Here is a 229,888-nt window from a genome sequence, read left to right as displayed (position 1 = left end):
GAGATTCTCCAAGACTAGGGGCTCGGTGGGCTGTAACCCCCACGGTTAGCACCCACTAGTCGTGTTCTGTCACAGAAGAGGGGCTGTGAGGAAGCTGTAGCAGACCCCCTGGGGCCTCCCAGAAATGGGTGCCACGCCCCTCCTGGGCAGGTCCTGAGGCCCAGTGAGTTGGAGCGACAAGCCCACCCACCCTGTCTCCTGAGAAAGGGTGCGGTGGCCTCTCCAGCGAGGTGCTGTGAGCTGCCTGGACTCCAGCAGCGCTAACAAGTGGCACCACTGAGCGCTGGAAGCTTCCAGCGAATGTCTGCGCACTTCCCAGGTTGTCTCTGTCTGAAGGTAGAATGACAGCACTGACTTCAACGACACGGAACAAGAAGCATCTAAAATACCTTTATTGTCTCGTCATTGGTCCTGTTTCCATCACACACTTCACAGCGGTTCGCCAGCTGGACCATTTCACTTGGGTGTTTCTGCCAACCTTCACTCTGCCTCCGCCGTACACCTCAGTCCTCAGTTTCTTCATCTTCCATTATTGTCAGTGTTGCTGGATTTAAGATAAAGAAAGAGTGGATCTTTTGAATGGAATACTCAGCCACGTCATGAGGTCTGTGAACACGCCAATTATATGCCATGTAAACAACGATTTACTCAAAGGCCAGTTTGGTCAGTGGGTCTGTGCTGCCTGCTCTGTTACCCAAGGAGAGCGTGGCTTCTGGTGGCTTCGCTCTGCAGAAAGTGCCCTGAGAAGGTGACGCCCTGCCCTGCGGGAAAGACCACAGTCAGACACGGCTTGGTCAGGGGCAAGGATCTGGATCCTAAAAGACGTTTCAGGAGACCTCTTCTCCCCGCCCTTCTGCTTCCCAACTGCTCCAGTAAAACCAAGTCTCCATGACTGACGGGTTAAGGAGAGACCCAGAGAGGGCGTGTCCCTGCAGATGCCACCTAAGGCAGAACTGACCATTTGGGACGCTTCCTTCTCTAACCCGGCCAGGTGCTCGCCTGTGAAAAGCAACGATGGCCAGAGCCCCAGGAGAGACTTAATACATATACCAATGCCTGTGCTTCCTGCAGAGCACCCCCCTGGGACCAGCAGCAACAGACCATCAGGCCGTCACGGTAGCGGCCGGGTCCCCACACCACCGCCAGGACATGCCCGGCACAGACGAGCTCCCTCAGTTGCGCCCTGTGCGGGGACAGCCCTCCACCTCACCATCCTCTTCCTCCTCCTTGCTGTCCTTGCTCCTGTTCAACGGCTCCGCACTCCCAGGCTTGGACCCCACCTGCTCGCCGGAGAGTGTCAATTCCACTTGATCGCTGGACATGGGTGACGGAAGCAGTTCCGTGCGGACTTCCTTTTCTCTCCTACTCTCCTGAACAACTCTAACGGGGAGAGACTCTTTGTTACAATCAGGGAAATTAAAGATGGAAAACTGAATGGGCCACTCAGTCCTCCACCAAGACGTCCCCCTCAAACAGGGTGCAGGGTTCAGGATCACGCTTTGCCTTAATAGCTCCCAGGTTAGTTTCCTATACAGGCTGCAAACACACAATCGTGTGTGGCATTCAGACTCCGGAGGGTGAGAACAGGGACGGGGCAGTATGACTGTGCAGAAAGGCCACTCAGGATGTCACCGGGCACCAGAGGAGTTCCCACAGGAGGGGACTGGTTTTCCTTGCTGTGGGACAAAGTGACTTGACTAGTCTCACTGGCTTTTCTCCATGTCACAAGGGGGCTTGCGGTGGGGGTACCTTGGCCCCGAGTGGCAGCGAGGAATCCAGGCCTGCCTGGGGGCAGCTGCCAGTGGCCACGGCCTCGTGTCCTCCCCACCAAAAGGAGAGGGCAGATTCTCATCTACACCGTAACAGCAGACACCGGACAGGGTTCTCACGGGCAAACAGGGGCCGGCAGGGGGCTGACAGTGTGGGTGCTCCTTAAACGTTGGCATGGGCCGGGGATGGGGGCTGCTGTCAGGAGCTCAGGCCCTGAGAGGATCCCCCACCTGCTCCCTAGCGCCCTGCGTCCTGCACCTTTTGCGGGTGAGTTCAGACAGGGAGAGACAACTGACCTGTAAATGATAGTGATGACAAAGGCCCCAGCAATGATCACGATCAAGGCAGAAAACACCTGCACGTAGACTGGAAAACAGTTTGTTACAAGTCAGTCCTGCCTCCGAGGTGGGCAGTACCCCTGCCCCTGCCCAGGCGGCCTCTCCTCCAATCCTTCCCTGGTGACACTGCCACGGTCTCCACGCGGGCCATGAAGAGGACAGCTGAGGGCTGCCCATAAGACAGTGGTGCGGGCAGCTCCCTGGTCTCCTCCAGAAAAGCCCCTTTGCCGCCCATGATCTGGGCCTCCCTCCTCCAATTCCCAGGAACCGGTTTCTCCATCTTCAGGCGAGTTATCCCGAGGCTGCCGTACTAACAAGGGGCTCCACTGTCCCCACACTGCCCATGTCTTCCCTAGACGAGCCCACCGGAAGAGCCAAGGCCTCAAGGTGACTCTTGGAGGGGGCAGGCGGCCCCTGTGGCCATGGTCCCCAGTGCAGGAAAGCTCTGGGCCCCTTTTCACCCCTGTGGAAGCAGGCACAGGTGAGGCCCAGCCTTCTCTTGGGGACCCTCCACCGCAGGACCCTCTCCCACCCAGCTGGGATGGACTCGTGGGTCTCTGTGTCACAGAGCGGTCTCAGGCAGAGCGAGGCACTGTATCCGGGAGCCCTGGTGCCCATGAGCGTGCCCCGGCGGGAGCCCTCCACCCAACACGGTCTCCAACAGGCAGAGGGAAGGGTCCAGGGGACTGGAGGGCAGAGCTGAGCTGCCAGCAGGCAGCACACACACCGTTGTCACCACTGCCGCTTCTCTCACTACTTTCACTCTTAAGGGACAGAGACCAGCCTCCTTGCAAACCCCACCCTGAGTGACAAGATGTGCTTCAAGTTTCTTACCTCCTCCCATAAACTGTTTTCACCCATCCTTAACTGGCAGGAATACTGCTGGACGCTGTGTCCTTGGGAGCGGCCTTCGTGTCCTGAGGCAGCTAGAAAAAAGCACCACTAACCAGTGGCTTAACGCAATAGCGAAGTACAGTGTCTGGGTTATAGAGGTGGAAATCCAAAATGGAGGTATCCCTCGAAGACTCTGGGAGGTCCTGCCTGCTTCTTCCATCTCCTGGTGGGCCCGGCGCCCCCAGGTGTCCTTGTCCTTGTAGATGCGTCCCCCGCTCTCTGCCTCGTCATCTTGGGGCATCTTCCCCACGTGACCCTGTCTTCATGTGGTGCTCCCCTGTGTGCGCTGCGTCTAACTCAGGCTCCTCTTGGAAGGACACCAGTCATATTGGAATCAGGGCCTCTACTCCAGCATGACCTCATCTTCACTGATCACATCTGCAAAGACCCTGTTTCTACGTAAGGTCACATTCACAGGTACCGGAGGTTTGAACTTCGGCAGATCACTTAGGGGAACATGGTTCAACCCATGACAGATGGTTAAGCAGTAGCTGCAGAGAAAGCTGCTTCCCAGTCGTGGGAAGGTGACTCCAGTGGGAATTATATTCTCTGGACTGAGCCAGAGGGTCTCTGAGAACGGACGGGGCCTCCGGGATCCTTTCCGTGGGGGCTGAAGTCAGAAAACTGAAGGGGGCTGAAGCCAAATGCTTAATTTTCTCATATTGATATGAGCTCAGTAGGGGATGGTCAGGCATAGGAAGGGTGCTCCGTGGTCAAGCGTGCATCAGGCAGAGGACGGAGGGGGTGGGGGGCTGGCCTGTGTGGTCACCAGCACACCACAGCAGTGAACCAACTGGCGAGCTACTTGTTGGAGGCTCTGTTCTAATCAGCCGGGGCTTCTCTCAGGGATGCCTTTCCCAGGGCAATGTGTTCACCTGAGTTCACCTCTCCATCCCCAGGGCTAGAACAACCAGCCTCTAAGATGGCCTGCGGGAGGGCTTGCCTCCTGGTATTCACACGCAGGTCGGTACAGACACCTCCATGGGGCAGAGATAGCATTACCTCTGAACCAGGATGTAACTTCTAAGGCTAGGTCAGAGTGTCACTGTGGCTTCTACCCAGCTTTCTCAGGTCACTCGCTCTGGAAAGAGACAGTCATGTCATAAGGACAGGGAAGCAGACCTCAGGGCATGGGAAAGGGGTTCCTGTTAACCGTCAGAACCACGTGCCCACAAAGGGAGCCACTTTGGAGAAGACCTTTCAGTTCTGGTCGGGCCCTCGGATGGATGAGTGGCCAAGCCCCACACCATCCAACTAAGCTTCTAAGCCATCACTTTAGATCATTTAGACACAATTTAGGAATTGTGCCCCCCCCCCAAGTGATCTGTTGGTCCAAACCTCTGGTACCTATGAATGTGACCTTATTTAGCTAAATTTTGAGCAATTTGTTCTGCAACAATAACTAATACAAGGGTGTAGGCAAAGGGCTTGGCTCAGAGAAAGTATACTTTGAGTGATGCTGAATGAATTGAATGCAAGGACCCAAGTGAACGAGCAAACCAGGAGCTTTTAAGGGACAAGAAAGGAGCCCTCAAATTCTTGAATTCCAGGGAATATATGCTCCTCAGTGGATCCCTTACTTCATGGTGTAAATTTAGAATTTATGTGAGTGAAGCCATTGAAGAGACACACGCACATGGACCATGTGTGAGTATTCAAGTCTCAGTATAGCTTCCGCATCTTTACAGGTGCAAGTATTTTTGGTCCTTGGTGTCAAGTTCCTGGAGGCAGAGACTGCATCTCCGTGACTCTCTCTGCACAGGAGCTGGCCAGCACACAATCTGTTATAAACGATATGTATGGTGTATCATAAACAAGATATTGTGATTGGTCACAGAGAAATGGCAGCAACTGAAGAAAGTATAATTTTCTTTCAGAAATCTCTTGGTAAGTTCGCCCCCAGATGCAGTTTAAAGTTTTGAAATCATCTGCATGATTCCCGTGAAGAAACAGAAGTCAAACATTTGGAAAAAAGTGACGTGTTAAATAACGTGCCCTAAAGACTAAAGAATGACAGTAAGTCCTTCTCTTTGGATTCCCAATTTGTTCTCAAAGATCTGATGCTAATTTCCCAAGTTCATATTCTTAATAATACAGATTATGCCACAACACAATGTGCACTTCAAACCAGCCAATTTAAGAAGCTGGTGAAAGGTTTTCCTAACATAGAATTATGCGCACAAAGAACTCCCAATACCCTGTCACCGAATACTACAACTTACACAGCACAAAGGCTCGCTTGCCGTCTTGAATGAGAAAGATGTCAAGGAAATGAAAAATATCTTGAGGGCTCAGTGAGAACCCAGATGCAGGGCTCACTGCCCAGACTCTTCCCACAGACGGCCCAGCCTCTCGAGCCTGAAACAAGTTAGAAGTTAAGAAAAAGCCTCGCCCACGCAACTCCTGTGTGAACAGTGCAAGGATGGAGAGAGGATGAACACTTGTCCCCATGCAGAAACGATATCCCCACTTGTAGAACAGTGACGCCTCTTCCAGGACAAAAAATTCTTGAGACTTTGTGTTCTTTTCTGGGTTCCTTACAGACACTGGTAAATCAGGTGCTGTCAAGAACAAGGCTCATTCTTCCTTCCCCTCTCCTGTGGCCTTCTGTTAAGTTTCTCAGGATCCACATAAGAGAGAAAACGCAGGGTATCTGTCTTTCTCTGTATGACTTATTTCACTTAGCATCACGCTCTCCAGTTCCATCCACGTTGCTACAAAAGGCCGGATTTCATTCTTTCTCATTGCCACGTAGTATAAAAAAAGTTAGAGCGGGAGAGAGCCAAACCATAAGAGACTCTTAAAAACTGAGAATAAACTGAGGGTTGATGGGGGCCGGGGGGGGATGGGCACTGAGGAGGGCACCTGTTGGGATGAGCACTGGGTGTTGTATGGAAACCAATTTGACAATAAATTTCATATAAAAAAAATTTAAAAAATGGGAAATAAAAAAAAAGAATAAGGCTCATTCTTCATATGAGTTATGGGCATAAGTAATAATGTTAACATAAGCAACGTCTCAATTGCATACTAACAAGCACAAAATGGCCAACTCCTGCATAAAATGCTCCTGACAAGATGCTCAGGGGAGGGACAGATGGAAACAGAAGCGGCAGCAGCTTGAATCTGTGTGCCCTTGCCAGCTGCAATCTCCCCTGAAGGATCCATTTCACCACCTTCTGCTGTTGGGGCTGTCTCCCTGGGGCGGGAGTGAACCAGGGTGACCACCAAAGACCATGACCGCGTGCGTGACCTCATCAGGGAACCGAACAGCTTCTGCACCTTCATATGTGTAAGACTGAAAGAACACATTCAAATGCCCTTTGGATGGGAAGGTCTCCTGCTTTTAGAAGCCCCAAATGGTAAACATCTCTGAAAAACCTCAGGAAGACATCAGAGCCTTCCAGGAAAGAGAACTCCACAATGGAAATGGAAGTGAGCCGGACCCTACTCGTCTGTGGCCCCCAAGTAGTGAGATGTGTGCGGCAGGCCACTGAGGCCACAGAAAGACAGAAAGATGACAAATGCAAAAAGCACCAGATGACGGCCAGACCGCCACCAGGGCCGTGGACTCTGCTCAGAGCAAGCCGCCGGGCAGCAGGCCATCCCACGCTGGAAGACTGGGGCCCAGGCAGGGTTCTGCCTGAAGGTTGTGGGTTTATGATGAAAAGGCGGGAGGGCAAACCCCTTTAGAGACAAAGCGCCGTGACTCCCTGCCGCTCTCACCACCCGCTTGTGTATGACTGGACCGGAGGTTCACCGAAGTCCATAATTTCCAGTGTGACATCAGGAATTAAAAAAAAAAAAACATGGCAGAAAAGAACCCCCCTCCCCCACCAGATCCTTCCTCCATAAAAACCAGTGAGAACATTGGCACCATTTGTCAGAATCTACTTTTTCGGAACTCAGAAACTTAACCAATCAAAAGCTTGCAGAGGAACAGATGACGGTCACTAAGAACAGTGACCTGTGGACATTTTAACTTGCCCTATTCCCACTCCTGCTCACCTCTAATTCCATGCGAGTCTTGAACCAATAGCCCACAGTCATGGCGACCACTAGCAGCCTGGCATCCCTGGAGGGAGCAGAGCAGGGCTGAAGATCCTTCAAAGTCCCAGGCCCAGAGCACCGTCATTACTTTGTCCACCTGCCACTTCACTAGAAGATCCCAATTGCAAGGTTGTCTTTGTTTGACCTGACTTGGAGCTAATTTAGCGTGAACAGCTTTCTCTCAGGCATTTGTTGAAAACAGAGGCAACTGTGGAAAATCATGGCAGCTAAAGTGGCCGACAGCACTTGGGGGTAGACAATAGGTGGACCAGAAAGCTTAAAAGGAAAACTTGGGGAATTATCTGTCTGAAGGGGATTTGAAAAGCTGCGACATATTCCCTGGAATCTAGAAGGCAATGGGCATACTCAAGGCTGTGTGCGTACAGAGGAAATACCAGAGAAGGTCCTAGGCTCTCACTTCTGGCTGAACTCAAGGTTCTGTGTAAGCGTGGAGTAAAGATTAAGGCACAGTTGAAAATTGGCTGACGGCTGAAGGTATGTCCCCAACACACACATAGAGCCCCTAAGCGAAGACTGTGAGACATTGTTTCCAAGCATCTCGGCAGACTTCTGCCATTAGCTGACCAGCAGACTAACAAGCAGAGTCTTCAATGGCTGCAGACCACAAAGAATACAGACTTTACTGAATTCATTCAGAAAAGTCATTAAACAACGCCAATGACAACTTTGGAGAGGCAGGAGAACACAGTTTTCACAGGTGCCACATATTTCTAAATGTCTAGTTTTCAACAGAAAACATTAGATATGCAAAGAAACAAGTATGGCCACACACACACCCCATCAGTAGAAACTGTCCTTGAGGAAGACTAGATGTTGGAATCACCAAACAAAGACTTTAAATTAGCCCCTTTAAATACGGTCAAAAGAGGGGCGCCTGGGTGGCTCAGTCGGTTGAGGGTCTGACTTCAGCTCAGGTCATGATCTCACAGTTCGTGAGTTCGAGCCCCGCATCAGGCTCTGTGCTGACAGCTCGGAGCCTGGAGCCTGCTTCGGATTCTGTGTCTCCCTCTCTCTCTGCCCTACCCCACTCATGGTCTGTCTGTCTCTCTCTCTCTCAAAAATAAATAAACATAAAAAAATTTAAATATGGTCAAAAGACTGAAGGAAACCATTATCTGAAGAGCTAAAGTATGAGAACGGTATCTCACCAAGTAGAAAGTACCAATACAGACACAGAAATTATTTTTTTAGAAAAGAACAAAATAGAAATTCTGGAGTTGAGAATATGATACCAGAAATGAAAACATCACTAGAGGAGCTCAACAGATTGGGGTGGGCTAAAGAAAGAACCTGCAGACTTGAAGATAAATGAGTTGAGATTACCCAGTCCGAGTAACAGAAAATAGGATCAAGAAAAGCTCACAGAGCCTCAGAGACCTGTGGGGTGGACCAAATACACACAATGAGAGGCCCAGAGGGAGTAGACAGACAGGAGAATGTCTGAAGAAATGGCAAAATTTCCCACATTTGATGATGAGGATAAATTCAAAGACACACGGCAAACAGTCAAAAGAGAATCTTGGAAACAGCAGAAGAAACATGCTTTATATAAAGAAGCCTCAAGACTAAAAGCAGATTCCTTGTCAGAAACCATGGAGGTCAGAAGGCTTAAAGATGAAATACTCTACGTGTTGACAGAGAAGGACTGCCAGTTAGGAATTTTATACACTGCAACTCTATCCTTCAAAAATGAAGGACAGATTAATACATCCCCAGATACACAAAAACAGAGACTTCATCACTAGCAGACCTGTCTTACCAAAAATGCTAAAGGGAGTCCTTCCAGATGAAAGGATGGGATACTAGACAGTAACTCAAATCCACAGTTGTCATCAAGAGCACCACTAGATGCAGAAAAAGAATTTTATAAAATCCACCACCTTTCGTAATAAAAACCCTCCAAAGAGTAGGAAGAGAAGGGAACTTACTTGACCTGATAAATGGCCTCTAGTAAAACCCACGGCTACCAGCACATGTAAATGATGAGACGCTGAAAACTCTTTCAAGATCAGGGACCAGAGAAGGATGTCCATTCTCACTGATGAATGGAATCAGTGAGTTTCTAGCCAGGGCAATTAAGCAAGAAAGTGAAATGAAACCAACTGTATTAAAAGAAAGAAGTGAAATGATCTCTATTTGCAGATGATATACTCTTTTTTTTTTTTCAACATTTATTTATTTTTGGGACAGAGAGAGACAGAGCATGAACGGGGGAGGGGCAGAGAGAGAGGGAGACACAGAATTGGAAACAGGCTCCAGGCTCTGAGCCATCAGCCCAGAGCCTGACGCGGGGCTCGAACTCACGGACCGCGAAATCGTGACCTGGCTGAAGTTGGACGCTTAACCGACTGCGCCACCCAGGTGCCCCCTGCAGATGATATACTCTTATATCTAGAAGATCCTAAGTAACCAACTAAAAATGGGAAGTCATACAAGATCAACATACAAAAGTCAATTATATTTCTGTATTCTAGCAAACTTTCCATTTTCCTGTGTATATTCCTAGGGTTCTATATACAATCTGAAAACCAAACTAAAGAGATATATCCATTTACAACAACATCAGAGAGAATAAGATGCTTAGGAATAAATGTAACAAAAGAAACACAACTAGAAACTATAAAATACTGTTGAAAGAAAAGATCTAAATAAGTGGAAAGACATCCTTGTTCATGGACCAAAATTAACATTATTAAAATGGTAATACCCACCCCCAAGTTATCTATAGATTCAACACAAATATCCCCATCAAAATGTTAGAGGGCATTTTTTTCAGAAATTGACAAGCTGATCCTAAATTAATATGGAAATACAAAGAATCCACAGTAACCAAAACAACCTTTAAAAAGAACAAAGTTGGAAGACTCATGCTTTTCAATTTCAACATTTATTATAAAGCTACATTAATCAAAATGGTGTGATACCGGCTTAGTGGAATAAAACAATAGTCCAGAAATAAACCCTCACATTTACGGGCAATTGATTTTCAACAAGGATGCCAAAGCAATTCAACGGGGGAAAGAATGGTCTTTTCAACAAATGATGCTGGGACACCTGGATATCTGTATGCAAAAGAATGAAGTTGGATCCCTGCCTCACAACACGTAAAAAAAAAATTAAAACTCAAAATGGACCAGAAACATGGATGTATAAGCTAAAACTATAAACTTCTTAGAAAATACCAGAGATGTAAATCTTTGTGTCTTGGATTAGACACTAGTTTCTTAGCTAGGACACCAAAAGCACAAACAGCCAAAGAACAAACAAACCAACTAGGCATCGTCAAAACTAAGAAAGTTTGTGCTTCAAAGAGGCACTATCAAGAAGGTAAAACGACCAAACAGATTGGGAGGAAGTAGGTGCAAATCACGTATCTGTTAAGGGTCTACTATCCAGAATATACAAAGAGCTCTTACAACCCCACAATAAACAGACAATCAACCCAGTTAAAAATCGGGCAAGGAGTCTGAATGGACTTTTCTTCAGAGAAGATATACAAATGCCCATAATAATGCATATGCAAACACACTCACCATGGTACTCATCAGGGAAACACCAATGAAAACCCCAGTGACCTACAACTCCACATCTACCATGATGGCTATAATCAAAAAGAAAGACAACTAGTGCCGGTGAGGATGGGGAGAAACTGGAATCCTCACGTACTGCTCTTGAGACTATCAAACAGTGCAGCAATTGGGAAAGTAGTTTGGCAGTTCCTTAACAAATTTTTAAATATAGTTAACGTATGATCCAGCAATTCTGGTTCTAGGTAAACACACAAGGGAAGTGGAAACAGGTTCATGCAAAAACCTACACACAAATGTTCATAGTGGCATTATCCGTAATAGCTAAAAAGTGTAAGCCACCCAAATGTCCATTAAGTGATACAGGGGTAAACGAAATGTGACATGTCCATATACCGGAATGTTATTCAACCATACAAAAGCATAAAATGCTGACTGTAACACGGACGTGTTTTGAAAACATCGTGTGAAAGAAGCCAGATACACAAGGCACACACTGTAGGATTCCATTAATAGGAAATGTCTAGAAGAGGAAAACCCATAGAGGCCAATCGGTGGTTGCCGGGGTTGGAGGTGGGGTGGGGGGACGGGGAATGGGGATTGTCCAGTTGATGAGTACAGGGTTTCTTCTGGGGATAATAAAAATGCTCTGGACGGGATAGTGGGGATTCAACTCTGTGAATATACCAAAAGCCAACGAACTGTGTACTTTAAAAGGGTAAATTTTATAGGAATTTTGTCTCAGCAAAGATAACAACCAAAAAAGAGGTAACTTCCAGTTGTTTCTATCTACAGGTTCAGGGGAAGGTGTGGGATCCTAGAGATGCCTGGGTCTCCCAGAGGCAGAGATCAGTAGTGAGGGTCTGGACCCAAGTCTTCCCAAGTCAAGATCTGGAAGATACATTGTCATCAGGAAATCTTCCCAGCTATTGATGGTGTTTCTCATGGCCTCTGACTCGCCTCTTTCTGAGAAGCCAAACTTCCTCTTCTTTTGCCCCAAGTGCCAAATCTTCACCATAAAGCAAGACACAGGCTTCCCCTTGGCAAGCCAGGATCCCCCAATGGCTTTTGCTTCTTGAATCCTTTTGTCCAAAAGGTCACTTTCTTCTTGAAGGCGCTGGCTAGGCGGGATCCAGGTGGCCCCAGTGGGTCACTCTTTGGTAACAGTTACCGGTCACAATTGTTCCTGACTTGCTAGGCCTTCCCGTGTCCAGGAATGAGAGGAAAGTCCCCATGTCTGTCTCTAAGGGCTCAGCCTACCTGGGGCTCACAGGAGGAAACTAGAAGAAACCTTCCCAGTTGTGTGGCACGAGTGTGCCTTTATCCACTGGGGACGGGGGACAGAGCAGAGTGGCCTGGGACACGCTGTCCCACAGCACCGGACCTGCTGGGCGACCACGGCCCGCTGCCAGCTCCTCCTGCCTGCCGGCCCCTCCCCCTCTCCAACAGGGCCCTGAGCAGGCCGCCTCATTGCAGAGACTTGTTTGTCCGTTCCCAGACACTCCTAGAGCCAAGCATCCTCATTGCTGAAAGGGCCACAAACAGGCAAGAAGACACATCAGTCATCAAGTGGAATTTCTTGACGGGTTTGCAACTATTTAGAAAATTCTAGGGGCGGGGGTGCCTAGGTGGCTCAGTCGGTTGAGTGTCCAAGTGCTGATTTCAGCTCAGGTCATGATCTCACAGCTCGTGAGTTTGAGGCCCATGCCGGGCCCTGCACTGACAGCACGGAGCCTGCTTGGGATCCTTTCTCTCTCCCTCTCTCTCTGTCCCTCCCCTGCTCGTGCTTGTTCTCGCACTCTCTCAAAACGAATAGTAGAAACGAAGAAGAAGAAAATTCTCGAGGCACAGAAGACCAAAGCTGTGAGGTGTGAGTAAACACCCAGACTGCATCACTAGAGAGCCCTTCCCACAGGGGCCCCGCTAACACCCCCTCCACACCTGCCTCTCCCACCCGTGACTCCCCCGTTTCCTTCCACCGTGTGCCTCCCTCACCACCTCCAGGAAGCGGGCCCTACTCTGAGGGTGGCGGCCTCTCCCTGCCCCCACTGCCCCCTCATCCCTGGACCCCCTGCCGGCCTGGTCTCCCCAGGCACATCCCAGGCCCCAGGGGTCAGGATATGCACCTCAGTGGGAGTCTGGTTTTGTTCTGACGGTGACAAGCCTGAGGAGAAGCCCCATCGGGGCTCGTCCTTGGCCCTCGTGCCCCGGCTGCAGGGCTCCAGTGCCCATGCTCAGTGGGTCTGATCTTGTGCACAGCTGGTGACCAGCACGCCCGGAACCAGCTGCTTCTGCACCCCCAGTGTGCCCAGGGTCCCAGAAGTACCCTCCCTAGTATCAGGTGGATTCCATCTGGGAGTGAATTTCCTCTGGTGGCTCTTCCCTCGTTCACAGACCCTAAAACTGCTCTTCCCACCAAGGTGCCAAGCAGAGTGATGGGACCAGGGAACAACAGAGGCCCGTCCAGCAGGAGGCGCCCGGGAGGGAGGCGGGCTTCCCGGGTACTTACTGGGAACTGCTTTTTCATAGCACACGCCTTTGTAGAAGCAGCACCCGAGTTCCTTGCACCGGTCTCTGGTGATATTGTAGTCACATATGTTGTAGAGAGGAATGTCACACACTGCAAAGCACAGACGCACACAGCCATTAGCACCAAGAACACAGCCGCAGCGGAGTTCTAAATACTCGTGCCTGGGAGGGGGCACCTGTGGGCTTGCACTGTGGGGTTTTGTTATGCTTTTAATTATGCATCCGACGAATCTCACTTTGACACGAGGATCTAGAATGAGTTAGATTTCTGAACAAAACAATGTCAAGCTAACTGCACAGAATAATGCAGAGTCCCCTGCTGATTAAGGAGATAGAGCATCTCAGCAGAGTGCTCGCGCACATCGGCACTCTGCAAAGCAAACAGAAAACAAAGATCTGATACAGCCAGCGGATGTGGGGGGTTCAGGTTATAATGCGTAATTAATGCACATTTAAGCACACGTGAGTTAAAATTATCAACACAGGCTAAGGGGTAGTTCGGCATTTTCAAGTTGAATCAAAAGGACCAAGTGAAGTGACAGTTTTGACCAAAAAAAAAAAAAAAAAGAAAAAACTCAGAAGTGAACACACTGAACGTGCATGAGCAGATGGTGGGGACAGTGCTCAGCACAGCTCTGGCACCAACGGCTAACCCGTGTCCAGCTAGGAGGACGAGTGAGTCCCCTAACCAGCAGTCAGCAACATCTGCCCCAGACCCTGCTGGGGCTTCCGGTCCCGAGGGAAAGGGAGGAGGGGTCTCCGGCTGCCTTGGGGCTGGTAAGCCTTTCAGGTGCAGGGGCTCCAGGGAAACCCACCGTCCCTCCTGCTCTTTTCTGAGACGTGCGTTTGGAATGTCACTGCGGACACAGCAGCACAGCCCAGACGTGTGGCAGGACTGGCAACACGAGGCGAGGCAGGGTCGGAGATGAGGAAGTCTGGCTGTCACCCTCCTGCCCCACTGCCCCCCACTACAGCCAGGCTTGCGGGGCGGGTGGGGCCGGCCTCCCCCGCCGCCTGCGGTCACCCAGCCCTCAGCCACCTGCCCAGCTCCACCTCAGATGGGGCCTGGGCTGCAGAAGGCCTGCCAGGCGCTCAGGGTGGCCACATGGTGCCCGCTGGTGGCTCCCACAGGACAGTCAGGGTGGAGGCAAACACCGGCTCCAGAGAGTTCCAGGAGACCCAAGACCGCACAGCTGCCAGGCAGAGCCCAGATCTCCCCTTTCCCACTGTCTCCACAGGACCCATTTGGTGGGTGCCCTTCACGGAGCCTAGGGGACATTCTCCACATGGCTCCATGACAGTGGAAGTTTATCTTGGTAAACAGCACGGGGGGGGGGGGGGGGAAACAATGCGTTCAGGCGTAACTTTGTTCATGACTGTCTCTTCAATGTTACTCCCCAGGTGAGAAAACACAGGTATGTGAGTTCCCATCCTGACCACTCGAATGGGATCGTTTGCCACAGCAGCTGGCCCCCCAGCACACCCGTGTGGAAGCTCAGTGCCCCATTACACCTGAGACCTCTGTGCACACCCCCTCCTCCCCAGGACTGTTTTCTCTGCCTGCACCTCCCACAAGGTCCTGATGTGTTTCTGCAAAGGTGCCCAACACAAAGAGCTCATCCACATCTCCATCCCTGGCGTGACCCCTCCGCCCAGCCCACAACCCCCAAGAGACGGGGCAGGGGGCGGGTTAGTGAGGCTTTACTGAGGACATCCTGTAGCCCCGGACTGGCCAGCTAAAAGCATCAAAGGACAACCCACAATCATGTGACCATTGGGCACCAGAAGTGGTGCCTTCAGCTGCCCCACCACACGCTGCTCGCTGGGAATGGTACCTGACACCTGACCTAGGGATGGGGCGGAAGCCAGACGGTTGGCATCTCCTTGGGCAGGGCCTGGCTGCTGGGGCTGCACCCCGTGCTGCCCATGACATCCAGGGAACGCCAGGGCCCAGGTGAGAAAGGCAACAAGGAAGAGGGAGACGGCAGCCCTTGCGATGGCCAGGCCGCTGGGCACCTCCGGTTTTGGAGAAACAGAGACTGGGGCAAAATAAAACACAAGGGCAGGGGGCCCAACATCCCTGGGGGAAGTGCCCTGTGCCTCATGAGGACCAGGTGCCTTGGGTCACAGCCAGGAAGGCGGGTCTGGCTTGGTTCTCCAAGTGTCCTCACGGGTCTTTCCTCTGCCATGCTTACGTGTCCTCTCACACATGCCCTCGTGCAGACGCGTCCTTGCCCGTGGTAACACAAGGTGCCACCTGCCCACCTGCCTTCCCTCTCCGCCAGCCCAGCCCCCATACCTGCCCACCCCACCGGCCCATCTCCTACCTGCCCACTCCCTCCGCCTGTTCACCTCCCACACCTCAGAGTAACACTTAACAGCCACGTCGATGTCCACAGAAGACGACAGAGGCACTTGCGTTCACCCCCAAAACTGGTGGAAGGGCAGTTTATGGTCAAAACGCAGGTGGATCACTGTGACCCAGGAGAGCAGGCCCCTCTTTCAGACTAGTGAGGACAGGGACAATGACCTCCCGCCCCCCAATGGCCAACCCGCTCCAGCCACGCCCAGAGAAGGGGCACCTGGCCAGCCTCAGAACAGGGTGGGCACCAGGGCCCCTGGTCTCACCGCCCTGAATAGAGGCAAGATGGGCCACCCATGCTCCAGGCCCTGAGAGCGGACTGTCCTCCACACGGGCGCTTCCACCAGGAGACTCGGGGGGCACTCCAGGCCAGCCATCTCTGCCACTCACTCGGTGCCCCAGGTGCAGGCCACCTGCCTCCTCTGCACAGAGCCACGTTGATCAGAAACCACAGCCCCTCCTGTGAGCCCCCTTGGCCTGGTTTGGAGCCTGGGCCTGGACCCTGGGGCCTCGAGTGAGACCCACTGACCATCGTTTCCCGGCTGCCCTGTGTGATGCAGCCCCCCCGAGACCGGCCCCCAAGGGCATCCTGAGGGCTTGGCCCTCAGTGGATTCCTGTCAGGTGACAGGAGAAATGTGTCTCACGGAAGCTTGGCCAGCCCAGGACCCTCCCTCGTCAGGCCTGACTCCAAGCCAAATTAAAAAAAAGAAGAAAACCAAATTTCTTTTCCTTCCACTTTCCTATCTTCTGTTTGTCACCAAAGCAATGCACGTAGAAGGGTTACCTGAGAAGTCAGCACGAGCGTGCACAGCAGGAACGGCCCTTCCCTCTCCTCACGTGGTCCCCCAGGGTCTCAGGCTTCCAGGACACCTACCTTGGGGCTCCCAGTGACCGCAAGCCTTGTAGAAAGCCACATCTTAGCAGACTCCTTCAGCACCCAGTACCAGGGGTCCGACTGCAGACCCTGGGCACCAGGGAAGGGGGAGGAGGGCTTTACCACGGAGAAACGTGTTCCCCTCACGAAAAAGTCACTCTCACCATAACCACTTTGAGACAGAAGGTTAAGTCTGACACCTCACAGTGAACCGGGTTTGACCCTAGAGCCCCGGGAGTTAAATGCGTTTCTTGTGAATGCCTCAGGTCCAGGAGCTTCCTTCTGCACTGAGAATTTTGAGAGAGGAGGCTGCACAGCCTTTTCCTGCATTATTTTTGAAAGCACACGTTCCTTTGCCCCCTTCCCTGGCTCAAGCCGGTGACTAACCGCCATCACCTTGGGGTGGACCAGCCCCCACGGCGGTCTTGCCCTGTTACCTGCAAATTTCTTCAGGAGGTGAGAAGGGGATTTCTTTAATTCCGGCGCATATCTCATCGTAGCAGCTGATGGAGACGCGGGGTCGAGGGAACCTGGGGGAGACAACAGGGCAGCCCAGGTGGGACCTCGCCGGGGGGCTGGCGGCCGTGGTCGGTCTAGTGACAGGGGTGGGGCTGGGCAGAGCGGACCCCGGTCTCACCTGGCAACCACGTCCCCCACTGAGCCTGCTCAGCCTCCCGGTCCCACAGTTCCACTTCAAGTGGACAACTTTGGATCCAACAAACTTGCACCTCCTCCCTCCACCGCTCCCACCAGTGGGACCTAGCTCCAGTGGTGGGCCCGCCCTGCCCGCTGTGATGTCACACAGACCCCATGACATCACAGAGGGAGCAGGGTGGCGATGCTGGCAGCTGTAAGGTGGAGGGACTCTCACATGGTCGAGGAGTGCAAGGACCCCAAGTGCAAGGGGTGGGGCTTTGAACACCACCAAGACCCCCTTCTGCGTGACACCCAGGCCTGGCTTCTGAACCACGGGTTTGTATCCTGCCGGCACTCCTGGGTCCTCCTTCTTGGGGTGTCCACATTTGCTGAGATAAACCCTCCACCTCAGGGATGTGTAGCCCACGGAAGGAGACAGACCACATCAGATCAGACGTGTTACAGAGAAAAAGACAGCAGAGCGCAGTCAGGACTGATTTTCTGCTTACACAGGGTAAGCGGGTGGCCTCGGGCTTATATGGTGTCTGAAGAGTTTTGGGAGAAGTGAGGGAGAGTGTGCAAAAGCTTGAAGAAGCAGCAAGTGCAAAGTCCACAGGGTGAGGCACCCCTGGCCAATCTGAGAAACCAGGAGGCTGTGCACTTAGGGACCTAAAGACCCAAATGGACGAATCTAGCTGGGGCTGAGGTCCCATGGTGGGGTGGAAAGCCATCTGAGTGCCTTGGAGAAGGAACCTGCTGGGCCACAGGACCTCCATGAGGCCTGGGAGGTGGGAGCTCGGGAAGAGTGGGAGAGAAGGGGAGGCCTGTGCCCAGCCCAGAGAAGTGAGACCAGCAATGAGGCCCAGGTGACCGTCCTGTCCCTGTCCCACACCTGGAGTGAGGAGCAGGGACCCACTGGGGAGGGCTGGGTGCTAGCAGATGGCAGGTGGGAAGGAAGCCCTAGGACATGGCAGGAGGGTCATGGAGGCCACAGCCAGCCCTGTGAGGTTAGGGAGCCGTGCTGGCTGAGCCCGGGACAATGAACTGCCACCAGAAGGGAGGGGGTCAGGGAAGCATCGTGCTGGGACCTGTCCCATTGTGACCCCAAGAGCAGTGGCTAGGGAGTGTCAAGGCCCCAGCCTCAGGGAGACCTGGGAGAAGGCAAACCATGACCACCAGGCCGCCACAGAGCATGGGATGGACCTAGGAGCACGAAGGTGGCAGGGAGAAGGCCTCAGCAAGAAGACCAGCCCCCCAGCGAGAGCAGCCTGGAGAGCAGGGGGTCTGTGGTGAGCCCGTGGAGTCACACCAGTCGGGCGCAGGCTTTGGTCCCCCTCCTTGTAAGTTTCCTCATCTGTAACACGAGGGTCAGGACCCAGTGACCGACGCGTAGCTGAAGCCCAGTGAACAGTAGTGCCCACATCTGGGGTCCTGAGGTCAGGCAGGGCTTCTGGCAGCCCCACACGCTAGCCCATCACCCCCCACGTGTAATTCACGTACCGCACGCTTCACCCACTTGCAGTGGGCGTGTTCACAGTTTGCAACCATCACCACCCACGTGAGAATGGTTCCATCAGCTCAGGGAGGCTCTCTCTCCCCCCAGGCTCCACCTCCTGTCTGCAAGGTCTGCCTCTGAAGGTTGCCTACCGACAGAAGCACAGAGCACACGGTCGTGGGTGTGTGTCTTTCACTCACAGGGTTTCAAGCTTCATCCAGGGAGCGGTGCGCCTCAGCACTTGGTCCCCTGGCGGCTGAACAGTGTGGATGGAGCTCATTTGCTTAGCCGAGTGTCGGCTATGACATGTGCGGCTGTGGAAGGCACAGGCTGGGCAAAGGGAGCAGCCAGCGTGGCCTGCGTTGCCCGTTACCCCGAGTCCTGTTTCCCCGGGATAAGTAGCGACCGCCCTTAACGGATTTTATTCTAGCTAAGAGAAAGACACTTGCTGTTGTCAACTGTGAGGTCTTCCCGTGGGACAATGTGGGTGCTGTCCTGGGTTTTCTGACATAGGAAAAGTACCATGGGGGCCCATTACGACTTCCACAAGAACTTCAACTACTAGCCTTTTACAAACGCTCTAACGGGATTTGGTTAACCTACGACAGCAGCATCACTCCAGCCCCACCTCTGAAGGGGCCAGTGCCTCAGACAGATGCCACCAACCTGGGGGGGGGGGGGGCGTAAAGACTGGGCGGGGGAGGTGTGCAGCACTGTGGGAAGGGGGGAGTGGTCAGGACAGGATCCAAGTCAGCTCAGCTGGGTGGGCACGGGCACTCTGGGAATCCTCCTCAAGGGCAGGGGGAGCCAGGACCACTGAGGGAGCAGCAGCCCTGCCACATTGTGCATCACTTGTGGGCAAGTACAGGGAGTGGGGACAGAGCCCATCAGGGTCTCCTGAGAGGTCTATCCACCCAGGGGAAAGAGAAACAGGCTGGTGGCCAAAAAGGAGACTGCACAACTAAAGCAGCTCTGTAAAAGCATGTGTAAAACACAAACGATGCAATTTGCTGTGTTTACGAGGGAAGCAGGGCTTCCCTGGGGACTGAAGGGCCAGAAGGGAGGGTCCCCTGGCCTCTCCTCCCGACTGCTCTCCAGACACGATGATGGCAAGGCCAGGGGACCACGGTACAGGGAATGGCAAGTAGTCTCAGGGGGCCCTGACTGTTGACTCTCCCTCTTCCGTAAGCTTGACTGGCTCCATACGAGAAAGCCTCAGGCACAGCAATCAATGTGTGTCTCGTGACTGACAGCACCGAGCTGAGACCAGTTCTCCCCTGCTACTGGACACGAAGCAGACGCCAGACACCCACAGAACCACGCACGAGGCCACCAGCCTGCTGGCTACCCGACTCCCCCCTCCCCAGGCAATGCACTCCAAGACTTGGGGCCCTCAGAGCACCAACCAGTGCCCGGAGCACTGCCTCAGCAATTGTCCCCTCTGCCCGGAGCCGGGCCGGACGCCTCGCACCAGCACCCAGGAGCTGGAGAGAGAGGCAGCCTGCCCGACCCAGTCGGGGCCGGGCACCTTTGCTTTGCGGAATTGCAGGGGGAAAAGCAGAGCCAGAGAGGAGGTCCCGGGGGGACACTGAGGCCAGCTCCACTTGCTTTATGAGCCAGTGGCCAGCGGGTGTGCACTGCCACAACTGCCTTTCTGAGGAGTCCACGGGGAGTCCACGGCATGGGTGTGTGCACACCAGTAACGAGGGAAAGGCTGCAGACAGCATTCAGACCGAGACTCCTTTTTTCGAAAAACTAGAAGTGCAGTATCGTCAAGAACGTTACTTCTTAAAATGTTTTCTGGGACTCTGGCAAATTCCATCAAAATTAAAACACACATTTCTAGAAATAAATCGTACAGCAATACCTACCTGGTTGCACACAGGATACTCACCGGAGCCTCTGCAATACGAACTGCCCCCCGCCCCCCAGCACTGAAATAAACTGATGCTTTCCACCAGTGGGATATTTATGCGGCTGCCCCACACAGGCAGCCCACACTCCCCAAAATGGATACTGGGGATTCGTTACCCACAAAAGGCAGTCCCAGCAAAAGGCATAAAAGTGCCGTACTCTGAAAGTTTCGAGTTTTCTTTTTCCTACCTAGGTCTTTACTACACCTGCAAGTTTTTATGATGTGGTACCGGGAGCCACTATTTTCCCACATGGATTTAAGAAAAAGGCCAGTTAGCGAACACAACGTGCTCTCATTGCGGGGAACAAAATCGCACAAACACCACAGGTTTGCCTCTGCCCAAAAGAACCCATCACACTGGTTACCTTCGTGGAAGCAGGCGAGAGTATCGGGAGAGGGGCTGCGCACTTCTTACCTCGTGCCCCCTGCGTCTCTCCCCATGCAGGGACTTCATAAAGACCAGCAAGTATATACAAGTGCCCCGGTAAGAAAAACTTGAATTGAGATACCAGCGCAGCTGATTTACAATGCAAACCAACACAAGGGACTTTCTCAAGGTCCCATCTCAGCCTGAAAAACTAGAAATCCTCCAAACTCTGGACACCACGTTGGTGGCCGGGCACCCCGGGTGGCCGTGGCCGTGTGCCTCGCCCGGCGCACGGACCCCCCTGGGCGGTGGCTACTTCACCTAGTCCTCACGCCCCACGTCCAGTGCAGATGGCCAGGTTCCCGGCCACCGCTCTTGGCTGCAGTGTGCCAGGTTCAGGGTTGCAGTGGTGGCCTGCCCTCTGAGGGGCCGGGGGAGTATCAGAGCGCCAAAGAAATTGGGAGCTAACAGGCGATGCAAGTTACACCAGCACCAAGAAAAACTGGTGTTTCTGCAGGACACGTGCCATCACTGGTCTCCCTAGAATCTGGGAGAAAGAGGACAAAGTAGGGTTTACCAAGTCACCTGACAAAGTTTTCACAGACTGTGGTGATGGAGATGTGCACGGCTCACCTCCTTGGATCAAGGGTGGGAGCTCGGAGAGGGAGGCAGCAGCATCAGGGGGCATTCGACCTGCTCCCGGCGTGGCTGTCTTCCCGGAACACAGGCTCCAGCCACTCACCTGGACGGAGTAGCCACCAGGGCGAAGGGTCTGGGCAGGGCAAGGCTTACAAGCACACGAGCAACTTGCTTCTGTTGCCTTTGTCCACAGGCCACCAGTGTAAGGACCCCCAGGAACCCCGAGACACACTTTCCCCCATTCCACCCACGAGGGGGGATCACCGAGCCCCTTCCAGGATGAAAAGTCCTTCTACAGACAGAAGGGCCGTGCCTCATGGTGCTTTTCCTTCCCCTTCCTTCCCTACGACCTTCCTTTTCCTAACAGGACTTTTCTTCAAATATTCCCAAGCCACCGGTTTTAAGGCAAACATGATTTTTCCAACATCAAAAATGTACACCAGAATTTATTTTATCTTAAGTCAGAAAAGGTGTGCTTGGGTGGCTCCAGTCGATTAAGCACCTGACTCCTGATTTTGGCTCAGGACATGATCTCACAGTTTGTGAGTTCAAGCCCCGTGTCCAGCTCCGTGCTGGAAGTGTGGAGCCTGCTTGGGATTTTCTCTCTCTCTCTCTCTCTCTCTCTCTCTCTCTCTCTCTCTGCCCCTCCCCTGCTCACGAGGGCTCTCTCTCGAAATAAACTTAAAAAAAATTTAAGTCAGAAGAAAGCATAAAGGTAACATGCACCAAAAAACAAAACACAGAACACATCATGGAAGATAAAGTGATATTGTAACTTAAGGAAAGTCAGTTTAATAATTACAACGATGTAGAAGGAATAGTCAATGCCAGGACACTCTGTGGCATTTACAGGACATGGCCCCACAATAGTCACCAGGGATGCTGTGTGTCCTAGAGAAATGGGGCGGGAGGGCAGCGGGAAGTGCACACACAGCTGGAGGCGCCCAACATCCCAGCGCCTGGTGCACATGGAGGCAGACACCACGAGCACAAAGGACGGTGTCTGACCCACATCTCAACATCGTGCAGAACTGAAGTGTGTCGTGTCCTCGCCCTTGGGGTAAATAGGGCGCCTTTCAACCCCCAGCCCCTTGGAAGGTCAGAGAAACGTAAACAACCTATTTACAATAAGGAAGGTCTGTAGAAAGAACTGCTCTCGGATGCATTTTCTCTGCTCCCTAAAAAGCTTAGTGAAATCCTAGATCTGCGAGAAGAGGAGAGAATGGGCCTCTCCCCTTAGGGCAGGGATGGGGAAGAAACAGGTGTCACTCAAGGCTTCGGTGAGGCTAAGGCAGGAGAGAGACCCCTCCTGGGATGCTGCCAGCAACATCGCCCATCAGAAACAGGTGGAGAGAGCAGGGGACAGAGGCCGTCCCTGAGTTCAAGGCTGCACACTTGGGCACACTCCAACGTGTCTCCCACTGCAAGAAAGGTCTTCTGCGTCACCAAAGACTCCTGTGAAATAGGGCTTACCAAAAAACAGGCTCTCCCTGCTAGTCCTAGCTCTGGTGAACAAAATGCTAAGTGCAAGAAGTTGGCAATTCTACTGGAAAGGCCACACATGGGCAGGTCAATGCTGAGCCACAGACACACCTGCTGGGCACACAGCCAGGAGGGCCAAGCTCAAGCCACTGCCCTCCAGCAGCAGATTGGGGGGGGGGGGGCACAGTGCTCAGCAGGAGCCTGGAGGAGCAGAAAGCCAGGTTCCAAAGCCACCCAGTTCAAAGGCATCAGAAGATCCCAAAGCCCTTACAGGGTGGCTTGACCCACAGATCGCGAGGCCCAAGTCACTCCTGAGGCCACACAGGTATTTCTGAGAAGTCTGTAATGCACAGAGATACTGCTGTTTTGAAAGACCTAACACTGGTTCTGTGAAAAAGTTTCTGTCGATTAAAGCTGACCTCTTGAGAAGAGGGGAGCAGAGAGCCATTGCCATAATGTGGGCATCCTGCCTCCACGGCCGCGGTTCCTGCCCAGGGGCTCTGAGGCTCCCTCGTCCCTGCCCAGAGAGGCCAGCAGAGCTGGGGCTGGGCAGGCTGCCCGTCTCCTCTGCTGTGGAGGTACAGGGGGAAATGGACCCACATTTAAACTTTCATCGCTTTGGCGGGATTTATATTGCTTTATTCTCACTGAAAGGGGGAAACATTTCTTTTTCCCAGTGAGCACTGAAGGCTCGTTGCATGCTGCTGGTGAACAGAGCTCAAAGTGGCCTGACAACTCCCAACCGCCACCTGCCATGTCAGCCCACAGCATCCCTGGTGTGCCTTCATCGGCCTCAGAGATGCGTAATAAATAACAGTTTATTTACAGGTTCTTGTGAAGCTTTCTCTCGTGGGCAGGACACAACAGTGCACTTTTTCATGTTATTAAACCAGCCTATATAAGAAAGTCTGTTCTCCCCAGCGCAGTGAATGCACGCCGACGGACCACCGTTCTCCAGAGGCAGAAAGGCGCGGACACCAGCAGCTGGACATGGAAGTGTGTGGGGACCTCCTGGGATCTGTGGTTGAAGCTGGCGTCTCTCACTCAGCCCGGGCACCTCACTCAGGCCCACCACATGTCAGTGACACAAAATGGCTTTAACAGAAGACTTTCGAGGGTATTAAGGTATCTTTGCAGACACAAATAAGGTTAATTACTTAGGCCTACCAAAGCAGAAGGTCTTTTTAGAGCACGTGGGGACTATAGAGAGCAAACCAGGCATCCAGCAAAGTACCAGGCACCTTTAACGCCCCTGCTTTCCATGAACACATCTTGTTCACAGGACCAGAAAGGTTAGTGGGAAGGGAATTCTAGCGCAGGTGATCAGCCCAGATGGAACCACCGTGGATGTGCATTCAAAATGGAGTATTTACAAGAAACACGTGTAATTATATATACTCAATAAAAGCCTGAAACACCAGGATTTGTAGTCACTGCACTTATTGCAAAATGAGGTAATTGAGATGTTAACAGAGTAAAATTACTGCAGTTCCGCCCTCAGGGTCTACACCTCACGTGTGGATTCTTCGGGAACAGTGCAACCGTTTCTATTTGTGTGAGCAACTCCAGCTTTCCCGTGCACAGAAAGCAAGATGACTTTTGTCCAGCCCTGCCCCCACGGTCCCGCGTGTTCACCCGGGCCTGGTCTCCTCGCTGGGAAGAGGCAAGGATGCTCCTCAGAGGTTGGTCTCATCCCAGGCAGGGTCGTTCATGTTCTTCAGAACTTTCCTCACCAGCTTTTCCAGGTCCTTGCGGGCTCTCTGCTCTTCCTCCAGAGATTTCTTCATCTTTTTGTTATCCTGTAAATGAAGCAGACCACAGGAGACTGGCGGTCTCGGGCACACAAGAGGGCAATCCCGGGCTGGAATCCACCAGGCTCAACAGCACCGCCCGAACGCCTGCACAGACACCCCTGTGATGGGTCTCCAAGACCCATCACAGAAGGAAGAACGGTCCTAACTATCCATCCAGACAACCTCCACCTGACAGACCACGAGACAACGGCTGAAAGTAACAAGAGGAACGTGCGTCTTCCCACATCTGTAATGATCTCACAACCTTTTACTAGAAAAACGGCAGCAGCGGCGGCCCCTGCGTTCCTTCGCCCTGACCCCATCACTCCTAGGCACACGCGCAGGTGGACCGCTGCCGGGCCTCCCTTCCAACTCGGGGAAGAAGCACCTGCGCACCCCAGCCCCCACCCCACGCGCAGGGCTCAATGCGCTCCTTGGAGACCAGAGCCATCGTGCAGTGAACCTTCTCCACAAATACACAAAATATACTTGGGTCACTTAGCCAAGTTCACCTGACTTCTTAAGAACAAGGACCATGTGTCACACCAGCAAGTGGCAAAGAATAATCACAGTAGGAATTTTAGGTATTTTAAACAATTATTCCAATAGAACTTGAGATGACTTATGATGGAAATTGTACAGTAAAACCTTTAAACAGGTCACTTTAAGAATTCATCTCCTTGGGCACCTGGACGGCTCAGTCCGTTAAGCGTCCAACTTCAGCTCAGGTGGTAACCCCATGGTTTGTGAGTTTGAGCCCCATGTCTGGCTCTACACTGACAGTGTGGCTCTCTCCCCTCCTCTCTCTGCCTCTCCCCTGCTCTTTCCCAAAACAAACATTAAAAAAAAAAAATACTTGAAAAAAATTCGGTTTTCCTGGTCTGTGCCAGGCACAGAAGACCAAACTGATCTGCTGGAATTCTAAGAGAAAGGCCTCTCCCTTCTTTATTACTTCACGTTCAGACAAACGGCCTTAATTTGCAGGTGGTGGTTTCCCCTTCTCCTCCTTTAAAAACAAGGTCAACAGGCTGGCTATGACTCACCTGTCTTAACTCTTGGACTTCGTCCTTTAACGCGTAGACAGTATCCACAAGACTCCTGAAGCAGAGAACAGGATGAACACCCAAACGAGGGTGGGAGCAAGGACACAGAAGCACTTTACCGGGAGGCATGACAGGACCCTCCTCGGCAAATACCCAACTCCGTCCACTTTACAACAGCCTGCTTAGAGTTAATGCCACTCTGTCAAGGACACCAGGAGGGCCAGCCCTCAAAGGTCTCCGGCTCCAGGGCTCCTCGCCATCCGCCCCCTCCCCACGCCCGCGTGGCCCACTTTAAAGTGCTGGAACGTGGCTTACTTTTCTTCTATCACTGTCTGACCATTACTCTTAGTTTCTTCAACTATGATTTTCTCTTCCTCTGGAAGCAAAACTTGTGGAGCAGATTCTTTGCGTGAGCCTAGATCATCAAAAACACAAAAAACAGAAGCAAAGCCCACAGGTGAGCACACGGCAGAACTTGACACCTGACTCTACAGCACTATGTCAACATTAACATGAAATTCCAGAGACCGTACATTAAAAATCCTCTACATAAAATAGGGAATGGCAACTTTTGCCAATTTTCTCCACTTCTGTCTAGCAAACCCAGTCCTTCTCGTGCTGAAAGCATCGCAGAGGAAAGGAAGCAGTAGCCTTCTGGCGATTTATTAAGCTTTGGTTCCTGAATCAGGATTATGGATCTTTTAAATCTCCAAATCTTCCACAGGTAGTAAGTTAAAGGTTCTGACCATAGTGCCCTGGACATTTCGGAATAAATATCAAAATGAATTGGGGGGTGGGGGGGGGAATATCCAAATCAACTCGATTGTGAGCCATCTCATTCTGGGCATTTTAGAAAGATGGGTCAGATGATACATGCACACAGGGTATTTATAAATGCAAATAACTGGTGAAACATTTAACTCTACAGTGACAGTTAAAAATAAAGATTAGGGCACATGGTTTATAAAAAGTGAGATTTATTACTTCTTGCATGAAAACTTATTCTCCATTCCCTGGCACACAAACATTTTTCCAAACATAAGGTGGTAAACCACAGACGATGCTGGAGGGAAGCTGGCACCATTGAACCAGTGCCCAGCAGTGCCTGGACCCTGTCTCGATACACGCATGCTACAAAATGGGTACTTCAGAAATTGGGAAACCCAGCTTTTGAACAGGTAGGAAAGGAGACTCAGATCTTTAAGGACGCAATAAAAAAAAAAAAAAAACAAACCTTGAGATAGTATTTTCTTATCTATAACAAGTACTGTAACACATATATATTTTTGAAAAATACTGGTACAAATATTTGAGGAAAGAACACAGAACACAAACACCTGCAAAACCTCTTCAATAAAAACAATACACTTGGGGCGCTTGGGTGGCTCAGTCGGTTGAGCGTCCGACTCTTGGTTTCGGCTCAGGTCATGATCTCATGGTTTGTGGGTTTGAGCCCCAAGTCAGGCTCTGTGCTGATGGCATGAAGCCTACTTGGAATTCTCTCTCTCCCCCTCTCTCTGCCCCTCCCCTGCTCACATGGTCGCTGTCTCTCTCAGAAATAAAAAATAAACTTAAAAAAAAATATGAAAACAATACACTTGATATGTGCTATGTGCTAATTACGGAGATGTTGGCACAACTTGCTTCTTCCTGGTTCGCCTTTAGCCCGCCTTCCTGAAAGTTCGTCAAACCGTGGGACGGCTGGCTGTGTGCCCTTCCGTCATGGGAACGTTCAGAATACCCACGTGTGCAGGACGGGGTTTAAGGAACAGTCCACCAGCATTTCAGTGTCAGCTTACACTCCTCGGAGCAGGAGTTATTACCATGAGAGCTTGACAGCAAGAGTGCTCACGAGAGGATCCCACCGTCCAGGGGGTTCCCGTATCGTTTCCGCTGCGGCACGCCACAGGAAGGAGGGCGGGAGTTTCCCAGCCGTGGGGCGGTGGCCTAGACTCTCCCTGCCACCATCTGTACGTTGGTCCCCATCGCCCAGACTGAGAAGGGCGTCGAATCCAAGCACACGGGTGAAACCGTGACAGCAGGAACTGAACTAAACTAGGATGCAGACCTCTTCCTCCTCGGTCATCTCAAGCATGAGAAGACTGAACTCCACGCAGGCAGGTACCATCTTGGGTTACACAGCACGAGCTTCAACACGCATACTGTTTTTATACCAATAGAGGGCGGCCCTTCGGTGGGGGTCAAGCACTTCAGTATTCTAGCCAGAGTGCGGAAAATTTGGGCACAAGCCACAGCAAGCGTCTGTACAATTTCACGACTGTCCGCTATGCCTCCCTGCAAACCCCGAGCCTGCACCCCCATGGCTATGTCGTACCCCTCACCGATGGGCCACCCGCCACCCCGTCGCAGTCCCCCACCCGCAAAGGGAGTTACTCTTCAGAGAGGGTGACATCCTTCAAGACACGGTCCCTGAAAGGGTCGCCCTGTCACAGACAGCGCCATGCTGACGACAATCCACCTCCTGGGGTCTTGCCTGCTCCCGGCGCCATGGCTCTGAGGGGCTGCGGGCATATCTTCTAGGCCGTTCTGGGCTGCATGGGACAATACGGGCTTATCTTCTTCTAGGCCGTTCCTAGGCCGCACAGGAGCTGAGCGGCACCAGCCGAGGGGCAGATTCTGAAGGCCGCCGTGTGCCATCCCGCGCTTCGGACACAGCTGCAGCAGGACCCACGTGAGCATCGGGAAGGCTAGTTCACGTGCCGTTTCCCCACAAAAACAGGAAAGGGTTCACAAAAAGCCGAGTGTGCGTACCACACACGTGGAAAACCGATGGTTTCAGTGAATTTCGCCGTGAAAAGACGTCATCGGAAAACTCAGTCGCCTGCCAAGTGTCCCCACTGCCACCTGCCCTGTGCCACAGTCCAATCAAAACAGGTAGCGGCTGGGTGCCGTCACACCTGGCTGGAAGCACGTTTCTGCACGTGGACAAGCTAATGACACACGTGGCAGCACTCTGGGAAGCCCGACTCTTGTGTGCTTCTCCCCAGGCATTTGGATCTCCCAGCTTCCTGGGCACTGTTCCGTGAGGCATACGCGGCACTCCAGGTTCAAACGGCAGGGAAAACCAGAGGCATCTGTGTCGTAAGGACATGGGCTGGACAGCGGGCACTGTCCTGTCCGCACGAGTACCAGGACAAGTGTAACTTCCGTTACAGAACGACACTACGTCAGAGGACCAAGCCCGTGAGAACTGGTACGAGACTCACATGTATGTGATGGTTATTTTTGGAAATATGCTGAGAGCACACCAGAATTTATTATAAAAACTTACATTGGAGAATGTGTTATCGGCAGAACGTACTAACTGCTTGATTCCTGAAAGAGGCTAGTGTGAAAAATGCCATATATGGACCTGACAGTGAGCCGGGAGGCATAAAGACATAATAAGGTTATTTACTGGCCTACAAAGAAATCCAGGGATGCCAACAATGTGCCTGGTTTCAATGTAGCATTTTTCTCAAAGGACAGAAAATTCAGTCTTTCAGAAAGTTAAACAATAAATATTCCCCAGCCAGCTTTATAACTAAGTCTGTTCTATAGCAATAGCCAAATTTTACAAAATAGATTTAATATCTCAAAGATTACTGAAGTATTTTTACATGTATCGCAACATGTTTTCCCTGAATTACTTAGTCTGGAAAAACAACCACTCACAAAGACCGTTCTGTCACTTTGTTTAAAACCCTCTCAGGGGCTGAGACCCAGGCAAATGTGCTCACGATGGCTCTGCACATTCAAGATCCCTATTTCCCAAACTCTGTGTTTCCAGGAGGTTAACAGGGTACGGGCATGGACGGTACTATCTCATCCGTGTCCACGCATGACCTCCCCCTAGGCTACTATGCCGGACCAGGTCCCCGGGGGTGATGCGTGCCCTGACCAAAGTGGACAAGCTTCTCCCCGCCCGCACCCGCCCCTGTCGGGCACACAGGTGGTGGCACCAGGACCTCTGCTCTACACGACCTGTGGACAGAGGCCTAGATTCCTCGGAGTAGCCATGCAGCACCCCGTCAGTAAGGGCCCCCCCCCCCCAAGAGCGCTCTGTGGAAACAGTGTGGAGTCGCCTGCTTCCCCTTCCGGCCTCAACGTGCCTTCTCAGTTTGGGGAATACTTTGCCGCCCCTCCTCCACTGGCTAATGCAGGGGTTCTGCCACATGTCATTTTGGAAACTGCTGACTGCTACAGCCCCTTCTTCAAAGGTCCACAGGGCACAGGCAGCACGGTGAAGGTTTTCAGAAGGTCTGCAGTAAAAATACCCACTTACTTTAATTCAGCACTTCCTAACGTCATCGGAGTGCGGAACCACTGCAGTTCTCCGTGTCACTCTTTACGAGTAGTGCTGGCCTAGCCTCTGGCCCTGTCTGCCTCTATAATCACACGCACGCGAGTGCCGGTTGGCTTTGCTGTTCAGTAAAGGCGTGAAGACAATGAGATGACAATTTACACTTGGCACCAACCCAGCATTTCCCCAACCGGAGGACTCCCAAAAACACGTCCGCAGCTGCCTGGGCTCCGGCTGCCGCCGCCCACAGACATGCCACGGCAGCTGCACACTGCCCCCAGCAGGGGTCGCCCTGTGCCACGCAGCTGGAGATGGGCGGGAGCTTGCTCACTGAGAGGCATGACTGAGAAGCTGGAGACAACTTGAACCCTGCCCCCTGCAACATTTACAGATCCTCCTTTGTGAAGCACTCGCGCTGACAGAGGATCTGCCTGGGGCACATAGCGGGTGGGGTGGGGGTGGGGGTGGGGGGCTCAAAGCCCAGGGTACCTCTTGGTTGTTGGAGAGCCACCTGCTGGGACACAAGGCTGGGTCAACTCCAGGACGCACGGTGGGGTGTATGTGTGTGCACGCGTGGCTGGGCCGGCCTTCATCACAAGCCTAAAAACAGCATTAAGTTCGCCAGAAAAGAGACCACGTGCCCATCTGGCCAGATGTCTGGTACGTTTGTGGCCGAACTCCTGTAACTTCTTAAATTCATAATCTTTCTAAAAATCTGTATCTAATTATACTCCACTGGAACTGATCTTTCAGAATGAAGGAAAATATTACAGGTTTTCAAAACCTATTTAATAAAATCTTTCCAAAAAGTCACTTTGTGATTTACGGGCTACCAAAGAATTCTAATTTTTTTTTCTTGGGAAGAGGTGAGGCATCTTTTTAGGGAACAATTTACAGGTGTTCACCATCTGTGCCTTGCTCTAGCCTCTCACGACACTTCCTCTCTCTGCTTAGCCAGCTGGGCATACGCTTTACAAAACCAAAGTTAAAATTGATCTTAGTCCTAAGGAAAAAAGGAGTAAGAAACCAAGCAAAAGCAAAAAACACTAATGAAGTTAGGTGGGGTTTTTTCCCCCCCATTTGTGCACAAAAAACCAACAGTGCTTCTTTCTGAAGACAAACCCTCCAGTGATAGAAAACTTGTTGGAAAAAGTTGAAATAAAAATGTGTTAAGGAGTGACCCTGTTTTGTCTGGAACGTATTTAATCTAAGAAAGTGCACATTTCTCTCTCAAAGCAGAAGCAAAGAGTCCCATTACCTGGCCTTCCTCTGGAAGACAACTTACAGGAAAACAGCCCTGTCACACTGAGTCACAAGCTAGGCTACTCCCCTGCCCTCCCCCAGGTAACAAATATTAAAAGCCACAGGCTAGCAAATGCAAAATTTATTTCAACTGTACATAACAGACGTCTTTTTTCATATATATAAAACAAACACTTCATTGCCATATGCAACCACAAACAATAATATGCATACTGTACAATACAATGCAACAATCAGGTTTACATCCAACTGAGTCTTCAAATGGCAGTCGTCCACCATAAATGGCTTTCCCATTCACAGAGAAAAAGCACAATATATAGATTTTTTTTTTCAAGGTCTCATACCACTATTTACACATTACTGTGTTTTGGCAACCTCACGCAAAACACATAATTAATATAGCTTATATACTGTGGCAAGCGTAAGTTCAATGGCAACACCACGGAGGCCCCCGCACAAGGCCCGAGGCAGCGCTCACCTACCTGTGGGTTCAGGGTCTTCACCCTCACGCTAGAGCACCGACTGCGCACGCAGCCAGGACAGAGCCACACAAACGAGACTCCCTCTCCGCACGACTGAAGCTCCGCAGGGGGAGGGAGAGTCCCGGCCCCCGGGGGGCCACGTCGCCACTGCCACCCAGGGGCCACCTCCAGCCTGTGGCACGGACACTTCCAACCAGGTCACGAGAGCTAATGGTGCCAGACACTCACAACAAGCCCGAACAACAAAGAGCCAGGGTGTTGTTCTGCAGTGACCTCAACGTCAGCAGAATCCCTGCCCACGTGGCTTTACTAGTACCAGAGGACGGATGAGGAAGGGTGAAACCCTGGCGTACAGGAAAGGAAATGGCTCAGGAAGATGACCCCGATGATACTTGGCAATGCAGAAAAGTCCAAGTGCAACGACTAACGGCGTCTCACCGCTGTGCTGTGCGCAGCCCACAACACGGGCAGCCCGCGGTCACTAAGGCCTGGCAAAGGCGTCTCAGCCAACGCACAATGACACAGCCTCAAAGCAATAAAAGGACACTCTAACGTGATAAGAGGGGACTGCTGTACGTACACAAAATAAAACCACTGCTTCTAAGTTCACTCATGAACTTCGTAGTTCCGTTTCTTCCAAAATTCCATCTGCTATCTGGCTGACCACGCAGAAACCCCATCTCTCCCGTGGGCTAATACTGGGCTCTAATTTTAAGATTGCTCAACTTCTTTATATTAATTGATATAAAACTAGGAACTCTCCAGATGGCATGAGCAGCCCAATGCTATCTGGGAACAGACATGCTTGGAATTCTCCGTCTTCCTCACGACCTCACCGCACGCGGTCCCCGAGCCGGCTGACTCTGTAAGCACCGCGCCGCTGCAGGGGGCCACCAGCCCCTCTGGGCGCGTGAGCGACAGGACCCGGCGCCCCGCCAGCAGCGGCACGGTGCAAGCAAGGGCGGGCACTGCATACGTGGTGTGGTGAGGTAGGGGACAGGGGAGACGGCCCGGCCACCCTGAGGAGAGGAAAACCGGCCATTCCCGGCTCCTCACAGCATCTGGCTTCCTGAAGTCGGTCTGACTGAGCACTTCACACACGACCACGAGGCTCCCTGTCCACACCAAGCACAGCATGCGTGGGGGAGGGTGCTTCTCCACTCTGGCAATGACCAAACGTGGTTCTGGTGCCACCACTGAACGCGACACATCACATTCAGTTTTCTGAAGCCGAGATTCATCTGAGGGAGGCCAGTGAAACCTCCTCACAACAAATCCCAGGGAAGCGGGGGAGTCCCCTCCAAATCGGAGATTTTCTTCTAAGTGAGTTACGTGGCAGCTTAGGTCTTTGGCGGACTCAGGTGGCCCCAAGACACGCAAAGGAGGAGGATCACACAGGATGGGATGCCATAAACGGAGTTTCACTGCAGCTACTCGCTGAAAACCACGCGTCCATCGCAGGCAACGTAATGTGGAGGTTGGGGCGCAGCCAGGCTGGGACCGAAGCCAAGCACTCACCTTTCGGGGTACAGCCAACGCCTCTCTGAACGGAGTCTCACGTACACCTTCAGAGGCTGCGCGCGTCAGAGTTTGCATTTAATCTTCAGCGGGGAGGGACTCCAAACAAGGGGAGCGTGGCGTCGTGACGCGGGGGAGGGTCTGAGCTCTGACAGTACCTGGCCCTTGGACAACCCCCACCCCACGGGCAAACGGGGACGTGGGACAGCCATCTGTGGTGCACGGACGAGCACAGAGCCCTTGCCGGCCACACTGACACACGGCTCCCGGTGGCCGCCAAGTGCCCCGAGGACTCTTCAGAGAGCGGTGTCCGAACTGCACTCAGCCCTCTTACTGAGCGCTTCCTTCTCCTGTCTCCTCAACTACTTGGTCAGTGGGTCCATCATACATAGAAGATGTGGATCCCCATACAAGGCCAGAGCCGCCTCTGTGTTGTTTGTTGATCACAAACCTGTATGGTTTCAGTATAAAATATAAAAGTGTTCATACAGCTGTATCCAAAAAGAAATGAGACAGGTGCTACACTGAGAATAAAAACCCAGACCCCTTGGAGCTGCAAAACCGCCACTACCCACGGAGAAAAGCCCCGGGCACGGGCTGCGTGAGCACACCATCTCCTTCAACAGCAGCGACTCAAACGGAGGGTCAAATTGGCAATTGGGCCTCCGCAAAATACAATGGGAAGTATCAGAAACGCTCTCAAAAGTTGTTAAAATATCACATAAAAGACAAGGAACAGCAAGAAAACATCTAAGAAAAGCAGGCTGCGATACAACAAGCATTTGTTAAGAAAAGCTCAGAAGTGCATTAGTTCTGGTGAGAGATATATGAGCAACAGCTCTTACGAGATGTAGAACCCATTCTGTAACTATGGGCTGTCCATATACTGTCATAGTCAGAGTCTTCCGAGAGGTCTGAGGGCTCCAAACGGGAAAGGCTACTGCGACGACCCAAGGAGTCTAGACTTGATTGGTCGTCGTCAGCCAAGACGTGATTATGCATCAGGTCAGTGCCTTGCCATGCTACGACGGGAGGGACGGAGTGACAGGCAGAGGTGGGAGGGGACGGACAGGAAGAGCCACAACCAAAAACATGAAAACAAAAGCAAAAGGTGATGGGAAGAGAAGGAAAAGAGAAAATATTGTTAAAAAATGGCAACAATGTTCATTTCTCCTTATTTACGGTGGGTTTTAATAGCACAACCCTTAGAATAAAAGTAGACTTAAATAAATCTCACAGTATTGTTTGCAAACTGTCTCTTTTTACAGATCTTGCTACGAGCCCTCACATAAGCTCATGTCCACAGATCATTCTACAGACATTTCACAAGTAAACTATTCCATTAGCAAATAGTCTCATTTATGACATTTGTAAAAGAAACCATTTAGGTGTTAAATTAGGAATTGTTTCCTATTCTTTAGGTGGATATGTTGAAGCAAAAGAGTTTCCAAGGATTTTCGACTTCTTCAGTTCATCTTTAGGATGGGGTCTACACTTACCTTATCAAACCACCACCACCACTGTAAAAGTTTCAGAGTGGAGTAGGGGTTAAATAGGGTCCACGTCCCTGGGGGCCCTTCCTTGTCGCTGCACCACCCACGATTGCAGCGCCCCACAGAGCTCAGCCAGGGGACAGGGGAAGGGGGACGCCTGCTCAAACGTTCTCAACCCCAATGCAGACCCTTTACTGGCGGGACAAGAGACACGATGAACCGAGAGCCACTGTGTTAACAGGAGGGCAACAGAAGACAAAGGGCACCAGATGGGAGAACAGCAATCAGCCAGAGGGGAGCCACACCTGGGAGCGAGGGCCCTGGCCAGGGAGCTGTGCAGGGGCATGCAGGCTGCAGGGACACCACATGACAGACGATGGCACACCACGGCAACCATGGCCTCCGTCCTATTCCTGCTCCTGGTCAAAGCCAAGTCCATTCCCAAACCTTAACAAGCAGGGGCGGCTACTCTGCATTCCTTCAACTAAATCCCTGGAGTCTACGAGGGTCACTACTTCCTCGAGACAGAAATCGATTCCAAAGACGTCTGGTTTATAATGTCTTGTTGGCATCCAAATGGACACTGGAAGGAGCTGAATTTGCCTATTTTGGCTAAGCAGTTAACACGAGAAGAACCGCCTCCATTGTAACCCCGCACTGCCTTTCCAGCATAAAGGATCAATTTCCCCCTACCTTACCTGGTCACAAGAGTATTAGGGTTACGGCCATATAGGAGTGTGCACACGAGGCCCCAGAGTGATTAGCCCATAGTATCAGCTGAAAACAAAAACCAACGTATTGTGCAACGCTTTCCTTGCACAGGAGAAATGGAAACATGTAATACAAAGGACAAATAATCTGCATGACCTATGGGCCATCCCTTCAAGGCAGCCAAAGCAGGGACCACAGGCACATCGTGGGGCACAGTCTCCTGGATGGACAAACGAGGCTCTCACAAACGAACGAACGAACGAACGAACGAACACACACACACACACACACACACACACACACACACACACACACACACACACACACACCCTCCTGTTACCCGGTCTGTTCACCTGAGACTACCAGGTTAAAATTTTATTTCAAGGAATTCAAGTTGAGAGAGTTTTTTAAAATCTCAAATTCAAAACCCAAAACACTATGTCCACATCTTATATATCCTATTTACTTAAAACAGTCTCTTATCAAATACAGAAAACCAATGTATCAAAAGACAACAAACTAGATTTACAAACGATCACTTGACTTGACTTCCACCCCATCTTCAGGCCTTTGCATTTCGCCCCCATCCTGCTGACCAGTCACTATGAAGAGGTGTTCTCACCAGGGCAAATATGGACAAGAGTCTCCATGTGGCCATCGGGCCACAGGGAAATTTCTAGGTGATCTGCAGACACCCCCTGGGGTTTAATCCTACCAGCCCTATCTTCTTAGCTGTCACCATCTTAAAAAAAAAAAAAAAAAAAAAAAAAAGCTAAAGGAGGTAAAAATTCCTTTTCCCACCTGTCCTTTTTTCACAATTAGTCTAATAGCAGCCAGGACAAGATTTGAGCCGCCACAGCGAGGTGGTGGGAATGAAGCCGAGGTAGCAATGTGTCCCAAGTGAGTGTGGAAACGGAATCCAAAACACAAGATCCAACAGGAACCAGTTTCTATGCCAGAAGACACGAATCCAGTCTCCAACAAAACAAAAATGAAACCCAAAAGCCCACCTAGAAATGACAGTGCAGGACAGACACCCTGCGGTGCCGCGGCCCTGCTCCGGAGAGAGGGCAAGTCAGACCACGCGCACCGTCCCATCTGTACCCCCTGCCGCACTCCACCACCAAATGCCGGCAAGGAAGAGACGACAGAGCCCACCCATTTCCTGTCTGAGCAGATGAAGATTTCCTTACTACAACCCTGTGCATAAAGATACAGGAAAATGCAGTGGTTGGTGCTAAAACCTACCAATAAATTAGTTGAGGTCTACTTCCAAAAAATTTTTTAATGCAGCATTTAAAAAAACGGGGCGGGGGGGAGCTAAAAAAGCCTCACTCTTGGTTTATATTTTTGACAATTCTAAGAATCTTAAGTCCCACTATCACACCAATAGAACAGTTGAAACAGCTTAAAGTAACTGAACCAATCTTTGGTCTTCTAAGCCCATCTGCTTGAAGCAGCAGAAAGCTCTATATATTCTGGCAGCACCTAATTCTTAAAGTTTCCCTGGCAGGGTGTTCTGCAGAAACCTGGTCTCCCCCTGACAGCTCTGACCCTGTGCAGAGACCCAGGGACAGGGATCCCCGCAGGCTCTACAGGGTGAACCAGCAGAGTGTCACTCCGAGGGCCGCCCCCACACGCCAGCGAGCCAACGGTGACCAACCCCGGCCAGTCCTGCCCCGGCAGCCGGCTACCATGAAACTTACTCGAATTGAGCGTTTGCCGCGTTTTGGCGCTTGTGCAATAAGCTTCGATGACTTTCAGGATCTGCGCGTCTTCTTCCAAAGCAGCTGTGCCTGTCAAGACACAGCATGTCACAACTGAGCTAACGACAAATATGTGATACAGTCTAAAAACACATTTTCTTGTCAGATAATGGTTTTCCAAAATTTATGAAGTTTATATTCAAAAGGTTTGTTTTCTTTCAAGTATTTTTTTTACCTGCAACATATCTAGCAAAAGGTTAATATCCTAAATCTATAAAAGCTGCCTTACTAATCCCTAAGAAAAACCATATCCCTCCCATCCCAGAGTTGAAAACAGGCCAAGGAACAAGCAACTCACACAAAAACACCATGAGAAAAGAACTTTATTCTAAGAAGTAAAACGTTAAAACAAAGCATCAGGTTTTCACATAAGCCTGACAAAAAAAGTCAGACCGTCCCCAGTGCTGACAGGGACAGCGGGAAGGAAAGATCTGGAAGGAAAGCTTCCCACCACCCACAGCTGACGGGTACGTAGATAAGTGCAACCCTGGAAAGCTTTGGAAAGCGCATTTCCTCCAATCTCCGAGTTTGTGATCGAGATTTCATCTCTAACACTTATAAGGCACAACCCAGACCTTGAAGGAGTCTCTCCAGACCTCTTCCTTCCCCTAAGGATTACTCCAGACACTGGCTTCACCTATACTCAGACAAAGGCATGGAGGAGGATAGATCCTTCCGGACTAACAGCATCTACTGCTATCAGTCCCGGATACTTCCTGCTTCACATGACCCTATAGTTGAACTATTTCTCTTTCCTGAACTACTAAGTTTCCAATATTTTTTTGTATATGCTAAGATATTACATGTGGACATACACTTTAAAAGGCTCACCTACTCTGGCAAAAATGCAGAAGAACGGAAGACTTAAATATTTATAAGCTGTAGAAAGCCTCACCATTTTATAATAGTAACATACATGCAAAGCAAGCCAAATGTACTCTACCAAAAAATAGAAGTTCAATACCTTCTAGAAATTTTACAGTTTCAGGTCTCACGTTTAGGTTCTTTAACCCATTCTGAGTTCATTTTTGTGTGGGGTGTAAGTGGCCCAGTTTCATACTTCTGCGTGTAGCTGAGCAGTTTTCCCAACACCACTTGTTGGAGAGACAGTCATTTTCCCAATTGCATACTGCCTCCTCTGTCATAGAGCGGCTGACCATAGACGTGTGGGTTTATTGTGGGAATCTATTCTGTTCCACTGATTTAGGTGTCTGTTTTTGTGCCAGTACCATACTGTTTTGATCACTACAGCTTTGTAATATACCTTGAAATCTGGAATTATGATACCTCCAGCTTTGTTTTTCTTTCTCAAGATACCATATGAACCACTAATTCCAATACTGGGGATTTACCCCAAGAAAACAAAACCACTAATTTGAAAATATCTAATGCATCCATATGTTTACTGCAGCATTATTTACAATAGCCAAGATATGAAACCAACCCAAGTGTCCACCAATAGAATGGATAAGGAAGATGTGGTACGTACATACACACACACACAGGAATATTATGTATGCATCCATAAAAAGGATGAGAGCGTGACATTTGTGACAAGGTGAATGGACCTGGAGGGTATTGTGCTAAGTGAAAGAAGACTAAGGAAGACAAAATACCAGAAGATGGCACTCGGAATCCAAGATAAAAGCAAACAAGTACACAGAAAGCAAAGTCAGACGTGTAAATGCAGAGAGCCGATGGGCCGGGGGTGGGCAAAGTGGGTGAAGGGGAGTGGGAGGTCCAGGCTTCTGGTTACAGAGTGACTAAGTCGTGGGGACGAAATGCACAGCCCACGGCGCAATGGCAGCGTTTACGGTGACCGACGGCAGCTGCACTTGTGGACAGCACAGCAGAACGTACAGACTTGTCAAATCACCACGTTGTACACCTGAAACTAAGACGGCCTTGCCTATCAACCACACTAAGAAGAACAAAAACAAACCTCAGCACCGAGAGTTTCAGCGCTGAGAAACGAACTTAAACGTCACCGACTGGAACCGATCCTTTCATGACGAGCTCCTCCCTCAGGAGAAAAGAAGGTTTCACCCCCTGGAAATCAGCTTAACCTCATGGGCAGGTCACCCCTCTCCACCCAGAGAAGAGTGGCCTCCGAGCATGGTTACCTGTCCGCACAGCGGATCAGATCACTCCTGCTAGATGTCACCCGGCACCCAGAGAAAGCACGGATGCCAGAACGGGCACAGGCTCCCCCAGGACGTAGCGTGAACGGTTGTCACCGAGCCTCCCTTCCTCACAAATGTCACAGGAGATAAATGAGCAGGACAGCACACATTTTCGGGGTGGCATGGGCCCTCCCACGGACGAGGAAAACTCTCAGGATTCGGAATGTAACAAGGAGCCCGGTAACTTCAGCGCACGAAACATGACACGAAAGCAGCTGCTCACCAAGCAGGCAGACAGCAGACGCCTCGCCTCCTCCGCTGCTGTGGAGGCCCAGCTCTCCTTTTACCTCCAGTCCCTCCAAGCTCCTGGTGCGGGCTCCGCCCTCCCAACACCCGGACCCCATCTTCGTCTCTGCACCCCCTCTCATGGGGAGATCCCATGATCTCACCCCTGGCCGGGGCCTCAGCACCGCTGCGCCACATGGCCGGGCTGCGGCATCCCTGGCCGTCACCCCTGTAACGGCGGCAGTTCCACACCCAGTTGTGACAACCTAAAAGGTCTCCAGAGGAGAGTATCCCCCACAGTCCCTCCCCCAGGGGAGAAAACACAGCTGCAGGCTCCCTCTTCAAAAACATCTGAACCCAGGCACCTGGGGGCTCAGTTGGCTAACTGACATCAGCTCAGGGCACGATCTCAGTTTGCGAGTTTGAGCCCCACATCCGGCTCTGGGCCTCACGAGCGTCCACCGGGGCCCTGAGGCTTGTGCAAGCGCAGGGGAGGATCAAGAGCCGTAGCCGCGTGCCTCCAACAGGTGTAAACCACAGGGCAAAGGAAGTAGGAAGACCAGGTGGTCCCAGGTCGACCCTGCACCCCAGCCCAGCTTCCCCAGAACAAGGGATCGGCACGGAGGCCAAGAGACCGCGAGCAGCCCCATCGAGGGGAGAATCTTGCGTGCGCTGCACCGTGGGCGCCAGCTAGATCTCCTGCTGGTGCAGGGCTCCGCTATCGCTCCTCAATTTCCTCTAGACGTGACATTAAGGCTCAGACCCCCCCATCTGTCTCAAGTCTTTGAAAAGCCATCAGCCATCTCTCTACCCAACGAACGCTGTGCCCAAGACAGACCTGCATCCTCACCGACACATGCCGCACGTACTCACTTTTCCTCAGGGCGAACTCTTCATCTGAAGGCTTCCGCTCAGGCTTGCGCTTAGGTAGCAACTTTTTCATGGTCTTGGGACTCTTACTAAGATCCTAGGGAAAGAAAAAGGAAAAAAAATCATTCTGACAAATTCCAAAGACACTAGTTTTTCCTGGAGCATCAGCAAGGGTGACAGCATGAAATACTATGTCACTTCAGCCGCTCCTGCCAAAGAGCTTCCTACTGTACTCCCACTGTGGTGTCCTGGCCAGCTGCCGGGCGTTAATGGAAAATCAAGAGGGTGCGGGCTCTGAGGAAAACCCTCCTGTTACTCGGACCAGTCACAGCACAGTGACAACACACCAAGGAGGTGTCACGGGCTCGCAGGCAGCGTCTGGAGAGGAGACGGCCGGCTGACACGTGCAGAGATCCACGCGTACAGATTCCAGAGCAGACCCACCTGTTGCAGCCGAGCAGAAAGAGACCAGGAAAACCAAGGCTAGTTTTAGAAGAAAGGTAAGATCAAGTCCCTCAGGACAATACTTGAAGCCTCAGGACAGAAGGAAAGGGAACAAGTTCAGTCCATCGGCCTTGAGCGCAGATGCAGGCAGGCAACAGAATGCAGGCTGTGCCCCTGACGGGTCCACATGCCAGCACACGGCTCGGTCACAACACAACGGCCTGCAGCAGGACAGAGACAGCAGGCCAGAGTCCAAGGGGACAGGTGGGGCTTCACTGCTGAGTGTGTGTTAAGTTACAGAAACCGTTCATGACTCTTACAACATGACACCGATGCGACAGACTATGGGAGGAACCAGACTGGAAGCACAGAAGGAACACAGCTTGGTTTTCAAAGGGAGCGCTTCAAAATCTCTTCTGCTAAACCGTACAGCCTCTTAAAAAAGCAGGAAAAACGCGCTCCCAAAGACATACCGCCCTCCCTGCATGTGTCCTATGGCTTCCGTGTACTTCATGGTGAACAGAGAGGGGGCCCCAGGAACACACACACGTGCGGGTTGCATCCCGACCATGGACACAGCAGCGCCATGTGCACGCTCTGCGAGAGGACTTCCGCCGAGCGTCTGGAAGCACTCAGTGACACGAGGTGACAATTGCAGATCCTAACGTCAGGTCCGGCAAAGCTAGTGCAGCAACACAGCAAATTTGTGAAGCCCAGGCTCACTGCCCCCTCTTCCCTCACCCTTTCTGCCCCCTGGCTGGACACACTCAGTCCACTGGTTCCTCCCTAGCAATGAGGTCGTCACCAGCACTGCCCGAACAATCCGCAAAGGCTAAACGAGCAACAGACACCAACATCAGTCACGTAACCGCCCACGGCAAGGACACCTCGCACCTGGGCCTACGACCACTGGCAAGACGCAGGTCCTCAACAACAAAATTAACAAAACCCTGCAAAGGACAGGTTATAATTTACATAGTATTTCTGTGGGTCGTAAAACACTTAGGGCTACTAGCAAGGACGGAGGGCCTAGGTCCCTGGGTGAAAGGGACCTCAACTGGACGTGGAGAAGTGTACCGGGACACGCCACCTCACTCCCACACTCAGGCTCCCCATGCTTACACTCACAACCACACCCAGCGCCGCAATCATCAGATTCCTCAAGTTCAAGTATTTCTTTTTCTCAAGATGCTTCCTTTCCTGAAAGCAGGTTCAGCGGAAGCAGCCTGGTGTTAAAGCACAGGGCACAGCCCGCCAACTCGGGAGTAGAGGACAAACCACACTCTGCCACTTTTATTTGTGCATGCACTCTGTCTGCAACAGCTTTTGGTGACAAATGCAGGGTCCCCGGGTGGCTCTCACTCAGGCCTGGAAAAGGGTCCTATGGCCTTAGCAGAGCAGCACAGAGGTAAGCAAGACTCAGCATGACAAGACGTGCACAGTAACTGCAGGCTGAGCGGGAGGCCAGCCCCAGGGAGCCCTCTGGCTCCATGGGTCCAGGAGGCAGGAAGCCAGGGCCATTCGTGAAGGGCACAGCAAGGTAAGGCTGCAGTTCCCCAGTGATCAGTACTTTTCTCATGTCACAGAATCAGACAGAAACGTGGGATTCTCCGGATTTCTGAATGCACCAGAATGAAGCACAGAATAGCTGGCCTAACACGCGGAGATGTCAATGTCAAATTCTTGTTCGTCTGCGCTCAAGACCTCACCTCCTTGTAGCAGAGAGCAGCGGAAGGCCGCAGGGGCGGGGCAGGTCGCAGGCAGCTGAGGCTCCACGGCTTGGGGGTCTTCGGAGGCTCCAGAGGCCCCCAGTTGATGGTGGTGTGCGGAGTGCCGTGATGGGAGGGGTGGGGCAGCGTGTGGTAGGCAGGCGTCAGGGGTGCCGGCTTGCTGTCTGCGTGCTTGCCGGATGGCGCGATCGGATGAGAGGGGAGCTGGGGGGGAAGTGGGGGTGGGGGTGGGGAGACAGAGGGAGCAGAACACAACAGCTGCCATCAGGGGCCTCTCAACCAGACCCATGAGGTTCTGCCCACTTCTCAAACACTCCCACTGAAAAACCCCCAAGCCGTCATTTCTTTACTCTCCAACCCCAAGCAGTCAACTTCTAGGACAGCTATCTATTCTGCATCAGGTCAGCATGGGGGAGCAGGCAGGTGGCAGGATGTGGGGGCCCGGATCCTGGCACCCCACCACCACCTTTGTTTGTCATGGACGAACACCGCATAAAGGTGTTCCATGTAGCATAGATCACAATTTTGTACAAGAACAGGCATTTCTTATCCTGGGAAATGTGGTGAAGGGGAGAGTAATTCTCCCCAGTCACACACTTACTGCCTGCTGATTATGGGTAGGCAAAAAACTAGGGCCAAATGTCTGTTTTCATTAACAACAAAAAAAAAAGTTTTCCCGGACACAGCGAGGCCCATTTCTGTTGATGGCTGTAAAACCAAAAGTACAACTGCAACAAAAACCATATTGCCTATAAAGCTGAAAATATTTTACTGTCTCTTTACAGAAAAATTTTGCCAATCCCTAGAGTAAAACAAGTTACAAGCTGTTTTCTCAGAAAAATCAGCTCTAATCAAAATAAAATTATATGAAAACTAATTTTTCAGAAGAATAATAGGGTTTATTTTCCTGGAAAACCTGTCAATATTCCATCATACTGATAATTAAACGCAAAAATGTTCAATAATACTCAAAACCAGCCCATGACCTCAAATCACCCCAAACAATAAAGCCATGCTTAATAAAGAACGAAGTGTTCTGTGAGCTGGAAATCACAGAGTGAGGTCATCACTCAGAAGAAATCCCTTCTTGAAACACACCGAATGAGAAGCCTGGCACTGGCTGATGCCATGGCGCTCTGGGACCAGCGCAACACACTTCCTGCAGGAACCACGTGCCCACCCTGGTTCATGCGTGCGTGGGCGCGTCCCGTGTTGTCACAGGCCACATGGCCACCACACAACTCACAAGCGGAGAAAACGAGGTACAACAGCCCTTCTAGCAACAGCACCACAGTAATATTTGGATTGGTTTCTCCTTAAGGAAGTCAGAAGAGGTCATGGTCTTTGCTACAATGAGATTCTTCTTCAAGGAGGACCCTGCTGAGTATGAGGGAGGACACCCAACACCACCAAGAGGAAACTCCCTCAGAAGAACGCCTAACACTTGCCTAACACTTGCAAAGCCTGTGCGTGGCGCACCCTGGCGGGGTTCAGCTGGAGCATGAAGTCTTCCCTGACGTGGACTTGTACTGTTTGCTCTCAGGGTGTTGCTGACAACATGAAGCAGCACTGCCACTTCTCAGGCACACACACACCTGCACACAGAGTAGCTTTGGAATCATTTTAGTTCCAGGGAAGCTAAGCATTGTTAGCATTTTTTTTTTCCAAGTATGGAGAAATTACAAATGGCAGAGCCACTCAAAATGCGACCTTAGCTAAAGCCAACCAGCAGTCTCCACCTGTAAGCTGTTGACAGAAATCTAGTACAATAAAACTCATCAGAAAGCTATGCTACAGGGGCGCCTGGGTGCCTCAGTCGGTTAAGCACCTGATTCTTGGTTTTGGCTCAGCTCACGATCTCACAGTTTTGTGAGTTTGGGTCCTGCATTGGGCTCCATGCTGACAGCTCAGAGCCCACTTGGGATTCTCTCTCTCCTTCTCTCTCTGCCCCTCCCCTGCTTGTGCACCTGTTCTCTCAAAATAAGTAAATAAGCATTTAAAAAAATGTTATGCTACAGTCACTCTTCCTGAGCAAACACTGCAACGGTAGGGATGTGGATGCAGAAGTGAGCCACATGGTGGAAATTGCAAATAAAGATCACAACAACCTAAAGCGTACGTGAGAAAAAAGCACCACCTGGAAATGCCGTGCACTCACAGGTCATTTGTGAAAAGGGGTGTGTACTTTTGTTTAAGAGGAGAACATGAAAATGATTCCACACCAGTATCTTAAGCATAAAACACCAGTAACGACAAGTTTTAAACATGGATACTGTGTGCTGAGGTACTTCAAAACGTTTAAGTTTTTAAAAAGTCAAAGAGCTGGTTAGCTCCTCTACGAGGATAAATGGATTTCTTAAAACAGTGAGGCAAAAGCCACATTTTAAAGCCTTCAACATGAATCTGGACCTTTAGTTATGTTTTTATTTTAGAGAGAGAGCAAGAGGGGGAGGGGGCAAAAGGGGAGAATCTCCAGAAGGCTCCACTCTCAGTGTGGAGGGTCTGATCCCACGATCATGACCTGAGCTGAAATCAAGAGTGGATGCCCAACTGACTGAGCCACCCAGGTGCCCCCAGCCCTTTGTTTGTTTGGGGTTTTTTTAATATTTATTTATGTTTGAGACAGAGAGAAACAGAGCATGAATGGGGGAGGAGCAGAGAGAGAGAGAGAGGGAGACACAGAATCCGAAGCAGGCTCCAGGCTCTGAGCTGTCAGCACAGAGCCCGACGTGGGGCTCAAACTCACGGACCATGAGATCGTGACCTGAGCCACCCAGGTGCCCCAACCCAGCCCTTTGGATCACCATAAATACTTCTGTTTTTTGATACAACAGAATACAGTTAAGATTCTCAGGAAAAAACAAAAACACATATGGATGGTGGCTCTTGAGGTTTTAGGTGAAAACCCCCTGAAAGTTCGTATCCTAGGCCCCCTCTGAGCAGAAACAGCTTCCAAGCCAACTGCCATCAAACCACGTACAAAGAGGCACAATCTAGGCACCATCGGTGTGAGGCGACAAGCTATGTGACAGGGACTCGCCAGGATCCCCAGAGAAACACAGGTATGAATTTATACTGTTGAGCCACACACGGATTATGCTTCAAAACACCTGCTCACTTGCTACCCCCCCCCACACCCCCAGCAGCCGACCCCACAGCGTGGAGAGGTACAGGGGTCCTTACGGTGTGAGACGGCACAGAATGGGGCTTGATGGTGGGGTTGCCGACAGAGGTGACCTTTGTCTGCTTCTGGAGATGGTCCACCCACTCGTGCAGATCCTGCTGGTTGTTGCAGGACACGAGGATCCGCTCAATCATGCTCCCTGGAAGGGAGGAGAGACACACTGAGGCGGGAAGATGGGCAGAAAGCACACGCGTGCGCACACACACCCACGGAGAGGGCAGCAGCGCTCCAACACAGCCCTCCGGACGGTCCAGCCACAACGTGCACACACACCGTGAGCTGCCACTCATCACCGTGACAGACAGCGGCCAGAGAGTCTGTGCCTATCACCTGATATTTCAAATGCATTTCTATGATTTTCACTGTCCTCAAGCTTTGTGATTGTCATTCCTGTCGTTGGTAGCTTTCCCTAAAAAAGACCCCCCCCCACAAAAAAAAAACAATTAGTGCTTTTCTAGTAAAGAACGTACCATTATCAAAACAAGTATTAATAATTTTAGGAATGGCAGAAGCAGCACCCTGTAAAGCGAAACAGCTGACTGTTGCCATAAGCATGCATAGTACAGACTTTTCCGTCAAATAAGGAACCATAACACTGTAATAAAAGGAAAATGGAGTCCGCAGTAAGGTCCAGAACGAAAGCAAATTCCAGCTGACACATTTCTCTGAATGTGAACACCAGGTCCCAAGAACGTGGCCTATCAGGATCAAAAACTAAAGGAGGCGCTGATTCGCCTCATGAAGAGGCTCAGAGGAAGTTCACGTTTGAAGGCAACACGGGAAGCTGGGACAAGAACAACTGTCCGGGGGCCACACTTGGCTGTCCGCCAGAGGGGAGGTGGGGAGTTGTGCTGAGCACCACATGGAAGGCACAAAGATGGGGACCAGCACGGGCGGGGCCGGCGGAGAGAAGGCATTCGAGTCGGGCTGCACAGACCACGGTCACAGCACTCAGACGCCCTTCCCAGGCCACCATGCACAGAAGAGGAAAGCAGGGTCCCATTGGTGGCATGAGGCTCTCACTGGCACGTTGACACCAACACCAAGGGCGAATGTGGCACGGGCCTCGAGCCTGTCCTGAACGGCCACCTCTGCTCCCTCAGGTCACAGCAGAGCTGGTCCCAGCCTCTCGGGGTACAAACCACAAAGCCAGAGTGCGCTGGCAGAAAGGACTCAGCTTTGTGTTTAGTGGGGCCACCTGACAATGGGGGGGCGGGGCTGCCGATTCAGGGGAACCGGGGTAGGTACCCGCCCAACAGCACACTCGCGAACTCGGAGGCACGGGTTTTCTGGGTTTACTAGACACATCAGCTTTATCAATTTTAAAGTGCTCCTTCTGGAGAAAGTGTGTGACTCCTCCTCCTCTTTGGGGACCAAGCTCTCTGTGGAGGCACACACACGCCACAGACACGGAACTCAGGATCCACCCGTGCACGTGTCCAGGACGACACAGAACAACGTGCCACGTGGGGACTCCTGCTGATGCAGGACTGAGGACTGGCCAGGCCTGGAAACAAGCCATGGGAGAGAGCACGCTGCTCTAAGTCACAGAAAACAGGCAGTGAGGACAGAAGCAGCTATTAAGAGAAAAAGAAGCTACTTGACACCACAGGTTACGTTTCTGCAGAGACACCAGACCTCTCCTTTTGCATTTTCTTCTCACATCAGCTCGCACATCTTCTCAGTGTCAGCAAAACGACCGACTAGAGAAAGGTTCCGTGATCACTCACCACTAGGTACATCACCTGGCCTCAGCCAGGGTCCCTGGCTCTGCGCCCGCCCGCCACTGCACCCACCGGGCACCACGGTGGCCAGGAAAGAAGGGGCAACTAAGACAGGACTCGGGCAGGTCACCTCAAGCAGTCGGTGCCCTTAGGAGGCAGCCCTACAGAGGTCACTGGGGTCCCCCCCGCCCCCCGTGTTTGCTCAGGACCAATGCGGGGACATCTGCAGTCATGCGGAAACAGGCTAAGTGTGACATACTCGACTAGGTGACACTATCTATACACACAGCACCACACCCAAAATAAGCCTGGAACAGATTCTGAGATCCACAGCAAATAATAACGTGTAAACCGAAAATGTACTTTACCTGATAGATAAAACCACTCATCCTAGGACTGGCAGATAACATCAGCAAACTATTTGGGAAGAGCAGAAGGTATCTCTCATTCTTTTCCTAACGTAAAAGAACAAACAAATCCAAGTAATTTGTTTCAAAACACACAGATGTGAGAACAAGTATTTACATTAAGCATTATGAAACATACTGAATGTCCTTCCAACAAATTTTATCAGCTAAATTAAATGCAAACAGAATTATGATAAAGTCTCAGACTCACTGGCAGCCCACGTAGCATCTTTTAAAAACAACTGGGTTAAGGAGTTCAGCTTTGCCATTAACTCTTTTTCATCTAAAATTTTCTTTTTATGGTTGAGAGAGAACAGAACTTGTCGAGTTTGGGTGCTGTGGGGAAGAACAGGTGGGCCTTTCAAGCTCGAGGGGAGGGTAGGATAAAATGTTAAAATCAACTGAATGATTCCTGGCACTTCCCTTAAAGCCTAATCAATTCAATACTGTTTTTGTCCATGCTGTAAACCTTACCTAGTTTACATGAAAGATTTAAAAGCATCTATATTAAAAACCATTTGCTTCAATGGGGGGGGGGGGATGCCCCAGAGAGACCACAATAAAGGACGCAAGTTTCCAGGAACGTAAAGGAGACCAAAACGAGGAACGCAGACGGCCCTTTCCCAAGCTGCCATTTCCACGCTGCCCACAGAAGCCCAGGGGTCAGGACGCAGGGTCCTCAGGCAGACTCCTCAGACTCCAGCCGCATGCCAAGTGCGCTGGAAACCGGTCCTGCACTCTGAGCCTGTCTAGGGGGACTTCTCACACTCTGTTCCTGAAGACGCCCCACACACTTGTGGGGCTCAGAGCACAGGCTCGAGACCCTCCACTCGTGTTCCCAGCCACTCTGCACAGCACAGCACGTGGCCGTGGCGCTCCTGCCCTGCATACCTCACTCCCGGCGCACTGGACCATGACCTGGGACATGTAAACGACGCTGCCCAGGGTCGTGATGTCATCTCCCTCCCAGCTCCGGATGGCTTCTGTCAGGATCTGCAACTCCAGCTCCTTCCTTTTCCGCACCTCCTGACACTGCGCCTGGGACACACACCACCACGGTCAGGAGGTACGGGAGCCCCCAGAACCTCAACTACCGGCCACGCGACTTTGAGACACATCATCTGCTGAATGAGAAAGCGTTCAATTCACAGGCATAGAAGTAAGAGCTCTGGAACGAGAGACACGGCTTTAGAACAATACAGCAGATCTTGCTACTTCTAGAAGAAAAAATGCAGACTGGACAAGAAGAGACTTTCTGGCTTTACTGGTCTCTGCTGGCACAAGGACTGAGCAGGGGCCAGGAGTGCATGCTGCACGTGAGGTAAGTCAGGCATGTTCCAGAAACACCAGCGGCATGGCAGCAGGGTGAAGGAGCAGGACCACCTGGTCCTCACCGAAGACACAGCCCACAGAGCAAGACCTTCATAAGGAACTATCGTGTCGTGACTTTTTAAAGGTTAAACGATCATTTTCTGGTGTCGACAGCCCAGTAAAGCATGCAAATTTACCACCACGGTAAATAAACTACCGTGATTATTTTGTATTTGAATACACCCAAATTCTCGCTCTCATTTTCTTTCATCACCTAACTTTTTTAGGGGATAACTTTTTCTACATTCATCTGTCATAATAATGCTGAGGGAAAAAATCATAATACGCCCAGTCACTTACTGAGAGGTTTTTGAAGGCAGTCATGGATTTTTGAATATCTTGTCTATCTGGATGATAATCCTTTGAATAAAAGAAAACACTATTAGCTTTCATGAGGCAAATTGTTTTCTTCAAAAGGCACTCTAGAGACTGGCTTGAAACTTTCCCAACCCTTTCAACCCACAATAGGTCTTATTCTTCTCAGCACTGAAGTGTTATTCGTACTCTTGTGGGCCCAGTAGACTTTGGGGAAACCGTGGTCTAGAAGACAAAAGCCCAGGGGCAGCTGGGTGGCCCAGTCAGTTAAGCCTCTGACTCTTGATTTCAGCTCACGTCATGATCTCATGGTTCGTGGGATTGAGCCCATGTTGAGATCTGTGCTGACGGTGTGGGGCCTACTTGAGATTCTCTTCTCCCTCTCGCTCTGTCATGCTGTCTCGGTCTCTAAATAAATAAACGTTAAAAAAAAAAAAAAAAAAAAAAAAAACAACAGACAAAAACCCATGGCAGGACCCAGCACCTCCTCCCAGCACTGGCCTTGCTGAGGCTCTAAACCACAACAGCAGAGGGGGTTGGCAAGGAAGGGAGCCAGCAGGCCCACCCTACATAGAGAAAGTTCGCCAACCTGCACCCATACACAGCAACTTAAACCCAAGTTTCTGCCAGGCTTGCGGTCTGCTTTTCAAAACTAAGATAAATACCCATCATGAACGGATTGATTCTTTCACTCTTATTACTGTATAAACGCTATGCTTACCATTTGTAACCAAGTGTTCCTAACGGGGCACCTCAACGCTACTTAAATCTGAGCTTAACGTTTCGTAGCTTTTGGAGACTTTTCTAACAGCAGCCGTGGGTGACAGAGATCAAGGAGGACATGTAATTTTGTAGAGGGAGGGGAAGGAGAAAACACCATTTAACAAAATCGTTTTGAAAATCCTTCAAGTTAAAAACCTTTGCAAAAACACTTCTGTCGGTTCCCGCCTCTGACACAGACGGCGAGCTTCCCTGACGGGGGCGGAGGGCCCCCGAGCGGCAGCATGCGACAAGCAGTACCTCCATGTGTCTCTCCAGCTCCTTGAGCAACGTGGGGTACTTGTCCAGGCGCATGAACGGTCTGCTGAGGCCGGTGGTCAGCACCAGGATCCCCGGGCTGCTGGCGCCTCTGGTCTCCATGAACTCTCCCAGCTGCTCGCTGAGCGGAGAGAGTGGACGGCGTAGTGGTTAGAGCCCGCACACAGACAGGGGAAAGGCCCGCCCTGCCGGCAGCACCGGGTGGGGCAGCTAACGGGTGCTTAGAGCTCTTTGTGCTTAGAGCCACACTGGCACCGGCTACATTGAGACACCAAATGTGAACACCCCCAGAAGGCTCATGCCATCACTCTGGTTACGGGCAAACCCAGCTGGGCATAACCCGGCACGGGCGGTCCGCTAAGCAAACCCACACCTTCCATTCATGGAGGCCACCTGAGCAAGCCTCGTTCACAGCTGAGCTAGAAGATGGCCATCCTCTGGGTCCCTCGAAATGGTGACACAAAGTAAAAGATGCTTTACGGCCACAGTGAAGTGAACCGGGGCGCAGATGCCCTGGCTGCACAGGAGGCCGCCCAACAGCCCCGAAGCATTCTGTGCAAGCAGCAGGCACGAGGCAGCACCATCAAGTAACGGACTCTTCCACTTAGGCTTGAAAATGTCAAAAGCACGGTCACATCACCACCTCACTTAGCCTCATGGTAGAGCGCGACCACACTTGTAGATAAGGAGACTGAACGCATATCTGGAAATCCAAAAGCTGAAAGCCGTGCCTGCCTATCTCCCCACTCCTGCCACTTTCACCACACTGCTCATCTAACCTGGTGACCAGCAAGGCCCTCGTGAGGCCTCCACGCTCACGCACTCCAGGTTGGCCCCAAATGCTCCAGTTCAACAGCCACGGCACCCGGAATGACCCATGAAGGTCCGGTGTGCAGCTGTGAGCATCACGCTTGGTCACCTGCATCAGGACTCATGCCGGGGACTGAAGGTCTGGCACCTGTGTCCCTAGTGCACGTGACGTTCAGGGTCCAGGCTAGAAGCCCCACCTGTGTTCCTCACTGTTGCCCCTGTGCACCACTCGAGACAGGGGGAGTGAGGGGCACACAGGCTGGGAGAGGAGCAGACAGCAGCTCAGGTCACCCCTGTGAAGAGCAGGGTGACCGCTGAGCCCCCACGTCGCACTGCGAAGGACATTATACATGAAGCCAAAAAATGTGAGAATCCCTAAGAATATCAGAGCACATCAGTCCTTAGTGCAGGCTGCCTGATCTGACCTCAGGGACCCAGCCACTGCCTCACCTCCTCCATCCCTTCCTCCCCAACTCAGCTACACCTGCCCACCACCCAAGCTTCTTGGGAACACCAGCCACACTCAGTGCTCCTGGTGAAAACATGTACAGTACTTAGGCTAAAGCACCTGAAACTGCTAGTTCAAAAGTAACAAGCAAGAGTAGTTTCCTACAGTTCAACTAAACAGAGCTCACATTGGAAACGTCAAGACAAGAATCGGTGCTGGCACAGCCTGCATCTTACCCAACCACAAGTGACCTCACATCAACTCTGTGACCACACCTACCAGGGAAAGCGGTTCACTTAACTGAACCAACTCAGAAATACATGGTTTCAAACTTCACGTTGAAAACCAATCAATCACTATGAAGCTAGTCTTACATTTCCTACACAAGCAAGACTTCTTCAGAAAGCTACTGCTCCCTAAAATTGGGTTAAAAATTAGGAGGCCTGGTTAAGCACGGGATGCTGCACTGCAGTGAGAGCGCACGACTGGGCTGTGTGAACACAGCAACGGTGTGGTTAGCAGTACCTGCCAGCTGCCTGCCTACCCACCTATTCAACCACCGATACACACACACACACCCATATACATCCATACACACACACACATACACATGCATACACACATACATCCACACACACAGACATACACACACATACATGCATACACACATACATATATATCCATACACACATGCATATACACACAAATATACACCCATACACACAAATAAACGCACATATACTTCCACACACCATATACATGCATACATACATATACGTACATACACACACACATCCATATACATCCATCCATACACCCATACACACATATACATCCATACACACACACATATACATCCACACATACGTATACGTCCATACACACACATATATACACACACCCATACACATATACCCACACATACATATACACACACATCCATACATATCCACACACACACACACACACACGTGCATACACCCATACATCCTTACACACATATATACATATACATCCATACACACATGCATATACACATACACACACACACACACAACCATATACACACATACATACGTATACATACATACACACATCCACATACATCCATACACACACACACCCCCATACATCCATATCCACACATACACCCATACACATACATCCATACACACACACACACACACACACACACACACACACACACACACCCATACATACACCCATCCATCTACACCCATCCATACACACACACACACACACACACACACACACACACACACACACACACGCATACATACATACATTTACAGGTTTTTAAATCAACCCTTTAAAGAAACATATATACATATTTTGAAGGTATTATCAAAGTCAAAGCCAATTATAAAAAAGGGAGGTTTCACCTAATCCTAATTATAAAAACAACACTCTTACAAGGACAAGAAAATGATTTTCATCCCTGTAGCTCAGCCCTTCATGGTGATACAACTTAAAACCAAAGAAGTTGTTGAGCCTTCTCTGGTGGTGTGTCGGTATGTGTGTGTGCGCACAAGACATGAGTCAACATATCTGTGTTCAGAACCCCAGGTCTTCAGAGGATGGTTCTGTCAGGAAAATCCTGGGACTTCGAGGACGGAAACCTGGCACGGTGGTGGCCCAGGGTCCACGCCAGGGACCATGGGGCTCTGTTAGCCATGAGCAGCACCCGGGAGCACCTGTGCCTCCTCCCTTCTTCCACACGGACTTCTCTCCTCTAGGAGGGGCAGGTAGCCGAGGAGTGCCCCCAGGAGGATCCTCCCAGCCACTCCCCTGTGCTCAGCTTAAATGGAGGGACAACTGCAGAAAGGCCTGGGAAGGACAGAGGAAAGGGGACTATGGCTGGGCATCCGAATCCCCAGCAACGGCACCTGGCCCTGCCACATGGCGTCATTAGCACACACACCCACAAGGGAAGGCACCCAGTGGGTGTGGAGGTCTCCATCGTCCTTGCCAACAGGTGGGGGCTGACCCCAAGTAGGGCCTGGGAGCCCAGGGTCTGGCCCCTCTGGCTGTAACTGCTTTATGTCTCACACACATGGAGCCTGTGCCACTCTCCTCACTTCTCATTCCTCAGCAATGGCCGTCTCCTCCAATTACCCTACCCGTCCCTACACTGGAGGGTGAAATGACAGCTTTACAGGGGAGAAATGCATGTGTTACCAGCATTTCTCTAAGTGTTGGACAACTGATCAAGCACAGTCCCATAAAATCAAAACTTTATAGTACTAGGAGTATATTTTGACTCCTTTACTTTTTTTAAGAGACCTAGAGACTGCATGGGGTGGGGGAAGGGTGAGGGACGGTGGGGGGGGGAAGAGGGTGAGGGCTGGGGGGGGGAAGAGGGTGAGGGCCGGGGGGGGGGGGAAGAGGGTGAGGGCCGGGGGGGGGGGGGGAAGAGGGTGAGGGCTGGGGGGGGGAAGAGGGTGAGGGACGGTGGGGGGGAAGAGGGTGAGGGACGGTGGGGGGGAAGAGGGTGAGGGACGGGGGGGAAGAGGGTGAGGGACGGGGGGAAGAGGGTGAGGGACGGTGGGGGGGAAGAGGGTGAGGGACGGTGGGGGGGAAGAGGGTGAGGGACGGGGGGGGAAGAGGGTGAGGGACGGGGGGGAAGAGGGTGAGGGACGGGGGGGAAGAGGGTGAGGGACGGGGGGGAAGAGGGTGAGGGACGGGGGGGAAGAGGGTGAGGGACGGGGGGGAAGAGGGTGAGGGACGGGGGGGAAGAGGGTGAGGGACGGGGGGGGAGGAGGGTGAGGGACGGGGGGGAGGAGGGTGAGGGACGGGGGGGGAAGAGGGTGAGGGACGGGGGGGGAAGAGGGTGAGGGACGGGGGGGAAGAGGGTGAGGGACGGGGGGGGAAGAGGGTGAGGGACGGGGGGGGAAGAGGGTGAGGGACGGGGGGGAAGAGGGTGAGGGACGGGGGGGAAGAGGGTGAGGGACGGGGGGGAGGAGGGTGAGGGGAAGAGGGGGGAGTGGGGGAAAGGGGGAGGGGGGAGTGGGGGAAAGGGGGAGGGAGGGAGTGGGGAAGGGGAGGGGGGATGGGGGAAGAGGGGGGATAAAGAGAGGGAAGGAGGGGGAGAGAGAGAGGGAGGGAGTGGGAGAGAGAGAAAGAGAGAGAAACCCCAAGCAGGCTCCATGCTCAGAGCCTGACACAGGGCTCAAACCCACCAACCAGGAGATCATAACCTGAGCCAAGATCAGGAATTGGACACTCAACCAACTGCGCCACCCAGGTGCCCCTCAACTCCTTTAACTATAATCCATGCAGGGCCTTTCCAAACAAGAAAAACCACGAAAAAGTCTATTCAGAATAGTCATGTTTGATATTACAGGATATGAAATTTTCTAACTGTATTTATGGCAGAGAAAAAGTACCAGAACTAAGTTCTATTCCTCACCCCTCCAGAAACTAAGAATTTAAGAGAAATTTATGCAAACCAAAGTAACTTCTTCCAACATCCATGATCTTAGAAGGCCACAACATGTGCAGTTCAGTCTTTACAGATCATGTTCTATTTTAAATCTAGCACAATAAAACAAAACAGCTGGTTCCAGCCGCTTCGGCAAAACAATGGCTCTTTCAGCTTAATTTCTACTGATGCTGGTAACCTTACACAGCACATCTCCCCTGCAGTTACTGAAAGGACACTGTGGACTCCAACAAAAGGAACACGCACGCAGAGAACTACCATGTAGCCAAGCAAAAAGCTAACAATTACAGTGCCGGGAAAAAACAAAACTCATTTTACAGACTGAATTATGAAACCTAACTCATTCAAAATAGGCAGCCAGGAACGTACATCTGCTATCGCGATAACGTGAAGGGTACCTATAAGTTCTTACTCCAAAGCATGGGCAGTTCTGTGCAGGCATTCCCAAGATTCACACTCAGACTTTAAGCACAACAAACAATCCTACGATTGCAAACAAAGTCTGTACAACTTCAGATCAGTACACTGAATCAATCCTTCAAAAATATACTGAAGCACAAAACAGATTAACCTGTAAGCGTGGCAGCTTTTAAGACGTCAACATGCATAGGAAGCAGGACAGAGGTTACAGGTTAAGACGCCAGATGAAACGTGGTGAAAAGGGCCAACCACAATCCCGTCTCAAGTTACCAACTTACGCTTGGGAAGCAGGGTCTGACTGGCGGGCAGAGCGGGGCCCCTCACTGCCCAGAGACCTCAGGAGGGCACACAGGCAGCGCATCCTGCCCCGCCAGGCGCCCACAGGCCCGAGGCTGGCCCTCCCAGAGCAGGCTTTGTTCCCCCCACCCCGCGACACACCGTGGGGAGGTGGCACAGAGCTTGCCCCGTCATCGTGGGGACAGGCGGCACCGACATTCCAGTGGGGACGCAAAGGGTCACTGCCGTAATAGCACACGAGAGGGATAAACAGCACCTACACGCAGGCGTCTCCCTTCAAAGTCTGAACGTTTTTGGAAACTAACAGTCTGAATCACTTTAAATGTGGTCTTCCGGACTCACTTCTACAGGGGAAAATATTTACCATCAGCCCCAACACTGTCCACCCTACCCACACTCTCTATACTCCCAGCCTGAACCACACCCCCCAAAAAGGAGGGAGAATGACAATTTTACCCTAACATCCTGTTTGCTTTCTATAGATCTCCCCCACTGCCACGTCACTAATTCCTAATCCCTAATTGTGATTCTCACAAACACAAAGGTAATCCTTGCATTTAACTTCTGTGGACATCCTAATTCCCAGGAGGAGGTGGCAGAACACTCACGGGCACACAGGCTTCGTGGTTTTAGGAAGGTATACACCCACACAGCCACCCTCCGGCACAAAGGTGAGGAGGCAGACTTAACAGGAGAGCGCGCCACAGTCCTTCGGGGTTCCCTTCTGTGAACCCTGTACATCCTGACCTCCCTTTCTTTGGCCCCCCAGCAGAGGTGTACTCCTTCGTTTTAGTGCTCACGGAGACCCTGCGGTATCTGAGCACGCCCATAAAGTCAACACACAGGGTCCTCCACAGGGGTGCAGATGGGACCACGATTAGCATTCATGCTGGAGCACTCACCTCGCTCACCCGGATCTGGTCTACACGTTTTGCTTACTGCTTACAATAACCCTACCAATCGGCACTCACAGAAGGGATCTAAAACCCAGGGAAAACAGGGGACTTACCCACAGCTCACCAGCTGAGTTTGAGGCAGGGCTCAAACCAGGCCAAAACAAGCCAGAGGCCCTCCCTCCACTGCCACCAAACCAGCCACACTCACAGGATGGTACACTTGAGCCTCAGCTCAGTTTACAAAGAGCCCAGCCATGTCTGCTTACCAACAGTCCTTAAGTTTTAAGTTGAAATACTTCATTAACTATTTAACTATAACTGGGGCGCCTGCGTAGCTCAGTCAGTTAAGCATCTGACTCTTGATTTTGGCTCAGGTCATCATCTCACGGTTGTGGGTTTGAGTCCCACCTCGGGCTGTGACTCTGACAGTACAGAGTCAGCTTGGGATCCTCTCTCCCTGCCCCTTCCCCACTTGCACTGCATCTCTCTCAAAACTAAATCAACTTAAAAAATATATACTTGGGGCACCTGGGTGGCTCAGTCGGTTAAGCGCCCGACTTCGGCTCAGGTCATGATCTTGTTTGTGGTTTGTGAGTTTGAGCCCCTCGTTGGGCTCTATGCTGACAGCTCATAGCTTGGGGCCTGCTTCAGATTCTGTGTCTCCCTCTCTCTGCCCCGCCCATGCTCATGCTCTGTCCCTCAATAATAAACGTTAAAAAAAACTTTTAACTAAAATTAAAATTACATATGTATGTATGTATACACACACACACACACACACACTTAACTAGGGACACATGGGTGGCTCAGTCGGTTGAGCAACCGATTTCAGCTCGGGTCATGATCTTACCAGTTGTGAGTTTGAGCCCTGCGTCAGGCTCTGTGCTGACAGCTGGCAGCCTGGAGCCTGCTTCAGATTCTGTGTTTCCTTCTCCCTCTCCACCCCTCCCCCACTCACTCTCTCGCTCTCAAAAATAAACATTAGAAAAAAATTTGTAATATATATAACTTTAACTTACCCTTCATGCTACTAAAATTTTTGTTCATTTATGGTTTAAAAAAATTTTTAAACTGCTGTTTTCAAAAGTCACTGTGAAAATTTTCCTAACACACTTAACTAAAAGTTCATGCCTGAGAAGCAAAAACAGAATCTCTGCGCTCAGAGCGGCCCCGGCCAGTGACTGAGCCACTCTTCCAGCACCTTCCGGTTCTTGGGAAAAGACATGGGCTTTTCTCGCCAAACCAGCAGGAATCTGTACAGTCTGTTTCACTTGTTTTAATTTTGTTCCAGGTTGAAAAGCTGAAGCCAATGGTCTCCAATTTAAGGTTGTACCTGTAAGACCCAGCCCTAATTTTATTTTATTTTTTTATAGTTCTCTTTACATAATACACCCAAAGTATAGGAGTATTGTACAGATGAGCTAATAAGCTCCTCTAACACAACAGAGGAATATCTAACATGTGCAAAGCAGAATGCAGGGAGACACTCAGTTCTGTGCTCATGACAGGTAATTTTCATACAGGCTACAATTCATTCCAAACCACACATGGTTGCTCACACGTGTGTTCAGACTACCGTTAAGCAATGAAAGTTCCTATGATAAATGTATTCTATGCACTGCTCTCAGGCCAGGCCCGTATGACTACTGAGTGCATGAAATGTGGCTAGTCAAACTGAATTTTTAATTACTTTTTAATTAATGCTTAAATGAATTTAAATCTAAATTTACACAGCTACGTCATTAGGTACCAAAGCCCTAGAGATATGGCCTTGCAATTTTTGGGCATAGAATAATGTAGCGTTTGAAGAGCACACTCAGCATTACCAAAATATTTTCTCTGCCAGGCGTTTTATATTTTTATACACACACACACACACACACACACACAAACATACACTGAAACCTTGAATCGCAAGTAACTTGCTGTGCGAGTATTCTGCAAGACAAACATTTCTAATAAATTTTAACTAGATAAACGAGCAATGTCTTGCAATACGAGTCATATCGGACGCCAAATGTCACATGATCACAACCAAGTCAATGGTTCCTGAAATTCGCTTTGATGTATGAGTGCTCTGGGCTACAAGCATGTTTTCCAAACAAATTATGCTCATAAACCGAGGTTCTACTACATAAAAACAATTTATGTATACAGATACATAAATATATATGTACACGCACACACACACAGTAAAACCTTGGCATATGTGTAATTATGTATACTGGCCATATTTTTTAATCCAGCATTTTCTCTCACAGCCAATCTAATTACACTCCATACTTCCACTCTTAGGAACTAAGAGAAATGGGATTCTGGCATCCTGGATTTAGCCTACAGCTCCATTCCAGAACCCTACCAGCTCCTCAAATCCACTTTCCCAAGGGCTCTAGGCTGAAGGGAGACTTTGGAAACACCGTTTTCTACTCCAAAAATGCTACTCAGAACCTCAGAGACCCCGTACCAATGCTTCTCAGGCACTCAGCTTAAGAGGTAATTAAAACACAATAATCGTTGAACAAACAAGTGAATACCAGCACTGTATTTCATGTAACGTGTGGCCCACACAAGCCAACGTGGAGGGAACCCCTTGCCAAGAAGTCCCTGCCCTCCAGGTAAGGGTGTCTGGCAAGCGCACCTGTGCTCCGTGAGAACGTTCACTGCAGACGGGTGGTTGGCACAATACGCAAGGTACAAGGTTTTCATCTGTGGCATCAGATTTAAAAAGCATCCTCCAACTCTCTGCTGAGCTTCTGGCAACCTAGAGATACACAACACAAAGGAAATAATCCTAAATTTCATAGAAAGAAAACTGCCAAGTAATGAACACAAAATCTGAGACCTCCTTGTAGACCACCTCCGTGAAAACAAAATAGACAAATCCCAGAACCTAAGTGTTCACACCGGCAGTCCAGCAGGGAGAGGTATCTACCTCGAAAGCGGCTCTGCTAGGAAGCACCAAACTAACGCCCTTCCTTTTCTCCAGCATCCAGCCGCCACAACCCACCTGCGCACAGCACAGCCAAAACGCCACAAGTCCGACTTTGGATGGTGAGAGAAATGCAGATCATGAACCTTTAAGTTTTGTACAAAAGGAGAATTCTAAAACATGACTACTTGTTGGCAAGGTTTCTACTTAAGCAGCATCAAGACGCGTGCATGCGCGTGCGCACACACACACACTACAGCCCGCCTTCCCTTCAGGTAAAAGCTGGAGACAGAGCACAGCCACAGACCCATCTCCTCCCAGGTCTAGGCCGGGGCAGTTGCTGAGCCTGGAAAGGCCGTGAGCTCACAGTAACAGGAAGAACAGAAAGCGATGATCAGCACCACCAGTGGAAGCAGAAACGCGCACGTGGGGCCGTCCTAACCAGACAGGCACGGCCAACTCCAAGATGGAGGCCAAGCCCTCAGCTGGGCGCAATCATCTACAACATTCCACCTCCGGCTACAGCCTCACCATTCCTATCAAACGGACTTCTCCCTCCTGCAGATACACAAACCTTGAACAAAATATAAAACCAACCTCTGCAGGTGGTAGAACATCAGGGACGAAGATTCTGGAGACGGCTGGCATTTGGAGAAGGAAAGGACACAGGGTGTGTCTCCGGTTCTCTGTACCTCGGGGCCAATGGCAGCCGAGGCTGGCTTGCGTAGGGCAGCTAAACCCCAAGAGAAAACCACAGGATCTGGCTGAACGTGAGCTGATGGGACATGGGCGGAGGGGACGACGACACCTCGAACTGTGAACCTGAGCTCTGCTCCGATCTGAGGACTTTCAGAACACTCACGATCAAAGATAAGGGGAAAGGTTGATCAGGAAAGCTCATCTCCGACCCTCTGCTCTCCTGTTCCACCATGGCAAATCCAACATCTCATGCCAACGCACCGTGCCCTTGAGGAACTCAACCGAAACAACACCTAAGTCCTACTGAGTAAAGAGCGAACACAGGCCTGACTGGGTGCTGGACTCTCAGCTGAATTTCAGCATTCAGATCCGTACATCTGCGGTGCAGACGGGGAGATCCACGTGCTTTCACAAGCCTGAGGGGAGGCCCAGAAGAGGCGCCACAAACGTACTGTAAAAATATGAACTCCTTCAGTCCAAGTTCTCGACAGCCGGTGGGGGAAGCAGGGGCAAACGCCGACTTCCACTTGCACACCCCGGGGCTGGCCTCCTGCAGACCCCAAACTGAGGGCCAATCACCTTCATTTACCAAAAGGAAAGCAGTGATTGCCAAACTCCTCTCTTCATGGCCACCTAAGTCAGGCCATTCACATGAACCAAACCGCTCCAGAAGGAAGCAACGTGAATTTGTCTGAAGGCCAGCACTCACTCTGCGCTTCCCCTGCACACCTTCCGGGATGAAGGGCCTGGAGGGGCCTGAAACCTACTCCGAGCACAGCCAGCTGTGCGCCTGGGGCCCAGGGGGCAGAGCACCCCTCGCCACTTCCCAGACTAAGACAAACTACAGGAAGGACAAACCAGAGACCAACCAGATCCCAAGGGAAAAAGTTACCTCATCCTTCTGTCGGCTAAAGAAATAGAAATTGCAATAACAAGTGCCCCCCTCTTGCATCAAGTCCACAGGTAAATAAACCTCAAATGTCACATGGTGACCTAAAACCTACAAAGTTCTCACATATGTCAAGACTTCAAGTCCTCCAACACCCAGCAGGCACTTGGTCAACTAAGTGAACTACGCTACTGAGATCAGTAAACTGACCCTAACCCTTAAATGTCTCACGTTAACCAAGAACAAAAGAGTCGCACAGAAAAAAAAAAAAAAAGAAAAAAAAAAAAAAAAAGCCAATCTGGTGGCCAATCAATTCAGAACATGCCTCCCCACCCCAAAAACACCTTGGAAAGAAAACCAAGCCGGGTACGTGCGGGCAGCACGTTCCAGACACTGCATTTCACTATCCTTGGCTTCCGGGCAGCCAGGAGCAACCCGCGCACAGAGCCTCTTCCTCCTCAGGCTCCTCCCCCATCGGCCCAACACCATAAACTTCGCTGCTCCCGGCAAGACGCTCTCCTTTCTCATCAGGAGACCTCGCCTTCAAAGACCCCAACTAGAAAAACCAGACGTCAGAAACACAGCTTCTACTAGAAGGGTTGATAACCCAAAAGATTCAAACTAACAGTTTCCATCTTTGGAAATAGGAGTTCTAGAATCAGATCAAAGCACATTCTATACCTACCCGTTGTACTAATCTGAATTTCACAGATTTTTAGCGTCGTACTTACTTGGTGCATTCTTCTAAAGACTGTACAAGCATTTGCTGGAAAGAACATATCTCTTCTAGATTTCCCATTAAATATGAAATGTTTGCTGAACTTAACCTAGAGCCAAGAAAAAGAACAGTGAGACTATTATGTACCGTGTCACTCTCCTGTCTCACCCCAGGGCCCTGTTTGAGTCTCTAACCCGCTAAAATCCTTACTTCTACAGCAAACTGGTACAGTGGGTTCCGTTCCACCCTCCATTCTGTGGAAACCTGAGCAAACAGCCTAGGCAATGACAATGCTGCAATTAACACAGTTTATCGTCCAACTTACTTCTCGCTGGTCTGCAAAGGCCGCAGGTAGGTAGAAAGCACAGTCTGAAGTTCTTTAGAATACTCATTTTCAGTTTCCAAAATATTCTGTAGCACCTACAACAAATGGTGAACAGCATTATTCGCCACTAAAACTCATGAGCTTTGACAAGTGCATCAGCATCATTCACTTTACAGGTTGCTTCTGCATTAATACTAGTGTGCTTGATATCATCACCTCCTTGACTTAACTACCAAAACCCACGTACCGAATTCTTACTATAGCTACGTAACAGACTTCATCTCATTGCCACACGCATAACACAGGCACACCTAGAACGAGGCTGGGAGCGCCAGGGTGGCCCAGTCAGGTGAGCATGTGACTACCGATTTCGACTCAGGTCATGATCTCACGGTTCACTGGATTGAAGAGCTTCAGACTCCATGCTGAGTATGGAGCCTGCTTGGGACTCTCTCTTCGCCTCTCTTTCCCTCCTCCCACCTCAAAATAAATAAACTTTAAACAAAATGAAGAATGAGGGGGGCGCCTGGGTGACTCGGTCGGTTAAGCGTCCGACTTCAGCTCAGGTCATGATCTCACGGTCCGTGGGTTTGAGCCCCGCATCGGGCTCTGTGCTGACAGCTCAGAGCCTGGAGCCTGTTTCAGATTCTGTGTCTCCCTCTCTCTGTGACCCTCCCCTGTTCATGCTCTGTCTCTCTCTGTCTCAAAAATAAATAAACGTTAAAAAAAAATTAAAAAAAAAAAAAAGAGTGAGGCTGAAACCAACTCCATCATCAGAAAGTACTGCAGTACTGCCCCATCTGTTCAGATGCAAAGAAGAAACCACTGGTAACCACAACAGCAAGGACACAAGGATCAATCTCTGACACTGTGTCGTGCATAAGCAGCCAGCCACTCACAAAAAGGATATCCTGTACATCCCACTTATAGTAAGTCCAAGAACAGGCAAAACTAATCTAGGAGGGCAGAAATCAGAAGGGGGGAGAAGTGACAATGGGGAAAGGGGCCAAAGTTTCCAGGGTGACGGACATGTTCTATATTGTAATTTGAGTAGCTGTTATAGACCTTGTCCAAGCTCCATGAACTCTACAGTTAAGATCCATGTATTTTAACATATGTAAAATATATTTCAACTAAAAACATCTAGTTTGCTCTTCAGATTGCACCTAGCAAATCTAAATCAATTTCATTAGAGAACAGTCTCAGATCTTATACACATTTATTAAATATCAAAGGTCCACCAGTAGAAAATCCTTAAGAAGCCACTACTTTAAAGACAGAACAAAGATGAATCAACCTTAAAATGTTTCCTGATACCCTAATGTTAGTACAGCAAATTCAATGAAAACAACTTTATAATTCCTAAAAACAGGTTTTTAAAAAATGCAAAACAGCTGGGCTGAAAAATACGCCTCAGTTCGCTTGCGTGGCTCCATCAGTTGAGGGTCCAGCTCCTGATCTCAGCTCAGGTCATGATGTCAGGGTTGTGGGATCGAGCCCTGTATCAGGAGGTCTGTGCTGAACATAGGGCCTGCTCGGGACTCTCTTCTCCTTCCCCCCGCTTCTGCCCTTCTCCCCAATTTGCCCTCTAACAATACAAATGTTATCTATGAAAAATAAAAAATAAGCCTCTTGGCATCAGTAACTGCCAAGAGCAAAGGCCCTCCCCAGGCAGGGTGGGAAGCTGCCTGGACGAGGGCAGGCAGGAGACTCCTCACCGAGGCTGAGCACACCCTCGGAGCCCAGCAGGGTGCTCTACGCTAGCAGCTCTAATCCTCAAAGTCTTCCTCTTGAAGAGGCCAAGATTCAAGTGGAGAGGGTAAGTATCCCCCCAAATCAGACAGCCAGCCAAGAGCGGGGCCGGCGTGTGCATCTTGATCTGCGGCCGCACGGCCCCCTCACCGCCTCTCCGGCTGCCAGGCCGAGGGCAGTGGGACTTGACAGAAGCGAGGAACATAACCCCTTCCTCAACCACTTTCCATCCCCCTCTGGCCACAGACCAGCACCTTCTTTCCTCAGAAAATCACGTCACACATATCTTCTGAGCATCCACTAGAGTCCTACAAACGCCTGATTTCGTCTTCCAAAACAAGTTGCCTAGGTCCTGCAGAAAAGCTGTGCAGAATAAAGACAAACGTGGTCCGGCTTCCCCCCAAGTTGGTAATTAAAATACGTGCTTAAACAGGTAGAAGTGATCAGTAAGCCCAGTTTAGATTTCCACACCAATAACACACACCACGGATTCTCCACCTGTTCAGTACGTTTTCTGTGCGCTGACCAAAGAGCATGGTCCCTCACGAGGAAACGCAAACCCGAGTGAGTAGCTTCCACACTATGCTATGCTGTGTGTGATGAAGACAATCGGCTGCTTTCACTGAGACTCCGGCTCTGGTTTCGCCCCTGAATGGGCCTATTCATGCAGGAGTGGGGGAGCGGGCCACAGGGAGGGGGCGGCGCTCCAGGAGCTCATGCCTTTGTGGGGAAATCTGGGTGTCGATCCTAGGATTACAATGTCTTCCTTCGAAGAAATGGTCATTGGGCACGAATGTCAAAGGAACAGTGGGCAGAGAACATACTGTGACACCAGCCACTGTAGCAGAAAATCAGACTTTCAACCAGATCTTGTCCTTCTAAAGTGACATGAAGTCAACCAAGTAGACTATTCCTTGAACTAAAAACAAAAACTCTGTCACAGTAAAGATGAAAAATCTTCAGTGTTCCAACAAAAATTAAATGAGGATCTCATGTCAGGAATACAAACACTACAAAGCTGCAGCAGAGCACATGTGAAAACCCGCACACCTTTTATAGGAGGAGGGAGACAAGTGCAAGAACACCTCCCCAGCGTGTGACGATAGTAAGACGGCATTTCCCCCATCACAGCACCAAGCACAGTATGCGGATATAAAAGCCTCCCGTAAGAATGTACCAGAAACAATGCCAAAGAAACCTCTGCCAAAAAGTGACATCAAGGCAGTCAAGTTAGTTAATGTCAACCACCAGTTAGAAACATGCTCTTCCAGTGTGCGCTAAGGACAAGTTCTGTAATCCTCCCGTCCCAACACTCCCCGTCACACTCAGCTGTCCCACCAAACACTCGCCCCAGACCAGACAGGGCTGACCTGACCGAGTCCGGCTGACACCAGGAGCCACCCCCTCCCCGCCCCCTCCCCAGCTCCAGAGCACCTGTCTCCCCCTCCGGGACTTGCGCGCGCTCAGGCTGCTACAGGACCCCATGTGACTCCCCCGCCAGGCTCCAGCGCTCCATGCCACGAAGGCCGGTCCCACACGTCTCACAGCAGAGCAGCCTCTGCTCCACAGCTGGGGAGGGAGGCCGGCCTCCGCCTCAGCGAGCTCTCCCTCAGGCGTGAGGCGTGGAGAGCCCCCGCCAAACAATGGGGCCACACAGGAGGAGGACATCAGGCAAACCACACAGACAATCCCAGAGCTGTCAGCCATTACAGCAACACAAAACAAAAGGACTGACTTCATTACCCCGCAGACGCACAGAAACTCACTTCATTACCACCATTAAAGGAGCGCTCAGTATCGCAGATTTTACACGGGAGTTGCAAATTTCACCGCAAATTTTGGTAGGTTTCATATTTTAGGTCATTGAATCTTTTAAAAATAACTTATTTACATATAAGAAGAAACAAGTTTTCTTAGAGATTTGATCAAGATGGAAAGATCATCATTAACTAAAACCCAACTTTTAGAAACAACTTTGGTTTGGTCCTAAGCACGCCCTTGAAACAGTAACAGATTCAGACAACAGGAAATAAGCCACCCGCCCCTCCCTACACAAGGGAAAAATCATCCTTGCACGTTTCCTTTCAACCCAGTCTACTTAAACTGTACTTACATTCTCAGAACACAGATTCGAAGACCAGACTTGAGCCTCTGGGGAATAACAGGAAGGAACAGCCTGCCCTTGCTGCTGCAGGAAGCAGTTCCAAACCACCCCTCCCCCTCCACAATCCACCCCCAACCCCAATCCCCCACCGGCAGGTACTGATTGAACAGAGCTCTCTAGTCTCCACAGGTTCCCAGAAGAGTCTGGAAGGGCCATGCAAAGGTTTTAAGTTATTGTGTCTTTTGAAAAAACGTTATAATATTTCTAAATTCGGGGATTCACGAGGCCTTGGGATAGATTTCTTCCCAATACTAAAGGCTCACTGCAAAAGCTCCAGCAGAAGCCTTGGTTCCACTGGGATACAGATTGCTGCAAGAAGCCGGCCTCAGCAGACAGATGTCCACGACCGCACGGTGATACACCAGGGACCAGCCCCGGGCACCCAGCAGACCTGGGCACAAATCCTGGCTCTGCACAAGTCTATGTGCCTGTTTAAAAAAGGCAGTATTGGGGGAACAGGGTTATTTTTTACAGGGTGGGGACACTCAAGAGTATCAGCTGCCTGACACAAACCTCCTAACACAGTCTTCAAACCCAAACCCAGAATCCTTCATGGTGCTCCTTCTTACATGACTCCGTTAGCCAGGAGGTACAGACTAAAAAGCAATCTTGGTTAAGGTGTTAGTTAATCTTGGGAAGCAAAGGGAAAAGGAAAAACAGCACAAGTAGGGCTTGGGGCCAATGCGGGTCTCTGTGTACAGAGGCTGGGCCAGCTGTCTCGGTCTCCCCTTGGTCCAGGATGCAGAGGCTCCAAGCAACTCAAGGAGCCAAGAGGAAAGACACGCACTATTTCTCCAGAGCACAGCAAAGGTCCATGGAAGCTGCTGTAACATTCTACGAAAAATGCACGCCTATCCCTTGTGTTTATTAAAACTAGTCATTGCTGGGGCACCTGGGTAGCTCAGTCGGTTGAGCATCCGACTTTCAGCTCAGGTCATGATCTCACAGCTCGTGAGTTTGAGCCCCGCGTCAGGCTCTGTGCGGACAGCTCAGAGCCTGGAGCCTGCTTCTGTTTCTGTGTCTCCCTCTCTCTCTGCCCCTAACCCACTCGCATTCTGTCTCTGTTTCCTCTCAAAAATAAACATTAAAAAAAAAATGTAAAAAAACTAGTCATTGCTACCTATCATAACCTCAACATTTCAAAGGCAAAAGCTGTTCTGCCTTTTCATTACACTCGGCACAAGCAGAAGTTCCCCGCTCCCTGTTCCCATAGATAAAGAGTTTTGACACAATACCCTAGATAAAAGTGTTCAATAGAACCTAAAAACTAAGCCAATACCACTAAACGTGTCAGGTGGTAAGGACTGGTCTTCCCAGATGGACATATTTAAGAAACCTCCTTCTCTGATGATGACTGAGGAACCCCCTCATCCCCTAAAAGAAGGAAACTCCAGATCTCTCACTCTGTCTGGGGGCATCAGCTTACACAACAGAAATGCCTTCTCTAAGCTCTCTCTACTGGACAGAGGTCTTACCATCCTGCAGGTGCACTCGTGTTCTTCCACTGTTAAAATCCAGCAAGCTCAAGCAGGCCACAAACGACAGATTCCTGTCACCCTAGACTGCAGCTCTCCCAGGTAACTCCCAAACGGGATGCCCATTTGCAAACAGAACAGTGACGCCTGATGCCCCAAGTGTTTCCACATGCTCGTCCTTGCTAATAACCCTGAAAACCTCAAGGCAAGCACTTCACCAGGCTCCTTAAAGCCAACACTACAAAAGGCCAAGGCCAGGATCACCAAGCCATCTGACAATTTAGTGCCTGTGCAAGCAGCTGGGGAGCTCCCTCCGGCCTACCCACAGACAGGGCACCCCCTCCACCCCCGCTCCAGCAGCCGAAGCCAGGGATCTCCTGATCACTCACTGATCTAGGACCCTAAAAGCAGGTTTCCGTTTTCCCATCTCAAAATAAAGGGAACGGCTGTGGCTGGCTTTGTCACAAAGACTGAGCAACTCCGTAGTTCAGGTGCGTGGATCTTCGGTCACTGCTGCTCTCAAGCCTGACATCCTGCACAGCCTGGTCTCCGTGCCAGAGCAACCCCCCAAAGCCACTCCTACTCATGTCATCAAGTGATCAAGTCTGCCACTCCGGAGAAGCTGTTCTCTCCGGCACCCTGGGTGTTTTTTGTTTTGTTTTTTAATTTTATTTAAGAAATTTCTACACTCCATGTGGGGCTCAAACTCACGGTCCCGAGACTGAGCCACCCCATAGCACAGTTCCTTCTATCTTCTATGCCAACATTTTTACATTATTAAATCGCATTATCTATATAATTTCAGATTCTGCTTATTGCACTCAAACATGTATTTTAGGTATTTTTAAAGCTTCGTGTGCATTTTCAATAATTACAAACACATGTGCCACTGGTTACTTAATCGTTCTTGTACTGCTACACATTTAGGTTGCTTACTTTATTATAATAATCCTATTAAAACATCTTTGCACCGACACCACTGAATACGCTTTAGGTAATTTCTCTGGGGAGGATTCCAAGTAGTAGAAGTGCCAGATTAAAGGGTTTGACTGTTTTCAGATTTTTATATGCAACCACCAGGCCACTCTCAAGAAGCCCTGTATGGATGTACATCCCGCTGTCCTTAGAACTGAGGATTCTCCTTACCTCTCTGCTCCTCACGACCACAATTTTATGGTAAGCTTACCCACACTGTCAGAGGGCTAGACATAACATCTGTGTCCTCCCCAAATGCCGGGGTTTTGGGTATCTCGAAATCCCCAGTGAGGGGTGCTGCAGGCAGGGCCCTTGGGACGAGGCGGCCAGACTCACGGTCTCTGCCACATGCAGACAGGACAGCAGGCAGCCCTCTGTAAACCAGGAAGAGGGAGTCCCCCAAGACCTGAGCACGCCAGCACTCTGAGCTGACTTCCAGGCTCCAGAACCGTGAGGAGCCTTTACTGAGGAGTCCACCCAGTCTGCGGTGCTAGTACAACAGCCCCAACAGACTACAGCACAGCTCCCACCCTCCCCCATTTTCTACTGCTCACATCCTTTCCTACTCACCCAGAATCTTCATGTATTTGCCTTAATGAGCTCCTCAGTCATTAAAGATCATCTTATCTTGTTGAAATTGTTACAAACGTTCCACTCAACTTGTAATTTGGTTTCTACTTTTATTAAACTTTTATGGAGCCTATCAATTTTGAGCTTTCCCTTTGTTTTCATTCATTGCTTTATGTTCTAAAAAGCCTCCTCCCACTCCAACACATTAACTGACCACACACAGATCCACAGGCACAGAACGAAAGCCTGGTTATGCACAATCTTGCTTTGAGCAATCTTTGGCTACACACTCAAGTCTGGAGCTCTGAGTATGAATACCGGGCAGCCAGGCTTTAATGAAGCGAACCCATCAGTGACCGTGGGAGAGATAAACTGCAGTTAGTCAACAAAAGGAACAAGCAATCCTGGGAGTAGGGGAGATCAGAATCCAGAATTACTAAGCTCCTCTAAAATGTCCAATTTTGAGGGGCACCTGGGTGGCTCAATCAGTTAAGCACCTGACTCTTGATCCCGGCTCACATCACAATCCCAGGACTGGGGGGTCAAGCCCCGAACTGTGCTCTGCGCTGACAGCGTGGAATCGCTTGGGATTCGCACGCTCTCTCTGCCCCTCCCCTACCCATGCACATGTGCGCTCACTTTCCCTAATAATTTTTCAGTGAAAAATTACAAGATGTTCAAAGAACCAAGAACACACGACCCTTGCACAAACACAAGGCACTGAATGAAAACGGCCTGAGAGGCCCTGGTGCTGGCTTAGCAGATAAAGTCTTCAAAATAGCTGCTCTAGGGGCATCTGGGTGGCTAGGTTGGGTAAGCGTCCGATTTCAGCTCAGGTCATGATCTCACAGTCTGTGAGTTCAAGCCCCGCGTCGGGCTCTGTGCCGACAGCTGGGAGCCTGGAGCCTGCTTCGGATTCTGTGTCTCCCTCTCTCTCTGACCCTCCCTCATTCATGCTCTGTCTCTGTCTCAAAAATAAACATTAAAAAAAATAAAAATAAAAAAAAAAGCTGCTCTAAATATGTTCAAACAGGGACTTCTGCTTTTGCCTGTTTCTGTGTGAAATCATACTCCATCCAACGAAGTCAAAAGCTGAACAGACTGAAAAATCAACTCCTGCTGGACCCCTATGGTAGAGAGGACAGGACGCAAGGCAAACCCCCGCCCCAAGTCTGGAGAGGCCAACGCACCCTGGGAGCCCCACTTGCCGGAGCCCGGGCGCCCCAGAAGAAACCACACTGCGAGCCAGCAACGGGGCGGGAAAACGTGAACCATCACTGACGGACTGCTGGAAGCTCAGTGCAGACAAGTGTGAGTTCAAAACTCTGGGGGAGACCCAGTCGTAGAGAGGCCTCCTCAGTACTGGGAAATTATCATCTAGGAGTGTGACCAAATTCCCAAAGCCTCAGAGAAAAACACCCTTGGGCTTTCAGCAGAGAAAAGAAGAACCACTGGAAGAGCCATTCGGAAATAACAGCTCAGCATCCTGGTACTTATGAGGCCTGCCCTCAGGGAAACTAGTTAACTCAGACTAGCCTGCTGAAAACGCCCTGGCAAAGACCAACAGCCCAGCCCCCTTGGGCCACCTGATCTCCAGGCAGGAGGGAGGGGAGGGGAGGGGTGGGGGGGAGAATTTAAAACACACCAGTGGAGTTCATGGTCCAGAGGCACAGGCTCCCTGATGGAGCGCCCCCCTCCTCTCCCCGCACACCTCACCCCCTCAGTGAGCACTTCCTTTTTTACATGATACACGATGTTCAATTATCGACAAAAACTTACAAGACTCAGCAAAAGGCAAAACACACAGTCTGAAGAGAAAAGCAAGCATCGGAAGAAGACATGGTGGGGACGCTGGAATTATCCCACCAGGAACTAAGAACAACGAAGATTAAGATGCTAAGGGTTCTAACGCAGAAAGCAGACGGCATGCAAGAAAAGACCGGCAAGGAGGTGGAAATCCCAAGAACTGAAAACCGGGAGAAACACTAACAGAAATGAAGAATGCCCATAATGGTGTCAATAGCAGATCACACACGGCTGCAGAGAGAATCCCAGCGCCACAGACCTTAACAGCATCCCTCAGGGCTGAAAAGACAGAGAAAACACAACATCCAAGGATGGTGGGGACTGCACAAGGTGTAAATACACACGGTCGAAGTACCATAAGGAGAAGAAACACAAGAGAGAGTTCAAGCCATGAAGACGGAGAATTTCCCCTAATTAATGTCAGACACCAAAACCACAGATCCCCAGAGGCTCGGAGGACACCAGGCAGCATAAATGCCAAAACACCACACCCGTGCACATCGCCCTCAAACTATAGTCAAAGTTAAACTTACAGCTCCTTAAGAGAGCCCAAATTTAAAAGTGGATAGCAGAACTGAACAGACACCTTACAGGTGGCAGTAAGCACGTGGACACAGGTCATCCGCGAACTGCCGACTGAGACACTGAGGCGGCACCACACGCCTTGTCCATCAGCGAAACCCGATCAGACACCAGCAGGCGTGGCAGAAGATGCCCCACAGGGGTCCTCCCTGGAGGACCGTGTGCGGTTTCTTACAGAACTGAGAACACGCTCCCCACAACACCCAACAATCACAGTCCTTCGCATTCACCCAAACGAGCTGAAAACACATCCACGAGAAAACCTACGCACGCGAGTTCACAGCTGCTTCGTTCACAATCACCAACACCCGGAAGCAAGTGAGAGGTCCTCCAGTGGGTGATGGACAAACTGGTCAGTCCAGACAGCAGGGGACTATCCTGCATGAAGAGGAGAGCCAGCAAGCCTGAGAGGTGCTGATCATGGGGCCTTGGCAAAGCTCCACCCTCTCCAATGTCAACCTCAAGCTGCTCTAAAATAAGTCGAGTCTTTTTAAAAACGTCCAAAGAACCAAAACAGGTATGCCTAAAGAATTAACATACATAAACAGTGACACAAATACACTATTTGACCGTAAAAATAACCAAATGGTGATTGTGAACTGAAAGGTGTGATAAAAGTGAAAAATCCACTCGAGGGGCCTAACACTAGATGCAGATGTACAACAATCAGCCAACAGAAAGGACAATAGAGACCCTTCAGTCTGAAGAACAGAAACAAGTGAAGAAAAACTCACAGCAGCTCCGAGACCCATGGACACCATAACACTTCGCACGCACAGCACGAGTCCCAGGACAGTCCTAAGCCACCCAGAAGCACTAGCTACGTGCCAGCGTAGGTGGGCGATCTCGACCGTCACTCAGGAGCCACAGGACGCCCATCCATCCTGTCCTGCCCGCCTCCAGTCTCGTACCTCCACCCACAACTCTCCCCACTGCTTTCCGCTGAGCCCAAGCGGAGACTCAGTCTCTCACCAAGTCTTCCTCTTGGAGAACCTTCTCCCATCAGCAGGGTTAAAAATACCTAAACTTCCACAGTTTGCTGTGAAAACAAAGCCACGCCAGGCAGTGTGAAAAAGCTCTTCTGCTTTACTTTACATGTTGTATTCTGCTCTACAGTTTACTTTCCTACATCGTTTATAAATACAGAATTCAAAAAAGAGGAATTCATTCCTGGCTTAGTCACCAAAGAGTGGCAGACCCTGGGCAAGCCCTTTAACAGCTAGAGCTATGTTCTCCCCTGTAAAAGGGGTGCTACACCCAAAGAGGGTTTCCTTGGATTCTGAGTTATGTCCATAACAAGTACAATTTTAACATGTGCTATTTACCAACACAGCTTTATGAAAACAACAATTTGGATGTGATTCTGAGGTCAAGGTGTTTTCCCATCCTTCTCAATGAAACAGTGGCTGACTCAGAACAGCACCTGTGATATAAAGGCGCTTCCCTGCCCCCCCATACAAGAATAGTTCAAAGAAAGAAATCCAAAAAAGCACTGATGATGCTTCAAGCTGAAGAGGGTTACAGAACATAAAATGCAAAGGACAACAACTTACCAGGACTTCTGGAAAAGCATGGTTGCCTACATCCGCAAAATCCCTAATGGAGGCAAGACTACTGCAAAGACCAGAGAGATGACGTGGGCTCCAGGGGCGGGGCCCTGCCTTGCTTCCTCTAACAGTTAGGGTTAAGTGGACAGAACCTCAGAGAGGAGCAGCCACCCCCTCTCCAGAGCAGCACTGTGGATCCGGACTGGTACTCCGCCCAGGACACCCTCCCCTGGGCGGAACCCCAGATCTCACAGAGGAACATGAGGAAGAGGCTGCTCCCCAAGCTCGCCTCCTGTGAGGCCCTCAAGCACCCCAGACCACTCTCACTGTGCTTTGGACACAGAGCCGCACACGCAACACGTCGCATACTAACGAGCAAAGCAGCGGAAGAGCCACGTCATGGGGACGAACATCCACGACGAACATCCAACAGAGACCCAAAGAGGGTGTGGACAGCAGAACAGAACCAGGAGAGGCAGGCGGCCCCTCGGGGTATGGGCCATGCTGGGGAGCCCTGCACAGCTTGGCTGAAGTCTGCACCCAGACAAAGTCAGAGAAGCAGAGGCTGGGACTCAAGGACTGCTAGGGAAGAGGGCCTGGTGTCGACCAACACGTAGAAATCCAGTCTGAGGCAGCAAGCCGAGTCCACAGGACAAGAAGAGTGGAAGTGAAAGGAGGCAGAGGCAGCAAGGAGATGGGGGAGTGGGGGGGTAAGGGGACAGGTGCTGGATGCCACATCCTGCTGCCTTCACCAGGGCCTGGCACAGAGCAGGGGTCCAATCACCGTGCGTCAGAGCAAGGAGCCCTCCCGACGTCACCCTGCTCTGGAAGGTCGGGGGCCAGTGGGAAGTGAACGGTCGGCATGCCGAACACGCAAACTCACAGCAGAGGCTGTGGCAACAGGTCAGCTCAGCGGAACAGACTTCCGTCCATCACGCGTCCTCTCCTTTTCCTACAGGAGCACAGGAAGTGAAACACTCAGATGCTCAAAGCAGCACCGATCCACAGTGGTTTCACTTCAAGGACACACAGGTGTCACGGACTCAAGTGGACACTGCTTCTCAGGAAGCGTCCTGTGCAAGACCAGGAGCAGGGAAGAAACCCAAAATGCACACTTTCCACGGAATGGAAGACAGAGCCACACTCACAAAGTGTACTACGCTGGTTTATCACACCAATATATGCCAGCCATTTCGAAGGTGATCCAAATAATACCACTTCCTATTTCTGCAGCCCATGCAATGGTTTAGGGACCAGGAAAGAGTAGACTAGACACTAGACCTAGCATCACGGGTATTTTTTAAGCTCACATATTGCTCACGTTAAGTTTCATAACGTCGTGTTCCATTCTGAAGCACTTGTCTTCACTGAGTGAGACGTATAGATGCTCTCCTGTAATTGCACACTACCCGATGCACGAATCCATCAATCCCGGAAGAGACTTTATGTCAAGAAACAAGTAAACTAGAAACAGTACTGATCTGAAGTACTTATAATCCACCCAAAGCACAAGTAAAACACCATGTGGCGCCTATAAATCACATCGTGCGCTTTTTTACAATCTCGCTTTTGAGGACTTGAAACAGTAGGAGGGAATACTACGGTATGTGACAACAAAAGGGTATAAGTCTACTTAAGTAGTAAACAAAAACGTAAGATCGTGAAAGATTAGAAGAAAATACACCAGAACGTTAACGGTGGTCGTAACTGTGCAGCCCACAACAGATGATTTCTATCTCCTCCTTCATACTCCACACCATTTACCTACAGTCTACACTGCAGAGTTTTAGAGACATTCAAAAAAAAAAAAAGTTATTCTTAAAATGGGTTTTGCAGGTACTCACCACGTTGTAATAGCTCTTGTTAATGGCAGTAGTATCAAATCCTTTGGGAGGGCTCTTCAACGTTCCTGATTTAGGAGACACGGGCTTTTCTGAAATGAAAACGTAACACAATTTTACTGACCAGTACTGGAGACCACACAAGCCAGCCCCCACAGCCCAGAGCTACTGGTCCAGGGACCTCCTGTGAGAGCACCAGCCAACAAGGGAAGTTGCCAGAGGCCCGTACCTCCCTTATGCTCATGCCCTGAGGTCAGGGAGCCGGCGTCCCCCCCAGCCCGTACGTGGCTCACCCCATACTCCCTGCTCGGGCTCAGCGTCTGACAGGCCATGCTCCCTGACTGTCAGCAGAAGAAAGAGCACGAGCATGAGCTATGCTAACAGATCACAAGTGCAGTCAAGATAAAATACCAGCCGATGCAGGCAGATACGTAACGATGTTAAAACACCAAGACGCAGAGTCTGGGCTACACGTCCAATTCAGAGCACTCACAACGCAGGTCTCTCCAAACAAGTAGGATCTGGCTCAGCGTGATAAGCCAAGGAGGAGGAAATCCATCCCGAGCAGGGGCAGAAAACAAGAAAAACCCACAGAGCCTTAAGAACCTCCACCCCAGAAACCGTAGTGCGAGCAATTGTGATTACTCGAGGGTTCAAGTATCTGTACGCTGCCTAGCGTTCATTCAACACCTGTTCAGGAGATTCGCCAGCAAAAAAGGGATCGAGGAAGCATATGCCGACTGCCAGTGTGGCTCTCAGGGTGGGCGGGCGTGTCAGTCACTGGCTACCGGGGCTGGAGAGCAAACTGGGGTGGTTGGGGTGGGGGGAAGGGCAGGGGCATTCGAGGAGCAGGTCACACACCCGCCTCACCTGAGTCAGTCAACGCTCTGTCCCTCTGGTGTGCTGTGCTCAGCACCCTTTCACCCACCTGCCCCAAGTCTCTGCTAGCTCCCCCAACAGTGCCCTCAATCCCAAACACTGCCAAAGTCTCAGGTCCCCACTTCCAACTGGCTGCTCAGTATTGCCGTTATCTGCCTAGCAACAGAAACCCAGAAATGCCTGAAATCACATGCACTAACTGTAGGCCTTCCCCTTCCTATGGAATGAATGGTCTGCCTAAACCGTCCTTCAATGCCTCACTTGCTTTTCCAAAAGGTTGACAATAAAGCACAAAACAGGTGTTGTTCCCAGTTGAAAGAACTCTCTGCTCACAGGATGAAAACAGAACTCCGTGAGAAATGAACCACTTCTGAGCCCCTAAGAAATATCAATGTGTTCTGGCTAACACACATTCCTTCCCAGTCTCGCACCTACAGGTAGGAATTTAACTATAGAAGAAAAAATTGACATGCTTTTACCTTAAGAAAAACGATGCCTTTCACCTTTGGAACCCAACATTTAGGGGACAAATACAGATAAAAATAAAGGTGAGCACTGAAGCCTGAAAGACAGTCACCGGACCACGAACACCAACATGTGTGCTATTACCTTGGACTGGATTTATTTTAAGTTGTTTCTTATTTCTGAGAGAGAGAATATGTGGGGGAGGGGCAGAGAACGAATCCCAAGCAGGCTCCACGCTGTCAGCGCAGAGCATGACACAGGGTTCAAACCCATGATCTGTGAGATCGTGACCTGAGCTGAAGTCAGCCGTTTAACCAACTGAGCCACCCAGGTGCCCCTGGTTTATTTTTTATTTTTTATTTGAGAGAGAGCAAGCGCGCGAGCAAGCGCACATGCGTGCATGAGCTGGGGAGGGCAGAGGAAGAGAGAGAAGGCTCCACGCTCAGCACAGAGCCCGACCCAGAACTCGAACCCATGACCCTGGAATCATGACCTGAGCCAGAATCAAGAGTCAGACACACAACCGACTGAGGCCCCAGGTGCCCCAGCTTTAAATTTAAAAGCAAATAATCTGTCAAGTGCCTCATTTAAGACACACCTCCCAACAGCACAGATAACATTCAACTAACTTACTGGGAGAACCAGGAGAAAAGGCTCTTTCACAAGAAGTAGCGCCCGGCTACAGCACTGTGTAAAAACAGAGGGCAGGCAGAAGAGAGCCACCCAGTGCAGGCGGAGCCCAAACACGCGGTCTCCTCTCCCGTGGAAAAGGGAGTCCACAGCTCTGCCGACGGCTACAGGGGAATGACTGCCACGGGAGGGCCGGGAACATCTCCCCAAACCCCGTGGGCCCTTCCCGACAGAGGGCTCCAAGGTAAGAAACCCCGGCACCGAGCAGTCACAGAGGAGCCATGTCTGCCTGTGGTGCCACCAACCACAAGGCACTTCCGTGGCAGGAGGCCCCGAGGGAGGGAGACCACTGCCCTCCCACAGCTAAGGCGGCGCGGTGAGTCCAGGGCTCCGCAGCTCCCCCGCCGACAGCCACAGCAGGGCCCGCTCCGCACTCGTCCCAGGGCCCCGGCCCTCAGTCACACGGGGAGGGGACGCTCGGTCAACACGCTGGGCAGGAGGGGCCCAGGATGCCAGGTTTGCCTCAGGAACCTCTGTGCAGCCCGAGGGAGCCCTCCAGCACCTACTCCCCACCCGCCCCCGCCCCCCAAAATAACACCACCACCACCCCACCCACACACTTAGACCATAATATACCAGAAGGGAAGTAATGGCCAATTTTAACAAAAGTTGCGCCCAGGAAACGTTAGAAAACACTCAGCCTTCCCAGTATCTTAAGAAAAATAAAACATTTTTGGCCCATTCGATAGCTAAAGATTGATACAATTCACTGGGACTGCGGGGAAACCATGAGAACGTAATTTAGTGCTGTCCTACCAGGCGCCGGAAGATACAGATCTTCCCTTTCTTTCAATAAACTAAGAGTGCCAAAAACAAGAGAATTTAACCATGAATATGCTAAATGAATAAAGGGGGAGGGCACTGCAGAGACCAGACACAGCCCTGAGTGACAAACAGGAGGAGCTCTTGGGGACCCTTCGGGTAGGCTGACAACAAGAAGCCTATCCTGCTCGCCAACCCAGACAAACAGCGTCTCGCAAGGACGCGGGCTGGGAGACACAGCCCAGGAGAAATCCAAACCCTGAGCCCGTCCCTGCGGAGGCATATGGTCCAAACCCACTCCAGCCCCCAAAGGGCCCCAGGGTTTGCCCAGGGCAAGAAAATCTCTGGGAGCCCCCGAGGAAACAAATGTCCCTCCTCTCTGTAGGAATGTTTCCACAGCCCAGGGCACAGGGGTACGCCCAACCAAACCCCCAAAGACACAACTATAACAAAGTTACAGCTCACGAAGAACTGAACCCAGTATAAACAGATACAACATACAAAGGAAATGGAACACCCAAGATGTTGAAACAAGGGGAAAATTTAGGAGACCATGGAGTAAGTATATTTAAAATGCCTGGAAAGAGGGGCACCTGAGTGGCTCAGTCGGTTAAGCGTCTGACTCTTGATTCTGGCTCAGGTCATAATCCCACGGTTCATGAGTTCGAGCCCTATACTGGGGTCTGTGCTGAGACCTGACAGTGCGGAGCCTGCTCGGAATTCTCTTTCCCTCTCTCTATCCTGCTCGCCCCCTCTCTACTTAAATATTAAAAAAGAAAAGAAAACCCCACCTGGAAAGAAAAGAGCCATAATGAATAAACAATGCACCACAAAAATTAAAAACACCTGAAAAAGAACAAAACCATTTCTGGAAATGAAAACTCTGGTCACCATCACAAGTAAGAGGAGACTTCGGTGAACTCAAAGATCTGAGGAGTGGACTCCAAATGAATGAAATCCAGCGAAACAAAAAATACAAAAACCAGATTAAAAGCCAAAGAAGGCAAAACAAGACAGCTAATAGGATTTTCAGGAGAAAGCAAAAGGAACGAGCAACATTACTGGAAAAGACACTTTCCAGAAAAGACATCTTGAGCCCTGGGCTAGAGCACCACACTACATCCCCCACAAAATCAGAACCATCCCGCACAGAGGGAAATGGCGCCTCTAGGCAGCACTGAATGTGGGGGCCCTTGAGGAAGCCCACACAGCAGACACCCCCCTTATCCACGAGGTCTGTTCCCAGAACCCGGGAAATGCCCCAAACCGAGCATACCAAACCCTACGTGCACACCTGTGATAAAGTTTAATCTGCAAGTTAGGCACAGAAAGAGATTAACCAGAACCCAACAATATACTCCAATAGAAGGTACGTGAACGTGCTCTCTCAACGTACCTTGTCCTGTACTCTCCCACTCGTGAGGTCTTGAGGGGATCAAATGTCCACTGAGGAAGGGGAGCCTAGCGGACCTTCACCTTCTCAACTGTCTACCACATTTTCTATTTCGGGAACCTCAGGTAAGCTTCGTGATTTCTGGAAAGACACCTTGGTTTTTCACTCCCCCCCCCCCCCACCCCCGGTCCCCACAACAGAGTTCACTCAAGTATTTGCTGAATGGATGCTGCCTGTGGTTTCGGAACCAAGGGCAATCATAACAATCCTGATGATGTACACGGAAAACACAGCTGACTGGAGGCAGGATGGAAGGGCGGAGAAAGGTCAAGGCAGGTCCTCGTGTTACAAAGCGGGGCACCAAGGGATAACCGCGGCATGCACACCAGGTCCACGGTGAGGCATTACCCATGAAGGGAAGCAACAGAACAAAACGTGAAGCCCAAGCTGAGGAGGAAGCGAGGGGACCAGGAAAACCAGGAGCCCCAGGGGAGGGTATCTGTGGGACCCACGTCCATGCAGAGCAGCCCCGCAGACGGGCAGGGGCGGTCACACAGCTGCAAGGCAGATGTGGAGGCCGGAGGTGCTCTTGTCATCCCAGCTGTGTCGTCACAGGCTCCCACCACCTACCAGGGTCTCATCCCTGATACTGGGGGATATCACCCCTGACCCCTGACTGCTGTCAGTCAGCTGACCTAGGGGACAGGTCCTTCAAACAGGATGTTGAAGCACAGTCCCCAGAGAGTGGAACATCCCCTAGAGCGCCCACCAGCACAGCTGTTCAGGAAGAGCACGCAGTGTTCATCTGGAGGAACACTCACCCCCACGTCCCAGAAGAATCCCAAAGCATCTCACCCCAGAGCCCTCCACCTGTCTTTCTGGGTCCCCCCCTCCGCCGCCCCTACAGGCCTGAGGTGCAATCTTACATTTGAGGCTCTTTCCGCCTATTATCAAGTGTGCATCTGGAAGAAACCGTACAGATAGGGCTACCCTCTAATGCAGCCTTATCCTGGGTGCTTTCAGAAACCTCCCATCACACGTGCATGCGCACACACTTTTCCAGCAATACGGAAATCAGTTGCTACCTCTGTCCCTTTCCCTACACGGGTTATATTCGTAAAACTTCTTCCATAGCCGATCGATCATCGCACCTAAAACCCAGGTCGCTTTTTGATGCCAGATGTAAACATGGCCCCCTCCACCCCAGCGGAACATGGGTTCTAAATGCACAGTCTGGTGAGAGGCCTACCACCCACAGAGCATCCATGATGACTTAACAGTAGCAGCGACCAGCGGCCCTCTCCCCACCCCACCCCCAACCACTGGCCTCATCACCTCTTTCCTGAGGTCTCCCTTCAATTGAAGAAATTCTCCAGAGTGTGGCCTGAAACATGCACGTGTGTATACAACACAGAAATCCGTGGGTTTAAAGTTTGATTTTGAGAGCACATGCTCGAGCAGGGGAGGGGCACAGAGAAAGGGAGACATAACCTCAAGCAAGCTCCACATGGTCAGTGCACAGCCTGACATGGGGCTTGAACCTATGACCCTTAGGATCACGACCTGAGCTGAAGAGTCAGATGCTAACCAACTGACCACCCACCCAGGTGCCCCAGAAATCCATGGTTTTGCACATCAGAACAATGTGCATGGCAAGTAAATGCGGAGCAACGAGGGTGTCTGCTGTGAGGTAGCAGAGATTCAGGGAGGACAGGGCACATGCGGCAAGCAGTGGAAATCCCTTAAGCGTATTCTTGGAGGACACCAGCCTGCAAAGAGGACTATCCGAAACAAGAAAGCACACACAGGTCAAGGCACACACACACAACAGCGAAGCCTGACAGCCACACTGCCATCTGTAGCTGCCAGAGAGCAAATGATCATGGCTACCGACACCTGCAAGAAGTGTGAGATCAAGTGGACATTCTTGAGAACTTATCTGGAAAAAAGCAGCCCAAAAGGGGTCAACTCAGGGATGGTGGTTTTGTTTATTCAACAAATACATTCTTAAATCAAAAACTTGAACAAAGAGAAACTCACAATTTAGAGGAAGTCAGTGTTTGTTTCACAAGTAAATGATCCTGACAGGATCACCAGTTAGGATCAGGCACACTCTGTTTACAGAAAATGAAGAATTACACTGTAAATGACAATGCTTATCTTAAATACACCCTTCTAGAAGGGAATCCTATTCCAACATCGGAGTCACAGAAATTACTGAGAAGTTACAATACTAACATGTTACTGTGACCCTGGACTTCCATTCTTCACTGCTGTAAGATGATACTGTAAAAATATGATCTCACACCTTTCTGTCTCAAATGCCCACATCAAAAATCAGACAGGAACAGGTTTCCTTAGAATATGCACAGATAATCTGTGAACACAGGAAGGGAAGTTATTTCCAAAAGGTTATCCCCTTGGCCCCACTGTCAGCTAAAGAGGAAAGTGGCATGACAGACCACCAATCTGAGCAAGTCTGTTATCATTTGCACTTTACAGGTAAACTGGAAGATGTGAAAATTCCCAGTTTCTTGGTCTCCATTCAGTACAAAAACTATGGATCCCATGGGACCCAATGCAGTTACAAGCGTGTTTAAAGGGATCTCTCTCATGCCCGTGCAGACAGAAACATGGGGTAAGACACAAAACTTGGCAGACAGTGATACAGTTGCCCTGACACAAGTCCACACTGACAGACATGGAATTTTTTTTTTTTTTTAAGGATTTCTAATAATCTATACACCCAACATGGGACTCAAACTCACAACCCCAAGATCAAGAGTCGCACACTCTGCTGACAGAGCTGGCCGGGTGCCCCTTACACATACTGCTGCTGTTGTTGTTAAGCAAATTCCACCACCTGGAATGGCCGGTTCTTCTTAGAGCTGCATCTGTCTACACCCAGCACCTCTCTGGCTGCACACTCCACTCCGAAAGCAGGGCCCCACAGCAAGACATTCATGCCACACTGCCAGACTCTCCAAGGGGGGCAGCACACCATGGAACCACCTACCGCCAAGAGCAGTCCTGAGCCTGCTCAGATCCTTTTAGAAGTGACTCCCCAAGGTCACCTGAAGAAGACCCTGAGACCCACAAAGTATCCTTTCAGTGTAATTTTCAAAAGGTAAAACTTTGAAAACTCCCTGAGGAGAAATGTGCACTCTTACTACTACAACTCAAAGACCGAACTTCCCATTTGAATGTGTCATTCGTAGCAGAACCCGGGACCTGGAGTCAGCAGATGTGGGCCCAATCAGGCTCTACGCCAAATGGCAGGTCCCCGGCACCAGTGCTCGGAGCCCCCTCGCCCCTCGTCCTCCCAGAGAGGGCCAGGGCAGCACTCTCAGCCCAGGACACCAGGGGACCATAGGACTGGCCAGGCTCTTAGCCCGGACTCGACCTGTCCCAGCCTCATGCTCACAGGCCAGTGCCGGGGCCAACCAGTGACTACTGGCAAGTCCCATGAGCCATACGCTAAGCTCCATTTCCCAGCAGATGAGTCCAAGGTTGAGGCCACACTTCCGTCCCCATCAGCCGGACACCGGTACGGTGAGGACAGCTGGCATTAGAAGGAGGATTCATGGGGCGCCTGGGTGGCGCAGTCAGTTAAGCGTCCGACTTCAGCCAGCTCACGATCTCGCGGTCTGTGAGTTCGAGCCCCGCGTCGGGCTCTGGGCTGATGGCTCAGAGCCTGGAGCCTGTTTCCGATTCTGTGTCTCCCTCTCTCTCGGCCCCTCCCCCGTTCATGCTCTGTCTCTCTCTGTCCCAAAAATAAATAAAAAAACGTTGAAAAAATAAAAAAAAATAAAAAAAAAAAAAGGAGGAGGAGGATTCATACCTGTGCCCCGAATATCCCGATGTCTCCTGGGGCTGTGTGAGGACTGAATGAGGCCACTGTAGAAGCACTTCAGACAGTAACCAGAACACAAGCAGCCAGAACACAAGCAGCCCAGGCACTTACTGTCAACTTTACCGTATGAGAAAAATACAAACAGCGAGGTACCATTTCACACCCAACAGTTATCATGGGGGAAAAAAAAGTAGTGCCAAGGACGTGGACACACCGGAACCCTGGCATACTGCTGGTGGAAAGCACGACAGGGCAGCTGCCACACAGGCGGCACGGCAGTGCCCCGCACACTGACCACCATCGCCCTGTGAGCCAGCAATTCCACCCCGAGGTATAAGCCCAAGAGAATGGACAGGACTCAGATCTCACCCAGGACCACAGAAACCTTATTCCCAACAGCAGAAGGTGAAAAACAACCAAAATGTCCAGCAACAGATGAATGGATGAGCAAACTGTGGTTTTGAAACAGAAAACAGGTACGGCCAGGGGTCTGCGCCTGGTCTGGGCCACAGGAAATGACAAAGTTCCTGGGAGCGCTGTATCAGGAACCGTGACCAGAGAGCAAGTACTGGAACAGAACAGAAGATGCTCCCAGCACTCTGATCCCTTAGGAAGTTACGAAGGTTTCAGAAGCTCTACATGAGGTCACCGGATTGCTCGGTACAGAAAACTCACACATCTGGTGACAGAAAGGCTGGGAGAGCGGCGCTCAATGCCAAGCTCCACAAAACAGAAGGATTTTATATACGGCTGACCCTCCAACAACAGAGTTTGAGCTGCACGAGTCCACTTTTACATGGATATTCATCAATACACTGCAGTACTGTAAATGTGCTGGCTCTCTCATTTTCTTTTTTTCTTTTTTTTTTTTTGAGACAGAGAGAGACAGAGCATGAGCAGGGGAGGGGCAGAGACAGAGAGGGAGACACAGGATCCGAAGCAGGCTCCAGGCTCTGAGCTGTCAGCACAGAGCCTGATGCGGGGCTCGAACTCAGACTGTGAGATCATGAACTGAGCTGAAGTCGGATGCTTAACCGACTGAGCCACCCAGGTGCCCCGGCTCTCTCATTTTCTTAGCAATGCCTTAACTTTATCGTAAGAGTGTGGTACATGGGGAGCCTGGGTGGCATCCGACTCTTGATTTTGGCTCAGGTCATGATCTCATGGTTCATGAGTTTGAGCCCTGCCATCAGGCTCTGCGCTGACAGTGAGGAACCTGCTTGAGATTCTTTCTCTCTCCCTCTTTGCCCCTCTCCGGCTCTTTCACTCCCTCAAAATAAAAAATAACATAAAATAACTATCACAAATACAGAAAAAGATAAATAATACATCATCAGCAAAAGCACCCAGAGTGATACAAATTAGCCTGAGGCACCTGGGTGGCTCACTTGGTTAAGCATCCAACTTTGGCCCAGGTCATGATCTCACGGTTTGTGAAGTCAAGCCCCACATCGGGCTCTGTGCTGACAGCTTGGAGCCTGGAGCCTGCTTCCGATTCTGTGTCTCCCTCTGTCTCTGCTCTCCCCAGCTCACTTGCTCTCTCTCAAAAACAAACATTAAAATAATTTCTTTTTATTAATAGCCTGTATGATAGAGCAAACTCCCAAGTCCTAATTTTAAACTGTTACCATAACCGACTGAAATGCTACTTTTAACTACAGATCCTTCATGCTGGCACCCCAAGGCAGGGGTAAAGTAAAAATCACTCTCCTTGAAGAACAACTAGAGAAGAAGGAGAACCCTCAGCCCAGGGCCATCTATACAAGCTTAGCCAGGGAGGGAGAAGCCCTCGCGTGAGTGCGTGAGTGCAATCACCTGTCCTGGAGGACAAGCGGCATCCCTCTGCCCGCACGCCACTTACCACTGGGCTTGACCTCCCGCACGTAGTTGCTGGGAAACCAGCCGGTCCTGCCATTGTGCGTGCCCTCCCACCAGCCGCCCTCCTCGACCCGCGTGACGTGGATGATGTCGCCTTTCGTAAAGGAGAGCTCATCTTCATTGGTCTGCTGGAAGTTAAACTTCGCTCTCACCACCAGTTGGCTGTTGCTATTATCGGTCATGTCCTAAAAAGGGAAGAGGGAGAGAAAAATTTCATGTGGTCTGCCTCATTACAAAGTGAGATGTTTTACTAGTATAATCAGAGTGCAGCTGCCCCGTTCCAACAGCAGAGCACTTTTTAAGGTAGACAAGCAGGTTTCCGACCTCCCTGCAGTGCCCTGACCACCACCACCTCGTTCCAGTCCCAGAGGAAACCCTCTCAGTGGTTTTAAAGGTCTTTTTCTGGCCACAGTTACACTTACATAAACATGACATACTTTCATGTACACTTACATCAAATTATACAGTACATCCTTCAATACAGTGTACAAAAAGTTAACACACTGAGGTGATTTCTAGAATTATTTTAGTCTCAACTGTGTAACTTAGCTGTATGGCTGTGCCAGTAATTCTCCATTACTAGATTTAAGGTTATTTCTAGTATTTTTCTACTGCAAGACAAGGCTGCATTAAAACTACATGCACATCTTTGAACACACCCGTAAATAAACGTATACCTTAAATTCAGGTCAGAAAACATGCGACATATTTTAAATTTTAGTACCTATTCCTAACTGCCCTCCAGAAAGTTTCTCCTCACACTAAACTACATTCCCACCAACAGTAATTCAGGGCTATTTCTTTACACGCTCACCAGCACTGAACATCGCCAAGCATTTTTATTTTTGCCAAACTGCTGGGAAGAAATGGTACCTTTCAGTTTGCATTTTTCCTCAGAGATTAAGCTTGTGTGCCCACTCTGAAAGGTGGGAAGAGGAGGCAGCCAGGCTAGAGTTTCTATTTCCATCTATCCCAGACTAGGTGCTGGAGAGGCTTGTAACCGGGAACCACCAACAGAAGCAAACTAAACACATCCCCAAGAAAAGCCTGATCTCCCGGTGAAAGAAGAGGGGCAGAGGACAGGTCCACCCACCGACAGGGGGTGTGCCCTCAGTCTGCGCCTGGGCGTCCACGGGGATGGGGAAGAGACATGTCCCATGCCCCACCGAGCACCCGCTTGCACTGGTGACGTCAGCAAAGATCAGGCCGGGAGTCCCTGCTCCACTCTTACCAGGTGGCAGCATGTGGCCCCATCTACCCGCCAGCATCTCAAAGAACTAGACTCAAAAAGGAAAAAGAACTTACAAAATTTACTCAAAATGACAGTGAAAAAAGAGCCCCAGGAACATGTGGAAAATGACGGGCTTGAGACTGGAGTCACCGGTGTCGTGGAGGAGAAAGCAGTGCTGAAAGGCAGTATGAGGAATGCGGCTGAAAACGTCCCCAACCTGAAGACAAAGCCACAGAGCCAGGAAGCCGCATGGACCCCACAGGGAAGGAGCCTAGAGAAACCCGGCTCAAGTCACATGGTAAAGACACTTCGGAAAACGAAGAGAATTTTCGCATTGGAATAAAAATACGGCTGTAGTTACGCGAGCTCTCCAGCACTCCCCAGCCTATGCGCCCTCTCTCTGAGAAGCTCCTGTAAGATGAACTCCTCCTCAACAGGGGGGTCAGTCAAGAAAAAGCAGAAGAGGGGGAGATGGGCTTGGGTCAAAGGGAGGGTGGGGTGACACAGGAGGACGGCTCAGGCAGCATCTGGCAGGAGCCTGGCTACAACCAGGAGACTCAAGTGGCCACAAGACGTCAAGGCAGTTCCCTGGGAAGAAGTGAGAAATCCTAATGGGTCTGAATGTACAAGAGATTCTTAGAAACCAGCAAAAGATGAGGGCTGCAGTCTGCAAAGGGCGCACAGAAAACTCCAACAGGCAATGATTATTTACTCCAGAAAACACCACGCTTTCAGGAAAGGAAGCACAGTGATCACACACACCCTGGCCATCCTGTGGGTCTGGGACATGGTGAGGGGACACTGACCGGACCCAACAGAAGCCATGGGAGCACTTGGCCAGGAGGAAGGTACGGGCCAGGATGCAGAGCGAGACCCCGACCCCGCTCCATGACAGGAAATCCACACTGACCACACTGCAGGCTTAAATCCAGCTTCACAGAGGCGTTCACGGAGACAATACAGGCAAACCCCCGGGGGCCCGATGAGCAAGTGGGACCTCCTGCACCAAGTCTGGAAGGACCCAAGTCTAACCAGCTGTGCACGTCACCAAACCAGAAGACAGACAAAGTGCAGTGGTGACAGAGCTTCCAGAGGAGCAGACAGTTCTTAGAATGTTTATTCTTTATTTAAATGTGTATTTTACATTAACTTACAAAAAGTTAATTTAAGTACATGCGTTAAGTGTCTTATCTAACCAATTTAGCACTTCATACATACTGAATGTTTAATGCTTAGAATACCCTAAGTATTAACATGAAAAAAAACTCCCTTCAGCACTGGGCAAACTGAATGAAAGCTCTGGCCGACATGCTGCTTGCCTGGCGCACTTGAATGGCGAGGGACAGCTTAAAGGTCACCAGCCCCGCGGAGGCTCCCTGCCCCCTGCCCCCCCACTCCCCAGCGATGGCACAGGTCACAGCCCTGGTTAAGGAAACCAGATCAGGCTGCCACACGGCATCGGCTCATCTCTGCAAACCATGGTCACCCTGCATCAGCTGTCCACCACGATCTTCACCCCCTCTCCTTCCTGTGACCCACCCTGGGCAAGCTGGCTTTGTGTACAACCCGCACAGAGCCAATCCCAGGGATCCGTTAACACATAACCAAGAGCAGGGGCAGAGCGGGCCCCAAGGAGGTCGAAGTACCCCCCAGGAGCGACCCTCTAGCCAGCCCAGCCACCAGTGCACAGGCCCTCTCCAGGCACAACACCAACCTGAACGTTACAAATTAGGGCGACTACACTCTCCCCCCACGTCACCAATTCTCTGCACTCAGGCACAGGTCAGGCGAACACCACTGCCGCGTCTTCCGCACAGAAATAGCCACTCCACAAGGACAGGGGTGTCCCAGGACAGGTAGGAAGAAAGACACAGAGGACAGGCAGCCAGCCTAGATCTCTAGAAGTTTAGATCTACCTAAACTTCTGATGCCACAAGTGTCCAAGGATTCAGCACCTACTATATCAAAGATGTAAGCTTAAGATGTTGTTCTAAGGAGTGTTACGACCACAAGATGCCAGAGATGGGGTGCGAGAGGGTGCCCCAGACAGGATGTCGCAACGGCTCCACACCATCGTCCAGTCTCAGATCCCAACACTCAACAGTAGCATTCAAGTCACTGCCGCTGATGTTGGCAAACTGGAGAGCAGGTATTTAACGGCTCTCCTCTTTGGGATTTCTCTCCTTCCCCTATTTAAAGGGTCTCCTGCAACTGAAACTCATCAGCTACCTGGGTTCAACCTGACACCCCACGATAGTCCACAACACAACGGGCTGAGCCAAGAGCAGCCAGTCACAGAACGAGTGCACGCTGTGCAATTCCGTTTATGTCCAACACAAAACAGGCGAAGTTCATCTTTACCGTCAGAAATCAGGACAGCAGGTGCCTTTTGGGAAAAGCAGACACAACAAAGGTGACACCGGTCAGGTTCTGCTTCTCGATCTTACACAGGAATGTCTGACTTGTAGAAATTCATCTAGCTGTTTTCTAGATGTAGGTTTCAGGTCACTAAGTCAGTGATGGGAGGACACTGTGGGGCCCACTTACTGTACCTCGTCTGGGAGCAGTAACCTGTACCCACCACACTTGCCCCTCAGAGCTGCCCTCCGAGGCCTACAAAGGCCCACCTGTCAATATCATGCACACCCAGAAATGCATCAAGTGTTTTATCCCACGTTCTGAAGTCACCCTAACAACCCAAAACCACGATGTCCTGGAATGCTACCTTCACACAAGCCCCGTCCTCCCCGTTCCCTGGAAGGGGTAATCTCATTCACAGAAGAAAAGCTGGTCAAGGAAACACCCAACTTCTCTTCCAATAGCCAGTACTTCCCTGTCTTGCAAGCTTAGGTAAATACTGTAACTTCTCTACACTTGCTTGCTCATAATGTATTTCATCAACTAGAACATGCCAGAAATTAGACAATACCTTTTATATACTCCAAATGCTGTCAATTATGACATACCATCAACTTTAGGACACATGCTACTTTTGAACCTGTGAGAAGGTTTCAAAAAAAAGTCTCAGAATTGCTGAAATGCGGTAATGAAGTGGCAGAGGTAGTAGAGACGTGAACAGCGTGGAATGCGTGGACACACGGAGATGCAGGTCTGAGAAACAGTCCTGGGAGCGCAGGGACCAGGGCTGGCCCAGTCCCAGGTGGCAGTGGGGACCACAGGCAAAGGCAGTGCTTGAGGGGCTCAAGGCAGGACTCCCACAAATGAAGGGTGGTGGCAGCAAGCACCTGACCTCACCACTCCCCACAATCAGGGAGGGAAACTTGGGAACCCAAGGTCATACTTCTCAGGAGTCAATGGATGAATACTTTGGCCACAGAGGGAGAGGAGGAGTCCCAAAAGCAGTCAGTACAGTTTATTCACCAGTGAAGGGTGAAGTCAGCCCCAGACCAGAGGAAAAACAAGCCCCAAGTCAACAGCCTGAGCCCCCCTCCCCTCCAAGGAGCCGCACTAGGTCTGGGGGAGGGCACAGTATGAGCACAGGGGCACAGGAAGAGCTCAGTTTAGCAGAGGGTGTGGGCGGGGGTAAGGGGATCACCCCCAGAAATGAACAGTGAGGAAGTAACAGGGAAGAAAGGAAGTTAGAACTTCCATGTCAGTGCAGACAGAACACCAGAACTGCTCAAACTGGCCTCCATCACAAGCAAGAAACCCATCCTGGAGTCGAGGGGTTCAGTGACACAGAAGCGATCGTGCTGACAGCAAGCACTGAGGTGGTGGTCAGGCAACGCGTGCTTAACAGAGGTGCGAGTGAACACGTGTGACCAGGGGCTTTCAGAGTGCACCCTGAGAACACCCGTCCTCCCCCTGGGAACGGCGGGGCCTCACACGATTTTAGGCTATGGTTTGCTTTAACAAAGACCACAAAATTTACATCCAAGCAACCACCTACTGTTTTAGCTTAATTTTTTATTATGGAGAATTTCAAACACGAAGTAGAAGACAATGGGTAGGTGGAGGTTCACCTATCACCTACTTTTCTCCCTCTCCCCATATTATATTGCCCCTACCCCTCTGGCCACCATCAGTTTATTCTCTATGGGTCTGTTTTCACTTTTCGTTTATTCATTTTCTTTTCTCAGATTCCACATACAAGCGGAATAACGTCGTATTCCACATTCCACCATCCACATTACTGCCAATGACAGGATTTTATTCTTGATGGCCGAGTAGACTGCGTGTGTATGTGTGTATACACACACGTTTCTCTCACACACACACATCTTTATTAATCTGTCTGTGGACACGAGTTGCTTCTGTATCTTGGCTGTTGTAAATAATGCCAAGAATTAACCTCTGAATTTATTGTAGCATTTATCTTTTTAAATTAGTGTTGGTTTTCTTTGGGCAGATATCCAACAGAATTGCTGGATCATATAGTATTTCTACGTTCCATTTGAAAACCTTGATACGGTTTTCCACAATGGCCGCACCAGTTTCCATTCCCACAACTGTGCCGAGGTCTCATTTTCCTCCACGTCCTCGCCAACACTTGTCATTTGTCTTCTTGACCCCAGCTATTCTGACAGAGGTGAGGTATTCTCTCTGGTTCTGCTTTGCATTTCTGTGACGGTCGGTGAGGAGCACCTTTTCATGGGTCTCTTGGCCATCTGCAGGTCTTTGGAAAAAGGTCTATTCAAGTCCTCTGCCCATTTTTTAATTGGGTTTTTTGGTGTTGATTTGTGTAAGTTCTTACTAGATTTTGGATAATAACCCCTTCTCGGAGAGGTCGTTTACAAGTATCTTCCCTCACTCAGCAGGCTGTCTTCCCCATTTGTTAATGGCTTCCTTGGCTGTGACAAAGCTTTTTATTTTGGTGTAGCCCTAATAGTAATTTTTGTCTTACTTGCCTTAGGAGACATACCTAGAAAAATGTTTCTATAGCTGATGTGAAAGACATCACTACCTTTGTTTTCTTCTACGAGTTTATGGTTTCAAGTCTCACGTTTAGGTCTTTAATTCATTTTTGTTTATTTTTGTGTACGCTGAAAGAAACCAAGTGGTCCAGTTTCACACTTTTGCATGTTGCCGTCCAGTTTTCCTGCCACCATTTGCTGGAAAGACGGTCTTTCCCCATTGTATTTCCTTGCTCCCTCTGTCAGAGCCAGACACGTAGTTGTGGGTTTCCTTCTGGGTTCTCCATTTTGTTCCACTATCTACATCTATTCTTGTGCCCTTACCATACACTTTTGATTGTTGTGGCTTTGTAGCGCACCTTGAAAACTGGGATTGTGATACCTCCAGGTTTGTTCTTTCTCAAGATTATCTTGGTTATTTGAAGTGTGTGTGGTCCCATACAAATTTTAGTATTATTTGTTCTGGTTCTGTGACACGCACTCTCTTATTTTCACAGGGATTGCATCAAATCTGCAGACTGCTTTGGGTAGTGTGGACATTTTACCAGTATGGACTCCTCCAATCCATGAGCATGTTTCCATTTGTTTGTGTCATCTTCAGTTTCTTGCACTGTTTTATAGTGGAGTACAGGTCTTTCACTTCCTACATTAAATTGATTCCTTTTTTATTTGTTTTGGTACAACTGTAAATGAAATTAACAATTTCTCTTTCTGCTGCCTATCACACAGCTTTAAATAAACATTTGTGCCATTCTTGGGGCACGTGGGTGGCTCAGTCGGTTAAGCATCCAGCTTTGGCTCAGGTCACGATCTCGTGGTCTGTGAGTTCGAGCCCCGCGTCGGGCTCTATGCTGACAGCTCAGACCCTGGAGCCTGCTTCGGATCCTGTGTCTCCCTCTCTCTCTCTGCCCCTTCCCTGGCTTGTGCTCTCTCTCAAAAATAAACTTTAAAAAAAAATTTTGCCATTCTTGCTTCATTGTAATTTTTAATCCAAGAAATTTCCCTCAAAGTACTATCAGTAACACCTGCAGAAAAACTGAAGGGCACAGGAAGTCATTGTCGCACAGCAACAGGGCAGCAGCCAGCAGGGTCTTCCGAACATAGCGGGTGCAGAGGGCTTTTTATTTCTGCCATTACTTAAAATTTCCCAAGCTCATTATACATTAATCCTATGCTTACTGTGATCTTAGTAACATGCACCCTTCAACATTACACTTACCCACATTTTACTTAAAATTCTCCATCTGCAATCTAGCCTTCACTTCTCAAAAACCAGTAGTTACAAGTTGGCCCTGGTAAACGGGTGAGGCAACATATTTCTCTACCCAGAGTTTGCAGATTTCTTACATTTTCCCCTACGAGTTTTATAAAAGCTAATTTTAAAACTTTTCCAGGGGCACCTGAGGGACACAGTGGGTTAAGCATCTGACTGCATACTGATTTCAGCTCAGGTCACAATCTCACAATTCGTGGGATAGAGCCCCATGTCGGGCTCTGTGCTGACAGCGTGGAGCCCGTTTAGGATTCTCTCTCTCCCTCTCTCTCTGCCCCTCCCCTGCATGTATATGCTCTCACTTTCTCTCACAAATTTTTAAGAAATATAAATATCATCCAAGTGGTTTGGTATTTTTTCCTCAATGTGGATTAAAAACACTCCCAACAGAGCTCTGCAAAATTCACCTAGTATTAAGCCCTTGCTTCATGGGGTCACTGTGGGGGACAGGGGGCCGGGGACAGGAGCAGGGGACGGGAATGTCATCTGCAAGAGCCCGGGAACAGCGCCTAGAACAGGGCAGACACAGCAGTGGCACCAAGTGCATCGTACATAAGATCAGAAACAGTAACGAGGCTTCTCTAAGGAAAAGCAGGTAAACAGCAAGGAGTTAGCTTGTGTTCAGAAAGTTCAGGAACATGTAAAACTCTCATTTCCCTTTTGCAGCTTCCTTTTTAACCGTCCTTGAATGAAACTCAAATTCCCTCCACAAAATGCAACTCTAACCGATTTATTTAAGCTAACCGTTAGCTTGACAATACTCCTCTCTGTGTCGAAGCAGGTAGGACAGCGGTGATCCCCAAACACCCACGAGTCAGGCTCTCCTTCGGCTCATGCTGCAAGACCACTGGTCTCGAAAACAATTTATTAAAACAGGACGTGAAAGCAAAGTCCCACAACTAGCTAATCTAAGTTAAGTGCCATCACCTGCTAGCTCACAAGAGGGCTCGGAGCGTTTCCAGAACGACACCTGGGGCGGCCTCCCTGCACACAGCCCCCATTCCACACCATACCACATCTCTCTCCAGCCTCGCATGGTCAGCTTCACGGCTGCACCCCACGTGCTCTGCTCATGGCCTGGATCCTAACAACTTCCACGTGGATTTTTCCTCACTTCCCAGAACAGTCATGCACCCCCTTCCTTACCCACTTCACCAGCACCCATGACCAGGGAGCCCCTCCTTCACAAGTCACACCCTGACCCAGGAAGGCACGCTAAGCCACACTTCCGGAAGGAGAAAGACCACCTTTTGATTCTTTGCCTGTTAGCCATTTCATCACACGTCTAAGCACTTTTATATTTATCCCCATACTTCCGTACGTGTGCACAAAGCAGAAAAAAATACCATCTTACAAGGGACCAGGGAAACACTTTAAAGCACACACATCTCTCCAGATTAACAGATTTAGGAGTCTTAAAATATAACCCCCAAAATACACAAGTCTCTCAAAAGCGGTCACGTGTAAACATCTGGAGAACCCGGTGATGAGCACACACCACACCCCAATGAAGAACAGCGGGAACAGAGCCAAAGCACCCGCTGGCTGTGCAGCACCCTGTTCAGAGGCACGAGCACCTTTCTGGATACACCTGCACAGGCTCCTCTCCCCCAACATATTCCAAAAACCAGCTCTCTCCAACTTACCAAACTTCGATACTGGCCCTGGAACAATTTTGAAGTCCGACTGTGCGAAGGCTGGGCTCCCAGGGAGTCAAAAGACTTTATCCGATGAGATGAGGGCCGGGCACACACGGAGTCACTTCCCAGGCCGATGTCTGAAAAGGTCGTGCACAGAGAAGAGCGAGCTGAGACGCTGGACACCACGCACTCTCGTAGCACACCAGACTCTAAACTGGGGCAGCCCCCGGGGGACGCACGGCCAAAGCAACAAAGCGGGCCATTTATGCAGAGCAGTCCGTCTGCTACCCAGACAAGGTGCGCGCGCTCCAGGAAGTAACTCGAGAGAACTACTCATCCGTCCCTCTCCAGTACAATCTTCACATTTCTTAAAGGTTTTGTAACTGGTTTTAATACTTTCCCTTCCCATGGAAAAAACAAGCCTCTCAAAGTAAGTCAGAGCACCAGCCAGGACTCAGCCCCAACACATCACCCCCGCCCACCCACTCCTCCAGGATTAAGCCTCAAAAAGGGCCATAAGCAGCAAGAATCCTCTTGCAACAAAAACTCCGACTTTAAACCAAGAGAAAAGTCCCCTGACAGCTTTTAGCTAGAAACCTGTCTGAGCAGGACGTCCTCAAAATGCAGACAGTCACGCCTTCCTTCCAAGTAACAGGAAGGATGGATGGAAACAGGTACTAAGGGGCTTAGCACTCTCCCCGAGTCTCTTCAGGAGCAGAGACTTAGGCCAACCAACAAGTAAATGTTAGCAACCCGCTTCTTAGAAGTCAGTTGACCAAAAAACAAGGCCATGAAGAGGTTTTCTAAGGAAATCGCCAGACCAAGATCCACACAGCTAGCATTCTCTCAAAGGCACTACATACGTAGGGAGCCATCTATAAAAATATCCTTAAACGTGATCTCCAGTTCCTATTTTTCTGAAGGATCTGTTGGGGTTGGCTTACACAGGGTCTTACAAAATTTTCCGCTGTCAACTGCAGGTCTGAAGTTATCACAGGAAGGCCCTGATTTCCAGCTGCTGTTGAGGTACACGGGCTGCGGCTCCAGGCTCCAGTTTTCCGAGAGCCGAGCAGGGCTGCGCGCACAGACAGCGGCCGCTTCCCTGGGCTTCCGCCTGGCTCCATGGACACTGGTGTCTGGAAACCCAGTCCTACAACAGCCTCGACAGCCCAGTCCTGAATCCCTACCAGGGCACCTCCAAAGGCCCCTACAATTCTCAGGTCCTGCTTCAGGCTGTGCATAATTGTCAGTGTTTTCTACTAAGGGTGGGCACAGGCCTTGGGAATCTCAAGCACAAAACCAGCTCCTCAAGGTCATTTCGTGGAGATTCCACCCCCAGCAGCTGCACACTTGTCCTCCTCACCCTCGCCCGGCTGTCACCTGACTCCACCTTTCAAGGGAACATTTAGTGCATGAAGGAGTCCCACGACATCCCTTACACTTCCTGTCAGCTGTCTTTCTTCTGTCCAGTTAAAAGGCAAGTATTTATCAATACATCTGGAGACAAGGGTCTTCAAGTGGCAGAAGTGAAAATAGTAACAGACTTTTCTCATTCATTTAAAAGTGAATCTAAAAGGGAGTTAAAAAGACAGGGTCACTTCCAGCACACAGGCCTCAGGAACAAAATTTAAAATCAAGTAGCCCAATATAAGAGCGAAAATTCCTTCCAGCTGAGAGACCATGTCAATGCTGAAGAGCCCCACTGATTCCCTAACTTCCAAGCAGGTTTCCAGAAAGGACATCTTACTCACTCCATGTCCAATGCTGTCAGGGCACAGGAGCACCACTGCTGCACAAGGAGGAGGGGGAAGCGACAGTAACGTGCCCGGGAGCGATGGGACCCAGGCCACGTTCTATTACAAGGAGCACACGCCCAAGGGCACGGATCACAGCCGGCCCCATCGCCTCCCCTCTCGTCCTCCCCAACTTGGCACCTGTCCCTCAACTGCAGCGAGACCCAGCATGCAGAAGCAAAGCCAAAGTGGCCCTCTTGTCCCCTACCAGCCACCAGAGAAGGATGCCCTGGGAGCAGCAGGGTCACAGTAAAAAAACGACGTGTACTTGTCACATCTGCCATTCTTGTCCCGCCTGCCATGGAGCCCTCCATCAGCCCTCAGACGCTCCCGTGAAACTCTGAGGCACAGATGGTTATTAGAAGCAGCTGGCACACAGGCCCCACATGGCGAAGAAACACAACCGTACCCTCTGCACCAGTTTCTTCTTCCGTTAAATTCCGGGGATCTGATCTACAGGTTTCCATCATTGTATTACCCCCACCACTACATAATCTTTCTAATCGGCTTGTTCGCCGTCAAGCTAGCGTTTTTACAATGTGGGACTAGAGAAGGCAGCTTCACTGCCTAATAACCTTCACAAAATGCCACGAAGTTCTGTTTGTAGAACATCACGTGGGAGGATAATACTAACTACATTTATCTTTGTACCCCCCCCCCCCCACCTTCTCCATCCTGGTCGTTCTCCCTCCTCCTGGAGTCAGAACCTCACCGACAATCCCACACTTGATCACAGAAGGTCCTATCTTATCAATGGAGCGAATTCCCCAGATAATCCATCTCAACAGCCCTAGGAGGTTTTCAACTTCAAACCGCACAGATAGGCTGGGAAAACGCAGCCACATCAAAAGCCCTGCCTGGAGCTGGGGGGCAGCGGCAGGTGCTCTGGGTAGTGCCTCCCGCGCCCCCTCCCCCACCCCCCACCTCCGTGCAGACAGCCATCCCAGCAAGCAAGTTCTAGGAGGGGGCTACCTGAGCCCTGAGCAGAGAGCACCGCAGAGCTGGGACTACAGCTTGAGATGCTTTGCTTCTGCTCCTCCCCACACTCCCTCTGAAGGGCCAGGAAAACAGGGACAAGAGCCCCTCAGAAAACCACTTGAGGTTCTCATCAAAAGACCCCAAGGTCAACATTCCCCCGTAAACCTGAAACTAAAACTGCGTAGAGGGAAATGGAAAAATAAAAATGACTTTAAGACAGAAGCGCCACTAAGTTCTTTTAGATCCACACAGCTCTCCAAAGACAGAGCTTCTCGGTGCTCGGGGACAGGCAGTGCCTCCCTCCAAGAAATGTGCACAGAAGCTCTCCTGTCCTCCCTGTACCTGGGAGCCCAGAAGAGCAGCACAGGGTATCCTCAGCTCCACTCACCCCTTCACTGAAGGAGGGCCCGGGCTCCCCAACACAGCAGAACCCATACCCTGGGCACCGTCACAGCCCGCAGAAAGCCTGGCCGTGGCAGGGGGTTACTTTAGGGCTACCTCGCTGGCTGCCTCCTTGTCATGGTCACACCTCTCAAACTGGCACTACACCTGCTCCCTAAATGTAAGCTTTCATCAAAAGAAATAAAAACCCAGAGAAAGGTGCTTCTAGCTCCAAGACAGCCTGGGAGTCCACCCACACAAAACACCTTTCTCCTCTGCTAAGGTGGCAGGCAGCAAGCTTTCTGCCCACAGAAAGGAAAACACCTGCTATCCACCAGAGGCCCGAACAGCAAGACTCTGATCTAAGAAGAAAATATCACAGCAAAAATTAAAGCCAAAAATGTAACAGGATGGTTTGTTTTCTTTTTAATTCTATAATGCTCATGTCTGCCTTGCCAACCGAAACGCACATGTTTTTGCCCTTTGGTCTTCCCACCCCCTCAAGTTCAATAAAAAGTTCTTACCTGCTGTTACTTTGTTTAGAGTCACTAAGGAACTGAGGACCTTGTTAAAATTCTGCCCCTGATACAAATCATTTGCATCAAATGTCTGAAAGGAAAAATTAAACAAGTTAGTAGGGTCTCCTCTGTCGGGTACAGGACAAACGAAGTTCTCACAGCAACGGGAGGACCACAGCAGGATTGGCTGAGCAAGTCCTTAAGAGTCAGCCCAGCCTGCAAGGAGCAGACCGGTGGCCTCAGCTTCCAGCAGAGGGCAGGGGCCAGTCAGAGCTCCCGGTGCAGGCACACTCTGATGTGGGGCAGGAGACCAGCGTCCTCACTGCCAACTCCCCACCTGGCCCAACCCCCTCGGCAACACAGGGTGGAGCCCCATGAGCTACTGGGCTTGCTTCTAGATCCTGTCCCAGCCCCAAGTCCACTCCACAGCCAAGCACAGCAAGAGAAACACATGCTGACAGCAGGAGGAAGGGAAGACAGAAGTGGATTCCGGAAGAGGGACAGACCAGTAGCTCCGGGGACACCTCTGCTCTCCAGGCACCGCACTGAGGCCTGACCGGGATGGGCTAGTCTATACCTCCTCCAACCTCGGCCACCTACAGACCCAGCACACAGGAGAGTCCATCCCGGCACGCAGGTGCACGTACACACACACACACACACACACACACACACACACACACACACACACACACACACACACGCTGAGAGAACACGTCAGCTTGCCTAGATACCTTACAGCTGGTCTGCAAGTGTGCGCACAGGCACACACACAGATCTCACTCCCAAATACTGCCTGGAGGACACACACGGCTTTTGATCATCAGGTAACCACCACAAAAGATTGTAACAGTAAAATCACCTACAACGGTGCCAGAAAAATTATGAAAATATTTCTTTCAGGATGTCGATAACAAAGGTGTATTTAGAGACCCAAACGTAAACTCTGTTAACAGCCTTAAGTTTCTCGCACCAGGGCAAAAATGAACAGACATCACCAGCCACTCCAGGAAGGAGGGTCAGGAGAAGGAGGGCCCGGCCACCTCTCCCCTCCTCCCTCCCCTCCTCCACTTCACATCCTGCCAGGAACCCCTCTTCTTCCTGCCTCCCAGCCCCCACCCCCTAAGTCCTCACAGGACTCCTGGCCACACTTCCGCACCAGACTAGGTCAGGCGCCCTAACCAAGCTCTCCCAGCACACTCACCTCAAGGACAACCTCACATCCCGCGTGTATAGCCACCCTACACTGGAAAACCCACGAAACCAGAGTTTACAACTCCCAACATCTAGCAAAACGGCCAGCACACAGTACAAAAGGTCCAACGTCTGCTGAATGGATAAATGCACCAGTCGACCCATCCATCCACCCTGCGGTGTTAAATGTCACCATGCGGGACATTCACACACAGAGCAGCTAAGGGGAGCCTTTCCAAATCTAATTGCTGCCTTCCTCAAAATTCTTCAGTTAATGGCCTTCTGCCTTTAATTTCTGAAATGAGTAAAAACCATGAGGTAGGTTTATTTAAACATGAGCAAACAGGGGCCCCTGGGTGGTTAAGCGTCCGACTCAGGTCATGATCTCACAGCTCATGGGTTCGAGCCCCACGTCGGGCTCTGTGCTGACGGCTCAGAGCCTGGAGCCTGCTTCAGATTCTGTGTCTCCCTCTCTCTGTGCCTCCCCCGCTCACTCATGTGCTCGTGCGCATTCTCTCTCTCAAAAGTAAATAAACATTAAAAAAATTTTTTAAAAAACACCAACAAACAAAAGAAAAACTGAAGAACTTCAAGAAAGGAGGCCATCAAATCATGGAGTCAAGGGAGGAGCTGGACATACAGCTTGCTTTTTCTAAAAGCTGGAAGAAACTGAACAGAGCCTAACGCCTACATGTGACCGCATCTAAGCATTCCAGACAGTCACTGGTGCCATTTCTCACACAGCTGACGTACAAAATGAATCAATTTCACGCCAGACCCTTCCTGTAAAAAGCACCCCTTCCAACAGAGCGTCTTTAGAATCAGCTTATACAACACAGAATCTAATTCATTTGTGAGATTTCAGAAACGAGTCAAATGAGCATTATCTAGGCGGACACATCTACCTACGTTTTGTTTAACGTGTTAGTTGCATTTTTTAGGAGCACCATGAAGAGCATTAACTTTGACAGGCCTCTGCTTCCTTGTGTCGAACATCAACGTTCCTTTGTAAAACGCAGGAGCAGCTAATCTGCCCGTCTTTCAGCTCTGAAGTTCCAGTTTTAGAGATAGGAAAATTAAATACGCAGTACCCTATGAGAAGAATTCAACATAAAAAGGTCTACTAACCTTCATTGTGGTGAGGCAGCAAGTCACAAAACCCAGAAAAACAGGATGCTGAAAGCTGCAGCTTCCTGTTATTCCAGAACTATATATCTCTCTTACTTGGATACCAGGAAGCGTCTGGTTGGCCGAACCTTCCCACCGACGGGCTTCCATGTGACCCCACAACTTAAGTGGATTCACATCTGTGCTACATTTCTTCACAGGAAACTACACGAGAGGAGACAAACGCTTGCCGCTGAGAAACACACATTCTGAATCCATGAAATGTTCTGACTAAAGCCCAGCTCTAAAAAAAGACTATTTCCCGAATTAGGAAACTATTCAACCAAAAGAAAAAGAAAACCAGAAAACTCTTGAGTAAAGAGTCTGCACTAGGAGAAAAGTCTCATTAGAACTTCTGTTTTAGCGTCTCGGCACAAGTCAGCCCACACGCGGGAGAACGATCAGGACACCGGCACACTCCGCTGTCCAGGGCACTCCGCGCTTAAGGACACTGGCCCCACCTCAGGGCCTACCCATGTGGCCGAAAGAGCAGCACCGCCCACCCTGGCTGGGGTCAGGAGCCAGCGGGAGGAAGGAAGCCAACACTGGGGTCCCCTTTGCCTCCGGTGGCGGAGCAGAGGTTCTCAGGAGAGGCTGCATCTCCAGGGATTCAGAAAACCAAGACACTCTGGCCAAACCCCAGGCCAGTTAAATTAGCACCCCTGAGGAACCCTGACCCCATGTGATTCCAGGCAGCAGGGGGAAAAAAGCCCTGGAGGGACAAGGAAGGTGTGAATCCTCTCCCCAGGCGGGCTCCACTCCAGACCAAGACCAAACTCACAGTGAGGAGGGACCACTCTGTGGCCCAGAGATATTGGAAAAGCATATCCCCAAACACTCACCCTCACTTTCGCATTTACGTGAATTAAATGTATACAGCAGAATCCAATATTCTTGAAGTAAAATGATCCTGTTCCCCCCCTCAAAATACTAAATTTGTTGATATTTAGTATTTTATTAATCAAAAGCAACAATACTATAGTGACAGGGAGCAAACACGACCCCCAGAGAGAGCAGGACAGAGGTGAGCAGCGTGTTCCAAGTGACAACACAGCACTGTCCAAGGAGCCTGAGCCCTGAGCAGCCGGCCCTTTCCTGTGTGGAGGCTGCCCTCGCTTGTTATAGCCTCACAATGTACGGAAGCCCTCCCAGGCTTCTGCTTTCTCATCCTTAAAATGGGAAGGAGGGGCGCCTGGGTGGCTCAGTCGGTTAAGCATCCGACTTCAGCTCAGGTCACAATCTCGCGGTCCGTGAGTTCGAGCTCCGCGTCAGGCTCTGGGCGGATGGCTCAGAGCCTGGAGCCTGCTTCCAATTCTGTGTCTCCCTCTCTCTCTGCCCCTCCCCCGTTCATGCTGTGTCTCTGTTTCAAAAATAAATAAACGTTAAAAAAAAAAATTTAAAAAAAATGGGAAGGAAAAACATACTGACAAGGACAGAAAGCAACATGCAAATGTCTCACATGTTGGATTAGGAACAGATTTTAAGAACTGAAGTCTTGCTCACCAAGCTTCAGGTTTCCTATAATACTGACCCATCAATAACCACATTCTACCATAGAAAACGGTTTTCCAAAACACAGTTACCAAGAAAAAAAGCTTCCTCGATGCCTGGGGGGTGCCCAGAAGCAGAGGCCTCACCGGACCAGAGAAGGGAGTACAGGCATCCACACCACGCGCCCTGGAGCACGACACTGCACCTCTCTGCATCCTGAAGGACCCTACTCCATCAAAGTGCTCAGGTTCCCACCCAAAACTCCCACCCCTGAAGCTGCTGCTTCTGACAGCCCAGCCCTCCCTCCCACTCACCTGTCCACCCTGACAGCGTGGACACCGCGGCACCCCAAGGCTCACGAGGGAAATACACCAGCACATAAGAGGAAGGGCAGCCCCGCAGCCTGCACACGGGTCTGCTCAAGGCTCTGGTGTACCTGCTGCCCGGCTCCCCGCCCTCGCTGGCCCCGGATGGCTAGCACTATGTGGGAACACTTCCGCAGAACGGCCATTCCCTGCGCGGTCTGCCCAACGCTGAACTATCCGCTGCCTTGTCACACAGTCAACTCTCAGGAGGGGAAACCACGGTCAGCTTCACCTGAGCCCATTCTTAACACAGTGGGAAACAATCTCAAACTCCAAGCAGCACGGGAGGCCAAGACGGGGAGGGTGCAGGCAGCGTGAACCTCAAGGGCAGCTGCTGTTAGCAGGGCTCACGCAGAGCAGACAGATGCCCTCAGCAGCAGGGGAGTGCCGCCCAATAAGGCCACCACAGCACCCCAGCGAAAGGTCCTGCCTGGGGAAACAGACCTCCTTGCAACAGGAAGGAAAGGATATTAAATCGAGGCTCTGGGTCCGGGAGTCCTGCCTCCCCAGCCCAGAAGGGACTTCTAAGAACCTGCTGACACACTATGCAGCCTGAAGAGGGCCCACCCTCCCCCAGCCTGGACTTGGATCCACCGAGGCAGCAGCATCGCTACACACGGCTCTCCTCTACACCTCGGGTCCCCAACTGGGCACCTGCCAGATGCCCCAAGAAACCTGGGGCTCCCTTCTGGCTGCAGCCCCCATTATGAGCTCACACGGGACCACACATCTACCAACCACCACCACATCAAGGAAGAAGGCTGCAGTTTTCTCCACCAAAAAAAGCAGTAAATGAAACTATTTCATTAGATAAAGATAATTAAGATAATCATCTCCTCCTTTAACAGGGAAGAATGCCAAATACCAAAAAGATTCTACCCCCGAATACATCATTCTCCTTGATTCGGCCAAAGCAGGGCACTGCTGGAATCCTCCTGAAAGTATCAGCATAAATAGCATCCCCACCCCAAGGCAGGCAGCACAGGACATCACAGACAGGCCAGCCACGGGGGCCAGCAGCACCAGCAGGGCAGAACCGGGCTCTCAGGTCCTCTGGTGGGACCTGCCCCCCATCTCCACTGGGGGGCGCCCACACGGGGTTAAACTCAACAAAAGAGCACACGGCTATGCCAGGGGACACCAAAAGCTACCAAGGAAGTCTCCAGGCTGTTTCTTTACAACTCCGGCCAGTCCCAGGTGTCCCTAAACAAGGTACAACCTGCAGAGAACCTTGAAAGAAAGGGAAGGCTGACGGAAGAGCTCCGAACAAAGCAGCACAAGCGAGACGTGAAGTGGGGAGTGGACAGAGAGCGAGGCACAAGGCGGGGAGCGGCAGTGTCCGCAGGACACACACAACCACCACGCCAGTCGCTCTGCACAAACAGGAGCTCGAGAGGAAGTCAGTTCGGGACAGCACATGTACGCCTGGGCCACCTCAGACCAACCGGGCCCTGTGGCCCCCCACACCTAGGAGCGTCCAGTCCAAACCAGGAGGAAGGGCACGGAGGGCCGGCACAGGAGCACAGGCCCGCCGAGGGCCCCTGTGGAAGGTCACCGCATGGCCCGGGCGCCGCTTCCCCGCCTGAGGAGGGAGAGAAACGCCACTGGCCAACCTGCAAGGCCCCCCCCCCCACCCCCCGACACAGGACACCACTTAGAGGAGGGCCATAAACTGGGAGGAAAGGAGAAGCAGGGTCAAGAGAGCCGGCCTTCCCAGGACACCTCGTGAAGGCTGAAGGAGGAAAGCAGGGGAAGGAGTTACGAGGCCACAGAGGAGGGTTAGGGTGCCCCCCTGCACCAGAGCCACGCCCCTGCACCAGGTTCCAGGTGGATGACAGGACACAGGAAAGGAGAAGTCAGCAGGACCCCAGCCCACCAGTGGGCAAGAGAATCACATGGCTCAGGAGAGGTGGGGGCAGGGCAAAGCCCCATCCCACCAGCACCTGCTCCAAGAGGTCAGGAGGGGTTTTTTCAAAAGGAGGGACAAGCACGCATGTTCACAGATGTGGAGCCCCTCAGCTCTAAACCAACAGCAGAGGGAGGAGGGCGCACCATCTGTGTCAGGAGGTCACGGTCAGGCCTGAGAGGCCGCCCGCCCAGCAGAGGCCCAGACAAACCAACCCCTCAGAGCACCCACCCCACCCCCCGACCACTAACCCCAGAAATCCTGCCTGTGATGTCACCAGAAGGGCTAACACATACCACCAAAGACAGGGCGATCTGGCCAGGTTCACCCTCCCAGCCCGAACTTCCTCTAGTCCTCTAAACATCTTCTATTTTGACTTACACGGTCACATGCACTACCAAGTTTAGCTCCTGAACACACACCGGAAATCAGGAAGGCTCACCTATACAGGAAGACGGGGCTGTGCCACACAAATGAAGCAGACATCACCAGCATCCACCCGGCAGGGCAGTAACAGGAGGGTGACACCCCCGCCACACTCCCCCCCCTCCCTGCGAGAGCTCCCCGAACACACGAACCTCAACCTGACAGAGGAGGGCTGCATGAGGAGAAGCCGCCGTGGTTCTCAGGAAAGCCTTAAGCAACAGAAGACTGCTCTGAAGTAAACGGGTTTCCAAGGCACAAGTTCTAAGAGCAGATGCGGACCCAATCTAGAACCGTCCCATTCATCACATCATTTTCCGACTTTTTGGTCTAACTCCAATTCACCGCAGCTGGTCAGTTAGCTCCAGCATCTGCTCCCCACCCCCTGCCACGCCTCCCCGTGGGCTCGGTCCACGCACGCACGCGCACCAGCTCTGAGCAGGATGATGCATGCCAGCCCCGAGCAGAAGCTGTAGGAGCCTTTGGGGGTATCCGCCCATCTGAAGGAGACAGGCAGGCCCAGGCCAGAACTGCAGCATCAAGATGACCCTGAGAGCACAGCAACACCCTATTTGTAGCTAACACGCAGCCAGGAGGATAAACCTCTGGGCTTCAGAGTCTCGGAGATGTGGGGGCTGAATGACAGCATCTGGCAAGAACTGGCAATACACCCACATGCCACATTTTCCACAACAGAAGGGATTCTTGAAGGGGACAGAGTACATCTTCAAAAAAAAAAAAAAAAAAGAAGACATTAAGTGAAACAGGTCATTTAGACTCAGGCCAAGTTAACACTAAAGGGTCAAAGTTAAAACCTCTTCGCTGGATAAAACAACCCTCAGCTATTCAAAACAGGAAAAACTGTTCCCCACAAAGCACTTCTTATTGCAGAGCAAACGAGGTTTTCCCTTCCTTCCCAAACTCTGGACGCAGTTGTCACGTAACTGCTCGGGAGTGACGGCTTCACGTAGCCTCCATGAAGAAAAGACACCATGTGTCCACAGGCTGGCCCTGCAAGCACTCGATCTTTCTCACGCACCCTCGACTGGTCCGCCACTCTACACCAGGTGCCCTAGGAACCAGAAGGCAGGCAGGGCCAGCAGAGCGACAGAGGGCTTCACCACCTTCAACCTCCATCGCCTAGACCGCCGCTCGGCGTCTAAGTAACAGGTCCCTCAGCCTCAGGGCCCTCCACAACCTACCTCGCAGGTCCTGGGGTGTCAGCAGTTCCCAGAGGCTCCACCGGGGGACACAGCTCTGGTCTCTCGGAGGCGGCCTGAAAGCATCCCCAGGGCTGGGTCTCAACCAGGCTGCCCACCACAGCCATGTGCTCCAGTCCTCACAGCAGCGATGTGGGCACTCGACAGGAAGACCAGCACAGTGCCTGCGACTCAGGACTGCAGACCTGCGTGCCATGCTGTCCCTAAGGAGGCCCCCGTGCGGCCCACTAGAGGGAAGGGCCCCGGCCCCAACTTGAGAAACGAGTGCCCAGAAGTGTGAGCACGGTGCTTGAAAACCAGCACCATGTCCACCGCCACGGGAGTCCCAACCGCATGTACACCTCTCCCCTCAAATCAGGTGCCCATACCTCTTCCCTGGATGGCTCCACTGTCACAGAATGTCACTCTGCATTCTGTGGAGTGCGGACACACCTCACAACGAAGTGGGACAGGGTTCCCAAAAATGTAACTAAAGGATGCCTAACGTAGTAAGGCCTGAAAGGCTCTCCCCACCACCCCCTCCCCCCCCCGCCCAGCTCACAATGGGGGCCTTGCTTCACCCTGACTTCCAAATGTCACTGATAATACTGGAAATCAGAATGTCTTCCACACAATAAAAAAGCAAACCACAGCACCAAGTTGATGGTATCACTCATCATATAAGAAAGACCCCCTCAGTCAAATCTTTCGACTAGAAATAAAATTCGAACCAGCTTAAACGAAACAGCACTGTTCAGGTAACAAGTCGAAAAAGTTAAGAGCCACAGTGCAGAAGTCATAAGTTCTGGGCCATCTTTTTGTCTACTGTCTCCGGCATGGGCTGCAGTTTCAGGAACACTCCTCCTACTGAGGTTATGCAGCCCCAGGCCAACAGCAACGAGCCTGCCATCCTAGCAGCGAATGGCTGGCCCTGAGCCACCGGTCACAACCCCACAGCCAGAGAGGCAGAGGGGCCCCGGGAGCCAAGGTGACACACACATCCTCCCAGCATCTTGTGCACGACCCCAGTGAGCAGGGTGGGGACCCCCTGCAGCACTGGGGGCTACACAGAACCTGAGAAACAGGGTAGTGGAGATCTGTGGGCTGCCTCGGCTGCCCTCTGCACGTTCCCCAGGGCTCGACCACCACCCACTGACTGCAGACCACCAACCACAGCCACTGAAGAGAACGCGTGCCTAAGTTATGCCCCTGGCTGAGGACACCCTGGGTACATGCAACAAGAAAATCACAGGGAACGTACAGACATTCTTTCTACCATCTCAGGGCTAAAGGAGAGACCCCCACAAGGGGAGGCCAGCCAAGCACGTTCAACTCTTGTAGCTTTAATGTTCCAAATGCAAGGAGCCAGGTCAGCTCCTCCAGGGAGTTTATGAGGAAGCTATTTCTGACGCAAGAAACTTACTCTTGGCACGGTTCTGGAGTGTAGTTCGCCAAGTTAAAAATATAATTTTGTCCTATCACATTGTCAAGAGAAATTGGATTTTGTGGCAAGAGGAGCAGAAAGGAGTCTTGAAGTCCTGCTATTTCAGTTTACTGCAAATGGTCCATACTGATGGGGACACGGGAGGAACAGGACTCTGCAGTGATTTCGCCCCCTTGGCTTCTGCAGGTTTGTTCTTAGTCCTGCCTACTCCTCCACTCCAGGGATAAAACTAGCTTGGCGATGGCTTCTATCAATACCTACCAGTCACCCAGTGTGCCCCCAAACAACTTTCCACTTTAAAATGAGAATTAAAGCATATTCAACGCTGTGCATTTGACGGTATCAACACCCACATACGAACGAGGGCAGGGACCACCCAGATCAAAAGAAACCCCAGCCCCATGTTTTAGGTGGTCTACAGGAAGGGGTGGCGGGGGGGGGGGGGTGGGAGTGATAAACCCTGAGAAGTGGGGAAGACCACCGGAGCAAAGAAAGCACCAGCCGGCTTTCAGCCTCCACAAACAGAAAGCAGCAGAGAGGCCGAAGCCCCACCAGGCAGGGAGGGAGGCTCCAACATCCACGGAGGCCTCTGGGCGCTGTGCTCAAGACTTCACGCCAACCTTATTTTACAAAGAAGACCCGGCCCCCAGGACGACGGTGTGATGGTCTGGGAGAAGAAGACAGGAAGCCGGTGAACCACTGCATTCTCCTGCAGGCGTACACGGGGGTCCACAGCAAGCGGGGCAGTGGGCTCAGACACCCATGCACAAACACAGCGCCCCACCAGCCTGCAGCAGGCCCCCAGGCTGTCCGCAATGCCAATGGGGTGAGTCTGAAAAGAGCAGCCCTCCGGTGTCAAACAGGGGTCGGAGCAGAAGGACTCAAATAAGTTAGGTGCTAACGTTTAGAGCCAGGAAGGTAACAAGTACACTGCATTAACTTTAAAACTTAGCGTGAATAGTTACAAAAGTCAAACTTTGAGAAACATCTCAAAGATGGTAAAGTGCAAGGGTGCCTGGGTGGCTCAGTCGGTTAAGCATCCGACTTCAGCTCAGGTCATGATCCCACAGCTCATGAGTTTGAGCCCCGCATCAGGCTCTATGCTGACAGCTCAGAGCCTGGAGCCTGCTTCGGATTCCGTGTCTCCCTCTCTCTCTGCCCCTCCGCTGCTCACACTCTGTGTGTCTCTCTCTCTCAAAGATAAACAGACGTTAAAAAATATATATTAAAAAAAAAAAAAGCTGGGAAAGTGCAAATGTGAACTACCTCTCATCTCTCCCAAAGTTCCACTGAAAATGACAAAAGAGGCTTTAAGTAATAAAGAAGGAATTTACTGCAGCGCTAAATGGGGCAGGGGGCAGGGGCCATGAGCAATCTAAGCAAGGCCTCAGGGGATTCCACAGCACAGGAAAGAATGGGCCATACTTCTAAGGGGACCCAGGAGCACCTCGGTGACTGCTCCAGCAGGAGGACAGGAAGCAGCACTTCTCCAGGAGGAGGCCAAGCACTCAGACCTCTGCCCCGTAAGGAAAGCTGGCTGCCTACACCAGATCCCTAACAAGTCACTAAGTCCAGGTACTACTGGACCCACTAACAGACACAGAAGACAAAAAAGGAGACAATTCTACCTAAAATGAAATACCCTAAGAGCCCCACCATAAACTTCAAGCCGGGGCCGCCCTCTAGCTGGAGTGAGACACGGGAACTGGGGTAGAGAGAAGGCTCATCCCTCTACCCTGCTCAGGGAGAGCATCCAGACCCTTCCCCCCAGATTTCCCACACCTGTTCCCAGCCTCGCCCCTTACAGGGCCCCTCTTGTCTCACCTACACAGCTGTACATTCATGTCAGCTATGGGGCCTTTATTCATATTACAGGAACCGCAAAGTCCAGCTTTTTAAAAGCCCTGGACATTACATACAGAACAGAGGCGAACAGAACTCAGACCGGGAGCAGCAGCCTGGCTACAGGCCTCAGGGCCCAAGAAGCACAGCAGAGGGTTGTCTGGGTTCTGTGGGGGTTTTTGTTTTGTTTTGCTTCAGATGCAACCCAGATGCACCAAAAAAAAAAAAAAAAAAAAAAAAAAAAATACAAAAACAGCCCCAGAAAAAGCTTGCCCTCTCTGGCTGGAGCACCAAGAAAGGGGCAGCACAGCAAAAAGGAAATTTCTAGACACTAGCCCTGCCCACCAAATACCGAGGGGGAACATGGCCAATCCCACCACTCACGGCCATAACAAAGTGCCCCTCATTCAGTCTGCTGTGAGTCCATGAGGTCACACTGTGGGTTCCTCCTCTTCCACACAGGGGTGAGCTCCAAGAGGAAAGATCAAGAAATACAGGTTTCTTGGGGCACCTGGGTGGCTCAGTTGGTTAAGTGTCCAACTTCAGCTCGGGACATGATCTCACGGTCCATGGGATCGAGCCCCGCGTTGGGCTCTGTGCTGACAGCTCAGAGCCTGGAGCCTGCTTCGGATTCTGTGTCTCCCTCTCTCTACCCCTTCCACACTCGCATTCTGTCTCTCCCTCTCAAAATGAATAAACTGTTTAAAAGAAAAAAAAAAAAAGAAATACACGTTTCTGGTACAGCATTTAAATGTGTAAAAGTACTGAAAAACTAAGAATTACTAGACAATGCAATTAGTGAAAACCAAGATACAGAGATGTTTCAAGGAGCTGGGAGGCAGGACAAGCACACTAAATCCATCCCATTCTCAGGGATCCAAAGGAAGGGAGCCACGGTGGGACCACAGAAGCGGATCAGGACTTTTAAAGGTGAAAATCCAAAGGTCTTCGTGACAATTAGCTATCACGACAAACTGAGAAAGTACTCTTCAAACTGCTCAACCCTGTACAGACAGAACTCTCAGTAGACAAGCAGTTCCAGTTTTGAGTGAGCAGAGAAGACAGACAGTACTTGGTACCTGACAGGAGACTTGAATAGATGCCGTCCACATGCCCAGACAGACGTTCAGGTCAGTGTTATTTCAAGGTACGTACATTTAACAGAGCCTGTTAGCAGGCACACAATGACATAACAGGACTACAACGTGACTGCTGGCACAATGCCTCCCTAGAGCAGTCTACAGCCTCCTGGTCTCAGGTCTAACCTTGGCAGGGCTATGCTGAGAGTCCTGAGGGCTGGGCCGATCTGCTTAAAAAACAAACAAACAAAAGCAACCACCACCAAAAGCAGCAGCTTTCCAAAAATGCTAAAATGCTTGGGTACCTGTCTGTGCCTATTATAATCTTCCACACTGAAACGTTCCCCTCAAGTTCAAGGGTATGACATATCCCAAGGAAGGAAAACCCCAAATGCCACAATTCAGATTCTCTTTCAATTCCTATTCGGGACAGCTCATCAAATCCACGATGTTTTGTTGGTTCAGCTCAACCAAGGCTAACCAGGGAGCTGCTGGCTTTACCCACCCAGGTATCCGCCCACTCACCTTCTCAAGTCTGGCCACGTGAAGCGTCTCTCTCCGCACCCCAACCCCATGTGCTCCACTCCAGCAGGACTCCAGCCTCAGCCCTGGATCCCACCTGCATGCTTCCACCCTACTTGCCACACATGGCTGAGGCTCCAGAGACACATGTTGTGCATGGATACTTTTCCCCAGGGCAAAGCAGGGTTCCAGAAGGTCCTCATCAACTGTGTGCAGACTGACCACCACCTGGAGAAACACTTTCCCATTCTCCACTTGCAATGAAATACAAACTTGCTCTTCAAGATCTTTGAACCTGTCCTATCCAATAAATGGTCAAAGGATCCCCGTCTACCCCAGAGGTGTTATGGCAGGCTCCCAGGGAATGCTGCCCCATCACGGGACGTTCCCTGCTACCCCATTATGAGCCCAACGAGATGCTCAAAGACACCCTGAAGACGTTAAGTTTCATCTCAGAAGATGGGAAGTTTCCAGGTCTCGTCAGGGTGAAGACAGGTCAGAGCCGGGGCAGTTGTGAAACCTCCACACCTGCTTCCCAGCCCCTAAGCAGCCTTGCCTGGTCCTCAAAATAGGACATCTGACTGATGGCCGTGAGACTCCCGATGATGATCCAGAACAGACACACACACTTTGTTTTACATTACAACCAGTATACAAACACAAAACCCACATAATAAACATGCAATTTAATAACCTCACACTGAAAGAATTAGCAAATGCAGCTAGGACAGCATTTACTCAAGCTTTAAATAAAGTTGCTAATGATCACTGGTTCAAAGTCCTTCCTAGGTTATAAATCCTTCACTACGCTGAAAGGCTTCAGGGAATTACGTGTCACACCCATCATGATGGGGGACACACAGAACACAAAGATTCTGCAGGTAAACTTGCTAAGTCACATGTAAATCCCCTCAGCTGCATGGTACAGGCTGCTGGTCTCTACGTGAACACATTTACCAACAAGACACCGCATCGCACCGCACCTCAAAATGCACCTCTCCTCTTCCCTTTCATGGGGCGTCCAACTAACTGCACTGACCTAGTGCCCTTGCTGCAGCAGACCGGTTATTCTAAACTTACAAGGTATGGACTCTCCCTAAACCTGGAGTCAAACACCAGCACTGCCCCTTGGTAAACATTAGACACCGGGCATCTCGTGGACCCACTCCCCATCTTGGTCTCCCTTCCCTGGACCGGGGCTCCCCGCGCCCCCCTCACAGCACCGCCTTGTGGCTGACTCGGCACTGAGGGGCCACACGGCAAGTAGTCAGTATTGCTACAAAGCCGCTGGTACGCAACTCTAAGAACTTATTTCCATCTCTCTGCATTTCTACCATTTCTCCTCATATACAAATGTTGTATCTGTACTCCTTCCTTCCTCTTAACTTTTTCCTATACGCTCCTGAGGCCCACGTGGATGAAATGCAGCTCCCGGCGTCAGCAAGAGTCGGGGACTAATATTTGCTGGATGGACAATGGAAAGCTGGCACAAAAGGTAAACAGAGCTCAGAAGTGAATGGCCAGGTTCACAAAGGACACCGTATGACCTTCACACAGATTCTTGAAAGCACAGGTAAGCTCTTCCACCAGCCAAAATACACACAACTTTCTAACTTACAAGCCAAACACCACCACCAAACGTCCTTGCCCAGAACCAAGATCTCAAAGGCAGTGTGCACCAGAAGGCCCCAGTACCACGCAGCTACCACCACGACACCAATCAATTCAGGAAGGGTCATCACAGGATGCTAGGTGCATCAGATGAAAGGCTGTGGGGCACCACCCCACAGATTATGTACTAAGCACAAAGACAAAGACCACCTTTACAATGCAGAGACCTGGCGGATGTCACCTTAGCCAAGGGATGGAATGCAGTGCCAGCGGTATGAAGTGTCAACATGAAGCACTTCTGATAGGACCCATGGAAATATAGATCATCAGCGTGTAGAATTCTTACCTAAAATGTCCAACCTGAACCAGACTCTACGGGGTTAACAACGCTGGACTCCCCAAAAACATAAGAGTCCTAATAAACGTGAAAGGTAGAAGAACGGTGTGGGGAAACTAAGGAAGAATATTCTCATCTTAAAGACGTACATACGGGGTGTTCAGAGGCAGGCATGTGGAGGCCTACCACGTGGTTTAAGTGGCTAGAGAATACGTGAACACTCAGAGCCAGGCGGCGAAGTGTCTGTATGGTGACCTAAGTGACGGCACAGGACGTCACACTACCTTCTAATGTGTTAGCTTAGGTTTTTCCAAGAAAAGGGCAAGAGGCAAGTCAGGAGGTTTGTTTGAGCTCCCCAACACTACCCCCAGCATCTTTTAAGTAGAAAATGAAAGCATTCCCTCACCATCCACAGACCAGATCAGCCCCGTGTCACTTCAGGATCTCAGTCACTGCCTCAAAAACGCCCGCCCCAGCTCAGCCGACTGGCTGCTTCTGCCAGAAGGAGGCCTGAGGAAAGTACACTTCCCTGTGCCTGTCCTAAGCTGGGCAGGATCCTTGGCCTTTCTGTAAGTTTGAGGGCAACTGCCACAATTCTCCCCACCTCACCATACCCTAATTTGAGGGACCCAACTGGGTCAGCTTTAAAAGCCAACTAATTAAGTCAGGCTCTCCAGGGGGACTCTGGAATGTTTTAAAAGCTCCACAACTCTGCAACCCAAGGGGACCCCATCCGTTCTAACCTACAAGTCCTCCCTGAAGGGGACGCACCCCCCTCAGCCTGGAGGAAGGTGGGAAGAGCCACAGCATGTCCTGTCCTAGCACTTCAAGTACAGACCAGTGAGTTTCCCTCAACTAGCCGAGAAAACACCCAATGCAGACTAATATAAAATAGATTGGAAATACATATTCCGGTTAGAAAACTATTTTTTACAAAAACATACGAAGGGCAGATTTCACATCCAAATGTGGTCTGAGAGGCCTCGGACTTTGTTTTGCTTGGTCATCACTCACTGGGAACTGGCCCTCTCGCCGGTTCCCAGGACCTACAGGAACTCCTCGGGGACGCAAACTGCTTCGGACAACTACCTGCCAGGAAAAGGTCTCCCCTTCCCAGGCGGCCAGCGGGGATTCTGCTGGTTTTTAAAGCCCAAGTAGAGAAGTGAGGACTAAGGCATCCTGAGAAGCCTCAAACAAGGTGGGAAAAAGGACAGAGTGGGAAGGCACCACGCTAAGTGACCAGCATCTTTTCTGGGCAAAGAGAGCACTCAGGATTCTGCAGACCGTACATGCTCAAGCTCTAGATTCATGCCGCTCCCACTCATCAGTCTTGACATTTTTAACCAAGAGGCCTTACTGGAGAATAAAAGATAGTCCTTCGATAAAGCACTTCCCTTTCAACTGGCCAACACTGACCATCCTATTCAACCGCAAAGCAGAAAGAACACACGTGCAGCCTAGTGCTGTTCAGGAGAATACAGGGCTCCTACCCAGAAACCCTTTCCCCACTGCGCGAGGCCATGAGGGTGCACCGGACGCTGGGGGAAAGCCTTGCCAGCGACCCCCGGCCAGGCATGCGGTCGGCCAGGCTGGCCCACACAAGCCGCCCCCCTCCCTCCCCCCCCCGTCCGGCACCTAAAGGGACAGATGCAAGCACACCACAGGCTGGGGGTCCCAGCACGGGGCAGGCCTGCCCCCCTCCTCAGCTGGCACAGCCCTGCCTACACGCCACACGCATCCAGAACGCATGTCCAACCCAACCCGCCTCCGCTCCATGAGTGCCTCTACCTGACCCGTCTCCAAAGTCACCCAAGGACGAGGACCAGCCTGCAACAGGAATCTGGGCCCTTTTTAGATTAGGGAACAAAAGGTCACGAGTTACGTGGGTTTCTTCAATACGCACCTGCCCACCCTTTCCTGCACCCTCCTAGGGTCTCCCCAGTGAGGGGCTGAGGACAATTCCTATCTCCACATAGGGGGCAGAGACCCAGAGACCAGTCTGGACCCCACACAGGGCTCTAGCGCTGGTCTGCTGCTCTCCACAGGACACCTGCACAGCTCCTCAAAGCACAGCTACACATGCTCACCCAATACAAGTTTCTAACCAGTTTCAAGCCCTTTTTTCTTTTTTCCTTAAGTGAGAGAGACAAACAGACGGGAAGGGACAGAGGGAGAGAGAGAATCCCTAGCAGGCTCCACACTCCACTCGGAGCCTAACACAGGGCTGGATCTCATCACCGCGGGATCATGACCTGAGCCAAAATCAAGAGTCGGAAACACTCAACCGACTGAGCCACACACATCGTGTTCTCCTGGCCCCAGCTGGCACCCCAGCTCCAGGTCCTTTCTGATTCTAGAAGTCTGTGTGGTCGATATGCCTAAGAGCCTCCCCTGAAGAGCAGAGCCACCGGGTCCCCAGGCAGCCCCTACTGTGCTCCACCAGAGGCTCCGGTGCACGCACAGCTGGCCACTTGGCCCCTCGGGCCGACCCTCACCATCAGGACCGGCAGCCACTGCTGACGGAGAAAAGGGGACTCCCTGTTCAGTTACACCTCAGCCACAAGTCCTTCAGGGAAGCCAGACCCTGAAGGGAAGAAAACAAAAATTGAAGGAGTGACCGGAAGGAACAGTGAAGGTGTGAACAGGGGCGGGGAGAAGGGCAAGCAGAGACACCAGACGGGGCTCTACAGACATGCCAAGCCCCTTCACCAGCAGGCTAGCGAGGGCACCTCGGGTGTTTTTACCAAGTCAACCAACATCTACTCCGTGCCTAGTAAGTGACAGACACCAAAAACTCAAGCTTAGAAGCAGGCCGAGGAGTCCACAGTCCGAGCAAGGACACGGCGTTGAAGGTGCCACAGAGGGAAACGGCAGGGACCGGGTTGGTGGAGGAGACATGCAGATGGGGGGCAGAGGCCACGGGGGGCTCCGAGCACAGACAGGATGGGGCACAGGAAGGACCCCCTCCAGGGACACCCTGCTTGAACCTGGCCCCAACACTCATAGCCGAGTGACTGTGGCCGTGTTCCTCAACCTCTCCAGCTCAGGGTCTCAGCTCAAGGGAGTCATCACAAGGTTTCAACGTAACATGTGAAGCCACTCGCACAGCACCTAGCATGGCACACACACTTTGTGAGCATAGTACTCACACTACTACTTTGATGAGCGTAGTACTCTGGACATCTCCAGGAACTTGACATGCCTGGGACAGGAAGTCCAAGAGCAGGGGCAAGGACAGAAGTGGACAAGGGTCAAGTCACAAGAAGTCCCACCCATACAATAAAGCTCCTGAACGTGACCATCTGAGTAAGGGGGGGCGTGTACAGGGGTGGTTTCAGCAGGGCAGTGCCACGGTCAGGCCAGAGGCCCCCGGGCCACCCCCCGGGGCAACAGCACATGAGGATCAAGGAACGGAGAGCAAATCAGGCTGTGTACGAGCCTGCCATGGGTAGAGGGCGGCCAGACGCAAGCTGACAACATGCCCCTGGCTTCCTCCACACTCCTTCCTCTAGACTGGAACGGGCGCCCTCGCACGACAACCAGTTACCACTGCACGCCTGGCTGGGCCTCCCGGGGAGGAGCGGGCCCACCTGGGTCCGGGCTGTGGCACAAGCGACATGGACATACCTGACTGCAGAAGGAGCCAACCATGCAGAGCACAAGCGCGTCGGCTCAGTCAGAAAACCGGGGACCTTACCAGGAGTGCTGGAGGCTACAACGTTACAGGACTAAGCCCCCACCGTCCTGCCACGCCGAGACCTGCTCTTCCGTCCCAGAGGCACGACCATCTTCCTGCCGCCTTCGGTCCTCATGCCCCCCCCCCCCACCCGGTGCCAGTGCCCGTCCCTATCGTGTGTACATCAGCACAAAGAGCCCCCAGCACTGAGAGAGGACGCTCAGTCACCCCCGGCACACCACTTCAATTAACCCTGAGCACAACTGGGGTCGGGGGCTGCTGGTCCCTTCTCCCCCGGTTTGTTTCGTCCAGCTCGGTTAAAGGTGGGAAAGGAGGCTGGGGCCACCACTATCGGTGCAGCACCAGGATTACACCCTGCTCGCCAGATACCACAGTCCTGTTCTCGATCCGCTCAGGGCTCAGAACGTGACACGACGGCATTGCAGGCGTGCTGTTACAAGCCACAGCAGACAGGGTTTTGCAGAGGTCCCTCAGGGTTGACCCTGAGCGAAGTCAAAGGGAGACTGGCTAGATGGGTGCGATCTAGCCCTTTGCCAGCAGCTTCCTGCCATCGGAGCAGGGTAAGTCAGAGGTATGTGTGCAGCAAGACCGGACACAGGTGAACTGATGCCACTTTGAAGACAAAGGCCCACGGCTAGGACCGGAGCGGCCCCAGGACCAAAGAGCAACACCCAGCCAATGGCACCAGGAAACCGGGCCTTCGGTCCCAACCACTAAGAAGTGAATTCTGCCAACCACCTCAGGAGTTTGGAAACCGACGATCCCTCTCGAGGTCCCCGCTAAGAGCCCCGTCATCCACCACCCGGTCCGTGAGACCCTGAGCACAGAGCCCTGCCAAGCTCCCCAGACCAGTAGCCTCAATGCTGAACAGAGGTGGTAAACAGCGTTGTCTTCAGCCACTCCATCTGTGGTAACTGGTTTCCCAGCAAGAGAAAACCAACATGCTACACTGTCTCACAAAGTGCAAGAACCAGAGATCAATTTTACTGAACAGCTATGTACTCACTGAAACCAAAACTTCTGTAAGAGACCTATGGGCTCAAATGATCTCTCCCTTTGGCAGAAACAGGAATGTCTCACTTCATTTGATGGATTTAGTGTAACACAGAAGACTATAATTAACAAATTAGTTTTACTGACCATGAAAAAAACATAACCTATTTTTTAAAAACTTATATAAGCAGCATTTCCTGTTCTGGAAAACATAACCAGAAGGCTACCAGAAGTAACTTCTAGGACCAATTCTCCCCTCAGCTTAGGACGGTCAGCAGTGGGTTCTTGCAGCCTAGAACTGGGCCAGCAACAGAACGTCGTGGCACACAACACAGTGTCTGCGATACATATCCCAAGGATGCAGGTAACGAACGGTACTCTACAGATTGGAACCAGTCTTCAGACCAAGTGAAGTCACCAAGTGAAAGGGAACAGGCCATCTAATGCTGTGCCATGATCCTGCAGGTCCTACTCAACCAAGCAGGGCCTCATTTCAAAAGCACCATGTCTGAACTGGCCTGGCCACATGTCTGGAAAATCTCCAGGCTACCCTTCTTACAGAAGCACCTTAAAAGTTTCTTCAAAGCATGAAAAAGCTCCGAGAAGAAGCTCTGACAAAACCGGACAGCTATGAAAGGACAAAACAGCTAGAATTTTAAAGATTTTTTTCATGTTTGTTAGAAAGACAGTGAGACTGCAGAGGAGGGGCAGAGAGAGGAAGACAGAGGATCCGAAGCAGGCTCCACCCTGACAGCAGTGAGCCCAATACGGTGCTCAAACCCACGAACCAGGAGATCATGATCTGAGCTGAAGTCGGACGCCCAACTGAGCCACCCAGGCGTCCTGAAACCACCAGCGTTTTAAAAACAAGTGCCTTTTGAGAGCAACAAGCAAACATTATCAACACGATAAACTGATGTAGAAATATTACAGTATCCCATCCTCTGCCTCTCAGAGGACCACACAGACAGGTCCCAAGACCTAGGGATGCTCTTGAAACCTAGATCTCACAGAGAAGGAAAACGAGTCCCAAAGGCCCGGACATCCTCTATTGTTCTTGAACATTCCCACAAGTTTTCTGGCAGTCTACCTTCATACAAGCCCAATTCATCAGTCCCCGTGTTGAGGTCTGGCCTAAGAGGAGAGGAAGTCCACCCTCAAAGCACAACTGAGCCGTCCTAAATTCATCGGTGCTACACGTGATCACAGTCCTGCACACAGACACCTCTCCAGCAGCTTGCCATGGCTGAGACCAGGCTTCCTGCAGAAGCACCAGCCATCATTCCAAGGAAGCATGTCCAAGTGGCCCACCAGACCAGTGTGACAGGAGCTAGAGAAGATGGGGCCAGCCATCACTTTAAGTGCTTAAAGCTGAACACTGATGAATTCAATTCTAGGACTTCTCCTACCCTTCCTCCTTAGTCTTGGGCATTCAACAGTTTCAGCGAGAGCCTACTACATGACAGCACGGGGGACAGAAGTACAAGACGACCCAGTGCATGGATGCTGCCCTCCACGTTCACACTCCAATGAGAAGAGCAGTGTACGCGCGCGCACGCGCGCGCACACACACACACACACACACACACACACACACACAAAGCACGCACTGAATACGGCCCTGTCCGCAGCCACGGAGTGGGGTCACCTGATCCAGCATCATGAGGAGACCTCCTGAAGTTGGTCTAAGGCGGCACTTCCTGCAGTGGAAGGAGCTCGTGCACGCACAAGCTCCAAGTTGACATCACGGCCCGTGTCCAATCAGACCCACGCTGATCGCCGGCAAAGCGAAGCAGACAGGTCTACTGCAGGATGTTGGGCACAGAGCACCACACTGGACTGCAGCAGACTCCCCGTCCAATGGCCATGGTTTCTGCTCAGGCCAGAGCCTCGTCCTCTCGGACTCTGTTTTCACACCCCTCTGCGGTCCGCGAGAAAATCATCCCTACGCTTTGCATGAAACCAAAGTATGCAACTCCTGCCACATAAACTATTCTAACTGCGGGTCAAGGGTCATCAACTCTTCCCTGGATTTTCGCCACCTCCTCTTCTGGTTTTCTTGCCTTTGCCCTAGACTCCCTGTGGTCTACGCCTCAAAGAGCAGCCAAGATGATTCCCCAGACTCTGGTCACATTACCTCACGGGTCCGCCCCGGCAGCCCCAACTCACAGAGGGCAGCCCAACATCCTCGGGTGATCTCCAAGACCCCCTACGTCATCTGGCCCAACAGCACCTTGGTCTCCTGCTCTGCTCTCCCCTCAGGTCCAAGGAGTCTGGATTTCAGCCTAAGACCCCAAGCAGAATCAGTCAGGAAAACGGAAGTCAGATTTGCATTTGAGGGAAACCAGCCTGGAGAAGGACAAGAGAGGAGTTGGATCGTCACAGGGCCGCCGCAGTAATCTAGGCAGGGGGTATCAGTGGCCAGAGCAGGAGCGAGAGAAGAGCACCATAGCGTCCGGGGAGAGTGAGCTGGGGAGACGTCAGGAGCAGGCTGCAGAGGCTCGAAGGCCACCCTGGACCTGCCCACCACCCGGGCACACCTGAGGGATGCTCGGACCACTCCCTTGTGGCAGTCTCCCAGGGACATACGCGTGTCCCACACACATCTGTGGGTCTCCGTCTGCTCAAAGATGGGAAACGAGGCCACAGGGGCCTCCTTGGGTCCCCTCCCACTCCCACGTGTCACAAGCGCAAAGACCCAGCTGTGCTACTGAAGATCCTCTGCCTTCTGCCTCCACCCAGGCTGCAGGGAGTTGGCTCAACAGACTACGGCCAACGAAGCCAAGTGCCACCACCCAGCCTAGGGAGGTGAGCAGATGGCCAGGGGCAGCAGGGAGGGAGGGAGGGAAGCAGAACTGCGCTCTCACAGTAGCAAAAAGCCACAGGATGCGCACACACATGGTAAGTGGCGCCAGTACCTGCTGAGCAGCCAGTTAAGACACGGTCCTACAAGTCTCACGTGAGCCTGGTCGACCAGCCACACTCAAACTAGTTTCAACAGTTGTCCACAGAGGCCCAGCAGGGGCCAGGTCCCCAAGCTGGTGGCTTGTTGAAGAGACAGAACACGGCAGTGAAAACTGCGATCCAAGCTGCGCAGTAAACTCCTGAGTGTGCGGCCCGGTGCCCGCCTGTGGCCTAGTCCTCTTCCTGGGAGCAGAGACCCGTCCTCGCTCCTCACCCCATGTTCTCCTGCACCACCCATCCACAGGAGCCTTCAAAACACAAAACCTGGGTCCACAGTAAGTCCTGCCATTACCAACGTCAGGCAGGGGGATGAAGGCACCTGGGAAGCTAGGACAGCTCTCAGCGCACCCGAGAGGGTGCTGCTCCGACTGCGTAGCAGAAGCGGCACCCCATGGCAGGTCTCTCACAGCGAGGTGGACACGGGCCAAGGTCCAAAACTGGGTCTCACTGTTCCACCTCCCATCACCAGGACCAGGGACGCGGCTCACCCGGCTAGGCCAGGCTGCCTGGGCCTGTACCCGAGACTTTATCTCGCCTGAGACTAACAGGACTGGTGACAGAAATTTACGATATGAACCACCCTCACTCCTCCCCTCCCTACACTCGGCCCAGCTCACTGTCCCTGCCTCTCTGCAGGGGCTGCACAAGGACAGTCCCCACGCAGGAGTCTCGTGGTGAGCCAGGACGCTACAGAGTCCTCTGACACAAGCTCTGGACTGTAGGCAGATGCCCATCTCGCAGGGCCTCAGGCTCCTGGCCATGCTGCAGGGTCACGAAGGGTGCGACCTGTCACAGCTGGTTAAAGATCGAGGGGGTTTGGGGGCGCCCGGGGGGCTCAGTCGGTTAAATGTCGGACTTGATTTTGGCTCAGATCATGATCTTACAGTTCTTGAGTTCAAGCCCCACACTGGGCTCTGTGCCGACAGCTGGGAACCTGGAGCCTGCTTCAGATTTCTGTATCTCTCTCTCTCTCTCTACCCCTCCCCTGCTTGTGCTCTGTCCCCCTCTTAAAAATAAACACACACACAAAAGAAAGATCTAGCGGGTTAGTACACGTTTTACCACAGGGTCTGGAGCTGCTTGCTCCTGTCTGCTGCAGGCCTCCCAGAGCCACCGCCAGGGCGGACCAGCCATCCAACCCTACGGTCCAGCACTAACAGAATGCGGCCCTCCTGATTCAAAGTTCCTCAGAATTTCAGCCGGTGCCAGCAGAGCATTAAGCCAAGTCCAGAGCCCTAGGAGACCTCAGGGTGCACAGCCCCGCCACCAGCTCAACTCGGAGGACTAACCTGTGGCCCCTGCCACGAGTCAGTTGGACAGTGTCACGTCCGCATCATCCCACAGCTTAACTTGCACTCCAGGCCTCAGCATGCTCACAGGAGCTCTGTGGAACTGCCAGCGTGGAGTACAAATCCTGCCCGTTCACCTGTCGGGCCGGGCCCCAAGACCCGCCCGCCACCCCAGGTCTATCGGCCCCTCTGCGGGATAGTCACAAGTACACAGTACATACAAAATGCACGGGCACGTTACTTGTATTCAACAAATGTCAGTCCCCTTCATTTCAAAGATGACAGCCTCTTAATGTAGACTGACATCATCCAACACAGACCAGCCCCCACATGGGCTGCTGAGACCCTGAAATGTGACAGAACCAGAATGGGAGGAGCTTGTGCCAAATACAAACCAAACTATAAAGACCTGATGTGCAAAAAACATTATCTCAACAAGCAGATGTTGAGACATTAGGAATACTCTAGGTTAAAAAGCTTATTAAACCGAGCTTCACGTTTTTTACTTCATGTAGTTACTGCAGTTTTAACTACAAAGGAGGTTCACACTGCATGTGCAGGACTGCACCATCTATGCGACAGCCACCCCACAGATCTCAAGTTGGGGGAAGGCCTAACCGGTTTTCTACACTGGAAAATCAACCTGGGTGCACAGGGACTAATTGTTCACCCTACAAGACACCTTGGCAAGACACAAATACTGAAGACAGAGGGTCAACTTTGACACTTTTTGCCAGGAAAAGGTAAAGATAGCTATAACATCTGAGAATTTTTCTTTGCTTTTAGTACCCACCAGATGTTCACAGGATAATCATCTCCCAAATTTAACTCAACTTCCTCAAAGGCAAGTTCTGACAAAGGCACGATGAATGAACTTCAAGAGTTTCTTCAATAAAACCAGTCAAGTACTAGGTCATGACACCAGCCATTTCCAGCTCACTACCGTGCCAACCGTGACGAGGACGAAGGAAAACACCCTGCTGTGTGACCTCAACTACACCTTCGTACACAGTTGTAGTGAGGCTCAACCACCCAGCTGCCCAGATCTAAGACAAAGGTAACCCTTGGGGGGCATCCCTCCCTAGGAAAGGACTAGAAATACACTTTGGACTTTGCTCTAATTCTGAAGCCTTTGTCAACAAGTTTTAACTTTCCAAGTAAGCCAATTTTAACTTTAGTAGTATTTTTAAATATTCTTTTGGACAAAATTTCAATCATAATCTTGATTAAAAATCTCAAAGAGCATCAAATACTATACGTGGTAGTATAACAGAAGAACCTATCCTTCAAAAATACAGCCAAAAGTGTTTTTGGAAACACGCAGGGCGATGTTTTCCAAAACCTCCCCGCTAACCTCCTAACTCCATCAGTCCGGCCGATTCCAATGCTAGAGAGGCCATCCAAAGGCCTCCTCATTCTCTGGACATCAGAGCAAAGGAAAGCCTCCCCCCTCACACAGAGGGCGATGGGCACCGTCAGCAACAGGCCTGTGACGTGCCTGCAGCCAGAACACCTGCCTGCGCAGGGCAGCCCCTCCCACTGGCACAAAGCAAAGTGGCAGAGGTGAGTGACAAGCTAGGAGGAAACGCTCGGAGGTTCGCGACTTCGGTTGCCTCTTCCAGCAGCCTTCTTTGTCGCCCTGTCCTTCTCATGCAAGCGCAGTGCGGGGAATCTGCAGCACCCCACATCTGCTTCACCATCTACCCAGAAATAGGCACACCGAGGAGGACACAAAAGAGAAAAGCCAAAACATTTGGCCCAAGGGACTTCCATCCCCCAGAGATCAAGAAAACACCCAACAGGAACAAGTAGTGCCTGCCTGTTGCTGCTGGAAAGGCAAAGGGAGAAAAACGTCTCCGGAGACAACCTGGCAGGTGTTCACGGCATTTAAAAGCCCCTACACCGTTGCCCTAGCAGCGCCCCATTGGACGATCAGGGAACACACATGCACGGCCCCAACAGCAGTTGGTGGCCAATGCAGAACACGGAGAGGTTACGCTCTGCCTGCTCACTGCCAGACCAGGGCTGTGAGAACTCAAGACGGAGGAGCGAAATAAGTAACATGTCAAAGCCCTTTAGAAAATGTTACCAATAAAGACGTGATTGAGAACTGAAACCAGAGACCAAATGGAGAATGGGGAAAACTATACAAGGCAGCACTTAGCATGAGCAAGATTCTCTCCCTCACCCAGGTGGCATGTACTTAGGACAATTCTGTCCCTGCCACATATACCAGGCAAACCAGGGTTTCTCCACACATTCTCCAAGGTAACTGGACCACAGTACCAGCTCCTCAGTCGGGAAGTTTAAGAGAATTGTCAACTGTAATAACCCATAGTTCTAAATGAGGTCAGCTCTCATCAGATCTTACTTTACTACACTATTAGAAACATGGAAAAAAAAAAAACGTGAATTCTTATCAAACTACACACTATTCCAGGATATGAAAGATTCAAATAAGATGCATGATAGGCAGCAAAAAGTGAGAAATAGGAAAAGTTCAAAGCCATATATGTGGTTTTCCTACAGGTTTTATGCCCCCCCCCCCCCCGCCAAATTTAAAAAATGTTTTCCAACTTAAAACGTAAATGGTCTCTCAAACTTTAATAAATACAAAATTTACAAACTTCCTTTAAACTTAAAACTCTTTTCATGATCAGAACCACCCACTGGGGGAAATACCTCATTTTCTGCAGCTAATTAAGATGCGGACCAAAACGACGGATACAGTAACCACAGCGCTTGGTTCCTCTGCTCCTGGAAGAAATCCTGGCATAGCTTAAGACGCTAGTAAAACATTCCCAGAATAATCTGTTACAAACACACTTCGGTCTCAACTCTTGGAAAAAGGCACCTTGACAGACACCAGAACAGAAGGTAACCTGGAGTTCAAGCGATTAGTTTCAGGGTCTGTGTTTGTAATTTCCAACAGTTTCTCTCATCATTCAGAAGGTCGTAAAAATGAAACATGTCAAGCCAAGAACACGTTTCAGAAGTGCAAGGTCCTTCCCTTCCCATTCCCTTTCTATGTATCTCTCTTTAAAAACCCTGGGAGGGGTGCCTGGGTGGCTCAGTCGGTTAAGCGTCCGACTTTGGCTCAGGTCATGATCTCGCGGTCCATGAGTTTAAGCCCCACGTCGGACTCTGTGCTGACAGCTCAGAGCCTGGAGCCTGTTTCAGATTCTGTGTCTCCCTCTCTCTGACCCTCCCCTGTTCATGCTCTCTGTCTCAGAAATAAAAAGGTTAAAAAAAAAATTAAAAATTAAAAACAAAACAAAACCCTGGGAAACTGCTGCATGTGCTCCGCACGCAAGGCCACCTTTCAGGGAATAGGCCAGTACCTTCACACCACAGATCAGAACAAGTCTGGAAGCCCAAGTAGGATTCACACCATACAGAACTCATTTTTCAGGGTAACTTCCTACAACAAAACAAAAACCAGAGTGACTCAACAATGTGAGAGTTTTGATGTGTTTTGTTATTTTCATTATCCTAGGCAATTAGGAGTTTGAAGTGTGACTTACTACGGAAACTGAAAGTATGCTAACAAAACATGCCTCTCAAATTTATTTACCGAATTTAAAATTTAAAACTCTTTAAAAACTAGCCACAAGTTTCCTTATAAACAAAAAAATCAATTATTTGCTATCAACTGCAGATTTATTGAAGGCCTACTATAACTCCAAGAACTGTTCTAGATGCTTGGGATAAGTTAGTGACCTCTCCTACAGCATCATTAAACTCTTCGTTATAAAGATAGACAGGATATGAAATTTCAACAGCAGCCTCTGGAGAGCGAAAGGTAAAGGGTTTTTAAGACTCCACTTTAATACTTTCTTACAGAGTCCTACACTGAACACTGAAGTTGTGAGGTTGTAAATTTAATGTGCAAACTGAATTTCAAATTTACTATCACAACCAAAACTCAGTTTGATGAAAATAGTCTCACAACAAAGGTCAAGGAAAAGCAAACGTTGCTACCAGGAACACATATTCTCACAGCCCAATAGGGGAGTCCAGAACAAGATGACAAAGCCTTTCTGAAATGTTGCCCCCTCCTAAACAGCCCTAGGGTCTCCGGGATCTCTACTAAGCCTTTCAGGTACCTGTAAGGGACTTCCTCGCAGACCTCAAATACTACAAAAGAGATACCTTAATGTTCACAATCACGCAGGACAGGATTTTGGTTTCTTGATGCCAGTGTAACTTCAACAAATGAGTTGCCATGAAACTTGCCCTCACCGACTGGACTTCTAGATTTCTCCCAAGAAACCCACACTAAGACTGTGCTAGGAGGGGAAAACTTTATGGAATCCTCTTACACAACAGGTTCCACCGGAGATGCCTTCATATACTCTTCTCCGCCAGCCTGCTCAAACTCAGCTCAGCTCTGATAAGGAAACAGGTGGTAAAGCAGCAGGAGGAAACGATGGAAGCACAGACGTGACCACAACCACTTCGAGCTGGAGTTCCCAAATGAAACAATGTCTAGGTTTCCGGATCAAAAGCACTACCCCAAGGTTAGGAAAAATCATACGGTAAAATGAGCTGTAAAGGAGGTTTCCAGAGAACTGCCGCTGAAAGACCGTATTTAGAACAGTGACAAAACCTTACACAGCAGACACACCCCGCCGGGTACACTCCCCAAGACGTAGGTTTACCTCCAACCTAAACACCGCCTACCTTCTGGCGGTAGGAAAAAAAAGCAGATAAAGGCGTGAGGCTGGGAGGGCTCGGGGTCCTTTCATTTGTGCCCGGTTTTGCCCGCTTACCTGCTAGAAATTCTAAGGGGCTGACCCAGCCCTGAATGCGGGTCCCCCGGGGAACCCCTAAAAGCACAGGCTAAGGCAGGGAACAAGGAATCGACCGCACCCCTTAGGAACGGTTCTCGCAAAAGCGTGACACCTACCCACGAGCTCCTGAGGCTCTTCTTCAGAGCGACGACAGCCCAGTTCGGGGCTGCACGCAGCGGCCCCTCCCCGCCCCGCGACCGCGCTCGCTCCCTTCCCCCGGGCCTCCGGGCGCCGCCAGCCCGGCCCGCCCCCCTCCTGGCGCCCCGCGCCCGCTCACCTCCAGCCGCAGGGAGGCCCCGCAGCCTCGCAGGAACTCGCGGATATTGCTCAGGCACTCGCTCTCGCTCCGGGGCTCCGGGTAAACCTGCAACACAGAGCACAGGCGCTGAGCGGCGGCGCGGAGGCCGCGGACGCGACCCAGGGCGGCGCCGGCAAGCGGCCCCGGGCGAGAGGACGCGGACGGGCGGCCCCGGCGGCCCGGAGGGACCCCGGCCGCCCCTGACGCCCGCCCGCTGGGCCGCCGCCGCCGCTCACCGTCTTTCCTTCCTCTGGGCTGCACCAATCTCAGGCCCCAGCCCTCTCCAGGAAGTGGGCCGCCACCGGAAGTGACGTATTCAGACCGCGCCCCGGCCGGCCAGCGCACCGCCTTTTCCGGCCTCGCCCTCGCGCCGGCAGACGCGGTGCACCTGGCCCCACGCGCGGCCGCCTGTCCCCTGCACTTGGCCCCACCCACGGCCGCCTCCTCCTCCTCCTCCTCCTCCTCCTCCTCCCCCCCACAGCACTTTGTCCTTGTCCTCGGACGCGGCGCACCTGGCCCCACCCGCGGTCTCAGTCTCGGGCTCCACCTCCTCCTCCTCCATCCTCCCCCGCGCCGAGCACCAGGTCCTTGTCCTCCGACACGGGGCGCACCTGCGCACCTGGTCCCACGCGCGGCCTCCTCCACCCAGCGCGTGGTTCTCATCCTCTGACACGGCCCACCTGACCCAGCCCACGCGCAGACTCCTCCCGGCACTTGGCCCTCATCCTCGCCTGGCCCCAGCGGACACAGCCCGCCCTGCCCAGAGGGTCCCGGAGAGCAGGGCCTCAGCGGTGAGCAACCCTGAAGGGGCTGGAGGGAACCCTATCTTCAGTTCTTCCCAGCCACCGGCTTGGGAGAGTGGAACCGGTATTCTATTACGAGGATTTAGAATAATTGGCAACATAAATTATGCATGTTGGGATTGAAGTGCAATGTTTTCCTTCCCGAATACACACCACGTGCTTCATTAATGATTAACCAGAATAGCCAGTTACATATCAGTGAGCAAGTCAGCTAGGAAGCAGTTGTCTGCGGCCTCTACCACGGGCGGAGAGCGTCGAGGAGGGCCCGGTGCAGGCTGCCAAGAGAGAACTTTGAGGGCCACCTGCCACACCTGTGAGGAGTTACTGACAGCCTCCCGGACCAGAAAAGTCAAGAAAACCGAGAGCAATCAAGAGAGAAGCCGGAGACATGAGAAGGGCCCTTTGTCGTTCTGACACATAAGAAGACTAAGTTTTGAGAGCTACACTACAGCATCATCCAGAACTCTAGCATCTAAGGACATTCAGGGCACTTTTGTCCTTGTATGGGGATATCACAGCATTCCATCAGGCCTTACAGGAATACTCTGGTTTCATTTCAAGCTTGGGTCTTTTAAAGTTATAAATCAAAACGAAAAACAAGGGTGTTAAGAAGTACAAAGAGGGCAAAAATCAGACCCTTTTTTTCCTACAATTTAAAAATCCTTAGAAGAAATTGCCAACATATTTCCTCCAAATTGAACGGATTTTTTTTTTTTTTCTGTGAACAGATAAACCAAAGCTGCTTCCTGGTCCATTTGCTCCTCTCCATAAAAGAATTTTGAAAAAGTATGCACCAAATATGCATGCTTAATAATTTTAAGTAGTTGCAAAGCTTTAATTTCTGATGTCTTGAGGACATTTTGAAACTGTTAAATATGCTTTAAAATTATGTCCAGTAGCTCAAAAAACAGTAGAAATAGCCATTCTCCATCTTAAAAAATTAATGAACAAATTCCTTGTTTAAAAGTCAGACATTTTACATTCTGTTCTCCTTCAGCGTCTTTCCATTCCACTTCCTGCAACAAAACAGTATGCTAAAGTAAGACATTTTTATACTAAACCATTTTTACTGATCACTGTTTTTGTTTGGTTGGGTTTTTTTGTTTTGGCAAGAGACCCATACAAATACAGTCCACGTCCTCATTCATTCACGGATTCTGTGCAAATTCACCTACTTGATAAAATTTGTTTGTAACCCCAAAATCAATACTGGTGGCACTTTCCCAGTCATTCACAGACATGACACACATTCCCAGCTAAACTTGAACAAGACTGTGCTCTGCCCTCTTGCTTCAGCTCCTAAGGTAAGCAGATGTCCTTTTCACTCTCTACTGGCATCACGTTTTTCACATTTTTGTGGTTCTTCTTGGTGACTTTGCTATTTTAAATGGCCCCCAAGCGTAGCGCTAAAGCACTGTCTAATGTTCCTAAGCGCAAGAAGGCTGTGATGTGCCTTACAGAGAAAATACGTGTGTTAGATAAGCTTCGTTCAGGCCTGAGTTACAGTGCTGTTGGCCGTGAGTTCAACGTTAATGAATCAACAATACGGTACATCCAGAAAAAGGAAGACGATATTCGCCGATCTGTACGTGAGGCTGCTCCAGAAAGTGCTAAAGTAACATCTATAGTGCGTGATGCGGCTATGGAAAAGATGGAAAAGCAGCTAAATTTGTGGATTCAGGAGATGACAACCAATAAAAAGAGCATGGTAGACAGTGTTGTTGTGAGGCTGAAAGCCAAGGAAATTTACAGTCATGTTACCCAGGGTCAGGAAAAGGTTAAACCCTTCTCAGCTAGTGCAGGCTGGCTTGCACGTTTCAAAAGGCGATACCACATGAAAAACGTTAAACTTGGACAGAAGGCAGGTCCTGCAGATGAGGAAGCTGCAGAAGAATTTAAAAAGTATCTGCTAAGCATTATACATGAAAAGGGTTATATGGAAGAGCAGGTTTTCAACGCTGATGAGACAGGCTTGTTTTACAAGAATGTTGGCAGACGAACCTATATAATGCAAATGGCCTCCAAGGCTCCTGGCTTTAAATCATTCAAAGACCGTGCAACCTTGCTATTATGTGCCAATGCCAAGGGTGACTTTAAGTGCAAACCCCTCATGGTACACAGAGCACAAAACCCTCAAGCACTTCGAGGGAAAAATCTGAACCGTATGCCAGTCCATTGGAGGTGGAACAAAAAGGCATGGATGGCATCTGAAATATTCTGGGATTGGTTCCACAACTGCTTCATCCCAGAAGCTGAACGCTACCTCCATAGCAAAAACCTTGCCTTCAGGATTTTACTAATTTTGGATAGTGCCCCAGTTCATTGCCATGAAGAACTTGAAAATGCCCACCCTGACATAGAAGTTCTCTTCATGCCCCCAAACACTGCTTCTCTCATCCAACCCCTCAGTCAGGGGATAATAAAAGCTTTCAAGGCCCACTACACCAGGGAGCTTTATAGCAAGGCTTTTGAGGCTCTTGATGCCAACGAGGAAACCACCATGATGGACTACTGGAATTCCGTCACGATACGCAACGTTATAGATTATATCAGCACAGCGTGGGACAGCATCAGGCAGGCTACTATTAATAACTGTTGGGCAAATGTTTGGCCAGACTGCGTGAAAACTTTTGAAGGCTTTGAAGGTGTTAGAGAAAGTATAAAGAACAGTGTGGAAAACATAATGCATATTGCACAGCAAATAAGTGGAGAAGGCTTCAGAGACATGAGGGAGGGAGATGTGGAGGACATTTTGGCAGAAATGGCAGTAGAACCCACCAACAAAGACCTGGATGAGATAGCAAAGCATGGCACTGGCGTCAGCGATGATGATGGCAGTGATGAAGGTCAGCCTAAGAGTCCAAGAATTGTCCCTCTCACGGCAGCCAAAATAGCAGAATGGAATTCTGCCCTGGAAAAAATTTTCCATGACATGGAAGAGTGTGACCCCGTGCTCGAACGGAGCCTCACATTTAAGCGCCTCACCTCCACTGCATTCGTCCCTTATGCAGAAACACTTAAAGATTTGAGGCGAAAAGCCAAGCAGACAAGGCTGAAGGAATTTTTCAAGCCAGTTTGGGAGGGAGAGTTGCCGACACCATCAACACATTGTGAAAGCCGAACTCCTGAGGTAGAGCTGTCCGATCTCACGTGTCACCCTCACTGACTTCTTCCTCTTCTGCCGAGTACAACACCTACTCTGTCTTGGTTTTTGTGGGGCAAGCCAAGGTCTAGAGATTTAACCACACTGCCCACTGCCCCATCACAAAGCCCACAGCTCCACCACAAGTAAGGTTTTAATGTTTTCACAAAATTTCAAGCGTTCAAGCTTCGCATAATGCTGTGTTCAGGGCTGGCTTTCTTACATTACCGTACTATGCAGCATACAGTATGTGTTTGCTGAGTGTGCACCGTGTGCAACTGAACTGAAGAGGTAAACAGTTCATGGTGCTGTAACTGAAATTGTGTTGTACTATGAAGAAACCCTGCATGCAACTAATTATTTGTAAGGAACATGTATTAAATAAGCCGTCTCCAAGTGGAAATACACTAAAACAAGATTATGTGTTGACTGGTTGACAAAACCTTGCAATGTCTATCTGGAAGGAAATTAACCAGGTATTTGCCCTAGGAAGAGTGGTTCAGTAGTTGCTAATTCAGTGTTCACAGTGACTTTGTAGGACACAACTACCACAAGTAACGAGAATCAACTCTACCTTTAAGGTTAGTAAAGATCTAATTGTTACAATTGTTCTTCTAAATTAAACACAACTATTATGAGCACGCAAACAATGGGAACAATACCTTCAAGTTTCTGAGGAAAATTTATCAAATGTAAAAGTAAAACTTTATTTGGAAATGTATGTCCTAATGAAATGTATAGCATTGTGTTGTTGTTGTTGTTGTTGTTGTTGTTGTTGTTGTTTTAATTAGCTCATTTACCTATGGACAACTATCACTTATTGCTAGAAGGAGGTACAGTCCAGCATTAGTTCTGGTCCTGTCTTGGGCGGGGGTTGTATGCAAACACTGAGAAACCTTGTTCCTAAAAATAAGTAAATAAGAAATGGAAAGGGTTTTGTTATGTAACTGGATTTTTTGATGCCTTCTGAATGACATAGCCAAAGTCTAGACATAATCTATCCTAAATAAAATTTTGAAATCCTCAGTTAACAGCATGATTCGGGTCTCCTGCAATCTCTATGAAAGCTAGCAAGTAGAAACCCCTGAGCTGCACAATTCCAGACGTTAGGGTCATTCACGTCTCAACACCATGGATACCTACTGGTTACACAGCTGGGAGGTTTTCCACCTTGCAGCAGTGTGCCTCAGGGAGACAACAAATGAGTGTACGGTCTGCCTTTCTTATGTGAACTGGGAGAAGCGGGTGTTGGGACAGCTGAACCCACTCATTGCATTCCCAGACCTCAGGCACCTTCTCAGGCAAGTCAGTTACAAGTGAGTGCATGTGCAAGCCGAGGAACTGAACTCCTTTAAAAGTCTCCACTTGCATGCATGTGGGTGCATGGAGCTGGCTCATTCAAAGAATACTGTACAGACTAAGTACTGCCTGACCCTGTAACATACATACTGACCTTGGACACGACACTTGACCCCTCTGGGTCTATGCCCTCATCGTCCCAATTTGAGGCTCAGCCTTTCTCACAGAACTGATGGCAGGATCAAATGGATACCAAGTTAGTTCAACAACACGGACCTGGACTCCATGCCAGAGCACGTGATAAGCACTGTGACTGCAAAGGAGAGAGAGACAAGGCCCTGCCCTCAGGGAGGGAGGGAGGAATCGCACACAACACGGCAAGGGGCCATAGAAGCACGGAGAAAAGAAACGGGAGTTCTATGGGGGACACGGGAGGCCAGAGGCCTAACCAACAAAAAGGACATCTGAGTTAGAGCTATAAGGGTGAAGAGACAGATGGAACTGCATTTTCAAAGGTGTGACATTTGAGAAGCCCGTGGTATTTTCGAGGATGATGAGCCCTCAGGGGCAGCTGAGGTCATGGGGCACAGCCTGCAGTGGAAGGGCTACATATGAGATGATGATGTAAAAGACATTTAAGGTCCCCTGCATATTTCAGTAAAGAAGCTACGTGAACAACAGTGAGCATCATCAGGTAAATGCAAATTAAAACCTCAGACAACACTACACACCCACCAAAATGGATACTGTGGAAAAGGTCAACAGTATCAAGTGTTGGTGAGGATGGAAAGCAGCTGGAGCCCAACACGTGACTGATGGGAGTGTAAAATCATACACTTGGAAAACTGGCAGCTTCTCAAAAAGTTAAGCATACCTAAGCCCAGCAATTCCTCTCCTAGGTACTTACCTGAGAGAGATGAAAACACATCCACAAAAAGCCACGTATAAGAACATTCACAGGAGCCTTACATAAAATTGCCAATGCCTCACAACCTAAAGGCGAACACTCCTCAGGGCAATCACCAGTGACCACCTTCCGATGACCAACAAGAGCCCAATTCACTCCCCAGAAATCCTGTCCCAAGTTCCCCACAGTAATTAGCTCCAGGCTTTCCAATCAAGAACTCTAATCAGTCAAAGGCACAGAGTCCCAAAACCATTGTGATCTTCCTTTTGAAATACGGCTTTTGTACTTCATATTTGATAAAGAATGTGTCAGATGCTCTGAGAACTGGCAATAAACTAAATCACAGCAATATCACAGTCACACTTCAGGGACCTCCACAGCTGTCCAGTTTCCCTCTCAACTCTTCTCTACCACCCACTCCACGCTGGGAACAACCAGCTCCACCCTTGGTCCAAGCAAAGTGCCAACTGAGGCAGCTAGCTGCCTTCTCTCCAACTGAAAGTGTTTCGAGAGTCTGAGTTCACAAACCTTCCTAGGAAAGAATAGGCACTTGTAGCAACACATCTAATTTAAGCAGGTTCCACGCACCACAACAATTAGGATCAAGAGTATAGAAAACTGTCACAGCGTATGCTATCTGGGAAATGCTTAACTGCCCAGGGTTGTACTTCCCAGAGATTCTGACTGAGTAGGTTTCAAGTATATTCCAGAAGTTGAGGGCAGGGTGGGTGTCTGAAATTCCCCATCTGCCTGATTTTCACCCAAGTCTGGAACACTGGTATGGTATAATTCAGTGTTTCTCAAACAAACACATGCATCAGAATCATCTAGAGTGACATTACTACATCCTGCCAGAGTTCCATCCGTAGATCTGGAGTGAAACCCAAGGACGTGGCTTTCTGACATTCCTAGGAGATGCTGATGGTAGCAGGACCATACGCAGAGAACTAGTGGCAGATGTAGATTAAACCATTAATCAAGAAATCTTGTTTATTCCCCCCACTGGGAAAACAAATTCCCAGCCACAGAACATCAACAGCCTCATGACCACAGCTACCAAGAATCACTTCCTCTGAACACCTGTGGCTCTGTCTCCAGCCCCCACCCTGTAGCCAGATTTGCTTGTGCAGATCTCTCCCGTTAGACATGAGCTCCCTATTAAATAGCATACTGCCCGCTTAGGTCACTAAACTCACTGATCTGTGAGAGGACCTCAGCGTAGAAAGTCAGAGAACATGAGGCAGTTCCGTTCTTCAGAGACGAGGAAGCAGAGGCTGAGAAGAAATGACCTGCCCGAGTTTATGCAGCCCGCGTACTTCACCAGCCTGCTCGAGGAGGCAGACCTCTGATGACTGCAGGAACCCGGCTCCCCTGCCCTCACTTGTGGGGATTTGGCCAACCAGAAGCACTACGGGAGCCAGGTGGCAGCTGCCTGACAGCCACAGTGACATGCTGGAGCTGCTCCCAAAAGGGCCTATGTGCACCCCCCACCCCCAGCCCCGCCAGCTCTGTGTTCAGTAACATCATATCTGTCGCTGGAATCGGCCACAGTACAAGTATTTACACCGCAGAAATTGGCAGATACTACAAATGAGGGCTCCACACCACAGGAAGCCCATTGTTAAGTCTTTACCAAAACACCACTGGCTGCAGACCACGGCTCCCACTGGGAGCTCTCACCAGCTCCAGTAACACATTTCCCCCACTTTTCCCTTCAGGCTTAGGGGGAGTTGTGGCTTCCTGGGGTGCTTCCACGTCTCTTACTGGTTGTCCTTACTCCTGCCCACACTCTGTCAACAGCTTCTTCATTAAACTCTTCAACCACCTCTACTACTGCACCGTCCCTTTGCTGCTGGGACCCTAACCCAGTGAACTGCCTGGCAGTAGAGTTAAAAATAGAACAGTGCCCACGCTGACAGCAGAAGATGGGAACCAATTTGGAGAAAGGATTCAGTCCATTATGGTACAGTACTTCCACAGAGCACCACCCATCACAGAGCCTTTAAAAAGATGGCAGCTTTAATTACCGATACACTACAATCTCCTAGTGATAATCAGTGGGGGAAAGGAACATGGGGAATGGTATGCATAACATGCTACCTTCAGTGTTAAAAAAAAAAAAGAGAGAGAAGGACAAGAAGAAAACGTGCATGGGTGTTTAGAAATGCGTGGTACCTCTCTGGAAGTACATGCCAGGTACTTTTAACAGGAGTTACCTCCTGCAAAAGGAATGGGGGCCTGGAGGAGAGGGAAAGAAAGGGGACTTGCTTTTCACTTTGTATGTTTTTGTGCCCTGTGAATTTTATACAACATGTAAGTATTATGAATATACATTTTTTTAAAAAAGAAGACAAAAGGTGAATGCTCCAATCTAGTGTTCTCCTCAGGCCAAGACATCGTCCCCATTACGAAACAGTCCTTGGAGAGCCCATCCGCCAGCGGGTTGGGGTCCTTGTAGAACCCTCCGCCCCATACACCCTGTGCCAAGATGCAATGCTATGATTAAAGTCCTAAGGTCATCTTAATTAGCACTTCATGATTCCTCCAACTTCTAATTACCTGATAGCCACCGTTTTATTATAATTAAACTGCAGTTGTCTGCTGATCAGGGATTGTGCTCCTCCTCAGCACTCTGTGCTCATTCTACTGTGAATGACAGTCAGTGGACTGAAAATATAGGTCGATAGAGCTCACTTAGCAGTCTACCGGGCATCTCTCCTCCAAACCCACTGGAAGACAAATGAAGCATCCAGCAGAAATTATGGACTTGGTTGCCAAATACCAGATAAGTAAATTATCTCCCAAAAATGTATAGTCTGTATTAGAAGTAGTTTACTGGAAAAAAAAATTAAGCCTTTAATAAAGTATTTTTCTTTTGCTCTCCTTCCTTAACATATTCCAAAGCCCAACTCTTGTATGGATGCTACAATCATCTGGGGAAAAGGAAAATGTGCTCCCTTAGTATGGAACCAGCCAAATTAGAAAAGGCAAAAACAAATTTGAATGTCCAAAATCTCCAGTTCCCGAACCAAATTCATATACCCAAGACGTGTGGAATGTCAAGGGGAGGACCAGCAAGACTGCAAGGCTTAAATTAACTCATGTGTCCCCTAAGGCTTACTTCCCACCAACTCCAGAAGCACATTTTTAGGACACAGAGATGGTGGCAACCATCCAAAATTCATGCCAAAAATGGATTTTAAAAAGTATGAACAAAAAACATTCATCAGACAGCCTAGAATAAATTTCTCCACTGAGGTACTTTCTTCCCTCAATAATGTTAGATCAAAACAGGTGGGTGTGTATTAATCGTCAGGGGAGAGCAATACAGAAAACAGCATGTGCTCCGCCTGGCTGTGATTCGGACACCAGAGAAGCAGAGGTGCATGGGACGGGCCATTGTTAATTTCATGTCTCATTACATGCTGTAAGCGGATGCCATTTTTTTATGCCTTTGAAGGCTCTTGATACAGGAAAACAGAAAAGGACAAATCCCTAAGACAACTCAAACTGGGCCTTATGGTCCAACAATTGTTCTTATCTAAGGTTTTTCTCAGATCATATGGAAGAATCGTCCTTCCCTTGTTCTCACGCTTGCGACCTGATGAAAACCACCTGTGAATTATGGCACAGCATTTTGCACACCTGAGCCACTGCTTGCTTTTTTTTCTTAAGCTTCCTCCCTATGTTGTTTCCGACCTTTGACATCTATTTCCGCTCCTACTGAACATGTTTCAGAATTGTTCAGGATACCTCCTCCTGTTGTCCATCGATGGAAAAGCCTGTGGAGAAGGTTTGTGGTCCCTGCCAGAAAAAGGCTAAATAAATCCCAAGTGGATATTTGCTGTGCCTCTTTGCAGCATCAGTGCAGCAAACAGGGCTGAAAACCTGCTGGGACAGCAGAATTCTGTTTCCCCGAGAGCCCATGCACTCTGCTCCCTGAATGGGGCACTAGTGGCAGCTTGGTCTCACAGGTCTGCTCCTGGCCGCACAGACAACACAAGGGCCTACCTTTGACCAAGACACCTCAGGCTGAAATGTCCTCTCCTGTCCCTGCAGCCACCAATGGCATTCCACTGTTTAAATCTGTGTCCTCTGATGTCTCAGAGGGTTTTTTTTTTTTTTTTGCCCTGCTGCTCCCCATTTGTTTACCTTAGCTACTCATTCTTGCTTCCAAAGTAGTCTTGTGAATGTCCCTTCCCACACACAGGGAAATTGAAGGGCCATAGTGGGAGCTACAGAGCCATGCACTGCCCTTTGCCCATCCCTCCAGCTGCGGAAACTTTCATTTTTAAACTGCTGGAGAAGCTGTATTGAAGGCAAGTCAAAGCCTCAGAGTCAGAAGACTGGACAGTGACCACCTGAGAACACATTCTATTTTAATCCATTTGATAGCATGTGGGAGGTTTAAGGCATACAGAGAGAAAGAGCCGGATGATTTTGGAGAGAGAGACTGCAAAGCAAAAGGGAGCCTTCATCAGAGGAAGAAACCTGACTAAAGGGATAGAAAACAGCTGAGGTGGTTCACTGGTGAGCACGCGTCTCTATAAATAGCAGCTGAGACCCTTCCTAGAGGGAAAGGCATCGGGTGGGGGAAGGAGGCAGTCACAGCCTGGAATGCTCACAGAATTCCATAGCCAGTTGAGAGTTTCCTGTTAACTACAAATAATAAAAAGGTGATAGACAGGTTGCTACTTATCTCCTGAAACCCTTAATCAGGGTATGGGTCACAGCTGCTAATAAGATGTGTCATGTCTGTTGTTGGGAAATATATTTTCAAAACCTCACTTAGAAAAAGTGACCTTCATTAGTCACCGCCTAAGGCCGCCAATGTATACTCAGAAATTCTATTTCTTCCATATTACTATAACTAGAATATTTCCCTGCATATTTATAAAGTGCCTGTCGCATGACTCCTCTGTTCAAAACCCTCAAAAGCTCCCAGTTTCACTCAGAGTAAAAGCCAAAGTCCTTTAGGATAATCAAAGACAAGAAAAAAAAGACTAGAAGAAAGTATTTGCAAAGAATATATATACAATCAAGGACTTGTCCCCAAAATATACAAAATGCTCCTAAAACTCAACAGTAAGTAGACAACCTAATTTAAAAATGAGCAAAAGACCTGAACAGACACCTCACCAAAGAGACACAGATGGCAAGTAAGCATGTGAAAAGATGTTCCACATCATATGTCATCAGGGAAATGCAAATTAAAAAAAGACACCACTAAACACCTATTAGAACGGCCAGTACCCAACACTGACAACACCATTTGCTGATCAGGATGCGGAGCAACAGAAATTCTTATTCACTGCTGGTGGGAATGCAACAGGGCACAGCCGCTTTGGAAGACGTTTGGTGGTTTCTTACCAAACTTATTTTATATATACGTGTATATATATATATATATATATATATATATATATATATACACACACACACATATATATACATATATATACATATATACGTATATATATACATATATACCTTTTATATATATATACACACCCACATATATATATACCCATATATATGTGTATATATATGTGTATATGTGTATGTGTATATATATATATATATATATACATATAATGTTTATTTACTTTTGAGACAGAGACAGCTCACGTGAGCAGGGGAAGGACACAGAGAGGGAGACAGAGGATCCAAAGTGGGCTGTGCACTGACAGCAGTGAGCCCAATGCGGGGGCTCAAACACACAAACTGAGATCATGACCTGAGCCGAAATCAGACACTCAACCGACTGAGCCATCCAGGCACCCCTAGCAATCTTGTTGGGTTTTTTTTTAACATTTTATTTATTTTTGCAAGACAAAAAGAGAGAGATGGGGCATGAGCAGGGAAGGGGCAGAGACAGAGGGAGACACAGAATCCAGAACAGGATCCAGGCTCTGAGCTGTCAGCACAGAGCCCGACGCAGGGCTCGAACTCACGACCGTGAGATCATGACCTGAGCCGAAGTCGGATGCTTAACTGACTGAGCCACCCAGGTGCCCCTCAATCTTGCTTCTTGAAGGTGCTTCCCCAAGAGCTAAAAACACGTCCATGAAAACACTTGAACACAAATGTCTACAAGAATCTCTTTGCAAAAACCTGGAAGTAATCAAGATGACCTTCAGTCGTGAATGCATAAATAGACTGTGGTCCATCTAGACAGTGGGAAATCATTCAGTGACGAAGAGAAGTGATTAAGCCACAAAAAGACACGGAGGAGAAACTTAAATGCGTATTTCTAAGTGAAAGAAGCCAATCCTGTATGATCCCAACTATATGGCATTCTGGAAAAGGCAAAACTATAGAGACTGTAAGATCCGTGGTTGCCTGGGGTTGGCAACCCCTAAAAGATGGAGAATTTTTAGGGCAGTGAAAGCAATCTGCATGACACTGTAATGGGGGAGACATGTCATTATACATTTGTCCAAACCCACGGAGTGCACAACGAAGCGAACCCTAATGTACACTGTTGACTTTAGTTACTATTGTATCAGTGCTGGTTCATCGATTGTGACAAGTATACCACACTAATGCAAAATGTTAAAAGGGGAGGGTGGGGGTGTATGGGGTTCTCTGTACTTTCTGCCCAGTTTTCTGGAAACCTTAACTGCTCTAGAAAATAAAGCCTATTAATCTGTTTTCAAGTCAAAATCCTTATGATGGTTAAGCAGGCCCTGCACAAGGCTCCCTTGTTCCGTCCTTGAACCCATCAGCCAACTACCCTCCCCCAGCTCACTGTGGCCTCTGCTGTTCCCCAAACTTGCCAGGCAAGTTTGCAGAGGCTATTCAGGGACCTCGGGACCTTTGCACAAGCTATTCCCATCACCTGAAATTCCATCTCCCAGATATTCACATCACTCCTTTGCTTATATTCATGGAGTCTTTATTGAAATGTCACCTCTCAGTAACGCCTGCCCTAAGTACCAGATATAAAACTGCAGTATTGCCTTAACTGCTGGCACTCCCCATCCCTTCTCATCACTGTCTAATATACTATCTGCTGTACTAAGTGTACTTAGTACTAAGTAAGTTCATGGAATATCTTCCTGCACCATGGAAGAGACATTCAGTGTGCAGAGTATTTGGTCTAGAGAAGAGCTGTGTCAGCACCCGGCAGACACAAGCACCCAATGTATTATTTGTTCCGTAAAAGGGATGTTGAGTAATGTTTACGGAGCACCTAGAACCAACAAGTAAACATAACTGGTCAAATATGGGAATCGAACTTTTGAGACAGGAGCCATTCTAGAAAACACTTGGAAGCATAATCCCCATAGACAGAGAAATGCAAAACAGCCTTGGGTGTATCTGTAAGCCTTCACCTTAACCCCTTCTGTCACGCCTCTCTCCAGGGCTGCCCACGCTCAGTGACCGGGGCCCCTGCTTTCTCCAGTGCGGTCAGCCGGGAGCTGCCGAGAGCCAGCACTCTGGTTTCAGCCCTCATCTCTATCACGAAGCAAAATCACTGGCTCCGCCCTGGGCTCCCCTAACCAGCTGGCCTGCTCCCTTGGGCCTCTTCAGGCTCCCGCTGCCCAGCACTTTCCATGGTCATCCACAGACGTGCACGTTTAGTAGGGTCGCCTTACTCTAGTTTCCTGTCACAAAGGGGCCAAAAGAAGCCAACGGTGAGGTGGTGTGACCCAGACATTTCACAGCTGAAGGGGACAGGCAGCGGGGACAGAGGCTCACACAGGAGGAGGGGAGGGAGGGAATGGATGTGGGCAGCCGCCCACCTGCAGCTGTGACTCTGAGTGCGTCTGCTGCCTGCTCTGTGACAGGCCCGCGGCTTCCTCCCAGCTCCGTCAGGCAGGCTCCCCGGGCCTAGAAGACTCCGCTGGTGTGGCCTCGCATTCTCTTCTTCTGCCTTCCGTCTCCCCTCGGCTTTTGAGCCTGTCCAGTGAGTTTTGTTATTGCAGTTTTCATTTCTGCAATTCCCATTTCTTTTCCATGAGTCCTGTTTCTTTGCTGAGATTTCCTATTTTCTCGTTTGTTTCAAGAGAAAGTGTCATTGCCTTCTGAAGCCTTTTCGTGGTGGCTGCTTGAAAATGGTTGCCAGCCACCCCCACAGCCTTCGCTGGAAGGAGAGATGGCCGCTGAAGGTCACCTGAGCAATGGCGTCTAGAAAAGCAGCTTCCTGCCGCCAGCCTTGGGGTGGGGAGGGGGTGGCAAGCACTGTCACTGTTCTCTCCATATTCAGTAACAAAACGATTAACTGGCTACTGAATGGAAAAGCTTAAGTTGGAATGAAATCAAGGTGTGCGTCCTCAGTGTTGGTGGAAAGCCAGCGTGTCCAGACCTTCAGAGAACACGTGGTCCCCAGTTTAAGGACCACAGATCCACACCCCCAGAAGCAGCGTTAGGACGAGTCACAGCTCGGTGGAGCTCCCTCACTAAGGAACAGCGGCTGTGCTGCCATTTGGACCCAGCACCACCCCCTCCCAGAGGCGACTCCCTGACCCCGCAACCCAACTCGGGGACTTACTTCCCTTTAAAAGCCTGTGTCACAGAGAAGCCTGCCTGAGGCATCTGTGCCTTTCATTAGCTTTTCGTGACTTGGAGTCCTGCTTAGACACAGCCCCTCTATGTGGGGCTCATGTCACTATTCCGAGGATGTCTCCTCAAGCACCTCAATTTAAGTAGCGATTCCACGGACCTCCTGAGCTTGGTCTCTTCAAAGAGATTCTGTTTGTCTTCCATTTTATGCAGGGATTTCCTGGACGCACAGAAACAGGTGAGGGATTCCATTTTTGAGATATATTCCAACTGCCCCTTCCAACCCAAGGCAGGATTTCTTTCCAACCTCCCTCTACCTCCACGTTTCAAAAGCCCATTGGAAAGCAGCATGGGGTCTGTTCTGTATTAAACTAAAAGGCACCAGTTAGGAAACTTTCCAAGCATGCGGGGGGGGGGGGGGGGGGGGGTCTGTAAGCCAAGGGAGGCAAGCAGCCAGTGCCCACCTGTGGGAAAGTCCCCAGGTGATCACATCTTGGTCTCCTGTCTTCTTAAAGGGGCTTGCATACAATCTGGCTGGTCCAGGCTATGGTGTTGCTGGGCAGATGAGCCCAGGGGGCTGTGGTTCTCAAATGTGGTCCCTGGACCAGCAGCATTGGCATGACCTGAGAACCTGTCAGAAATGCAAATTCTCACCTCCAACGGAGACCTACAAAACCAGAAACTCTGAAGTGCAGCCTGGCAATCTATTTTCACAAGCCATCAGGTGATTCTGAGGACACTTCCCTGCAAGGCCCACATCGCCACCTCAACCAAAGACACATACGACAGGAAGCCTTGCATCACTTGGAGACAACCTGAGATGCTCACTAACATTTTGGGTTTTTTTGTTTTTTGTTTTTTGTTTTGCTAACATTTTTGGTTTTGTTTTGCTCACTAACATTTTGGGTTTTTTGTTTTGTTTTTGTGTTGTTTTTTGCTCACTAACATTTTGGGGTTTTTTGTTTTATTTTTTTTGTTTTGTTTTGCTAACATTTTGGGTTTTTTTGTTTTTTGTTTTGTTTTGCTCACTAACATTTTGGGTTTTTTGGGTTTTTTTTTGGTTTTTGTGTTGTTTTTTGCTCACTAACATTTTGGGGTTTTTTGTTTTATTTTTTTTGTTTTGTTTTGCTAACATTTTGGGTTTTTTTGTTTTTTGTTTTGTTTTGCTCACTAACATTTTGGGTTTTTTGTTTTGTTTTGTTTTTTGCTAACATTTTGGTTTTTTTGTTTTGTTTTTTTGCTCACTAACATTTTTGGTTTTTTTATTTTGTTTTTTTGTTTTGTTTTGCTCACTAACATTTTGGGGGTTTGGGGGGTTTTGTTGTTTGTTTTGTTTTTGCTAACATTTTGTGCGTGATGGACGAGAACCAGTGTCGGGCACTTGTGCCACCTCCAGCCGTGAGAGAAGAAAACCAGACCAACCCAGGAGCCGTCAGCCCAGAAGCTCCTCAGTGAGGGAGCACGTGTGTGCGTGCCACACTCCTTCCCTCCACACCCCCACCCCTGCATCTCCCAACATCCTCTCGAAGAAAAGGGATTAAGGAGAAAAAAATAATTGGTGGGCTTGCTTCTCCCACACGTGGAGACAGACCTGAAAAGCGCATGTTTTACTGCTGTGAATCGGAAAATTAATACCCAAATGCTACACATTTGGTAACCAAATGGTTACGTGAGATTCCCACTGAACAGCACTGATTTACTTTCATCTCCTCCACGTATGTATCATGACATGTAGCTAATTGTGAGCATTTTCCAAAGGAGGAACAGCAGTCCCAGGAGACACGTGTATATTCATAACTTTGTAACGGAATACAGAAAGTCCTCAGCTTGGACAAGAACTTTCTAAAAATTACATACAGACACCCCTAAAAGGCCTTAACTACATCAGATCTGGACTTTCACAGGTCAGCTGCAAAACGGACATGGCCGACAGCAGGTGGTTTCCAGCGGCTCGTCATAAAATGGATGGAGGGGGCGCGTCAAAGACCAGACATTAATACGTTATGGTAAGATGCAAATCTCGGGAGCACCCAGAGCGACAACCAGGCAGACTCCACTCACTCACTGGATTCTTACAAACACCTGGGAAAACACATTGGAAAGGAAGGAGGAAACCCATGACAGCTGTACTTCCCTAAGCCACGGACAAGAACACAGTCTTCTAAAGGCAAAATCGGCTCAAAGTCAACTTCCTCCCACCAAACTCTGACGAGAGTTGATGAGCACCACAGGCCCTGCTCAGCCCCCCGAACAATCTCGGGGAATCCACACGCCCAGCACGCGGCAGGCCCCAGCCCGGCCGCCCTCTTGCTGAATCCAGCCTCTCCCGCTCAGCTCTGCCCCCAACATCGCCTGCTCCCCTCCATCAGAGCCGCTCTCACCCTGGCCACCTGCTCAGGGGCCGGCCACCGGGTGCGTGCTCTGCTGGCTCTCCTGGGACGGTCGCCGCCATGCCTGCCACCTGGGGACGGGGAGTGACCGTGCCCCCCCCCCCCACCCTCCCAGCACACCGCCAGAGCCTCTGGTCCTCCAAGGCACATCTCTCGCCCCTGCAGCGTACTGGCCGTGCCCTTCCCCTGCCAGTCACCAGGCTCACTCCTGACCTGACCTAACCACCTGCTGCCAGCCTCCTGAGCCCCACTGCTGCTGCTGCTGCGGCCGCCAGGAAGCTCACCACTCCTACACCTCAGCTCCCATCTCTCTTGGGTGACTCCCAAATTTATCTTACAGCCCAGCATCCTGTCTGAGCCCTGACTCCTCACACTCACCACAGCATCCCTTCTGGACCTGATACCGAGCCTCAGGCAGCCCCCGGGCCCCCTCTCGCACCGGGACACCACATCTACCCTGTGTGTGGCCAGCACCCCGGGAGCGGTCTCCCCAACCCCGTCCCAGACCCAGCTCCCAGCAGCTCTCAGCCGGGCAAGGCTGAGAGCTTAATAACCACCTCCCCAGGCCACATCCAGTCTGTTTCCACACTGTGCCTGGAATATTGTTTTCCAAATCCGCACCCAACCAAGACTTCCCTTGAAAACATCACAAACTTTCCCTGTTCCCCTCTCTAATTAACAGTGCACTGGTCCATCAACACTCAACTCAAGTAGTACTTCCAGAGAAGAGCCTTCCCCAAGACGTGACCTGACCCACCTGCCAAGTGGAAACCAGGTCCCTCTGCTAAAACCCGTTCCTCACCCCCCGAGCACATGTCTCAATCTGTAAAACAAATTCATACGATGTCTTTAATGCTCTCCCCATGGGACAGTATGCGAGTGTATTTTGGCTAATCATTAAATCTCCAGAGCCCAGCATAATCCGTGTAATAGATACCCAGGAAGGATCTGATGAGAAAACAAACACGCGAATAAATGAGGTCTGGCAGCGAGTCCCTTCCCCCCACCCACATAAAATGTAAGTTCGCTATTTACACCTTTATACATTGAAATTCCATACATGTTTTCTGGGTTCACAATTAGGTTCAAAAGGGACTGCTGGTAAAATGAACTAAAGCTCCAGTACGCACAACAAAATCTTAATCACCCGCAGAGTGAATACTGCCGCGTAAGACTTACTGGGACGTAACAGACGTGCCATGCGCATATTTGAAGCGTACGATTTGACAAGTTTTGACACGTGTACCCTTCTGAAACAATCACCAGAATCAAGACGAACGCCCCCTCACCCCCAAAAGTCTCCTTGTGCCCCATGAAGCATCCCTAAGCCAGCACTGATGTGCCTTCTGTCACTGTAGACCACGCCGCATTTTCTAGAATTTTATGTTCGTGAAGTACCATGTGTACTTTGGCTTCTTTCCTCAGCATAATTTTCATTCCTGTCACAGAGTAGTCACTTTTATTGCTTAGTATTCCGTGGATATACCACACTCTATCCATTCACCAGTTGAAAGACATCTGGGTTGTGTCCAGTTTGTGGCTATCAAATATAAAGTTGCAAAGAACGAATAAATAAATAAATAAATAAATAAATAAATAAATAAATAAATAAATAAATAAATAAAGTTGCTATGAACACACGTGCACGAGACACGCTAAGGGCATACTTCCATTTCCGAGTCAACACTTAGTAACGGGATGGCTCAGCCACTTCGTGGATGTTCACTACTTCAAGAAACTGACAAGCTGCTCAGTCACATGGTTTTCGGTTCCCACCAGCAGTGGATGGGGGCTCTGGCCCCTCCACATCCTCATCCACATGCGGTATGACCAGGCTTAAATTCTGACCATTCTAACACGTGCACAGCGGCACCTCGCGGTGGCTTCTGTTTGCATGTCCCTCCTGCCAAGTGCATCCAGCGTCTCTCCTGTGCCTGTCACTCACACACCTTCTTCCGTGAAGCGTCTGCTCAAGCTGTTTGTCCATTTTTCAAGTTGGACTCTTTGTGTCCTTATTATTGAGTGTTGAGAGTTCTTTATGTATTCTGGACAGAAGTCCTGAATTCTTTGGTAAAGTTCGCCCATGAGGCCATGTGGCCTGGAATTTTCTTTATGAGAAGCTTTTTTTTTTTTTAATGTTTGCTTACTTTTGAGACAGAGAGAGACAGAGCACGAGCGGAGGACGGGCAGAGAGAGAGGGAGTCACAGAATCCGAAGCAGGCTCCAGGCTTTGAGCTGTCAGCACAGCTGACATGGGGCTCGAACTCATGAACCACGAGATCATGACCTGAGCTGAAGTCGGATGCTTAAACGACTGAGCACCCCATGTGCCCCCTCTATGAGAAGCTTTTTAACTGGTTTGAATTCTATACCTGTAGGGCTGGGAAGGTCCTCCATGAAAATTATGCATTTCATCTACAGTGTAGAATATACTAGCATAAAAACGTTCATACTATCCCATTATGGTCATTTTAGTGTCTGTGGAACCCATAGTGATTCCTCATATTGGCCATTTTCCTGGCCAGTTTAAGAGGCTTACCAATTTCATTGATTTTCCCAAAGAACCAGATTTTGGTTTTGTTGATTTTCTCTAGTAAATTTGTTTTCTGTCACTGATTCCCATTAAGTTATTTATTTTCTTTCACCTACTACTTAGAGTTGCATTTGCCGTTATCTTTCTTTTTTAAATTTCTTTTAATTTTATTTCAGTCCAAGTTAGTTAATATCTAGTATAATAATGATTTCAGGAGAATTTAGTGATTCACCACTTACATGTAACATCCAGTGCTCTTATTTTTCTAGCTTCTTAGGAAGACATTTCATTACAGACAACAGAAGAATTACGGGTAGGGTGAGTAGCTCGCTCCCGTATTATTATTTTAACAATTCATAAACAGATAATCAAGACTCACACCCACTGAAGTAGAGTTACTATTGTCATTTGAAGAATCAGCCTTGGATCGCCAACATGGCAGCTATTTTGGATCACCAACATGGCAGCTATTTTAGATTGTCAATGTGGCAGCTATTCTGGCTCTGTCTGAGTAACTGCTCTGTCAGAGGCATGATACGTGAACCCTGACTCTTCTCCATCTGTCATCAGTCGATAAAGTGGGGAAGACACTCAACTCCGGTCTCTTGTCACTTAAAAGCATGGTTTCTGTGGTACTTTCTGGAAGTTTACACTCCATCGCAAATCTGTCCAGAATTTGACCACATCCTATTTATAGCGCTTGTTTTCAACAGAAACAAAAATGCATTAACAAACAGGAAGACTCTGACCAGAAAATGTCATGCTTCCACGAGAAGAAATCTCCTTACCAGCACCAGTGTTTATGATTCCCTGAACAAGGCAATTTCTGCAGCACCACAGAGATCACAATGAGGTGACTCAAGAAATAAAGGCCTGGAATAAAACTCTCTATGTCCTGAGAGTCTCTTACTCCTCCTGGAGCACCAGCAGAGGCGATGAGGACCAGGAATACTTCTCTGAACCTAATTCTCTGTCAAAAGCACTATAACATTCCTCCTTAACGTGAAGAACAAAGTCATCATCTTTTGGCATGCGTTCAGAAAGCAACAGGCTTTTTCAGAAAACCAGTGTTCCTGACAAAAGACTTCTGAATGAATTTGCTAACTGCAGATGGGTACTAAAACATCTCTTGTAAACAAAGTACTTTACGGACAGGAAATAGGTTGGGCACACATCTTCTTGGCACAGGAACTTAGTAGTGAGTCACTCAGAACTGAGGGAGAAAGGCCATCACAGGCCAGAGTATTTACAAATAATCCAGAACTAGACTGTTTTAAATAAGGTGTTGCTAACAAAAATCATCCTGCCACAACAAGACTGCATTGTAAGAAAACTACACAAAGCCAAAGCAAACTTGGAACTGTGGATTCCCATCTTAAGCTAAAGCAATTTAATATAAACTGGAGAGGTTTAAGTTGCTACACTTTTTTTGGTCTTTCTTTGAAGACTATATTAAGAATATTATTGGGGGGCGCCTGGGTGGCTCAGTCGGTTAAGCGTCCGACTTCGGCTCAGGTCATGATCTCGCAGTCCGTGAGTTCAAGCCCCGCGTCGGGCTCTGTGCTGATGGCTCAGAGCCTCGAGTCTGTTTCAGATTCTGTGTCTCCCTCTTTCTCTGACCCTCCCCTGTCCATGCTCTCTCTCTGTCTCAAAAATAAATAAATATTAAAAATAATTTAAAAAAAAAGAATATTATTGGGGCACCTGGGTGGCTCAGTGGTTTGAGCATCCGACTCTTGATTTCAGCTCAGGTCATGATCCCAGGGTCATGGTATGGAGTCCCACATCAGGCTCCACACCCAGCATGAAGCCTGCTTGAGATTCTCTCTCTCCCAGTGCCCCTCTCCCCCACTCATGCTCACTCTCTCGAAAATAAATTTTTTTTTAAATTTTTTTTTCAACGTTTATTTATTTTTGGGACAGAGAGAGACAGAGCATGAACGGGGGAGGGGCAGAGAGAGAGGGAGACACAGAATCGGAAACAGGCTCCAGGCTCTGAGCCATCAGCCCAGAGCCTGACGCGGGGCTCGAATTCACGGACCGCGAGATCGTGACCTGGCTGAAGTCGGACGCTTAACCGACTGCGCCACCCAGGCACCCCTCGAAAATAAAATTTTTAAAAAGGGGTATTATTGGGGCGCCTGGGTGGCTCAGTCGGTTAAGCATCCGACTTCGGCTCAGGTCATGATCTCACAGTCCGTGAGTTCAAGCCCCGTGTCGGGCTCTGTGCTGACAGCTCAGAGCCTGGAACCTGCTTCTGATTCTGTGTCTCCCTCTATCTCTGACCCTCCCCTGCTCACACTGTCTCTCTCCCTCAAAAATAAACATTAAAAAAGGGGGGGGGGTATTATGGACCCTTTGTAAAAAGCTGCTCCAAGTGTAATAAAAGGTAAAATTACGTACAAAATAATAGCTGCATTCCCTAGCCTTGTACCTGCCGTCTACTGCCACAGTGAGGCTGCATTAACAAACAGCCACGGAACCTCAGTGGCGGGCAGAAGGAAGCATCTACTTTGGTCCGTGGGCTACGGGTCAGCTGGCCGGTCCTTCGGGTCACAACTGGGCTTGCTCGCGAAGCAGTGGTCATCTGTGTTGGGCAGCAGCACTGCTGATCTGCACGCGGCTCTCTCCAGTGTGAGCAGGCAGGAGGGGAGTCCAGGAGGCCTCAGCAGGGACAGTCAAGCTCTCTGCCACGTGCTCTCCAATCCCTCAGCATCCAGGGCCTGGGCCTGTCCTCAGAGTAGACGCAGGTCTGAGAGAGTGCAGAAACACGCAAAACCTCTTGAAGCCTCAGCCAGTACTAACACCTGTCACTTCCGCCACATCCCATTGGCCAACACGAGTCGAGGCCAGCCTCAGATTCAAGAAGTGAGAAAACAGGCTCCCTCTTTGAAGGCAGGTCTACGGGGAGTGAAGAGCTAGGGCCACTTCTGTAATCTACCACAACCCGTCTCTAATTTGTCTTGTACCCTAGGAGGCTGACCTCTGAGGACGCTGACCTCTGTGGAGGCTGACTTCTATGCATCATTGCCCCAGAGCCCCTGCCCGGCACAGTCTTAAGACACCATTCATGTACACTATGAGTGACCTACCCTAGACTGTGCAGTGCACAACTTACACAACCGGATGCAGCTGTCTTCAGTTAACCCATCTGTAAAATGATGAGTTTGGATTGGATAACCTCTTGAGAATTCCTTCACACTGAGAATTCACAAATGCACTACACTTAAGACCCCATGGTTTCCCTTATGACCTGCCTAAAAAGGTGATATGGAACAGGTGCATGTGTGTGCATGTGTTTCTGTATGATGTGGACAGTAGCACACACATAGTAGGAACCCAAAACTACAGTGGTTTAAATAATTGTGACATATGTGTTTGAAACGTACTTCCACACATCCCATTTAAACATCCCCACCTTGCTCCTTGGCCCTTAGACTACAGCAGACACAGCACTGTCTACAAAAATAGGGCTGAGAACGACCAGTCTGGTTCATAGAACTTTTAAAATTCAGAGCTAAAGTTAGAAATGTGAAAACATCAGGAAATGCATTCTCCTAACCTAACTGGGTAGAACTGATGGAGGAAAAGGTCAGATGTCACACCCAGGGCCCAGAGCCAGCCCCAACACCCTCCCTCTGCGGACGCCCTTCCCATGCATGAAACTCTACAAATGTGAAACCCGAGCCCGCCAGCTCAGCCCTCCAGCAGCTGTGTGTGCTCTGCAGCTGCTCAGGGCCTGGCGCTGAGCAGAGGGTCCTGGAAGCCAAACTCAGTGGTCCCGCCGACCCAGACAGTGGTGGTCTGTCAGGGCGGGAAGGGAGGGGCCACCAGCCCCCTGGAGTTGCAAGACTCTGGCTGGTTGTGAGAATAAGGAAGTATTCCTGGATTGGCGTTGGCCTTGAGGTTCAAATCCTGGCTTGGAGTTTTCCCAGCAGAGAAAGTTTCCAGGGTCAGTCCGTAAAATAATAACAACTTCTGTGTCCCGAGGACCCTACTCTGTGCCTGACAACACAAGAAACCCCTCAGGGCTACCCATTTACCCTCTTAGCAACCCTTCTGCCCCAAGAGGCCATTCCCTCTGGGGGGGAGGGGGTCATTAATCTCATTTTTTAGGGGAGAAACTGAGACTCAGAGAAGTTGGAGAAGTTGCCACACGTCACACAGCAACTGGGTGACTCTGGAGCATATATGGGGACCGCCCCTTCTTAGGGTGGCTATGGGAGGGACCAGTGGGTCTTGGGGACAACCGGTTGCCCCAGCTGGTGGCACCGCCCATGACAGAGTTGGGTGCCCAGAGGATGGTGGGCTTCTGCCACCTTCTACCGACAATGACAAACACATGGGCGGCTCCAGTCCAAGACCAGAGCCGGGCCTCTCGAGAAGTATTAGACATGTGCACGTGTATGTATGTACGTACACGGACAGCACACTGTTCTACATCTTAGCACAGATGGACCTCAGTAAGCACAGAGTCAGGAAGGCCCTCGAGTCCCCCGGAGGACGATCCGATGCCAGAGCAACAGTTCGCCAGACTCCTCAGGGGTGTCCTCCAGGAGAGAGGAGGGAAAAGGGGCAGAGGAGCGTCCCGACCAGGGTCACAGCCCGAGCACAACACTCTCTAGAGCTACCTGTCCTGCTTCCAGCTATTTCTGAGCCCCCAGATAACCAGGCAGGCGTGTGGCTCACATCCTGACGGCCTCTCCTTCCCTCTTAGGACCCCTGGTGAACGGCAGTCTGTGCCCACGATGTAACCCTGGAGTCTGTTCTGTCACTGTGGTCACTCACATTGTCAGTCTGGTGTCCTGAGCTGGTCTGTAACTCCTGAAGGCAGGGACTGCCTACGTCCTCCTGATCTAGCGCACGTGAGCAGGCCCAGCGCGGACGACAGGCACACCTGGGCTCTTCTGCCCCCGGGGCTCTAACTGGGCAACGTGGGCATGGCATGAGGCACTGCTGGGCCTCAGTGTTCTCACCTGGGAGATGGGGGCGACGGTGCCCGGCACGCTGCCTGCAACCTGGGGCACGCGCTATTTCTGTAAAAGATACGGACACAGGCGGGCAGTGCTTAAGGGAACCGGGAAAGGAAGCCACCGCGGGCATTGCTTCTATTAATAGAATGAGGTCTTGGGACAGCACCACCGCCAGACTCTGCTGGAGGACAAGGGGCAGCTGCCCGTGGGGAAGGCCCTCTTGCCCCCCCCCCACACACACCCCTATGTCACACCTGCCGGAGCAAGCACACCACGCACGGCACCAGCACACTCGCTAAAGCGAGCCACTCTGGGCGTCCCCCCATCTAAACTGCCAGGAGGCTGCCTGACTGCGAATCAGCCAGCAAATGCAGTGGGCTTCCCCCTCCTCAGGGCCTGAAACCCCCAACACGAATCCCCCTCGTGCAGGGCTGAGGCAGGACTTCAAAATCATATGCTTCAAAAGCAGATGTTTGTCATTACATTTTAACTCCTCTGAAAGTTTCGTTTCATTACAAGGAATTTGCTCAGTTTGCAAAGTTTAAAGAAGTCTCCCGAAACACACAGTCGGGATGTAACGTGCCCTGCGACTTCTCTCAGAACGCTTTCCCACGAGACCGCCAAGTATGTACCGACAGCTGCGGGGCATGGGCCTCCGAGTCTTGGCCCGGTGTGAGCGAGACCCTCGCCATCACACCACACTGCCATCGCTGACCTCATCCTCAGCGCGAGCTGCTCACGGCGGGCCCTCAGAGCCGCTGTCCAGGGGCCACTGACACCTCACTTCTCTCCCGCCACCGGCCCCAGAAATCCTAGGACTGACCGGAAACGCAAGCCACAAATCAACCAGGAAAAAGCAACTTTTTCCTCCTATGTTATATCCGAACTCGCTGATTGCCCGCAAGCCTGCAGAGGACCACCTAAGGGCTGCCCGAGGATAGTCTGAGGAAACACAAACCATGTCGTAATCCACATGTCAGGAAAATCATCAGAGGCTGGCCTGCTCAGACGCTGGTTGCCTGGAACCCCTTAATTCCTGTTCCTTTTCCTCCATAGCTGACTTTATTTCCTCACGCTGCTCCTGTTTTGACAGTTTTCTCCTGCACTCAAACCTCTAAGAACAGTTACTCTTTTTATCTCCCGTAGCACCTGGCATCCTCCAAGCAGGTATGTACTCAATAAGTTGACTGGATTCAAATTCATTATGTAACCCGTTATGTGTTAGATTGTGTCCCCCAAAATGTGTATGTCCAAGCCCTGACCCCCAGAACCACAGGATGTGACTTTATTCGGAAACACGGTTGCTGCAGATGTAATTGGTTAAGTTGAGGTCATACAGGGGTCGGGTGGCCCTAATCCAGGGACGGTGTCCTCATAAAAGGGGAGGTCTGGGCACAGCAGAGACTGGGGGAACTTCATGGGGACTCTGGGCATGTGCGGGACCCCCTTCCCGAGCACCTTCAGAGTGAGCATGGCCCAACCCGTACCCCAGTCCCGGGCCTGCACCCCAATCCCCGGCCCATACCCCTATCCCAGGCCTGCACCTCCAGGCCTGGGAGAGAACATCTTCAGTGCAGCCAGCCAGGGGTGGGGCTCTGTCACCGCCCCAGGACACAGGAACCCAGCCCAGCAGCTTAACCCCATCTCAACTCAACATACACGCCCAGGACATCCAGCAAGGCCAGAAGGGTAGCAGGACTTTCTCAACTGTGATCCACAAGTGTGGATCGATGGGAGCGTCCCCAGGGAAGCACTTTACCGATTCCAGTGTGTTCTGTTCTCCTGGCTCGGGGAAGACAGAACCAGGCTCCAGGAGATTCTCACACTGGATCCAGCAGCCCCGTGGGCCGCACCAACAAGGAAAACTGAAGCAGCATTTCCTTTCATGACCCCTGCCACTTCTGTGTGCTCATTACAGGTGCTCCTCCTTCTAGAACGTCTGAATCTTCATTTCACCCCTGTGACTAAACAGTCCAGAGGGGCTTCAAGTGTGAGTTCACGAGCTCAGGGTGGCAGGGGCCCCTGGATTCGGGGCCTCTGCCCGCTCCCATCCCAGGAAGGGTGAGCAGGCCAGCAAAACACCAGGGCCATTGCTGGAGAAAATCAAAGCGGAAGTGCCTCACACACGAAGGTCCAGGAAACCGCGTAATCCCCACTCTGTCTCCCCGACAGCAGACGACCTGCCGGTGGCGATAATGAAAAGTGTCTCTTTTCTGAGCTGCTCACAGAGGTGTATGATCCCCGCCCCCACCCCCGCCTTGCGAAGGGCAGCCTGCATCCAGGGGAACCTGGGCGAAAACATCTACAGTCTGAGAGTCCCCGTGGTTCTCCGCCCTTTCACTGGCTCCAACTAGAACAAATAACAGAATACAAGGAACACACCGGCACGTGTCTTCTTGACCAAAGGCATGTGGGAAACCCGAGCCACCTCTGCGCTTTCCCCAGCCTAACGGTCCGTTTTGAGTCGTGGATCTGCACACGTGGCATGCTGCTTCCAGCACCCTGCCCAGCTGCCAGCGTGTTCAGGTGGCCAACTAGGGTAAAGTTAAATCTCTTTGGGTTCCACATGAACGTTCGACGAAGTTTCCAAACGCTCCTGTGTAAAAGAAAGCCGTCCCCAGACCGACGTCCGCAGGGCCAAGTGAGAGCTGTCGCACACGTCTGCCTTGTGGCTCGCGCTACGCGGTGTGGGAGCCCAAATCAATGCCTCTGCTAAAGAGACAGGAAAGCTCGGGAGACGCGGAAACCTGTGGTTTTTAGAGGCAGAGACTGGCTAATATTTTACTCCAAAAACCTACCTTTGAACCACACAGAACCGGTAGTGCTGTCTCTAATTTGTGCCACTTGCATTCTGGCAGTGTCAGCGGAAAACCAACCAGTTGGGGCCACAGGGGGGTCGGTGGTAGGGAAGGACAGTGGCAGCAGAGTACATTTCTGGGGGACCCTGGTTGCAGAACATGTCGGGCTTCAGTCCAGCTCCCACAAGCTAAACATTTCCTCTCTTTGTTTTAGGGATGGAAGGAGTGCTACAGTTTGGAAAGAAACCCTTTGGAGAATGTAAAAGAAAATGATTATTCAAGTCTGCCAATCACATGAATGCAGCTAATATGCCAAATAGCACGCTTCGATGGTGACATGATTTTATCCAGACAGCGCAGGGAGTTTCCTAAAACTTCACTCTTAGTCACGGAACAACGTTTTATAGAAGCCTGTGTTGGTGAACTTAGCGTGCATTTGCACTGCTTTCCAACATCTGACTTTTATTACCATAGGTCCTCGTATCCAGATGACAACAAACTGTTCCGAGGGCCTTGAAAGTTAGATTCTGCTCCTTAAGCCTGTCTTAAATCATAATTTTATTGTGACATCAGGTTGGTTTACAAGCAACGTTTTTATTTCCTGGCCAGGCAGACAGCCCTTCAGCCTCATCCAGATTCTGTTTTCATACATATGTTCTAAGTAAGAAAAAATACCTAAAACTAGCAGGCATGCAAATTCATATAAAACAAAACCTTTTCTGACCTTTAAAATGCAGCACCAAAACATGCACAAACTTGTAAGATTAAACGTTTTACTTTTTCAAGTGACCTAATTAACATTTGATCAGCAAATCATCACTGTACGTTAGGGCTAAAACAACCCCATTTAAAAAATTAAACAGTTTTTTCCTAACTACGGTGTGCTTCAGCTTCTACACTTAACACCTTTTAAGTAACTGGTTGAGCTTAAGATTCTACGCTGGCAAAAAGAAAAAAGAAAAAAGAAAAAAGAAAAAAGAAAAGAAAAAAGAAAGAAAGAAAGAAAGAAAGAAAGAAAGAAAGAAAGAAAGAAAGAAAGAAAGAGAAAAAAGGATAAAATTGCAGTGTTTTTGAAACACAGGGTCACATCGTTTTTAAAAGCACTTCTACCCCCAGCCCTGGCTTTGTCAGCCTGTGTGGGAGGAAAGCAAACTTTAATCACTGGCAGAGATGAGGGTCAGGGTTCACACCCCCGCCCCGGGGAAACCACCGGCCACCAACACAGAAGCAGGCAGGGTCTGTGGGCCCGGTGATTGTGCTCAGAATCAGGCACGGACCCGAAAATGAAATCGATAATTTTAAGCCAGCCTCGGAGAGTGCCTTGGCTTCGTGGGGTCGGCCATCCTCGGGGCTTGGAGACACGAGGAATTCTCTGGCGGGGAGGGCAGTCGGTCATCTTACAGCCCGGCCCTCGGCTATCGATCAATGCCTTTGAAAAACGCCCAACAATTGGTCGACTAAGCAGAGGTGAAACTCTCCTACGATACCACCAACAAAAACTGTTCAAACAAAGCCTCGAGGAGGCTGTGCGCGGCGCTGGAGCGCGGCTCTCCGCTCGGGTCACCGACAGGGGCGACTCCACCTTGGGGCGGAGCGGAGCCGCCGCTCCCCTTCCCTGCGGCCTCCCCGGGGCCGGTCCCCTCGGACACGGCCGGGCCACCCCCACACCCCCACCCCGGGCCCCGCCGCAGCGCACACAATGGCGCCCCCAGCTCCCGCCGCCCGGGCCTCGCGCCGCCTGCGCGCCCCCCGCGCGGGCCGCGTTCCCGGGTCCGCGCACAAAGGAGGCGCGTGGGCTCCTCCGCGCCCCGCGCGGCCGCCAGGTGCCGGCGCCTGCGACCCCGCGCCCGCACGTCTCCGCGCATCCCGGGCCGCGGCGGGAACGAGGCGGGGCGCCCGCCGCCCGGGCCTGTGCGCCGTGGGGGCGCGGGCCGGGGCGGCACTTACTTTCTCGATGGTCCCGGGGAGCAGGCGCTCCAGCAGCCTGCAGAGGACCACCCCATCCTTCAGAGACGCCTGCAGGAAGCCCTCCGGGTCCGAGATGGTTTTCTTGGGCGACTCCAGCACGCCCAAGGTGATGAGCCACGTAACGGTCTGCTCGGCGGAATTCATAGCGGCGGCGCGCCCGGCCTCCCCGCGCCGCGAGCCCGTCTGGGCGCCGTTCACCTCGGAGCGGCCGCGGCCCGGCCGGCTGCGCCCCCCGCCCCCTCCGGGTCGCCCATGGAGAGGCCGGCCCCGCGATTGGCTCGGGCGGCGCCGCGGTCCGGCCGGCTCGCGCTCCCTCGCGTGCGTCCTGGCCGACTGTCAAGTGCCTTTTCATTAGATGCACATGAACCTGCGGCGGCCGCCCGGCGCCGCCCCCGCCGCCGCCTCCCGGCTCCCAGCCGCCGCCGCCGATGACATCACCGCGAGGAGAAGAAAAGACGCGGCGCTGGAGCAGCCCCGCGCCGGCCGGCCGCACACGCACCCCGCGCTCGGGCCCGCCGTGCGCCCCGCCGCGCGCCCCCGCCCCGGCCCGGCCGTGCGCGCCCACCTGCGCCGCCGTGACCTCCGGAGGCGCCGGCCGCCTTAACCGTTTGCGCCCCGCGGGCCCCCGCGCACGCCCCGCGGACGCCGGAGCGCGCGGCGCTGCCCTCGCGCCGGCCCCTCCTCAGAGGGCGCGGAGCCCGTCATTGATTTTCTGAATTCACCAGCGTTGCAACTATTAAGTGCTTCCCAGAATGCTCTTTTGATTTTTGCCAGTTTTATTTCGGGCGGGGGTGGGGGGGTGGGGGGTGCTGAAAACGAGACGTTCGCTTCTCCCCGCCACTTTGTAAGCCAGCAATTACAGAACACAAATCATCATTAAATCTGTGAGCAGATGGGCCTAATTCGGAGAGGAATTGATTTCCCCGGCGCTGCTGAGATCCTTGGGGACGTGGACGCCCGCACCCCCACCCCCAGCGTGGCGCGCGGGTGTCAGGTGTGCCCCCTGCCGGGAGGCCAGCTCCGGCGCGTGACCTCACCACCCGCCAGGCCGGCCCGCTCTGCAGGACCAGAAACCTTGGAGCGACTCCACTTTAACTGATGGTGACGTTTCAGAAACCATGGGTATCAGGAAAGCAGCAGAGCCTGAACTGGGTCTGTGTCGGTGACGACGACGGGGAAGGAAGGACGGAGAACGGCCCCAACCAAACCGACCTCTCAGCCCTCATCGCACTTGGGCAGAACATGGTCGGTTGGCAATGGCCCTGGCAACGCGCAGGCCGGACTTGAAGAACTCGGACTTCCAAGTGTCCCGCAATGAACAAGCTTCTCCGAACATGGAATGACATTGACACATGCATCTGACCAAGGAAGAGAGCCCCTTCTTACAAGAGCACTGTGTAAAGGAGAGTCCCTTGAACACATGTGTCCCTTTACTCCCTCCACAGCCCCCAAGTGCTTTCCCTGCTGGCTTGCATGGTGGCCTGTGGCAGTTTACAACAGCTTAGTAGTCACCTACAGAGAGCTGACGGTATGCCAGGCACGTATAGTCCAGTTAATGACAAAAGCTAGAAGCCATATAAAACTTAAAAAAAAAAAATAGAGGCTTAAGGGGTGCCTGGGTGGCTCAGTCAGTTAAGCCTCCAACTTCTGCACAGGTCATGATCTCACAGTTCAGGAGTTGGAGCCCGGCATGGGGCTCTGTGCTGACAGCTCAGACAGAGCCTGGAACCTGCTTCAGATTCTGTGTCTCCCTCTCTCTGCCCCTTCCCTACTCTTGCTCTGTCTCTGTCTCTCTCTCTCTCTCTCAAAAATAAATAAGCATTTAAAATTTTTTTAAAAAATAGAAGCTTCACTCCCTTTTCCTCTGCCTTCATCCGGCATACTTCTGTGTCAATCCTGAATTGCAGCTATTTCCAGCTTTGAGTTAAGCAGTTACATTTTCTTCTCAAATGCAAATACACAGTCATGGAAAGGACAGCATGGAGTCTAGACACAAGGGCCACATACTTGGTCATAGCTACCACTTCTGGAGCTCACCCATCTCTGCCAGAACTCCCTCCCTGTGTTGCATCACACCATCACTATCACAGTCTTACCAAGTCTGTCCCCTTGTTCCCACGGTCACACACCCAGGTGGTGGAGAAGCGACTGAAGCCTGGACTGTGGGTCTCCAGGACCCACACATAACCAGCTTTCCAGACTACTTCTCTACGCTTTCTAGGGAACAGAGCAGTTAAGACTTCCATTAAGGTTTGTGCCCAAAGACCCTTGATCAACAGAAGGGTATTGACCTAAGGGTAGTTTTTCACTGAGATTTCTGTTTATGCTCATTACTGCTGAATTGAAGAAATCAGAATACAGCCATTACAATTTCAGATTCTATTATTATAATATATTCAGATTAGGTCTGGTGCTTACAATCTGGTAAACAAGAGTAAGAACTTGACTCAATCAAATGACCCTAAAGAAAGGCAGCTCTAGTGAGCGGCCTGAGGTGACCAATCACTGGACAGTCAATTATTGTCAGAAGGGAGGCCCACAGGCCACCTACCATGACTAATCTTAGAAGTCTCTGACCATTTCAGGGGCGCCTGGGTGGCTCAGCCAGTTAAGTGTCCAACTCTTGGTTTCGGCTCAAATCATGATCTCACAGTTCGTAGGTTTGAGCCCTGTGTTGGGCCCTGCAGTGCTAGCTCAGAGCCTGCTTGGGATTCTCTCTCTCTCTTTCTCTCTCTCTCTCTCTCTCTCTCTGCCTCTCCCCTCCCCTGCTCATGCTCTCTCTGTCTCTCTCAAAATAAAGAAAGAAACAAACATTTAAAAATTTTAAAAAAGGGGGTCCCTGGGTGGCTCAGTTGGTTGAGCATCTGATTCGGCTCAGGTCATGATCTTGCGGTTTGTGAGTTCGAGCCCCGCGACGGGCTCTGTGCTGACAGCTCAGAGCCTAGAGCCTGCTTCAGATTCTGTGTTCCCACCCCAACCCTGCTTGTGCTCTGTCTCTGTCTTTCAAAAATTAATAAACATAAAAAAATTTTTTTTAATAAAAAAAAAAGAAGTCCCTGAACATTTCAATGTTTTGTGGCTACTAGTGGCATTCTTTTACCTTGGATACACATTAATTTCAAAAAACTTTATTTGGAAGGGATTCATTCTAGAAAGTAACACTGTTCACAGCTAGGTGTTTTTAGGTGTTTAACCGAATGACTTTAGTATCCAAGGTGGGCATATGGTTAAACTTTCCAGTTTTCCAAGTTCCTATTACAGAAGGCATGAGCCATGGGGAAGAACTCACCGTTCTATTGGGTCGGAGCCAGGCCGTTGTCAACAGAGGATTTGAGTCCTGTCTGCGGATGCCCTTTGACTCACCTCAGAAAAATGTGGAACAGCTCTCGATGCAGGCGCGTGGCCTCCGGTGGCCTCATTTCCCACGACAGGGTTGCAGCTTCACGTCCCGGTTGGCTCCCTGTTAAGGCCTCAGTGCCACATCCCTGTCGCTGCTGGGGCGGGCCCCCAGACAGCTGCCATCAGTGATTCCCCCGAGCTCTGCTGAACTGTGCTGAGTCAGCTGTTTAGCTTGTTGCTGCTTGGAGGATGGTCCTACAAACATGGTAACTCCACCCCAACCTGAAGCCGGACAGGCAGATGACTGTCGACCTAGCAGTTACAGCGATCACTCCCTGTGGGGGTGCTTTTATTGAACTAGACCAACATCTACAGTGAAAAATGTACTAAGGAGCAGCTCATTGGAACTACTCTTAAGTATGTTCTTGAAGGCATTCATTTTATCAAGCAGCGTCCTATTTATTTGGTATAAATATGCTCAAATGCTAAACACTGAGGGCGCAAGGCAGGAAAAAATAGTTTGTAAACATACATGGCTGAAAATTACTCAGGATTGGAAGACATTTTACCAATACAGTGTTTTATGAAACATGACGTCAACCAGAAACTTAGCCCAGTTTGGGATCCCCCAGAAACAGGTCCCGAGCCAACAATTGGGAACAAGCAATGTGTTTGGGACGCAGTCCCAGAAAGAACAAATGAAGAAAGGGAGAGTCAAATGGGGTAGGGGGGACAAAAATTGAGAATCAGAGGTGTGAAAGGGGGGGCAGCTCCCCTGGGGGCCTCTGAGAAGCCACGTGGGGCAGGTCTCGGAGTCCTCTGACAGGGGCGCCATCGGGCTAAGACTTGTCCCTCCACCCCCGACTCCCGTGATTGCGGGTCTCCCCCGGGGAGCGGCCCCCAGCTCAGCAGAGCCTCCAGCTGTTGGGGCAGGAAGCACACAGGCCCTGCATGGACCACTGGCAGTGCCAGGAAGCAGTGCCAATGCTGCTTGCGCCTCTCGGTGTGGGACCTGCTTCTCAGACAGTGGGGACGCACCTTGTAGGAGCCACTGGTCCCACATACATGCCGCATCTTGAAGCACAGACCGCTACCTGGCCGGAAGTCACCAGCAAGCAGGCTTCCTGCTAGGCCCAGCCGGTGAGGTGAACTGCCTCTCCCTCCAGGACTACAGGGCCCCGATGTCATCAACTTGGCCACCAAGCAGTGGGTGTTAACAACTAGCAGGTTAGAATCCTCCTCGACCGTGGGCAGTAGGGCAGCGCTGGTGAGAGGGAGCCCGTGCCACAGGTCCCCTGCACAGCTCTGTCTCTGTCACCACAGCTGTGCTGGCCACGGCCTCTTGTATAGGTGCTGGGGCGGGGGAGGGGGGGTGCTGCAGAAGCTACAGGTGCCGGTGGCCGCCCTCCGGAGACCGACGTAGGACTTGAGACACACAGCACCCCTCCGCCTCCCCTCCACCCATCCCACCCGCCCTTCCCAGGCCCCCGGACCAGGGGCCCTGCTGCCCACCACCAACCAAGCACCTGAAGCAGAAGACAGGGGATAGGCTCGAAGCTTCACTGACCACAGAGCTTCTCCCCTGTCCCGCAGCCCGCCCTGGGGCTGGGCTGTACCGTGGCAGCGGCCCACGTGTCCTTTTGTGGTTCACACCAAATTAGCAACGTCACAGGTGCAAGCTGAGTGGCATTGGGAACCCGGCCAGTGGAGGCAGGTGACTTGGAGGTCTGGGCCATTTGTGTCAAGCAGCTCACCTGGGCCCTGCAGACCAGCTCGTGCCCGGCCCTGAGCCACTGCGCCCAGCAGGGTGGATGGCTACAGTGCCAGCTCCCTGTCACTCAGCGCTCCTTCCGGGGACACTGCCTTTCACCCCGTCCCCAGAATGTCTTCTGGGCACCCCTCGCTAGGGCGCTCCAGCTGCTGTAGAGAAGAGCGCCCTCTGGTGCTCCAGCATGGGCCCTTTCACAGCCGCCCGCCCTCTCTCAGACCCTCCACCCTGCCCAGGCTGCCCCCTCACTGAGGCCCAGCCGAAGGAGCCATCCCTGTGGGGACTAAGGCCTGCCTCTGAGCACCAGGATGTTAATCCTGAGATAGGAGCACCATCGTAGGCCAGACTCTCAGCCTCATTTGCCTCTCCCACCCTGTCCAGCGACCCACCGTCAGATGAGTGGTGGCTTCAGCATACGCCCGAGGCTCCTCTGATGAATGGGCCTTCCTCCTGCCGCCGCTGTGGTATGCCCTCCAGGCCTGCTGAGGCTCACCCAGCTGTTAGTCTAGAGGCCTTGAGCGGCTACGGCCCACACCCCACACCACAGGGCATTTGCACATCCCCAGGCGATGGAAGGCTGCGCATCCCTAGCAAAGGAGAAGGACCATTTCTCTTGGCGTGGAGAGCCAGGGAACCAGGAGTCCAAGTTTCTCAAAATCTCTACCCAGTGCCCCCCTTCCAGGTTTCAGGGGCTCTTTCCCCCCAGCCTAGCCCTGGACTCAGCCAAGGAGGCCTGCCCACGTGGTGAGCTCCACTGCTTTGCAAACTGGCCGTATCTACACCAAGAGCTGAACCCCCTCACTACAGGGGGTGGATGATTCCACACACCTGCCATGGAGGCTTCAGCTGGTGAGCTTCTCAGGCAGTGAGCGAGAGTCAGCTGACCCCACAGCCTTTACACTTGCCATCGCTCCACACCCTTCAGGCATGAGAGTTGTTTCATAAACTAACACTTCCTTTGCACCTGCTCTGCATTCCATTCAGCACAGGTGGGAGCATGATCGTGGTGAGGGCCAGAAGAGGAGGGAGGAGTTAGCAGCCCATCATGTGGCACCCGCGAAACATCTGTGACAGTTATGTGCCAACTCAACTGGGCCACAGAGCACCCAAATACTTGGTCAAACATGATTCTAGGTGCTTTGGGCTGAGATTAATACTTGAGTCACAGTATTAATCCTTGAGATTAATACTTTACTCGGTGGAATGAGTAAAGCAGATTGCTCTCCCCCAGTGTGGGTGGGCCTCGCCCAATCAGTCGAAGGCCTCAGTAGACCACAAATACCAACCTTCTCCCCTGAGTTAAGGGAGATTTCTTCAGCAGATGCCTTTGAACTGGAACATGGATTCCACCTGGGTGTCCAGCCTGCAGACCCACCCTGCAGATCAGACTCCCCAGCCTCCATAATCATATGAGCCAATTCTCACTATAAATCTCTTTACACATGTCCTGTTGGTTGTGTTTGTCTGCAGAACCCTGCCTGACACAGCATCTGTGGCTGGGCGGTCCGGCTGGTGAGAGACGTTAGTGTAGATTCCCTGCCTGTGTGTTGTCTGCTTCCCAAGGTCACTTTTTAAACCTACTTTTTAAACCCAAATGCAGACTCTGAGACCGGGCCTCAGTGCAGGAGGCGTATTTGGGGGTTGATGACAAGAAACACAAAGGAGAAAGTGGGGAAGATGAGGCAGGCAGGGAGGAAGTCTATGATAAAGGGTACACTAGTGGGTGGGGGCCACAGTAGGAGCTGAGGTTGGGTCCCTCTGGGGCCCTGTAGTAGCTTCCTGTGCTGACCTAACACAGCACCACCACCTGGGGGACTTATATGCCACAGACATTTCTCTCTCAGTCTGGAGGCCAGAAGTCTGAGATCAAGGGGGACGGGAGAGGGGAGGAGAGAGGGTCAGTTCCTTCTGAGGCAGCAGGAGAATTTGTTCCAGGCCTTTCTCCCAGACCCCCGGGGGTGGCTGGCAACCCTTGACACGCCTTCCTCGGCTCACAGGTGCATTGCTTTAATGTCTGTGTCTGCCTTCACACGGCCTTGTCTTCCTTTCTGCCAGTACCCAAATTTCCCTGTTCATAAGGACACCAGACCCTGGATCAGGGCCCATCCTACTCCAGAATGACCTCATCTTAACTTGATTACATCCGCAAAGACCCCATTTCCAAATAAGTTCGCATCCACGGGTCCTGGGAGTGAGGACTTGAGCATATCTTTCTGGGGGACACAACTCAACGCACAACAGGGACTTCTGAGAAACCACCAGGACCCTCCCTGCCTCAGAAATATCCCACAGAGGAAGGGGCACCAGCGGCCCACCACGTGGCGTGAGAACAGGTGTGAAGTCTCCGTGTCTCTCTCTTCGTGGGCTCAGACCCATCAGTGGCTCTGGTGGTGCCGTCCTGGCCCATCGTCATCTGTGGGTTTCAGCAGCTATCAGCTTTGATGTCCCACTTGGAATTGCTGGAGCCTGACAGTCCCTACGGTGCCTGTCAGCTGGAGTTCTGCAGAGAGTTCTTATCGACACATGGGTGCCCGGACACAGAGTTCCCCCAGGACGGGGAGAGAGACGTACACGCATCTTCCGTGTTTACCGGCATCTGGCAGCACGAGTCGGTGCTCCGGCATCCTCCAAAGGAGACCGGGCAGTTTTCTAAGTGCCATTATGAATTCGTGGGTTTGGAAATAGTCTCTCATGTTTCTGAATATCTGAGCAGAGGTAAGATGACAGAGTGGAGCCAACAGTCGTCAAAGGTAGGGCTATCATCCCCTCCTGGGCAGAGGACAAATTTGCTCCCTGACCTACAGATTAAAAATAATGTCTCCTAAAAAAAAAATAAATAAAAAAAAATAATGTCTCCTGTGGGACAAAGTTGGGGTCGGTTGGTTTGCTCTCCCTTTAAAGATTGGGGTTTGCTAATCTCGGGGCTCCTCATGTGTGACACAGACCCACCGTGCGTGCAGCACCCCCAACCCCCCACCCAGGGTCCGCCCCTGCATGGCCTTGGATTTGGGACCAAGGAGCACTGGTGGGAAACAAGCTTATGCTGCCTGCTCGGCCGTGAGTCACACGGTCCCTGGTGTCCACGCCGGCCTGTGTCCTCTGCCAGCTCCCACGACCTCTGGCTGACGCCCTTAGCTTCCCAGTAGGTGAGCCTCCATGAGGCCCACACTGGCTTCCCCAGAAGAGCGATCAATTACTTTCTTCTTCCTGAACACAGTTTTCACTGTGTCCCGGGAGTTTTATTAGGAAGTGCTTCTTTTTCATCGCCTCCAAGGAGATTTGCAATCTCCCTCTTGATTTCCTCTTCCATCAAATATTTATCAAGGAATATGTTTCCTAATTACCAAGAAACTGAGACTTTGTTGGCCATTGAATGTGATTAGGCAACTGAACCCAGAAATCTCAGCGTTTTGAAATTTGCTAAGACGTTGAACGTTCCACGATCATACGTACGAAAGAATGCACGTATCCTGCTCAAGAGGTTATATACTTATATTTATTATGTGCAGGTTTTGTGCTTTCTTTTAAAAAAAGAACACTTTATTCCAAAATAATTTTAGAACCACAATGGGTTTCAAAAATAGTACAGAGAGCTCCCATGTAGACTTTGTGCAGCCTCCTTCAGTGACGATGGCCCACATAAGCAGAGCGCATCTCAAAGCAAGGGCACTGACACGGGTGTGGTGTTGTTCACTGACCCACAGATGCTGTTCAGGTTCACCAGAAACATACATCTGTACAGTTCACCACATGTGTGCACTGTGTCACCAGCACGGTCCTTCCCGGTGTCACTGCTCTGCGGTCACAGCCTCCCCCCCCCCCCCCCCGAAGCTTCTGAATCCTGTCTCACCTCTGTGTCACTTAGATGTGTCTGCTTCTCAGAGACATAAATGGTAAATGAAGCTTCCCTAGAATTTGAATCACGTCAACATGTTATATGTGATGTTGAATGAATGCACAGGTTAGTGAAGACTTTTATCTTTTTCACAAATTATGTTGTAAATTAATTCATAATGTTCATCTTTCTCCTGATTTCTCCGGATTACTTCTTTTATCCTGAATTTCAGCTTGTCTGGATGGAAACGAGTATTTTCCATTCCTGTTTTCTGTTTAAGAAACCCTTTCAGGGGCGCCTGGGTGGCGCAGTCGGTTAAGCGTCCGACTTCAGCCAGGTCACGATCTCGCAGTCCGTGAGTTCGAGCCCCGCGTCGGGCTCTGGGTTGATGGCTCAGAGCCTGGAGTCTGCTTCCAATTCTGTGTCTCCCTCTCTCTCTGACCCTCCCGCATTCATGCTGTGTCTCTCTCTGTCTCAAAAAAATAAATAAAACGTTAAAAAAAAAATTTAAAAAAAAAAAAAAAAGAAACCCTTTCACTTAAAAAGTACTCCTTTTACTTCAAATAAATTTTTGTTTTACATTGATGTTTTCTATTTTCCTTTTCTGGTTTTCAAATTGATTGGTCTTGAAAAAAAAATGTTCAAATCACTCTGCGTTCCATTTTTGGTCCCTTTTTAACATTTAAACACTGAATCGTAGTCTTCCATTTAATAAATGGTCGTCTTTCCTTCCTTAGCTTATAGCGGGACACAAATCCTACGCTGAAAGGTGAGATATACCATGACAACTCCCCACCAGCGTGTACCACCACCTGCTGCTGGCTGGGGCTGAGTGAAGCTTCCGGAAGGTGCTGGCCTCTCCTCACCGGCCCACAGGCCCACATCTCCAGATCCTCATCAGTGGGCCTTGCTCCCACCCCTTTCTTACCCCAAACTCCTACACTTTGCAATTAGTTAGGTATTTTAGTTTTCAACCATTATTAGTATCTTATTTGCAGAATGTACCTTCTTCCCCGGGAGTTTTTATGTGGCACTTCTACTGCGTGTACATGTGTGTGTGGTTGTCTATACACCTTGCTCCCCACCATTTCCCCGGGAAAGAAGATATTTACCTGTGATGCAGCGCGTAGTGGTGGGGGGGGGGGGTAAACTATTTTCTTTCTCCCATGCTTGTAAAAACACTGTCATCACCCCCACCAGTGAACAGTGTGCTGGCGGGGCAGAGAATTAGCAGACTGCAACTCCCCTTCCCACCAGGTGGGAGTGTCCCCCATTGTCCACCAGCTGCAGGTATACAGATGGGGAGTCCCACAATAATGTGGTGCTTTTATTCTTTGCAGATAACTTGTTTTTTTTTTAATTTATTTATTGTTTAATTTACAACCAGGTTAGTTAGCATATAGCGCAACAATGATTTCAGGAGTAGATTCCTTAGCGCCCCTCCCCCATTTAGCCCATTCCCCCCTCCCACAACCCCTCCTATAACCCTGTTTGCTCTCCTTATTTAAGAGTCTCTTATGTTTTGTCCCCCTCCCTGTTTTTTAATCCTTTTTGCTTCCCTTCCTTTATGTTCATCTGTTTTATATCTTAAATTCCTCATAAGTGAAGTCATATATTTGTCTTTCTTTGACTAATTTCACTTAGCTTAATACCCTCTAGTTCCATCCATGTAGTTGCAAATGGCAAGATTTCATTCTTTTTGATGGCCGAGTAATACTCCGTTGTATATATAGACCACATCTTCTTTATCCATTCATCCATTGATGGACATTTGGGCTCTTTCCATACTTTGGCTATTGTTGATAGTGCTGCCATAAACATGGGGGTGCATGTGTCCCTTCAAATCAGCATTTTTGTATCATTTGGATAAATACCTACTGGCACAATTGCTGGGTCATAGGGTAGATCTATTTTTAATTTTTTTAGGAACCTCCACACAGTTTCCCAGAGTGGCTGCACCAGTTAGCATTCCCACCAACAGTGCAAGAGGGTTCCCGTTTCTCCGCACCCGCGCCAGCATCTGTTGTTGCCTGAGTTGTTAATGTGAGCCACTCTGACAGGTGTGAGGTGGTATCTCATTGTGGTTTTGATGTGCATTTCCCTGATGATGAGTGATGTTAACATTTTTTCATGTGTCTATTTGCCATGTGGATGTGCAGATAACTTGTTCTTTTAGTCGAGAGACTTGTAGAATTTTTTCCTTATTGTTAGAGATCAGCACTTTCATCAGGGTATGATCATGATGTGTTTGTGTGTGCACGTATATGTGACTGTGTGACTGTGTGTGTACACATGCATGTGCTCATATGTGCATTGTGCACATGTGTGTGAGCATGTGCCCTTGTGTGTGCATTGCATGCACATGTGTCAGTGTGTGGCTTATGTGTGCTGGTGTGTGTGCACGAATGTGTGCAAGTCTGCCTGTGTGCATGTGTGCACGCGCGTGTGTGATCTGTATGTGTGTGCACACATGTGCACATCTGTGAGTGTGTATGTATGCACACGTGTGACTTGTCCATGTGTGCACGTGTGTGACTGTGTGCACACGTGTGCATATGACCCTTATGTGCGTGCATGTGCATGTGCACCTGTGACTGTGTGTGCGTGCACGTGTGTGTAACACACATGTACGCATGTGTGACTGTGTGCCTATGTGCTTGTGCGTGCATGTGTGTGATGGTGTATGCACACATATGCGTGTGTGTGTCTGTGCTCAGCTTTGTCATCATCCTTGCCTGGGACTTGATGAACCTCTCCAAACTCCCGGCTCCTGTCTCTCTTCAGTTGAGGGAAGTCTTCGGCGTCTTGGATTTAATACTTCTCCGTCTCTTCTTTTCTTAACATCCTGGAACCTGTGTTATTTTCCTGTGAATTCTTCTTTACGTTGCTTTGTTCCCCTCGTGATATCTCTATATTCTTACTCTGTGCTTTGAGGTAGGGCTTCCAGGGTGTATTCTAGTCCAGATCAGCAAGTACAGTTTTCTTTTAGCTGCAGAAAGCCTTCTCTTGTGTTGCACCTAAATCCTAAGTGTGTTTATAATTTTAGGGAAGAAAGTGTATTTTGAGACGAAAACTGCTCCCCTTCACAGTGAGGGGTTTGGTGGAGGTTAAAACGGCTGTCCCACTGTTTTACGCCCTGACAGGGAGGTGCATGGGCACCCGTGAAAACCCGGACCTGGCAGGCTTCCTGCTCACGTCACAGCCATTCAGACCTTCATTCTGCAGTCGTTGCTTTCCAGAACATGCGTGCTCTGCCTGATTCCCGTTCGGTCAGTTTATTGCAGCAGAACTCCTGCCCTATCCTCCAATGGCTTTCTGCTGCCCACTCTGTCCTCTCCTCTGCCCCCACTCTGCTCACAAATTCCCAGTTCCCCCGCCTCCCCTGCTCACCCCAGCCCCAGCTCCCACAGCCCTGTTTTCTCCTGCAGTCCCTATCCCACCAGCTCCTCACCCAGTCACTCCTGCACCAAGTAAAACTCTGCCGCTGGCCTATGGAAACACACCTCTGAACTGGGAGCAAAGCAGACTTACATGCAGCTAGGTTATAGTGACTGGCCCCACCTGGCCCCACCTGGCCCCATCTGGCCTTACCTGACCCACCTGGCCCCATCTGGCCTTACCTGACCCACCTGGCCCCATCTGGCCTTACCTGACCCCACCTGGCCCCATCTGGCCTTACCTGGCCCCACCTGGCCCCATCTCGCCTTACCTGACCCCACCTGGCCCCATCTGGCCTTACCTGACCCCACCTGACCCCACCTGGCCCCATCTGGCCCCATCTGGCCTTACCTGACCCACCTGGCCCCATCTGGCCTTACATGGCCCCACCTGGCCCCATCTGGCCTTACCTGGCCTCACCTGGCCCCATCTGGCCTTACCTGACCCCACCTGGCCCCACCTGGCCTTACCTGGCCCCACCTGGCCCCATCTGGCCTTACCTGGCCCCACCTGGCCCCATCTGGCCTTACCTGGCCTCACCTGGCCCCATCTGGCCTTATCTGGCCCCACCTGGCCCCATCTGGCCTTACCTGGCCTCACCTGGCCCCATCTGGCCTTACCTGACCCCATCTGGCCCCATCTGGCCTTACATGGCCCCACCTGGCCCCATCTGGCCTTACCTGGCCCCATCTGGCCTTACCTGGCCCCACCTGGCCCCATCTGGCCTTACCTGACCCCACCTGGCCCCATCTGGCCTTACCTGACCCCACCTGGCCCCATCTGGCCTTACCTGACCCCACCTGGCCCCATCTGGCCTTACCTGACCCCACCTGGCCCCACCTGGCCTTACCTGACCCCACCTGGCCCCATCTGGCCTTACCTGACCCCACCTGGCCTTACCTGGCCCCACCTGGCCCCATCTGGCCTTACCTGACCCCACCTGGCCCCATCTGGCCTTACCTGACCCCACCTGGCCCCATCTGGCCTTACCTGACCCCACCTGGCCCCATCTGGCCTTACCTGACCCCACCTGGCCCCATCTGGCCTTACCTGACCCCACCTGGCCCCATCTGGCCCCACCTGGCTGCTACCACAACCACAGCAGGGCTGCCTGGGAAAGACTCCCACGCCTTTTTTTATTTCCGGCAAGGGCATGAATAGGAAGTTCTGAGGCAGGCTTTTCACACTGTTCTTTCCAGTGTTGGACTAAGAAACCCTTTGAGAATCTGCTGGAAGTTAAGAAAATCCTCCTCAGAGGCACTGATTTCTAGAGGCTCCTAGACTCCCCAGAGTGTATCCATAGGCAGGCGTTGGAGTTAGACCCTGCCAGCTCAGGAGCAAGCGTGAGCAGGAGATACACAAACCTAACATGTTCTAGGGTCACATAAAGCTGCTTCTAAAAAGCAATAGGCATTGGAAGAGTAAACTCTTTCAGTGAGTTTGGTTTGTGTAAGTCATAACAAGGCATGAGACAAGGCTTCCAGGAACAAAATTTCTTACAAATGTGTGTTCTCCTGCATGTGTGTTTACCTTGGGGGATACCGCCGAGTGTTATTCTCAGTGCCCTTGCCTGCACGTTATATAAAATAACAGATAGCAATAGAACTCTGTTGATCTGCAGTAAAGCCTGAAATAAACGTTGGCTTTAAAAGTGGGAGGCACTTTTCTTCTTCTTTAAAAATACCCACTGTATTTTTTTTTTTACCTATATTCCCTTCAAAACTTAAAAAAAAAAAATTCTGTTGGGGAAGTACCTTTTTAAAAACAACAGAGGCAGATATCAACAAATAAATATTTGTTGATGTAATTATACCCTGCCATATCTCATATGGGGGCAGTAGAATCAATCGTCCATGATATTTTTTGTTTTATAAACAGCTTTATCCATTTGGATATAAAGTCTACTTCCAAAGGGAAACATTTTTAACGGCCTCGTTTTCTGTTCTTTTGATTTACTCCGGAAACCAGCACATCAAATGAATTATGGAACCTAATCTTTGGAAGCCACAAATTACTGGAAATGGAGATGTCCCTTGGGAACAAGGCCTTGTGATCTTGTCCAAGGACTACATTTCATTATTATTCTGCCTGGACTGTGAGCCCATTTGTCAGGCGTGTAAAGCCTCTCTCCCCACAGAACAGTTACTAGTGGAGGGGAAACCGAGCAGAGATGAAGGTGACCAAGTAAAATGTGGGTTCCAAGAAAAGTTAAAGAAATGAGGGCTGGAATAACGAACCCAGTAGAAAGCAGTCGGTCATAAGGGTTAACAAGGAAGGCAGAAAGCCTAGGAAGGCAGAGAGCAGGCTGGGTGGGGATGGCCTGTGAAACGTGCATGTGGGAGACCAAGCGTGTGCAGTGTAGGGCTGAAGGTGATCTAGAAGCAAAGTGTGCGGATAAAGAAGTACATCAGGGGCTCCCAGGTGGCTCAGGCAGTTGAGCAGCTGACTTCAGCTCAGGTCACGATCTCGCAGTTTGTGAGTTCAAGCCCCTCGTCGGGCTCTGTGCTGACATCTCAGAACCTGCTTGGGATTCTTTTTCTCCCTCTCTCTCTGCCCCTCCGCCCCCTCCCCAAAAAATAAATAAACATTAAAAAAAGAGTAGTACATCAAATGAAGAAAAATAATATGCATATGTGTTTCCATAGCAACATTATTTATTCTTATGGGAAACGGGGACATTTTCATATCTTTGGGAAAGAGCTTGGTAAGTTAGAGCATCAACATCATGAACTCCGTGAGCTGGCACACGTGAAGAGTGTGAAGCTAGTAGAGGTAAAATAGAGCCAGAATTTGCATACAACCATCCCCGGACACCAGCAGAAGGGCGGAAGGAGCCATGAGGGCAGGGCCGAATGGAGAGGGACTTTGTTCCCTAAGCTATAGCTTTCCAAGGTGAGATGATAATGCAGGTGTTTCCCGCAGAGGGACGCTGACCACCCTGACCTGCAGGCCTGAGCTGCACAAATTCTACCACCGTGATCCCCCCCTGCTCGGTGCGCTGGGACCCAAGCCCCACACATCTCAATTCTCACCTGCTGCACCTGGCTGCCTGCACACACGGGGGGCCCGGAGGCAGGAGGGGAGGCTCGCCGTCCCCGTCACCCCTCCACCTGGCTGCTCACTCCGTCCTCAGCCTGTCCCCACACCGCTGAAGCAAGCCCTCTGTGGCCGCCAGCAGGCTCCAGCACACCCTGGGCAGACCCCTCCAGAGGGCCGAGCCCCAGGTTCAGAGCAGCGTCCTTGGAGCCCCTGAGCTGCCAGCAGCCTGGTGTCCCCTCCCTGTGGCAGTCTGGGCCCCATTCATCGAGGCCATCCCCCACTTTCCATCCTGAGAGCCCAGCCTCTCCCTTGCTTTTCCCAGGCCTGGCAGCAGACCTTTGTACAGGACAGACCCAAAACCTCAGCACCCCTTTGCCTTGGTGGCCCCCCAATACCTCAGCTTCAACAATGGCCCATCTGTTCAAACAACCAGTGCGGCTGACACAGGACCCCATAGAGCCGCACAGCTGGTCGTTGTCGGGTGGAGCCGGGTGAGAGAAGGCACAGGTGCCCAGAGCGGAGGAAAATCCAGTTCACATTAGGGGGTGAGAATGGGGGGTGGGATAATCAACCGGCTGCAAAAGTCATTAAACAAAAGGCAGAAACAATAGAACAGAAAGGGGGTTAAACAGAGAAGCTATCCACGCACTTGTTAAAGACAGAAGGAAGGTAGTGTTTGGGGGAGGTTACCAGAGGGGCTGCAGAGCGGGACAGAGGTCAGGCCCAACTCCAAACGCGGCAAGGATGGATGGAGATCCGTACCAAGGAGCAGGTGTGGCCAGTGGGTGCACAGTCCCTGGGAGGACACATCGGGGGCACAGGGGCCGGAGCAACCAACAGGGCATGTTGGCCAGGGAGGAGGGATTCCATCCGACATCAAGGTAGGGACGCTCCCTAAACTGACCTCACAGGATTCTTGTTAAAACTGGACTAAACAGGCCAAGGGCAGAGCCCAAAGTCGGGGAAGGCAGAAAGAGGCCTCGGCGCTGGTCAAAGGAGAGGGCCCTCATCGAGGACAGCAGGTGCACAGCCAGGAGATGCCACAAAGGATAACAAGTACTGGCCCGTCAGCGACACCGAGGAAGCAGAGAGTAACCGACTCAAACCGTTCTCAAGAATGTGGTATAAAGTCTAAAATGCCCTGCACGCACAGCATCTGCCCGTCCTGTGCCCGACGCGTTAGTCCTGCCACAGGTTAGCGGCACCACCGGGCCGGGTGTTTCCATCGTGACGGGAGGACTGACGGAGCAGCGATTGGCTGTTATCCCCAAGGAGGGCCTGGGGGAGGAGCAGGCATCAGCCAGCCCCTACTCTTCTTACCTGGGAGGGCACGACACTCAGGCATTTTTTGGGGGTCCCGGTGGGCAGTCTGGCCTCTGGGGGCCATGCAGAGAGGCAGAGGAGGCTGTCACCCGGCCCCGAGTTAAGGAAAACTACCTTTGCAACACCCCCTTCTGGAAGTGGACGTAAGTGGGAAAGTTTTGGGTGTGCTTGCGTCTCCGGCTGTCGGTGCCCCTAAACACCCGGGGTTCGGGTGCTGATAGAAGACACAGGTGGAGGATGGAGTCTGACACAGTGTTTGTGTGAACCAAGTCAAATCCCAACACCTCCAAGCAATTGTATTGATGCCACCGGCTGGGGGCGCGCGGCCCTGCCCTCAGGGAACAGTCACAAAAGCGGAACCCCGGGTGCCCCCGCGGCTACAGACACTCTGCCTGCCTCCAGTTATGCTAATGAAGAGAGAGATTGAGGGAGCCCACGCTGTAAAAGAGGGTGCTGGGATGCCCCCAAGCTAAGGTTCTGCCAGCTCGTCCCCATCACCCAGCTCCAGGCCAAACGAGAGAAGGTAGGGAATCTGCTGGGGATAGAGGGGGGGCTCATTTGGAAGGGGTCCCACCACAGAGCGGGAAGCATGTGCTTCACCCCACCCAAGCAAGAGGGGAGCTCGGGGGACCCCCTCAGAGCATCATGTGGCTCCCCGGGCTGGTGGGGCACAGAGACAGGTTCCTGGCAGCCTGCAGCGGCCTCGGGGATGGCTGGCACCCTGAGTGTGGAGGACAGGGAGCGTTCACAGTTCCCCACAGCTGGACAAGGACCCTGAATCCAGACACCCCGGCAAGGGCCCCTCAGGAGCAGGCTCCTGGAGAGGGGATGTGACACCTAAAGCAGGGTGCGTGGAGGTCCCCTGATGCTCAGGGCCCATTATGGCTGCAGGAGGCTCTGTGCACACCAGCGAGCCGCAGCCGGGAGGCCCGTGGGGCTGATTCAGAAGGGACACACAAGCACAGGCCGTGACCCTGACCCTGCCGTCCCCGCCGGTCACCTCCCCACTCTCCATGCTGGAGGAGCTGGGCCAGCACATGACCTCGGGGCCAGGAGAGGGTCCAGGTGGGAGCCAGCAGGATGCCCACCAGCCTCGTCGCGTCCTAGGTCACGGTTGGGACTGGGCTGGGCACCAGAGGAGTGTAAAACCGACCGAGAAATGAAGGTTTCAAACGAGAATGCACTAGGACCTTTTTATGCCCCAAAACGTGCTTCTCTGTTAAAACCTGAAAACGACCAGAAAAGCCTCCCCTTCTGCCCTAGATCTCCTCCACCACTCTTCTGGGACGCCCGCAAAGAGAGTGTGGACAGGGGTGTTCAAAGCGGCCTGTGGACAGAGGGAATAAAGATGCTTTCTGTGTTCAGCCTGCCGAGGCCGGCTTATTAATAAACTGGAGGCACCTTTCTGTGACAAGAACGTTCTGGCACGTGGGGCAGTCAGCGTGAAGCCAGAACACGGGGCCCAGGGGCGGGAAGCAGCCTGGACCCCGGAGATGGGGAGGGGAGAGAGGCCAGGTGAACAGACTCAGCCCTCGGGAGCCTTGGTGGTAGGGGCTCCGGGCTGTCAGAGCGGGTGGGCCACCCCGAGGTCGAGGCCGGGCTTCCCTTGCAGAACCCCTGGGGGGCACGGGTGCTGGCTGGGAGACTCGGACACCCAGTCCCCTCACCTGCCGCCTTTCTCTGCCGTCGTTGATGGGCTGGTGCCTGAGTCCAGACCGACGGCAGGCTTGTTTCACTTCAGCCCACCTCGGCCTCCCCACGGCCTGCTGTCCCACAAAGTCTGGGTCCAGACGGCAGACAGCATTTCTACAGGAAAGTCACGACCTTCCGGTGGTGAAAGCTCCCCGCTCCGCCGGGGTCTGCGAAGGGCCTCCCTCCTCCTGTGTCTCCTCCCCATCAGTTCAATGTCGACACGGGTTTTGTGGGTCGACCACAGGCCAGACCACACGCGCACCTGTGGCTGGGACAGTGAAGAGAGCCAAGTTCCCGTCACCTGCCACCTCGGGGCTGGCGCTTTGGGAGGGCAGGTGGCGAGTGGAGATGAGGTCTCAGAGGCAGGCGTGGGACTCGCAGGTCGCAATGCAGCAGAACTGAGTTTCAGTCCCTCCGGCTTCCTAGTTTATTGTGCGCGTCATTATTACCGCAGCTCTGAACGGACCGATCAGATGTGTAAAGGCGCGACCTGCTCCTCAGCTCGAGGGTTTTTTGGTAGAAGAAACTCAAGCTCTGTGGACCCTTTCTGCAATGAGGACTTAGCCGAGTTAAGGCATTTCACACCCATTTTTACGTAAGGACTTTATCAGCAACCCAGCTTTCCAAAACCGAGAAGAAGACTTTAAATTCATTCTTATTGGTGCATTAAAATTATTATTCATGGGACTGTGTATCGTACATCTTAATAATATTTAACATTCTGTCTTCCGGCCAACAGTCACCATGACCAAAGCAAACTATTAATATTACCAATACAAAACTATTACGATAGAGGCATTCAGCCAGGTGTCTGAAGTATTTGATGCCTGCCCTGCTTGACCCCCAAAATGCACCACCCTGCCGGTTACACGCTTGCGGTTACGGCAGTGACTTTCAAGTATTTTTAGTCATGAAAAGCTATTCTAGCCTTGCATATTTTTAATTTGACATCTACAAGTTTTGTTTGTACGTTAAAATGGTTGCAAAGGATGTAATTTTCAGGGTACTAAATACACTGACCTAGAAACAAACCCACATCACCCCTTAACGGTCTCCGGTGGGATCCATACCCCGTAACAATTTCACCCCACTGTTATCCCTTCAAAAATGCACTGACAAGCTCTTCTTTAAAAGCCTGTCATTTTAGGGGCACCTGGGGGGCTCAGTCGGTTAAGCATCTGGCTTCGGCTCAGGTCACAATTTCACGGTTCGTGGGCTTGAGCCCCGCATCGGGCTCTGTGCTGACAGCTCAGAGCCTGGAGCCTGCTTCAGGTTCTGTGTCTCCCTCTCTCTGCCCCTCCCCTGCTCACACTCTGTCTCTCAAAAATGAATAAACGTTTTTTTAAAAAGCCTATCATTTTACATTTTACTTCTTCCCCTTCAAATTGTATTTTTCATATAGTATCTCCACAGAATTTACCTAAACGTAGTGTTACTTTTATATTAGACGGACTTATTAATCATTTGAGGACACTCCTCTGCAGACAAAACACATATATAAATAGAAACGTGGACCTGTTTTTTCAGTGTGGTCATGAAGCTCTCAGCGTCCAGAACATTCAGTGTGTGTGCTGCAAACACCCGGGACTATGAGCTACTGATGTGCCCACCATCTCGGGCAGGGGGCCTTGTCCTCACCAGCAAGGTGTGCAGAAGGAAGCCAGAACAGCCTGGAAACTACTGCTAGCAGGTGTCACAAGAAATCGCGGTGCCTATTTGAAATTTTTTTAAACATTTATTTGTTTCTTTAAGCGTCCGACTTCAGCCAGGTCACGATCTCGCGGTCCGTGAGTTCGAGCCCTGCGTCAGGCTCTGGGCTGATGGCTCAGAGCCTGGAGCCTGTTTCCGATTCTGTGTCTCCCTCTCTCTCTGCCCCTCCCCCGTTCATGCTCTGTCTCTCTCTGTCCCAAAAATAAATAAACGTTGAAAAAAAAAGTAAAAAAGAAAACATTTATTTACTCTTGAGAGAGAGAGACAGAGAGACAGAGCATGAACGGGGGAGGGGCAGAGAGAGAGGGAGACACAATCTGAAGCAGGCTCCAGGCTCTGAGCCATCAGCACAGAGCCTGACGTGGGGCTCGAACTCGTGAACCCCGAGATCATGAGCTGAGCCGAAGTTGGATGCTTAGCCGACTGAGCCACCCAGGTGCCCCAGCAGCATTTATTTAGAACCTGGGTCTCCCATCAGGGGCTGCTCCACATCCCTACCTGTGTGAGTCTGGTTTCTTCATACTTGACCTGTCCCTGGGGATGCCAGGCCACGGTCCCCAAACCTCTGCATGGACTGGGTTCCCACAAACAAAGTGCCAGCCTCTGCCCCATGGCAGGTTGTGTCCCCTGCCTGTGTCGTGGGTGCGGCCCAGGCACTCACACGAGTGGAAGCATGTCATTGAGCCCAAGGTGACCCCCTGTGACCACTGCAAGCACAGAGTTCATCCCTTTTAAAGTTTTATCTATGTACGTGCTGTGAGACCTTGTTCACAGCCAGAGCCAGCAATGGAGGAGGTACGTGCCAGAAAGAACTTATATTACAGACAAAGTACGTGAAAGACTGAAACTAACAAAGCCCATTTGAGAAGAGATCAGCCAAATAGGCTTATATCTATTAAATTGCATTTATAGTTAAAAACCTTCTGACGAAGAAAAAATTAGAATTCTCAGCACAGGAAGGGAAAACAGTGCAGCTGTCCATGGGAGGCAGCATGGAGGTGCCCTGAAGAATGAAACACAGGATGACGGCCTGACCCAGCAAGTCTGTGACTGAACTTGTACCCCAGAGAACTTAGAGCAGGAACTCAAACAGACATTGGTACACACGTGTTCATAGCAACATTATTCATAACGGCTGAATGAAAGTGTCCATCAACCGATGATGGATAAACAAATATTACATACAACAGAATACATACAACAGAATATTATTCAGCCTTAAAAAGGAAGGAACCTGGGGCACCTGGGTGGCCCAGTCAGTTAAGGGTCCGACTCTTAATTTTGGCTCAGGTCATGACCTCACAGTTCATGGGTTTGAGCCTCATGTTGGGCTCTGTGCTGACGGCACAGAGCCTGCTTGAGATTCTTTGTCTCTCTGTCTCTCTCTGAAGATAAATAAACATTAAAAAGAAAAAAAAACAGGGACACCTGGGTGTCTCCGTCGGTTAAGCATCCAACTCTTGGTTACAGCTCAGCTCACGGTTTGTGAGTTTGAGCCCCACATTGGGCTCTGCGCTGACAGCTCGGAGCCTGTTGGAATTCTCTCTCTCCCTCTCTCTGCCCCTGCCCCCCCCCCAAAATAAATAAATAAACTTTAAGAAGAAAAAAAAGGGAGGAGATTCTAACACATGCTCAACATGAATGCACCAAGACATTATGTTGGTTGAAATAAGCTAGACACAAAAGGACCAATACCGTGTGATTCCAGTCGTATGAGCTCATGGGAGTCACCAAATCCATAGAAATAGGAAGCAAAATGGAGGTCACCAGGGCTGGGGGAGGGGTGGGGAGCTGGTGACTAGGCGGACCAGAGCTCCCACTGGGAAGATGAGAATGTTCTGGAGATGGACGGTGGGGGTGTCTGCACAGCGCTAGGAACGTGCTGGATGCCACTGGCCGCACACTCATGAGTAGCTACAGTGCTAAGTTTTATGTTTTATGTTTTCCTACGATAGATAAACACTTCTTCATTACAACTAACATTTTGAAAATAGGAAAAACTTGTGTTTTGGTTCCAAAAAGCAAGCTCTGTGTCCAGTCAGCTCATCAGGTGGGACCTGCTCCTAATAGATGGGGTCTCTGTGGAGCCAGCAGCTCTGTCCCATGGCCACAGTCTGCCCCTCACCTCTGCGCTGGGAACCCTGTGAACTTGGCTGTGGCCTCGAGGTGCATCTGAGAAGCACAACTTACCCCAGGAAAGCGGCCTCGGGCCCCTGGGGAGTCACGGGTGCTGTTGGGCTTATCCGCCGGCTTCCAAGCTCCAGAAAGGTAGGGGCAAGCAGCCCTTGTGTCCCTCAGAGGCCTGGGCAGGTGTGCTTCCTGCGCCAGAGAGAACCCAGAATCCCCCAGGAAGATGGTTTGTGGAAGCAGCATTTGTCTCCTGAAGTCCAGAAAAGAAGAGTGAGTGCCACGATTCTGCTCACTCTGGAAGCATCTGCGACTCGTCGACGCTCACGCAGTAAACGGCCTCCCGTGTTCACACCCTCAGTGCAAAGGTCTGAAGAAAAGGCAGAGTCAGTTCTACCTACATGCTGTTAACCTCCATGCTCTCCCCTTCCCGTTTTCATTACCCTCTTATTTCATATATATTTTTAAGTTTATTTATTTTGAGAGAGAGAGAGAGAGAGAATCCCAAGCAAGTAGAGAGCTCAACGCGGGGCTTGAACTCACGAACCATGAGGTCATGACCTGAGCCAAAACCGACAGTCGGATGCTTACCTGACTGAGCCCCCCAGGCGCCACTGATTTCATCTTCAAACAGCATTGAAAAGATGTTGCAGTTGGTACCACGCTGGTCGCCCCTGGGCTGGTGAGGCGGGACGGAAACGTTGCAGAGCTTTGAGAAGGCACTTCCCGGGTCCCAGGAAGAGTGACCTCCGCCGTGGGGGCTTAGGCTACCTCTGTGGTCCCAACACTGACGTGCGGTTAGGGCCTGGAGATCACTCGGTGCAGCGGTCTAAATGTACCACGACTTTGAGATGTGCGAGACCAAAGAACTTTGTCCACGACACCTTTCATCCGTCAAGAAGAGACTCCCAAACTCGAGAAGCATCTGTTTCCATCAGAACAATCTGCGCGCTAAGTGCGCCCCTGAGTGCTTGCAATGCACACAGGCCTTGTACCTTTACTCCTCTTCCCCCAGCATCTAGCTAACGTGATGCTGTTTGGCACTACCCTTGAGAACCTGAACACCAAGCACCATAATGCCTCAGACAAGGAGAAACAAGGTAATGCTAGCCAATCACATGACGTGAGGTTGTGAAGCGACAGAAACTCTCCCATTTGGCCAGGGGAATGTAAGTTGTTACAACTGTCCAGAAACCTGTTTGGCGGTATTTCCCAGAGCTCACCCCGTGTACGCCCCATGACCCAGCAATCCCACTTCTGAATACGCACCTATCAGAAGTGCCCACACGTGTGCACCACACACGCGGACGAGGACGTTCAAAACCGCATCGGTCGTCATAGACGTGCGCGGGGAGCCACCCCGAGGCCCCCTGGCAAGAGTCCGAGACGTTTACCGAGGGACTCCATGTGGCAGTGACGCACTGCCCGTGTACTGTGCTTCCTGCCAAACACGAACAATCTCGTGAACTAATATCGAGCCCGGGAATCCAGACACGTGGGTATAACTGGATACTGTAAACGTTAAAAACAGCAAGACAAACTCATGACGGAACAAGCCAGGGGGAGCACTTCCTCTGAGGGGTCAGGGACTGGAAAGAGGAGGAGGGAATCTCCTGGGAATATTCTAGATTGTGCCCCAGGGCGTGGTCCCACACACATGTTGCCGTGGTAAGAATTCTTCTAGCTGCACATTTATGATTTGTGAATTAGGCTAGGCTTCAGCTTAGAAGCGGACTTAAAAATATACAGAGAGAGGTGCCTGGGGGCGCAGTTAAGCATCTGACCCTTGATTTCGACTCAGGTCATGACCTCACGGCCGTGAGATTGAGCCCCAGGACGGGCTGTGTGCTGAGTGTGGAGCCTGCTTAAGATTCTCTCCCTCCCTCTGTCTCTCTACCCCTCCCCCTCTTGTTCTCCCTCTCTCTCAAAATGAATAAATACATATGTTTTTAAATATGTAAGTTGAAATTTGAGACCTTAGGACTTGTGGAGGCATCAATGAGAACGGTAATAAAGCTGTTGGTTAGCACCCCCTACTGGCCATCAGCAGTAACTGCAGGGCAGAATCAATGACCTCAGGTCAGGGGTTGCCGGCTCCGTCGCTCCTGTTGGCTCACCAGCCTTACGGAGGGCGTTTGGTCCAGTAGAAGAGTGGGAAAGAGGCTGGAGCTGTAATCACTGGGTCCCGTAGCGGGCACAGCCATGATGACTGCGGCTTTGTTTCCGAGCATCTCTGTACCCCATGTGTCCGTCGGTTAGCCCTCCGGGTGCTCAGGGACCGGACCCCTCCGTCTCAGTGCACAGCTCCTGAGAGGGGTGCAGTGTGAGGCAGAGCCTCAGGCAGCACCCCACTCTATCCCGGATCCACTTCTGCATTCGTAATGCTCGGTACAAAACAGGCGCTCCCAGGAAGGGGCGGCCATTCCCAAAACAGGCCAGCGGGGGGTGTCTCTGGAAGGATACACGTGGCTCCTCCTGCACACATCTTCTCAGAAGGCCCTGGCGTGCCAGATGTCCTTCCAACATCTGGATTCTGGCTTCTCCTTTGTCCTGTCATTGTGGGCACAACCCAGGGGCCTGTGGGTCATGGGCATGTGTGTGTGGGTGTGCATGCATATGTGTGTGCATGTGTGTGTGCATGTGGATGAGGGTGCCTGTATGACAGTGTACCTCCAGTTGTATGTGTTTGTGTGCATGTGGCGGGCGGGGTGGGGAATGCATGTGTGAGAGTGTATACCTGTGTGAGTGGGTGCATGTGTGAAAAGGTGCATGTATGTGTGCGTGTGCGGGAGTGGATGTGTGTATAAGAGTGTGTGCTTGTGTGTGCATGTGTGGGAGTGGGTGTATGTTTGAGTGTGTGTGTGCCTGGGTGCACAGGAACCCCCAGGAGCGTGAGGAAGGAGCTGGACCACTGTGAGCCTGTGCCACAGAAACTGAGGTGCCACAGGGAGAGACTCCTGTTTCCCTCTCCTCTGACGCCAGCAGCCAGTTCCGGTGGCCTTGTTCATGGCCAGTTCTGGTGGCCTTGTTGACAGCCAGAGTGGACGGGACCAGGGGCGGGTCTTTCAGGGCATCCCTGCAGGGGGGGACAGAGCCATGGCAGCTGGTGACCAGGCTCTCCGGCGGGTGGTGACCATCCATGGCTCTCTGTAGGAGAGAGGTTTGGGGCCGTCACAGGAGTAGGAGCCCTGAGAGGAGAGTCAGACGTTCCTAGAGCTGAGCAACAGGGGCTCAGGCCACCCTTACTTAGGAGGAAGAGGACGGTGGCCTGGTACGTAACCCACCTGGCTAGCAGGGCCAGCAGGTGAATGGCCCGTGGCAGAAACTGACCCCCCGCCCCCCGCGTGTCTCCCACCTGCACTGAGCAGGTTCTGGACAGAGGACGCTCCTGGCCTCACTGCCAGCCCACAGCAGGCATGTTGGCCCCTCCCGGCGGCGGGCACTTCTCTTAAGTGGGTGAACTTGGAGTCTGGAAGAAAGGGAAACACCAGAGGGCGCCCGGGTGTAATTGCATTCTCCCCCAGTTCTGCAAACAGGTGCCAGAACCCGCCTGGGACGGGACGCCAACTGTGCACTTAGAACTCCAGAGCAGTGACTCCCCGGCCCCGCCACCTCCCCGCCCCAGCTCTGGGCCCTTCCCCTCAATGCCCTCCAGTTTCTCCCGTGAGCTCAGCCTCTCCGCACGCATGTACACACACGTGTGTGCACACACCCAGCACCCCTACTCCAACACAGACACGCGTGTGCACACACCCACGCCCCCACTACTATGCATGTGTACATGCATGTGTACAGCATGAAGACCCATGCACACACAGGCATGCTCCACATACCCCCTGCACCCCCACTCCACACACGTACACACACACATATACACACGTGCACACACATATGCCGGCACACACCTCAGCACCCCCACTCCACACACATACACACATGTACACAGACAGGCACAGGCACAAACATACTCCTGAAACCCTGTCCTTCCCTTTAAAAAAAATTTTTTTTAATGTTTATTTCTTTTTGAGAGAAAGACAGAGAGACAGAGAGAGACAGAGTGCAAGTGGGGAGGGGCAGAGAGAGAAGGAGACACAGAACCCGAAGCAGCCTCCAGGCTCCAAGCTGTCAGCACAGAGCCTGACGCAGGGCTCGAACCCACGAATTGTGAGATCATGACCCAAGCCGAAGTCCGACGCTTAACCGACCGAGCCCCCCAGGCACCCCGCGGTCCTTCCCTTTTAAACCCTACGGGATCTTGTGTGGAAAGTGAGTTCAGGTTCCCCCCCACCATGTATATTGAGGTTTAAATTCTATTCCCAGCAAAGACAAAAAGCTAAAGACCTTTTAGAAACTCCTGTCTTAAACAGCAAAGCAGGGAAGACGTATACGAAGAGCTCCAGGTCATCTTGCTGTACTTTGCATTTTCTCACCTCATACTTCTATTTATGCAACCAAGTTATGGCAATGAATTGGCATTTTCCTGTGGACGACATATGATCTTCTATTTTACAGAGTCAACTCTTACATGCGCAAAAGCAGCTGAGGCGGTGACTGGGCTGTTTCTCTCTTCAAGTAGCAATTTAACAAATCTTTCTTGAGCACCTACTGTGTGTCAGGCATGGGGCCAAGAGCTGGGAGCATCCTGACAGACAAGACCCATGTGGCCTGTGCCCGTGCAGAGCTCACTTTACTCACAGCGCATTTGTCTTTATTTCCTACGTAAACTGAGTGCTTTAAAAATTATGGGGCACCTGGGTGGCTCAGTCGGTTGAGTGTCTGACTCCAGCTCGGGTCATGATCTCATGGTTTGTGGGTTCAAGCCCCACGTCGGGCTCTGCGTTGACAGTGTGGAGCCTGCGTGGGATTCTTTCTTGCCCTCTCTCGGCCCCTTCCCCGCTCTCTCTCTCTCTCTCTCTCTCTCTCTCAAAAATAAACATTTAATAAATGTAAAAAAAATTAATGGTCTTACGTCACATCTAATTAATGGTCTAATTTATGGTCTTACACCATGGTTTACATAATCTTAGACAAGTTACCCTCTTCCAGGTTTCAATTTATCGTAAGACGAGAGTTGGTCCGATGCTTACTGGTTTTGACGGCAAGATTGAGAGCATCTTGGAGATATTACCCCCAAACGTTAATTCATATTTGATTTCTAATGAAGGTCTATAACTAGTTATAGATGATTGGAAAAGTATGCCCATGATAAGTGAAGAGATAAAATGTGATGGCTTCCATTTTATGGACTAAGCAAGAAATATAAATAAACTGTTAAACTTGCCTTCTTTCAGCTTAAACCTGTTTATTCCTTTCAAGAGGAGGCGATGACGCTAGAGAACATGACCTCGGTCTCAGTCCGGTGCCAGCACGAGAGGAGCTCAAAGCGGGGTGAGTCACTGTCGTGCAGACCGGGACCCGAGAGCACTGGGTGGCACCCCACGCAGAGAGAGAGGGAGCCAGTAAACAGGGAAAGTAGGGTCCAAGCGAGGTCATCGCCTCAGAACCTTTCCCAGCGAATCGTGGAGAAAGAGCACCGAATGTTCTATGCTGACCTGATTTGACCGGGGGCGTTTGGGGACTTGGTGACAAATCCTAAAATATGAACAAAGGGTGCTGAGCCACAGACGCGGCAGCAGGGGCAGCAGCTGTGACAGCCGCCACGCTGAGCACGGAGTGGCCTCGCCACAGTCTGGGCCACCGAGGTGCCAGGAGCCCTCCCGCCACATGTGGGACGCTCAGTGAGGGAAGGCGCCAAGGTCAGCAAGACAAGGCAGAACCAAAGCCAGGACACTTCCAGCCGCAGGCAGAGCCCAGCAGCAGCAGGTCCCTGGGCGCCCGTCCTTCTCAGGAGCATCGCAGGCTCCGGGGTCACCTTCCACCCCGGCGTGTGCGTGTAGGCGTGCGGGGCGCTCCCAGCTGCCGGCTGAGTAGCTGCGGACTCTGCTGGCGGTGGCTTCGCAGCCGGGACCAGGGGTGCAGCCACAGACCCGCACCGAGAGGTAGCTGAGCCGAAGCCCCACTGACCGCCCACCTTCATGAGCCCTTCCCTGATGGGTGATCGCAGTGAGGTCCGGGGTCTCCCGGAATCGGTGTCAGCTCAGAGCCGCGAGTCCCCGATGCGTCTATTTCTTTTCCCCAGGACACGGTCGCCCTGGGAGGAGGCCAGGAGGAGGGTGGCCAGCAGACACTTCCGGCATGGACCAGGGAGGGACCCGGCGTCCCCTTCGTTCCAGGGGTTCTGTGAACAGGCAAGCGTGGGAAGACCTGTTCAAGTCTGGGAAGTGACGGAGGGGCCGTGACTCTGGTGTCGGGATTCAGGTTAGGCTTCCGTTCATGGATCTGCAGCTCTTGTGCTCACTCAGACCGAGGAGGCCTCCCTCCCGTTCCACGTTGGGATCGCTGCGATCAGCCGGCCCACACCCCAGGGGTCCGACTGTTCTGGTTTCCGCCTTGACTCTGCTGTCCACCACGGTGACCGCACCCACTCTGCCTTTGGTGGTGTAGTGCCCCCACGTGGCCCCGAGCCCCAGAATCCAGTGAGGTCGGACCTTCGCAAGAACGACGTCGGGGCTCTCCAGCTGGCTGTGCCCCTTCACAAATCGATCTCCCCCGGTCACGGTGACGCCCGCAGGACGAGCGGGTCTTACACGGTGAAGCCACTTAACGGTCCAGTCTCCCCAAGCCATCAGACACCTTCTAGAGCACACCAAGGCAGTTCTGGCATTGTGACCTCATTAAGTATAGGTCACTGTGTGGTCCGTCGTCACCAACCAACCACACAAGCCCCTGCTGACCTCTCGAACTAAGACATCAAACAATCCCCACCTAGCAGGCCCATATCCATATATTCAACCTGATCCGACGTTATGTTCCTTCCACCACCATCCCATACCCTTAATAGCCATGTCCACATATAGTCCCTGAATTCCTGTCCATATACATGGGGAAAACCACACGGTTTTTCCACCAATATTCTTCTGTGTATTCCATTCACTCCTCTGGCAGTGGCACATCTCCTTCTGGTCACTTGGTTCCCTCGGGTCCCTTGGAGACTCGAGCCCAGTTTAGGTCTGGAAGCCAAGAGGGGTGGGAGAGAGTCAGCGGTACCCTGCACGGCCTCTCAGGGAACAACGTTTTCAGAACCGAGCGGTTGGTTGGACGTGGAGAGGAAGGAAAGGAGGTTGGAATTGGGCGGCCGGTAAATGGCGGTGTCAGTAGGGGGGGTGGACAGCGTGCTCAGGGCTGGGGGTGGGGGATCTCGTGTATGTCCCAGAAGACTTAATTTTGTGTGTATATTTACTGATTTGAACAACTCAGTTCCTTGCTTACAGCCATTAAAACACTTTTTCCCTTCCTTAATGATGGTGAGTTGAAAGTATTATAGCTGTTGGCTGTAGTTCCCAAATGTGATAAACACCAGGCTTGTAGTCATTCATACATATGCATATTTGGTCAGTTTTACTAACATGTAATTTACATATATATACCGTATTTAAGTATATATAATTTTTTAAGCTTATTTATTGATTTTGAGAGAGTGAGAGAGAGAGAGAGAGAGCATGCCAGCAGGGGAGGGACAGAGAGAGGAAGAGAGAGAATCCCAGGCAGACTCCCCACCGTCCGTGCAGACCCTGATGTGGGGCTCGAACCCACGAACCATGAGATCGTGACCTGAGCCGCAGTGGGGCGCTCACCTGACTGAGCCCGCCGAGCGCCCCCTTGAGGATATAATTTGATGAGTGCCCACTGATGTTCATCTGCTACACTGACTTTCTCACGCTCCCATCTCTGACATCCTCAGTCCCAATGTGCCCCGACCAGGGATGCAAAATGTATGACAGTGTTAGTTCCAAACCCATGAAACAAACATTGATGGAATTAAAAGGAGACGAATCCACCTTTGTGGTTGTAGATTCTCACATCCTCTCTCAGTAATTGGTGGCCCCATTAGACAACTCATCCATGAGGACACAGAAGATCGGAATAACACGACTAGCCACCTTGACCTTACTGGAGTAGAACCCTGTACCTACCAACTGCCAAATACACATTCATTTAAAGTACACATGGAGGGGCGCCTGGGGGGCTCAGTTAGTGGGCGTCCAACTCTTGATCTCGGCTCAGGTCTTGATCTCACGGTTCACGGGGTCGAGCCCCACATCGGGCTCTGTGCTGACGGTGCAGAGCCTGCTTGGGATTCTCTCCCTCTCTCTCTCTACCCCTTCCCCCCTCAAAACAAATAAATAAACTTAAAAAAAAAGTAAAGTACACAGGGAATGTTCTCCAAGATAGACCACATGCTGGGACATAAAGTAACTCTCAATAAATGTCAAAAGATCCAACTCTTACAAAAGTATGTTCTCTGACTACAATGGAATTAAATTGGAAATCATTTACAATGCGGCTAGTTAATGTGTACATACTGAGAGTAAACTTTTGTTTTACTCACACCTCTTTCATGGAATTTACTGTAGTTCTCTTTTGTGTTCATAGTCTTGTGAGTAACGTCCTGTAGGTGACCATACATTAATTAAAAGCAGGCCTGTGATTTAATCATCTGTGTCGGCGTCTGTCACTGTGCTCTGTGCAAACAAGACCTCAGTAAGTGCTTGATGGGGAGCAGGTGAGCAATGCTTTCCAGGAATATAGGGACAGCTCAACCAGAGAAGAAATCACTTTGGGCAAAAATGTCAGGGATTGTCAACAGGCTAGTGAAGGGAAATAGGTAGGGAACAGTCTCTCTCTTTTTTTTTTTTCTTTGGTGACCTTGAAATGAAAGGCCATAGGAACACACAAGGGCTTACACACACATTCCTGGGCACACAGGTTGCCGGCAGGGCTGAGAACCACTGGCTTACACCTCCCGCTTTGGGCAAATGCATCTGGGGAGTCGGCCTCCCCTGCACCTTCACATTTGGAGGCTGAATCTGTATCCAGCACGGAGGGTGTCAAACAGGCAAGTGTGGGCCCAGGAGGCCGTGCCTTGGCCTGGACAACACTCCCAACTCTCGGCCAAACCAGATGCTCGATCGCTCCTGGGGATCCTAAGCCTCTAGTCTCTGTGCCCACAGCCCCCTGCACCAGGAACATGGCACCATCCAGATCACAGAGACCCAGCGGCTGTCCTCACTCTTTTAGACCCCACCTAGAATTTACTCTTGCTCTAAACTAGACAGAAACAAACCACTCCAGTGATAGAGCCCAAAGGAACCCATCTGTCCATAAGATTCATGTTTGCTGTCTTGATCAGGGACACAAGGCCAGTGACCTGTAGTGAGACTTTCATGGTGAGCTAGAGTGTCTCCTATCTCCCGGTACCTGGAGTGAGTGTTGCAAATTCTCCGAAACACAGATCATTTGAATTAGTCTTGTTGAAAGGTCAAACTGCCCTGTTTGAGTGCTTTGTGAAATGTTTTTAGGAAATCAAACAACTGATGACCAAGTATCACCACTGCAAGAACCGCTTGGAGTTACTGACCCAGGGAGAAGGACTGGGTTTCTCTTACATGCGGCTTATAATCACACTGCTTGTTGTGACTGAATTGTGCCCCCTGATCCCTCAACTAAAGTCCTGATCCCCAGGACCTCAGAACAGAAGCTTGTGCAGAAGAGCAGGGCCAGTGCAGATAGAACCAGGTAGGGCGACGTCGTGCTGGAACAGGCTGGGCCTAAGCCGGTGTGACCGGCGCCTGACCAAAAGGGGACGTTGGGACGAGGACATGGGGAGAACTCCGAGTGAAGAGGAAAACACGGGTGGGGCAGCGGAAGCCAACGAGACCAATGGTGCCCAGCAACACGGGAGGCGGGAGGGAGGCCATGGACGAAGCAACCCGGCCTCGGGCTTCAGGCCTCCAGACGGCAAGCCACCCAGCATGTGCTACTTGGCACAGCCACCCCAGGAAACTAACCACTGTTCATCACAGCCTTTGTCTATCGCGTGTTTGCTGTGTCGACCGCTGAGCTTAGCTGTTACGTGAGTGACCACACTTAACCCTCCTAGAACCCTGTGGGAAGGTGCTAACGTTATTCCTACTTTAGGCATGTGGGTGAAGGGGGGCCTCCGGGGGGCTCAGGAACTTGCCCAGAGGCACACTACGAGCAAGCCGTGGAGCAAGCCGAGTCCCGGCGCGCCAGGCCGACGCTCTGCCGGCTCTCCTGCACGGCGCTGCCACACGCCGAGGCCTCGATTTGTTCCAAGACTATTTTCACTTTGATTCTGAAGCAAGTTCAAGCTTATAGAAATGTTGCACAAAGAGCCCAAAGGGCTCCTGCTGACGCTTCACCCGAGAGCCCGTCCACGTGTCCCCACCGCACCTGCCCGTCCAGATGTCGTCCTCACCGTGCCGGCCCATCCACACGTCCTCACTGCACCAACCAACGTGATCAGAACCCATCCAACTACCAGCCGAGGTTAGGAACCAGCTCCAGGTTGCTGGGTGTTGTGTATACTCCTTTCCTCTCTGAAGATCTCGAGGTGTGAGTTTGAATGCGATCATCACTTAAGCGTGATGTCAACATCAGCTAATAAGCTGTAGTTCTTGCGAGGAACTCGGGAAGCAGCCAAACTAAGAAGGGGTCAGCCCGCAGCAGGTCCATCCGGCTGCAGCTTTCCTCCGCCTCAGGCCTGGAACCGGGGCTGCCCTGGAGTTAGGCTTCCATTTCCAGTCGCACCAGATCAACAGCGCTAGGCTCTGGTGGAGGGTACGCTCCCTGACCCCGCTGGTGGCAGAGATCCCCGGAAGCTCCATCTGCAGGGCAGACAGGTGGACCTGAGTCCGCAGTTAAAGCAAACTCAAGCCTGCCTGCCTCTCCGTGAGCTCCAACGGGGGAGCCGGGCGGAGTGCACGGTGCGCCGTGGGGGTCGGGACCTGTCCAGAAGCGGGGTCTGCACCGGTCCCCTTTAGAGGAGCGGAGTTTGCGGTCGTCCGAAGTCTGATTTGGCAGGAGGCCACCACACCTGGATGCTGAGCGTTTCCATCTGGAGGGCTGCTGACAGGCGTCGACAGAAAGTGCACTTAGGTCTCCTCCAAACACATGGGGCCAACACACCTGGCGCGACTCAGACCGGCCCCAGGCAAGGTTTTGTTTGAATGACAGCGTGTTTTTAATCTCTTTTCAATTGGTTTGGTCGGACACATTTAGAATAGGAAGAGTCCACATAAGATATAGATTTCTGACGTGTCCTAAAAAAATGGAGCCATCAGGCCATCCCGGGCCGGCACATGTGCGAAAATTCCACTGTCGCCAAAGCTGTCCCTAAGTCCCTGCCCTTCCACCTCACCTCATCTCACCTCACTGGTCCTTAGAGCCACTGAGTTTGCACCCCTGTCCGCAAGCCTTTATCGTCTCCTTTTGAATCGATAACAACACATGAAGGCTGGAGGGGAAAATACAGTAAACTAACAATTAAGACAATAAAATTCCACCCAGGACCATATCCCCAGGTGGAAACCACGTTCAGAGCAAGCCTTTTAGGGTAGACAGGTTGCTTTTCACAAAGCCCTTTACATGATCACGTGAGGAAGTTTATCGGAATAAGACATTGAAAAGGCTTCACCGAAAGGAAGGTTATAGTCTGACATCTCTGGAGGGTCCTCTCTCTCTGTCCAGTCTGGGCCTCACGCACGAGAGACGTCAGTACGTGTGGGCAGGTCCTCGTCCATCACACCACGTACACGTCCTGTCTTTAATCGTTCTTTTTAAATCGAGGGAAGGGTCACTGTTTCAGCTGCGTTTCAAGTTAAAACCAAGACTAAGTGATGTCTGTCTGGGCTTTTAAAGAAGTCGCTGAGGTTTTTTTGTTTTGTGTTTTTTACTTTTTTACTGTTTATTTATTTTTGACAGAGACAGAGTGTGAGCGGGGGAGGAGCAGAGAGAGAGGGAGACACAGAATCCGAAGCAGGCTCCAGGATCTGAGCTGTCAGCACAGAGCCCAACGCGGGGCTCGAACTCACAGACTGCGAGATCATGACCTGAGCCAAAGCAGGACACTTAGCCAACTGAGCCACCCAGGAGCCCCAAGAAGTCACTGAGTTTTAAATTTGCAAGAAAACTTTTTGCCAGAAAAATCTTGCATTTTTAACACTGTAAGTAAATGATGGTGACCTCATTTTATCATGATAGCCTGGAATATATTTCCCACACACATGGTCAGCAGGGCTCCATCTGGCTCTACACACGTAGCATCCCGTGTGTTGTGTGTGCGTACAGACAGAAATACTATGGAATTAGGGTGATTTTGAAAACAGAGTGCAAGCCAGGCAGAGGTGGGTCCTCATGCTTCTTTATTTACCAGAAGCAGTGCTCCTTCCAGAGCAGTGGCCTCAACCAGGGGCAACACATGGCAGTGCCTGGAGACATCCTTTGTTGCCAAACTAGTCTCACGGTGCTGCCTGCACCCCACAGTGCCCAGGACAGCCCCACGACAGTCAAAGACCCGGCAAAAATCCTCTAGACACCCTGTTCTGGAAACATAAGGGGTGGAGAGTTAATTATGTTGGAATCTGAAGCAAACCGCTCATTTGCATAACATACGTGAAGAAAATCGTCCTTGTTCAGAACTATTCAAAACAGCCAAGCTCAAGATCACCTGCTAGTTGCCCACCTTCTACAGAGAGCCTCAGGAATAATGGACAGGGGCTCTAGAGCCATGCTGTTGTACACTTAGAAGAAGCATCCTGCAGAGAGGGTAATCCAAGAAGGGGGGGAGGTAATCCAGGAGAGAGGATACTCCAGGAGAGAGGGCTAACTCAGGAGAGAGGGATGCTCCAGGAAAGAGGGGTGCTAAAGGAAAGAGAGCTGCTTCAGGGGAGAAAGCTATTCCAGGAGAGAGGGATACTCCAGGAGAGAAGATACTACAGGAGAGAGGCTACTCCAGCAGAGAGAGCTACTCTAAGAGAGAAGAAACTCCAGGAGAGAGGGCTAGTCCAGGAGAGAGGCTACTACAGGATAGAGAGATAGCCCAGAAGAGAGGATCCTCCAGAAGAAATGGATAGTCCAGGAGAGAGGGATACTCCAGGAGAAAGGGATACTCCAGGACAGACGATACTACAAGAAAGAGGCTCGTCCAGGAGAGACAGCTACTCCAGGAGAGAGGGATACTCCAGGAAAAAGGATACTTCAGGGGAGAGGAATACTCCAGGACAGAGGACACTATAGGAAAGAGGCTACTCTGGAAGAGACAGCTACTCCAGAAGAGATAGCTACTCCAGGAAGAGAAGGATACTCTAGGAGAGAGGGATACTCCAGGACAGATGGATACTCCAGGAGAAAGGCTATTCCAGGACAGACAACTACTCCAGGAGAGAGGGATACTCCATGAGAGAGCCTACTCCAGAAGAGAGAGCAATTCCAGGAGAGAGAATACTCCAGGAGAGAGGGATACTTCAAGAGAGAGCACTTGAATACTCTAGCACAGAGGATACTATCAGAAAGAGGCTACTCTTGGAGAGACAGCTACTCCAGGAGAGAGGGATACTCCAGGAGAGAGGGACACTCTGGGTTCTGTTCTTGAGAGACAGTGGGAGGGACAGAAGAGTGCACAGGTAAATGCAAGCAGGGGTCCCTGGGTGGCTCAGTCGGTTAAGCGTACGACTTCAGCTCAGGTCACGATCTTGCGGTCCGTGAGTTTGAGCCCCGTGTCGGGCTCTGGGCTGATGGCTCAGAGCCTGGAGCCTGCTTCCAATTCTGTGTCTCCCTCTCTCTCTGCCCCTCCCCTGTTCATGCTCTGTCTCTCTCTGTCCTAAAAATAAATAAATGTTAAAAAAAATTAATGCAAGCATATTCATCATACGAGTGATTTTGTAATCAAACATGTATGGAATCTTTCATTAACATTTCAATCAAATAAAAATACCCTGATGTTAACAAAGCTCACAGTTTTAAATTATTTTAAAACATCATGAAACTCATTCACGGACATTGGACTGTTGCTTACCGACTGGCTCATCTCTCTCCCCTGGGCACCTCCCCTAGGCCAAAGCCCCTTTCCCTTCCTGCGCCCCCTTCAGGGAGCGCCTGGCTTCCCACCTGCTCTGGGCAAGGGGGTGGATTTGATGGAAACCAGGAAATACTTCCCAGAAAAAGTTGTGCTCCCTGAGTTTTTGGTTTTTCTTTTCAATACGGAAGTAAATCTCCTCTAGGTGCTGATAACATGATATTGGATCTCGGTTCTTGCAGTGGAAAAAACACCGAATCCACTCTAAGACTGGATTTGTAAACTTTTGAATACTTTGGAATCGGTATCGTAACTTCAATAAACTTCGTGACCCTATTGTGACAATTTGCAGGGAAAGCAGTTTCCTGGAACAGGTGCTAGACGGTTCTGAGAGCGTTGCGCCCTCGCGGACTGGTGAATGAGGACCCTCCCGAGGGAGCTCTTCTGCGTCCAGTCCGGAACCCTCTGCAGAGCCACCCTTTCCGAGAGGGGCGGTGTGGACACTAGACCGACCCCCCCCCCACCACCGAGGGCCCCACTCGATGTGCGTGTGCATGCACGCGGGCTGCCCCCCCCCAGAGCCCCACGAGGTGCGTGTGCGTCCACAGGGGCTGGAGGAGCTCAGCGAGGCAGTAGCTTCTTGAGGTTTTGCAAAGTTCTCCCCGTGTCTCTGTCTGCCACACTGGGGAGCTTAGAACAGCAGAAATGTATCCCCTCAAAGTTCTGGAGGCAAAAGTCTGGAATCAAAGTGCTGACAGGGCCGCTTCCTTCCGAAGGCTCTGGGGAAGGACCCTCCCTGCCTGGTCCAGCCTCTGGTGGCCCCAGGCTCCTAGGTTTGTGGCAGCAGCCAGATCACAGCAAGGAGAGTGTGGCAAGGACCAGCAAGGAGCCCTCTCCCAAGTCCCTTCGGACGGTGGGGGAGGCAGGGTGGAGCGGGGATCACATATTACATAGGCCCAGCTGGGGAAGAGTGGAGGTGGGGGTCGAAGGGCCGCTACCCTTGACCCTTGACTTTCTCCAGCCCTCTGCCCTGCTGGCCTTTGGGTGGAGGCCTCTGATGTGGATGAGGCCTGCTGGGGGCTAATCCCGTCAAGCTGAGCAGTCGCTCCCCCCTGATGTTGATAAAAAGTGAGGACCACAGGAAACTCTAGATCTTTCTGCAGTCGATGCTCTCCCGCCCACCTGACTGCAGCGAGGGCGTCTGACGGTGCAGGACTCTGTAAGGGGAGCCGAGGTTTTAAAATAAAATAACATGTGACAGGGTGTTTCAGCTGGTTGGGTTCCGAGGTCACTGGTTCAGGCCGGGACCAGGGACAGCTGGACGGCAGGGCATGAGCCCGTCAGAGGAGCCCAGCTGACGCATCAGCGCCTGGGATTTCTGCTGCTTCCTGTGGGGCAGGTGTCTCCCCATGTGTCACTGTCACAGCTGAAACGGCCTGAGGAAGAACCACTCCACCCTTTCCAACAGGGCCAGCGCCTGGCATCCCTGCCGTGATGTGCCATTACTGAGGGATTTGTCATTCGCGGAAGAGACGCACATCAGAGAAACAGCTGTTGATGGTGAACAAATCTGTTTTAGGAGCGCAAGAAGGAAGCCAGGGGGCAACATGTACAATACAAGCAGCTCCCGGGGCGCCTGGGGGGCTCAGTGAGTGAGCCTCCGACTTCGGCTCAGGTCACGATCTCACAGCTCGTGAGTTTGAGCCCCGTGTCGGGCTCTGGGCTGACAGTTCAGAATCTGCTTCAGATTCTGTGTCTCCCTCTCTCTCTGCCCCTCCCCACCTCGTGCCCTGTCTCTCTCTCTCTCTCTCTCTATCTCAAAAATAAATGAACATTAAAAAAAAGAGAGAGAGAAATGCAAATTCTACATAAACTTAAAAAAAAAAAAAAGGAGCTACCTAAATGATCATTCTCTTCATGGAGCCAGGATTTGAGAAGTGGGGCTTCATTGCAAGAAAATCAAGACTCAGTCACAACGCAGCCCTCCTGAGAAAGCCATGCCTGGTGCAGAGCACGGCGCAGACATGTAGCGCTCAATAAACAGCACCCGAGACAACGGCAGAGAGCGGGCAGCAGCTGGGGGACGGCACGGAGTCTGAGCGAGGACGCTCAGAGCCTCAGATGACTTGCTAGAGGCCACCACCAAAGCTCACCTCCATTCCCAAAGCACATGTTACTCATCCGGGGGAGGAAGCCCAAAGCATTTGGTGCTCACTCTGGGATTTTTCTTAAAACAGACACACAGAATTTAAAACCTGAGCCATAGGGGCGCCTGGCTGGCTCAGTCGGTTGAGCGTCTGACTTCAGCTCAGGTCATGATCTCACGGTTCGTGGGTTTAAGCCCCGCGTCGGGCCCTGCGCTGATGGCTCGGAGCCTGGAGCCTGCTTCGGATTCTGTGTCTCCCTCTCTCTCTGCCCTTCCCCTGCTCATGCTCTGTCTCTCTCACTCTCAAAAATGAATAAATGTTTAAAAAAAATTAAAAACAAACAAACAAACCTGAGCCATCAAAAGATGACCAGAGACATAAAATAAAACCCTCCTGGAAAATTAAGCCTAATGTCAAGGCGATCGATTTAAATTCATTTGGTCTATTCCATGATTCATTCCAGAGGTCTGATTTCTGCTAGTTTCCAGATGGCCAAAACCAGTTAGTTGCTTTATTCACGAGCAGGACTTTACTTTTTGACCACAGTTGTCATTTGTGTTGGGGGGGGTGGGGGTAGGGCGGAGTCGAGAGGCAGAGGATTTAGGAGCTACATCTGCAAAAACATCTCAAATGTGACAGCAGTATCCACTGAGAGGACTTTGGAAATCGCTCTGAGGCTCGGCGTGAGTTCTGAAAGTCGTCCACACGGGCGTTGGATCAGTTCATCTTTCTGCTGTGAGACAAACAGGAAGAGGTAGAGATGAGGGGCTGCCCTAACGACCACGCCCACTGATGCTGTCTTTCCTCAAGGGTCCCCCTGGCGGCCTGGGCCCTTGTCAAGCGAGAGGCCACAGTGCCCACAGAAATCCCGGTCAACCCTGCAGCCTGGGAGCCAGGCAAGGAAGGACATGGGGCTTCTCACTGGGCCAGTGGACCGCTCCCAGTCACACCATTACAATTCGATTTCACAGAGGGGACGAGTCCGCGGAGCCCTCGGCGGAGAACACACGGAGATGTATCCTGGAAACGGCAGAGGAGGTGTGGGGGCGGCACAGAGTGACCGTCCGGACAGCTGAATGCAGCCGGGGGCCTGGGGCAGCAGCTGTGCTGGGCTTATGTGCCAGGGGACAGCAGCAGGGACCCACAGTGCCACCAGGGAGGCGCGGGACACAGACACACAGACCGCGTGCCGGTGTGCAGACTCACACTTCAGAGCACAGGAGGACTCAAACACACGCTGGGACTGTAGCCAGAATTTCACTTAGGAAACCCCAGCGTGCTAGCCAGCGTAAGCGCTCCGAGTGGGAGAGCCACTCTTCCTCGGGCGGTGCAGGGAAGGGGCCGGCAGAGCGGGCCACAAAGCGCTTGTCAAAGAAAATGAAGAGCCGCGGAGAGAAGCGAAGCGGAGGGGTGAACGGGGGCTTTGCGGGTGGGGAAGCGCCCCCTGAGCCCGGGAAAAGCGAGAACAGTGGGAACCCGTAGCACGAACGCGATTCAGACCCGAGCCGCGGGCACAGCTGAGCGCGTCCGGCCCGGAGGCCTGTGTGTCCCCGGAGTGCTCTTCCTCTGTGCCATTACACACTGTATGACCCGGCCACGCGCGCAGCGGTCACATCTGATGTGGCATTGAGACTGTGATCTTGTTTTTACCTATCAAGAACCAAACCCAGATTGTAAACGATACAGGCTGGTACTTCTTCGGTGCTTTTCTATCCGGCGACCGGGGTGAGCTCCGTCCGCCTCTCCGGCCCCAGCAAGAAGCCGGCCCCGTACGGTCCCAGCTGCAGAAATACAACATTGTCTTTATAGCCCCACAACTTTTTTGACACGTTTTGTAACATCTAGGGAGGGGAGTTAGCCACGGAACTATAACTGATGACTTCTTTGGTTTGATTTTGTTCCGTTTTGAGTTTAGCCTCTCTTTCCAGGCAAATAAAACAGTCTGGCTCACATTAGACTTTCCCCCAAAGCGCCTCACTCCTCTTTCCTTCCTGTGCTGATGGCTCGTGAGTATCCTCACCACACAGATAACTCTTAAATCTATCTTCCTGTAGGTTCTTTTTTTTTTTTTAATATTTATTTATTTTGAGAGAAAGAGTGTGATTCAAGGAGGGGCAAAGAGGGAGGGAGAGAGAGAATCCAAAGCCAACTCTGAGCTGTCAGCACAGAGTCTGACGCGGGGCTCGAACTCATGCACCGTGAGATCATAACCGGAGCCAAAAACAAGAGCCAGATGCTCAACTGACTGAGCCACCCAGGCACCCCATTCTTAAATCTGTCTTCCTAGACCCCAATTCTTTCCTGAGCTCAAGCACTGCAATTTCTACTTGCTTTCCTGTGAGTCCAGGTTCGTTGATCAAAGAACACTCTCAAGTACTTCCCGCACTTCCCTGCAGTGGAGAAGTGAGCGACACGGAAAGAAAGTCCTGAAGCCCACAGAACGTAAACGGCCTGCGTGCAAACTCAACACGTCCAGTCAGGCAGGCAGAAACCACACCGACTGTTTCAGTTCGGGGACCCAGTTCCGCAGGCGACGGAGGCCGGAAAGGCAGATGAGCAGAAGGTAAGATTAGTAGTTGCGGGAAGCATCTGCCACCCCCAGGAGCTGGGGACCCGGGAGAGGGGGGGCAGTGACCAGCAGCCTGGTAGCATGAAGGGCGACTGACATGTGGCCAGACCAGGACAGGGGAAGGATGGGGAAGCCACAGATGCTGGCTAAGGGGGCCTGAGAGAACCAGAAGCAAGCCCCCTCCCTCCTCCTGCCTTCCGACCCCTCCCCTGTCAGGAGAACCCAACAAGATCGTGTACACCTGGGATGTGACTCAGCCGTCTGGCCCTGTTGCCACAAAGCAGGGAAGAAAGGGGTGAACAGAGAGGCTGAGCGACAGTGGGTACGTAACACCTGCCCGACCAGCTCTTCCCTACGACTTCCTATTTCAGTTCCTGGCACCACAGTCCTCTAAGCAGTGAAGGGATCTGTGTCTTCATTCACACACAATCAGCGGTCCAACCCCAGAGAGCCCCTGCAATTTCCCTCCTCTCCGGGCTCAATCGGGGGACTGAGAAGCACGATTCTGAGTTAGCACACATTCCCGCTCAAAGCAAAGAAAGAAACTTCTAGTTATACTTCAGTCACAGTTATGTCCAATCAATGTACAACATTGCAAAACTAAAAATCGCCAGGAGACCCTTATTACTCACATCAAAGACCTCAACGGGACACGTACGCACTGTCCTAGATGACCCTGTCTACTAAGTTTGCAAATTACTACATGTCGGGTGAAATGCCCGTGATTCCTGACGCATGTCCCAAAGGAGGATCTGGTGTCTCCTGTTTCCCGTGAAGCCAGGTGTCTGCAAGGTTTGCGAGTGCCTTTTGCACGTGGCTTGGTCCCAGGGGGTGATTTCCAAAGACGGCCACAACCGTGTCTCCCGTTGCACGTGCTTTTTTTTTTTTTCTCCCTTAAACTGGGTGACGGTGACACCTCTTCTATCAAACCAGTGGTTCCCGCCACTGGACTCCGGGCAGACTTTGCCACAGTCTTGACCAAAAGAGTGTGGCTGAGCTGACGCCATGTGACCTCTGAGGCCGGATGATGCCGGAAGCAAGTCATGCGTTTCTACCTGGCTCTTTGGGGACGCTTGCTCTGGGAACGCGGCCACCATGCTGTGACGAATCCCAAACAAGCCCACCAGTTTCTAAACTTCTGTCAAAGTGCCTTTGCACACGGCCCTCACCTTTATCTGAGCTATCGATTGTTTTGGACATGGATGTGGCTGTAATTATATCCCCAGTTAAAAGAGGATTCTTTCCAATGCTCTTATTTAACAGCGTCAGATCATGATTGTCTCCAGCTTCTGTAAGTTGAAGTCAGTTGGAGACACAGACAGGAAAGGAACTCAGCCTGGTGTCTGATCTCTTTTGTTTGACAACAGAAGACAGACTCCAGTAATACTTTAAGTTAGGTTTTTTTCATCAAATTTTAGTTAAATAAGCGATACGGAGGCATTTTAAAGCAATTCCAGGGGTGCCTGGCTCGGTGGTTAAGCCTCCAGCTCTTGATTTCGGCTCAGGTCATGATCTCACGGTTCACGGGATCGAGCCCCACGTTGGGAGCCTGCTTGGATTCTCTCTCTCCCTCCCTCTGCCCCTTCCCCACTCTCTCTCTCTCTCTCAAAATAAATAAACATTTAAAAAAAAAAGGCAATTCCAAAACACACTAAAACACCCTAGATACACCAGCGTTCCCCTTGGACACCTCCCCATCCCTGCTCTCTTATAGACCGGACATGATCTCTTCGAGTCTTTTATGCCTGAGTCTCTGCTCTCATAGAAAACACACGTGGTAGTTAAACCACATAGTGCCAGGCGCCTGGGTGGCTCAGTTGGTTGAGCATCCGACTTCGGCTCAGGTCACGATCTCATGGTTTGTGGGATGAAGCCCCACGTCGGGGAGGGGAACCCGCCTAGAATCTTCCCTCTCCCTCTCTGTCTGCCTCTCCCCACTTGTGCTCTCTGTCTCTCGAAAATAAACAAAAAAAGGTAGTTTTTGCTATAACATGAAGAATATCTTTTATCACATCCTATAGTTGGTTATTACTAACAGATAGAAAAGCTACGTATTTGAGTCTATTAATTTTATATCCATCATCTTGCTAAATTTGGGGGTAAGGATTAATGCTATTGGAATATGAAGATTAGATAGTGGTAATCTTTTGGAATGTTTTATTACATAAGGTACAATGCACCCATATTGTGTTCTTGATTTTGGTAGATATTTCATACTTGTATAGGAGGAAGCCATTGTTTGCAAAAACTACATACTGAAATATTTGGGGGGGTTGTCAAGCCCTCAACTTACTCTAAAACGGTTCAGGAAAAATGTTTTGTCGTATGTACAGTTACTTGCAATTTTATATAAGCTTACGATTTTTTTTAGTTTATTAGAAAGCATTTGGACATGCCTGCTTCCAACGAAGTGAAGACTGAAACAGAAGGTAGCAATGAAATCTTTCAGCCGAGAGGTTGTCAAATCCATGTAATGGTGCCAGTTGCCAATTCAGAAGAGTGAGGATGCCTGCAGGTGAGGGGACCACTAGCTAACTCAACGCCGTCTCCCCCAGCCTGTTGGTCAGGTAGTGATGGCTCCAGAACAGCCCTGTGTGCACTCAGCCCCACCAGGCATGGCTTCTTGTCTGCTGCTTTCATGGCTGCCTTTTGCACTTGACTTTTCCGGCAGCTTGAATCCCATGATCAGCTGCCAAGTAAGATTATTGTGTCCTGGTCTCAGCTGAACTTTTACAAAAACAATTGAGAAATGCTCATCCAGGGCAGGGCTGGACCAGTGACTTTATGAGCCCCTTCCATCTCTGTGATTCTGGATATAAAAATTAGGTAATGAGTGTCTTGGGGATATTAATTCCTGTCAGCTGCTTCCCCTCCCCCGTCCACCTGCTCCAAACAAGGACGGGGCTGGAAAGAGAGCTCCACACTTGACCCAGCTCAGCTTTCCGGGCAGTGGATTTAAGGGAAGCCTTTAAACAGGAGCTCCTGTTGCCTCCTCCGGCAGTTTCTGCGGAATTGTCTATTCGGTTCAAGTCAGATTTTGGGGTTTCTTTAGGACTACCCTCTTAAGAAATACCGAACGCTAGTCTCATAAATCAGTTCGGTCACATTCAGAATTTGATGTCTTTCAAATGGAATATATACAAATAGAGAAATGGAATATACAAATGGACAGTGGCCAGAATGTATATAAAAATAGAACTTTGACCCACAACCTGCAGCAGCCTGCCCAGGAAACCAACCCATTAACTACAATAAACACCCTCGGAAGCCAGCATGCTGTGAGTCAGACCTGAAGGGGCCAGATGGCCATCTCTAGTGACAATCCAGGAAGGTAAACAGTAACTTCTGGAATGATCAGCCCCAAACGGCCAGGGCTTGATCAATAACTGACAGCTTCCAGGGCGCCTGGGGGACTCAATCGGTTGAGCGACCGACTTCAGCTCAGGTCATGATCTCCCAGTCTGCGAGTTCGAGCCCCACATCAGGCCCTGTGCTGACAGTTCAGAGCCTGGAGCCTGCTTCAGATTCTGTGTCTCCCTCTCTCTCTCTGCCCCTCCCCTACCTGCACACGTGCTCTCTCTCTCTCTCTCTCTCTCAAAAATAAAAATAAAGATTAAAAAATTAAAATAAATACAAAAGTAAATAATAACTGGGGCGCCTGGGTGGCTCAGTCGGTTAAGCGGCCGACTTCGGCTCAGGTCATGATCTCGCGGTCCGTGAGTTCGAGCCCCGCGTCGGGCTCTGTGCTAACAGCTCAGAGCCTGGAGCCTGTTTCACATTCTGTGTCTCCCTCTCTCTGACCCTCCCCTGTTCATGCTCTGTCTCTCTCTGTCTCAAAAATAAATAAAACATTAAAAAAATTAAAAAAAAAAAAAAAAAGTAAATAATAACTGACAGCTTCCCTGACTTGTGTCCCTGTTCCAACTCAGGACCAACCAGGGAAAGCCAGATACAATCCCCTAACCAATCACACGGCACGCCTGCTCCTACATACCACTTCCGAGGTCTCCGGGCCAGCACCTGCCTCCATCAGAGCACACCAGGGCTGTCCCCTGGTCCACTGCAAGCCCTCCCCTCCCTGCCCGCCTTCAGTCTGTCCCCCGTGCAGGTGATGATGGCCGATGCCCTCCTCTGTAGCCGCTTATGAATAAACAGCCTTTGCTTTTCTCATCTGGGTAGAGTTTATTTCCACAATATTTGAAGATATTTAAGCTTTGACCCCCCCCCACACACACACACACAGAAGCCACAAGGAGTGTGGGGCAGGCACCCCTCTGTGTCCTGAAAGACACAAAACTTCAAAGGACCCACCTGACGATCAGGATCAACACCAGAATTAGGTCATGTGAGTTTCCACCCTGGGTCCTTTCCAAGGCACTCCTTGATGTACGTTCTAACTTACTATTGTTAACTTCTATCCTGAGGCTACACTGAAAACCAAGATTCTTGAAGACAATTTAGCAGGTGATTTTTGAAGTTTCCGTTGAATTTCGTACAGGGTCTTTCACTCTATCAAAAATCCCTTCCTGACACTGTGCCAGTGGAATAACCCTAACCCCTATCTCTCTGAGTGTCGGGGAAACACGAGTTAAGACCGCCCAGAAATGTGGAGAAGAACTCGTTGACAAGACTCCCCTGCAGTGAGGTGCAGCCTGGCGTCACTGGAGTCCCGCCTGCCACCAAGCCCTGAAGTTCACCTGCACGCTTTCACCAGCGTGCGCACTCTGGCTTCCAACTCGGCCATGGAGCTCCACCATCCATCACCCGCCACCCTCCACCCACCACCCACCAATCACCATTCACCACGAGCCCGGCCTGCAGAGAAAGCTGTCCTGTCATTCAGGTGAGCGCACCTGCTGAGTGGACACTATGCTAGCCTCCGCGAGGGACACTCAAATGTGTGAGCTGTCACTCCTGCCACTTGTCATCAGCTCACGGGTGAAAAAGCATGATCACTGTAGCACATTAGACGGAGGCATCGCAGCCTGCCCTCTGAGAACAGACAGGGTCCCACAGATGGGCTTACGGGGCTGTAAACCCCTAAACTGCGTGCGGTACCAGCTGTCAGTGTGCATTTTCTGGGAAGAAATCCTAGTATGTTTGCTAAAGGACAATTTTTTAAAAGTAAAAGCATGACTCGCATAGAAAGTATCAAACGAACACATGACACATATTCTATTTAATTCATCAATTAATGAGGGAACCAGTAAGATGTGGAGGAGAAATTTAAGGAGGAATTTAACAAAAATTTGAAGTACAACACATTTATGGTAATAAAGGAATACTGAGAAGCAGTCACAAATAGATGCAAAACTAGCAAAACCGACCAATATCTACAGGGCAATAATCGATGGCACCCCACCTAACAGAATATGCATTTCTACTGGTAAGAATTATCTGCATTCTCTCAGTTTTCTGCGAAGTTACAGAGTTGTAAAATAGCTCAAAGCCAGTAAAACAGCGAGATCGCCTGAATGGCTAACTAGACCAGTACCACCAATCCCGCTTTCATTTTTAACCCATTTCAAAGTCTTTCTGAATCTTTCCCTACAGTCTTCCTTGTGATCATAATAATATCACCAAAGATTACTGCCAGTCACAAGGTCAGGTTGGTCTCATTAGGCTTGGCCTGACTGTTTATACAGTCGCAGCAAGAGTGTTAATTTGCCTTGTCAACGGGCCATGATAAAATTGAATCAGAAATTAGCAACCCACCACAGAAGACAACACCAGGTCCAGACGGTTTCACTGACAGATTCTATCACAAATTTAAGAAAGAAAGGATAGCATTTCTGCACAATCTCTTCCAGAAAATAGAACCGATTCTAGAAGGTCAGCGTCACCCTAAGACCAAAGCCAGGTAGAGACATTTTAAGTAAGGAAAGCTACAGACCAACATTTCTCATGAACACAGATACACAAATCCCCAACAAAATATTAGCGAACCAAATCTAACTATGTTTGAAAAGAACAATATGGGGCACCTGGGCGGCTCAGTCGGTTAAGCATCCGACTTCGGTTCAGGTCATGATCTCACAATCTGTGAGTTCAAGCCCCAAGTCAGGCTTTGTGCTGACAGCTCAGAGCCTGAAGCCTGCTTCAGATTCTTTGTCTCCCTCTCTCTCTGCTTCTCCCCCCCCCCCTCACATTCTGTCTTTCTTTCTCTCCCTCTCAAAAATAAACACTAAAAAAATATTAGGGGCGACTAGGTGGCTCAGTTGGTTAAACATTTGACTTCAGCTCAGGTCTTGATCTCACAGTCTGTGGGTTCAAGCCCTACATCAGGTTCTGTGCTGTCGGCTCAGAGCCTGGAGCTGCTTCAGATTCTGTGCCACCCTCTCTCTCTGCCCCTCCCCCACTCACGCTCTCTGTCTCTCAAAAATGAATAAACGTTAAAAAAATTATTAAAAATTTTTTTTTAATTTTTTAAAAGAACTATATACCATGGGCCAGTAGGATTTACCCCAGGTATGCGAGGCTGATTCAACATTCAAAAATCTATCCATACAATCTGTCACATCAACAGGCTAAAGAAGAAAAATCATACGATTCTATCAATTAGTGCAGAGAAAAACTCCATTTTTTGTCTCATGTGCCTCTTGCATTGAAGGCCACTGACTTAGAAGATGCTGGGTTTAAATTAAAGACTGTGGCCCATCAACATTTGAGATGATGCCTGAAACTTGGCTGAGAACAGCAGACTGCTGTCGCCTGATAGCCCAGAACTCCAAACAGTCGTTAAAACTGGGCAGTGTTAGAGGACACTGTGGTTGGCAAGGTCCTAACAGATGCTCAGGGACTTCCCACAGAGACTTCCCGTTCTGCAATATGTGTATATTAATTAATTACATTTCAGGTACACGAATTTAACCTAGGCAAGGCTGAACATCTCTTCTGCTCTGACCACTCTTCCCTTGAAACTGAGAGACTCTCAGGTACAATGTCACCGGAGGGAGGAAGTGGAGAATCTCACACCTGTGCCCTCAGGAGACCGAAGCTTGAGAACTGACATACTGATTCCCCGAAAACACGGGACTTTCGGAAAACCGCAGTCACCTCCTGACCGATAAGCGCCACCAAGAGTCTCTGCCCATTCCGGAGCCGGGGAACTCACTGCTGGGACTCGGGCTGGACGCCCCCTCTTGGCGCTCCTGCCCATCCGTGACCATCACCACCCTGGACCTTCCACGGGGTCGTTGCCACCTGCTACCGTGTGTGTGTCCCCAACTGCTGCTCCTGAATGAACCCGGTGGCTGGTCACTCGAGCCTGCCTCAGTTTCCCTCTGTATTTAAGTTGACAAAACTTTGCAATCGTGGTGACTCTGGAGAGAAAAACGTTCCATTGGAAAACCGTGGCACACCCTTGTGCACACCCAGGACTGGTTCTGTTCGTTTTCGTCAAGGTTTTGTTACGTCCCTGTCACCTGGACCGTGTACGTATATAAAGATCACTACGCTGTGTACCTTAGATGCACACGATGTTGTATGTCGATTATATCTCCATAAAACTGAACTGGATCCTGAATTCTAATTTCCTCCCAATATCCAACCACCACTCTCCAAACCAACGTTTCCAATTTTTCCCCTGCTCCTCTGTCTCAGAACTGCTAAAAATTAAACCTGTCCTTTTCCGGAAGCCCTGCAAATAAAAACAGGACAGCTCAATACAAACTTCAGAGAAACCACTGACACAGCTCATGTCTGGACAGCCTTCCCATCTGCTGCTGTGGGGGCCACTCAGAAAGTTCACGTTCACTGGGACATCTGATGACATCACCAGAGACGATTAAAAACTACAAGCCAGGAAAATCCATCAGATTGCCAGCAACTGGCGTCACTCCTTCTGAAGATGCTTTGAGCCCGAAGCCTAAAAATCTCCAACGACTGCCCACTGGACTCCGAAACTGCCTGTAGTTTGTTCTAACCATTAACCTTTGTTTTTATTTGTTTCCATTCAAATACCCAGGACTTGGTTCAATGGGTATGTGACAATCTTCTCTGGACGTGAACCTTGGGAAAGTTTCAGACGGGAGAAAGATGAGGCTCCAGACAAGCCACTCCAAACTATGTCACTGTGGCACACTGACTAACTTAAGCTGAAGGAGTTTGAGAAAATGGCCAAGGTAGGTAGGTCAGTCTGACCTCTACCTGCCTCACCCTTGCCCCCTAAAACAGGTCATAAGAACGTCATATGAGAAGCATCCTCCTTACACCCAGAGGAAAGGAGTGTCTCTAACTCTGAAGACAAAGGGAAGCCCAACAAGAACCCCAACAAGCATGCCTCACTGTTTCCCAGGGGTCACTGCTCTCCCATGCCTACACCTGTCCTGTTCCTCCCGCACTGCCCACTCCTCATCCAACCCAGCATAAAACACTCAACAAACTGTGGGACCCAAGGAATTTAACAAAAATCCCCTACCCCTGGACAAGCAGAGCAAGACTAACTCCATTTTGTGCTACACCCACCATCTCATGTATAACCCCCACATGACCTACTTATTGCTTAAGACACTCCCCCACCCTAGTCAAGCCATTGAGCACACCCTTAGTGGAAACCGGCTCATATAGGAATGCCGAACCCCTAACCGCCAAAGAATGTAAACCCCGCCTTTTGCCCGCGAAACTTGCGTGCCAATTCTGACCAGAGTGATAGGCTAGTTCAAACAGTTACTGTAGCGTAAATTGTAATTCAATTGGCCACCTGCGTGTGGACTGACATGACTATGCAGCTTTCTGTGTGTGTTACAATCTCATTGGCCACTGGCCCCTATAAATCTGCTACGCCTCTTAACCTAGGGGTCCAAGTCCCTGCTCTGCTGTGTCGGGTATACTTGGGCCCAAGCTCAAGCTTGCAAATAAACCCTCGTGCTTTTGCATCGGCTCCTTGGTGGTCTCTCGGATTTGAAATCAGGGGCATTACAACTGTCTTCTTGACTTCATTTCCATATGCCATCTTCTGTGTCTTTTTGTCTTCACACGAAATCTATCTTGAATAAATCTTTCTCCTATTAACCTGTGACTGTCGGTTTCATTTTCAGACACAGCCAGGAACCACAAAAGAGTCAAGGAATACTTTCTTCCACCTACAAGGGCCAGAGTGACCACCGCTGCAGCCCAGGGCTTCCCAAATTTCTTGTGCACAGGTATCTCCCCGGGATCTGGGGCAGATTCAGATTCTAATTCAGGGGATCAGAGCTGGGCGCAGAGAATGCGTTCCTAACAGGCATCCAGGGGCGAGGTGGACACAGATGAAGGATATGCAGGACTGAAGAAGGAAGCGGAGCCCAAAACAGGTGTAGGTAGATGGGCTCCCCAAGGCCCAGCCAATCTCCCACGCCTTCCCAGGGCATAGACCCTGAGCATGACACTCCCTTCCCCGCACACGTGGCAGGATCTGGTTCACTTCCCGCCGTAGCGTCACAGGTCCATGGACACCACCCTCTCTGTACACAGGAGGGCCTAGCTCACTTCCCGCCGTGACGTCACATGTCCCCGGACACGGCCCTCCCCGCACATGGGGCGGTACGCCACTCACTTCCTGCGTGACATCACAGGACCCCGGACACCACGCTCCCTGCATAAGGGGCAGGACCCTGTGCACTTCCTGCCATGACGTCACAGGATGCTGGACACTAACCTCCCCGGAACACGGGGTAGGACCCCGCGCCCTTCCCGCCATGACATCACAGCTCCCCAGACATGGCCCTCCCAGCACGAGGGTGCAGGACCCCACTCACTTCCTGCTGTGATGTCACAGGACCCTGGACATTCCAGGGTATCCTGGAGACCAAGGTCTTCAGGGCATGGTCTTCCTCCTTCAGCCGGAGGGAACATGGCAGGAGACAGAGGAGTGACCCTGTTTGTCCTGCTGCTGTCCTGCTGGTGCCACACGGAGCCCCAGCCCATCAACACGACTTCAGGTACAGTCACAGGTGGGTGGCTATTGGGCGGGTGGGAAACGCACGTCTCCCTGGGGCTGAGTCAGGCCCCTCCCCACCTCCCCAGTTTCCCATCCATTTCTGGGAGAGAGTGAAGCGAGTTGAACACTTTTCTACCTTGAAAGTCCTTTTCAAACTCCAGAACCCCATGGGGAAGGAACGTATGCGATGTATTTTCACTTTTTATCACAGATGATTTCTAGGGCGCCTGGTGGTTCAGTCGGTTGAGCGGCCGACTCTTGATTTGGGCCCAGGTCTTGACCCCAGGGTCATGGGATCCAGCCCCGCATTGGCCTCCGTGCTGAGTATGGAGCCTGGTGGGGGTTTTCTCTGTTTCCCCTCTCTGCCTCTCTCCCCTGCTCATGCACATGCTTGCTCTCTCTCTCTCTCTCTCTCCCTCTCCCCCTAAACTAAGGAAACAAAGACAATTTCTAACCTCCCGAAAGTCGAGGGGCAGCACAGAGACCCTGCCACCCCCACCCCGTCCGCCACCCTGCACTTCCTGCACACACACACTGCTGCTGTCCCCGGGACCTTGTAGTCCTGTCCAAATGGTCTTACCGCTTCACGTAAACCTTTTCTTGCTAACGTGAGGCGGTTGTCCCTTACACGCCGGTGTCGTGAAGACCCGGACAAAATTAACGGAAGCCTGCACAGCAGCTCATCCCGGCTGCACCTGATCCACCGTGGTCCCCGAATGCCCTTGTCAGGGAGGGTGCCGATCACACCCAGGACGGCCCCCGTGTGCCTCTGGCCCCGGCCCTCCCGTGCTGGCCCCTTCCTTGTGGAGGATCCGAGCGGGGACAGGCCGTCCGGGACGGGATGGGACTCTGTGACTCCCCAGCAAAGGATGGCAGGGAGGGGGTGCTCTGTGACCCCCCCACCCGACTTCCTGCCAGGAAGCTCTATTCTCAGGCCACCCGGCCACTCTTACACCTGCCGCACAGGTCACCACAGATGGAAGGAACGGGACCGAGATGGTCCCCCAGCCCCAGCTCCCAAGGATGGCCGAGTGGACCCTGAAGGCTCACCCACAGGGTTTGGGGGGCTTCTCTGAGAGCAGGACGATGGGTGCTGCCCGAGCCGGTTCTGTGTCCCCTCCCGCCCTTGCCATGCCCACATGTCCGGGGTGGGGGGGGGGGTGGGGGGAAACGGGCCAGCTGGCCGCAGTCGGGCCAGAAGTCAGGTGGTCCTGAAAGGACTGAACATCCCCAACTTCCTTTTCTTCAGCAAACTGAGCTCTGAGGCGCTTCCCAAGGACAGTGTCCTTTGCGACGCCGTGGGTGCGGACGGGGCTGTAACAGGTGGGGCCATGTGTCCCCCATGGGAGGGCGCGTCCCTCCAGGCTGCTCCTTCCTGCTCAGACTGTCACGTGCCAGTGCCCTCGGGAGGTGCTCCCAGCGCCCAGGGACAGAGCACTCCTCCAGCCCTAAGCCAGCCCGCCCCTCCCCGACCTGGTCTCCTGTCCGGACAGGGACACCCTTAGGTGACCGTCATGGTCTTCCTGGCTTGAAAGGCCAGTTGAGGGCAGTCCCTAAATCATTTTCTGAAAGGAAACAGTGGGTTTCCTTATGGGCTTGCGACTGGGGCGCAGGGGCGCGGGAGTACCCGTCTCCGGGGGTCCCAAGCAGACCAGCTCCGGCCGCTGACAAAATCCAAAGGTGGAGACAGTGGTGGTGACACGAGAAAGGAGTTCACTTCGGTGAGGCCGACAGCCAGAAGACAGCGCGGACTGGCGTCCCCAAGACTGTCTCCAAATGCAAAGACCCTTCCAGGTTCATCTGCAGAGATGTGGGACAGAGGCCAGGGCACAGGCGGATGGACAGGAAGGGTCATGTGCATCATTGTCATGGGGTCCATCACGTGTGGGCTCCGGCCGGCTCAGGCAGTTTCTATTCCCATCGGAGGAGGCTTTGCCCTCCGAGTCTTGCTTGAGTTAAGGGAGAAACTGGAAATGAGAACTTCATCTATTAGAAAGTTTGCAGTCAAAACGGGGATGGTTGAAGTCCCCCCCCCCCCCGGGGGCTTACCGCCTCCGAGGGCACTGGTGCTGTTGGCCAACATGAGTCGCCCTGACCACCAGGAGAGACGGGAACGGCAGCCATGGGCCTGGTTTGCCTTGTTTTCCCCAAATTAACCAGAGCACAGCCGCAGAGGTCAGCAGCGAGCCCTTCCCGGTGTCCAGGATGAGCACTGTGCAAATATGGAGGAGTAGTCAGGGATCCTGGTAACTCCGGCGCCCGGCGGTTTGAAGCCAAGAGACTGTCAGTCGGAGGTGACAACAGGCGAAACACGCCACAGCCGCCACCGTTGACAATGCACTTTGAAAACCGTGCGGGTATTCTAGAGCATAAATATTTTTCTGCACACGCTTGCTGCCTGACTGGCACAATACTCCCATTATAATCACGGGACAGACACAGAATGAAAAGAGTATTTTTGACAAAGTGCTCACTCGACGCAGCTGTGCCCATTCTTAATGACTCATTAATGCCTCATCCTCGGCGAACTGTACTTTTGTTTGCCTCGTTGCCGGGAGGTCAGCACACTGGGAAGCGATTGTCATCTCCGTGCAGACCTCCTTGCAGAGATTTCCGCATTGTTCTAAGCCCCGCGTGCAGATGAGGCCATTGGTATGCAGATTGTCCGTCATTAAAACCATTTGAAAATCAGCGTCGTCACTGGTTTACTGTTGGAACGAGAGTCTGCAGACGCCTGCGAGCTCTGTGCAGCCGGGCAAGGTGGCGCTGCCCAGCGGGTCCCGGGCGTGCCCTCTCCCCTCCCCGGGGGCGGGAGGGGAGGCTGACCTTGACCCTGAGTCGAGGAAATGGACGAGGACACCCAGCTCTGAGCAAAAGGAGTAGTAGGGAGCCCCCGGCTGGTGCCGCCTTGCGGAAACCCTCACTCCATGCACTGCCGGGCCCCCAGCGAGGCCGGGGAGGCTGGGGGTCGGGCGTCCAGGGATCCCACGGAAGTCTGCCGTCTGGCCCGGCCGGCTCACCCCTGAGACCCCGTGCCTTCCCTGTAAACAGACCACCTGGAATCACTCTGCTTCTGAAGGGGAGAGAGCGGGTGGCCAGTCTCTCTGGGATCCCTCCCGGCCACAGAACCCCCACCGTTCCCCAAATCACGTCCCTAAGCTCCCAGAGGCACCAGCCTCTGGGGCCCTTCAGAAAGGACGTGCGCGTCCCTCTTGGTTGGCTGTCCGCGGAGCACGTGCAAGGGCAGTCATCCTAGGTGCCAGGACGCGTGTTCCCTTCCGAGGGACGGTGCCAGCGAGCACTGCCCCACGCGGCAGGACTCAGAGCACAGGGCACGTCCCTCTACCACACGGCCGCCTTGCCCGCCACTTTCCGGATGAGAACCCAGTCCTGGGAACCCCTTGCAAGCCTCTCCCCCCTGCAGCGGGCTGGTGGGCGCCGCAGAGAGAGAGATCAGTGCAAATTCAATGAATTATTAAATTGTTAACTTTTCTATTTCTTTTCTAGGTCCACATACAGCACTGCCACCAAATTTAAAAAATTTTGATGACAACGTGGCTGCACTATTTGGTAAGGAAACTCCTTGTATGAAATGTCTGGTCTGTATTTGGAGGGGTGGCTCGTCACACAAGGTGGAGACATGCGATTTGGTTTGAAGCTACAATCACACGCCTGTGGCCCCACACAGGTGTGAGCTTAGCCAGACCTGGAAGGGCGAGGCCTCGTCAGGTGAACTTTCCAGCAAGAACGGGGCACCAGCAGGTCCACGAGTGGTGGAGACAAACGCTCCCAAGTTTCCTGGGGGCTCTGACCGTCCCGGGCCCCGCAGGATGATAGTCCTGACACCAGCACCCCCTCCATCCCGTGGGCCGACCCCCCAAAGTCCTGGCCACGGTGGAGAAAGTCAGAAAGGATGAGTCACTGGGATTTCTGATCAACTAAGCCCAGAAGGGGAGCTGAGGCTCCCTCTCCACCCACCCCATACTTCCCCCGGATGGGGGCGAGAGAGTAAGACATCCGCGTCTCTGGAAATAAGTGAGGCCACCGCGTGAGAACAGCAGGGGCTGCCCATTCAGAGCTCCCTGTAGCAGGGCATCCGCCAGGCCACCGCCACGTGCCTGTGGCAGAGACTCAGGTGGGTGGGGCAGGGAGAGCTCAGGGTGGAAAAGAGGTGGCTGGGGGCAGGGACCCTGGGGGAGGTGCTGGCCCAGGACAGCTGGGGGGAGGTGCATGCAGGGGGACAGACAGCTTAGGGGAGCCCTGAGGGAGGCCTCCATCTCAGTCCCCGACTGTACTAAGGGCTTTCCACATACACGGCTTTATGTGACCCTCATAACATGCCTGATGAGATGAGACAGACCCATTTTACAGAGGAGAAAACTGAGGGTCCAAGTGGAAGCTGCCTGGGTTGTGATCCAGTGAGAGCGAACCCAGGATGTGGGTCCCATCTCTCTGATGCAAAACCCAGTGCACTTACGTTAGAAGCTTCCTAGGAGCTGTCAGGGAGACGTAGAGGGAGAGAGAAAACAATGCTGCGTTCTGCAGAAATCGGGAAAGACCGTGTGCCTCCAAGGGGACGGCTTGGGGAAAGTCTCAGAGGGGACAGAAGGACAGAGGGGCAGAGAGTAGAGGTGGGACGGCACCTGGGCCAGGCTTTCTAGCCTCGTGTCTTTGGGGAACAAAGTTTATTGTCCAGGGCATCTGGACGCCCTCAGGTTTTCAGGAGTTGCTGAGGGGGGCAGTGGTCTCCCACCCCAGACAGGGCTCTTTAGAGAGCCCACCCCCGTCCGTCTCCACGGTGCCCCTTGAGTTCCAGTTTCTAGTCCCGCTTCACAGACTGCCTTCGGTCCCGGTAGAACAAGAGGGTACCTGTCCTGCTCCACTGGTTCTGACGTGTCCTTATGTGCTTTTCCCAAGATGAAATTCTAGTCCAAGAGATATTGGATCCAAGTAATTCATCATTGCTTATGACACAAAGACCACTACCAAAATCAACAATGATTATGAAGAAAAAAAGCAAGTATACATTTTTTACACCTGTGATGGCGTGTACTCCTAGAGGTCTGTGGTTGTGAAGACACAATCCTACCAGTTTACATTCTTTAAGGCCAGCTTACTTCTGGGGCAAAAGCAAATGGCGGTGTGCAAGAAACAGGTGTCCGGAACCTTCTCTGTAACCTTCCCGAGATTGAGGCGGCCAAGCCGAGGCTGGTGGAGACAAGTTCCTCTTATTTTGGGGTGGTCTCGGGGTGCACACATAAGCAGGCTCTTGTGCTTAGGATGCAAAGGCGGCTTAGCCACTGCGGGAACAGGGGGGACACATGGAAACGGGGACTTGCGACCACCTGCTCACTGACACGTACCTAAGCGTTCTGAGAGCGCGGGCAGTGACATTGACCCCATTGCACGCAGGACAGAACAAAGGTCTGAAGAACCTGCCCGAGGCCACATGGCTAGTAGTGAACGTGGGAGAGAAGGCGCTTTTCCAAAGGGCGGTTCCGTGGTGTCCGGGGTGCGTGTTGATCAGTGAAACAGCTCGCTGAGAACCAAGGCCCAGTACTTGGCTGACAGTTGCTAAGGGGAGGCCAGGAGCAGAAATCCACAAGCAGTGCGTGAACTGCATTCAGCAGCCGGGAAGTTCAGCACTTTCTTGCAATTGTGCGCCCAGATGTGAATTCCGGTTCCTGGGACGAACACCACCCAGCATCTGCTGGGGCCCAAACTGCTGGGTTCAAGGCGGTCAGATGATGCCTGACTCCGGTACATGTCAACTTTCCAGGGCACGTTCTCAGCAGACCTTGACAACTGTTAGCGTTCCGTAAGATACAGTGTGGACCCAAATGTTCACGTGTATGTAACCAAAAAATCTTTTCCTTATTTTTTCATGGTCTTCATCAAAGAAACCTATACTCAAACGGATTATAAGATGGATATTAATAAGAAGCATCATAAAAAGAAATTCTCTTCTGGGAAAGAAAAAAGGCCTTTCTTTGATGGTAAATGCAACCCGGTAATGCCCCTGCCTTAGGAGAAGGTGGTGGGGAGGACAGAGGAGCCAGGCAGATGTACACGGGGACGTCCCCGTCACGGAGGATGAAAGCGTGGCTGGAGAGAGATTGAGGCTGCTTCACCCCAGTGGGGCTGATTTCCCGTCTCCGTCGAGGAACCGCCTGCCCACCACCCCTGCCCGTGGTCCTGACCCTGGAGAAGCAGAGCCTGGCAGGAAGGTCCCGGCAGGCAGGTGGCCACTAGCCGGGAGGAAGGGCCGCCACACTGCCCGCCCCTCCCACACGTCAGCTGGGTACCTGCCCCTCCCTGGGGGTCAGGGGTTGGGCAGGGAGAGCCAGTGTCGCCCCGCCACCAGGGAGGTTCCCCGGAGTGAGAGAAAGTGTCCCTCCAACGGCCAAAGTTGCTGAAATTAACTCCATGTTCAGGCTCTGAGGCTGAGGAGCTAGCCCCCCACGGGGTGACAGATCTTTTCCTCACCCTAAAGATGACGCAAAAGAAAGGTGCCCATGTAGCTCGCGGGATGCCTGGCCCGTGAAGGGTTGTGGCGGGCCCTAGAGGAGGGACCAGGTCCTGTGTACCAGGCACAGTGGAGGGGAGCTGAGCATATCTGCAGGCCGGGCCCTGGAACCTACATTTCAGTCCATTCCACAGAGACTCTTCCCCAGGGAGCCAGTCTCTGGTGTTTGGAAGGATAGAACGAGAGTAGGATTTTCATGGCAAGGAACATTTCTAGCCCCTCTGGGGTTGTCCCACCCACTGACTGACTCAAAGTGCCTAATGGGCATGAATACAGCCAGAAGCCTTTGTTGCGGGGGGGCTGCAGATAGGAGAAGTTAAGGAAGGGTCTATACTGAAGGATGGGTGTGTCTCCACTGAAGGACCACCGTGACCCGGAGCGGCTTCAGGGACACACTCTCCCTGCATCACACCCATCAGGCTCACTGGAGAAGCAGGAGGAAATAAGAATGGACAGGAAAACCTGAGCCAGTGAGAATGAGAGCCAGGGGGAAGGGACTGAGTCTGGGGTGGGGGCATCAGAGAAGCCACCAGCCCTCCAGGGTCCTGGGGCCCAGGCCCACCCTCAGAGGGACCGTGCAATTCCCAGACCCATGGTGCATGCACGGAGAGCTGCAGACGACGCTGCAGGCCACCCCTGTGCCCATCCCGGGCTGCACCCTGAAACTCGCCTGAGAGCTCAGCAGAGCACCCCACCCTCCCCACACCGCCCCTCTGCTGCTGGGACGCACCCCAGCCTTCCCCGGGTTCCAGGCAAATGCCACCGTTTAACATAAAGGCCTCCTCCTTGTGTCAGCAACAGCTTCGTGCGGCAGAAGTTGTCTGTGCCCCCCTTAGCTTGAAAGTGCTGTTCCGATGGAGAAACTGAGGCACGGCTCGGCTCAGGGACTGCCCGTATCAGGTGGCAGGCTGGAGGTAGATTGGGAGCCAGCCCCAGGCAGGACTGACTGAGGGGGCAAGAAGGCGTGGTCCCGGACCCGCTGGTCAGCCTGGGAGGGACATTTCCACTGGGTGCAGAAGAGTCTCTGAGCCAGCCATCCCTGGAGGAGCACCATCCTCTTTGGGGTGGGGGGAGACACCATAGCTGTCTCCCCCCACCCACCCCCACCACCCTGGACCTAAGGCGCCCTCACTACCCACCCAGGGGACAAGACCCAAACCGCTGAGCGCACGGAGCGCCACGTTCTCAGCAAACTTAATGATGGTCCACCTCAATAAAAATCTCTGTTTGCAAACTGGTGCAGACGGGCGGACTGTCTCTGGCGACTTGTACAGGGAGGCAGGTGCTGCCATGGCGTGTGCGGGAGCGAGGCTCATGTGTCTGGTAACAGGAAAGCGACGGGATGGGTGAAACGCGCAGGATGCAACATCTAAAACGGCTCCATTGTGAAACCAGTTTAGACCCACAACCTAGGAAAGTGGTAGACTTTCCCGTGTTCCTCCCACCCAGCTTTCCCCAGTGGTAGCGTCTTACATAACTCGAGTACAATTACTAAAACCAGGAAGTCCACGCTGATGCAGTCCTGCCTGGTAACCTACAGACCTGGTCCAAATTTTGTCAATTATCTTCCCAATGCCATTTTTTGGCTCCAGGATCCATTCAGATTCCTCATGGCAGCTACCGGTGACGTCACATCTGTCGTTCCCGCCTGGGGGGTTACCCGGTCTCTGTCTTTCATGACTTTGGGGAGTACTGGCCAGCTACTTAATACAATCTCTTTCAATTTGGGTTTGTCTGAATTCTCCCCACGACTAGATTCAGGTTGCCTTCGGGGCAAGAATGTTAAAGAAGTGATGCTATGTCTTCCTTCGTGCGTCCCATGAGGATGTGCATGATGTAGACTATCTCATTACCCGGAGTGGGGGGTGTTCACTTTGATCACTTATTCAAGGTACTGTATACCCGGTGTCTCCATAATCAACTTGATTTTTTTTTCCATGTGTAAACAATTAGTATTTTGGGGGGAGATACTTTCAGACTGTAAAAATACCCTGCTTTTCACCATATTTTCACCACTAATTTAGCATCCATTGTTCCTTTTTAAAAATTGTTTATTTATTTTGAGAGAGAGCACACACTCATGCATGTATGTGTGTGGACGGGGGAGGGAGAGAGAGAGAGAATCCCAAACAGGTTCCATCCTCAGAGCAGAGCCCAACATGGGGCTCAATCCCATGAAACATGAGATCATGACATGAGCCAAAATCAAGAGGCAGCCATTGAACCGACTGAGCCCCCCAGGCGCCCCAGCATCCATCACCTCTTAACTGCAAGAATTATGACTATAGTATTTGCCAAAAGGTGATTTTCTAGTTCTACCATTCCTTCTACATTTGCAAGGAAGAGCTGTACTTTCTTTTTTTTTTTTTTCAATGTTTATTTATTTTTGGGACAGAGAGAGACAGAGCATGAACGGGGGAGGGGCAGAGAGAGAGGGAGACACAGAATCGGAAACAGGCTCCAGGCTCTGAGCCATCAGCCCAAAGCCTGACGCAGGGCTCGAACTCACGGACCGCGAGATCGTGACCTGGCTGAAGTCGGACGCTTAACCGACTGCGCCACCCAGGCGCCCCGAAGAGCTGTACTTTCTTAAAAGGACTTTATCTACTTGTTGATTCCATTATGTTTAGATCCGTGTAACATACTGGTCTTTACTTTATTCAATGGGTTACAAACCACTACTATTGTGCATTTTGTTTCTTTGGTTTTCTTATTTGGAAATTGCTTTTGCATTGGCAAAAAGCATTGCTTTTGCACAATTTCCCTGCCCCAGCCCTGGGAGCAGCCAGGTCTGCACAGAACCCTGCTCCCCCATGCTGGAGAGGGGTAGTTAGAAGCCAAAGTCAGGGTTGGATGTGTTTGCTGCTCTGGTGGGGTGTTGTTTCCAGGCCCCCCCGGTGGACAGAGCCAAGACAGATGTGTGTGGGCACATATCTGTGTTTCCACACCTATCTGCTCAGATGTTGGGCATCCTGAATTCAGACTCATTCCACTGGTCCCAGACCTGCCCATGAGGCTCATCCTACCTCCTTCCTTTTGTCTGTGAGAATCCTGGGCATCCTGCCCCACCAGAGTCCACGCATTTGCTCAGTCCCAGAAAACACAGAGGTAGCCCAAGAATTGCTGGTGTAGCCCCACCCTGCGAAAAACAGATTTACTAACTAGCAGGCAAGATTTGTATACCGCCTTTCATGTTAAGCCTTAGAATATGTCGTCAGGTACTTCCTTCCAACTTCCTCGTCAGGCTCTTTTCTTCCCGCCCTCCTAGTTACTGACTTGTACTATTCTGCTTTGGGTCCCTTTTCATTGTGGTTGATGTCACTTCCTTCTTTTGAAGTATATAGCCATGATTCTAACACAAAAAGTCTTGCATCTAAGAATTCCACTTCCGCTGTGCCCCTAACATTGGTGCCACCCTGCTTCTGTCCACCCGCTGCCTCACGTCCCAGAGGGACCAGCCTCATCATCCTGCCTTATCCTTCCCATGCTTCCTTGGGCACAAATGAGCAGGTACATGTATATGACCCTTTTCTGGTACAAGATTACTCAGTTTACTGTTTTATATCGTATGTCTTCTTAAATGTTTTAAGCCACTTCACTGAGGTCTGATCGTGTGTATTTTCTTATAACTCTTTTTCTGTGCGTGAAAGGTAGCACAGTATGGATATCTGGCGCTTCCCTCTCTTAACCTAACAATCTGTGCTATAAATTATTCCACGTCTGTTTACAGAAGCTTCCTCGCTCCTGGTTTTTACACTTGTCTAGATCTGCATCGTGTGGACAGAGTACAGCTTATCCAACCGCTCTCCTGCCCGTGGGCTTTCAGGTTGTTTCCAACACTTCTCCAACAGTGCTGCAGTGGGTACGCTTCACACATGTCTTTTCATGTTGTTGGATGTGCATCTTCAGGGTAGACGTCTACACATGGTCTGCTGAGTGAAATCAGGAGTGTGTATGTGGTCACATTTGAACCACCAATAACCCACAGGAGGCTGTGCCCGTTTGTGCTCCCACCGGCGGTGTGTGTGAGGGCCTGTTCCCCTGCAGCCTTGGTGACAGTAAGTCTTCCTACTTTTACAACTTTGACGATCAGATAAATGAGTTGGAACAGCTTCTCAAATGTTTATGGGTCATTTTTAAAAAATATTTATTTATTTTTGAGAGAGAGAGAGACAGCGTGAGTAGGGGAGGAACAGAGAAAGAGGGAGACACAGAATCCAAAGCAGGCTCCAGGCTTTGAGTTGTTAACACAGGGTCTGATGTGGGGCTTAAACCCCAGACCACGAGATCGTGACCTGAGCCAAAGTCCAATGCTTAACCAACTGAGCCCAGGTGCCCCTGTTTATGGGTCATTTTAATGTATTTTTGTGATCTGTTCATACCTTTTTCTCATTTTTCTATACCTTAATTTTTTAACTGTTTATTTATTTTTGAGAGAGAAAGAGCAGAGGAGGGGCAGAGAGAGAGGGAGAGAGAGAATCCCAAGCAGGTTCCACACTGTCAGCACAAAGCCCAACACGGGGCTCAAACTCACAAACTGTGAGATCATGACCTGAGTCGAAGTTGGACCCTAACCAACTGAGCCACCCAGGTGCCCCTATATCTTAGTTTTTAAGAATTCTTTATATGTTAAGGATATTAGTCTTTTGTCTGCGATGTATGTCACTAATATATATCTTCCTCCAGTTAGTCAACTGCCTATTGACATTGCCTGAAAATTTATAAACACAGGCTCATGGGGGGTTATGGTTTGAATCAGTCCTTTCCGCACATCAGGCTGAGAAACATAGTTTTATGCTCTGGCATTGACACTGCTGAGACGCTTGGTAGAAGCAAAGGAACATACCCTCCACCGGGCTGCACGTGATGTTCTTAGCCCACTGCCCTCCCAGAGGTGAGCCTCCGGTTCACCTGCTGAACGTGAGGAGACACACACACTAAAAATAGCACGTAACAGAACAACCTCAAAGTATAGAATAAGCACACATTAGGACTTTTCTATTTAGGAAGAAAGCTGCCAAGAACATTGTTCGCACCCTAACAATGACAAAAAGGCAAATAACCAACAAAACCACGACTTCTCTTGAGCCCAGCAGAGAGCCGAAGTCAAAAGGCGACCTGGTGGGCTGAATTCCCACAAGGGATGAGCATCGCCATGGAGGGACGGGACACAGGTCCGTGTCAGCTTTGACGGAGCATGGGAAAGACAGGTGGCCACCATGCAAGTGGCTAAGAAGAAATCAGCCAATGTTTTACTAATTCTTAAAGGCCAAGTGTGGGCTGTAGGTCAGTTTTGCGTAGCTGGGCCCCAGACTCAGGATCTTAATTCTGTTCTTCAGCTCTTTTCCACAGGGCTCACCTGGGACAGGGAGCGGGACAGGTGACCAGAGCAAGCGCTTGCTCTGGGGGCAGGTGGAGGTGTGTATGTGATGACCGGCTTCTGCTGGGGGCCACGCGGAAATGAACTAGAAACTGTCTTGGACCCCTGACTCACACCGATACTATAGGAGTAAGGTCTTAAATAGAAGTGGAGAAAGGGAGCGCCTTCACCTTCCAGGCCTCAGTAGGAAGCAGTTCAGTCCTTTCTCATTAAGAATGAAGTTGGCTGTAGGTTTCTCGTAAATGCACTTCATCTGCCTGAGAAAGTTTCTCACTTCTTATTTTGCTGAGGGGTTTTATTATGGCTTTTGTCCAACGCTTTTTCTGCATGTATTTAAATGATTGGACACTTCTTTTTCTTTATTATGTTACAACAGTGAATTACATTGATTTTTAGATGCTAAACCAACCTTGCATTCCTGGGATAAGACCCACTTGGTCATGACGTATTATCCTTTTCAGTTTTGTGCTACTTAACTTGCAAATTTTTGCTCAGTATTTTTCACCTATGTCCACATATCGCTAAGGGTTTTGCATCTATGTTCATAAGAAATATTGGTTTGTAATTTTTTCATTTATTTTTTTGTAACATTACTGTCAAATTCTGGTTAAAGTTAAGCTAACCCCATTTAATGAGTCAGGCAGTAATGCCTCTTATTTCCTGTAAAAGTTTGAGTAAGGTGGGTATCATTTCTTCCTTGTATGTTTGATAGAATTCACCAGTAAAACCATTACTTTGCATCTTTTGGAAAAGTTTCTGATAAATTAAAAAATTTAGGGGCGCCTGGGTGGCTCAGTGGGTTAAGTGTCCAACTTCAGCTCAGGTCACGATCTCGCGGTCCATGAGTTCGAGCCCTGCGTCGGGCTCTGGGCTGATAGCTCAGAGTCTGGAGCCTATTTCCGATTCTGTGTCTCCCTCTCTCTCTGCCCCTCCCCTGTTCATGCTCTGTCTCTCTCTGTCCCCAAAATAAATAAACGTTAAAAAAAATTAAAAAATTTAAATATCTATATGACTATTTGGATATTTTTCTTTAAATATTTTTTCTGCTCCAAAATTTTTCTCTTATTCTTCCAGGACTCAAATTACACACATGCATTATACCTTGTGATGTTGTCCCGTGGGTCTTTGAGACTCTTTTCATTTTTTACATATTTTCCTTTGCATTTCCATTTGTATAACTTCTCTCTCTCGCTCCTCCACAGTATCTCTGTCTACTGTTGAGCCCATCAGTAAAATTTTCATTTCAGGTGTTGTATATCTTAGCTCTGTAATTCTCCTTCGATTCTTTACCATAGTTATTTCCTTGCTATTCTCAGAGAATATCTTTTCACTCACTTCTAGTGCTTTTCTATACCTCATGGAGCATGTTTATAATAGCTGCTTTAAAGTCTTTGCCTATAATTCTACATCTGAGTCATCTAGAAGCTGGTATTGTCAATTACATTTTCCCTTGAAATTTGGTGATATTTTTCTGATTCTCTATACATTGAATTATGGTGTGTTTATTCCTGGCATTGTAAGTATTAGGCTGTTTTCGATTGAACCCTCTGGAGAACATTAATGTTCTTATTTTAGCAAGCCATCCCACCTGGTTAGGCTTCCACAGTGTACTTGATCTTGCCATTTGGGAGTGGTGGTTTGAGTCTGTCTCTTCTCTGCTGGTTTGAGGGTCCCGTGTATCCACCAGCTCAAGGGGGAGGCTGAGACGGGTGGGGTTTCACACCCCGAATCAGGAAAGCCGTCTTTCCGGCGTTCTCCCTTCCCGAGCCCCCTCATGCACGCTCTGCTCCCAGGGGTTCCTCTCCCTGAGGCCAGAAACATGGAGTTTCTATCAGAGTTCCGGGGCCCTTGCCACTGCGTCGCAGCGCACTGGGCTGACACCCGGGTCGAAGCCAGGAAGGCAACAAACACAGACGCATGAAATCCACACCTCCACAGCCTCCTGCGTGTGATCTCTTTCCAGGAGCCTCAGGTGGCTCCCGTGTGACTTCGTGCAGAGGTTTGGGTTGAGTGGGGGGCTCACGCTAGCAAGAGGCCGCCAGAATTCCCATGTAGCGTTTTTGTTTTTTTAAATTCCATGTGGGGCGCCTGGGTGGCGCAGTCGGTTAAGCGTCCGACTTCAGCCAGGTCACGATCTCGCGGTCCGTGGGTTCGAGCCCCGCGTCGGGCTCTGGGCTGATGGCTCAGAGCCTGGAGCCTGTTTCCGATTCTGTGTCTCCCTCTCTCTCTGCCCCTTGCCCATTCATGCTCTGTCTCTCTCTGTCCCAAAAATAAATAAAACGTTGGAAAAAAAAATTTTTTTTTTTAAATTCCATGAAATGCAGACCTTCCAGCCACGAGAAAATGCTAACAGAAATGCAGCCTGAGGCAGGATAAAGTGACCCTTCCTCCCCGGTGACCTCCCACCTGACCCTTACCGCCTCACCTCGAGCTCCTCTGTCCTCAGGCCTGAGCCATCTGCTTGATCTGGGAAAGCTGACCCGGAAGGTTAGGCAGCCCCTGTCCCAGCGCACGACAGTGGAGGTGGACCAGGTGGAGGCGGCGGCCTGTTCGGGCTCAGGCTGCCTGTCCTGGGCCGTGCCCACCTCCTGAAATCTGTCATCAGCTCTGGGATAACATCAACTGCCTTAACGTCCTTTTCCGTGCGTGTGCCCTCCTTTCCTTGGGGCCCTCCTCTTCACTTTTCCCCTTTCAACCAACGACCTCACTGGGACACTTAGGTACTTCAGTTGTCTCCTCCCCGGGGAATAAGGAACACACGGGGTCATTCTGAGTCTGATTGTCAGGTCAGTGGTGTGTCCCACGACGGCCTAGGATGGCTGCCATTGGCCCCAACATGTCAGGGGGCTGTTCTGTTGCCGCTTATTAGTGTTTGAGCAGGCAAAGTTTGGCAAGGGGAATCTTTCAAAGGAATGGATCTCTAATGGTGGAGCTCCGGCCCTTTGGGCAGAGGGCTGGGCCGGAGCCCAGGTCAGGTGGGGCTGACTCTCAGGTCCACCAGCCACACTTGGCAGGTGGTTTGAAAATTTGCAGCTACCACGCCTCCCAGGAAACGAACCAGCCTCGGGGGCCCTTTGGCTGCACGCCCAGAGTCCACCCCATGGCCCAGGAGCAAGACGAAGGGCCACCTGCCCGCCCGGGAGCCACAGCACCCTCGGGCCCAGGCAGGGCTCCTGCTCTGGGTCCCCACTTAGAATACCCACATGTTACAAACATCAGAATCCATCTGATTTCTCTTCCTCCCTGTATGAAAGTTTCTTAAGATGTTGGCAACCAATGGGACAGAGGGAATGAAGGAGAGGGAAGCATAGGGGCACCAGGGCCCCCAGCAGGGAAGGCTGGGAGTGGGGGTGACGGTGGGCGAGAGGGGAGCCCCACCACTCATGCTGGGAAGCCAGAGAGAGTGGGGACTCTGAAAGTCTCCTTTCAAATCACAGCAACAGCACCTGCATAGATGGGCTACGCAAGGTCGCTGTGCCCCCAACCCCTCTGCCCAGGGGCATCACTGGGACGCAAGGAGCTGGAAAAGGAGGGGGACCTGGGACAGCCCGGGTTCTGCCCCACCTGCCCCAGCTGGCCTGCGGTTGTGGTCTCCTTCACCCTGCTGTCTCAGCGGGGAGCAGGTGGAGGGTCCCATGCGGGAAGATGGGGACATGCCTTGTAACTCCCACAGTGGGACACATGGCAGGTGGTCTCCATGAGCCTCAGTGGGGCCCTGCCACAATGGGGTGGCCCCTCCAGGAGCATGCGTGACAGTGTCCTATCAGAACACCTCCCTGAGGACTAGGGTCTTAGGCTGAGCCACTAGAAATGACCGTGCAGATCAAAGATGGTCCGATACCCGCTCCCAGGAAACTTTTGGGGCCCCTGCGGCTCAGCGTAGCTGGGCACCCCCCGGCGTCCCTTCTCTCCGAGCCCACGCAACACACAGGCCCCTCTGGGAGCAGGTGTGCATCCTGGGCCTGTGGCCACAGGCGGGCATTTCCCGGAGCTCCAGCCCCCGCCCCCGGCGGGCACATGGGCGGGCTCTCAGCAGGGCAGTCAAGTAACCCCACGTGTTGAGGACTCATTGCTTAGGGCTACGCTGAGCTCCACCACCGACTGCCCCAGAGACAAAAAAGTATAGACACTACAACGTCGTCCTCCTACGCCACACCTGGGGACAGCGCGGCAAAGAGGGTTTAAAGTAGGCTCCAAGGAATGAATCTCTAATGTGAAATTCTGGCCGCCGCGGCAGGGCACCTCTTGGAAACTGACGGGCTCTCCTTCCTGGGCTGGAGCCCTTCTCTCCCACTAAGCGCCATGGTGGGACTGCCGGTGGAATTTCTCCTCTTCCCAATGGCTGATCTTCTGTAGCACAGTCTTATGTTTGACTTCGTGATGACACCTGTCACCTGCTAAGAGACATTGCACGGCATGGGGGATGGTAAAGGAAAGCGGCACATGCAGCCCCATTGTGAGCTGGTTGACCAACAGACGGAGTGTGTGTGTTGACCATCCCGGCCCCTTTCTGAGCTGACGGGAGGGAATGAAAGGTCCATGCAGGGCCACAAACCACGGGGCCACGGGCCCTGAGGAGGCAGTGCAGGGGACAGGCCCAGAGCCCCAGCTGAGCTCCAGACAGCCTGGTTGAAAGGAAAAACAGGAGTTTGGAATTAGGCCACAGTTGTGTGTTAAATCTTGATCATTGTGCTTAATTTTTCCCACAGAAGAGGAGAAAGAGACACTTTATCAGATTAAAAGCCAATCAGTTCTGGAAAAAATCATTGACAGCCTTCGAAGAGCTTTAGGTAAACGGAACTTGGGGCCATCTTGGTGACAGATAAGTGTGGAGGATGGCTGCTCCTGCCCCCGCCGTGGAGAGAAGTAAACCGTCTGCTCCAGGGGACAGCTCTCTGGAGGGGCAGGTGACTCAGTCCCTGGGCAGACTGGCAGGGACCTCCACGGGTTTCTTGTGTTGTCAGTGCGGGACTCCTGGCCCACTGAGTCCAAATTCCACGAGTCCTGGGCCACGTGTGGGTGTCCCCTCCCTTCTCAGCTGTCCCTGGGACCTGTGGGCCCACCACCACATACCACAGGACCAGGCCCACAAGGTCCCCAAGCCTCCCACCCGGGGAGTCCCACACCTTTGAGCGCCCCCGCCCTCCGCCCTCCTGCTCCTCCCACCCCTGCCCTTTCAGACAACTTCCTAATCGCTGAAGTTGGTCCACGAATTTCCCCTGGTGGCTTCTGCCCCGGCCCCATGCTTCTTCCTGGAACTTTCCAGAACACTCCTGAGCCTCTTCTCCAGGCCAGTCCTCCTCCTGGCCTCCCAGCCTCTCCCAGGTAGACTCTGTAGTCCCGTAGACGGTTCGAATCAGCACTTCCTGCGTTCTTTCTACCACACACTGGTCCACGCACCCTGAGACCGCCGGGTTTGGGGGCGCATCACGCCCACATTTCAAGCTAGTGTTAGCTAAGACTTCCGGGGGCTTGTAAACGGGCCTCGGTGCAGCCCCATTAGTTGGGTCCTCATAGAGCCAAGTGCAGGACCAAACACTTACACCTGGCCACCTTCATTCGCCTCCATCAGTGCTCACTGGACACCTACCACGGGCCCACACCCTTCCCAGTTCTGGGGACTGAGCACCGTGGACACGGACCCCTGCCCTCGAGGCACCCACATTCCAGGGGAAGGTTAGATCGCCCTCCGCTCCAGCCTGCTGGGACACTTCTGGGTCCGGCGTCTTGTGGTCAGCCGCTCCTTCAAACCCCCCCACCCCCCCTTCCCCCCCCACCCCCGTCATCCTCTTGCGGCCAGCCTGCTATTTTGTCCTTTGTTTAAATGCCCAGCAGGGTGGAACCACAGATGGGTCACTAGAGACCTTGCATTGTGTGACTGGCCACCAAGCAGCCAGGAGCCACTCTGACTGTGCGGGGCCAGAGCCAGCCCTGGGACCCTGAAATCGCAGGCCCCACGGTCTGCACTTCCTCCCAGTGGGACAGCCCAGTGCAGTCGGGGGTTGAAAGGGGGGTGAGCGGTTGCCCCGCCTGCCACAAACTTACCGACCGGTACTGACATCCAGCCACTTTCTGCTGCTTTAGTCAGATGTCAGGGAGATTTTGCCAAATCCCCAGTCCCCGGGCCCTGAGAGTTCTGTCGTGAGAACAGGAACGTCCCTATGGCTCCAGTGTCTGAGGCAGGACCTTTCCACCTGCTGTGGCTCCTGCACGTTGGCCCTGGGCCTGCCTGTCTGGGGGATGGGCGGCGGGCACTCCTCTGGTGCCAGGGCTGGGGGCCCAACAGTGCGTGCACGGGAGGGACCGAGGTCCTTGACCTCCCAGAACCTGACATCACAGGACTGCGTCCACAGGGGGTGCCCCCGAGGGGAGGGGACACCCCCAGCCCAGCCCAGTAGTGCCCAGAGGAGCCCTCACCGGGTTTGGAGGCAGAAGGCCGTGGCAGTGAGGCATTAAAGGGTGCGGCCTGGCCCCCACCTGGTCCTACCTCCGCGACCGCCTCCCCACAGCTCCTCCCCTCTCTGCATCCTGGCCTGGGCTCCCCAAGATCCTGCCAGGGCTCTCCCCACCTGGCCCACTGCCACCCTCACCCAAACCCACACCTTCCCCCTCTCCCTCCTGCAAACAGTGCCTCCGAGTTCGCCCTGACCTCTCGGGGCTCCGGCTTGCCCCCTGCTGTCCTCTGCATCCCTGCAAGCCCATTCCCCCCACCCGGACTCTCTCCTCTCATGGCTCCTTTGGGAAACTGAGGACAGTCCCCCTCACTGAGTGGCTCATCTATGTGCACACTCAGTGCACATAGGGTCAGGCTCCCTGCCACGGGCTGGGCAGCGGCTCAGAGTGCAGGATTTGGAGTCGGCCTGATCTGGGTTCAGATCCCCAACTGACTCCCAAAAAGCTGTGTCGACTTGGGGTGACCCAGGGCAGGGGACAGCACATCCTAAGCCTCAGCTTCTTTGTTCTCTTAAGTGGGGTGCTCAGAGCACCTGCCCCACGGGGGTGCCGGGGGCAGACTGAGATGCCCACACACATTCCCACCGCCCTGGACCTGGGGGAGGGCCACACCTGGGACGACCTCGAGGAAGTCTCTTGTGGTAGGTCAGGTGCCCCTCAGTCTCTCAGCCCAGGGCTCGGCCCAGTACACACCTGTGTGAGCGAACCACAGGAGGGTGTGAAACCAGCTTCCTAGGAACACAGAGGATTTCTCAAGAAAATCTCCTCTTTCCAAACAGACAACACTCTCAAGCAAAGACTGCAGAAGCACAGGCGTTTGTTCAAAGGAGCCAAACACCACAAGGGGAAATGGAGCCGGAACTGAGAAGCCAAGACCGCCTGAGGGGACATCCACTCACCCCGCCACTAGGAGGAAAAATAAAATAGAATCACTATTTTCTATAAAGAAGAATCTCTTTATTCAAGGAGTGCCAAATAAAATGAACACATTTAAATATTAACTTAGAGGTGATGTGGTTTTTTCCCTTATACTCCCACCAAAAAATGAAAGTCTAATTGAGCCTGAAAAATGAGTGTCCAAACCTTACTGTTGTCTAACAGGATGAACTTTGAAGAAACATAACCTCACGGCCTATGGACCCATCGGGATTCCCCAGAGAAACAGAACCCGCAGGATATATATGCCCAGGGTCCACCCCCCATAGGTGGCAGCCTGAGGTCAAGAGCGCGGGGAGGGCCGGTTAGCCCTGGCCGGGAGGGAAAGACCCCACGTCTTCTGAGTAACCAGTGAAGGAGGAGAGAAGGACGATAACAGGCCTCTGGAGGAGGGTGAGGGTGAGAGTGAGGCTCCCACGTGCGATTCCACGATGGGGCTTCTGCCGCTTTGCCCTGTCCCGTTCTCTGCAGAGCGGAGGGGGCTGCTCCTGTTGTTCCAAACCAGTCTCGGTGCATCATTTCCTGGTTTGAAGCTGCATTTGGGACGTTAATTCTGCAAATTAAAATAAGTAGTCGTCATGTGTGTTTTGGGTGCAAGAGCCGTGGCTTGGGAAGGTGCACAACACGTCGGGTTTCATACAGCAGGTTCTTGGGGATAATCCCCAACCGTCACGCACCTTTATTTATTCCTTTCTGCTCCTGGGAAGTTAGAATTTTTAGTTTTCCAGGACGTCGGTCTTTGTATTGCTATCTTTAAACGTTGTTGTGGACCGAGATCATCTATGTTGGGGAGAAAGGGAGTGGATGGTGGTTGTTGAGATGTCCTCTCGGAACACAGACATGAGAGGGGGTCTGGCAAGCGGTGTGTTATGAAGCTCCCGGCTCTAGACTTGTGGCTCAGGAACAGACAGAACCTCAGCGGAACGGAGTGGGGTGCCCAGAAATCCTGAGAGTCGTGATGTGTGGTGCACACGACAGACGGTCAATGCAGAGCCACATGGGAGGTTTGGGGACAGTGCACGAGCTCCCTGGGAAAGCACGAAGTCAGAGCTTTAACACATGCCACCCAGGATGGGTTCAAGATGTAAATATCAAGGATATCAGCACCACAAAGCCTGGGAGAACACAGGAGGCAACGGTGCCAGCCTGGGTCCAGCCAGTCATTTAAACAGAGGAACTTGAACTACAACAGTCCATGTGGTCGGGGAGCAAGGGTGAAGGTGGAGAGAGAGCAGTGAAGGGGACCCCGGGGCTAAGGGAGGGTATCCTCAGACTCAGAAGGGCCTGTCCCTGAGAAGGTGCCCAACCAGTCGGCCCCAGGTGCAGGGCGGCAGGAAAGATGGTCCGCAGGGGTCTGGGAGGAGCTGCGAGGCCGGCCTGTCCCTCTGCGTGTGCCCATCGTCCTACCGCCACAGACCCCGCAGAGCAAGGGTGAAGGAACAAACAGGGCCCTCCCAGACCAGGACGGGCGGTGTCCCTTGTCACGTGCCCTACAGCAGCCCCGACTCCTGAAGCTGGGCGCTGCGTCTATGGCAACCGAAAACCCGTCAGGACGTCCCACCCACTGTGACAGAGTGGACGCCACAGCAGAAGCACAATTAAGTCGATCGCTAGCACAGGGATATTGTCATAATCTCAGCATTCTTTTCTTAGCACAACTCCAAGGACAGCAACTATGAAGAAAAATACGTGGTCAGACTTGACTGCATAAAGCAGACAAGTCTGGCCAAGGAAAGGGAGACATTAAAATAGCGAAGACAACCCTGTAACATGACAGAGTCAGTATTCTTAAATATAAAAGGCTCTTATAAATTAGCAGAACAGAGGTGCCTGGGTGGCTGTGTTCGTTGAGCGCTCAGGTCATAATCTCACGGTTTGTAGGTTCAAGCCCCACATCGGGCTCTGTGCTGACATCTTGGTGCCTGGAACCTGCTTCAGGTTCTGTGTCTCCCTCTCTCTCTTCCCCTTCTTAGCGCGCTCTCTCTCTCTCTCCCCCTCCCTCTCTCAAAAATAAATAAATGTTAAAAATTTTTTTTAAATAATAAATTAACAGAACATTCACAAATAACCCAAGCGAACCAATTGGCAACTCAGCAGGAATACGTAACACACAGGAACCTAAAACACATAGACCCTCCGTAGCAGTCTCATTCATATTTTTAGAATTGTAAGTTAATGACGTACATACTTGCTGGATGAATCGCTTCTGCATATCAGATTTCCTAAAGTTAAAAATACGATTAATACCTAGTATTGGCTAAGGTGTGAGGAAACAGGCAGGCTCAAACATCGTTGGTGGGAGTGTAAATTTGCCCACATTTTCTGAATGGTAACTTGGAAGTGTATGTAAAGCCATTAAACTGTGCAGAAAATCAACCAGGATTCCATCTCAGAAAACTGGGCAAGTATGCCAAGAACTGTATATAAATGTATTCACTGCAACATCTCTCATAATTGGAAAAAAGAAAAAAAAAGATGCATTCATCTATAAAGGATAGGAAGATAAATCATGCTCAGACACACACGGGCAAACCACGTGGCTTTTAGAAAGGGCGGCAGGGATGCCTACCGCCAGCATGGAAAGCTGCCTAAAATTTACCAATTTTAGGTGCAGACACTGTGGGTAAGAGGAGTCTATTTTACCGGAAACACCATGGGTAGATTAATGTGTAACAATACTTATATTTGTGTGTGTGTGTAAACATATACAACACGTGTGACCATCACTGGGGTGGAATTATGAGGGACCTTCATCTCACTATCTATGTATTTCTGTAATGTCTAGACTTTGTTATAAGAACCATTAATCACCCCACCGGAAAATGCTCATTTAAAAAGTCAGGTAATGGGGCGCCTGGGTGGCGCAGTCGGTTAAGCGTCCGACTTCAGCCAGGTCACGATCTCGTGGTCCGTGAGTTCGAGCCCCGCGTCAGGCTCTGGGCTGATGGCTCAGAGCCTGGAGCCTGTTTCCGATTCTGTGTCTCCCTCTGTCTCTGCCCCTCCCCCGTTCATGCTCTGTCTCTCTCTGTCCCAAAAATAAATAAATGTTGAAAAAAAAAATTTTTTTTAAAAAGTCAGGTACTTGGGGAGCCTGGGTGGCTCAGTCAGTTGAGCATCCGATTTCGGCTCAGGTCATGATCTCACGGCTTGTGAGTTTGAGCCCCACGTTAGGCTCTGTACCGACAGCTCAGAGCCTGGAGCCTGCTTTGGATTCTGTGTCTCCCCCTCTCTCTGCCCCTCTCCGACTCGTGCTCTGTCTCTCTCGCTCTCAAAAATAAACATTAAAAAGTCAAGTACTATAGACATATTAAAAAATATATATGTCCCTAACATCTCACCCCCCAGAAACTCACAGGTGAAAAACCATTTCTCACATCGATTTATAGGGTGAAAATAGGTATGTCTATTTATACTTCTGTTTAGAAGTATAAACAGTTGCAAGATTACATTATAGTTATTTTAAACTGAAAGTTGCCTCATATCCCATGCATATTTAACTTACTTGCATTTAGCTTATATAATTTCAACCACACATACTTAGCAAAAAGAGAGGGAGGAAGAGAAAGAGAAACACCGTGTGAACAGTCCAGGATGCTGCCCGTGCCGCCTGCGGGAGGGGAGAAGGTGCCCACCGTGGGGCAGAGCAGTTGGTTGGCCTGGGCTCGGGCTCTCATTCCTCCCGAGTCCTCAGGAGCATTTACCATCTGCCGGTGATCCTACTCTTCAAAGATACTCATTCCTTTCTTCAAAATAGGCCTTAGGTCAAGCCCAGCACTCAGACAAAGAAACTGCTGGTATTCCCCCAGAAGAGAAAAAAACAAACAAAAAAAACCCTAACT

The 229,888-nt window shown here is 51.1% G+C and overlaps 3 protein-coding genes and 2 long non-coding RNA genes across 19 annotated transcripts; 2 read left to right on the top strand and 3 right to left on the bottom strand.

Annotated features, from left to right (window-relative positions):
• Positions 1-374: 374 nt before the first annotated feature.
• On the bottom strand, positions 375-17,190 carry TEX29 (testis expressed 29). Its single transcript, XM_023253282.2, has 6 exons — positions 17,004-17,190; positions 16,804-16,896; positions 13,110-13,220; positions 2,067-2,136; positions 1,211-1,380; positions 375-544 (listed from the first exon to the last, which is right to left on the bottom strand). The coding sequence occupies exons 2-6, from the start codon at positions 16,859-16,861 to the stop codon at positions 504-506; spliced, it is 450 nt and encodes a 149-aa protein (XP_023109050.1). The 5' UTR covers positions 16,862-16,896; positions 17,004-17,190; the 3' UTR covers positions 375-503.
• LOC102899894 lies at positions 17,181-20,577 on the top strand. Its single transcript, XR_890113.4, has 4 exons — positions 17,181-17,338; positions 17,415-17,516; positions 18,606-18,678; positions 19,687-20,577. It is a non-coding gene; the product is annotated as an uncharacterized LOC102899894 (long non-coding RNA).
• Positions 20,578-22,167: 1,590 nt separating this feature from the next.
• ARHGEF7 (Rho guanine nucleotide exchange factor 7) lies at positions 22,168-156,243 on the bottom strand. 10 transcript variants are annotated; one of them, XM_023253244.2, is made up of 22 exons: positions 155,892-156,149; positions 126,571-126,657; positions 97,984-98,068; positions 94,314-94,444; positions 85,273-85,474; positions 75,373-75,461; positions 62,658-62,752; positions 62,346-62,441; positions 59,736-59,858; positions 50,746-50,884; positions 49,711-49,770; positions 48,931-49,077; positions 48,001-48,087; positions 46,239-46,317; positions 45,908-46,047; positions 42,704-42,928; positions 40,554-40,647; positions 37,213-37,302; positions 34,148-34,324; positions 26,052-26,151; positions 25,737-25,791; positions 22,168-24,699 (listed from the first exon to the last, which is right to left on the bottom strand). In XM_023253244.2, exons 1-22 carry the CDS (start codon positions 156,054-156,056, stop codon positions 24,577-24,579), a joined length of 2,589 nt encoding a protein of 862 aa, XP_023109012.1. In that variant the 5' UTR covers positions 156,057-156,149; the 3' UTR covers positions 22,168-24,576. The 10 variants fall into 10 exon arrangements, with proteins under 10 accessions (XP_023109012.1, XP_023109044.1, XP_023109009.1 ...); XM_023253276.2 differs by lacking the exon at positions 155,892-156,149 and adding an exon at positions 126,828-126,880; XM_023253241.2 differs by lacking the exon at positions 97,984-98,068 and having other exon boundaries at positions 155,892-156,243.
• A 50,133-nt stretch (positions 156,244-206,376) lies between these two features.
• Positions 206,377-226,114, top strand: LOC109499197 (sperm acrosome-associated protein 7-like). Of its 6 annotated transcripts, none has more exons than XM_045055915.1 (6): positions 206,379-206,767; positions 210,262-210,324; positions 211,672-211,770; positions 212,655-212,750; positions 223,373-223,450; positions 225,893-226,114. In XM_045055915.1, the coding sequence occupies exons 1-6, from the start codon at positions 206,458-206,460 to the stop codon at positions 225,976-225,978; spliced, it is 732 nt and encodes a 243-aa protein (XP_044911850.1). In that variant the 5' UTR covers positions 206,379-206,457; the 3' UTR covers positions 225,979-226,114. The 6 variants fall into 6 exon arrangements, with proteins under 6 accessions (XP_044911856.1, XP_044911850.1, XP_019685179.3 ...); XM_019829602.3 differs by having other exon boundaries at positions 206,389-206,767; positions 223,370-223,450; XM_019829612.3 differs by having other exon boundaries at positions 206,399-206,755; positions 223,370-223,450.
• On the bottom strand, positions 226,054-229,001 carry LOC123384963. The gene is made up of 2 exons (XR_006596831.1): positions 226,727-229,001; positions 226,054-226,602 (listed from the first exon to the last, which is right to left on the bottom strand). It is a non-coding gene; the product is annotated as an uncharacterized LOC123384963 (long non-coding RNA).
• Between the last annotated feature and the right edge of the window lie 887 nt (positions 229,002-229,888).

The sequence above is a fragment of the Felis catus genome, chromosome A1 (assembly GCF_018350175.1).
Source record: "Felis catus isolate Fca126 chromosome A1, F.catus_Fca126_mat1.0, whole genome shotgun sequence".
NCBI classification, from domain to species: Eukaryota; Metazoa; Chordata; class Mammalia; order Carnivora; family Felidae; genus Felis; species Felis catus.
This window is presented reverse-complemented; position numbering and strand designations above follow the sequence as displayed.

What these genes read in the sequence shown, in the direction of transcription:
- LOC109499197 (XM_019829602.3), top strand. Translation starts at nt 206,458, where the DNA reads ATGCTGGACACTAACCTCCCCGGAACACGGGGTAGGACCCCGCGCCCT. An exon ending in GACTTCAGGTACAGTCACAG is followed by an intron (nt 206,768 to 210,261) that starts GTGGGTGGCTAT and finishes TTTCTTTTCTAG; the next exon opens with GTCCACATACAGCACTGCCA. An exon ending in CAACGTGGCTGCACTATTTG is followed by an intron (nt 210,325 to 211,671) that starts GTAAGGAAACTC and finishes GCTTTTCCCAAG; the next exon opens with ATGAAATTCTAGTCCAAGAG.
- ARHGEF7 (XM_023253244.2), bottom strand. Translation starts at nt 156,056, where the DNA reads ATGAATTCCGCCGAGCAGACCGTTACGTGGCTCATCACCTTGGGCGTG. An exon ending in AAATGCATTTGAAATATCAG is followed by an intron (nt 46,048 to 46,238) that starts GTGATAGGCACA and finishes CCTCCCTTCCAG; the next exon opens with GGAGCATGATTGAGCGGATC. An exon ending in AGAGTTCGCCCTGAGGAAAA is followed by an intron (nt 37,303 to 40,553) that starts GTGAGTACGTGC and finishes GTGTCTTGACAG; the next exon opens with GCACAGCTGCTTTGGAAGAA.
- TEX29 (XM_023253282.2), bottom strand. Translation starts at nt 16,861, where the DNA reads ATGAGATATGCGCCGGAATTAAAGAAATCCCCTTCTCACCTCCTGAAG. An exon ending in GTCATCACTATCATTTACAG is followed by an intron (nt 1,381 to 2,066) that starts GTCAGTTGTCTC and finishes TCTCCCCGTTAG; the next exon opens with AGTTGTTCAGGAGAGTAGGA. An exon ending in CAAGGAGGAGGAAGAGGATG is followed by an intron (nt 545 to 1,210) that starts GTGAGGTGGAGG and finishes TCTTAAATCCAG; the next exon opens with CAACACTGACAATAATGGAA.